The following is a 288,358-nucleotide window of genomic DNA, read 5'->3' on the forward strand; positions in this document are numbered from 1 at the left end:
CTCATATGTGACACCTTCTCAAAGGCCAAATATACAACATCGACTACATCCCCTGTATCTATCCTACTTGTAATCTCCTCAAAGAATTCCAACAGGTTCATCAGGCAGTATCTTCCCTGAAGGAAACCATGCTGACTTTGTATTATCTTGTCCTGTGTCACCAAGTACTCCATCACCTTGTCCTTAACAATTGACTTCCCAATCACTGAGGTCAGGCTAACTAGTCTATAATTCCCTTTCTGCTGCCTTCCTCCTTTCTTAAAGAGTGGAGTAACATTTGCAATTTTCTAGTCCTCTAGCACCATGTCAGAGACCAATGATTTTTGAAAGATAATTTCTAATGCCACCACGATCGCTAACACTACCTCTTTCAGAACCCTAGGGTGTAGTTCCTTTGGTGCAGGTGACTTATGTACTATCAGGTCTTTCAGCTTTTTGAGCATCTTCTCTCTTGTAACAGTCACTGAACCCACTTCTCTTCTTTCACACACTACTACATCAGGCACACTGCTAGTGTCTTCCACAGTGAAGACTGGCGCAAAATACTCATTTAGTTCAACAGCCATCTCCTTTTCCCCATTGTTTTTTCTCTTGTCTCATTTTCTAGCGGTACTATATCCACTCTCACTTCCCACACAGGTGTTGCACTTGCCTTTTTTACCATAGACTCAACCTGTAAATTAACCTTCTGGGAGTCTTGCACGAGGTCCTTTTGCACCTCTGATGTTTGAATTTTCTCCCCATTTAGATAAAAGTCTGATTATTGATATTTTTACTAAAATGCATTATCATATATTTTCCAACACCATATTCCATCTGCCACTTTTTTGCCCATTCTTCCAATATGTCTAAGTCCTGCTGCAATTGCATTGCTTCCTCAGCACTACCTACCTCTCCACCTATCTTCGTATCATCCTCAACCTTTGCCACAAAGCCATCAATTTCACAATCTATTTCATTGACAAACAATGTGAAAAGTAGCGGTGCTGATCCTGACCCCTGAGGAACACCACTGATCACTAGCAGCCAACCAAAAAATGCCCCCTTTATTCCCTCTCACTGCATCTTGCCTGTCAGCCATTCTGCTATCCATGCCAGTATCTTTCCTGTACCGCCGTAGGATTTTATCTTATTAAGCAGCCTCATGTATGGCACGTTATCAAATGCCTTTTGAAAATCCAAGTAAATGACATCCACTGCCTCTCCTTTGTCCACCTTGCTTGTTACTTCCTCGAAGAACTCTATCAGCTATGTCAGACAAGATTTCCCTTTACAAAAACCATGCTGACTTTTTTTTTTAATTTTTTTATTAGTTTTTCAAAACATTTTACAAAATTAAAAACCCCAAATCCCAATGAGGAGCATTAATACAGAGCAAGGTTAAGCATACAATAACAATATGCTACACAGGAAGAGAATTTAACAAAAAAGCACCTAAATTAAAGACAAGTGAGCTTAGTGTCCTCCCCAAACCCCACAACACAAGAAAAAAAAACAATTCCAGACCAACCACCACACAATATAGAGAGTATAAGTCCGGACAGTCAAACTCCCAGACTGTGAATACACTTAGCAACAGAGGATAATAAAGCCTACTACCAGAGAAAAAAGGGAGCTGAAAGCAAGGGACTGAAAAGAAAAAAAAACCCTAGTCAAGAGGAAGGTTATGAAAGTACTCGATAAAAGGCCCCCAGATCTTATGGAACTTTAAATCCGAATTGAGAACTGAATAATGAATTTTTTCGAGGTCCAAGCAGGCCATAATGTCGTTAAGCCATTGCGCATGAGTGGGCGGGGCAACATCTCTCCATCTAAGGAGGATCAAGCGTCTCGCCAGGAGAGAGGCAAAGGATAGTATTCGGCATTTGGTCGGACCCAGACATAAATCTGTCTCGCCCCAAAAACCGAACAGAGCAATTAAGGGGTTAGGTTCTAGGTGCTGATTCAGAATACCCGATAGTGTAGTGAAGACATCTTTCCAGAATTTCTCCAAGCTAGGACAGAGCCAGTACATATGGATGAGAGAGGCCACGCCCCTCTTGCATTTATCACAGAGCGGACTAATGCCAGGGTAGAATCGAGATAGTTTAGATTTAGACATATGGGCTCTATGAACAATCTTAAACTGTAAGAGACAATGGCGAGCACAAAGTGAGGTTGAGTTAACCGATTTGAGAACTGAGTCCCAGCTCTCCTCGGATAAGGAGATATTTAAATCCTGCTCCCAGGCCATTTTAATTTTATCCACAGGGGCCCGTCGTAAGGCTGCTAGTTTATCTTGGATAATTGAAATTAAACCTTTACCTAGTGGATTAATGGAGAGAAATAGGTCCATAGCATTTTTCGCAGGCATTTCAGGAAAGTTAGGAATTAAAGGAGCAGTAAAGTGTCGGATTTGGAGATATCTGAAAAAGTGAGCGTTAGGCAGGTTGAACTTAACAGAGAGCTGTTGAAAAGAAGCGAAGCGGTTATCAATGAAGAGATCTTCAAAATGTCTAATGCCCTTCCTGTACCAAACATGGAATGCTGAATCGAACGTGGTAGGTAAAAAAAGGTGATTATGTGCGACAGGGCTAGAAATGGAAAACCCCTGGAAACCATAGCATTTCCTGAACTGAGCCCATATACGCAAAGTGTGTCTAACGCAAAGGATTAGCTATTGATCTGGGCAGACTGCTAGGGAGTGCAGAGCCAAGAAGTGCAGATATAGATAATTCTTTAGTGGAGCTCAACTCCATTGCCACCCAGTTAGGGCACTCAGGTTGACCGTGGAAGAAAGACCAGAAGGCAGCACAACGTATATTAGCTGCCCAGTAATATAAGCGAAAGTTAGGTAAAGCCATGCCACCCTCTTTTTTAGATTTTTGGAGGTGGATTTTATTAATTCTAGAGCGCTTATTCTGCCACAGATATGACAAAAACCATGCTGACTTTGACTTATTTAATCATTAGTCTACTGAAGTTAGACTAATTGACATATAATTTTCTTTTTTTTTGCCTTCTTCCCTTCTTAAAGAGTGGAGTGACATTTTCAGTCTTGCAGTTCTCCGGGACCATGTCAGAATCAAGTGATTCTTGAAAGATCATGACCAATGCATCAGTTATCTCTTCAGCAGCCTCTCTCAGGACTCTGGGATGTAACCCATCTGATCCAGGTGAACTTATCCATCTTAAGACCTTGCCTAGCACTTTTTTCTTTGTAATAGCAATGCACTCACGCCTGCTCCCTGACACTCATGGACCTCTGGCACACAGCTACTGTCTTCCACAGTGAAGATGGATGCAAAGTGCTTGTTAAGTTCATCTGCCATTTCTTTGTCCCCCATTACTACCTCACCAACATCATTTTCCAATGGTCCAATATCCTCTCTTTTACTTTTTATATAGCTGGAAAAACTTTTAGAATCCTACTTTATATTATTATCTAGTTTGCCCTCATATTTCATCTTTTCCCTTAGAGCTTTTTTTGTGATCTTTTGTTGGATTTTAAAAATTTCCCAATCCCCTTTTGCTACCTTATATGCTTTTGCCCTGGCTTTTATGCAGTCCCTAACTTCCCTTGTCAATCACGGTTGCCTCCCCTTACCATTTGAGAACAACTCCTTCTGTGGGACATATCTGTTCTGTGCCTTGTGAATTATTTCCAGAAACTTCAGCCAACTCTGCTCTGCCTTCATCCACCAGTATCCCCCTCCAATCCATCTGAGCAAGCTCTTCTCTCATGCTTCGGTATTTCCCTTTATTCCATTGTAATACAGATACATGTTACCTGTGCTTCACCCTCAAACTGCAGAATGAATTCAATCATATTATGATCACTACCTCCTAAGGATTCCTTTACCTTGAGCTCCCTAATAGAATCTGGGTTATTACACAACACCTAGTCTAAGATAACCTTTCCCAGAATAGGCTCAAGCACAAACTGCTCTAAAATGCCATCTCATAAGCATTGAACAAATTCGCTCTCCTGCATTTTGACACCAATCTGATTTTCTCAATCCCCTCGCATATTGAAGTCCCCCATTACAATTGTGACATTACCCTTATTACATGCTTTTTCCAGCTCCCTTTGCAAAGTCAACCCCACCTCTTGGCTACTATTTGGAGGTCTATGTATGATTCCCATAATGATTCTTTGCCCTTGCTGTTTCTTAACTCCACTCTCTGACCCTATGTCCGCTCTTTCTAAAGATGTTTGATGGTTCCATACTTGCTGGAGTTTAGAAGAATAGGGGTGAGGGGGTTCTCACTGAAACCTATTGAATATTGAAAGGCCTAGATAGGGTGGACGTGGAGAGGATGTTTCCTACAGTGAGTGAGTCTCGGACCAGAGGGCATAGCCTCAGTATAGAGGAGTGTTCTCTTAGAACAGAGATGAGGAAAAATTTCTGTAGCCAGAGGATAGTGAATCTGTGGAACTCATTGCCACTGATGGTTGTGGAGGCCAAGTCAATGAGTATATTTAAAGAGGAGGTTGGTTCTTGGTTAGTCAGACAAGCAAAGGTTATGGGGAGAAGGCAGGAGATTGGGGCTGATAAGGATAATAAATCAGCCAGGTTGGATGGCAGAGCAGATGAGATGAGCTAAATGGCATAATTCTGCTCCTATGTCTTACGTTCTTATATTGTGAAACATTAGGGGCACATTATCCATTTATCGAGGTGATTGAATATTCGCTAAAAGAATGGTTAATAAACGATTGACTAGGATAAGTCAGTCAGTTTGAGGTTAGAAAACTGTGACGTGGAGTACAACAGAGATTAATGCTTACTGTCAACTATTTAAAAGTCCATGGAAGTAAGGTGGAGGGAGGGACTGAGCATATTGTCACTACATTTGCAGGATGGTTCTCATTACCCATGCAAAGATGCCAGTGCAGGAACTCCCATAACACCATTGGTTTAGCAATTTCAGGATTTATGTAAGCCTCTGTTAGTCTCGATAGACCATGGGTTTGCACCTTGGAAAGTTTTCAGGGCGCAAGCCTGGGCAAGGTTTTTTTTATATGGAAGACCGGCAGTTGTCCAAGCTGCAAGTCTCCCCTCTCTACACCACCAATGTTGTCCAAGGGAAGGGCATTAGTACCCATACAGCTTGGCACCAGTGTTGTCGCTCAAGGACACACATGCAAGCCTCAGCCAAGGCTCGAACTAGCGACCTTCAGATAACTAGACGAACGCCTTAACCACTTGGCCACGCGCCAACACTCAGGATTTATGCCCCATTAGTGTAAGAGACTACTAATGTATTTCCAGATCAAGATGGTGTACAACATGGAGTGGAACCTGCAGGGGTGGTGCTCCCACATACTTCCTGCCCTTGCTTTTGGTTATAAAAGTTGAAGATTTGTGTAATCCTGTTGGAGTAATATGGGTACGTAATATGGTTCACACTGCAGATGTGCACACTGCCTGAGGGCACAAGGAAGTGGTGAAAGTGTCAGTCCAGCAAGCTGCCTTTGCCCAGGATGGAGCTGCATTCACGCAGGCATCACACTTCTTACTTCTGACTTGTTGATGGTGGAAGGGCTTTTGGACTTCCAAGGTGAGTCACTCACCATGGGTTCCTCAGCCTCTTGAGTGGCAATCCAACAAGATGTTTATGGTGGGGATAGTATAGGGTAGATTTATATTTTTGGTGATGGCCACAGTCTGGCACTTCTGTAACATGAATACCACCTGTCATCTCATGCCTGAATAATATTTATGATGTTACGGTGGAAAGAAGACAATCAGTGAAGCAGATGAGAATGTGCCCAAGGACCTCCTGCAGTCCTTGGAAGGAGATGATTGACATTGTGCAAGGTATGACCTCAGCCACTGGAGTGTTTTTCCCTTCATGCCCATTGACTTCAAATAGTGACCTTGGGACACTGCAGACAACCTGTGCCATTGTTTAAGGAGAGGTATAGTTGCAATAGAGAGGATTTGAATACCTACTCTGTTGATTCCTGGAATGAAGAGGCTGTTTTATGAGGAACCGTTGAGTAGATTGGGCCTATAGTTTAGAATAATGGGAAGTGATCATACTGAAACCTAAGACTTAAGCAGTTTGTCATGGTGGATGCTGAGATAATCAGAGAAACAGCATAGAAACAGGATCTTCAGCCCAACCTGTCCATATGACCATCTCTGCTAATCCTACTTTTGCCTTTTAAACAATGTAATTTGTACCTGCCTCCACCATCCCCTTCCAGATATTTACCATCACCTGGGTGAAAAGCATAGACCTCAGATCCTCTCTATATCTCTTTCCTCTCACCTTGAACCTCTGCCTCTAGTTTTCAAATCCCCTGCACTGGGAGAAAGACTGACCATCCACCATACCTTTACACATCATGATTTTAGAACCAAGAACTAGAAGGCACATTTTCAGAATAATCCCACAGGGCAAAGAACTTCATCTGGAGGATCAGGAACCCTTGGAATTATGTATCCTGAAGGTGTTTGGAGGTGGACATAAAGATATATCCTAGACTGAGTGGACAATGCTTTGACAGAAAGGGAATCACGGATTGTAGAGACTGAGCAGTAAAGGGCAGATCTTGTCTCACTGAAATGTGGAGCAGGCTCAAGGGATGGAATTCTTTCTTCTCTGGGTCCAGACTTCATGGGCACTGGATGATTTGGGGTAATGTGTGTTTATGGCATATGGCATATGGGGAAATAACTCTGCTGCCAAGTATTTATCCATGGATATGTTGGCTGCGTAGAGGTGACAGACACTGTATGTGTGTGAGTGTTTGCACATTGAGTTGACTGTGTTGAGGGATCACACACAAAATGCTGAGGAATTATGTATCTCAAAGTGTTTGGAGGTGGACATTTAGATATATTCTTCCTCTAGACTGACGAAGATTTAGATATATTCTAGAGTGAGGAAGATTTAGATGTATTCTAGACTGAGGAAGATTTAGATATATTCTAGACAATGGAAAGGAATAAACAATCAATATTTCTGCCTGTGACTGTTCATCAGGATTGGAGAAGAAGGAGGGAGAAACCAGAATAAGAATGTGGGGGAGGGAGGAAGGGGAAGGAGCACAAACTGGGAGGTGATAGGTGAGACCTGGTGGGTAGATGGGGAGGACAGGGGAAGTAAGAAGATGTGAGATCATAAGACCACAAGATATAGGAGCAGAATTAGGCCATTCAGCCCAGCGTGTCTGTTCTGACATTCCATCACGGCTGATCCCAGATCCCACTCAACCCCATACACTTGCCCATCTTGCCATATCCTTTGATGCTATGACTGATCAGGAAAGGATCAACTTCCGCCTTAAGTATACCCACTGTCTTGGCCTCCATTGCAGTCTGTGGCAGAGTATTGCACAGATTCACTACTCTCTGGCTAAAAAAATTTTCCTTACCTCTGAGGGGACAAGTGAAATGAAATGAAGAGTCAATGTTTCAGGCCTGGACCCAGGACATCATTTTGTGTGTTTTGCTCAAGATTTCCAGCATCTACAGAATCACTTATGTCTCCGTATTGAGGTGTCAGGTGTTTATGGGCGTGTTTTGGTGTCAGGTGTGTGGGTGTGTTTTGCTGTTGGGTGTGTGTGGGATACTGTATTTCATTTCCTTTACTGGGTGTTTATGATGATTACCAAGACAGAAACAGCAGGTCATTCGATGAAAAACTACAACTGTGCAAATACAAAATGAGAAATGAATAATAACACTAATAAGTAAACAATAAATATTTAGAAAATTATTTGTAAAGTACTTGAAGGTTGTAGGTTGTGGGAACAGTTCAGTGGGGGGTGGGGTGAGAGAAGCAAGTGAAGTTATTCCCTCTGGTTCAACAGCCTGATGTTTGTGGGGTAATAATGGTGGTGTGGGTCCTGAGGCTTCTGTACCACCTTTGATGGCAGCATCAAGAAGAAAGCATGACATAAATGGTGGACATCATTCCTCAGCAACATTCCCCTGCACCTAGCATCTAAAATTCTGTCCATCTCTGCTTGGACCCAGCACCCACAGACACCTCTGCCAAGATCTTGCATTACCACTGAGTGAAGGAAGGCACTTCCACTTCTGTCGTAAATGTCCCACAGCCCGGGTATGATCCGGAACCCAGAACTGACCCGGATCCTGGGACCCCCAGACCAGCGACTGACTTGGATCCTGGGGTCTTTGGTCCCACAGCCCAGGACTGACTCGGACCCTGGGTCCCTGTCCCACAGCCCGGGACTGACTCGGATCCTGGGGTCTGGTCCCACAGCCCGGGACTGACTCGGATCCTGGGGTCTGGTCCCACAGCCCGGGACTGACTCGGATCCTGGGGTCTGGTCCCACAGCCCGGGACTGACTCGGATCCTGGGGTCTGGTCCCACAGCCCGGGACTGACTCGGATCCTGGGGTCTGGTCCCACAGCCCGGGACTGACTCGGATCCTGGGGTCTGGTCCCACAGCCCGGGACTGACTCGGATCCTGGGGTCTGGTCCCACAGCCCGGGACTGACTCGGATCCTGGGTCCCTGTCCCACAGCCCGGGACTGACTCGGATCCTGGGATCTTTGGTCCCACAGCCCGGGACTGACTCGGATCCTGGGGTCTGGTCCCACAGCCCGGGACTGACTCGGATCCTGGGGTCTTTGGTCCCACAGCCCGGGACTGACTCGGATCCTGGGGTCTGGTCCCACAGCCCGGGACTGACTCGGATCCTGGGGTCTTTGGTCCCACAGCCCGGGACTGACTCAGATCCTGGGGTCTGGTCCCACAGCCCGGGACTGACTCGGATCCTGGGATCTGGTCCCACAGCCCGGGACTGACTCGGATCCTGGGGTCTGGTCCCACAGCCCGGGACTGACTCGGATCCTGGGTCCCTGTCCCATAGCCCGGGACTGACCCGGATCCTGGGGTCTTTGGTCCCACAGCCCGGGACTGACCCGGATCCTGGGTCCCTGTCCCACAGCCCGGGACTGACTCGGATCCTGGGGTCTTTGGTCCCACAGCCCGGGACTGACTCGTATCCTGGGGTCTTTGGTCCCACAGCCCGGGACTGACTCGTATCCTGGGGTCTTTGGTCCCACAGCCCGGGACTGACCTGGACCCTGGGGTCTGGTCCCACAGCCCGGGACTGACCCGGATCCTGGGGTCTTTGGTCCCACAGCCCGGGACTGACTCGTATCCTGGGGTCCCGGTCCCACAGCCTGGGACTGACTCGGATCCTGGGTCCCTGTCCCACAGCCCTGGACTGACTCGGATCCTGGGGTCTTTGGTCCCACAGCCCGGGACTGACCCGGATCCTGGGGTCTTTGGTCCCACAGCCCGGGACTGACCCGGATCCTGGGGTCTGGTCCCACAGCCCGGGACTGACCCAAACCTGGGGTCTTTGGTCCCACAGCCCGGGACTGACTCAGATCCTGGGGTCTGGTCCCACAGCCCGGGACTGACTCAGATCCTGGGGTCTGGTCCCACAGCCCGGGACTGACTCGGATCCTGGGGTCTTTGGTCCCACAGCCCGGGACTGACTCAGATCCTGGGGTCTGGTCCCACAGCCCGGGACTGACTCGGATCCTGGGTCCCTGTCCCACAGCTCGGGACTGACTCGGATCCTGGGGTCTTTGGTCCCACAGCCCGGGACTGACTCAGATCCTGGGGTCTTTGGTCCCACAGCCCGGGACTGACCCGGATCCTGGGGTCTTTGGTCCCACAGGCCGGGACTGACTCGGATCCTGGGGTCTGGTCCCACAGCCCGGGTCTGACTCGGATCCTGGGGTCTGGTCCCACAGCCCGGGACAGACTCGGATCCTGGGTCCCTGTCCCACAGCCTGGGACAGACTCGGATCCTGGGTCCCTGTCCCACAGCTTGGGACTGACTCGGATCCTGGGGTCTTTGGTCCCACAGCCCGGGACTGACTCGGATCCTGGGGTCTTTGGTCCCACAGCCCGGGATTGACCCGGATCCTGGGGTCTTTGGTCCCACAGCCCGGGACTGACCCGGATCCTGGGGTCTGGTCCCACAGCCCGGGACTGACTCGGATCCTGGGGTCTTTGGTCCCACAGCCCGGGACTGACCCGGATCCTGGGGTCTTTGGTCCCACAGCCCGGGACTGACTCGGATCCTGGGGTCTTTGGTCCCGCAGCCCGGGACTGACTCGGATCCTGGGGTCTTTGGTCCCACAGCCCGGGACTGACCCGGATCCTGGGGTCCGGTCCCACAGCCCGGGACTGACCCGGATCCTGGGGTCTTTGGTCCCACAGCCCGGGACTGACCCGGATCCTGGGGTCTTTGGTCCCACAGCCCGGGACTGACTCGGATCCTGGGGTCTTTGGTCCCACAGCCCGGGACTGACCCGGATCCTGGGGTCTTTGGTCCCACAGCCCGGGACTGACCCGGATCCTGGGGTCTTTGGTCCCACAGCCCGGGACTGACCCGGATCCTGGGGTCTTTGGTCCCACAGCCCGGGACTGACCCGGATCCTGGGGTCTGGTCCCACAGCCCGGGACTGACCCGGATCCTGGGGTCTTTGGTCCCACAGCCCGGGACTGACCCGGATCCTGGGGTCTTTGGTCCCACAGCCCGGGACTGACCCGGATCCTGGGGTCTTTGGTCCCACAGCTCGGAACAACCGCCCTCTCGCGGATCCGGCCGGTGACGAGTTAAAGTTCGGGCCGGGGCTGTACCTGAATGACGTCACTACCCGGACTCGCAGCAACTTCCTGAAACTCAGAAACAGGCGGCGACCGAGGGAGTTTGACCCGGGACAGAGGGAGCGCCCGGGGTCGTAGGGAGCGAGGGAGCGTCTGGAGACGGAGGGAGAGAGGTCGTGGCGGTGGTCGCAGCCGCACGGAGAGAAGAAGGAGTCAACCGGGGGGGAGAGAAAGAAGGAAAGAGAGAGGGAAAAGGACGGAGCCGGGATTCGGAGAGCGGGCGGCGGACGGACGAATGATACTAGGGTGAGTGCATTTTCCGGAGATTCTGCAACTCCCGGCACCTTCCCAACGATACGAGACTCATCTGTCGTGACTGTCTGATAGGCAACCCTTCAGTACCCCCATCTACTCTTCATCCATAACCTACTGTCCGTCCATTCCCCTCCACTTGCGACCTCTCCCCTCGTCCACTACCTCCCCTCCCCCTTCTTCTCACCATCCCACTTCCCATCCCTCACTCCTTTTCCTTCTCTGCCATATCTTTCCTGCACCTTGTCTCTCCTAGTCCCGGAAGCCTACCTGTTTCACCTCACTTCATTCTCCAACCACACCCCCCCCCCCTCACTGGGAGGTGTAGAGTAAAGGGAGTGGTGACTCTTTGGGCCCTCGTTAACGAGATGCTGAACCAGGACCGCAGGAGATGGCAGCAGTGCTGAGTGGCTTGCTGAGATGCTGTCTGCCCTGTCAGCGTCACAAACACTAGTTGGTCAGTAACAATGGCTCTTCTGGGATCTTTCTGTGTGAAAACTGGCTGCAGGATTTCTTCAAAGCCAATGGTATCCTAAAACTGATTTTTTTTTACTGGCTGGAGAGAGCTTTGGGATGTCCTGGTTCTAAAAGTGCTGCAGAAATTGAGGTTGACCCACATCTGCCTCTGTCTCTGGAAAGTGTGTCCTGAAGTTAAGTACCTTTTTACATACTGCAGTGTTTCCCTTTTCAGCACCAAACACTTTGTAGTTTAAGAACAACCAAAAATAATCTGCCTGTCTCTCCTCGTGACTCTACTTCCCCTCCTCAAAACCTCTCTTACTCAATTCTTTCTGCAAAGTGATATATTCTGAAGGGTTGTGTTTTACATCTTTACTCTAGTCAATAAACCTAAACTGCTTGTTGTCTATCTAACAAAAACCTGACTGAGTTGTGTGTTGGCTCCCTATGTCTCTGCTTTTTAATTTAGTGAATATTTTTTGCTGTCTTACCTATTTCTTCCTTCAAAATATGACTCGGTATTTTTCTGTGATATTCGTCTCTATTTACTCTGTTCCTTGAACAGACAATATTCAATAATGGCTTCTCTTCCTGGCCGGATGTTGTTCCCACCTTTGCCCCTTAGGATTTCTCAGTGGACCCCCAACAACCCTCAGCTGCCTTTCATTTTTTGACATAATTGATTTAAGTCAGTTTGTTCCCTTATATCAGAGATATCTTCGATATCCAATGCCAGTATCTCTCTGCATGATATCCAGAGCTGGTTGTGCTGGATTCCTGAATTTAATCACTCATCATCTTGGAAAGTTTTATGTCAGGCAAAATCAAGTTATTATCCTCATTTTTCCATTTGTTTGATCTGTTGATGATCCTTTGCTGCATTAACTACTTGATGTAGGGAACATCCCAAAGCATTGTGGCCACTCTGCAGGATGGTTTGATGTGATGGATCTCCCCCACATCTTCACTAATGATGCCACCTCATCTATCCCCTTTAATTACATCTGAGAAGGTTAAATTCTTGTCCTTTTCCAATTGGTTTCAGTGCCTGTCACACTGCTCTGTAATTCTAAGTAGCACTTCATTCTGATTTTGATGGGTTTGAGTATTCACAGTCACAATGCAGATTTTTTTGAGGATATTGGCCCTTGTGTATTACCTTAATTCATGAAGTGTCTAATTCCTACAGTGCTGCTGTCCCTCTGCTTTCAGAATGTTTTGCAGCTCTTTCAGCTGTAATTTTAGTTCTATTCTGTCACTCTTATCCATCATTCCATCTGAACATATTCAGTGCATAATTAATAGATGTTCCATTCAACCTTCCCATCAAGAGCTTGTGCCAGTAAACACCCCCCCAAAAAAAAGCAAAATGAATCTGTCCACCTCCTTATACATTGACCAACTTAACCCTGCTCACCAGGACTCAACCCAATAGTGCCACCCTATTTATCAGAGGCAAAACTGACTGCATGTATCGAATCTGCTGTTGACCATCCATGACACGGTTTTGAATCTGCTGGAATCTGTGAGTTTTATGCAGTTATCTTTTGTGGTGTTTTATCTTCATTTCTATCAGCTGGGATGCATTCTGCTCATAAATCTTGAACAATATATTTTGGGTGCGAATCACTGGCAGCAACATCTTCTCTCTCTGGGGCTGCCTTAAGAAAGTTGGTATATGTGCAATATTATAAGTGGAATGCAGGGACAGGGAAAACCTGGGGTTGTGTGTACACATCTTTGAAAGCGACACAAGATAATAATGTTATTTCTTCTAAAGAAAAGAGTGCAGGGCTGTTGCATTAATTCATGGAGGAATTGGATAAAAAAGCAAGGAGGGTTTTGGTAAACAATGCCTTGGCTCCAGCTGAAGGTTGTGTACAATTATGACATGCTCTAGGAAGGATTTTAAAGACCCAAAGAGATGGGGATGGTTTATTGCAGCACTTGCTGAGCTGATCAGTCGTGGTCCATGCATCTGTTAGCTTTTCCGACCACACAAAATATCTTCCTAAAACTAAGCTGAAATCCCTTCACCTTGGGACAATTCTGGAAAACTTCTGTATCGTCTAGGGCTCTATATCCTTCCTAAAGGAACTTGGACTGTTTTTCTGAAGTGTTCTAAAAACAATGCTTGTTGAATAACTTTTGTCTGTATTGAGCTCAGTTGTTCAATATTATTTAAATGTCAGGGTATTGTGGGGTTGATTTTTTTTTTCATGTGCCATACAGAGTATGCCATTTTGTTTTAGACTGAGGAAATAATAAGCCCAGAAATTATAGACTGGTAAGCCTGACATTAGCACTGGGTAATTATTGGAAAGTATCCTAAGGGCCTGCATATATCAGTATTTGATAGACAGGGCCTGATTAAGGATAGTCAACATGGTTTCCTGTGTGGTAGGTTGTGTCTAACCAATCCTATAAGAGTTTTTCGAGGAAGTTACCAGGAAGGTTGATGAAGGCAAGGCAGTGGATGTTGTCTGTTTGGGCTTTAGCAAAGCACTTGACAAGTCCTGTATGGGAGGTTGGTCAAGAAGGTTCAGTCGGTCGGCACTCAGGATGAAATAGTAAATTAGATTTGATGTTGACTTTGTGGGAGAAGCCGCAGAGCAGTAGTAGAGGGTTACCTTTCTGACTGGAGGCTTGTGACTAGTGGAGTGCCACAGGGATCCATGATAGGTCCATTGCTGTTTGTCATCTGTATCAATGATCTGGATGATAATGTGGTTAACTGGATCGACAAATTCGCGGATGACTCCAAGATTGGGGGTGTAATGGATCGTGAGAAAGGTTATCATAGCTTACAATGGGATCTGGTGCAGCTGGAAAAATGGGCTGAAAAATGACAGCTGGAATGTAATGCAGACAAGTGTGGGGTGTTGCACTTTGGGAGGACAAACCAAGGTAACAATAGGACACTGAGGACTGTGGTAGAACAGAGGGATCTGGGAATACAGATCTGTAATTCATAGAAAGTGGCATCATACGCAGATAAAGTCATAAAGAAATCATGTGGCACATTGGCCTTCAAAAATCAAAGGATTGAGTACAGAGGGTGGGATGTTATGTTGAGGTTGTACAAGACGTTAATGAGGTTTAATTTGGAGTATGGCATTAACATAGATTTCTCAAACATCCAGTAATGCCCACCCCCACCCCTCCATCCCTCACTTTATCTCCTTGCCTGCCCATTGCCTTCCTCTGGTGCTCCTCCCCCCCCCCTTTTCTTTCTTCCATGGCCTTCTGTCCTCTCCTATCAAACTCCCTCTTCTCCAGCCCTGTATCTCTTTCACCAATCAACTTCCCAGCTCTTTACTTCATCCTTCCCTCCCCTCTTAAATCTACTATTCTTTTTTCTCTAGTCCTGCCAAAGGGTCTCAGCCCAAAACGTCGACTGTACCTTATTCCATAGCTGCTGCATGGCCTGCTGTTTCTCAGGCATTTTGTGTGTGTTGCTTGCATTTACATCGTCTGCAGATTTTCTCTTGTTTGTGGTTGGAATATTGTGTGCAGCTTTGGTTATCAACCTATAGAAAAGATGTAAATGAGGTAGAAAGAGTACAGAGAAAATTTACAAGGATGTTGCTGGGACTTGAGGACGGGAGTTATAAGGAAAGATTGAATAGGTTAGGTCTGTATTCCCTAGAAAATAGGAGATTGAGGGGAGATTTGATAGAGGTTTACAAAATTGAGTGGTACAGATTGAATAAATGCAAGCAGGCTTTTTCCATAGAGATTGGGTGGGACTACAACAAGAGATTGGGGGTTTAGGGTGAAGGGTGAATTGTTTAAGGGGAAACATGACCATAAGACATAGGAGCTAATTAGGCCATTCAGCCCATCAAGTCTTCTCTGCCATTCCGTCATGGCTGATCCCGGATCCCACTCAACCCCATATTCTTTGATGCCCTGGCCGATCAGCAAACTATCAACTTCCGCCTTAACTATATCCATGGACCTGGCCTCCACTGCAGTCTGTGCAGAGCATTCCAGAGATTTACTACTCTCTGGCAAAAAAAATCCTTCTTACCTCAGTTCTAAAGGGTTGCCCCTCAATTCTGAGGCTGTGCCCTCTAGTTCTGTATACCCCCCACCATAGGAAACATCCTCTCCACATCCACCCTATCTAGCTCTTTCAACATTCTGTAGGTTTCAATGAAATGCCCCCACATTCTTCAAAATTCCAATGAATACAGGCCCAAAGCTGCCAAACCCTCCTCATAGGTTAACCCCTTCATTCCTGAAATTATCCTCGTGAACCTCCTCCGGACTCTCTCCAATGACAATATGTCTGAAAACTGTTGATAGTACACCCAAGTGCAGCCTGACCAGTGTCTTACAAAGGCTCAGAATTATCTCCTTGCTTTTATATTCTATTCTCTTTGAAATAAATGCCAACATTGCAGTTGCCGCCTTTACCACAGACTCAACCTGTAAATTAACCTTCTGGGAATCTTGCACGAGGACTCCTTAGTCGCTCTGTACCTGATGTTTGAACCTTTTCCCTATTTTTCCTTTTACCAAAATGCATTATTATACATTTTCCAACTGTATTTCATCTGCACATTTTTGTCCATTTTTCCAATTTATCTGAGTCCTGCTGCAATCACATTGCTTCCTTAGCACTACCTACCCCTTCACCTATCTACATATCATCCGCAAACTTTGCCACAAAGCTATCAATTCTATTATCTAAATCATTGACAAACAATGTGAAAAGCAACGGTCCCAATACTGACCCCTGAGGGACACCACTAATCACTAGCAGCCAACCAGAAAAAGCCCTTTTTATTCCCACTCACTGCCTCCTGCCTGTCAGCCATTCCGCTATCCATGCTACTATCTTTCCTGTACCGCCATAGCTTGTAAGCAGCCTTGTGTGGCATCTTATCAAATGCCTTCTGAAAATCCAAGTAAATGACATCCACTTCCTCTCTTTTGTCCACTTTGCTTCTTACTTTCTCAAAGAACTCTGACAGATTTTTCAGGCAAGATTTCCTTTCCTTATGGTAGTGACCATAATATGATGTTTTTATCTGCAATTTGAGAAGGGTAAGGGCAGATCGGAGGTGTCAGTGTTGCAGTTGAACAGGGGAAACTATGGAGCCATGAGGGAGGAGCTGGCCAAAGTTAACTGGACGGATATCCTAGCAGAAAAGACAGTGGAACAGCAGTGGCAGGTATTCTTGGGAATAATGCACAAGGTGTAAAATCAGTTCATCCCCCGGAGAAGGAAGGATTCAAAGGGGGGAAAGGGGCCACAGTGGTTGACAAAGGAAGTCAGAGATTGCATAGCATTAAAAAAAAGGAAATATGACAGAGCTAAGGTGAGTGGGAAGACAGATGATTGGGAAATTTTTAAGGAACAACAGAACTTAACTAAAAAGGCAATACGGGGAGAAAAAATGAGGTACGAACGCAAGCTAGCCAGGAATATAAAGGAGGATGGCAAAAGTTTTTTTTAGGTATGTGAAGAGAAAGAAGATAGTTAAGAACAATGTTGGGCCCTTGAAGAATGAATTGGGTGAAATTGTTATGGGAAACAGAGAAATGGCAGAAGAATTTAATAAGTACTTTAGATCTGTCTTCACTAGGGAAGACAAAAGCAATCTCCCAGATGTATGGATGGGCCAAGGACATAGGGTAACAGAGGAATTGAAACAGATTGACATTAGGAAGGAAACAGTGATGAATAGACTGATGGGACTGAAGGCTGACAAATCCCCAGGTCCAGATGGTCTGCATCCTAGGGTACTAAAGGAGGTGGCCCCGGAAATTGCGGATGCATTGGTAATCATTTTCCAATGTTCCTTAGATTCAGGATCAGTTCCTGAGGATTGGAGAATAGCTAATGTTATCCCACTTTTTAAGAAAGGAGGGAGGGAGAAAACAGAATTATCATCCTGTCAGCCTAACATCAGTAGTGGGGAAGATGCTAGAGTCCATTATTAAAGATGAAATAGTGGCATATCTAGATAGCAGTGATAGGATTGGGCCAAGCCAGCATGGATTTACCAAGGGCAAATCATGCTTGACTAATCTATTGCAGTTTTTCGAGGATGTAACCAGGAAGTTAGACAAGGGAGATCCAGTGGATGTAGTGTACCTCGATTTTCAGAAGGCATTTGATAAGGTCCCACATAGGAGATTGGTGGGTAAAATCAGAGCTCATGGCATTGGGGGGAAGATATTAACATGGATAGAAATCTGGTTGGCAGATAGAAAGCAAAGGGTAGCGGTGAATGGGTGTTTCTCGGAATGGCAGGTGGTGACTAGTGGGGTGCCACAGGGCTTGGTATTGGGACCACAGCTGTTTACGATTTACGTCAATGATTTAGATGAAGGCATTGAGAATAACATCAGCAAGTTTGCTGATGATACTAAGCTGGGTGGCAGTGTGACATGTGATGAGGATGTTAGGAGAATTCAGGGTGACTTGGATAGGCTGAGTGAGTGGGCAGATACTTGGCAGATGACGTTTAATGTGATTAAGTGTGAGGTTATCCACTTTGGGAGTAAGAACAGGAAGGCAGATTATTATCTGAACGGTGTAGAGTTAGGGTAAGGGAGAAATACAAAGAGATCTAGGAGTCCTTGTTCATCAGTCACTGAAGGTGAATGAGCAAGTGCAGTAGGCAGTGAAGAAGGCTAATGAAATGTTGGCCTTTATTACAAAGGGAATTGAGTACAAGAGCAAGGAAATCCTTTTGCATTTGTACAGGGCCCTGGTGAGACCACACCTGGAGTATTGTGTACAGTTTTGGTCTCCAGGGTTAAGGAAGGACATCCTGGCTATAGAGGAAGTGCAGCGTAGATTCACGAGGTTAATTCCTGGGATGTCTGGACTGTCTTACGCAGAGAGGTTAGAGAGACTGGACTTGTACACACTGGAATTAAGGAGATTGAGAGGGGATCTGATTGAAACATACAAGATTATTAAGGAATTGGACAAGATAGAGGCAGGAAATATGTTCCAGATGCTGGGAGAGTCCAGTACCAGAGGGCATGGTTTGAGAATAAGGGGTAGGTCATTTAGGACAGAGTTAAGGAAAAACTTCTTCTCCCAGAGAGTTGTGGGGGTGTGGAATGCACTGTCTCGGAAGGTTGTGGAGGCCAATTCTCTGGATGCTTTCAAGAAGGAGCTAGATAGGTATCTTATGGATAGGGGAATCAAGGGATATGGGGACAAGGCAGGAACCGGGTATTGATAGTAGATGATCAGCCATGATCTCAGAATGGCAGTGCAGGCTTGAAGGGCTGAATGGTCTACTTCTGCACCTATTGTCTATTGTACATGGATGGAAGGCGAGGGCTTTGGTCTGGGACTAGGCAGAATAGCAGGTTGTTATGACTAGATGGGCCAAAGAGCCTGTTTGTATCAGTGACACTCACCACCCAGGCCATGCTCTTTTCTCGCTGCTGCCATCAGGAAGAAGGTGCAGATGCTTCAGGACTCATAGCACCAGATTCAAGAACAGTTACTACCCCTCAACCATCTGGCTTTTGAACAAAAGGGGATAACTACACTCATTTAAGGACTCTTTTATCTTGTTAATTCATTATTTATTGCTATTTATTTATTATCTGCATTTGCACAGTTTGTTTACAGTTACTGTTCTATAGATTTGCTAAGTATGCCTGCAGGAATAGAATCTCAGGGTTGTATGTGGTGACGTGTGTACTCTGATAAATTTTACTTTAACTTAAGAGAAGAAAAGTTGCTGTCCTTTATCTATTTAATTTGTTTAGAGATATAGCACGGTAACAGTCCTTTCCAACCCAATGAGTCCGCACCGCCAATTACACCCATGTGACCAATGAACTTACTGACTCGTACGTCTTTGGAATTTGGGAGGAAACTCATGCAGTGACAGGGAGAACGTGCAAACTCCTTATAGACAGCAGTGGAATTGATCCAGGGTCACTGGTGCTGTAATAGTGTTATGTTAACCACTACACTACCTGGTATTTATCACCGGCATGTCGTGAAAATTGTTAACTTAGCTGCAGCAGTTCAATGCAATACATAATATAGAAGGAAAAATAAAATAGTAATAATAAGTAAATCAATTACTGTATATGTATATTGAATAGATTAAAATTGTGCAAAAAACAAATAATATATATTAAAGTGAGGTAATGTTCAAGGGTTCAATGTCCATTTAGGAATTTGATGGCAGAGGGGAAGAAGCTCTTCCTGAACTGCTGAGTGTGTGCCTTCAGGCTTCTGTACCCTCCTACCTGATGGTGACAATGAGAAAAGGGCTGCCCTGGGTGCTGGAGATCCTTAACAATGGACAGTGCCCTTCTGAGACATCACTCCTTGAAGATGTCCTGGGTACTTTGTAGGCTTGTACCCAAGATGGAGCCAACTAAATTTACAACCCTCTGCAGCTTCTTTCGGTCCTGTGCAGTAGCACCTCCCCCCCCCCCCCCATACCAGAGCAGTGATGCAGCCTGTCAGAATACTCTCCACGGTACATCTATAGAAGTTTTTGAGTGTATTGGTTGACATACCAAATCTTTTCAAACTCCGAATGAAGTATAGCCACTGTCTTGCTTTCTTTATAACTACTTCATACATTGGGACCAGGTTAGATCCTCAGAAATCTTGACACCCAGGAACTTGAAACTGCTCATTCTCTACACTTCTGATCCCTCTATGAGGGTTGGTATGTGTCCTTTCGTCTTACCCTTCCGGAAGTCCACAATCAGCTCTTCTGTCTACTGAAGTTGAGTGCCAGGTTGTTGCTATGGCACTATTCCACTAGTTGGCATATTTCGCTCCTGTGCGCCCTCTCATCACCATCTGAAATTCTACCAACAATGGTTGTATCATCAACAAATTTATAGATGGTATTTGAGGTATGCCTAGCCACACGGTCATGTGTATATAGAGTAGAGCAGTGGGCTAAACATGCACCCCTGAGGTGCACTAGTGTTGATCGTTAGCGAGAAGGATACATTATCAACAATCTTCATAAATTGTTGTCTTCCGATTAGGAATTCGAGAATCCAGTTGCAGAGGGAGGTACAGAGGCCCAGGTTCTGTAACTTCTCAATCAGGATTTTATCTTAACAGGTTAGTCATCAACTATTGAAAAACATTTCAAAGACATTGTGAAATCTTTTTATTTTGTCTTATGAGTTTAAATAATTTGATGGCTCACTCTGTTGGTATAAAATCCAAGTTATTAGCTGTCAGGCACTACCCACTCGTGCCAGGGTCTCTTCACTGACTGCTGGGCTTGACCACTGTGTACCCACTACCCACTCATGTGCCAGGATTCCTTCACTGGGAGATTCAAGGAATCTCCCAGTGGCCACACATTTTAATTCCACGTCCCATTCCCATTCTGATATGTCAATCCATGGCCACCTCTACTGTCAAGATGAAGCCACATTCAGGTTGGAGGAACAACACCTTGTATTCCGTCTGGGTAGCCTCCAACCTGATGGCATGAACATTGATTTCTCTAATTTCTGTTAATGCCCCTCCTCTCCTTCTTACCCCATCCCTTATTTATTTATTCATTTATTATTTCCCCCTTTTTTTCTATCTCTGTCCCTCACAATCATTCCTTGCCTGCTGTCCATCTCCCTCTGGTGCTCCCCTCCCCCTTTCTTTCTCCCTAGGCCTCCCATCCCATGATCCTTTCCCTTCTCCAGCTGTGTATCCCTTTTGCCAATCAACCTCAGCTCTTAGCTTCATCCCTCCCCCTCATGAACTATCATTTCAGATCTCCCCCTCCCACTTTCAAGTCTCTTACTATCTCTTCTTTCAGTTAGTCCTGACGAAGGGTCTCGGCCTGAAACATCGACTGTACTACTTCCTATAGATGCTGCCTGGCCTGCTGCATTCCACCAGCATTTTGTGTGTGTTGCTTTTCCTTCACTGACTGTTGGGCTTGACCACTATCTCTGACAGGTTTATTGTGCAGTTTTAGTTAGTTTAGCAGAGTAACAGGAAGCTGAAGGAAATAAATCTGATCTGGAAATTGAAGATAGGAAGTTTGGGACAGGTTGGAATGAGGATCAAACCAATGTAGTGAAAGCCAATAATAAGTCTGACTTGTGTTTAATGGTATAAAACTAATTGGCTGCTTTTTTCATGAAGTTTTCACTTTAAGAACATCTCACACTTGCAGGAAGTTTTCTCCTGAGTATTCTCATTAAAACCACTTCTCTTCACAGGGTGCTAATTACGGGGGACTTCAGCACACTATTTGTTGATTGTCATGATGTGGGCTTCACAGGCTAAGCCAATATTTAATTACACATCTCGAGTTGCCCTTGAGAAGGTGGTGGTGAGCTCCCTTATGTGTGGGTAAATCCACAGAGCTGTAAGAGAGGGAGAGCATTCTGCCATTTGAGGGTATGGGGCTGTTTGAGGTGAAGGTACTATCTGAGAAGAGCCAATTTAGCGAGGCCTGAAGGCCTTTAGCACTCATTTTCTATAGTAAAGTTTAAATTGTTGGCACATCAAACTGCCGGAGAGACTGGGCAAGTCAAGCAGCATCTGGAAGGAAATGGAGAGTTGGAGTTTTGGGTTGAGATATTTTATCTGCACACAGAGATGGGAGCTAGCTGGTACGGAACAGTGGAGGGAAGGGGTGGAACAGGAGCAGGTGATAGGTGTTTCATGTGAGGTGGTGATATGAAGATAGAGGAGGGGAGAGTGGGGTTAGTGACAAGAGGCTGATAGAAGGCCTATAGATGATGGAGACTGTTAGGAGGTGGAGCATGGAACTAAAGAAGGAGGATGGGAAGGGTACGTGTGAACCGTGGAGGGAGTGACTTCAGGACATCTGTGGGTGAAGGGCAGATGTGTGTGGAGGAGGGGATAGAAACAGTGATAGGGGCTTGGGTGGGTGTAGGAGGATGGGATACATCAGGGGAAGAAAAGAAACATGAGGATGAGAAAATGAGAGAATTCAAAGTTGATGACTTGTTGCTATGGTTGTTTTGGGGGTGAATGAGGTGGTGGTACTTGTCATAACGCAAGGAAACAGGCCACTGTCCTCATTAAGGGTTCCCAAACGTTTTTATGCCATGGACCGTGACCACTAACTGAGGACCCCAGATCGGGACCTCACCACCCTATCTTATACCCAGTCATGTTTTATGTCCCCCTTGTTCCCAGTAGCTCCTCTCAAGTGCCACCATACACTAGAGGCAATTTACTGCGGCCAGTTGATGTCAGTGTGACCGGTCCAGGTGGACACAAGCTATCGGGTTTACAGATTGAACTCAACACTTTCATTGAATTGTCCTTTGCTATTTGTGTGTGACTTTCAGTTCTGAAATTAGACTAAGTCAGGTATATCTATGAGAAAAGGGGCAGAGTTAGCATTTTAGTTCAATGGCCTTATTGGATGGAGGAGTGGAGTCAATGGCCAAGGCATTTTTATTGCAGTCTGACAGAGTAAATTAATTTTTGTTTTGGAAGAGGTACAAGGTACAAAGAGGCAGAAGGCTGTGTATTTAATGAAACGCTATATAAAAAAAACCTGATGGTGGAATCTGAGGAGAAAAAACAAAAACTGATCTCCCAACCAGTAAGGCCGGATTAGTGGCATAAAGAAATGGTTAAAGTTTCAGGTCTCGAGACCTTTGAGAATTTTGTCATGCTCACATATGCAGGTTGGTCAAAATGTAGAAAAGCCCATGGGATCCAAATGGAGCCAAAACTAACTTTTTCGAAGGAAGCAAGGAAAAGTGTATTTGTAACACAGGATTGTTACAACAGGCAGCAAGGAATGGCATATTTGTAATGCAGGGCTGTTACCAGCAGAGTTCCAGAGTTGTGTGTGCATCTCTCTGTGGCTTTAATGATGATTTAGTATGGAGATTTTATAAAGATTTCTGTAGATGATAGAAAAGTTGTCCACCACATGGTTGATAGTGAAATGAAAAGAGTTTTACTACTCAAATTTTATGATGATGTGGATATCTGAGCAAAAATTTAGATCGAACTTAATGCAAAGAAGTGTGAATCAATGTATTTGGGGGAGTGTAACAAGACATGGAATATACATTGACTATTGGACTAGAGAGAGTGCAGAGGGGATTCACCAGGATCATGTCTGGGATGTAGCAGTTCAGTTAGGAGGAGATACTGGAGTGGCTGGGTCTGTTCTTTCTGGAGCAGAGGAGATTAAGCGGGCACATGACTGAGTTGTATAAAATTATAAGAGTTGTGGAGAATGTGTACAGCAGGAAATTTTTCCCTCATATCAGAGTTTTTAAAATAGATTACTCTGATTCAGGGTAAATATTAGAGATTTGGAGGGGATCTGAGAGGAACCTCCGCCCAGAGAGCGGTGAGTCCCTGGGACACACTGCCTGAGGGAGTGGTGGAGGCAAGGTCAATGACAGCAGTTAAGATGTGTCTAGAGTCTAGACGAACAAATTGCTTAGGCACTGAGGCTGTGGAAGATGGGGTTAATATGGAAGACTACCTACTAGTTGACATGGATATGAATGAGTCTGAGATATGAGGAATATGTGTCTAAGGATTCTTACAGGTAGCAGATCAGGTCAATAAGGTTCTTTAAAAAAGCAGGAAGAATGTTTTTCTTTATCAGTTGAAGCACTGAGCATAAAAGCAGAGAAGTTATATTGGAACTGTTATCATACTGGTCTGGTCACAGGCTGACCAAGAGCTATGGTTCAAGTTACTTCATTACATGATGGATGTGATTGCACTAGAGAGGCTGCAGAGATGTGATGACTGAGAATCTGAAGGGATTAGAGTTTTTTCTCCAGAGCAGAGGAGTCTGAGGGGAGAGAGTTCGGCAGCACAGCTGCCTCACCATGCTAGAGACCTGGGTTCGATACTGACCTTGGATACTATCTGTTGAAAGTTTGCATGTTCTTCCGATGACGGCGTGAATTCCCAAAGATGTGCAGGCCAGTGGATTAATTGGCTGCTGCCAATGACTCCCAACATGTGGATGAGGAGTAGAATCTGGGTGAAGTTGATGGGTGTGGGGAGGAGAACTCTTTATATTAATCTGAATTGGTGTTAATGACTGGCACAGACGCAGCCTGGAGGACATGCTCCCATCTGTATCTGACTCGAGTACAAGTGCAGGGTATAAAGCAGAGGCCCATCGTGGTAGTAATTGGCAAGGGTCAATTTCCCTTGGAGATGTCAAAAACCCAAGGAATTATGTTTAACAGGGAAAAGGGTGGCGATAGAGAGATGCAGTTTGGAACTTATCTGGAAAGGGTGATAGGGGCAGAAATGGTTTGGCTGTATGCTGGAGAGTCATAACCTTGGAGAGTTATTGACCCAGTGCTGAACTCCGCAGTCAGACAGCACTTGTGAGGAAATGCAGAGTTTACATCTTGGGCTGTGGAGGCTGAGTTGTTGAGGGTATTTAAGGCAGAGATTGATTAGTTGTTAATTGGTGAAGGGGTTAAATACTTTAAGGAGAAACTGGAAAGATGAGAAAATAAAGACATGAATTGTGGCAGAGCAGACTCAATATGCTGAAGGGCCTAATTCTGCTCTTTTGACCTGGGGTTGAAACTTTTCAGCTGGTTTGGATATGAAGGGTGAGTGTATCTGGGTTTATATCTCTACCCAGGTAGAGAGAAAAAACGTTTCTTTCTTTTTCAGTGCTGAATTTTCTCTCTCCGCCCCCAACAAGCAGTGGCTCAGAGCGTTGGAAGGAAACAGTTTAATAGGCACCTATCTGACTGCAGATACTGCCTGTTACTGTGTCGCAGTGTTGGGAGGAGACGGTGGATTTTCTGTGCTGGAACTTTTGATATCTGACAGCGAGAGTGAGTGTGGGCTTACTGAGAGACACAGGTGAGTGGGGAGTCACCTTCAGACAGAGGTGTTCAAACTCGGACCACCACTGCCACTTCAGCCAGTGATTCCCTTTGCCCTTGACAAATGTGTTCAACCACCCACTCACTCAGACAGAGCCGATCTGGACCCCACAGTCCCTGTAGCTCCGGCCCTTTCCCATCACCCCTGGGCAACCTAACACTTCATGGTGGAACCCAGGGCTTGGTATCCAATGCGTCAGCAATGCAGCAGCATCTCTTGGTGGCTGTGGACCTCAGACCCATCTATGAGTGTCTGCAGGTTTTATCACCACCCATGGGTGGCTGTGGACCCCAGACCCACCTGTGGGTGGCTGCAGCCATCAACTCCACCCTGCCCCCAGCCCAGCTGCCTCTTGGCTGCATTGCGCTTTGTAGTGTATATCTGGTGTGCATTGTGTATAATGGGGTCTGATGTTGTGTGATATTTGTAGTGAAGGGGCTGGTGTATGCAGGTCTGGGATCACTGTTGGGGATTGTGGGAGGCAGCAGCTGCAACTCAGGGCTCTAGAGGGTGTTTGTGATAGGACCAAGTTCGCTTACAGGGGGCTGTCAACAAACTTGACGTCAGGAAGGTGCAGTTTAGATGCAGCTGAAGCTTCTCATTTTGTGAGCTTCTGCGGAGGTGTGTGGTTCTGAGACTTGTGGCCAGACCCAGGAACGTAAGACTGCAGAAGCTATTATTCAGAAGGATTCACAGCTGCTAGGTGCTTGGGACCACGGAGGTGAGTAAGGGACTGGAAAACCGTTGTGAATAGCAAGGGTTCTGGAACCTGAGCTGGCACAGGTTGTGGAGTGTCCCGGCTCGAATTGATGAATAAAAGGATATTGTGGGCTGCAGTCTCCTGTGTGGAAAGCTGTGTGAAATATTCTGAAATAATTGTTCTCAGTCAGAATGAACTGAGGTGCTGGAAGTAATGATTTCTGATTCCCTCGATACTTAAGGACTAGATGGTTTGTCTGGATTCCTTGCTGCAGACCAGATGTACACTGGATTCACAGATTTCAAATTTGAGGATTTAAGAGTGTTTGTGTTTAACATTAGAGTTGTGCAGGTTGATAGCATTGAACTTTGAGGAGTTGAGTAAACCAGGGTGACAGCTTGAAGAGAAGAACCCCGTTTATTAACTGACGTGAAATTTGTTGTTCAGTGGCAGCAGTACAGTACAAAGAGATAATTGCTATAAATTGCAACCATAAATAGTGCTAAGAAAAGGAATAATGAGGGATTGAGTGTTCATTGAACATTCAGAAAGGACACTGGGAGTTTATTCCATGATGCATTTAATTTCAGATTTGAAAAAACAACTTTGGCTTGGGGGAGAGACTTGGAAGGGATGAAGTCAATGTCACTGTGTCAGTATCTGTGTGTGTGCATGCATAGAGGTGGATATACTCTTCTTTGCCCCCTGCCCTAACCAGGTACCCCATATGGGACAGATGCCTTCTGTGGATTCACCCTCCTGAAAGATATTCTCCTGTCAGGCTCAAAGATTGAAATCACAGGGTCATCAGGGGCTGTGAAAGTTTGTAATAGTTCTTCCATGTTTTGAAGCAAAAGTGAACATAGTGACAACAGGGCTTCACTTCCAGATGAGTACAATGCCTTCTATGTTGCTTGATTTCACTTTGCAAGGGCTGCTCGTATTCAAGTCCTGCCTCAGCTGTCAAGCATCTTTCATTGATTCATTGCCTGTGAGATGGCTTTCTGGAGGTCGTTCTTGGACCTCTTGTAAATTTCTTGGTTACCAGACTTGATGCCTCTGATCTGGCCCTCAAGAATGTGGATCTCATGGTTCATCCGGTGCTTCTGGTTGGTGAAGACTCTGAATTATCTTGTGGGGATACACTCAACTACAACTGTTTTTATAAAGCCCATGACATCTGTGGTGTATTCATTCAGATCCATAGATGAGTCCTTGAACACAGCCCAGTTCACTGACTCAAAGCAATCCCATAGCCACTTCTCTACCTCCTGCGACCACATCTTTGGTGTCCTCGACTCTGGAGGCGTGTGCAAGTTGGAGAGGGACAGCCAAGTGATTAGATTTCCTTAAATGTGATCTTGCCATGGAACGGTAGTCATTCCTTATCTTGGTATAACAGTGGTCTAATGTGTTGGGACCTCTGGTGCCACAAGTTATATGCTGATGGTAATTGAGCAGGGAATTCTTTAAACAAGCCTGATTGAAATCCATGACTATGATATGAAATGCCTCGCAGTGGACTGTTTTTTGTTTGTTGACGGCATCATGCAGTTTTTCAAGTGCTTGATTATACACTAGTCAGCTGCTAGTGGCATGTAAATTGCAGTCGGGATCATAGAGGAGAAATCTTAGTAAATAGAACGGTCAGCATTTCATCGTTAGGTGTTCAAGGTCAGGGGAATATGAGTACAACAGAACTGCCATATCAGTATACCACAGAGATTTCACCATGAAACACACCTCTACCTTCTGCCGTTTTCAAATCAGCAGTTTGGTGCATCTTGTGCACTGAGAAGCCTCGAGGTCTGGTTGCTATCTCTGGTATACTCTGAGTAAAACACGGAGCACAACAATTCCTTATTTCGCTGCAATACAGCACCCTTGCCCTCAGGTCCTCATTTTTGCTCTCCGACTGCGCATTTGCTAACAAGATGCTGGTAGAGGGGCCTCCTCTCTCTGCGTTTTGGCCTGGCCCGTGTGTGCGTGTGTGCGTGCCACACCTTGCTTTGCGTGTGCACATGTGCTGGTCTCCGTCTTCTGGCTGAACTAATTTCACTCCATCATTGCTCTGTGTAACTGAGACTGTCCTGAGGTGGGGTACAGGGGCAAGTGTGGTGTCCAACTATGGTGAAGTGATGAGGACTGGCATCAATGGGACTTGGAGTTGCCAATGTTCATTCAAGTGGAAAAAGCAGAAAAATGTATATAAGATTTTATCAATCGATACAGAAATGTAGAGTTAAATGTATAGAAAATATTATCTAAATGGTGTGGGATGAGATTTTAGATGTGGAATTGTTGCCTGTTTATCAATGGAACTAGGTTAGGAAACTCACTACACAACTCTTAATTAATTATAGCACAATCAAAGTGTCCACTTTATATTCATACCTTATCAATTCAGATGTAGCGTTCCAGTGTTATTGGGTACACATTACCTGGTTGACCCTTTAACACTTTTTTTTAAAATCGGCTCTGGTTCAGGGCTACAATTCACATTGTTCTATGGTTTCTGTTCCCCAGCCTTATATCTTTGTTCCTTACAACTCTGACCGGTCCAAACCAGTCAAACTAGGTGACCCAGACATTGAGCCTAACCACTTGTTTCAGGTTTAGCAGGTGAAGCTTCTTGTGTCCACATTCAATTGCTCTGATTAGATTATCCCAGAGCAAGAATCAGTTCAGAGTCCACAAAATGGGGGGGGGGGGGGGGGGGGGGAAGGGAGGGTGACTTCAAGGACAGTCTCACAAAATGGGCATATCTTTGACCCATTTGAGTCCGATGATTTCTTCTATATTTCAAATCCACCATGGCCAACAGAGTGATCTGGATTCCAAAACACATCCCACCAAGGGCCAGAGTAGTGGTGCAATGGGTAACCGAGAATGTATTTGTTAGAGGGACATTGGTGGGTTCTCGTTGGAATGCTGTGTGCAGTGTTGGTCTCTTTATTTAAGGAAGGGTGTAAATGTATTGGGAGCAGTTTAAGGCAGGTTTCCTAGACTAATCCTGGAACGGGTGTTGGGGGGGTTGTCCACCACAGAAAATTGGACAGATTAGGTTGTACCCATTGAAAGTTAGAGAGTAAGAGGCATCTTGAGTGAAATACATATGGTCCTATGTGGTCTTGATGGTGGATGTGAAGAGAGTGTTTCCTCTTGTGGAAGAAGCTTTATCAGAGACTGTATATAAAAGAAATTGGGGGTTGTCCATTTCACAGGAGAAATTAGCTTCTCTGAAAGCTGTAAATCTTTGAACTCAAAGGGGGCTGGGAACAGATAGTTTGACCATGCTTGATCAGTAGGCAAGTGAAAAGTTACCAGGGTACAGCAGTGAATGATATAACAAATTAGTTCAACCACAATCTGATTCAATCTTAGTTTGCAGAGAGATATAGATAGGTTAAAATAGAGGGCAAGGGTCTGGCTGATGAAGTATAATGCTAGTTAATGCAAGGTCATCCACTTTGGAAGGAAAACTGAAAGAGCAAACTATTACTTAAAAGGTAAAAAAATTGCAGCATGCTGCTATGCAGAGGGGCTTGGGAGTGCTTGTGCATGAATCACAAAAGGTTGGTTTGCAGGTGCAGCAGGCCATGGAATGTTGGCTGTCATTGCTAGAGGGATTGAATTTAAGAGCAGGGAGGTTATACTGCAACTGTGCAGGGTACTAGTGAGGCCACACCTGGAGTACAGCCTGCAGTTCTGGTCTCCTTACTTGAGGAAGGATATACTGGCTTTAGAGGAGGTTCACCAGGTTGATTCCAGAGATGAGGGGATTAGACTATGAGGAGAGATTGAGTCACCTGGGACTGTACTCACTGGAATTCAGAAGATTGAGAGGAGGTCTTATAGAAACATAAAATCATGAAAGGATTAGATAATATAGAGGCAGGAATGTTGTTTCCACTGATAGGTGAGACTAGAACTAGGGGACATAGCCTCAAGATTCAGGGGAGTAGATTTAGGACGGAGATGAGGAGGAACTGCTTTTCCCAGAGAGTGGTGAATCTGTGGAATTCTCTGCCCAGTGAAGTAGTGGAGGCTACCTCAGTAAATATATTTAAGACCAGGTTCATTAGATTTTTGCACAGTAGGGTTATGGGGAAAAGCAGGTAGGTGGAGATGAGTCTTTGCCAGATCAGCCATGATCTTATTGAATGGTGGAACAGGCTCAACAAGCTAGATTGCTGACTGCTGCTCCTATTTCTTGTTTTCTTATAAATGGCTGAACAGGTTTGAGGGTTCAAGTGGCCATTTCCTGTTCCTAACGTATACTTTATCTGCTGACAGCCTGATGACTTAGCCCCTGCCTTGGCTTTCCCAGTAATTCCTTGCCCTAACCTGGTCCCTAACCCAGTGTGATGGGAGCTCTCTGTGACTGCAACTCAGTTCCCCACCCAGAGACAGCAGCTCACGATGCAGCCTGGTGATAGGGAGCTGTCAGAGCAGTGGGCGAAGGGAGGGATTAGCCTTTGTTATTTTAATGCAGAGCTTTTGAATGAGTCTATAGAAACCAATTAAATGCAGATTGCATTGTCTGTGAATGATTCTCTGTCATTCTGTTCTTTCCCTGCTGCTGCGTTGTGGAATTAATACATTTGAGTTGTGGGGGGTAAGAGAGACACTGAGTTGGAGGATGGGGGAATGTGATGGAGACAGACGGGTTAGTGTTGGGTGATTGGGCCAGGGGAGATGATGTCAGTTGGTGACCGGAGCGGTGGGGGGGGGGGGGGAGAGAGACAGGGCATGGGGGGATGTTGTAGTCCAGGGATCTGGTTTATGTGAAGGGAGGGGATGGGAAATGTCTTCTGATACTATGTAAATGCAGAATTAGTCATTAGACTGTGAGCCAAGGAAAGGAGTTCTCCTCAGGATGGCTGGCTGTGTCAAATGGGGTGCTGCACACATTGGTCTTAGGACTCTGGATTTGGGCTTGGGCTAAGGAAGGCAAATGTAATGTTAGCATTCATTTTGAGAGAACTAGAATATAAGAGCAAGGATGTAATGCTGAGGCTTTATAAGGCATTGATTAGACTCCACCATTCAATCATGGCTGATCCTTTCTCCCTGGCCTTCCCAGAGAGTTGTGGGGGTCTGGAATGCACTGCCTCAGAAGGTAGTGGAGGCCAATTCTCTGGATGCTTTCAAGAAGGAGCTAGATAGGTAATCTTATGGATAGGGGAATCAAGGGATATGGGCACAAGGCAGGAACCGGGTATTGATAGTAGTTGATCAACCATGATCTCAAAATGGTGGTGCAGGCTCGAAGGGCTGAATGGTCTACTTCTGCACCTATTGTCTATTGCCTATAACCTTTGATGCCATGTCCAAACAAGAACCTACCAAGCTCTGCCTTAAATACATCAAATGACCTGGCCTTCAGTTGCCTGTGATAATAAATTCCAAAAATTCACCACCCTCTGGTTAAAGAAATTTATCTGTATCTGTTTTAAATGGACGCCCCTCTGTGCTGAGGCTGCGCCCTTTTGTCCTAGACTCCCCCACCATAGGAAACATCCTTTCCACATCTACTCCGTCTAGAAACATAGAAATCTATAGCACATTACAGGCCCTTCAGCCCACAATGTTGTGCTGACCATATAACCTACTCTAGCAACTGCCTAGAATTTCCCTACAGCATAGCCCTCTATTTTTCTAAGCTCCATGTACCTATATAAGAGGCTCTTAAAAGACCCTATTGTATTCACCTCTACCACCATCACTGGCAGTGCAGTCCATGCACACACCCCTCTGTGTGAGTACAGACCCTGAGCCATTAAACGTTCCTTGTATGATAAATCCTTTCATTCCCAAAATCATCCTTGTGAGCCTTCTCCAATGCCAGCATATCTTTTCTTAGATGAGGAGCCCTAAACTGTTCACAATACTCAAGGTGAAGCCTCACCAGTTCATTACAAAGCCTCAGCATCAGGTCCCTGCTCTTGAAATGAATACTACCATTGCATTTGCCACCTTCACCACCAACTCATCCTGCAAGTTAACCTTTAGGGGGTTCTGCATAAGAACTCCCAGGTCCCTTTGCATCTCTTTTTTATGGGATTTTCTCCCCATTCAGATAAGTCTGCACATTCATTTCTACTACCAAAGTGCATGACCATACATTTTCCAACATTTGTCACTTTCTTGCCCTTTCTCCTAATCTGTCTAAGACCTTCTGCATACTACCTGTTTCCTCAATGCTACCTTCCCCTCTTCCAATCATCGTATCATCTGGCTCCTCAGCTAAGAAAAGATGTACTGGCAATGGAAAGGGTCCAGAGGAGGTTGATTTTGGGAATGACAAGGTTAACGTCTGAGGAGTGTTTGATGGACAATGGACATGGAGAGGATGTTTCCTCTAGTGTGGGAGTTTAGGACTAGAGGGCACAGCCTTAGCAATGTTAGATGGTCATGGGGAATTTCAATATAGAGTTAGATTTTCCTAATCAGGTTGGTATTGAATCCCAAGAGAAGGAATTTTTAGAATGCTTTTGTGATGGCTTTTCAGAGCAGCTTGTGGTTAAGCCCAGTAGGAAAAAAGCAATTCTGGATTGTGTGTTTTGTAATAAACCTTATCTGATTAGGAACCTTGAGGTAAAGGAGCCCTTAGAAGGCAGTAATCGTAGTTTAATAGAATTCACAATGTTTGATAAGTGAAAATCAGATGTATCAGCATTACAGTGGAGTAAAGGCAACTACAGAGTCATGAGACTCTGCTTGCTAAAGTTGATTGGAGGGATCACTAGCAGTGATAACAACAGCAACAAGGGCTTGATATTCTGGGAGATATTCTAGAAGTATTCTAAAGGGAGGATGAAACATGGCTGACAAGTCAAAGACAGCATTTCTTTCTTCAGTTGTGGACACGTCGCTGCAGAAGATCCTGAGAGGCAGGATTTATGAGCATTTGGAGAGACATAATCTGATTAGGGATAGTCAGCATGGCTTTGTCAAAGGCAGGATGTGCCTTGTGAGCCTGATTGAATTTTTTGAGGATGTGGCTAAACACATTGAAAATAGAGCAGTAGATGTAGTGTATATAGATTACAGCAATGCATTTGATAAGGTACTCCATACAAGCCTTATTGAGAAAGTAAGCAGGCATGGGATCCAAGGGGACCTTGCTTTGTGGATACAGAATTGGCTTGCCCACAAAAGAGTGGTTACAGACGAGTCAAACTCTGCATGGAGGTCAGTGACCAGTGGGGATCTGTTCTGGGACCCCTTCTCTTCATGATTTTTTATAAATGACCTGGATGAGGAAGTGGATGGGTTAGTAAATTTGCTGATGACACAATGTTGAGGGTGTTGTGGATAGTCTGGAGGGCTGTGAGAGGTTACAGCGGGACATTGATAGGATGCAGAAGTGGACTGAGAAATGGCAAATCAAGTTCAACCCAGATAAGTGTGAGGTGGTTCATTTTGGTAGGTCAAATATGATGGCAGAATATAGTATTAATGGTAAGAGTCTTGGCATGGTGGAGAATCAGAGGGATCCTGAGGCCAAAGTCTATAGGACACTCAAATCTGTTGCACAGGTTGACTGTTTTTAAGAAGGCAAATGGTGCATTGGCTTTTATCAACCATGGGATTGAGTTTAAGAGCCGAGAGGTAATGTTACAGCTAGATGGGACCCTGATCAGACCCTACTTGGAGTACTGTGCTCAGTTCTGGTCACCTCACGACATGAAGGATGCGGAAACTATAAAAGGGTGCGGAGGAGATTTACAAGGATGTTGCCTGGATTGGGGAGCATGCATGATGAGAATAGGTTGAGTGAACTCGGCCTTCTCTCCTTGGAGCAATGGAGGATGAGAGGTGACCTGATAGAGGTGTATGAGATGATGAGAGGCATTGATCATGTGGATAACCATATAACCATACAGCATGGAAACAGGCAGTCCTGGCCCTTCTAGTCCGTGCGGAACTCTTACTCTCACCTAGTCCCACCTACCTGCACTCAGCCCATAACCCTCCATTCCTTTCCTGTCCATATGCCTATCTAATTTTTTTTAAATGACAAAATCGAACCTGCCTCTACCACTTCTACTGGAAGCTTGTTCCACACAGCTACCACTTTGAGTAAAGTTCCCCCTCGTGCTACCCCTAAACTTTTGCCCCTTAACTCTCAACTCCTGTCCTCTTGTTTGAATCTCCTCTACTCTCAATGGAAAAAGCCTATCCATGTCAACTCTATCTATCGCCCTCATAATTTTAAATACCTCTATCAAGTCCCCCCTCAAGCTTCTACGCTCCAAAGAATAAAGACCCAACTTGTTCAACCTTTCTCTGTAACTTAGGTGCTGAAACCCGGGTAACATTCTAGTAAATCTCCTCTGTACTCTCTCTTTGTTGCCATCTTTCCTATAATTCGGTGACCAGAACTGTACACAATACTCCAAATTTGGCCTCACCAATGCTCAGAGGCTTTTTGCTAGGGCTGAAATGGTTGCCACAAGAGAACACAGGTTTAAGGTGCTGGGGAGTAGGTACAGAGGAGATGTCAGGGGTAAGTTTTTTTTTAAAAACGCAGAGAGTGGTGAGTGCATGGAATGGGCTGCCGGCGGTTGAGGTGGATATGATAAGGTTTTTTTTTTAAAGAGACTGGATAAGTACATGAAGCTTAGAAAGATAGAGGGCTATAGGTAACCCTAGGTAACTTCTAAAGTACGTACATGTTTGGCACAACATTGTGGGCCAAAGGACCTGTATTGTGGTATAGGTTTTCTTTGTTTCTGTGTTTCTTTGGATAGTATGGAGAGAGTGCAGAGGAGAGTTACAAGGATGTTGCTTGGATTGGAGAGCATGCCTCATGAGTATAGGTTGAGTGAACTTGGCCTTTTCTTCTCGGAGAGATGGAGGATGAGAGGTGACTTGATAAAGGTGTATAAGATAAAGAGAGGCATTGATTGTGTGGATAACCAGAGGCTTTTCCCCAGGCTGAAATTGCTATCACGAGGAGACTTTTAGATAGGTACTTGGAGCTTGGGAAAATAGAGGGGAATGTAACATTCTAGGGAAATTCTAGGCAATTTCTAGAGTAGTTTAAATGGTCAGCACAACATTGTGGGCTGAAGGACCTGTAATGTGCTATAGATGTCTATGTTCGATGTATAAAAGGAAAAGAGCGGGCATATAATATAGCAACATTTATTGGGGAGGTGTAGGATTGATAAGTTTAAAAAACAACAGAAAGCATCTAAAAGGTAAGAAGAGAAAAGATGAAATATGAGCCTAAGCTAGCTAGCTAATAATATAAAAGATTACCAAAAGATTTTTCAGGTATATAAGAAATGCCAGATGAACTTGATAGGTATTTTGCCCAATAGGCTTAGAGTAGATGTGGAGAGGATGTTTCCTATCATGGGGTAGCCTAGGACCATGGTGACCAGTCTCAGAGTTGAAGAGTATCACTTTAGAACAGAAATGAGGAGGAATTTCTTTAGCCAGAGGATGGTGAATTTGTGGAATTCATTGCCACATACAGCTGTGGAGGCCATCTCATTGAGTATATTTAAAGGAGTGGTTGATATTTTATTGATTAAAGGCAGGAGAATATGTTGAGATGGATAATCAGCCATGATGGAATGGGGAAGCAGACTCAATGGGCTGAAGAGCCTAATTGTACTCCTATATCTTATGGTCTTATAAAGCCTCAGCATTATATCCTTTTTATTATATTTCAGTATCTCGAAGTGAATGCTAGCATTGAATTTCCCTTCCTTGCCACCAACTCAACCTGCAAGTTAAACTTTAGTGAATCCTGCAGAGACTCCTGTCCCTTTGAACCTCTGATTTCTGACTTCGATCCCCATTTAGAAGATAGTGTATGCCTTTATTCCTTCTACCCAATTGTATGACTGTACACTTCCCTGCACTACACTGTATTCTATATGCCACTTCTTTGCTTATTCTCCTAATCTGTCCAAGTCCTCTATATCCTGGCATCCTCCACATTACCTGTCCATCCACCCATCTTTATCATCTGCAAACTTGGTCATAAAACCATTAATTCCATCATCCTAATCATTGACATATAAGGTAAAAAGGAGCAGTCCCGAAACCAACCTCTCCAGAACACCATTAGTCATTGGTGCCAACCCGAAACTCAGAATCAGGTTTATTATCACCGGCATATGTCGTGAAATTTGTTGTCTTTGCAGCAGCAGTACAATGCGACACATAATAAAAGAAATAGAACTTGTGAATTATAGAAACTGGATGGCAGAAGGGAAGAAGCTGTTCCTGAACTACTGAGTATGTGCCTTCAGGCTTCTGTACCTCCTTCCTGATGCAATGAGAGCAAGTCATGATGGGTGATGGGGGTCCTTAACGATGAATGCTGCTTTTTTGAGATATCGCTCCTTGAAGATGTCCTGGATACTGGGGAGGTTAGTGCCCATGATGGAGCTGACTAAGTTCACAATTTTCTGCAGCTTCTTTCAATTCTGCGCAGTAGCCACCCCACTGCCCCATCCCTCCCCAGATGGTGATGTAGCCAGTTCAAATGTTCTCTATGATATATCTGTAGAAATTTGAGTGTGTCTTTGTTGACATACAAAAACTCCTCAAACTCGTGATGAAATATAGATACTGTTGTGCCTTCTTTGTAGCTGCATCAATGTATTGGGCCCATGATAGATCCACAGAGATAGTGACTACCCAAGAACTTGAGATGGCTCACTCTTTCCATTCAGACCATAAGCCATAGGAGCAGAATTAGGCCATTCAGCCCATCAAGTCCAGTCCACCATTTCATCATGGCTGAACCCTGATCCCGTTCAACCCCATACACCTGCCCTCTCACCATATCCTTTGATGCTAAGATCAATCAGGAATCTATCAACTTCGTCTTTAAGTATGCCCACGGACTTGGCCTCCACCTCATTCTGTGGCAGAGCATTCCACATGATTCACCACTCTTTGGCTTTAAAAAAAAAAATCATCCTCACTTCTGTTCTAAATGATCGCCCCTCAACTTTGAGGATGTGTCCTCTAGTTTTGGACACCCCCACCAGAGGAAACTTCCTCTCTATATCCACCTTTCTAGTTTCAAGATTAGGTAGATTTTAATGCATTCTCCTAAATTCCAGTGAGTACAGGCCTAAATCTGCCAAATGCTCCTCGTATGTTAACCCCTTCATTCTCACAATCATCCTTGTGAACCTGCTCTGAACTCTCTCCAATGACAACACTCTTTTCTGAGATATGGGGCCCAAACTGTTGACAGTACTCCAAGTGTGGCCTGACCAGTGTCCTATAAAGCTTCAGCATTATCTCCTTGTGTTTATATTCTATTCTGCTTGAAATAAATGCCAACATTGCATTTGCCGCCTTTACCACAGACTCAACCTGTGGATTCACTTTCTGGGAGCCTTGCAAGAGAACCCTTAAGTCCCACTGTAACTCTGATGTTTGAATTTTCTCCCCATTTAGATAAGTCTGCACTACTGTTCTCTTTACCAAAATGCATTATCATACCTTTCCAACACTGTATTCCATCTGCCACTTTTCTTGCCCATTCTTCCAATTTGTCTAAATCCTGCTGCAATCGTGTTGCTTCCTCAGCACTACCTACCCCTCCAACTATCTTCGTATCATCCACAAACTTTGCCACAAAGCTATCAATTCCATTATCTACTTCATAAACAATGTGAAAAGTAGCAGTCCCAATACTGACCCGAGGTATACCACTAGTCACTGGCAACCAACCAGAAAAAGGCCCCTTTGTTCTGTTAGGGTTAATTCGAGACCGCCATTACAGGTCAGGAGTGGCTTACGTAATAGTAGGAGGCCGGAATGCGAGGGAGGGGGGAGCGAAACTGGGGACCCCGCTACACCGAAACTACTAGTGTCACGCGATTCAGTAAACAAAAGAAACAGGTAACTCGTGAGCATATGGCTGCGGGCCAATAAGATGGACACAAGTGCGTGCCCGATATTACCCAATATGTAGCGGGGGGTTGTGCTGGGGGGAAAAAGGGATATAAATAAGAGAAGATTGTAAGGGGAAGTCAGAAAGCGCGCCTTCTCCAGCGACTCCGTCAATTCGCTGTGCCAGTTACGATTCTGCCAATAAAGCCACGTTTTGCTATATTCCGATGTTGGTTGTCTCTCTTCCAAATGAACACAGGGCATAACTTGAGCCCAACAGTTCCCACTTGCTGCCTCCTGCCTGTCAGCCATTCCTTTGTCCACGTTAGTGTATTTCCTGTAACACCATAGGATTTTATCTTGTTAAGCAGCCTCGTATGAGGCTCCTTATAAAATGTATTTTGAAAATCCAAGTAAATGACAACCACTGCCTCTCCTTTGTCCACACCGCTTGTTACTTTCTCAAAGAATTCTAACAGATTTGTCAAGGAAGATTTTCCTTTACAGAAACCATGCTGACTTTGACTTATTTTATCCCCCTGAAACCTCTCACTTAATAATGGACTCCCAACACTTTCCTAACCACAGAGGTTAGGGTTATAGTTTCCTCTCTTTTGCCTTCCTCCCTTGTTAAAGTAGTGAGTGACATTTGCAACTTTTCAGTCCTCTGGGACCATGCCAGAATCAATTGATTCTTGAAAGATCATGACTAATGCATCCGTTATCTCTTCAGCATCCTCTTTCAGGATTCTGGGATATGGTCCATCTCATCCAGGTAACTTATCCATCTTAAAACCTTTGAGTTTGGCTAGCACTTCTTTTGTAATAACAGCACTCACTCCTGCTCCCTGACACTCTCAGACCTCTGGCAATAGACAATAGGTGCAGAAGTAGACCATTCGGCCCCTCGAGCCTGCACCGCCATTTTGAGATCATGGCTGATCAACTACTATCAATACCCGGTTCCTGCCTTGTCCCCATATCCCTTGATTCCCCTATCCATAAGATACTTACCTAGCTCCTTCTTGAAAGCATCCAGAGAATTGGCCTCCACTACCTTCTGAGGCAGTGCATTCCAGACCCCCACAACTCTCTGGGAGAAGTTTTTCCTTAACTCTGTCCTAAATGACCTACCCCTTATTCTCAAACCATGCCCTCTGGTACTGGACTCTCCCAGCATCTGGAACATATTTCCTGCCTCTATCTTGTCCAATCCCTTAATAATCTTATATGTTGCAATCAGATCCCCTCTCAATCTCTAATTCCAGCGTGTACAATCCCAGTCTCTCTAACCTCTCTGCGTAAGACAGTCCGGACATCCCAGGAATTAACCTCGTGAATCTACGCTGCACTTCCTCTATAGCCAGGATGTCCTTCCTTAACCCTGGAGACCAAAACTGTACACAATACTCCAGGTGTGGTCTCACCAGGGCTCTGTACAAATGCAAGAGGATTTCCTTGCTCTTGTACTCAATTCCCTTTGTAATAAAGGCCAACATTCCATTAGCCTTCTTCACTGCCTGCTGCACTTGCTCATTCACTTTCAGTGACTGATGAACAAGGACTCCTAGATCTTTGTATTTCTCCCTTACCTAACTCTACACCGTTCAGATAATAATCTGCCTTCCTGTTCTTACTCCCAAAGTGGATAACCTCACACTTATAGGGTCTTCCACAGTAAATACTGAAGCAAAGCACTTCTGCCATTTCTTTACCCCCCCCCCCCCCCATTTCTTCCTCACCAGCATCATTTTCCAGTGGTCCAATATCAACTCTCACCTCCCTTTTACTCTTTATATAACTGAAAAAAATTTGTAGTATCCTGCTTTATAGTATCAGCTGGTTTACCCTCATATTTAATCTTTTCCCTTATAGCTTTTTTAGTTGCCTTTTGGATTTTAAACACTTCCCAATCATCCAAATTCCCACTCACTTTTAAGACTTTATTTGCCCTTTCCTTGGTGTTATGCAGTCCTTAAGTTCCCTTGTCAGCCACAGTTGCGTAGCCCTGCCATTTGACAACAATGTCTTTTGTGTGATGTATCTTTCCTGCGTCTTGTGAACTCTTCCCTTTTCTGCTCATCCCCACCAATATTCCCCTCCATTCCAACTGGGCAAGTTCCTCTCTTGTGCCTCTGTAATTCTCTTTATTCCACTACTATACTGATACATCTGACTTGTGCTTCTCTCTGATGCAGAATGAATTCAATCATATTATGATCACTGCCTCCTAAGGGTTCCTTTACATTAAGCAAATAAAATCTGGATTATTATACAACACCTAATCGAAGATAGCCTTTCCCTTAGTAGGCTCAAGCACAAGCTGCTTTAAAAAGCCAGCTCGTAGGCATTCAACAAATTTCCTCTTGCAATCCGACACCAACCTGATTTTCCCAAACCCTTTGCACATCAAGGTCTCCCATTACAATTGTGTCATTACCCTTATTACATGCCTTTTCTAGCACCCTGTGCAATCTGAAATCCACATCTTGGCTACTATTTGGAGGCCTATGTATGATTCCCATGTTTTTTTTTTGCCCTTGCAGTTTCGTAACTCCACCCACAAAGATTCAACATTCTCTGACCCTATGTCACCTCTTTCTAAAGATGTAATTCCAGCTTTTACCCACAGAGCCACCACCTATGCCTCTTGAGCTGTCCTTTCAATTCAAAGTGTACCTTTTGATGTTAAGCTCCCAACTATGGCCTTCTTTCAGCCACGACTCAGTGATGCTGACAACGTCATACTGACCAATCTCTAATTGGGCCACCAGATTGTCCATCTTATTCCGACTGTGAGGTGCATATAAATATAGCGGCTTCAGTCCTGCATTCTTCGCCCTCTGGTACAATTTAACTCTTTGCTCTGTCTGCAGTTGTACCCAATCATTGGCCTATGCTTCCTTACATTCGTATTACATATTACATCATCTACTTGTAAACCTGCTGGTTCATCCTCAGCTCTACCAAACTGGTTTCCATTCCCCTGCCATATTAGTTTAAACCACTCTCAACATCTCTCGTAAACCTGGCTGCAAGAATATTGGTCCTCCTCTGATTCAAGCAGAAACATAGAAAATAGGTGCAGGAGTAGGCCATTCGGCCCTTCGAGCCTGCATCGCCATTCAGTATGATCATGGCTGATCATCCAACTCAGAACCCTGTACCTGCTTTCTCTCCATACCCCCGATCCCTTTAGCCACAAGGGCCATATCTAACTTCCTCTTAAATATAGCCAATGAACTGGCCTCAACTGTATCCTGTGGCAGAGAATTCCACAGATTCACCACTCTGTGTGAAGAAGTTTTTCCTCATCTCGGTCCTAAAAGGCTTCCCCTTTATCCTTAAACTGTGACCGCGCATTCTGGACTTCCCCAACATCGGAAACAATCTTCCTGCATCTAGCCTGTCCAATCCCTTTAGAATTTTATACGTTTCAATAAGATCCCCCCCCAATCTTCTAAATTCCAGTGAGTATAAGCCTAGTCGATCCAGTCTTTCTTCATATGAAAGTCCTGCCATCCCAGGAATCAATCTGGTGAACCTTCTCTGTACTCCCTCTATGGCAAGAATGTCTTTCCTCAGATTAGGGGACCAAAACTGCACACAATACTCTAGGTGCGGTCTCACCAAGGCCTTGTACAACTGCAGTAGAACCTCCCTGCTCCTGTACTCAAATCCTTTTGCAATGAATGCCATAGTGCAACCGTCTCTCTTGTACAAGTCCCACCTTCTCCAAAAGAGGTCCCAATGATCCAGAAATCTGAATCACTTCTCCCTGCTCCAATTCTATAGCCATGCATTTATCTGCCATCTCATTCCATTCCTTTCACTGTCGCATGGCACAGGCAGCAATCCCAAGATTGCTTCTGATCCTCGAGAGTTTGTCCCCTCTTCTTACCTTTCCTGAAGTCCACTATAGGTTCTTTGGTCTTACTGATGCTGTGTGCAAGGTTGTTGCTGCAACTTCACTCAACTAGCTGATGTATCCTGCTCCAGTACGTCTTTTCTTCACAATCTGAAATTCTGCAACAACTGTTGTGTCGTCAGCATTTGAGCTGTGCCTAGGGAGAGTAGAGTAGCAGGTTAAACACACATCCTTGAGGTGCACAGTGTTGATTGTCAGCAGGGTGGAGACGTTATTTCCGATCCGCAGATTGTGGTGTTCCAGTTAGGAAGTCAAAGATTCAGTTGCACAGGGAGCTACAAAGGCCCAGGTTTTGGAGCTTTTCAATCAGAACTGTAGGAATGATTGTGTTAAACTCTAAGCTGTAGTTAATAAACAGTATCCTGGCATGTGTTAGCATTGTCCAGTTGATCCAAGGCCACATGAAGAGTCAATGAGATCGCATTTGTTGTAGACCTTCTGTGGCGATGGGCAAATTACATTGGGTCCAGGTACTTGCAGAGAAGGGAGTTAATTCCAGCCGTAACCAACTTAGAACCATAGAACATTACAGCACAGAAACAGGCCTTTTGGTCCTTCTTGGCTGTGCCGAACCATTTTTCTGCCTAGTCCCACTGACCTGCACCTGGACCATATCCCTCCATACACCTCTCCTCCATGTACCTGTCCAAGTTTTTCCTAAATGTTAAAAGTGAGCCCACATTTAACCACTTCATCTGACAGCTCATTCCACACTCCCACCACTCTGAAGAATCCCCCCCCATGTTTCCTTTAAACTTTTCCCCCTTCACCCTTAACCTATGTCTTCTGTTTTTTTTTTCCTCCCCTAGCCTCAGTGGAAAAAGCCTGCTTGCATTCACTCTGTCTATACCCATCATAATTTTATACACCTCTATCAAATCTCCCCTCATTCTTCGTCGCTCCAGGGAATAAAGTCCTAACCTATTCAACCTTTCTCTGTAACTCTGTTTCTCAAGTCCCGGGCAACATCCTTGTAAACCTTCTCTGCACTCTTTCAACCTTATTAATATCCTTCCTGTAATTTGGTGACCAAAACTGCACACATACTCCAAATTCAGTCTCACCAATGTCTTATACAACCTCACCATAACATTCCAACTTTGATTTATAAAGGCCAATGTACCAAAAGCTCTCTTTATAGACAATAGACAGTAGGTGCAGGAGTGGGCCAATCGGCCCTTCTAGCCAGCACCGCCATTCACTGTGATCATGAGTGATCATACACAATCAGTACCCCATTCCTGCCCTCTCCCCAACAAACCTATCTACCTGTGACACCACTTTTAGGTAATTTTGTATCTGTATTCCCAGATCCCTCTGTTCTACTGCACTCCTCAGTGCCCTACCATTTACCTTGTTTGTCCTACCTTGGTTTGTCCTTTCAAAGTGTAAAACCTCACACTTGTCTGTATTAAACTCCATCTGCCATTTTTCAGCCCTTTTTTCTAGCTGGTCCAAATCCCTCTGCAAGCTTTGAAAATCTTCCTCACTGTCCATTACACTTCCAATCTTTGCATCACCAGCAAATTTGCTGATCCAATTTACCACATTATCATCAAGATCATTGATATAGATGACAAATAACAATGGAGCCATCACTGATCCCTGTGACAAACCACTAGTCACAGGCCTCCACTCAGAGAAGCAATCCTCCACTACCACTCTGACTTCTCCCATTGAGCCAATGTCTAAATCAATTTATTACCTCACCATGTATACCTAGCGACTGAATCTTCCTAACTAACCTCCCATGTGGGACATTGTCAGAGGCCTTACTGAAGTCCATGTATACAACATCCACTGCCTTCCCTTCATTCACTTTCCTGGTAACCTCCTCGAAAAACTCTAATAGATTTGTTAAAAATGACCAACCACGCACAAAGCCATGTTGACTCTCCCCAATATGTCCCTGTCTATCCAAATACTTGTAGATCCTATCTCTTAGTACTCCTTCCAATAAATTAACTACTACTGACGTCAAATTTACCAGCCTATAATTTCCTGCATTACTTTTAGAGCCTTTTTTAAGCAACGGAACAACATGAGCTATCGTCCAATCCTCCAGCACCTCACCCATAGATACCGACATTTTAAATATATCTGCCAGGGCCCCTGCAATTTCAACACTAGTCTCCTTCAAGGTCCGAGGGAATACCTTGTCAGGTCCTGGGGATTTATCTACTCTGATTTGCCTCAAGTTAGCAAACACCTCCTCCTCTTCAATCTGTATAGGTTCCTTGACCTCACTACCTGTTTGCCTCATTTCCATTGAATCCATGCTAGTCTCCTTAGTAAATACAGATGCAAAAACCCATTTAAGATCTCCCCCATTTCTTTTGGTTCCATACATAGTCGACCACTCTGATCTTCAAGAGGACCAATTTTATCCCTTACTATCCTTTTGCTCTTAATATACTTGTAGAAGCTCTTTGGATTATCTTTCACCTTGACTGCCAAAGCAACCTCATGTCTTCTTTTAGCCCTCCTGATTTCTTAAGTATTTCTTTGCACTTTTTATACTCAAGCACCTTATTTGCTCCCTGTTTCCTATACATGTCATACATCTCTCTCTTCTTCTTTATCAGAGTTCCAATATCCCTAGAGAACCAAGGATCCTTATTCTTTTTCACTTTGCCTTTAATAATGACAGGAGCATACAAACTCTGCACTCTCAAAATTGCTCCTTTGAAGGCCTCCCACTTACCAATCACATCCTTGACAGAGGATAACCTGCTCCAATCCACACTTTTTAGATCCTTTTTCATTTCTTCAAATTTGGCCTTTTTCCAGTTTAGAACCTCAACCCGAGGACCAGATCTATCTTTATGCATGATCAAGTTGAAACACTGGAACTAAAGTGTTCCCCTACACACATTTCTGTCACCTGTCCTAACTCGTTTCCTAATAGGAGATCTAATATTGCATTGTCTCTAGTTGGTACCTCTATATATTGATTTAGAAAACTTTCCTGAACACATTTTACAAACTCTAACCTGTCTAGACCTTTGACAGTATGGGGGTCCCAATCAATATATGGAAAATTAAAATCCCCTACTATCACAAAACAGAAACATAGAAAATAGGTACAGGAGTAGGCCATTCAGCCCTTCGAGCCTGCACCGCCATTCAGTATGATCATGGCTGATCATCCAACTCTGAACCTTGTACCTGCTTTCTCTCCATACCCTCGATCCCTTTAGCCACAAGGGCCATATCTAACTTCCTCTTAAATATAGCCAATGAACCAGCCTCAACAGTTTCCTTGTGGCAGAGAATTCCACAGATTCACCACTCTGTGTGAAGAAGTTTTTCCTCATCTCGGTCCTAAAAGGCTTCCCCTTTATCCTTAAACTGTGACCGCGCATTCTGGACTTCCCCAACATCGGAAACAATCTTCCTGCATCTAGCCTGTCCAATCCCTTTAGAATTTTATATGTTTCAATAAGATCCCCCCTCAATCTTCTAAATTCCAGTGAGTATAAGCCTAGTTGATCCAGTCTTTCTTCATATGAAAGTCCTACCATCCCAGGAATCAATCTGGTGAACCTTCTCTGTACTCCCTCTATGGCAAGAATGTCTTTCCTCAGATTAGGGGACCAAAACTGCACACAATATTCTAGGTGCGGTCTCACCAAGGCCTTGTACAACTGCAGTAGGACCTCCCTGCTCCTGTACTCAATTCCTTTTGCTATGAATGCCAACATACCATTTGCCTTTCTCACCGCCTGCTGTACCTGCATGGCCACCTTCAATGACTGGTGTACAATGACACCCAGGTCCCGTTGCATCTCCCCTTTTCCTAATCGGCCACCGTTCAGATAATAATCTGTTTTCCTGTTATTGCAACCCAAGTGGATAACCTCACATTTATCCACATTAAATTGCATCTGCCATGAATTTTCCCACTCACCTAACCTATCCAAGTCACCCTGCATCCTCTTAGCATCCTCCTCACAGCTAACACCGCCGCCCAGCTTCGTGTCATCCACAAACTTGGAGATGCTGCATTTAATTCCCTTGTCTAAATCATTAATATATATTGTAAACAACTGGGGTCCCAGCACTGAGCCTTGCAGTACCCCACTAGTCACTGCCTGCCATTCTGAAAAGGTCCCGTTTACTCCCACTCTTTGCTTCCTGTCTGCCAACCAATTCTCTATCCACATCAATACCATACCCCCAATACCGTGTGCTTTAAGTTTGCACACTAACCTCCTGTGTGGGACCTTGTCAAAAGCCTTTTGAAAATCTAAATATACCACATCCACTGGCTCTCCCCTATCCACTCTACTAGTTACATCTTCAAAAAATTCTATAAGATTCGTCAGACATGATTTTCCTTTCACAAATCTATGCTGACTTTGATGATTTCACCTCTTTCCAAATGTGCTGTTATCACATCTTTGATAACCGACTCTAGCATTTTCCCCACCACCGATGTCAGACTAACTGGTCTATAATTCCCCGGTTTCTCTCTCCCTCCTTTTTTTTAAAAAAGTGGGGTTACATTAGCCACCCTCCAATCCTCAGGAACTAATCCAGAATCTAAGGAATTTTTTTAAATTATCACTAATGCATCCACTATTTCGTGGGCTACTTCCTTAAGCACTCTGGGATGCAGACCATCTGGCCCTGGGGATTTATCTGCCTTTAATCCCTTCAATTTACCTAACACCACTTCCCTACTAACATGTATTTCCCTCAGTTCCTCCATCTCACTAGACCCTCGGTCCCTTACTATTTCCAGAAGATTATTTATGTCCTCCTTAGTGAAGACAGAACCAAAGTAGTTATTCAATTGGTCTGCCATGTCTTTGTTCCCTATGATCAATTCACCTGTTTCTGACTGTAAAGGATCTACATTTGTCTTGACCAATCTTTTTCTTTTCACGTATCTATAAAAGCTTTTACAGTCAGTTTTTATGTTCCCTGCCAGCTTTCTCTCAATCTTTTTTCCCTTTCCTAATTAAGCCCTTGTCCTCCTCTGCTGGTCTCTGAATTTCTCCCAGTCCTCAGGTGTGCCGCTTTTTTTTGCCAATTTATATGTTTCTTCTTTGGACTTGATACTGTCCCTAATTTCCCTTGTCAGCCACGGGTGCACTACCTTCCCTGGTTTATTCTTTTGCCAAACTGGGATGAACAATTGTTGTAGTTCATCCATGCGATCTTTAAATGCTTGCCATTGCATATCCACTGTCAACCCTTTAAGTATCATTTGCCAGTCTATCTTAGCTAATTCACGTCTCATACCTTCAAAGTTACCCTTCTTTAAGTTCAGAACCTTTGTTTCTGAATTAACTATGTCACTCTCCATCTTAATGAAGAATTCCACCATATTATGGTCACTCTTACCCAAGGGGCCTCGCACGACAAGATTGCTAACTAACCCTTCCTCATTGCTCAATACCCAATCTAGAATGGCCTGCTCTCTAGTTGGTTCCTCGACATGTTGGTTCAGAAAACCATCCCGCATACATTCCAAGAAATCCTCTTCCTCAGCACCCTTACCAATTTGGTTCACCCAATCTATATGTAGATTGAAGTCACCCATTATAACTACTGTTCCTTTATTGCATGCATTTCTAATTTCCTGTTTAATGCCATCCTCAACCTCACTACTACCGTTAGGTGGCCTGTACACAACTCCCACCAGCGTTTTCTGCCCCTTAGTGTTATGCAGCTCTACCCATAGCGATTCCATATCCTCCAGGCTAATGTCCTTCCTTTCTATTGCGTTAATCTCCTCTCTAATCAGCAATGCTACCTCACCTCCTTTATTTTCCTGTCTATCCCTCCTGAATATTGAATATCCCTGAATGTTGAGCTCCCATCCTTGGTCACCCTGGAGCCATGTCTCTGTGATCCCAACTATATCATATTCATTAATAACTATCTGCACATTCAATTCATCCACCTTGTTACGAATGCTCCTCACATTGACACACAAAGCCTTCAGGCTTGTTTTTACAACACTCTTAGCCCTTAAACAATTATGTTGAAAAGTGGCTCTTTTTGCTTTTTGCCCTGGATTTGCCTGCCTGCCAGTTTTACTTTTCACCTTACTACTTTTTGCTTCTACCCTCATTTTACACCCCTGTCTCTCTGCACTTGTTCCCATCCCCTTGCCACATTAGTTTAAAGCCTCCTGAACAGCAGTAGCAAACGCTCCCCCTCGGACATTGGTTCCAGTCCAGCCCAGGTGCAGACCGTCCTGTTTATACTGGTTCCACCTCCCCCAGAACTGGTTCCAATGCCCCAGAAATTTGAATCCCTCCCCCTTGCATCATTTTTCAAGCCACATATTCAACTGAAATATCCTCCTATTTCTACTCTGACTAGCACGTGGCACTGGTAGTAATCCAGAGATTATTACCTTTGTGGTCCTACTTTTTAGTTTATCTCCTAACTCCCTAAATTCACCTTGTAGGACCTCATCCCGTTTTTTACCTATATTGTTGGTAGCTACATGCACCACAACCACTAGCTGTTCACCCTCCCACTCCAGAATGTCCTGCAGCCACTCAGAGACATCCTTGACTCTTGCACCAGGGAGGCAACATACCATCCTGGAGTCTTGTTTGCGGCCGTAGAGACGCCTATCTATTCCCCTTACAATCGAATCCCTTATCACTATAGCTCTCCCACTCTTTTTCCTTCCCTCCTGTGCCGCAGAGCCACCCATGGTGCAATGAACTCGGCTGCTGCTGCCTTCCCCTGATGAGACATCTCCCCCAACAGTATCCAAAACAGTACATCTGTTTAGGAGGGAGATGACCTTAGGGGACTCCTGCACTACCTGCCTACTGCTACGCTGTCTAGTGGCCACCCCTTCCCTTTCTGCCTGTGTAGCCTTTACCTGCGGTGTGGCCAACTCACTGAACGTGCTATTCACGACTTTCTCAGCATCACGGATGCTCCAGTATGAATCCTATCGCAGCTCCAGATGCTCAATGCGGTCTGCCAGAAGCTGCAGTTGGACACACTTCCTGCACACATAGTCGTCAGGGACACTGGAAGTATCCCTGACTTCCCACATGCTGCAGGATGAACAAACCACGGGGCTGATCTCAGCTGCCATGACCTACCCAATACTTGCCTCAACTTTTGAAACTTTCTCCTTTGAAAGGAACTTACCCGGCCTTACCTCACTTGGAGTGAAGCTCGTCCTCAGCCTCTTCTCGTCAAAGCCTCAAATGTTCACTGGCCAGCTCACTTACTGGCCACTTTGCTTGAGGTAACCTTCTATTTATTTGTTTGAGCTTTTCAAACTGCTTGGTCACCTGACCTCGATTGCCCAATCAGCTGCTTTCTGCTGAGTCTGAGCTATTTAAATCTTGATTGTCTAATCAACAGCTTTCTGCTGAGCTATTCAAATCTTGATTGACTTGATTGCACAGTCCAACTGCCAAAACTGCCAGAATCTCTCGAGTCAAAGCCTCAAATCTCCACTCCTTCACTGGCCCACTCACTCACTGGCCGCTTTCCAACTTTGTTTCCTGCAGATCTCTCTGTAGATTTGCTCCTCCAATTCTCGCTGACTATTGGGTAGTCTATAATACAACCCCATTAATGTGGTCATACCTTTCCTGTTTCTCAGCTCCACCCATATGGCCTCGGTAGACAAGCCCTCTAATCTGTCCCGCCTGAGCACTGCTGTAACATTTTCCCTGACTAGCAATGCCACCCCCCCCCCCCCCATCCCTCTGTCTCTATCACGGCTGAAACATTGGAACCCTGGAAACCTGGATTTGTGCGTAGAAGGTCATGGTGGTGGACTTTAGGAGATCTAGGCCTCATATGGAGCCAGTGATCATTAATGGAGAATGTGTGGAGCAGGTTAAGACCTACAAGTATCTGGGAGTACAGTTAGACGAGAAGCTAGACTGGACTGCCAACACAGATGCCTTGTGCAGGAAGGCACAGAGTCGACTGTACTTCCTTAGAAGGTTGGCGTCATTCAATGTCTGTAGTGAGATGCTGAAGATGTTCTATAGGTCAGTTGTGGAGAGCGCCCTCTTCTTTGTGGTGGCGTGTTGGGGAGGAAGCATTAAGAAGAGGGACGCCTCACGTCTTAATAAGCTGGTAAGGAAGGCGGGCTCTGTCGTGGGCAAAGTACTGGAGAGTTTAACATCGGTAGCTGAGCGAAGGGCGCTGAGTAGGCTACGGTCAATTATGGAAAACTCTGAACATCCTCTACATAGCACCATCCAGAGACAGAGAAGCAGTTTCAGCGACAGGTTACTATCGATGCAATGCTCCTCAGACAGGATGAAGAGGTCAATACTCCCCAATGCCATTAGGCTTTACAATTCAACCGCCAGGACTTAAGAACTTTTTAAAAGCTATTATTAATGCTTTTTGAGATAGTGATTTAGATGCATATCATATTTTTTACTGAGTTAAGTATTGTATGTAATTAGTTTTGCTACAAGAAGTGTATGGGACATTGGAAAAAAAAAAGTTGAATTTCCCCATGGGGATGAATAAAGTATCTATCTATCTATCTATGTTTGTCAAATCTTGTTGAATTTTTTTTTTAAGAGGTTACTAGGAAAGTTGACGAGGGTAAAGCAGTGGATGTTGTCTATATGGATTTCAGTAAGGCCTTTGACAAGGTTCCACGTGGAAGGTTAATTAGGAAGGTTCAATCATTAGGTATTAATATTGAAGTAGTAAAATGGATTCAACAGTGGCTGGATGGGAGATGCTAGAGAGTAGTGGTGGATAACTGTTTGTCAGGTTGGTGGCTGGTGACTAGTGGTGTGCCTCAGGGATCTGTACTGGGTCCAATGTTGTTTGTCATGTACATTAATGATCTGGATGATGGGGTGGTAAATTGGATTAGTAAGTATACAGGTGATAGTAAGATAAGTGGTGTTGTGGATAATGAAGTAGATTTTCAAACCTTGCAGAGAGATTTAGGCCAGTTAGAAGAGTGGGCTGAACGATGGCATTTGGAGTTTAATGCTGATAAGCGTGAGGTGCTACATTTTGGTAGGACTAATCAAAATAGGACATACATCGTAAATGGTAGGGCATTGAGGAATGCAGTAGAACAGAGTGATCTCAGAATGATGGTGCATAGTTCCCTGAAGGTGGAATCTCATGTGGATAGGGTGGTTAAGAAAGCTTTTGGTATGTTGGCCTTTATAAATCAGAGCATTGAGTATAGGAGTTGGGATGTAATGTTATAATTGTACAAGGCATTGGTGAGGTCAAATTTGGAATATTGTGTACAGTTCTGGTCGCTGAATTATAGGAAAGATGTCAACAAAATAGAGTATAGAGAAGATTTACTAGAATGTTACCGGGGTTTCAGCACCTAACTTACAGAGAAAGGTTGAACAAGTTAGGTCTTTATTCTTTGGAGCATAGAAGGTTGTGGGGGGACTTGATAGAGATATTTAAAATTATGTGGGGGATAGATAGAGTTGATGTTGATAGGCTTTTTCCATTGAGAGTAGGGGAGATTCAAACAAGAGGACATGAGTTGAGAGCTAAAGGGCAAAAGTTTAGGGGTAACATGAGGGGGAACTTCTTTACTCAGAGTGGCAGCTGTGTGGAACGAGCTTCCATTAGAAGTGGTAGAGGCAGGTTCAATATTGTCATTTAAAAAAAATAATTGGATAGGTGTATGGACAGGAAAGAAATGGAAGGTTATGGGCTGAGTGCAGGTCGGTGGGACTAAGTGAGAGTAAGCGTTTGGGACGGACTAGAAGGGCCGAGATGGCCTGTTTCCGTGTTGTAATTATTATATGGTTATATTAAGCTGCCAGTCCTTCCCACTAATGGCTATAATGTCATAATTCCATGTGTCAATCCATTCCCTCAGCTTGTCAGCCTTCCCCACAATAGTCCTCACATTGAAATAGACATACCTCAGAAGATTATTACCACCACACACAAACCTTCTATTTGTGACTTTGCATGAACTTTTAACATAATTTATTTTCACCCCTGCTCCACTATCTGCTCTGGCACACTGGTTCCCATCCCCCTGCAAATCTAGTTTAAACCCTCCGCAATAGCACTAACAAACCTCCCTGCAAGGATATTGGGCCCTTGTAGTTCAGGTGTAACCCGTCTCTCTTGTACAGGTCCTACCTGCCCCAGAAGAGGTCCCAATGATCCTGAAATCTGAAACCCTGCTCCCTACACCAGTTCCTCAGCCACGTGTTCATCTGCCGGAGCATCCTACTCTTACCCTTACTGGCACGTGTCACAAGTAGCAATCCTGAGATTACCACCCACGAGATCCTGCTTTTTAACTTCCTACCAAGCTCTCTATACTCACTTTTCAGGACCTCCTCACTCTTCTCAAAGCACTTCAGCATAGATGTTAATGCTACTGGATGATGGTCAAAAGAACCGTCAATCTTAACTGCAAGAAGCTGGAAGTAAGGGATTTAAATGCAAAAGAAAAAAAGGGAGGGATGCACCCTTAATCTGAACGGGAATTATGAAAATATTCAAGAAAAGGTCCCCACACCTTTTGGAACTTTATGTCAGAACTAAGAAGTGAAAAATTAATCTTTTCAAGGTCTAAACAGGACATAATGTCTCTGAGCCATTGAGCGTGAGTGGGTGGGGCAGCATCTCTTCACCTAAGAAGGACTGCGCATCTGGCCAAAAGAGAGATGAAAGACAATGTACGACACTTAAGTCGGAGTTAGATGCATGTCAACTTCTCCCGAAGTACTGAAAAGAGCAATCAAAGGGTTAGGTTCCAAGTAGCAATTAAGTATTTGAGATAAAGTTAAATAGGTATTTCTTTAGGGCCTGTCACCTGGCGAGGGTTCACCCTCTTGAAATACAGTCTGATGTCAGCCTCTGAGACAGACCTCAGGGTCACAGGCTGCTGCAGAGATCCTCGGAGTAAAAGGCATTGAGCTCGTTGGGGACTGAACAATCACAAAGTTTTGCTTTGTAGGAAGTAATGGCCTGCAAGCCCTGCCGGAGTTGTCATGCATCTGATTCTGCCTCGAAACTCAGTTCCTTTGCTCCTGAGATGGCCCTCCGTAAATCATGTTGGGCCTGGGTTGCCAGACTTAAATGCTGCAGATTTAGTCCTCAACAGACTATGAACTTCCAGGTTCATCCATGGCTTTTGGTTTGGGAATGAACAGCAAGTTCTCAGAGATAGACACTCATCCACTCAAGTTTTGATGAACTGTGGCTTACTCATTCAGACTTGAAGATGAATCCCTCAATATAGTGCAGTCCACTGAATCAAAGCAGTCCTGTAAGTACTCCTGCGCTTCCATCAGTCCTCATTACTGTCTTCAATCTTTGCCTATACTCCGGTGGCTGAAGTGCAGCCAGGTGATCAAACTTTACAAAGTGTGAACATGGGATGGCAAAGTAAGCGCTCTTGATAGGAGTGTAACAGTGGTCCAGTGTGTTGATTCCTCAAGTGATATGTTGGTAATAATTATTTAGAGACTTTTTCAAGCTGGCCTGGTTAAAAGTCCCCCCCAAATGATGGGGAAGCCATCAGGGTGTGTTTTTCCTGCCTGTTTATTATGTCGCTCAGTTTGTCCAGAGCTTCTTTGACATGGACCCCTCTACAAAGATGTTCTCTGAACACTCCAGCAGCAAATATAATGGCTGCCACTTGATCGCAAGATGTTCCAGGTTGGCTGAGCAGGACTGGGACGGAATCGCCACATTTGTGCACCACAAGGAGTTGATTATAAAGCATACTCCACCTCCTCTGCTTCGAAAGACTCAACAGTCCTTTCTTGGTGGTGAATTGTGAAACCATCGAGCTGTAATGCCATGTGGGGACATCTGTCTCCGTAAAGCAGAAAGCGCAGCAGTTTTTAATGTTCCTCTGGTACAACAATCTTGCTCTGAGATCTTCGAATTTTATTTACCAGCAACTGTACATTTTCAGCAAGGTGGTTGGTATTGGTTGTCGAAAGCTACGCTTCCTTGGATGAACGTTTAACCTAGTGCAGCATCCCCTCTTCTGTCTTAAAGGAGAACTGAACTAGTAACCAGAGTCTGATAGAGTTTTGCCAACTTTAAGTAGTAATAGATTTTTGATCACCTTAAAATGATGTTACTAACTCTGCGGTCCATTGATGTATAGCTGTGGCTTTCAGCTGTAACAGTCGAAAACAGGGATATTTGATTATTTCCATCAGAGCAGCTTGCAGAAGTCACCTTTTTAATGGCACCCTGGAACTTGAACTTGAAGGTCCTTTTATCCCCAATCTTTTGTCCATACTAGTATCTTTCCTGTAATACCATGGGCTCTTATCTTGTTTAGCAGCCTCTAGTGCAGTGCCATATTATCTGTATGTTCATGATGTGTGTGTGATGAGACAGAGGGAGCTTAACTCTGTGTCTGCCCGGGCAATGTGTAATGGGATGGTGTGGAGGGATCTTCACTCTATGTCTGACCACAGGAGTGTGTGATGGGATATCCCAAGGTTGTGTCCTTGCATATTCAGGATGCTTTAAATATAATTTGCATGCTATTTTATTAGCTGCCTGTTTATGAACCCTGGATTAAAGACTATTTTACTTTAACATTTCTGTGGGGACTTTTGTTATTAACTTGAATTTCTCCCAACTCTGAAGCAAAATTAGGCTTGGGCACACACCAAAAATAGGTCTTCAGAATTTTGGGAACAGAGGGAAATCTGAGTACAAGTTCCAGAGATCCTCCTGGGTGATAATAGTCAGATGGCCTGTATTACTCTTTGGCACAACGAGTCGTTGGCGTTGTGCCCACCCAGCTAGTCCCAATTCCCTGTGTTCAGCCCATTTCCCTCCAAGCCCCACCTCTGCATGTATCTGCCCGAGTTGTTCTTAAATGATACTATTCTACCTGCCTCACCACTTCCTCTGGCAGCTCGTTCCATTATGCACCATCCTCTGTGAAAAAGTTTCCCCTGGGGGAAGACTTCACCATCCACCTTTTCTATGCCCCTCATGATTTTATAAATCTCTACAAGGTCACCCACCCCTCATTCTCAAATGCTTCAAGGAATAAAGACCTAAAATTCTAGTAGTCAATGTGGTTAGAGTTTCACCTGGCCAGCGGTGAGTACCTGGAAAACACTGCTGGGAGAGTGCTGGCAGCTGGGTCACTGACATAAATTGTGTCTGGGTGAGCACTTGCTCGGGTATCCAGGGCCGTGGACCAAGTGTGAGGTTAGTGTAGAGTCATGGAGGACTACACCACAGAAGCAGTTTTCGACCCATTCAGTCCACTGTTATATTGCCTAGTCCCATCAAGCTGTACCTGGACCATAGTCCTCCATGTACTTATCCAAACTTCACTTAAATGTTGAACTGGAGCCCACATCCACAACTTCTGCTGGCAGCTTGTTTCTCACTCTCACCACCCTCTGAGTGAATAAGTTCCCTTTAAATATTTCATGTTTACTTATGAGCTCTAGTTCTAGTCTCATCCTACCTCTGGAAAAAGTCTACCTTTTTACTTTATCTTTACCCCCCCATAATTTTGTATACCTAGATTAAATCTTCCCTCGTTCTCCTACACTGCAGAGAATAAAGTCCTAACCAATTCAGCCTTTCCCTATAAACTCAGGGTGCTCAAGTCCTGGCAACATCCTTGTAAATTTCTCCTGCGTGCTCTTTCAATCTTATTGATTCCTTTCCTGTAGGTAGATGGCCAAAGCTAGATACAGTACTTCAAATTAGGTCTCACCAATGTCTTAAACAACTTCAACATAACATCCCAACTTCTGTACTCAATACTTTGATTTATAAAGGCCAATGTGCCAAAGCTGTCTTTACCACCCTATCTACATGTGATGCTACAGTCTATGAATTATGGATCTGTATTCTCAGATCCCTCTGTTCTACCACACTCCTCAGTGCCCTACCACTCACTGTTCAAGATTTACCTGGTTTGTTTTCCCAAAGTACAATACTTTACACTTGTCTACATTAAATTCCATCAGCCATTTTTCAGCCCATTTTTGGAAGGGTATGTACTGGTTGGCATGGATGAGTTGGACTGAATAGCCTGTTTTCATGCTGCTCGATTTTTATAATTTGAGGCTTTGGAGTAATGAGGACTGTGGCAGATCAGCCATGCTTGCTGAGGTAGGATTGAGGAGCTGATCCTGTTTTCTGTTCCCATCTGTGCCTTCCCAGCAGTGAGGGCATAGGACAGTCCATAGTAACATTGAAACCTTGACTTGGCCTTTAACATTCCAGCTGTCTGGTGCTACACTCATTCACTTCCTTGTGCTTTTCCTCTTTTCAGAATAAGTCACATCAGCAGTAAAACCGAAACTGCACATCTATTTATGTTTCTGCAAATCTCTACTTCGGTGACTGACACGATTCAGTTGAAACCTCACCATGTTTAGGCATTTCCTGACTCCATAGAGCCTGGTCACATCACTCAGCAAGTGTTGCAATACTTGCATTTTTATTAAAACATTGAGCCAATCTTGTGGTCACTAGGTTCTTGAGGTGGCACACATCACCCTTCCTCTGACGCACCTCGGAGCAAGTTGGACACAGACTTTAACTGGAAGGACAACTCCTATCTGACAAGTGAGACCCAGATAACATGGCAAGCAGTTCCTGCTCCTGAACAACCCTGATATCAGTGAGGCCCTGCCCAAGCCCATATAGTTCTTGTCCTTGGCCTCTGATTGGACAATTTGGAGGGTGCTTTCCTCTGTATCTGTAGCATTCTGATCTTTATATTAGCCCACATAGTTGACCCTGCTCTGGTGTACTGGGGCGTGGAGAATTTTTGATATTCACCCCAAGCCCCAGTATTTATCTCCATTTTGTTTTTTCTATTCTTTTGAATACCAGGTGTGTCGAGCTGCACCTACTTAGGGACTGCGTTGGGGAACTGGAGATACAGCTCGGTGACCTTCGTCTGGTCAGGGAAAGTAAGGAGCTGATAGATAGGAGCTATAGGCAAGTAGTCACACCGGGGCCTCAGGAGACAGAGAAGTGGGTAACAGTCTGGAGAGTGAAGGGCAGGAATCTTGATACTAGAGAGTACCCCTGTGGCTGTCCCCCTTAACAATAAGTACTCCTGCTTGAGTACTTTTGGGGGTGGGGTCCTATCTGAGGGAAGCAACAGTGGCTGTGCCTCTGGCAGAGTTCTGCCCTGTGGCTCAGAAGGGTAGGGAAAGGAAGAAGGCAGCAGTAATAGGGGATTATATAGTTAAGGGGCCAGACGGGAGATTCTGTGGACACAGGAAAGAAACACAGACAGTAGTTTGCCTCCCAGGTGCCAGGGTCCAGGATGTTTCTGATCACATCCACAATATCCTGAAGTAGGAAGGTGAACAGCCAGAGGTCATGGTACATATTGGTACCAACGACATGGGTAGGAAAAAGGAGGAGGTCCTGAAAACAGACTGCAGGGAGTTAGGAAGGAAGATGAGAAGCAGGACCTCAGAGGTAGTAATCCTGGGATTACTGCCTGTGCCATGTGACAGAGTATAGGAATAGAGTGAGGTGGAGGATAAATGCAGGGGGCAGGGATTCAGATTTCTGGATCATTGAGACCTCTTTTGGGACAGGCGTGACCTGTACATAAAGGATGGGTTGCACTTGCATCCGAGGGGGACCAATATCCTGGTGGGGATGTTTGCGAAGTGTATTGGGGAGAGTTTAAACTAGAATTGCTGGGGGGTGGGAACCGAACTGAAGAGACGGAAGAAGGGGCGGTTGGCTCACAAATAGAGAATACTTGGAGACAGTGCGAGAGGGAGGATAGGCAGGTGATAGAGAAGGGACACACACAGACCAGTGGTTTGAGATGTGTCTATTTTAATGCGAGGAGTATCATTATAAACAAAGCAGATGCGCTTAGAGCATGGATCAGTACTTGGAGCTGTGATGTTGTGGCCATTACAGAGACTTGGATGGCTCAGGGGCAGACATGATTACTTAGTGCCAGGCTTTAGATGTTTCAGAAAGGACAGGGAGGGAGGCAAAAGAGGTTGGGGCTAGGCACTGCTGATCAGAGATGGTGTCACGGCTGCAGAAAAGGAGGAAGTAATGGAGGCATTGTCTAGTGAGTTTCTGTGGGTGGAAGTTAGGAACAGGAAGAGGTCAATAACTCTACTGGGTGTTTTTTTTATAGACCACCCAATAGTAACAGAGACATTGAGGAACAGATAGGGAGACAGATTCTGGGAAGGTATAATAATAACAGGGTTGTCATGGTGGGAGATTTTAATTTCTCAAATATTGATTGGTATTTCCCTAGAGTGAGGGGTTCAGATGGGGTGGAGTTTGCTAGGTGTATTCAGGAAGGTTTTTTGACATAATGTGCAGATAAGCCTACAAGAGGAGAGGCTGTACTTCATCTGGTATTGGGAAATGAACCTGGTCAGGTGTCAGGTCTCTCAGTGGGAGAGCATTTTGGAGATAGTGATCACAATGCTATCTCCTTTACCATAGCATTGGAGAGGGATAGGAACAGACAAGTTAGGAAAGTGATTAACTGGAATAAGAGGAATTATGAAGCTATCAGGTACGAACTTGGAAGCATTTACTTCCTTTACTTCCTGAGAAAGCTGAAGAAATTTGGCCTGTCCCCTAAAACCCTCACTAATTTTTATACATGCACCGCAGAAAGCATTCTTCTAGGGTGCATCACAACCTGGTATGGAAGTTGTCCTGTCCAAGACCGGAAGAAGCTGCAGAAGATCATGAACACAGCTCAGCACATCACACAAACCAATCTTCTGTCCTTGGACTCACTTTACACCGCATGCTGTCGGAGCAGTGCTGCCAGGATAATCAAGGACACGACCCACCCAGCCAACACACTTTTTGTCCCTCTTCCCTCTGGGAGAAGGTACAGGAGCTTGAAGACTCGTACAGCCAGATTTGGGAACAGCTTCTTTCCAACTGTGATAAGACTGCTGAACGGATCCTGACCCGGATCTGGGCCGTACCTTCCAAATATACGGACCTGTTTCTCTTTTTTTTTTGCACTACCTTACTTTCCTTCTTCTATTTTTTACTTATAATAAAAAATTAAATTATAAATCATATTTACTATCAATTTGTACCCCAGGGAGCGTGAAGCGCAGAATCAAATATCGCTGTGATGATTGTACGCTCTAGTATCAATTGTTTGGCGACAATAAAGTAATAAAGTATAAATTGGCTACAGATGTTCTTGGAAATGTACGGCAGAAATGTGGTAAATGTTCAGGGGATATTTGCTTGGTGTTCTGCATAGGTACATTCCAATGAGACGGAAAGGATGGTAGGGTACAGGAACTGGTGTACAAATGGTGTTGAAAATCTAGTAAAGAAGGAAAGAAAAGCTTACGAAAGGTTCAAAAAACTAGGTAATGATAGAGATCTAGATCAGGTTTATTATAGAACCACAGAACACTACAGCACAGTACAGGCCCTTCAGCCCTCCATGTTGTGCCGACCCATATAATCCATAAAAAAAGTACAAAACCCACACTACCCCATAACCTTCCATTTTTCTTTCATCCATGTGCCTGTCCAAGAGGCTCTTCAATACCCCTAATGGTTTAGCCTCTACCACCATCCCTGGCAAGTCATTCCAGGCACTCACAACCCTCTGTGGGGGGGAAAAAAGCTTACCCCTGATATCTCCCTTAAACTTTCCTCCCTTAATTTTGTACATATGCCCTCTGGTGTTTGCTATTGGTGCCCTGGGAAACAGGTACTGACTATCCACCCTCTCTATGCCTCTCATAATCTTGTAGACCTCTATCAAGTCCCCTCTCATTCTACTACACTTCAAAGAGAAAAGTCCCAGCTGTGCTAACCTTGCTTCATATGACTTGTTCTCCAAACCAGGCAACATCCTGGTAAATCTCCTCTGCACCCTCTCCATAGCTTCCACATCCTTCCTATAATGAGGTGACCAGAATTGAACACAATACTCTTAAGTGCGGTCTCACCAGAGATTTGTAGAGTTGCAACATGACCTCTCTACTCTTGAACTCAATCCCCCTGTTAATGAAGCCTAGCATAGGCCTTCTTAACTACCCTATCAACCTGTGCAGCAACTTTGAGGGATGTAACTGACCATTAATCCTGTACTCAGTCTTCTGGTTTGTCCTTCCAAAATGCATCACCTCACACTTATCCGGATTGAAATCCATCTGCCATTTTTCTGCCCAACTCTGCAGCCTGTCTATATCCTCTTGTAACCTTCAACCACCTACAGCTCCATCCACAACTCCTCCAATCTTCGTGTCATCCGCAAACTTACCCACCCTTCCGCCTCTAATCCAGGTCATTTATAAAAATCACAAATAGCAGGGGTACCAGGACAGATCCCTGCGGCACTCCACTAGTCACCGACCTCCAGGCAGAATACTTTCCTTCCACAACTACCCTCTGCTTTCTTCCTTTAAGCCAATTTTTTATCCAAACAGCCAAGGTTCCACTTATCCCATGCCTCATGACTTTCTGGATGAGTCTCTCATGAAGGACCTTGTTAAATGCTTTGCTAAAGTCCATGTAGACCTCATCCACTGCCCTACCCTCATCAATTTCTTTTGTTACCTCTTCAAAAAACTCAATCAGGCTCGTGAGGCATGATCTTCCCTTCACAAAACCATGTTGACTATCCATGAGTAGACTGTACTTCTCCAAATGCTTATAGATCCTGTACTTAAGAATCCTTTCCAGTAGTTTGCATACCACTAACGTAAGACTCACCAGTCTATAGTTCCCAGGTTTCTCCCTATTACCTTTTTTAAACAAGGGAACTACATTTGCCATTCTCCAGTCCTCCGGCACTTCCCCTGCAGCCAAAGAGGATTCAAAGATCATAGCTAATGCTCCAGCGATCTCTTCTCTCAATTACCACAACAGCCTGGGGTGTATCATATCCGGCCCTGGGGATTTATCAATCTTGATGTTTTTAAGAAGATCCAGCACTATTTCTTCCGTAATCTCCACATTGTCCAGCACACAGGCCTGCTCTATTTCGACCTTACCCTGATCAAGATCCTTTCCACTTGTGAATACTGAAGCAAAGTATTCACTTAGGACCTCCCCAACCTCCTCTGCCTCCAGGCACATGTTGCCCTCTTTATCCTTTAGCGGTCCCACCTTTGTTCTCGTCATCCTCCTGTTCTACACATACGCATAGAACGCCTTGGGGTTCTCCTTAAACCTACATGCCAAGGCCTTCTCATACCCCCTTCGAGCTCTCCTAAGTCCTTTCCTTAGCTCCTTCCTGGCTACCCTATATTTCTCATGAGCCCCTCCTACTTCCTGCTTCTTATATCTAACATATGCTTCCTTTTTCCTCTTGACGAGTTACCTCACGTGTTTCGTCAGCCACGGTTCCCTTTTCCTACCATGTTTTCCTTGCCTCAGTGGGACAAACCTATCCTGAACCCAGCTCAAGAGATCCCTAAACTTCTCCCACATTACTTCTGTGCTTTCCCCTTTGAACATCTGTTTCCAATTTTCTCTTGCTAATTCCTGCCTCATCCCTACAAAGTTAACCCCTCCCCACTTTACCATTTCATCTGATTTTATCCCTTTCCATAGCTATGCTGAAGCCAAGAGTTGTGGTCACTCTCACTAAAATGCTCCCCCACCAAGAGGTCTGTCACTTGACTAGGTTCATTACCCAGAACTAGATCCAGTATAGCCTCTCCTCTCGTCAGCCGGTCCATGTACTGTGTCAGGAATCCTTCTTGATCACATCTGACAAATTCAGCCCCACCTATCCCCCTTGCACTCAGGAGGTGCCAGTCAATATGAGGGAAGTTGAAATCACCCATAACTACTACCCTGTATTTTGTGCACCATTCTAAAATCTGCCTACTTATCTGCTCCTCGGTGTCCCGAGGGCTATTTGGGGGCCTGTAGATTACTCCCAGCACAGTGATTGATCCCTTCCTATTTCTGACTTCCACCCAGACTGACTCAGTGGACACTCTCTCTGCAGCATCCTCCTTTTCTGTAGCTGTGATACTATCCCTGAACAGCAATGCCACTTCCTCCCCCCCCCAAACACTTTTCTACCCATCCTATTCCTTTTAAAACACCTGAACCCCAGGACCTGCATCATCCAGTCCTGCCCTTCCTCCAACCAAGTTTCAGTAACAGCCACAACATCATAGTTCCATGTACTAATCCATGCTCTAAGTTCATCCTCCTTGTTCCTAATACTCCTAGCATTGAAATAGACACATTTCAACCCCTTTAACTGGCTACAATTATGTTTCGCCCCCTGCCTGTCCTTCCTGATCAACTCAGAACTCTTAGCATCATGCCCTTGTCCTTCTACCTTAATTCCTGCACTCTCATTCTGATTCCCACCCCACTGCCAAACTAGTTTAAACCCTCCCCAACAGCTCTATCAAACTTGACTGCCAGGATATTGGTCCCCTGGTATTCAAGTGCAAACTGTCCTTTTTGTACAGATCACACTCGCCCCAAGAGAGGTCCCAATGATCCAGAAATCTGAATCCCTGCCCACTGCTCCAATCCCTCAGCCACGCATTTATCCTCCACCTCATTCTATTCCTATTTTCACTGTCGCGTGGGACAGGCAGTAATCCCAAGATTACTACCTTTGAGGTCCTGCTTTTCAACTTCCTTCCTAACTCCCTGTAGTCTTTCAGGACCTCTTCCCTTTTCCTACCTATGTCATTGGTACCAATATGTACCACGATCTCTGGCTGTTCTCACTCCCACCGCAGGGTATCTTGGCAGCGATCAGAAACATCCCGGACCATGGCACCTGGGAAGCAAACTACCATCCGAGTTTCTTTCCTGCGTCCGCAGAATCGCCTGTCTGACCCCCTGACTATAGAGTCCCCAATCACTACTACCTTCCTTTTCCTTACCCTACCCTTCTGAGCCACAGGGCCAGACTCTGTGCCAGAGGCACGGCCATTGTCGCATCCCCCAGGTAGGCTGTCCCCCCCAACAGTACCCAAACAGGAGTACTTATTGTCAAGGGGTACAGCCACAGGGGTACTCTCTAGTACCTGACTCTTCCCCTTCCCTCTCCTGATTGTGACCCATTTCTCTGTCCCCTGTGGCCCCTGAGTGACCACCTGCCTGTAACTCCTCTCTATCACCTCCTCACTGTCCCTGACCAGATGAAGGTCATCAAGCTGCATCTCCAGTTCCCTAACCTGGTCCCTTAGGAGTTGGATCTTGATGCACTGGGCGCAGATATGGCCGCCCGGGACGCTGGGAGACTCCAGGACCTCCCACATCTGACACCAACCACAGAAAACTGGACTCGCACACATACTACCTCCTTTTGCAATCAACAACTGCCTCACCTTGTCCCATTACTGCCGAAGCCTGTTGAGTCAAAGCCCTTTCACTCTGCTGCCCACTAGATATGGCTGCCTTCTTTTTAAACTGTTCGCGCTCAACTGGCTGATGTCACTCGCCTGCACAGTCTGGCCTCTCTCTTCCCCTGAGGACTCAAAATGTCTTCCTGCTGGAAATCCTTAGGTGCTCTCCCACTGCCTTTTTGTTCCGAATCAAAAACTTCTGCAGATTCCTTGCCCTTTTTAAATGGTTCGCACTCAACTGGCTGACGTCACACGCCTGCGCAGTCTGGCCTCTCAATTATCACTGGCATGTAACGTGAAATTTGTTAACTTAGCAGCAGCAGTTCAATGCAATACATAATCTAGCAGAGAGGGAAAAAATAATAATAAAAAATAAAAATAAAAAATAAACAAGTAAATCATATACATATATTGAGTAGATTATTAAAAATGTGCAAAAACAAATTAGAAAACAAAACAGTAAATATTAAAAATAGTGAGGTAGTGTCCAAAGCTTCAAAGTCGATTTAGGAATCGGATGGCGGGGGGCAGAAGCTGTTACTGAATCACTGAGTGTGTGCCTTCAGGTTTCTGTATCTCCTGCCTGATGGTAACAGTGAGAAAAAGGCATGCCCTGGGTGCTGGAGGTCTTTAATAATGAACGTTACCTTTCTGAGACACCGCTTCCCTAAAGGTGTCTTGGGTACTTTGTAGGCTAGTGCCCAAGATGGAGCTGTCTAGATTTACAACCTATTGCAGCTTCTTAGGGTCCTGTGCGGTAGCCTCTCCATACCAGACAGTGATGCAGCCTGTCAGAATGCTCTCCATGGTACAACTATAGAAGTTTCTGAGTGTATTTGTTGACATGCCAAATCGCTTCAAGCTCCTTATAAAGAATAGCCACTGTCTTGCCTTCTTTATGACTACATCAATATGTTGGGACCAGGTTAGATCCTCAGAGATCTTGACACCCAGGAACTTGAAACTGCTCACTCTCTCCACTTCTGATCCCTCTATGAGGATTGGTTTGTGTTCCTTCAGCTTACCCTTCCTGAAGTCCACAATCAGCTCTTTCTTCCTACTGACATCAAGTGCCAGGTTGTTGCTGTGGCACCATTCCACTAGTTGGTATATCTCACTCCTGTACGCCTGCTCGTCACCACCTGAGACTCTACCAACAGTGGTTGTATTGTCAGTAAATTTGTAGACGGTATTTGAGCTATGCCTAGCCACACAGTCATTTGAATACAGAGTAAAGCAGTGGGCTAAGTATACACCCCTGAGGTGTGCCAGTGTTGATCGTCAGCAAAGAGGATATGTTATCAGCAATCCACACAGAATGTGGTCTTGTGGTTAGGAAGTCGAGGATCCAATTATAGAGGGAGATGCAGAGGCCAGGTTCTGCATCTTCTCAATCAGGATTGTGGGAATGATGATATTAAGTGCTGAGCTATAGTCGATGAACAGCATCCTGACCTAAGTGTTTGTGTTGTCTAGGTGGTCTAAAGCCGTGTGAAGAACCATTGAGATTGTGTCTGCTGTTGACCTATTGTGACGATAGGAAAATTGCAATGGGGCCAGGTCTTTGCTGAGGCAGGAGTTCAATCTCGTCATAACCAACCCTCTCAAAGCATTTCATCACTGTCGATGTGAGTGCTACCGGGCAATAGTCATTAAGGCTTATTCTTCTTTGGCACTGATATAATTGTTACCTTTTTGAAGCAAGTGGGAACTTCTGTCTGTAGCAATGAGAGGTTGAAAATGTCCTTGAATACTCCTGCTAATTGGTTGGCACAGATTATCAGAGCCTTACCAGGTACTCCATTGGGACCTTCTGCCTTGCGAGGGTTTGCTGTCTTCAAAGACAGCCTAACATCGGCCTCTGAGACAGAGGTCACAGGGTCATCATGTGCAGCAGGGATCTTCACAGCTGTGGTTGTGTTCTCCCTTTCAAAGCCTGCATAGAAGGTGTTGAGTTCATCTGGTAGTGAAGCAGTGCTGCCATTCATATTATTGGGTTTGAAGCTTGAGAAGATAAGACTAGCGTGAAGGAGATTAAGAGTGAAATTAGGAGAGTCAGAAGGGACCATGAGAAGGCCTTGGTGAGCAGGATTAAGAAAAACTCCAAGGCATTTTATACAAGTATGTGAAGAGCAAGAGCATAACACGTGAGAGAATAGGACCAATCAAGTGTGACAGTGAAAAAGTGTGTATGGAACCGGAGGAGGTACTTAATGAATACTTTGCTTTAGTATTCACTACAGAAGAGGATCTTGGCGATTGTGAGGATGACTTACAGCGGATTGTAAAGCTTGAGCAGAAAGAGAATGTGCTGGAGTATTTGGAAAGCATCAAGTTGGATAAGTCTCCAGGACCGGATGAGGTGTACCCCAGGCTACTGTACAAGGTGAGGGAGGAGATTGCTGAGTCTCTGGTAATGATCTTTCTATCAACAATGGGGATGGGAAAGGTTCCAGAAGATTGGAGGGTTGCAGATGTTGTTCCCTTATTCAAGAAAGGGTAGTAGAGATAGCCCAGGAAATTATAGACCAGTGAGTCTGACTTAGTGGTTGGTAAGCTGATGGAGAAGATCCTGAGAGGCAGGATTTATGAACATTTGGAGAAGTATAATATGATTAGGAATAGTCAGCATGGCTTTGTCAAAGGCAGGTTGTGCCTTATGAGCCTGATTGAATTTTTTGAGGATGTGACTAAACAAGTTGATAAAGGTAGGGCAGTAGCTGTAGTGTGTTACGTACCCCGTAACTGGGTCACTTACCAGCAAAGATAGAGAGGTCAGTTGAAGTCTGATGGTACTATTTTTAACAGTATTTATTGGTAAAAATACACAAGAATAATATCAATGCAAACATACAGATAATATACATTGTCAATACTAACTCTAAAAGTGCGGGTATAATAATAAATAAGAAATAAGCTCTATCGTTGTCTAGGGGATAATGTATTGTCCGATGGAAATATAAAAGTCACTTTAGTTCATTCAGGCTGCAGCTTTTTGGTTGGAGACAAGAGAGGGATTTTTGAAACTTGCCAGCTTTTCCTTTTTATGATGTCGATCCTTCGAAATTTCGTTGGTGTCCTCTCCTTTAGCTAAGTCGTTCTTCCGTGGTATGGCCGCCAATCCCAGGCAAGGGAAAGGACGCACGCGGGCACCACCGGCTGTCGCTCTTAAACGCTGTCATGGGATTTCTAGCATTTCTCCTGGTGCGTCTGAAGGGGTTGTTCCCCAGACCCTCTTTTATCCTTACTCACGGGGTCTCAGATGTCAATCAGGTTGGGATGATGCAATCCCTCAACCAGCCCACTCTGGTCATTCCCTGAGGGCTTCAATGAATAGTACAGTACTCAATAGACAATTCCGTCTTCAAGAGACAATGGCCGGTATCCATGGCTTTGTATCGCTGAGGCCAGGACACACATTCCAAACCCTTGTGGATTCTCTCTCATTTCCTGGGTCCCAGACCCGAATTAATAGCGATCTTGCGATTCTCAAAAAGGAGGGGGCTACTTTGTACCCTTCGGCCCCTCAGAGTTGTGGCACATTTGTAACAAGTGTATATGGATTTCAGCAAGGCATTTGATAAGGTACCCCATGCAAGGCTTATTGAGAAAGTAAGGAGGCATGTGATCCAATGGGACCTTGCTTTGTAAATCCAGAATTGGATTGCTCGCAGAAAGCAAAGAGTGGATATAGATGGGACATATTCAGCATAGAGGTTGGTCACCAGTGGAGTGCCTCGGGGATCTTTTCTGGGACCCTTACTCATTATGATTTTTATAAATGACCTGGATGAGGAAGTGGAGGGATAGGTTAGTAAGTTTGCTGATGACGCAAAGGTTGTGTGTGTTGTGGCTAGTGTGGAGGGCTTTCAGAGGTTACAGCGGGACATTGATAGGATACAAAACTGGGCTGGGAAGTGGCAGATGGAGTTCAACTCAGATAACTGTGAGGTGGTTCATTTTGGTAGGTCAAATATGATGGCAGAATATAGTATTAATGTTAAGACTCTTGGCAGTGTCGAAGATTAGAGGGATTTTGGGGTCCGAGTCTATAGGACACTCAAAGCTGCTGCACAGGTTGACTGTGTGGTTAAGAAGGCATATGGTGCATTGGCCTTCATCAACCTTGGGATTGAGTTTAAGAGCCGAGAGGTAATGTTACAGCTGTATAGGACCCTGGTCAGACCCCACTTGAAGTACTGTGCTCAGTTCTGGTCACCTCACTACAAGAAGGATGTGGAAACTATAAAAGGGTGCAGAGGAGATTTACAAGGAAGTTGCCTGGTTTGGGGATCATGCATCCCCATGGGAGAGAATAGGTTGAGTGAACTCAGCCTTTTCTCCTTGGAACGATGGAGGATGAGAGGGGACCTGTTAGAGGTGTATAAGATGATGAGAGGCATTGATCGTGTGGATAGTCAGAGGCTATTTCCCAGGGCTGAAATGGCTAACACGAGAGGGCACAGTTTTAAGGTGCTTGGAAGTAGGTAGAGGAAGTTTTTTATGCAGAGCTTGGTAAGTATATGGAATGGGCTGCCAGTGACAATGGTGGAGGGGAATACGATAGGGTCTTTTAAGAGACTCCTAGATAGGTCCATGGAGCTTAGAAAAATAGAGGGTTATGGGTAACCTTAGATAATTTCTCAGGTAAGGACATGTTTGGCACAGCTGAAGGGCCTGTTTTGTGCTGTAGGTTTTCTATGTTTCTCTGTTACAACATTTAAAAATAGAATCCTCATTTAACTGGATATGCTCTGTGCTCCCTCTGGTCGTGGAAGATAGTTGGGAGACACCACCAGCATTCTGTCTAGGATACTCCAAGTTTAATCATAAAGGGCAGATAGTTGGCTGATTGAGATCTGTGATGGCCACATTATCCAGGGGCAGATGGACAAGGAATTCTGTAGCCAAAATCCTGTCCATTCTAGTCCTCGGGTGGGCAACCTCTTGCTACAGATATTCATGGACTGCAGGTTACAACAATGGCAGGTGCCCCAGGAGCCTGTAAGCCAACTCTGTCTGATGCAAGTCCCCACTATAAAGGACAAGACTTTAGTGTAGAGAACCCCCAAACTTTGATCTACTTGCTGTGGCATCTATGGCACATCAGGTCCCCATACAAGAAGGAGAATGTGTGGGAGCAGATTTTTGGAGATTCCTTGATGTTGCACGATCAAGGAGAGGAGCGGGTCTGGATTCGGAGTAAAGTTTCAGTGACTATAGCCACTGAACTTCAGTTCAAGCAGAGGTCAGCTCACTCAGAATTACTCCTTTGCCCTCTGACACATCACTGGATTTAGCCAAGGGGATAACTCCAAGCCCAGTCCATGCAAAAGTAAACCCATCAACCTCCTGTAATGAAAACAATGGAATGGCTCTGGATGGATAAAATACAGATTAGCCAAACCTGGGGCAAGCACATTCTTGTGCCAAACCAACAGATATTGTTAAGGACCTGTTAACTTTGACCAGATGCTCTTGTCCTTATACAGATGTTAACTCGGGCTCATATAAAGGTGCACAGTTTCATAGGGAGTTGCATATATATCTGTGCACCAGTCTGTCAAATGCTTTCACTTGGTCAAGGGAGAGAAAGGCATTGACAGACCAACCCTCTGACCCAAGTGGACCAGTCCTGGACCTAGTGGATGGACAACCCTGGGACTGTGGAATTGGACAGGAGAGTTCACTTGGGTCAGCACAGGTCACAAGTGGCTAGGTAGAGAAGTTGGAATCCACACTGAGGGGGGAAACCAGGGCTTGTTCTACAGAGGTAGTCATTCCTTTTTGCAGAAAGGTTATCATGGTCTTGTGCCTCCTTGGTGCCAGGGTTTCCCCAGGATTCTCCTCTCAGGATATCTCACTGAACACTGAGGAATCCCCAGGGTCACTTTGTCCAACCTGAGCTGGCAACAGACATGGGTCCCTCTAGTTTAACCTATGGCAGAACTTCGCACAATACTTGGTTCCTGGTGTAGATGGAGACAAAAAGACAGAGCCCAATTAAAGGAGTGGATGGAGTTGCCTATTCCCTTCAATTGTGACAGGAGTTGGTGGCCAGCTAAATGAGCTACCCCAGCAAAAACACAAATCTGGGCTCACCACCTCGTGTATGCACCTGTGGATCGATCTCCTAAGCTCCAAGTCTCTCTTGGTACATCTGCTACAGGACAGGATCCTAGATAGCTTGATCCAGGCTAGTGTCTAAGCTGAGCACCTCCGATGTCAAGGTGGCTAATCTTGGACTCTCAACTCTTGGTCAACCCTTCAATTCCTCCTGATAGGAAAGCTTGATGTGAAGTCTTTCTATTCCCCACCATAGCCTTAAGGAAAGGAAGTCCTTCTCTTTAGAGGAAGAATTCCTTTAGCCAGAGAGAGGTTAATCTGTGGAATTTATTGCCACAGGTGCTGACTTGTCATTCATCAGCAAGACTGACGAGTCAGCATACAGAGAGGAGGTGTAGCAGCTAACAGACTGGTGCAAAGCCAACAACCTGTCTCTGAATGTGAACAAAACAAAAGAGATGGTTGTTGACTTCAGGAGAGCATAGAGCGACCACTCTCTGCTGAACATTGACAGCTCCTCTGTTGAGATCGTTAAGAGCACCAAATTTTTTGGTATTCACCTGGTGGAGAATCTCACCTGGTCTCTCAACACCAGCTCCATAGCCAAGCAACCAGACTGTGCAACAGTTTCTTCCCCCAAGCTATCAGACTCCTCAATACTCAGTCTAGACTGACATATACATCATTTATTATTATATTGTAATTTATCCTGTACTGTGCTTATTGTCTTGTTTATTAATTATTGTACTGGCCTACACTGTTTTGTGCACTTTATGTAGTCCTGTGCAGGTCTGTAGTCTAGTGCAGTTTTTATGTTGTTTTACGTAGTCCATTGTAACCTTGTGCTGTCTCACATGGTCTAGTGTAGTTTTGTGTGTTGTTTCATGTAGCACAAGGGTCCTAGAAGAATGTTGTTTCGTTTTTACTGTGTACTGTACCAGCAGTTTATGGTTGAAATGACAATAAACTTGACTTGCCTTGGAGGCCAAGGCTTTTGGTGCATTTTAGGTAGAGGTAGATAGATTCTTGATTGGTCAGGGCATGAAGGACTACAGGGAGAAGGCAGGTGATTGGGGCTGAGAGGCAAATAGATTAGCCATGATGAAATAGTGGAGCAGACTCGATGGCCAAATGGCCTAACTCTGCTCTTGTATCTTATGGTCTTCTTTGTTCAGCCTGGAACTGATGAACAGAGTACTGAAATTGGCCATCGGGGTTTTGAAGTACCAGTACGTAAACTCAATCCACGTGTGCAGTGGAATGACTGCCCACAATAGGCGGTAGTCTGAGCGCAGCACTGCTGTGGGAGGCTGCCCGGTGTATATTTGCAATTTACAGATTAATGAATCCCCACTGACTATGCAGATCTGGTGAAATTGCTGGACACAGGATGGTTCTCCCAACTTCACCACCAGTGGTTGGCTGCACTGGGTAAGGAGTGATCACTTTTCCCAAAGTTACAGTGCAACCCCTTGAGGATAACCTAGTGTAAAAGCTTGAGAGTGAACACTTGTTGAAAGGAGATCTGATGCAGTGATTGCTGAGATCGCTATGCAGTGGGGACATATCTGGCACCTTAGCCCCATAATGATAGTCAAAGATCTTGCCAGATCTGTGGTTGCACCCATTCTCACTGGCACACTGTCCAGATACTTAGCAAGGTGGAGTAGGTGACTTGCAGATCTGACCCTCCAATCCAAGAATGAAGACTGTTTATCTACTGATATCTTTTACAAACCCACTGATTCTCACACCTACCTGGACTATACCTCTTCTCACCCTGTCACCTGTAAAAGTGCCAACCCCTTCTCTCAGTTCCTCTGTCTTTGCCGCATCTTTTCTCAGAAGAATGCTTTTCTTTCTTTCTTTTTCAATCTTTTTATTAATATCAAAATTATAAGATTAGTACATAGATAATGAGATTACAAACTTACAAAATTAAAATGAACATAAAAGGATACACAAGCAATAAGTACAATATAGTTAAGTCTTCCCAAATCATGAATGATACAAATGTCATATAAACGAAACCAAAAAAAAACTAGGTAAATCATGTTGAGAAAAAAAACAGAAAAGAGAAAAAGAAAAAAAATATATTATTACCCTAAGAAAAACTAATCTAACAAACTAACCACTAACTAATAAAGAAAAAAAAAGAAAGAAAAAAAATGGGCTGTTTATAGTATCTATATAAATTAATGATAAATGCTTTTCATTCTAGCACTAATCAAAGAAAGGGGCTTTCCTTCCTCTACTATCAACACTGGCCTCACCTGTGTCTCTTCCATTTTAGAACATAGAGCAATACAGCACAGTACAGGCCCTTTGGCCCACAATGTTGTGCCGACCCTTAAACCCTGCCACCCATATAACTCTCCACCTTAAATTCCTCCATATACCTGTCTAGTAGTCTCTTAAATTTCACCAGTGTATCTGCCTCCGCCACTGACTCAGGCAGTGCATTCCACACACCAACCACTCTGAGTAAAAAAAAATCCTTCCTCTAATATCCCCCTTGGACTTTCCACCCCTTACCTTAAAGCCATGTCCTCTTGTATTGAGCAGTGGTGCCCTGGGGAAGAGGCGCTGGCTGTCCACTCTATCTATTCCTCTTAATATCTTGTATACCTCTATCATGTCTCCTCTCATCCTCCTCCTCTCCAGAGAGTAAAGCCCTAATTCCCTTAATCTCTGATCATAATGCATACACTCTAAACCAGGCTGCATCCTGGTAAATCTCCTCTGTACCCTTTCCAATGCTTCCACATCCTTCCTATAGTGAGGTGACCAGAACTGGACACAGTACTCCAAGTGTGGTCTAACTAGAGTTTTATAGAGCTGCTCTTAAACTCTATCCCTCGACTTATGAAAGCTAACACTCCATAAGCTTTCTTAACTACCCTATCTACCTGTGAGGCAACTCACAGAGATCTGTGGACATGTACCCCTAGATCCCTCTGCTCCTCCACACTTCCAAGTATCTTGCCATTTACTTTGTACTCTGCCTTGCAGTTTGTCCTTCCAAAGTGTACCATCTCACACTTCTCTGGGTTGAACTCCATCTGCCACTTCTCAGCCCACTTCTGCATCCTATCAATGTCTCTCTGCAATCTTTGACAGTCCTCGACACTATCCACAACACCACCAACCTTTGTGTCGTCTGCAAACTTGCCAACCCACCCTTCTACCCCCACTGCCAGGTCATTAATAAAAATCACGAAAAGTAGAGGTTCCAGAACAGATCCTTGTGGGACACCACTAGTCACAACCCTTTAATCCGAATGTACTCCCTCCAGCACGACCCTCTGCTTTCTGCAGGCAAGCCAATTCTGAATCCACCTGGCCAAACTTCCCTGGATCCCATGCCTTCTGACTTTCTGAATAAGCCTACCATGTGGTACCTTGTCAAATGCCTTACTAAAATCCATGTAGATCACATCCACTGCACTACCCTCATCTATATGCCTGGTCACCTCCTCAAAGAACTCTATCAGGCTTGTTAGACACTATCTGCCCTTCACAAAGCTATGCTGACTGTCCCTGATCAGATCATGATTCTCTAAATGCTCATAAATCCTATCTCTAAGAATCTTTTCCAACAGCTTTCCCACCACAGATGTAAGGCTCACTGGTCTATAATTACCCAGACTATCCCTACTACCTTTTTTGAACAAGGGGACAACATTCACCTCCCTCCAATCCTCCGGTACCATTCCCGTGGACAACGAGGACATAAAGATCCTAGCCAGAGGCTCTGCAATCTTCTCCCTCACCTCATGGAGCAGCCTGGGGAATATTCTGTCAGGCCCCGGGGACTTATTCGCCCTAATGTATTTTAACAACTCCAACGCCTCCTCTCCCTTAATATCAACATGCTCCAGAACATCAACCTCACTCATATTGTCCTCACCATCATCAAGTTCCTTCTCATTGGTGAATACCGAAGAGAAGTATTCATTGAGGACCTCGCTCACTTCCATAGCCTCCAGGCACATCTTTCCACCTTTGCCTCTAATTGGTCCTACTTTCACTCCTGTTATCCTTTTGTTCTTCCACATAATTGAATAATGCCTTGGGGCTTTCCTTTACCCTACTCGCCAAGGCCTTCTCATGCCCCCTTCTTGCTCTCCTCAGCCCCTTCTTAAGCTCCTTTCTTGCTACCCTATATTCCTCAATAGACTCATCTGATCCTTGCTTCCTGAACCTCACATATGCTGCCTTCTTCCGTCTGACTAGATTCTCCACCTCACTTGTCACCCATGGTTCCTTCACCCTACCATTCTTTATCTTCCTCACTGGGAAGAATTTATACCTAACATCCTGCAAGAGATACCTAAACATCGACCACATGTCCATAGTACATTTTCCTGTAAAAACATCATCCCAATTCACACCCGCAAGTTCTAGCCTTATAGCCTCATAATTTGCCCTTCCCCAATTAAAAATTTTCCTGTCCTCTTCTATGACAATGCTAAAGGCCATGGAGCAGTGGTCACTGTCCCTCAGATGCTCACCCACTGAGAGATCTGTTACCTGACCCGGTTCGTTACCTCATATTAGATCCAGTACGGCATCCCCCCTAGTCGGCCTGTCAACATACTGTGACAGGAATCCGTCCTGGATACACTTAACAAACTCTGTCCCGTCTAAACCATTGGAACTAATCAGGTACCAATCAATATTAGGGAAGTTAAAGCCTCCTTGGTATCTCTGCTGCTACCAGGGGGCCTATAGAATACCCCCAGTAGAGTAACTGCTCCCTTCCTGTTCCTGACTTCCACCCGTACTGACTCAAAAGAGGATCCTGCTACATTACCCACCCTTTCTGTAGCTGTAATAGTATCCCACACCAGTAATGCCACCCCTCCTCCCCTTTTTCTCCCCCTTTCTATCCCTTTTAAAGCACTGAAATCCAGGAATATTGAGAAGCCATTCCTGCCCTGGTGCCACCCAAGTCTCTGTAATGGCCACTACATCATAATTCCATGTATGTATCCAAGCTCTCAGTTCATCACCTTTGTTCCTGATGCTTCTTGCATTGAAGTATACGCACTTTAGCCCTTCTACCTTACTACCTTTACACCCTTTATTCTGCTTCTCTTTCCTCAAAGCCCCTTTAAATGTTAGATCTGGCTTTACTCCATGCACTATACTTGCAGCTCTTGCATGACCTTTATCCTCCTCCACCTCACTATCTACTCTGGTTCCCCTTCCCCTGCAAATCTAGTTTAAACCCCGCCCCCCGGAGTAGCACTAGCAAATCTTCCCACAAGGATGTTAGTCCCCCTCCAGTTCAGGTGCAACCCGCCCCATGGGAACAGGTCCCACCTTCCCTGGAACAAGGCCCAATTGTCCAGAAACATGAAGCCCTCCCTCCTGCACCAACTCCTTAGCCATGTATTTAGCTGCATTATCTTCCTATTTCTAGCCTCACTAGCACGTGGCACGGGAGCAATCCTGAGATTGCAACCCTGGAGGTCCTATCCTTCAACTTTGTACCTAACTCCCTAAATTCCCTTTACAGGATCTCCTCCTCCTTCCTATCCACATCATTGGTCCCTACATGGACCACGACATCTGGCTGCTCACCCTCCCTCTTGAGAATACTGAGAACTCAATCCGAGATATCGCGGAACCTGGCATCAGGGAGACAGCAGACCATCCGGGATTCTCAATCTCTTCCACAGAACCTCTTATCTGTCCCCCTAACTATCGAATCCCCTATCACTACTGCTCTCCTCTTTTCCCTCCTTCCCTTCTGAGCTGAGGGTCCAGTCTCGGTGCCAGAGATGCAACCACTGCAACTTGTTCCTGGTAGGTCGTCCCCACCAATAGTGTCCAAAACAGTATGCTTATTATTGATGGGAACAGCCGCAGGGGTGCTCTGCTCATTCTGTTTATTCCCCTTCCCTCTCCTGACAGTCACACAGCTACCTGCCTCCTGACTCTTAGGGGTGACTATCTCCCTGTAACTCCTGTCTATTTCTGCCTCTGTCTCACGAATGATCCGAAGTTCATCCAGCTCCAGCTCCAGTTCCCTAACACGGTTTGTCAGGAGCCGCAGCTGGATGCACCTTTTACAGGTATCATCATCAGGAACAATTGTGCTTGCCCTGACTTCCCACATACTGCAAGTGGAGCACTCGACTGCCCTAACCTACTCCTAAGTTAATTAGAGTTATTAAAGGAACTTGCCTGGTCTTACTTCCCTGGGAACAAGCTCGTCCTCAGCCTCTGCTGGCCGAAGCCTCTCGAGCCAAAGCCTTCCTACTCTGTCTCCCACTACTCCGTTGCCCGCTCCATTAATCTGCTTGCTTTTTAAACTCTGCCGGTTGCTCACGGGCCGACTTTCACGTGCTTGCGCAGTCATGCCCCGTTCAAACTGCCAGAGAAATGACCGAGGAAATATTTTGCACATATCTGCCCTCACCCCATCCTCCTGCAACCCCCACTAAAGATAGGGTTCTTCTTGTCCTCAGCTACCACCCCCATAGCCTCCATGTCCAACACGTAATTCTCTGTAACATTCACCATCTTCAATGGGATCCCACCACCCCGCACATCTTTCCCTCCCCCCCTTCTGCTTTCCGCAGCGATCGCTCCCTACGCAAGCAGAATAAGTGCCATACCAGCCTCTCCACCACCTCTCTCACTACCATTCAGTCTTTCCAGGTGAGGCAGTATTTCTACTGCTGCGATGAGGTCACAGTCAATTTGGAGAAGCAACACTCTGTATTCCTTCTGGGTATCCTCCAACCTGATGGCATGAACATTGTTTTCTCCAATTTCCAGTAATTGCTCCTCCCTCTCACCATTCCCCATTGTACTTTCTGTCTCTCACCTCTTCTCATCTCCTTAAGGCCAATTTATACCTCTGTGTCAAATCTATGCCATACCCTACGCCATAACCTGACGCGCACCTCACCAAAAAATGTAACTACGAGTCGCAGCGACGCAGACTGCAACAACTGTGATTGGTCTGCTTGGTAGCTTCGCATTTCTGGTTGCTTCTGAACGATGAACCAAATCGTCAAATCTACCTGCCGACATCTGAAAATATTTGAAATGCATTTCCTCGTCCGTGTCTCTAAATGGCCGGACAAGCACAGAAAATTCAGCCTCCTTTTGCCTCAGTCTGTTCAATGGTCATATACACCACCTCCTCCGACGTCTTCTCACTTTTCTGCGTTGCAGTAATCTCAACATTTATTGGCTCCAACTCCAACATGATGCGCTCAGTTTCAGTCGCCATTGTTTGAAGTACACAAAGAAACTCAACACGAACAAGCTCAACACAGTGGCATAGAAACCCCACCGCCAAGTAGTGTTTTGGTGGTGAATTGCAGAGCGACACAGACACACCAACACACAAGTATAAATGCTCACAACGGCATAGGCCACTTACGTAGGCTACAGCTTAGAGCCTACACAGAAGTATAAATCAGCCTTTAGCTGCACATCACCTCCCTCTGGTGCTCCTCCCCCTTCCTATTCTTCCAAGGCCATCTACCCTCTCCTGTCAGATTTCCCCTTTGTCTTTCTTTCTTTCTTTTTCAATCTTTTTATTAGTATTAATAATATTATGAACAAAATACAATTGATATATTAATAAAGGGATTACAAACATACAAATTCCCATTACACATGAAATAATACATAAGCAATGAATACAGTATAAATAAGTTTTCCCAAAACATGAACCATATAGTATATGTATGAACAAGGTAAATCTAGATATTTCATAATATATAATATAAAAAAAGAAAATATATATATATGCAAAATTGACTAACCTGCTAATCTAATATCTAAAGAAAAAAAGGAAGCAAAAAAAGAAAAAAAACTAAAAAAGAGGGGAAAAAAAGGGCTGTTTATAAGAATACATAAACATCAATGTCGTCAACTCCGATCCTCTCAACATAAATACGATTAAAGCTGAAAAAACCAATAAGCTTGGAACAGGGTCGTATTACATCATATGAAAATATTGAATAAATGGTCTCCATATCTTTTCAAATTTAAAAGAAGTATCGAATACACCACTTCTAATTTTTTCTAAATTTAAACATAACATAGTTTGAGAAAGCCAATGAAATACAGTGGGGGGATTAATTTCCTTCCAATTCAACAAAATAGATCTTCTAGCCATCAAAGTGAGAAAAGCAATCATTCGACAGGCGGAAGGAGATAAATGAAGTGAGTCCATCATCGGTAAACCAAAAATTGCGGTAATAGGATGGGGTTGTAAATCGATGTTCAGTACCGCAGAGATAATATCAAAAATATCTTTCCAATATTTTTTCAAAAGCGGACATGACCAAAACATATGAGTTAAAGACGCGATTTCCAATTGACATCTGTCACAAATAGGGTTTATATAAGAATAAAAATGAGCTAATTTATCCTTGGACATATGGGCCCTATGTACGACCTTAAATTGTATTAATGAATGTTTGGCACATATAGATGATGTATTAACTAATTGAAGAATTCTATCCCAATTCTCAATAGGAATAATAAGATTAAGCTCTCTTTCCCAATCATTTTTGGTCTTATCAAGGGGCACTGAACGTATCTTCATAATTATCTTATAAAGTTTTGATATAAGCCCTTTTTGAAAAGGGTTTAATTCAAACAAACTCTCCAAAATATCTGAAGACACAAAATTTGGAAACGTAGGAAGTACCGTACTTAAAAAATGCCTAACCTGTAAGTATCTAAAAAAATGAAATCTAGGCAAATTATATTTATTAGATAATTGCTCAAAAGACATAAAACAATTGTCCGAAAATAAATCAGAAAATCTTAATAAACCCTTAGTTTTCCAAGCCAAAAAAGCTTGATCTATAATTGAAGGGTGGAAAAAACAATTGGATACAATAGGAATATTTAAAACGAATTGAGTCAACCCGAAAAATTTCCGAAATTGAAACCATATACGTAAGGTATATTTAACTATCGGGTTGTCAATTCGTTTCGGCAATTTAGAAAGAGCAAAAGGGAGAGAAGTCCCTAAAATAGAACCCAGAGCATAACCTGGTACCGATTTAATTTCCAAACTCACCCAATGAGGGCCAAAAGGACCATCCCATTCTTTCAACCAACATAACAAATATCTAATATTAACTGCCCAATAATAAAATCTGAAATTAGGTAATGCCAACCCACCTTCCTTCTTTGTCTTCTGTAAGTATGTTTTACCTAACCTGGGATTTTTATTCTGCCATATATATGAGGAAATTTTTGAATCAACATTAGTAAAAAAGGATTTCGGAATAAAAATTGGTACCGCTTGAAAAATATATAAAAACTTAGGTAAAATAACCATCTTAATAGCATTAATCCTACCTATCAGAGATAAAGATAATGGTGACCACTTAGTAAACAAGCCTTTAATCTGATCAATTAAGGGTAAAAAATTAAACCTAAATAATTCTTTATGGTTTTTTGTGATTTTAATCCCTAAGTAAATAAAAGAGTCATTAACTAATTTAAAAGGTAAATTACCATAGCTATTACCTGTCTATTCAAAGGAAACAATTCACTCTTATTAAGATTTAACTTATACCCAGAGAACTCACTAAATTGAGCCAACAATGATAAAACTGCTGGAATAGATTTCTCAGGGTTAGAAATGAATAATAATAATAAATCATCTGCATACAAAGATACCTTATGAATATCTGTACCACGATTAATACCCAAAATATCCTGTGATTCTCTGATGGCAATTGCCAAAGGTTCTAAAGCAATGTTAAATAGTAATGGGCTAAGAGGACAACCTTGTCTAGTGCCCCCTTTGTCTTTCACCTATCAACTCTCCAGCTTTTAACTTCACCCCTCTTCTGTTTTCACCGATCACCTACCACCTTTTACTTTCTTCCCTCCCCCACCTCCTTGTTCTAACTTCTCATCTTTTTTCCAGTCATGATGGAGGGTCTCAGCCCAAAACATTGACTGTTTACTCTTTTCCATAGATGCTGCCTGGCCTGCTGAGTTCCTCCAACATTTTGTGTGTGTGTGTGAGTGAATTTACGAAGACCAATTAACCCTCCCCAACCCTCCCCTCTCCACCGACACCACCAGCCTCCCTCCCCCCTCTGATCCCATCTCTCATCTGTGCCGGGTGTTTACCATTCCCTCCGACCTTCAACTCTCTGAGGCTGAGCACTCTGCCCTCAGTAAGGGCCTCACCTTTGTCCCCTTTCGCCCACACCTCAGTGAGCTCCGCGTATGTCATGATGCCGAACTCTTCTTCCGCTGGCTGCGTCTCCAAGCTTACTTCTTTGGCAAGGACTCTCCTATCCCCACCGATGACCCTTTCTCCTGTCTTCAACCCTCCTCCTCTTCATGGACACCCGGCTCTGGGCTTCTGCCTGCTCTGGATCTCTCTATTGCTAATTACCAACGGGACATCAACTGTCTCAACTTCACCACACCATGTTCCAATTCCAACCTCACTCCTTCCGAACGCTCTGTTCTCCGCTCCCTCAGCACCAATCCCAACCTCACTATAAAACCTGCTGATAAGGGGGGAGCTGTTGTTGTCTGGCGTACTGACCTCTACCTGGCCGAGGCACAGCGACAACTCTCTGATACCTCCTCTTATTTACCCCTTGATCATGACCCCATTAAGGAGCACCAGGCCATTGACTCCTATTCCATCACCAACCTTATCAGCTCTGGGGATCTCCCATCTACTGCCACCAACCTCATAGTTCCCACACCCCGCACTTCCCGTTTCTACCTCCTACCCAAGATCCACAAACCTGCCTGTCCAGGTAGACCTATTGTCTCAGCTTGCTCCTGCCCCACTGAACTCATTTCTGCATACCTTGACACTGTCTTATCCCCCCTTGTTCAATCTCTTCCCACCTATGTTCGTGACACTTCTCACGCTTTGAATTTTTTCAATGATTTTAAGTTCCCTGGCCCCCACCGCCTTATTTTCACCATGGACGTCCAGTCCCTATATACCTCCATCCCCCACCGAGATGGTCTCGAAGCTCTTCGCTTTTTTTTTTTGGATTCCAGACCTAACCAATTCCCCTCTACCACCACTCTCCTCCATCTAGCAGAATTAGTTCTTACTCTCAATAATTTCTCCTTTGGCTCCTCCCACTTCCTCCAAACCAAGGGTGTAGCCATGGGCACCCGTATGGGTCCCAGTTATGCCTGCCTTTTTGTTGGCTTTGTGGAACAGTCCATGTTCCAAGTCTATACGGATATCTATCCCCCTCTTTTCCTTCGCTACATCGATGACTGCATTGGTGCTGCCTCCTGCACGCATGCTGAGCTCGTCGACTTCATTAACTTTGCCTCCAACTTTCACCCTGCCCTCAAATTTACCTGGTCCATTTCTGACACCTCCCTCCCCTTTCTTGATCTTTCTGTCTCCATCTCTGGAGATGGCCTATCTACTGATATCTACTATAAGCCTACAGACTCTCACAGCTACCTGGACTATTCCTCTTCCCACCCTGTCTCTTGCAAAAATGCTATCCCCTTCTTACAATTCTTCCGTCTCCGCCGCATCTGCTCTCAGGATGAGGCTTTTCATTCCAGGACGAAGGAGATGTCTTCCTTTTTTAAACAAAGGGGCTTACCTTCGTCCACCATCAACTCTGCTCTCAAATGCATCTCTCCCATTTCCCGCACATCTGCCCTCACCCCATCCACCCGCCACCCCAGTCGGGATAGGGTTCCCCTTGTCTTCACCTACCACCCCACCAGCCTCCAGGTCCAACGTATAATTCTCCGTAACTTCTGCCACCTCCAACGGGATCCCACTACCAAGCACATCTTTCCCTCCCCCCCTTTCTGCTTTTCGCAGGGATTGCTCCCTACGCGACTCCCTTGTCCACTCGTCCCCCCCATCCCTTCCCACCGATCTCCCTCCTGGCACTTATCCTTGTAAACGGAACAAGTGCTACACCTGCCCTTACACTTCCTCCCTCACCACCATTCAGGGCCCCAGACAGTCCTTCCAGGTGAGGCAACACTTCACCTGTGAGTCGGCTGGTGTGGTATACTGCGTCCAGTGCTCCCGGTGTGGCCTTTTATATATTGGTGAGACCCGACGCAGAGTGGGAGACCGTTTTGCTGAACACCTACGCTCAGTCCGCCAGAAAAAGCAGGATCTCCCAGTGGCCACACATTTTAATTCCACGTCCCATTCCCATTCTGATATGTCTATCCACGGCCTCCTCTACTATCAAAATGAATCCAAACTCAGGTTGGAGGAACAACACCTTATATACCGGCTGGGTAGCCTCCAACCTGATGGCATGAACATTGACTTCTCTAACTTACGTTAATGCCTCTCCTCCCCTTCTTACCCCATCCCTGACATATTTAGTTGTTTGCCTGTTCTCCATCTCCCTCTGGTGCTCCCCCCCCCCTTCTTTCTCCCGAGGCCTCCCGTCCCATGATCCTTTCCCTTCTCCAGCTCTGTATCACTTTCGCCAATCACCTTTCCAGCTCTTAGCTTCATCCCACCCCCTCCGGTCTTCTCCTATCATTTCGCATTTCCCCCTCCCCCCACTACTTTCAAATCTGTTACTATCTTTCCTTTCAGTTAGTCCTGACGAAGGGTCTCGGCCCGAAACGTCAACAGTGCTTCTCCTATAGATGCTGCCTGGCCTGCTGTGTTCCACCAGCATTTTGTGTGTGTTGTTGTTTGAATTTCCAGCATCTGCAGATTTCCTCGTGTTTGCACATCACACCTTCTTTGCATTGTGTTCTAAGTGTTTATCCAAACTCTAAAATGTTGTGAGAATAACTGTCTCCAACATCCTTCCAGGTAGTGTGTACTCAGCTACAGTATTGGGTGCAAGTTTGTCCCCTAACGCTGGTAAGTTACTGCCGGGTGTGGGTCTGTGGCCTAACACTGGTACGTTACTGCAGGGTGTGGGTCTGTGTCCTAACACTGGTGCGTTACTGCAGGGTGTGGGTCTATCCCCTAACATTGCTACGTTACTGTAGGATATGGGTCTGTCCCTAACACTGGTACTTTACTGCAGGATGCTAATTTTTTTCAGTTATATAAAGAATAAAAGGGAAGTGAGAGTTGATATTGGACCTCTGGAAAGTGATGCTGGTGCGGTAGTAATGGGCAAACAAAGAAATAGTAGATGAACTTAATGGGTACTTTGCACCAGTCTCTACTGTGGAAGATATTAGCAGTTTGCTAGAGGTCCATGAGACTAATGATAAAATTAAACAGTCAGCGTGGTTTCTGTAAAGGGAAATCTTGCCTGACAAATTTGTTAGAGTTCTTCAAGGAAGCAACAAGCAGGATGGACAGAGGAGAGGCAGTGGATGCCATTTACTTAGATTTTCAGAAGGCATTTGATAAGGTGTCTCACATGAGGCTGCTTAACAAGATAAAATCCTATGGTGTTACAGAAAATATACTGGTGTGGATAGAAGAATGGCAAGAATGGCTGACAGGCGGCGAGAGACAACCATTTCTGGTTGGCTGCTGGTGACTAGTGGTGTTCCTCAGGGGTCAGTATTGGGACCGCTACTTTTCATATTGACTGTCAGTGATTTAGGTAATGGAATTGATGGCTTTGTGGCAAAAGTTTGCGAATGTTATGAAGATGGGTGGAGGAGTAGGTAGTGCTGAGGAAGCAATGCGATTGCAGCAGGACTTAGACAAATTGGAAGAATGGGCAAAAAAAGTGGCAGATGGAATACAGTGTTGGTAAATGTATTAAAATGCATTTTGATAAAAGGAACAATAGTGAAAACTATTTTCTAAATTTGGAAAAAATTTAAACATCAGAGGTGCAAAGGACAGGAGTGCTCGTTCAAGACATGCAGAAGGTGAATACACAGGTGGAGTCTGTGGTAAAGAAAGCAAATGCAATGTTGGCATTTATTTCAAGGGGAATAGAATAGAAAAGCAGGTAGATAATGCTGAAGCTTTATAAGAAACTAGTCAGACAATATTTGGAGTATTGTCAACAGTTTTGGGCCCCTTATCTCAGAAAGAATGTGTTGTCATTGGAGAGAGTCCAGAGCAGGTTCACAAGGATTATTCTGGGAATGAAGAGGTTAACATATGAGGAGTGTCTGGCAGCTTTGGGCCTGTACTCACTGGAATTTAGTAGAATGCATGGGGAATTAATTGAAACCAACAGAATGTTGAAAGGACTAGATAGGGTTAATGTGGAGAGGATGATGGGGGTATCCAGAACTAGTGGAAACAGCCTCAAAATTGAGGTGCAACCTTTTAAAACAGAGGTAAGGAGGATTTTTTTTCTTAAGCCATAGAGTGATGAAGCTGTGGAATGCTCTGTGGTGGAGGCCAAGTCTGTAGGTTCATTCAAAGTGGAAGTTGATAGTTTCCTGATTGGTTGGAGTTTCATGGGATGTAGTTAGAGGGCAGGTGTATGGGGTTGAATAGGAACTGGGATCAGCCATGATGAAATAGCAGAGTGGACGATGGGCTGAATGGCCTAATTCTGATCCTGTGTCTGATGGAGGCTTTGGAGAGTGTGCAGGAGTCGCTTATCAAGATGTTGCTGGATTAGAGAGCATGTGCTATAATGAGAGGTGGGACAAACTTGGGTTGTTTTCTCTGGAGGCTAAGGGAAGATCTGATAGAGGTTTATAAGATTACAAGAGGTATAGATAGAGTAGATATAGACAGTATCTTGTTCCGTTTAAATGTCTAATACCAGAGGGAATGCATTTTAGATGAAAGAGGGTTGATTCAAAGGAGATGTGAGGGTCAATTCTTTTACACACAGTGGTGGGTGGCTGGAATATGCGGCCTGGGGTTGGTGGTAGGGATTATTATGAGACACATTGACATTGCGTATGCAGAAGGGATTAGTTTATTTGGTCAGTTGATTGCTAATCTAATTGTTTTGGCACAACATTGTGAATTGAAGGGCTTGTACCTGTGCTGTACTGTTCTGTGTACTAACACTGAGGTATGGTTTGGTTGGGGATGAGTCTGTCAGTGTATAACACCGGGGTACGGTACTGGTGGGGTCGGGTCTGTCGCTGTATAACACCGGGGTACGGTACCGGTGGGGTCGGGTCTGTCACTGTATAACACCGGGGTACGGTACCGGTGGGGACGGGTCTGTCACTGTGACACCGGGGTACGGTACCGGTGGGGACGAGTCTGTCACTGTATAACACCGGGGTACGGTACCGGTGGGGTCGGGTCTGTCGCTGTATAACACCGGGGTACGGTACCGGTGGGGACGGGGTCTGTCATTGTTTAACATGTGGGGATGGGCCTGTCACTATACAACACCAGGGTACGGGTCTGTCACTGTATAACACCGGGGTACGGTACCGGTGGGGACGAGTCTGTCACTGTATAACACCGGGGTACAGGGTCAGTGGGGACGGGGTCTGTCATTGTTTAACGTGTGGGGACGAGCCTGTCACTATACAACACCAGGATACGGGTCTGTCACTGTATAACACCGGGGTATGGTACCGATGGGGTCAGGTCTGTCACTGTATAACACCGGGCTAGGGTACCGGTGGGGACGGGTCTGTCACTGTATAACATCAGGGTACGGTACCGGTGGGAGTGGGTCTGTCACTGTATAACACCGGGGCACGGTACCAGTGGGGTCGGGTCTGTCACTGTATAACACCGGGGTATGGTACCGATGGGGTCAGGTCTGTCACTGTATAACACCGGGCTAGGGTACCGGTGGGGACGGGTCTGTCACTGTATAACATCAGGGTAAGGTACCGGTGGGAGTGGGTCTGTCACTGTATAACACCGGGGTACGTACGGTACCAGTGGGGTCGGGTCTGTCACTGTATAACACCGGGGTACGGTACCGGTGGGGTCGGGTCTGTCACTGTATAACACCGGGGCACGGTACCGGTGGGGTTGGGTCTGTCACTATATAACACCGGGGCACGGTACCGGTGGGGTCGGGTCTGTCACTGTATAACACTGTGGTACGGTACTAGTGGGGGCGGGTCTGTCGCTGTAGAACACCGGGGCATGGTACCGGTAGGGTCGGGTCTGTCACTGTATAACACTGTGGTACGGTACTAATGGGGGCGGGTCTGTCGCTGTAGAACACCGGGGCACGGTACCGGTGGGGTCGGGTCTGTCGTTGTATAACACTGGAGTACAGTACAAGGGATCACTCTTTGACATGGATCTGCATGATAGATGGCATATTTTGTGTTGTCAGACAGTATGGGGGTTGGGCAGGGGGGGTTTGTGGATGTGTGCACAAACTGCTCAGTGTTCTCTGGGATTATCCGTGAATGTGTCGTACTCAACCTTTGCTTCTGTCGCTCTCTCCAGGCCTCCCTCCACTCTGTCATGGCTCCGTTCCTGCGCATCTCCTTCAGTTCATACGAGCTTGGCCTCGCCACAAATGTCGCTGAGAGTCAGCAACCATTCATCGCTGTGAAGATGAAGGAGGCTATGACCACAGGTAATACACCCGGGTCCAATGTGGGAGCTTCATGATACAGGCAAATGATATCCAGCTGTGCTTCAAGGTTCCATTGGCTCCATCCAGTTCTCCAGGCCTTCCCGCCCACCCCTTCCACTCCACTTTCACAGCATCATCCTCCTTGCTCCCGCCCCCTCTCTGCTGCCTGCCCCATCACCTGCCTTCCCCCATCTCTCCACATCTGTGGTTCCTCATGACCCTGCACTTTGTACCGGCAGAGCGCGGTAAGACCTTGATGCAGAAGAAGCCGACTATGTACCCAGACTGGAAGTCTTCCTTTGATGCTCACATCTACGAGGGCCGGGTCATCCAGATCGTCCTGATGGGGAGTGCCGAGGAGCCCCTGTCTGAGGTTACGGTTGGGGTCTCTGTCCTTGCTGAGCGTTGTAAGAAAGGCAACGGGAAAGCAGAGTTCTGGGTGAGTCCAGTCAGAGATGGTCACATTTGAGGTTGACAGGGATGTGTCTGGTCAGAGTATGCTGGTAGTGGACTATTGGGAGAAGTGGTCCAGTTGGTATGTTTGAGATGCCTGTGGGTGTGTCAGCTGTTGGCTGTGATGAACCCTGAGGAAGATAGACGTGGAGATGAGTGAGGGGTTGATTTACAGTTTACCATCTCTTTCAGAGCTTCTGGGGATCTTCAGGAGTCTCTGTAAAAGATTAGGGATTCCTGCAATGGTCCAGCTAGTAGTCAGAACAGGCACTGTTCATGGGTGTCTCTCTTCACACCTGATGGGTGTGGGAACCTGAGACTTTCAATGCCTGAAGCATGAGGCTCTGGACTCAGTGATGGTTGATGGGATTAGTTACCAATGGGTACAATGGTTAGCAATGACAGAGGGCTGAAGGGCCTGTTTCTGTCAAGTTTGCTACATACACCCTTTAACTGAATCAGAATCGGGTTTATTATCACTAACATGTACCGTGAAATTTCTTGTTTTGTGGCAGCAGTACATTGTAAGACATACAGTTTAATAAATAGTGTGGGAAAAATAAATTAAGGTAATGTTCATAGGTGCATGGACCTTTCAAAAATGTAGTAGTGCAGGGGAAGCAGCTATTCCTGAATCTCCATTTCCCCGTGTAGAGTGCCCTCCTGCTTCAAATTATCCACTATTGTCCCTGCATATAAAAAGATCAAGGTAACATGCCTGAACGACTGGCGGCCTGTCGCACTCACCTCAACAATAAGCAAATGCTTTGAGAGGCTGGCCAAGGACTACATTTTCAGCATGCTACCACCCACACTGGAGCCCCTACAATTCACCTACTGACACAACCGATCATAGGTGACACAATAGCCACTGCTCCACTCATCTTACACATCTGCAGAAGAAGGACACTTACGTGAGAATGCTGTTCTTGGACTACAGTTCAGCATTCAACACCATAATTCCATTCAGGATCGACAAGAAGCTCAGAGACCTGAGCCTTCGCCCTGCCCTGTGCAGCTGGATCCTGGACTTGCTGTCAGAGCACTGGCAGGTGGTAAGAGTGGGCTCCCACACCTCCACCCCTCTGACTCTCAACACAGGAGCCACTCAGGGCTGTGTACTAAGTCCCTTCCTTTACTCCCTGTATACCCATGACTGTGTTGCCACCCACAGCTCTAATCTGTAAATTAAATTTGTTGACGACACTACATTGATTGAACTAATCTCAAACAATAACGAGGAGTCATAAGACAAAGGAACAGAAGTCGGCCATTTGGCTCATCGAGTCTGCTCCGCCATTTCATCATGAGCTGATCCATTCTCCCTTGAAGGCGGTCCCATTCCCCCGCCTTCTCATCATAACCTTTGATGCCCTGACTACTCAGATACTTATCAATTTCTGCCTTAAATACACCCAATGACTTGGCCTCCACTGTCACCCGTGGCAACAAATTCCATAGATTCACCACCCTCTGGCTAAAATTTTTTTTTCGCATCTCTGTTCTGAATAGGCACCCTGCAATCCTCAAGTCATGTCCTCTCGTACTAGACTCCCCCACCATGGGAAACAACTTTGCCACATCCACTCTGTCCGTGCCTTTCAACATTCAAAATGTTTCAATGAGGTCCCCCCTCATTGTTCTAAACTCCAAGGAGTACAGTCCAAGAGCGATCAAATGTTCCTCATATGTTAACCCTCTCATTCCCAGAATCATTCTAGTGAATCTTCTCTGAACCCTGTCCAATGTCAGCACATCCTTTCTTAAATAAGGAACCCAAAACTGCACACAGTATTCCAAGTGAGGTCTTACCAATGCCTTATAGAGCCTCAACATCACATCCCTGCTCCTATACTCTATTCCTCTAGAAATGAATGCCAACATTGCATTCGCCGCCTTCACCACTGACTCAACCTGGAGGTTAACCTTAAGGGTATCCTGCACGAGGACTCCCAAGTCCCATTGCATCTCAGAACTTTGAATTCTCTCCCCATTTAAATACTAGTCTGCCTGTTTATTTCTTCTATCAAAGTGCATGACCGTACACTTTCCGACATTGTAATTCATTTGCCACTTCTTTGCCCATTCCCCCAATCTATCCGAGTCTCTCTGCAGACTCCATTTCCTCAGCACTACCGGCCCCTCCACCTATCTTTGTATCATCAGCAAACTTAGCCACAAAGCCATCTATTCCATAATCCAAATCGTTGATATACAACGTAAAAAGAAGAGGCCCCAACGCGAACCCCTGTGGAACACCACTGGTAACCGGCAGCCAACCAGAATGGGATCCCTTTATTCCCACTCTGTTTCCTACCAATCAACCAATGCTCTATCCATGTATGTAACTTTCCCATAATTTCATGGGCTCTTATCTTGTTTAGCAGCCCCATGTGCGGCACCTTGTCAAAGGCCTTCTGAAACTCCAAATACACCACATCCACTACATCTCCCTTGTCTAGCCTACTTGTAATTTCCTCAAAAAATTGCACTAGGTTTGTCAGGCAGGATTTTAAGGAAACCATGCTGAGTTCTGCCTATCTTGTCATATGCCTCCAAGTACTCCGTAACCTCATCCTTGACAATCGACTCCAACAACTTCCCAACCACCATGTCAAGCTAACAGGTCTATAATTTCCTTTTTGCTTCCTTGCCCCCTTCTTAAATAACGGAGTGACATTTGCAATCTTCCAGTCCTCTGGAACCAGGCCAGAATCTATCGACTTTTGAAAGATCTTTGCTAATGCTTCCGCAATCTCCACCGCTACTTCCTTCAGAACACGAGGGTGCATTCCATCTGGTCCAGGAGATTTATCCACCCTTAGACTATTCAGCTTCCTGAGTACTTTCTCTGTTGTAATTGTGACTGCGCATATTTCTCTTCCCCGACACCCTTGAATGTCCGGTGTATTGCTAATGTCTTCCTCAGTAAAGACTGATGCAAAATACTCGTTCAGTTCCTCTGCTATCTCCTTATCTCCCATTACAATTTCTCCAGCATCATTTTCTATTGGTCCTATATCTACTCTCACCTGTCTTTTACTTTTTATATACTTGAAAAAGCTTTTAATATCCTCTTTGATATCCTCTACATAGCACCATCCAGAGACAGAGAAGCAGTTTCAGCGACAGGTTACTATCGATGCAATGCTCCTCAGACAGGATGAAGAGGTCAATACTCCCCAATGCCATTAGGCTTTACAATTCTACCGCCAGGACTTAAGAACTTTTTAAAAGCTATTATTAATGCTTTTTGAGATAGTGATTTAGATGCATATCATATTTTTTTTACTGAGTTAAGTATTGTATGTAAGTAGTTTTGCTACAACAAGTGTATGGGACATTGGAAAAAAAGTTGAATTTCCCCATGGGGATGAATAAAGTATCTATCTATCTATTTGCTAGCTTCCTTTCATAGTTCATCTTTTCCCTCTTAATGACCTTCTTAGTTTCCTTTTGTAAGCTTTTAAAAACTTCCCAATCCTCTGTCTTCCCACTAATTTTTGCTCCCTTGTATGACCTCTGCTTTGCTTTTACTTTGGCTTTGACTTCTCTTGTCAGCCACGGTTGCATCCTTTTTCCATTCGAAAATTTCTTCTTCTTTGGAATATATCTGTCTTGCACCTTCCTCACTTCTCACATAAACTCCAGCCACTGCTGCTGTGCCATCCTTCCCGCTAGTGTCCCTTTCCAGTCAACCTTGGCCAGTTCCTCTCTCATGCCACTGTAATTTCCTTTACTCCACTGAAATACCGACACATCGGATTTCGGCTTCTCTTTCTCAAATTTCACAGTGAACTCAATCATGTTGTGATCACTGCCTCCTAAGGGTTCCTTCACTTCCATCTCTCTAATCACCTCTGATTCATTACACAATACCCAATCCAGTACAGCCGATCCCCTAGTGGGCTCAACAACAAGCTGTTCTAAAAAGCCATCTCGTAGACATTCTACAAATTCTCTCTGTTGAGATCCAGTGCCGACCTGATTTTCCCAATCCACTCACGTGTTAAAATCCCCTATAATTATCATAACACTGCCCTTCTGGCAAGCCTTTTCTATTTCCTGTTGTAATTTGTAGTCCACCTCACTGCAGCTGTTTGGAGGCCTGTAGATAACTGCCATCAGGGTCCTTTTACCCCTGCGATTTCTTAGCTCAACCCATAAAGATTCTGTACTTTCCGATCCTATGTCAACTCTTTCTAATGATTTAATATCATTTCTTACCATTAAGGCTACGCCAGCCCCTCTGCCTACCTGCCTATCCTTCCGATACACCGTGTATTCTTGGACGTTCAGCTCCCAGAGACATGCATCCTTTAGCCACGTCTCAGTGATGGCCACATCACTGCCAATACCTGCCAATCTGTAACTGTACAACAAGATCATCCACCTTATTCCTTATGCTGCGTGCAATTAAGTATAACACCTTAAGTCCAGTATTTGGTACTTTTTGCGCTGATTGCACTGCAACTCATCCCAATGGCTGCAAATTTGCTCCATCACCTGCCTGTCCTTCCTGACATCCTTACTGCTCACTAACTTAGATCTATTTCTGTTTTCCTCTTCTCCGCTCCATCCTTCCGGTTCCCATCCCCCTGCCAAATTAGTTTAAACCCTCCCTTACAGCTCTATTAAACCTTCCTGCCAGGATATTGGTCCCCCTAGGATTCAAGTGTAACTCGTCCTTTTTGTACAGGTCACACCTGCTCCAAAAGAGGTCCCAATTATCCAGAAACTTGAATCCCTGCCCCCTGCTCCAATCCCTCAGCCACGCATTCATCCTCCATGCATTTATCGGACAACTTTATCATCTCTGACATAATGGTGTCAAGAAAACAACAACATTTCAAAAAACAAAGGAGCTGATTGTGGACTACAGGAGGAATGGAGACGGACTAACCCCTATTGACATCAATGGATCTGGGATTGAGAGGGTAAACAGCTTTAAGTTCCTCGGCATCCACATCACTGAGGTCCTCACATGGTCTGTACACATCAGCCATGTGGTGAGAAAGGCACAACGGCACCTCTTTCACCTCAGACGGTTGAGGAAGTTTGGTGTGGGCCTACAAGTCCGAAGATCTTTCTACAGGCCCACAATTGTGAACATCCTGACTGGCTGCATCACTGCTTGCTATGGGAACAGTACCTCCCTTAATCACAGGATTTTGTGGAGTGGTGCAGACAGCCCAGCGCATCTGTAGTTATGAACTTCTCATGATTCAGGACATTTACAAAGACGTGTGAGAAAAGGGCCCAAAGGATCATTGGGGACCTGAGTTACCCCAATTACAATCTATTCCAGCTGCTCCCATCCAGGAAAAGGTACCACAGCATAAAAGCCAGGACCAACAGGCTCCAGGGCGGCTTCTTCCACCAGGCCATCTGACTGATTAACTCATGCTGATTTAAGTGTATTTCTATGTTACACTGATTGTTCTATTTATTATAAATTACTGTGATTGTACATTTAGACAGAGATGTAACAAAGATTTTTACTCCTCATGTATGTGAAGGATGTAAGAAATAAAGTCAATTCACCTATTCACCATTGAGTGTGTGTCTTCAGGCTCCTGTACCACCACCTTGATGATAGTAATGAGAAGAGGCATGTTCTGGATGGTGAGGGTCCTGAATGAATCGTGCTGCCTTCTGGAGATGTCACCTTTTGAAGATGCCCTTGATGGTGGGAAAGCTTGCTCTAAAGATGGAGCTGGCTGAGCCTACAACCCTCTGCAGCCCCTTTTGATCCTGTGCATTGGAGCTTTCCACCGCACCTTTGTAGAAATTTGCTAGTCTTTGGTGATATAATAAAATCTCTTGAAACTTGTAATGAATTATAGCCACTGGTAAGCCAGCTTTGTGATTCATTCAATGTGTTGGGCCCAGGACAGATCATTGAGATGTTTGACCTTGAGGTTGCTCACTCTTTCCACTGATGACCCCTCAATGAGGATTGATGTCTGTTCTTCCAATTGGCCCTTCCTGAAGTGACATCACTCAATGTATCTCACTCCTGTACACCATCTGAGATTCTGCCAGTAATAGTGGTATTGTTGGATGAGGAGAGGTTGTATTTGCCTCTCAGTGTGCAGGGACACATCAGAAGATGTTTGGATTTGTTCCATGTTTCCACTTCCACTCCCATGGTACCTCCCCTCCCTGCCTGGTGCAGAGCTGAGGGAAAGGTCCGCCAACTCTCAATTGACAGACAGGGTCCAGAATAACTCTTCTGAGCATGCCCCACCTCTTGAAGGTGTGCTAGTGGGCTCCCTCCAAGTTCCAGAAGGCAGTACAGATGATCCCTCTCTATTGAAATCTCCTCTGTTTCCCTATCCAGTGAGAGCTCATTGTGGAAGGAGGTGATGTGTTGAATGTTGTTCCTTGAATGCTATGTGGGTGCAGGGGATATCATGGGAACTGAGGGAAGAGACATTATTAAAGCAGCCTCTGTGCATTGAGTTCCTCTAGCAAATTTGTTGCCTCTGATTCTCGAGTTTGGATGATGCATTGCCCAGGAGCACATGTGTGACCAGAGGTGGGGCTTTGAGCTGGGTGCATGAGAAGCAGTTACAATATTTATTGGAGTTCCTCTTTCTGCAGTTGGATCTCCAACCTCAAGGCAAAGTGCTGATGGCAGTGCAGTTATTCCTGGAGGATACAGGTAAGATTCTACGACTTGGCCAGAGCTATGAAGTGTGCCTTTTGCTGAACTTTAATTGGCCAATAGAGATGAGAAATAGTTTAATTAACTTTTTCCTCAAATAGTCAGTGTGAATCTACACCAGATGCCGCCTGGTCTTGGAGTGAACTTGGATCGTGGAGCTGACCAGAGCCAGCATTCTTAATCATGAAGAAGGCAGAGTTGTTAGGAGAGACAAGAGATTGCAGGGTATTGTCCCAGTAGATCAACCATTCCTTTGGCTCCACAGATGCTGCTAAACTGACAGGTTATCGGCATGATGAAACTGTGGTGTCAGTCACCCCTGATTTAGCACAGAACAGGCCAAACTGTCTAAGCCAATAACTTCAAATTAATCTAAAACCTCTTCCCCGCAAGTTCACCTTCTCAGCAGTTTCAAGGTTTTTTTAAAATGCTCCAATGCTGTTTGTTTCCAGCACATTCCAGGCACCTATCACTCAATGTGGGGGAAAGAGCTTGCTTTGCACACCTCCTTTGTATTCTCTCCCCACCTCCCACCCTCTTGTACTAGACATTTCAATTCTTGGAAAAAGAAGTTGGCTATCTATTCTATTTGTGCCTTACGTAATTTTATAAACTCCTATCAAATATCCACTCAGTCTCCATCACTTTAGAGAACAATACTAGCTTATCGAACCTCTCCTCATAGCATGTAACCACCAAGCTAGGCAGCATCCTGGAAACCCCTTCTGCATCCTCTCCAAAACCACCACATACTTCCCATAATAGGATGACCAGAGCTGAACACCTAAATGAGGCCTAAACAGAACTTCATAAAGTGTAACATAATTTCCTGACTCTGGGGAGACATGCTATTCTGCATTCCTCTCTAGGGCCTTGGTTTAATTGACCAAAGTGCAACACCTCATACTATCCGAGTTAACTTCCATCTGCTGTTCTTTAGCTCACTTTCCCAATTGATCTATGTTCTGTTGTAATCTCTGATAATCTTTGTTACTGTCCACTATATCACCAATTTTAGTGATATCTACAAACTTAAATTTCAAGTTAAACAAGTTATTAATGTAGATGATGAAACAACAAGGAATTTAGCATTGATCTTTGAGGCGTACCACCCATCACAGAATTGAACTCACCCCAGACCCTTGGTGATCTAACCCTGCAGACCAGCCTACTATGTGGGACCTTGTGAAAAGCTCACCGAATGACGTCTATTTACCTAGGTTTGCTAGTGCTATTGGGGAGGGTTTAAGCTAGATTTGCAGGGGGATGGGAACCAGAGTGCCAGAGCAGATAGTGAAGCGGGGGTGAAAATAAATGATGTTAAAAGTTCATGCAAAATTGTTTGTGGTGGTAATCTTCTGAGGTGTGTCTGTTTCAATGCGAGGAGTATTGTGGGGAAGGCAGATGAGCTGAAGGCGTGGATTGAAACATGGAATTTTGACATTATAGCCATTAGTGAAACTTGGCTACAGGAAGGGCAGGGCTGGCAGCTTAATGTTCCAGGGTTCCGATGTTTCAGACATGATAGAGGCAGAGGGATGAAGGGTGGGGGGTTGGTGGCATTGCTAGTCAGGGAAAATGTTACAGCAGTGCTCAGGCGGGACAGATTAGAGGGCTTGTCTACCGAGGCCATATGGGTGGAGCTGAGAAACAGGAAAGGTATGACCACAGTTATAGGGTTGTATTATAGATCACCCAATAGTCAGCGAGAATTGGAGGAGCAAATCTGCAGAGAGGTAGCAGACAACTGCAGGAATCATAAAGTTGTGATAGTAGGGGATTTTAATTTTCCACATATTGATTGGGACTCCCATACTGTTAAAGGTCTAAACGGGTTAGAGTTTGCAAAATGCGTTCAAGAAAGTTTTCTAAATCAGTGTATAGAGGCACCAACTAGAGAGGATGCAATTTTAGATCTCCTATTAGGAAATGAGTTAGGACAGGTGACGGAAGTGTGTGCAGGGGAACACTTTGGGTCTAGTGATCATAACGCCATTAGTTTCAACTTGGTCATGGATAAAGATAGATCTGGTCCTTGGGTTGAGGTACTAAACTGGAAAAAGGCCAAATTTGAAGAAATGAGACAGGATCTAAAAAACGTGAATTGGAACAGGTTGTTCTCTGGCAAGGGTGTGATTGTTAAGTGGGAGGCCTTCAAAGGAGAAATACTGAGAGTGCAGAGTTTGTATGTTCCTGTCAGGATTAAAGATAAAGTGAAAAAGAATAAGGAACCTTGGTTTTCGAGGGATATTGGAAATCTGATGAAGAAGAGAGAGATGTATGACAGGTATAGGCAACAAGGAGCAAATAAGGTGCTTGAGGAATATAAAAAGTGCAAAAAATATTTAAGAAAGAAATCAGGAGGGCTAAAAGAAGACGTGAGGTTGCTTTGGCATTCAAGGTGAAGGATAATCCAAAGAGCTTCTACAAGTCTATTAAGAGCAAAAGGATAGTAAGGAATAAAATTGGTCCTCTTGAAGATCAGAGTGGTCAGCTATGTATGGAACCAAAAGAAATGGGGGAAGGAGTGTATGCAAATAAAGCAATCAAGTAGTGAGGTCATGGAGCCTATACAGATTAAAGAGGAGGAGGTGCTTGCTATCTTGAGGCAAATCAGAATAGATAAATCCCCAGGACCTGACAGAGTATTCCCTCGGACCTTGAAGGGGACTAGTGTTGAAATTGCAGGGGCCCTGGCAGATATATTTAAAATGTCGGTAATCCACAGGTGAGGTGCCAGATGATTGGGGGATAGCTCATGTTGTTCTGTTGTTTAAAAAAGGCTCTAAAAGTAATCCAGGAAACTATAGGCTTGTAAGTTTGACGTCAGTAGTAGGTAAATTATTGGAAGAAGTACTAAGAGATAGGGTCTACAAGTACTTGGATAGACAGGGACTTATTAGGGAGAGTCAACATGGCTTTGTGTGTGGTAGATCATGTTTAACCAATCTATTAGAGTTTTTCAAGGAGGTTACCAGGAAAGTGGATGAAGGGAAGGCAGTGGATGTTGTATACATGGACTTCAGTTAGACCTTTGACAAGGTCCCACATGGGAGGTTAGTTAGGAAGATTCAGTCGCTAGGTATACATGGTGATGTAATAAATTGGATTAGATGTTGGCTCAATGGGAGAAGCCAGAGAGTGGTAATGGAGGATTGCTTCTCTGAGTAGAGGCCTGTGACTTGTGGTGTGCACAGGGATCAGAGCTGGGTCCGTTGTTATTTGTCATCCATATCAATGATCTGGATGATAATGTGGTAAATTGGATCAGCAAATTTGCTGATGATACAAAGATTGGAGGTGTAGTGGACAGTGAGGAAGGTTTTCAAAGCTTGCAGAGGGATCTGGACCAGCTGGAAGAATGGGCTGACAAATGGCAGATTGTGTTTAATGTAGACAAGTGTGAGGCATTGCACTTTGGAAGGACAAACCAAGGTAGAACATACAAGGTAAATGGTAGGACACTGAGGAGTGCAGTAGAGCAGAGGGATCTGGGATTACAGATACATAATTCCCTAAAAGTGGCATCACAGGTCATAAAGAGAGCTTTTGGTACATTGGCCTTTATAAATCAAAGTACTGAGTACAAGAGTTGGAATGTTATGGTGAGGTTGTATAAGACATTGGTGATGCCAAATTTGGAGTATTGTGTGCAGTTTTGGTTACCAATTTACAGGAAGGATGTTAATAAGGTTGAAAGAGTGCAGAGAAGGTTTACAAGGATATTGCCGGGACTTGAGAAACTGAGTTACAGAGAAAGGTTGAATAGGTTAGGACTTTATTCCCTGGAGTGTAGAAGAATGAGGGGAGATTTGATAGAGGTGTATAAAATTATGATGGGTATAGATAGAGTGAATGCAAGCAGGCTTTTTTCCACTGAGGCTAGGGGAGGGAAAAAAACAGAAGACATGGGTTAAGGGTGAAAAAGGAAAAGTTTAAAGGGAACATTAGGGGGAGCTTCTTCGCACAGAGAGTAGTGGGAGTGTGGAATGAGCTGCCAGATGAAGTGGTGAATGCAGGCTCACTTTTAACATTTAAGAAAAACATGGATGAGAGGGATATGGAGGGATTATGGTCTAGGTGCAGATCAGTGGGACTAGGCAGAAAAATGGTTCAGCACAGCCATGAAGGCCCAAAAGGCCTGTTTCTGTGCTGTAATGTTCTATGGCTCTATTCTTTCAATCCCCTTGGTCACCTCTTCAAAAAACAACTCAAATTCATGAGATTTGACTTCCCAACACAAAGCCATGCTGACTATCCCGGATCAGTCTGTGCCTTTCCAAATGCAGATGGATACTGTCCCTCAGAATCCCCTCCAATAACTTCCCCACCACTGATGCCAGCCTCACGTTCTCTGGCTTGTCCTTGCAGCACATTAAAGGCGCGACATTAGCTAACCCCCAGTTTTTGAGATTTATTTTAAGGTACCATAAGATCTGACTTAAGTAACCAAACAGGACAGGTTAAATTAATGACCCGAGCAACAGCTAGGCTGCAGGCTAGTTTACTATTGCAATTGAAAATGACACAAAATGAAATAAATACTAAAAGGTAATATTGAACTCTGTTAAACTCTGGTTAGACCACACTGTTGAGTATTGTCTTCAGGTCTGGTCACCTCATTATAGGACATATGTGGAAGCTTTAGAGAGGGTGCAAAGGAGATATACCAGGATGCTGCCTGGACTAGAGTGCATGTCTTGTGAGTAAAAGTTGAGTGAGCTCGGGCTTTTCTCTTTGGAGCAAAGGAAGATGAGAGGAGAGTTGAGAGAGAGGAGCACAGTATATGTTGATAAGAGGCATAGGTCAAGTCGACAGCCAGAGACTTTTTCCCAGGGTGGAAATGATTTATAGAAAGGGACATAATTTTAAGGTAATTGTACAAAAATACAAGAGGGATGTCAGAGGCAAGTTCTTTACACAGAGGGGTGGGTGCATGGGAAATGCTCCTGGAGTGGTGGTAGAGGCAGATACATTAAGGACATTTAAGGAACTCTTAGATAGGCACATGGATGACAGGAAAATGGAGGGTTATGTAGGACAGAAGAGTTATTTTAGAATAGGTTAAAAGGTCAGCACAACATTGTGGGCTAAAAGGCCTCTACTGTGCTGTAATGTTCTAAATATTTAAAGTAAAGTTGCTCCTTTATTCACTACAGAACATCTTAATCTGTAATCTGTCCTGGTTGTGCTGATAAGACCTGTTTGTATGTACAATCTGGCAGAAGACTTCTGAAATTTTCTTTTGCTCTCTTTTCCTTCTATCACCTCTCGGTTTACTCTATTCAGGCTGATGCTCAGCCACGTTACACAGGTGGCGTACATCACCTGTTCAGTTTCTTTCATCACCTTCTCAACTTCCAGCTTAGTTAGTGAGCCCTGGCTCTGTTTCCCTTGTCTTTTCTTCACAGAATGGACCTAGACTATGTCTGCTTTCTAAAGGCCATCTATTATTCTGTTTCAGTTTTACTTCTGCTCCCTTTCTAACTCACTGCAGCTGGTCCACTTCTAGTTAGGAGGTTATATAGTGGAGTCCTTCTCACCCCTGTTTGTTATTGCTCAATGCCCCATGACTGATGGCCAAGGGGAAGTGACTGTTTGCTCACTTACAAATAGTCTACTTCATTCTCCGGCTGTAGTGAAGCAAAGCTTCCATTCCCATGAGTGGGAAATGTACCAATCAATAATTCCACAGTAGAGGAGAGCAAAAGCTCCAGAATGTGAGAGTAGGCTAGCAAGAAGCAAGGTATAAGAGCTTCAATAGATTGATATGAAAGAAAAGATTACAGTTTAAAAATAGTTCCTTGCAGGCTGAGCTGAATACATTTTATTGAAGAATAAGAAATTAAACAAGTTATTCAAGTCTGTCTTCACAAAAGACACAGAAAACCAAATGGGAAGTTTGAAGGCCTGGTGGTCTAGAGTGAGAAGTCACTGACAGAAATTGGAGCAGATAATGGAACTGGGAGTCAGATAAAGCCCAGAATGATGATATGGGTCTGTTGTCATCTTCCACATTTCCCATCAGGTAACAATGGCTTCCACACTTTGAAACCCCATGACTTGTGAAAACAGGAATCTATAGAACAGGCAGTTTGCTCCATGTAGTAACAGGACACTTGGAAAGTATTAACTGGATTGGGCAGGGTCATTATTAATTTATGAAAGAGACATCATGTTTGACATGTCTGTTACAAGTTTTATGAGATTGTAATTAGTGGAATAGATAAAGGCAAACCAGTTAATATGGTGAAGAAGCCCTTTCATAGGTAACATGAGATTCTTAACCAAAATGAGAGCATGTCATATTGGGGATAATGTAGTTGTGTGGATTCAGGATTGGTTATTAAGCAGGAAAGGGGGAAACAAGGAATCAAGTCATTTGGGGTGGTGACCAAGCGGGTTGTGGGGCATCCAGGGTCAGAGCTCATGATTTGGATGTAAATGTATTTATCCCAAAGTACCCAAGAAGGGCCACCCAGAAGTCTTGAATGACTACTGTCCAGAGGACCTGACCTCACACATCACAAAGACCATGGAGAGACTGGTCCTGGTCCACCTCTGATCCCTGGTCAGATTAGCTTTGATCCCCTGCAGTTTGCCTGCCAGAGCACATTGGAGTCAACGAGGCTGTCATCTACCTGCTGAACAGAGCCTACTCCCTTTTGGATAAGCAGGGCAGTACTGTGAAGATCATATTTTTTGATTTCTCTAATACCTTCAATACCTTACAGTCCGCATTGCTGGGGCAAAAGCCCAGTTCAATGCAGGTTGCCACTTCCATTGTATCCTAGATAATGGGAAACCTGACTGGCAGATCATAGTTTGTGTGGATTCATAGCTGTGTATCAGTCATGGCTATAAGCAGCACTGGGGCACAACAGGAGAATGTATTGGCTCTATTCCTGTTTACCCTGTATACCATGGGCTTTTGCATCCTGGTAAGCCTCTTCTGCACCCTCTCCATGCCTCAACATCCCTTCTATAGTATGATGCTCAGAACTGTATTCAATACTCCATATGTGGCCTAACTAGAGTTTTATAAAGTTGCAACATAACCTCCTAACTATTGAACACAGCACCTCATCTAACAAAAGCAAACATTCCATAAGCCTTCCTTACCACCTTATTGACCTGTGTAGCCACTTTCAAGGAGCTATGAACTTGTATTCCAAGATCTTTCAGCTCAGCAATACTATTAAGGAACTTGCCCTTGATGGTGTTCTGTCTCCTAACATTTGCCCTACCGAGGTGCAACACCTCATATTTATCTGGGTTAAACTCCATCTGCCGTTTTTCAGCCCATATCTGCAAATGATCTATATTGTGTTGTATTCTTTGCCAGTCTTCAACACTAGCCATAACTCCTCCAATCTTGATTTCATCTGCAGATTTACTATCCCATCTATATTTTCATCCAGGTCATTTATATGTTACAAACAGCAGAGGTCCTGGCACTGATCCCTGCAGAACTCCACAAATTGTAGACCTCCAACTTGACATCAAGTCCCTTCAACCACTACCCTCTGTCTTCAATGCACAAGCCAGTGCTGAATCCAAGCAGCTAATTTGCTGTGGACCCCATGCTTCTTAATCTTCTGGATTGCCTCCCATGATGGACTTTGTCAAACACCTTACTAAAATCCAGGCAGACAACATCCACTGCCTTACCCTCATCAATCTCTCTCATCGCCTTGTCAAAAAACTCAATCAAGTTGGTAAGGCACAACCTGCCTTGCACAAAGCTATGCTGGCTCTGCCTTATTAGGCCATGGGTTTCCAAATGCTCATACATCTTACCCCTACTCATTTTCTCCAGCAATTTCCCTACAACTGATGTGAGATTCACCAGTCTATAGTTGCCATGATTTTCCCTTGTTCCCGTCTTAAGTAGGGGTACAGCATTTGCCACTCACCAGTCCTTCGGGATCTTGCCTGTGGCTGGAGAGGGCACGATACTGGTCAAGAGCCCAGTAATCTCATCTCTTGCCTCCTTCAATAACCTGGGATAAATATCATCAGGACCTGGGGACATCCACCTCAATACTCATTAGGAGGCTCCTTGATCTAAACATATTTATACACATAGCACTGATCTCCTGTTCCTCCATATCCCTTTCTTTGGTAAATACTGAAGCAAAGCACTTATTAAGTACCTGACTCACATTCTCTGCATCCTAGCAAATGTTCCCCTCTTTATCCTCAAGTGTTCCTACACTTTTTTTTGATGTATGTATAGAATGCCTTGGGATTCATCTTAATCCTACTTGCCAAGGACTTTTCATGGCCCCTCCTGGCCTTCCTAATTTTCTTTAGTTCTTTTCTGGCTTCTTTATACTCATGTGCTTTGTTTGATTCTGACTTCAAAAGCTTTACCTACCTCTATTTTTTCTTGACTAAATTCATCCCCTCTCTTGACATCCAAGGTTCTCTTATCTTTCCATCCCTGGATACCTTCCCTGTACTCTGTGCAATTGATCCTTAAACATCCTGATGTGGACTTGCCAGAGAAAAGGTGTTCCCAATTAATGCTGCTCAGTTTCTGCCTAATTCCCTGGTAATTTGCCATACTCCAATTTAACACTCTCCCAAAAGGACCATTCCTATCCTAACCTATAGCTATCCTGAAAGACAGAGTTGTGAAAGGTCAGTTATCTGAGGCTCATTACCCAACACCAGGTCCAGTACAGCTCCTCCTGTCATTGGACCATCCACATAATGATTTAAGAAACTTTCCTGGATACACTGAACAAATTCTGCCCCACTTAAAATCCTTGATCTGAGAAGTTGAAATCTCCCATGACAACAACCCTATTATTTTTACATATTCCCTTAACCTGATTACATATCTGTTCCTCAATGTCCCAGTCACTATCATTGTGATTGTACCCTTCCTATTCCAAAGTTTCATCTAAAGACTTGGAGGCCAAGTCTTTGTCTATTTATGGAGAGGTTGATAGATTGTTGATTGGTTAGGGCATGAAGGGATACGGGGAGAAAGCAGAAGATTGGGGCACAGAGGAAAATTGGATCAGTGATGGTGAAGTAGCAGAGCAGACTCGATGGGGTAAATTGCTTAATTCTGCTCCTATATCTTATGGTCTTTTGGTTAAGTGGATTCTGTGTCTGACCCCTTCATTAGGTCTCCCCCTGAGTGCAGCTGTGATATTGCCCCTGATCACTAGTGCAACTTCACCCCCTCTTTTACCTCCTCCTCTATCTTTTCTAAAACTTTGAGAACCCGGTATATTAATCACCCATTCTGCCCTTCTCTTGATAAAGTTTCAATAATGGCGACAACATCATAGTTCCATATACTGATCCATGCTTGAAAATCATCACGCTTACCCATAATACTCTTAATATTTAAATATACACACTTTAAACTATCTGACCCATCTTACATGTTATCTCAAGTTTTGCTTTTCAATTCCTTCCCTGACATCTACCTTCTAATCTGATTCGTTCCTTTTTGACCTGGGTCTCCAGTTCCCAACCCCTCGCAAAACTAATTTAAAATCTCCCACGTAGCATCAGCAAACTTCACAGCCAGGATATTGGTTTCCCTGCAGGTCAGGTGCAACAGGTCCCTCTGGTACTCTACAAAGCAGGCAGTATAATCAAATACCCATCCATCCTGGACATTTTCACTTCTTCCCCCTCCTGTCGGGCGAAAAATGCAAAAGGCTGAGCACATGTACCATTGGACCCAAGGACAGCTTCTACCGTACTTGAATAGACCTTGTATTCATTAAGGGATTAACTCTTGATCTCCCAAGCTACCTCCTCCTGGCCTTTCCACTTTATTTGTCCATCTGCACTGCACTCTCTCTGTAACTGCAATACTTTATTCTGCACTCAGGTTTCATTTCCACTAACTCAATGGACTTGCATGTGCAATGAACTTCCTGGACGGGATGTAAACAAAATCTTCCCGCCCTGTCTCAGTACACATGTCGATAATAAGCCAACCAGTGGAAGATTTTGAATCTTGGGCTGAATAACACTTCTGATGATCCAGTACTGTCTTTAGTATTTCTACACTGAGCCCATCACAGTTATCCCAACATCCTGACCCAGTTGACATACTGAACCCCGGCACTGTTGCCCCGCCACAGTGAACACAATCTCTGTTATCCCAATGCCATGACCCAGATGGCATGATGAACCCATCTATGTTACACCAGCGCCCTGGACCCCATCACTGTTATCTCAGCATCCTGACCCAGATGGTGAAGTGATGGAATGATGCGCATAAAGATGTCAGTTGTCCCATTTCATCCATATTGACTGTGATGTCTTCCTATGCCAATCCCATTTACCTGCAATTAGTTTGTCTTCCGCAGCATGTTTCCAAGCACTTGTCTAACTGCCTTTTAAATTTGCATGGTGTAACTGCCTCAGCAGCCTCTGCCAGCTCATTTTGTGCACAGCACTTTCTGTGGGAAATTCTTGCTTTGCATGTCCCCTTAAATCTCACCGTCAAGCTATGCCTGTTTCAGATACTCCATCTGCCCTGTTTGAGGCTCTCATAATTTTATAATCCTCTATAAGGTCATCCCTGAGCCTCTATGTTCCAGTGAGTAAATCCCAGCTAATCAAATCTCATCTTCTAACTATAGCCCTACATTCAAGGCAACATCATTCCTGATTTATGGTGACCAGACTGTAAACAATACTCTTTTTGGCCCAGGCACTGCTTTAGATGGCTGCAACATAATTTACTTAATGCGCTCTTCACTGTCCTGCCCATCTGTGTTTTTTTCAGGGACCTATGAACTTGTATTGACACCAAGGTCCATCTGTACATCAAAAACCAGAGGTGACTGCCATTCACTATTTTTCCTGTTAGTATTTGATGTTCCAGATTGCATTACCTCACACCTTTTTGGTTTAAATTCCATCTGCCGCCCCTCAGCCAACTTTCTAACTGTCCTACAGTGCCTATAAAAAGTATTCAATCCTCTTGGAAGGTTTCATATTTTATTGTTTTACAACATTGACTCTCAGTGGATTTAATTTGGCTTTTTTGACACTGATCTACAGAAAAAGACTCTTTTTCATGTCAAAGTGAAAACAGATCTCTACAAAGTGATCTAAATTAATTACAAACACAAAACACAACTGCATAAGTTTTCACCCCCTTCAAAGTCAGTATTTAGTAGGTGCACCTTTGGCAGCAATTACAGCCTTGAGTCTGTGTGGATAGGGCTCCATCAGCTTTGCACATCTGGACACTGCAATTTTTCCCCATTCTTCTTTACAAAACTGCTCAAGCTCTGTCAGATTGCATGGGGATTGTGAGTAAGCAGCCCTTTTCAAGTTCAGCCACAAAATTCCCAATTGGATTGAGGTCTGCACTCTGACTTGGCCACTCCAGGACATTAACTTTGTTGATTTTAAGCCATTCCTGTGTAGCTTTGGCTTTATGCTTGGGGTCATCGTCTTGCTGGAAAACATATCTTCTCCCGAGTCACAGTTCTCTTGCAGACTGCATCAGGATTTCCCTGCATTTTGCTGCATTCATTTTACCCTCTACCTTACAAGCCTTCTAGGGCCTGCTGCAGTGAAGCATCCCCACAGCATGATGCAGCACCACCATGTTTCATGGTAGGGATGGAGTGTTTTTGATGTGTGATGTTTAGCTTACACCAAGCACAGTGTTTAGTCTGATGGCCACAGAGTTTAATTTTGGTTTCATCAGATCATAGAACCTTCTTCCAGCTGACTTCAGAGTCTCCCATGTGCCTTCTGGCAAACTCCAGCCAAGAGATTTTTTCAACAGTGGCTTTCTCTTTGCAACTCTTCCATAAAGCTGTGACTGGTGAAGCACCTGGGCAACAGTTGTTGTATGCGCAGTCTCTCCCATCTCAGCTACTGAAGCTTGTAGCTCCTCCAGAGTTGTCATAGGTCTCTTGGTGGCCTCCCTCACTAGTGCCCTTCTTGCATGGTCACTCTGTTTTTGAGGATGGCCTGCTCTTGGCAGATTTACAACTATGCCATATTCTTTCCATTTCTTGATGATTGGCTTAACTATACTCCAAGTGATATTCAGTGACTAGGAAATTTTTGTATCCATCTCCTGACTTGTGCTTATCAATAACCTTTTCACAGAGTTGCTTGTTCTTTTGCCTTCACGGTGTAGTTTTTGCCAAGATAGTGTGGAAATAGCAGGGGCTCTGACAGAAATATTTTAAATGTCATTAGAGACAGGGATGGTGCCGGAGGATTGGCGTATTGCTCGTGTGGTTCCATTGTTTAAAAAGGGTTCAAAGAGTAAACCTAGCAATAATCAGCCTGTAGGTTTGACATCAGTGGTGGGTAAATAAATGGAAAGTATTCTTAGAGATGGTATATATAATTATCTGGATAGACAGGGTCTGATTAAGAACAGTCAACATGGATTTGTGTGTGGAAGGTCATGTTTGACAAATCTTATTGAATTTTTTGAAGAGGTTACTAGGAAAGTTGACGAGGGTAAAGCAGTGGATGTTGTCTATATGGACTTCAGTAAGGCCTTTGACAGGGTTCCACATGGAAGGTTAGTCAGGAAGGTTCAATCGTTAGGTATTAATATTGAAGTAGTAAAATGGATTCAACAGTGGCTGGATAGGAGATACCAGAGCGTAGTGGTGGATAACTGTTTGTCAGGTTAGAGGCTGGTGACTAGTGGTGTGCCTCAGGGATCTGTTCTGGGTCCAATGTTGTTTGTCATATATATTAATGATCTGGATGATGGGCTGGTAAATTGGATTAGTAAGTATGCAGATGATACTAAGATAGGTTACGTTGTTTTAAATTGAAATAGGTTTTCAAAGCATGCAGAGAGATTTAGGCCAGTTAGAAGAGTGGGCTGAAAGATGGCAGTTGGAGTTTAATGCTGATAAGTGTGAGGTGCTACATTTTGGTAGGACTAATCAAAATAGGACATACATGGTAAGTGGTAGGGCATTGAGGAATGCAGTAGAACAGAGTGATCTAGGAATGATGGTGTATATTTCCCTGAAGGTGGAATCTCATGTGGATAGGGTGGTGAAGAAAGCTTTTGGTATACTGGCCTTTATAAATCAGAGCATTGAGTTTAGGAGTTGGGATGTAATGTTAAAATTGTACAAGGCATTGGAGAGGCCAAATTTAGAGTATTGTGTACAGTTCTGGTCACTGAATTATAGGAAAGATGTCAACAAAATAGAGAGAGTACAGAGGAGATTTACTAGAATGTTACCTGGGTTTCAGCACCTAAGTTACAGAGAAAGGTTGAACAAGTTAGGTCTTTATTCTTTGGAGCGTAGAAGGTTGAGGGGGGACTTGATAGAGGTATTTAAAATTATGAGGGGATAGATAGAGTTGACGTGGATAGGCTTTTTCCATTGAGAGTAGGGGAGATTCAAACGAGGACATGAGTTGAGAATTAAGGGGCAAAAGTTTAGGGGTAACACGAGGAGGAATTTCTTTACTCAGAGAGTGGTAGCTGTGTGGAACGAGCTTCCAGTAGAAGTGGTAGAGGCAGGTTCAATTTTGTCATTTAAAACAAAAATGAGATAGGTATATGGACAGGAAAGGAATGGAGGGTTATGGGCTGAGTGCAGGTAGGTGGAACTAGGTGAGAGTAAGCGTTAGGCACAGACTAGAAGGGCCAAGATGGCTTGTTTCCATGCTGTAATTGTTATATTGACTCACCAGCAGTTGAACCATCCAGACACAGGTGTATTTCTACTACAATCAATTGAAACACTTTGACTGCACACAGGTTATCTCCGTTTCACTAATTGTGTGACTTCTAAAACCAATTGGCAGCACCAGTGATGATTTGGTGTGTCATATTAAAAGAGGGTGAATGCTTATGCAATCAATTATTTTGTTTTATATTTGCAATTAATTTAGATCACTTTGCAGAGATCTGTTTTCGCATTGATATGAAAGTCTTTTTCTGTTGATCAGTGTCAAAAAGCCAAATTAATTCCACTGCGATTCAATGTTGTAAAACAATAAAACATGAAAACTTATGGTGGGGGGAGATGCACTGTTTTTATGGGCACTGTATGTCCCTCTGTATACTGAGGCAAAGTTCTTTCTTGTCTAGTACTCTTATCTATAAACTTAACTAATCATCCATCTACATTCTCAGCTGAGTCATTTGTACATATGACAAACAAGAGGTCTCAGCAATGGTCCCTACAAAATACCTCTGGTTACAGACCTCCAGATAGTAGAATACCCCTCCACCATCACCTCCTGCCTCACATCACAAGCCAATTTTAGATCCAGTTAGCCAGCATACTTTGGATCCCACATGTTTTATGCTTCTGCACAAGCCTACTATGTGTTAAGTATTCATTTAGGATCCTGCTGGTACCCCATGTCTCTACAATAGTTCACTCCTTTGGTCCCTAGAGGGTCCGACTCTTTCCTTGGCTACCTGCTTCTAATTATCTTAATCCTGCTTGTCAAGATAATTTCACATCACTTTTTATCTTCCTAATTACTGCCTGAAGTTTTCTCCCAGTCTGATGTGAATGCATGGCATTGTTACTAAAACAAGCAATTTAGCAGGGTTGCTGTGTTGTAACGTGCCCTTGTGCTATCTCATTCTTCTGTCTGCCTGTGCTCGCCACTGTTCTGACAAGAGTTATTTCAGGCAGCTTGATTCTGATGATTGCAGGGTTTGTAATCGTGCTCCATGGTCCTGGCTAATTGGCAATGAATAGACTTAGGAGGAAGGGGAGCTGGGGAACAAATCACAGAGCTACACTTGGCCTCACCTCCTGGCTCTGTGACAAGTTGCTGCAGTAACGACTATCTTCAGATCAAAATGACAGGTTGTTAAACCAGAGTGACCGGCCTTTTTGGGTTAAGCATTTAAAACTGGTGACTGAGGGTGGAGTTCTTGGAATGTCCCATTTGGGTGTGTGGAACTGGAAACCGGATCCTGCACAATACTGGTTCCCAGATGCAGACAGCCGTGCTACTGCCCCACCTGGTCCAGACTGAAGGATGCAACTCCAAACTGCTCTGTCTCTTGTGCTGACAGATCTCCAGGTCCCTTTCTTCCATGTCTGTCAATCTCTCTGTGAAGATACAACAAATAATCTGTGACCTTCTTGGGAGGGAGGGAAAGAGAGAGAGAGAGAGAGAGACAAACAGAGGGTGTGTGTGATCTCCATTTCTCTCCTCCCCCTTGCCCCTGCCCAATATTGGAATGATGTTCTCTGGACCTTTGCAGTGTGTGGATATCACATGGCAGAAATGGAATGGAACTGAAGTGATTTCTGATGGTGGATATTGCGATTTTTACTATTTAGATGGTGAAGAGACCGTGGACAATTGGAACTTGTATTCCAAGGAGGGTAGAAGAATGAATTTATTTCAACATACGAGACCCTAAGGGGATTTGACAGAGTAGATGTAGTGAAGTTTTTCCCTGTGTTAGTCACAGACAAGGGAACATAATTAAAAGGCCAACACACACAAAATGCTGGTAGAACACAGCAGGCTAGGCAGCATCTATAGGGCGAAGCGCTGTCGATGTTTCGGGCTGAGACCCTGACGAAAGTCTTCTCCCTATAGATGCTGCCTAGCCTGCCGTGTTCTACCAGCATTTTGTGTGTGTTGTTGTTTGAATTTCCAGCATCTGCAGATTTCCTCGTGTTTGATAATTAAAACCCCAGTCATTTAAAACTGAGATGTGTAGAATTTTCTTCCCTCTCAGAGGGAGATGAATCCCTGATATTTTCTGTCCAAGTGGCTATATTTAAAGTTGAGATGTATTTATATTGGATATATTTAAGTTTGAGAGAGATAAATATTCTCAGATCGAGGGATTGTGGGTGATGGACATTAGGCACCAATGAGGATTCAGAGTGGACATGGGTCAACTGAGGCCATAGTGAATGGTGGAGTGGAGCTTGTGTGTTCCTGTGGATGGGATCTCAGGCTGACTGTGCACTTAGCTCATCTGGCTGCAGGTCATTGAACTCCAGGGAGAGCACTGGAGATGGGGTTGGGGTGCGCCTAATCCTTCTGTAGAGCACAGTAACTGGTGATAGTTTTGATCCTCTGCTGTTGTGCCTGGAGTCACTCACTCAGATCAGATCTGCTCCTGCAGACTGTCACCAGGGTGTGCGGGAGGAGGATGGAGCCGTCACTTTGAACCGTAGGAGAGGTGCCTTCAAGCAGGCCAAGATCCACTACATCAAGAACCATGAGTTCACTGCCACCTTCTTCCGGCAACCAACCTTCTGTTCTGTGTGTCGGGACTTTGTCTGGTAAGGCTATAGACTGTTGGCAGAAAGAGGAGAGGGCTGGGTCTGCGGGGGCTCCTCCCCATAGGTCAGGACAAGGGTTTGGGGGGAGCGCAGGGACATCCTGCCCAATGGGGCAGGCAAGGCTGGATGGAGTGTAGTTTACCCAGTGACACTGGGGCAAGGCTGGATGGAGTGTAGTTTACCCAGTGACACTGGGGCAAGGCTGGAGTCAGGGTCTGAGAGGGATTAAGGGGAGACCTGCCCAAGGTGGGGGGGGGGGCTCGTTTCCCCATTCAGTCGTCAGTTCTGCAAGCACAAACTGCTGGGAGAGGGGTGATGCAGCTGCTCCACCAGACAGGGCGAGGACCTGCCAAGTCCAGGAGTCAGGGCATCATGCTTCTGCAGAGGCCTATCCCAGAGCTGTAACCCTGGGCAGAAATGTGGCAGGACCTGTGGCTGAGGTTGTGGTAAGGTGAATGGAGCCAGGCAACTTCTTTAGATTTGCCCCAGGGATGAGGAGGGCATTTGAATTTGATGAGTGGGGTGATGGGGGGGAATGGGAGGATGTGGAGAGGGGGTGGGGGTGTCTTTGTTCCACACCTTGCTCAATCTGCACTCTCCTCCACAGGGGTCTGAACAAGCAGGGGTACCAGTGTCGCCGTGAGTATATCCCCCTCCTATACACCTTTCCACCACCGGGTCTCTCCCTCCCCCACCGCACGCCCAACCACCGCAAGAACCCCCCACCACTGCCCACCCACCCATTGTTTGGTGGTACCTTGCCCCTTCCCTCCATCCATCCTTACTACTATTCAACAGATCTCAGACAGACCCCAAGCTGTGCCGCCACCCCCCATTGCCCTCTGTCCCTGGACACCCCCCTGCTCTATCACCTTTGTCTAATTCTCTGTGTTTTGTTTCAGAATGTAATGCTGCAATTCACAAGAAATGTATTGACAAGATCATCGGCCGATGTACAGGGACAGCCACAAACAGCCGAGATACTATGGTGAGCCACAGCTTATCTATCTTTGAAACATAAAAATAGAAACATAGAAAACCTACAGCACAATACAGGCCCTTCGGCCCACAATGCTGTGCCGAATATGTACGTACTTCAGAAATTACCTAGGGTTACCCATAGCCCTCTATTTTTCTAAGCTCCATGTACTAGAGTAACATCCCCATCATGCCTCCTCACATCCTGCTCACACCATGCCCCATCCCACTTCCCTCAAATAGTCCTCATTCCCTGTCTCACTCATCTCGAGCAGTTCTATGGCCACAGACACAATGCTCATGTCTCCCTCTTCCTCACCTTTGATAGAGTTGATTAACTGTACTTGACTGTTAGGACTTGTACTTGGTCTTGGGGAGATTGAGGAGCAGAGGGACCTTGCTGTACTATCAAAGGTCTATGAAGCTAACAAAACTATAGAACACCATAAGATATAGGAGCAGAATTAGGCCATTTGGTCCATTGAGTTCACTCTGCCATCTCATCATGGCTGATCTATTTTTCCTCTCAGCCCCAATCTCCTGCCTTCTAAGGCTATGTTCTCTGCTCTTGAAACACTCCTACCATGGGACACACCCTGTCCACATCCACCCTATCAAGGCCTTTCACCATTCAATAGGTTTCAATGAGGACACCCCTCATTTTCCTGAATTCCAGTGAATACAGACCCAGAGCCATCAAACGTTCTTCATATGACAAGCCATTCAATCCTGGGATCATTTTCTGAACCTCCTGTGAACCCTCTCCAGATTCAGCACATCCTTTCTAAGACAGGAGCCCTAAACTGCTCACAGTTCCCCAAGTGGGGCCTCGCCAGTGCTTTATAAAGTCTCAACATTACATCCTTGCTTTTATATTCTACTTTTCTTGAAATGAATGCTAAAATCGCATTTGGCTTCTGCACCACAGGTTTAACATGCAAAATAACTTTAAGGGAGTCCTGGACAAGGACTTCCAAGTCCCTTTGTGCCTCATATTTTTGTATTTTTTCTTCATTTAGAAAATAGTCAACCCTTCTATTTCTCCAACCAAAGAGCATGAACATTCAGTTCCCGACACTGTATTCCATCTGCCATTTCTTTCCCATTCTCCTAATCTGTCTAAATCCTTCTGTAGCGTCTCTACTTCCTCAAAACTTTGCAACAAAGCCATCAATTCCAGCATTGACATAAAATATAAAAAGAATGGGTCCCTTTTGTATTCCATCTTTACCTTAATGACTTTTTAGTTCATTCTGTTATACTTGAAAGGTTCCCAATCTTTTAACTTCCAACTAATTTTTGCTCTATTATGCACCCTCTCTGGCTATTATGTTGGCTTTGACTTCCCTTGTTCACCACAGTTGTGTAATTTTGCCTTTAGAAAACTTGTTCCTCTTTGGGATTGCTGCTCTGCTGTCATCCCTGCCAGTGTACTTTACCAATCAATTCTGGCCAACTCCCCTCTCATGCCTCTGTAATTCCCTTTTCTCCACTTTAATACTGAAACATCTGACTTTAGCTTCTCCATGAGGTGGTGAAGAGGGTAGATGGAACACTTGCCTTTATTAAAAAGAACAGAATACTGCAGTAGAGAGGTCAAGGTACAATTTCATGGAAGTATTGGTCAGGCCACAGCTGAAAATGTGTGTGTATATGCTTCTTTACCCCAAAGCAGAGGAAGCTGACTGGGGACCTGACTGGGTTACAGCTGGAGATGTGTGTTACCCCCAGAGCAGAGAAAGATGAGCAGGGACCTGACCGAGTTTCGAAAATGATGAGAGAGTGGGTAGTGTGAAGCTTTTCACCAGAGCTGAAGAGTCTGAGCTAAAAGGTTTCAGGGGGATACAAGGAAATGTTTGTTCACTCAGAAGGAATTGGAGATCAGAAAGACTGGTGAGTGAATGGTGGAGGTGATATTTGAGAAGTATTATTGTCAAGTCCTGTAAAGCTAATGACCAAGTGCTGATAAACAAGATGAGTATAGACCAGTACTGGATGAGCTGATGGGCCTGTTTGTGCTCTGTATGGCCTGATGACTATATTCAAGACTAAAATAAATTTTGGATATAATTTTAATCTTATTGACCAAAGGATCATGGATGTGTGGTGATTGAATGTATTTATGGTGGAGATGGACAGATATTTGAATTACAAGGGAGTGAATGGGAAACTGGTTTTAAGTATGTGATTGGATATGCCAGCGTAGAGCATCCAGTTTGCTAACTCTTGTTCCTCTTTCCACATACTTGAAATCAGAGGAGATGCTGTTCCTGCAGAAAGTGATGTGAGGGAAATGATGCACAGACATTGATAGATGGTGATGTCATTTGCCTGCTATTGGTATTTACGTTCTCACAGGCCTCTCAACCTTTCTGTCTGTGCATGTGTTCTGTATTTGTGGTTAATTTTCTCTCTCATCCTATTTCTGCAGTTCCAAAAGGAGCGTTTCAAAATCGATGTTCCGCACAGGTTCCGGGTCTATAATTACATGAGTCCAACGTTCTGTGACCACTGTGGCAGCTTGCTGTGGGGTCTGGTCAAGCAAGGACTGAAGTGTGAAGGTAATGTCCTAGCTGGGACCAAAGGGCAGCTGATGTTTGTGTGTGCATGGTTACCAGATAATAAGACCATAAGATATAGGAGCAGAATTAGGCCATTTCAACCATTGAGTCTGCTCTGCAATTTTATCATGGCTGATCCATTTTTCTTCTCAGCTCCAATCTCCTGCCTTCTCCCCATATCCCTTCATGCCCTGCCCAATTGAATCCATCAGCCTCTGCCTTAAATATACATAAAGACTGGGCTTCCACAGCTGCCATTGGCAAAGAATTCCAAAGAATCACCACTCTCTGCCTAAAGAAGTTGCTCCTCACCTCCATTCTAAAAGGGCGCCCCCCCCCCCCCATTCTGAGGTTGTGTCATCTAGTCTTAGACTCTCCCACCATAGGAAACATCCACTCTATCATGGCCCTTCAACATTCAATAGGCTTCAATGAGGTCACCCCTTATTTTCCTGAATTCCAGTGATTACAGGCCCAGACCCATCAAATGCTCTTCGTATGACAGACCACTCAATCCTGTAATCATTTTCGTGAACTTCTTTTGAACACACTCCAGTTACAGCTCATCCTTTCTAAGGGGCTCTAAACTGCTCACAATACTCCAAGTGAGGCCTTGCTTTTATATTCTAGTCCTCCTGAAATGAATGCTAGCATTGCATTTGCCTTCCTCACTATAGACTCAACCTGCAAATTAACCACTTCCCAACACTATTTCATCTGTCACTTCTTTGCCCATTCTCTTAATCTGTCAGTCCTTCTATTTCTTCAAAACTACCTGTCTCTCCATTTCATATCGTCTGCAAACTTTGCAGTAAATCCATCAATTCAAGTCAAGTTTATTGTCATTTCAACCATAAACTGCTGGTACAGTACACAGTAAAAATGAAACAACGTTCATCCAGGACCCTGGTGCTACATGAAACAACACAAAACTACACTAGACCATGTGAGACAGCACAAGGTTACAATGGACTACGTAAAACAACATAAAAACTGTACTAGACTACAGACCTGCACAGGACTACATAAAGTGCACAAAACAGTGCAGGGCAGTAGAATAATTCATAAACAAGACAATAGGCACAGTAGAGGACAAATTACAATATAATAATAAATGATGTAGATGTCAGTCTAGACTCTAGGTATTGAGGAGTCTGATGGCTTGGGGGAAGAAACTGTTGCAGGGTCTGGTCATGAGAGCCCGAATGCTTCAGTACCTTTTGCCAGTTGGCAGGAGGGAGAAGAGTTTGTGTGAGGGGTGCGTGGGGTCCTTCACAATGCTGTTAGTTTTGCGGGTGCAGCCTGTGGTGTAAATGTCTGTAATAGTGAGAGGAGAGACCCCGATGATCTTCTCAGCTGACCTCACTATCCGCTGCAAGGTCTTGTGATCTGAGACGGTGCAATTCCTTCATCCACAATTATTGATGTATAATGTAAAAAGAATTGGTCCCAAGTTGGACCAAAAATGGCTCCCTTTATTCCCACTCTTTGCCTCCTGCCAATCAGCCACTACTTTATTCATCCTAGAATCTTTCCTGTAATACAATGGGCTTGTAGCTTGTTAAGCAGCCTCATGTGCGGCACCTTATTAAAGGCCTTATGAAAATCCAAGTACACAATATCCACCAATTCGCCTTTGTCTGTTCTCCTTGTTATTTCTTCAAAGAATTCCAACAGATTTGGCAGGCAAGATTTTCCCTTACAGACATCATGCCCATTTTATCTTGTGCCTCCAAGTTCCCTGAGACCTCGTCCTTAACAATCGACTCCAACATATTCCTAACCATTGAGATCAGACTAGCTGGCCTATAATTTCCTTTCTTTTGCCTCACTCCCTCTTGAAGAGTAGAGTAACAATTGCCATTTTCTAGTCTTCTGGAACCATTCCAGAATCTAATAATTCTTGGAAGATCATTACGAATGTTTCCACAACCTCTTTAGCCACTTCTTCCAGAACTCTGGGATGTCACCTGGACTAGATGGTGTGCTTTTCTATCTTCGGACCTTTCAGTTTCCGAAGAACCATAAGACATGGGAGCAGAATTAGGCTATTCAGCCCTTTAAGCCTGCTTCGCCATTCCATCATGGCAGATCCTGGATCCCACTCAACCACATACACTTGCCTTCTCACCGTATCCTTTGATGCCCCGACCAATAATAAAACTATCAACTTCCGCTTTAAATATACCCACGTACTTGGCCTCCACTACAGTCTATGGCAGAGCATTCCACAGTTTTGCAACTCTGTAACTAAAAAAATTCCTCTGTACCTCTGTTCAAAAAGGTTACCCCTCAATTCTGAGGCTGTGCCCTCTAGTTCTGAATACCACCACCATAGGAAACATCCTCTCCATATCTACCTTATCTAGTTCTTTCAATATTTGGTGGGTTTCAAAGAGATCTTCCACCCCCATATTCTCCTAAATTCCAATGAGTACAGATGCAAAGCTGCCAAACACTCCTCATATGTTTACCCCTTCATTCCCGGAGTCATCCTTGTGAACCTCCTCTGCACTCTCTCCAATGACAACACATCCTTTCTGAGATACAGGGATCAAAACTATTGACGTTACTCCAAGTGCAGCCTGACCAGTGTCATATAAAGCCTCAGCATTATCTCCTTGCTTTTATATTCTATTCCCCTTGAAATAAATGCCAACATTGCATTTGCCTTCTTTATCACAGTTTCAACCTGTAAATTAACCTTCCAGGAGTCTTGTGCAAGGACTCCTAGGTCCCCTTGCACCTCTGATGTTTGAACTTCCTCCCCATTTAAATAATAGTCCGCACTATAGTTTCTTTTACCAAAATACATTATCATACATTTCCCAACACTATTCCATCTGCCAATTTTTGCTTATTCTTCCAATTTGTCCAAGTCCTGCTGCAATCACATTGCTTCCTCAGCACTACCTACCCCTCCACTTATCTTTGTATCTTCTGCAAACTTTGTCACAAAGTCATCAATTCCATTATCTAAATATCTAAATTATCTAAGTAGTGGTGGGTAACTGTTTGTCAGGTTGGAGGCCGGTGACTAGTGGTGTGCCTCAGGGATCTGTACTGGGTCCAATGTTGTTTGTCATGTACATTAATGATCTGGATGATGGGGTGGTAAATTGGATAAGTAAGTATGCAGATGATACTAAGATAAGTAGCGTTGTGGATAATGAAGTAGATTTTCAAAGCTTGCAGAGAGATTTAGGCCAGTTAGAAGAATGGGCTGAAAGATGGCAGATGGAGTTTAATGCTGATAAGTGTGAGGTGCTACATTTTGGTAGGACTAATCAAAATAGGACATACATGGTAAATGGTAGGGCATTGAGGAATGCAGTAGAACAGAGTGATCTAGGAATAATGGTGCATAGTTCCCTGAAAGTGGAATCTCCTGTGGATAGGGTGGTGAAGAAAGCTTTTGGTATGCTGGCCTTTATAAATCAGAACATTGAGTATAGGAGTTAGGATGTAATGTTAAAATTGTACAAGGCATTGGTGAGGCCAAGTTTGGAGTATTGTGTACAGTTCTGGTCACTGAATTATAGGAAAGATGTCAACAAAATAGAGAGAGTACAGAGGAGATTTACTAGAATGTTACCTGGTTTTAGCACCTAAGTTACAGAGAAAGGTTGAACAAGTTAGGTCTTTATTCTTTGGAGCGTAGAAGGTTGAGAGGGGGCTTGATAGAGGTATTTAAAATTGAGGAGGATAGATAGAGTTGATGTGGATAGGTTTTTTCCTTTGAGAGTAGGGGAGATTCAAACAAGAGGACATGAGTTGAGAGGGGGCAAAAGTTTAGGGGTAACATGAGGGGGAACTTCTTTACTCAGAGAGTGGTAGCTGTGTGGAACGAGCTTCCAGTAGAAGTGGTAGAGGCAGGTTCAATATTGTCATTTAAAGTAAAATTGGATAGGTATATGGACAGGAAAGGAATGGAGGGTTATTCAGTGGGACTAGGCGAGAGTAAGCGTTCGGCATGGACTAGAAGGGCCGAGATGGCCTGTTTCCGTGCTGTAATTGTTATATGGTTATAAATCACTGACAAAACAATGAAAAGTAGTGGTCTCAATCCTAACCCCTGAGGAACGCCACTATTCACTAGCAGCCAATCAGAAAAGGCCCCTTTTATTGCCACTCACTGCCTCCTGTCCATCATCAGCCATTCTGCTAGTATCATGCCAGTATCTTTCCTGTAATGCCATAGGATATTGTTAAACAGCCTTATGAGTGGCACCTTATCAAACACCTTCTGAAAATCCAAGTAAATGGCATCCACTGCCTCTGCTTTGCCCACCTTGGTTGTTACTTCCTCGAAGAACTCTAACAGATTTTGTTAGATAAGATTTCCCTTTACAGAAACCATGCTGACTTTGACTTACTTTATCTTTAGCCTACAAGTACCCCAAAACCTCATCCTTAAAAATAGACTCCAACACTTTCCCAGCCACTGAGGTTAGGCTAACTGGCCTATAATTTCCTTTCTTTGGCCTTCCTCCCTTCTGAAAGAGTGGAGTGACTTTTGCAATTTTCCAGTTCTCCAGCACCATGCCAGAATCAAGTGATTCTTAAAAGATCGTGACCAATGTATCCATTATTTCTTCAACAACCTCTCTCAGGACTTTGGGATGTAGTCCATCTGGTCCAGGTGACTTATCCACCTTAAGACCTTTGAGTTAGAAACATAGAAACATAGAAAACCTACAGCACAATACAGGCCCTTTGGCCCACTAAGTTGTGCTGAATATGTCCCTACCTTAGAAATTACTAGGCTTACCCATAGCCCTCTATTTCCCTAGGCTCCATGTACCTATCCAAAAGTCTCTTAAAAGACCCTATCATATCCGCCTCCACCACCATTGCTGGCAGCTCATTCCACGCACTCACCACTCTGCATAAAAAACTTGACATCTCCTCTGTACCTACTCCAAAGCACCTTAAACATGTGTCCTCTTTTGGCAACCATTTCAGCCCTGGGAAAAAGCCTCTGAATATCCACAATCATCCAACTTCCCACTCACTCTTGTCCCTTATATGCCCTTTCCTTGGTTAACCTTCTCTCTAGTTATGGTAACTTAGTACACTTCATACCCCCAATACCTGGAACTTCCACCATACTGTTAGTGTCTTCTACAGTGAAGATTGGTCCAAAAATACTTATTCAGTTTGTTTGCTGTTTTGTGTCCCCTATTACTACTTCCAAAATCCACTCTTGCCTCTCTTTTATATTTTAAGTATTTGAAGAAACTTTTGGTATCCTCTTTAATATTATTGGTTAGTTTTCTTTTTGTATTCCATCCTTAATGACTTTTTTTTAGTTGCTGCAGGTTTTTAAAAGCTTCCCAACCCTCTAACTTCTCACTAATTTTTGCTCGATTATATGCTCTCTCTTTGGCTTTTACATTGGCTTTGACTTCTCTTGTCAGCCGCGGTTGTGCCATCTTTCCTTTAGAATATTTCTTTCTTTTTTAGGATGTATATATCCTGTGCCTTCTGAATTGCTTCCAGCAATTTACCGTCATCCCTGCCAGTGTTCTTTTCCAATCAATATTGGCCAACTCCCCTCTCATGCCTGTGTGATTCTCTTTACTGCACTGTAATACTGACACATCTAACTTTAGCTTCTATCATTCTTCTCCACTGCAGAGTGTGCGATGAATGTGCACCACAAGTGTCGGGGCAAGGTTGCAAATCTCTGTGGCATCAACCAGAAACTGATGGCAGAAGCGCTGAACCAGATCAGCATGGTAAGGCGAGTCCCACAGTCCAGACCCATTTCCGGATCATGGCCACAGAAGCAGTCATCTGTCCCTGGATCGGACAATTGATTACTTGGACAGCAGGAACAGCTGGTTTGAAGGAAGCCTCTCAGAGGCTGGGGTAGTGAGGAGACCGACTCCCTTGGAGCTTAGGGAGGTGTGAATCTTGTCAGGAGGTCCTGTGGCGCTTTGTCCCTATGCTGATTTATTCAAAGTTCTGCAGTAGTCCTGATCTCCTGCCTATAGCATCTCCAGAAACATTTCCTGGAACTGAGCAGCTCTGTGCGGAGGACGTTCCCCGTCTCCCATCCAGCTCCGTGTGGACAAACGTTCCCCGTCTCCCATCCAGCTCCATGTGGACAAGTGTTCTCCGTCTCCCATCCAGCTCCGTGTGGACAAGCGTTCCCCATCTCCCATCCAGCTCCATGTGGACAAGTGTTCCCCATCTCCCATCCAGCTCCGTGTGGACAAGCGTTCCCCGTCTCCCATCCAACTCCGTGTGGACAAGTGTTCCCCGTCTCCCATCCAGCTCCGTGTGGACAAGTGTTCCCCATCTCCCATCCAGTTCCATGTGGACAAGTGTTCCCCGTCTCCCATCCAGCTCCGTGTGGACAAGCATTCCCCGTCTCCCATCCAGTTCCATGTGGACAAGTGTTCCCCGTCTCCCATCCAGCTCCGTGTGGACAAGCATTCCCCGTCTCCCATCCAGTTCCATGTGGACAAGTGTTCCCCGTCTCCCATCCAGCTCCGTGTGGACAAGCATTCCCCGTCTCCCATCCAGTTCCATGTGGACAAGTGTTCCCCGTCTCCCATCCAGCTCCATGTGGACAAGCGTTCCCCGTCTCCCATCTAGCTCCGTGTGGACAAGCGTTCCCCGTCTCCCATCCAACTCCGTGTGGACAAGTGTTCCCCGTCTCCCATCCAGCTCCATGTGGACAAGCGTTCCCCGTCTCCCAGCTCCGTGTGGACAAGTGTTCCCCGTCTCCCATCCAGCTCCGTGTGGACAAGCGTTCCCCATCTCCCATCCAGCTCCGTGTGGACAAGTGTTCCCCATCTCCCATCCAGTTCCATGTGGACAAGTGTTCCCCGTCTCCCATCCAGCTCCGTGTGGACAAGCATTCCCCGTCTCCCATCCAGCTCCGTGTGGACAAGCGTTCCCCGTCTCCCATCCAGCTCCGTGTGGACAAGCGTTCCCCGTCTCCCATCCAGCTCCGTGTGGACAAGCGTTCCCCGTCTCCCATCCAGCTCCGTGTGGACAAGCATTCCCCGTCTCCCATCCAGCTCTGTGCAGCAAACGTTCCCTATCTCAACTACAGCTTTGTCTAGTTCCTCATCAACTGTCCAGTTCTGTGTCCATTACCAGTCCTCTGGTCAAACGTTCCCCCTCTTTCTCACCCCCCACCACCACCCCCCAACCAACCCTGGTGACCAGAAGCCATTTCTCCCATCCAGCTCAGTAACTATTTTAACCCCCAACCCAGCCACCAGTAACCACTTCTTTCCAGCTCAGTCACCAAAATCCACCCCCACCCCCCCACCCCGAGGCTACCAGACACCGCTTCTCATTGTTACTTGCAGGAAACCTCCTCTGGAATTTGTGATTTTGTTTAAATCTCCCCTCACTCTTAACTCATTACGGGAGAACAGCTCAGTCTCTCCGGTTAACTGCACAAGTTTGACAATTTTTTTTTATTTCTCGCAGAAGTCATCCACTCGAAAGTCTGATAGCAGCCTCCCTGACAATTCGAACATCGGTATTTATCAGCCTTACAACAGCCCCTCTGCATTTGGAACCCAGAACGTGGACTGCACAGGTACTCTGCTGGCCCTTGATCACTGTTCACTAACTGCTGACCACTGGCCACTAGCCAATGGCTGCTGGTTATTTACTGATCACTGAGCCCCTACCCCAGAGGAGCTGGGTGACCGGTCATTGTGGATCTGAGTCACTTTGCTGCCGAGGGCACCTTGTGGAGTTAGTTGTTGATTGGGCAACTGGGAGTTAGGCTGAGGCAGGTTCCACCCTGGCACAGAGCAGCTGTTAGTTTATCTTGAGCCTTTGCCTGTGCTGTGCAATTGCTGGTGGGAGAAATGGCTAAAGTTGTGGCAGCATTCAGTGATCAGTGGAGTGCCTCAGGGATCTGTTATGGGACCCTTGCTCTTCGTGATTCTTATAAATGACCTGGATGAGGAAATGGAGGAATGAGTTAGTAAGTTTGCTGATGACACAAGAGCTGGGGATGTTGTGGATAGTGTGGAGGGCTGTCAGAGGACACAGCAGGACATCGATAAGATGCAAAACTGGGCTGAGAAGTGGCAGATGGAGTTAACCCAGATAAGTGTGAAGTGGTTCATTTTCGTCGGTCAAGTATGATGGCAGAATATAGTATTAATGGTAAGACTCTTGGCAGTGTGGAGGATCAGAGGGATCTTGGGGTCTGAGTCCATAGGACACTCAAAGCTGCTATGCAGGTTGAGTCTGTGGTTAAAAAGGCGTACAGTGTATTGGCCTTCAACAACCGTGGAATTGAATTTAGGAGCCGAGAGATAATGTTGCAGCTATATAGGACCCTGATCAGGCCCCACTTGGAGCACTATGCTCAATTCTGGTCGCCTCACTATAGGAAGGATGTGGAAACCTTAGAAAAGGTGCAGAGGAGATTTACAAGGATGTTGCCTGGATTGGAGAGCATGCCTTATGAGATCAGGTTGAGTGAACTTGGCCTTTTCTCCTTGGAATGATGGAGGATGAGAGGTGACCTGATAGAGGTGTCACTTGATGAGAGGCATTGATTGTGTGGATAGTCAGAGGCATTTTCCCAGGGCTGAAATGGTTGCCACAAGAAGACACAGGTTTAAGGTGCTGGGGGGTAGGTACAGAGGAGATGCCAGGGATAAGTTTTTTTTACTCAGAGTGATGATTGCGTGGAATGGGCTGCCGGCAACAGTGGTAGAGGCGAATACAATAGGGTCTTTTCAGAGACTTTTGGATAGGTACATGGAGCTTAGAAAAATAGAGGGCTATGGGTAAGCCTAGTAATTTCTAAGGTAGGGATATGTTTGGCACAAATTTGTGGGCCGAAGGGCCTGTATTGTGCTGTAGGTTTTCTATGTTTCTATCTGTGAACCTTTCCTGCTACCCAGTGTTCTCATCTGTGCTGCTTGTTTTCAGACAATGACCAGTATGGGAAATTGTGGGAGGAAAGCTCACCGAAGCCGCCCCAGCGAGGACCAAGTCTGCGGGAGGGTTTGAGGAAGAAATTGACCCTTGATAATTTCACTTTGCATAAGGTGCTGGGTAAAGGCAGTTTTGGAAAGGTAAGTGTGACTGTTGGAGAAACAGCAGAAACCAACCTGGTAAAGCTTTGAGAGCATGATAATTGCCTCTGGCCAGAGTTTAGTCACTGAAGTTAGAACCATACAACACAGATACAGGTTCTTCAGCCCATCTCATCTATGCTGATGCCCTTACCCCGCTAACCCTTTAGACTGCTCTGCCATTTCATCATGGCTGATCCATTTTTCTTCTCAGCTCCATCTTCTGCCTTGCCCCCATATCCCTTCATGCTCTGACCAATCAAGAACCTATCAACCCCTGCCTTAAATATACGTAAAGACTTGGCCTCCAAAGCTGTGGCAAAGACTTCCGCAGATTCACCACTCTCTGGCTAAAGAAATTCCTTCTCATCTCCTTTCTAAAAGGACGCCTTTCTGAGGCTGTATCCTCTAGTCTTAGACTCCCCCACCATAGGAAACATCTTCTCCAGATCCACTCTATCAAGACCTTTCACCATTCGATGAGTTTCAATTAGGCCACCCTTCATTCTTCTGAATATAGTGAATATAGGCTCAGAGCCATCAAATGCTCTTCATGTGACAAGCCGTTCAATCTTGGAATCATTTTCGTGAACCTCCTTTGAACCCTCTCCAGTTTCAGCACATTCATTCAAAGATAAGGGACCAGAACTGCTCACAATACTCCAAGTGAGGCCTCACCGGTGCTTTATAAAGTTTCAACATTACATCCTTGCTTTTAGTTTCTATTCCTCTTGAAATGAATGCTAACATCGCATTTGTTTTCCTCACCACAGACTCAACATGGAAATTAACCTTTAAGGAATCTTGCACAAAGACTCGCTAGTTCCTTTGTGCCTCAGTGTTTTGTATTTTCCCTTCAATTAGAAAATAGTCAATCCTTCCACCTAAGTGCATGACTATACAATTCCTGACTCTATTCCATCTGTCACTACTTTGCCCGATATCCAAGTGTGTCCAAGTCCTTCTGTTGCCTCTCTACTTCCTCAGAACAACCTACCCCCCACCTTCGTATCATCTGCAAACTGCAACAAAGCCATCTATTCTTAGTCATCCAAATCATTGACATATAACAATAAAAGAATCAGACCTCACAGAGACCCCTGTGGAACACCACTAGTTACCAGCAGCCAACCAGAAAAAGCTCCCTTTTTTCCCCACTCTTTGCCCCCTTTCCTAGTTGTCCAATTGTCTGTGAAAGTTTGTATATGTATCTGTCTGTACCAGCTCCTCCGGCAGGGCAGCTCCTTCCAGATATTCACCCCCTCTGAGGAAGAATTACCACTTTAAATCATTCCTCTGTCACCTTGAACCTGTACCCTTAAGTTCCAGATCCCCTCCACTGGGAAAATAACCTATTGCCTTACCTTTAAGTTCTCACTTAGATTCCTACATTCCAATGAGAACAAACCGAACCTAAGCAATCTCTCTTGTATCCACAACCCTCAATTGCAGGCAATATCCTGATGAACTCCATACACAGGACTCACTTGTGCTCCTTCACTTATTCTTTCTCCTGTATCCCTTATATTATATTCATCCATGGGCTGAGCATCACACATCCCTCATTCCCCTTGAGAAGGTGAACTGCCATCTTGAACCACTGCAGTCCTTGAGGTGTGGGGTACACCCACAGTCCTGTAAGGGAGGGAGATCTAGGACGTCGAGCTACAGACAGTGAAGGAATGGTGATTATGTTTTCTAACTCAGGATGGTGTGTGGTTTGGAGGGCATTGTTGAGGGGGTGGGGTTCACTGTGCTTCTGCTGCTCTTGTCCTTCCAGCTGGACAAGGTGGCAGGTTTAGAAGGTGCTGTCCGAGGAGTCTCAGTGAGTTACTGCAGTTTGACCTGTAGATGGTACAAATGGTAGAGGTGGTGTGTTTGGAAGGTCTGTCTGAGGAGTCTCGGTGAGTTACTGGTACCCTGCAGATGATATAACTGGTGGAGGTGGTGGGTTTGGAAGGTGCTGACTGAAGAATCACAGTGAGTTAATGCATAAGACATAGGAGCAGAATTAGGCCATTCAGTCCATCAAGTCTGCTCTGCCATTCCACCATGACTGATCCCGGATCCCACTCACCTTCATACACCTGCCTTCTCATCATAACCTTTGATGCCCTGACCGATCAGAAAACTATCAACTTCCACCTTAAATATACCCACGGACCTGGCCTCCACTCCAGTCTGTGGCAGAGCATTCCACAGATCTACTACTCTCTGGTTAAAAAATATGCCTTCAGTCTAAAACATTGCCCCTCAATGTTGAGGCTGTGCCCACACGTTCTGGATACCCCCACCAGAGGAAACACCCTCTCCACACCCACCCTATGTAGTCCTTTAAACATTCGGTAGGGTTCAATGAGATCACCCCACATTCTTCTAAATTCCAGTGAGTACAGTCCAAAGCTACCAAACACTCCTCATTCCCGGAATTTATAAGATTTGTGTTCAGCATTATCTCTTTGCTTTTATATTCTATTCCCCTTGAAATAAATGCCAACATTGCATTTGCCTTCTTTATCACAGACTCAACCTGTAATTTAACCCTCTGTGAGTCCTGCTCAAGGGTTCCCAAGACCCCTGCACCTTTGATGTTTGGACCTTCTCCCTATTTAGATAATAGTCTGCACTATTGTTCCTTTTACCAAAATGCATTATCATACATTTCCCAACACTGTGTTTCATCTGCCTCTTTTTTGCCCATCCTTCCAATTTGTCTGAGTCCTGCAGCAATTGCATTACTTCCTCAGCACTCCACCCATCTCCGTAGCATCTGCAAACTTTACCACAAAACCATCAATTCCATTACCTACGTCAGGATGCTGTTCATCGACTATAGCTCAGCATTTAATACCGTAATTCCCACAATCCTGATTGAGAATTTACAGAACTTGGGCCTCTGTACTTCCCTCTGCAATTGGAATCTCGACTTCCTAACCAGAATCTGTGCAGATTAGTAATAACATCTCCTTGCTGACGATCAACACTGGTGCACCTCGGGGGTGTGCTTAGCCCACTGCTCTACTCTCTCTATACCCATGACTGTGGCTAGGCATAGCTCAATTACCATCTATAAATTTGCTGACGATACAACCATTGTTGGTAGCATCTCAGATGATGACGAGAGGGCATACGGGAGTGAGATATGCCAACTAGTGAAGTGGTGTCGCAGCAACAACCTGACACTCAACATCAGTAAAGCGAAAGAGCTGATTGTGAACTTCAGGAAGGGTAAAACGAAGGAACACATACCAATCCTCAGAGGGATCAGAAGTGGAGAGAGTGAGCAGTTTTAAGTTCCTAGGTGTCAAGATCTCTGAGGACCTAACCTGGTCCCAACATATCGATGCAGTTATAAAGAAGGCAAGGTAACGACAATACTTCATTAGTTTGAAGAGATTTGGTATGTCAGCAAGTACACTCAAAAACTTCTATAGATATTCCGTGGAGAGCATTCTGACAGGCTGCATCACTGTCTGGTATGGGGGGCAGGGGGGAGGGGGCTACTGCACAGGATCGAAAGAAGCTGCAGAGGGTTGTAAATTTAGTCGGCTTCATTTTGGGTACTAGCCTACAAAGCACCCAGGACATTTTCAAGGAGTGGTGTTTCAGAAAGGCAGCGTCCATTATTAAGGACCTCCAGCACCAGGGCAGCCCTTTTCTCACTGTTACCATCAGGTAGGAGGTACAGAAGCCTGAAAGCACACACTCAGTGATTCAGGAACGGCGTCTTCCCCTCTGCCATCTGATTCCTAAATGGACATTGAACCCTTGAACACTACCTCAATTTTTTAAAATATATTATTACTGTTTTTTGCACAATTTTTAATCTATTCAATATAAATATACTGTAATTGATCTACTTGTTTATTTTTTTCTTTCTCTATTATAATGTATTGTATTGAGCTGCTGCTAAGTTAACACATTTCACGACACATGCTGGTGATAATAAATCTGATTCTGATAAATCATTGACAAACAATGTGAAAAGTAGCGGTCCTGAGGAACACCATTAGTCACCGGCAGCCAACCAGAAAACGCTTACTTTATTCCTACTCGCTGCCTGCTGCTTGTCAGCCATTCTGCTTTCCTTTCCAGTATCTTTCCTGTAATGCCGTACGATTTTATCTTGTAAGCAGCCTCATGTGTGGCACCTTATCAAATGTTTTTTGAAAATCTAAATAAATGACATCCACTGCCTCTCCTTTGTCCACCCTGCTTGTTTCTTGCTAGAAGAACTCTAACAGATTTGTCAGGCAAGATTGCCCTTCACAGAAACCATGCTGACCTTGACTTCCTTCATCATTAGTCAGTACAGTTTGTCCTGCATATTGTACAACTGGTGGAGGTGGTGGGTTTGGAAGGTGCTGTCCGAGGAGTCTCGGTGAGTTACTGCAGTATTGAATTGACTATTTCTTACATCCTTCACATACATGAGGAGTAAAAAATCTTTACATTACATCTTTTAAATGTGTAGTTTGGAGTACACTCAAAACAGTGTGAGTTCATCAGTCTGATGCCCTGGTGGAAGAAGCTGTCTCGGAGACTGTTGGTCCTGGCTTTTATGCTGTGGTACCGTTTCTTGGATGGTAGCAGATGGAATAGATTGTGGTTGGGATGGCTTAGGTCCCCAATGATCCTTTGGGCCCTTTTTACACACCTGTCCTTGTAAATGTCCTGAATCATGGGAAGTTTTCAACTACAGATGTGCTGGGCTGCAGATGGTACAACTGGTAAAGATGGTGTGTTTGGAAGATGCCATCTGATGAATCACAGTGAGTTGCCTCAGTTTGTCCTGAGGATGATACAACTGGTGGAGGTGGTGGTTTTCGAAGGTTCTGTCTGAGGAGTCCTGGTGAGTTACTGCAGTATCCTGCAGATGGTACAACTGGTAACGGTGGTGTGTTTGGAAGATGCTGTCTGAGGTGTCTCGGTGAGTTACTGCAGTGCATTCTGACAGTGGTACACACTGGAGTGAGAGTGGACGGGGTGCCTGTCACATGGACTGCTGTGCTCTGTACGGCGTTGCACCAATCAGGCCAGTGTTGGAGAGTGTTTCATCACGATCCTGACTTGAGCCGTGTAAATGATGGATGGTCTTTGGGGAGTTAGGAGGTGAGTTACTCACTGCAGGAGCCCTGGTCTCTGACCTGCACTTAGACCATAAGACCATATGATATAAGAGCAGAACTGGCCATTGGCCCCATCAAGTCTGCTCCACCATCTGATCATGGCTGATCATTTTGCTCTCAACCTCATTCTCCTGCTTTCTCCCTATAACCTTTCACACCCTGACCAATCAAGAATCTATCAACCTCTGCCTGAAATACTCCCAATGACTTGGCCTCCAGAACTGCCTGTGGCAACAAATTCTACAAATTTACCATGTTCTAGCTAAAGAAATTTCTCCTAATTTCTGTTTTAAATGGATTTCCCTCTATTCTGAGGCTATGCCCTCTGGGCCTAGACTCCCACACTATAGGAAACATCCTCTCCACATTTTCTCTATCTACACCTTTCAACATTCGATAGGTTTCAATCAGATACCCCCTCATTTTTCTAAATTCCTGCAAATACAGGCCCAGAGCCAACAAGTGTTCCTCATATGATAAGCATTTCATCCCTGGAATCATTTTCGTGAACCTGCTCTAAACCTTCTCCAGTGTCATCACATCCTTTCATAAATAAGTGGCCCAAAACTGTACACAGGTGAGGCCTCATCAGTGCCTTATAAAGCCTCAACTTTACATCCTTGGTTTTATATTCCAGTCCTGTTGAAATAAATGCTAACATTGTATTTGCCTTCCTCACCACCGACTCAACCTGCAAGTTAACCTTCAGGGAATCCTGCACAAGGACTCCCAAGTCACTTTGTATCTCAGATTTTTGAATGTCTCCATGTTCAGAAAATAGTCTATCCTTTTCTTCCTTCTAACAAAGTGCATGAGCATACACATCACAACACTGTATTCCATCTGCCACTTCTTTGCCCATTCTCCAAATCTGTCTGAATCTGTCCCGCCTCTGCCAGCCGCTCCCACGTGCTACCTTTCTGTCTCATCTGTAGCTTCTCTGTCACAGAAGACTGTTTCCAACCCTCCCTCCTCTCAACCCAGTCATTATCCTACACACTGATCTGCACACTCAGTACCCACAAGGGTTCCTTGCATTGAAGTCAATGTCATTAATCCTCCTTGTTTTCTGAGCTTGCCCTCCTGTCTCTGCTCTATCCACTGGACCTGTCTGGTCTACGTTCAATGCTTCGGTGCTATGTGAGCCTATGACTGAAACAATCCCAGACTATCCTGCCTGTCCTCATAACTCATACCCTCTAGTTCAAGAAACATTCCTGTGAATACCTTCTGAACCCTGACTAGCTTATTCACACCTTCCTACAGTAATCGGAACTGCACACAATACTCCTTGTGGCCTGTGTCCAGCTCTAACACGATATCCTAACTTCTATGCTAACTCCCATATACATGCCATCCTCACCACCTGTGTCACCACTTTCCATGTACCTGTACTTTTTTCTAAAACACGCACAGGGCCCTGCTATTCACTGTGTATTGTCCTGCCCTACACGGCTCTATGATGCCCTGCTTTAACTTCCCAAAATCATCTCTTTGCACTTTACAGTTAATTTCCTTGCTCACATTCCCATTTGATCCAGTTCAACCTTCTTCACTGTTTACTCAGCCGCTGTTCACTGTACAACTGCTCTATGGACCATTGTTCAGTGTGTCACTCTTCAGTCTAATGGCTTTGATGGCACCTGCAAAATACTCATGCATGCCACACACATTATACTCTGTGTTCCAGGATTTTGGCATTTTCAGTGATCTGTTTCCCCTGGCATTAGCATATTCAGAGATCTGCATCTGCTATTGTTAGCGTGTTCGGTGACGGGTCTCCCCCGTGGTTAGCGTGTTCGGTGACGGGTCTCCCCCGTGGTTAGCGTGTTCGGTGACGGGTCTCCCCCGTGGTTAGCGTGTTCGGTGATTTCTGTTCCCTGTAGCTAACTTGTCTTCTAGGCAGTGTGGTAAGGTTACCGGGTGGTGTATATGTTGTGAGTGTGGTGGGGAGGTTGAGGAGTGAGGTGGTCTGGACAACTTTTGAAAGGACACAGGTCAGTCACTGTTCTGTTTAATGCTAGGTGCTCCTGGCAGAGATGAAGGGCACAGGTGAGTTCTTTGCTCTGAAAGCACTGAAGAAGGACGTGGTTCTAATGGACGATGACGTGGAATGTACGATGGTTGAGAAACGCGTGCTGGCTCTCGCCTGGGATAATCCATTCCTTACACACCTGTACTCCACCTTCCAAACCAAGGTAGCCAACTGCTGACAGCAGTATCGGGAAGGGCACAATATTGCAAGCTGTCAGCTGTCTTACTCTTGTGGCATCTCCATCTCGTGTGGGTCTCAGTGCCGGGAGTTACTGGGTGGGCTGGGGGAGAGGGGCGGTGAGGATATGGAGAGGGAGAGGTGGGGGGGAGTGAGTGAGTGAAGGGGGAAAGCGGAGGGGTGGGGAGGTGAGGACAGCAGGAGAGATGGAGAGGGGGAAACAGATTAGTAGAGGGTGGGGGGATTTACTGGGTGCTGGAGTACTGCGATGGGGTTCTAAATGTTGGTGTGTAGAGGTTTGTGTGCTGATTCGAGGGGAGATTTGTGAGTGATGGGCATGTCTGTGCTTCACCGAGGGAGGGCGCCTTTTACCCCACCCACAGCAGGTGACTGTGTTTGTGATTGGTAACAGGAACACTTGTTCTTTGTGATGGAGTACTTGAACGGAGGGGACCTCATGTTCCACATCCAGGAGAAAGGACGTTTCGACCTGTACCGGGCCATGTGAGTAAATCCAGGGAACCCTCCCACAGCACTGCACTTCCCCAAAAAGTCTGGGTCTGTAATCACTGGAATTTAGAAGAATAAGGTGGGGGTTGAGTTCTCATTGACACTTGTTGAATGTGGAAAGGCCTAGATAGATTGGATGTGGAGAGGATGTTTCCTATTGTAGGGGAGTCTCAGATCAGAGGGCACAGCCTCAGAATGCAGGGGCGTCCCTTTAGAACAGAGATGAGGAGGAGTTTCTTTAGCCAGAGTGTGCTGAATCTCTGGAATTCATTGCCTCAGATGGCTGTGGAAGCCATGTCATTATATTTAAAGTGGAGGTTGATTGGTTCTTGATTAGTCCAAGGTTATGGGAAGAAGGCAGGTGAATGGGGTAGAGAGCTGGAGATAATAAATCAGCCATGATGGAATGGTGGGGGCAGACGCAGTGGGCCGAATGGCTTAATTTTACTCCTGTGTCTTATGGTCTAAGTTGTGCACCTTCATCTCCCTTTCTGACTGTGTTTGACTCCTGCCCTCCATGTTGTGTTTCTGTTGCAGGTTCTACGGGGCAGAGATTGTCTGTGGGCTGCAATTTCTGCACTCGAAGGGCATCATTTACAGGTGAGTGTTGGTACCAAGAGAGACCCCCCTTCAGGGTTCTGAGGCCAAGGGCAGCCATTCAGCACTGTTTTGCTGTTTGTGTATTGCAGGGACCTGAAGCTGGACAATGTGATGCTGGACAAAGCTGGACACGTTAAAATTGCTGACTTTGGCATGTGTAAGGAGAATGTGTTTGGGGATAATCGCGCCACTACATTCTGTGGTACCCCAGACTACATCGCTCCTGAGGTCAGTGCTTCTCCCCATCCACTCCCCTCCCCCAGAAACTGGGATCCAGATTCTCTGAACCCTAATAACCTGGCCCTCCCACCCCTCTCGCCCTTCTCACCTCCTGCTGCCTACTGCCTTGATCCATTCTCCGACACTTTCTCTTTCCCCCATCCCCACTATCCCCTTCTCCACCTTCCCCCATGATCAATTGCTCTCTACCTGACAATCTCTGTCCCCCATTTGGCCCTTCCCTCCTCTCCTCTCAGTGTCTCTTCCCCACAGATCGACCTGGGTTAGCAGTACAGCTTCTCGGAGGACTGAGGTGATCTTCTCTCCCCTCCATCTTGCCCCTCCCACCCTTCAGTCCTCCCCACTCGATCACCCTTGGTTCATATCCCCCCTCCACCCCTGATGCTGTCTCTGCCCCACAGATCCATCTGGTCAGCAATATGGGTTCTCAGCACACTGGGTGGTCTTCTACCCCACTTGATCACTATTACCCTTGGTTCCTGCCTCCACCTCTGACACTGTCACTCCCCCACAGATCCTGCTTGGCCAGCGATATGGGTTCTCGGTAGACTGGTGGTCCTTTGGTGTGCTGCTGTATGAGATGCTGATCGGACAGTCTCCTTTCCACGGCGATGATGAGGATGAGCTGTTTGAGTCCATCAGGGTTGACACTCCGCACTATCCACGCTGGATCACCAAGGAATCTAAGGACATCCTTGAACGGGTACGATTCACTTCAGGTGAACTTCCTTCAACTCATTCCACCTATCTCGGTCAGCACAGCCTCACATTTCCCCAGGGTTGTGATCACTGAACTCTGGGTCCGTGCTGGGCACTGCCCACCCCCTCGGTCCGCGCCGGACGTTGCCCCACCACTTACGCCGTGCCAGACAACCTGTTGTTAATGCATTCCTGTACAATTCCAGCTCTTTGAACGAGACCCAGTGAAGAGGCTTGGAGTTTCTGGAAATATCAAACAGCACAATTTCTTCAAGACAGTGAACTGGACAGCATTGGAGAAAAGGGAATTGGAGCCTCCTTTCAAACCCAAAGTGGTGCGTTTGTTAGATATCGCTTACTTCCTTCTCCCCCTTCCACTCTCACTCCTCCTGGTCCGTCTCTTATTACAAAGCATAGGGAAATGTTGCTACAGCTTTCCAGGGGTCAGTGTGACCAGATCTGGACCACCATGTGGAGTTTCTCTTTCCTCTTGCCAGAAGCCTTGGGAGTGGTGTGACTGAATCATAGGTGAGACTATTTACTTCGGGGAAATGTGGAATAGAGTGATTGGTGATACTCAGTGACCATGGTCACCCCATGGTGACCACCTGTATTGAATTGAATTGAATTGAAATGACTTTATTTCTTACATCCTTCATATAAAAATAATCCTTCGGAGTAAAAATCTTTACATCATTGTCTGAATGTGCAATTTATAGTCATTTGTAATAAATAGTATGTGCAACAGGACAGTCAGTATAACATAGAAATACAATTGTGTCAACATGAATTAAGTAGTCTGATGGCATGGTGGAAGAAGCTGTCCCAGAGCCTGTTGGTCCTGGCTTTTATGCTGCAGTACCATTTCCCGGATGGTAGCAGCTGGAATAGTTTGTGGTTGGGGTGATTCGGGTCCCCAATGATCCTTCAGGTCTTTTCACACACCTGTCTTTGTAAATGTTCTGAATCACGAAGTTCACAATGACAGAGCCCTGCGATTGAGGGAGGTACAGTTCCCATACCAGGCAGTGATGCAGCCAGTCAGAATGCTCTCAATTATGCCCCTGTAGAAAGTTCTTAGGATTTGGGGGCCCATACCAAACTTCTTCAGCTGTGTGAAGTGAAAAAGGTGCTGTTGTGCATTTTTCACCACACAGCCGGTATGTACAGACCACGTGAGATCCTCGATGATGTGTATGCCAAGGAACTTAAAGCTGTTCACCCTCTCAACTATTGATGTCAATAGGGGTTAGCCTGTCTCCATTCCTCCTGTAGTCCACAACCAGCTCCTTTGTTTTTGCGACATTGAGGGAGAGGTTGTTTTCTTGACACCACTGTGTCAGGGTGATGACTTCCTCTCTGTAGGCTGCCTCATTATTATTTGAGATAAGGCCAATCCCCATGTAGTGTCGTCAGCAAATTTAGTTAGCAGATTAGAGCTGTGGGTGGCGACACAGTCATGGGCATACAGAGAGTAAAGGAGGGGGCTCAGGACACAGGGACAGAGGTGCAGAGGTGAGGGAGCCCACTCTTGCCACCTGCCAGCGATCTGACAGGAAGTCCAGGATCCAGCTACACAAGGCAGGGTGAAGGCCGAGGTCTCTGAGCTTCTTGTCAAGCCTGGAGGGAATTATGGTGTTGAATATTGAACTGTGGTCCAAGAACAGCATTCTCACATAAACATACCTCTTCTCCAGATGTGTTTGGATGATATGTAGAGCTGTAGCTATTGCGTCGTCTGTCGATCAGTTGTGTCAGTAGTTGAATTGTAGGGGTTCCAGTATTTGTGGTAGCATGCTGCAGATGTAGTCCTGAACCAGCATCTCAAAGCATTACTTATTATTGAGGTGAGTGTGACATCACCTCATCACCTAAAAAAGGAGGGAGAGAAAAACCAGGGAATTATAGACCGGTGAGTCTGATGTCGGTAGTGGTAAAAATGCTAGAGTCGGTTATCAAAGATGTGATAACAGCACATTTGGAAAGAGGTGAAATCAACGGACAAAGTCAGCATGGATTTGTGAAAGGAAAATCATGTCTAACGAATCTTATAGAATTTTTTTGAAGATGTAACTAGTAGAGTGGATAGGGGAGAGCCAGTGGATGTGGTATATTTAGATTTTCAAAAGACTTTTGACAAGGTCCCACACAGGAGGTTAGTGTGCAAACTTAAAGCATACAGTATTGGGGGTATGTTAGTGATGTGGATAGAGAATTGGTTGGCAGACAGGAAGCAAAGAGTGGGAGTAAACGGGACCTTTTCAGAATGGCAGGCAGTGACTAGCGGGGTACCGCAAGGCTCAGTGCTGGGACCCCAGTTGTTTACAATATATATTAATGATTTAGACGAGGGGAATTAAATGCAGCATCTCCAAGTTTGCGGATGACACAAAGCTGGGCGGCGGTGTTAGCTGTGAGGAGGATGCTAAGAGGATGCAGGGTGACTTGGATAGGTTAGGTGAGTGGGAAAATTCTTGGCAGATGCAATTTAATGTGGATAAATGTGAGGTTATCCACTTTGGTTGCAAGAACAGGAAAACAGATTATTATCTGAACGGTGGCTGATTAGGAAAAGGGGAGGTGCAACGAGACCTGGGTGTCATTGTACACCAGTCATTGAAGGTGGGCATGCAGGTACAGCAGGCGGTGAAAAAGGCAAATGGTATGTTGGCATTCATAGCAAAAGGATTTGAGTACAGGAGCAGGGAGGTTCTACTGCAGTTGTACAAGGCCTTGGTGAGACCGCACCTAGAGTATTGTGTGCAGTTTTGGTCCCCTAATCTGAGGAAAGACATTCTTGCCATAGAAGGAGTACAAAGAAGGTTCACCAGATTGATTCCTGGGATGGCAGGACTTTCATATGAAGAAAGACTGGATCGACTAGGCTTATACTCACTGGAATTTAGAAGATTGAGGGGGGATCTTATTGAAACGTATAAAATTCTAAAGGGATTGGACAGGCTAGATGCAGGAAGATTGTTTCCGATGTTGGGGAAGTCCAGAACGCGGGGTCACAGTTTAAGGATAAAGGGGAAGCCTTTTAGGACTGAGATGAGGAAAAACTTCTTCACACAGAGAGTGGTGAATCTGTGGATTTCTCTGCCACAGGAAACAGTTGAGGCTGGTTCATTGGCTATATTTAAGAGGAAGTTAGATATGGCCCTTGTGGCTAAAGGGATCAGGGGGTATGGAGAGAAAGCAGGTACAGGGTTCTGAGTGGGATGATCAGCCATGATCATACTGAATGGCGGTGCAGGCTCGAAGGGCCGAATGGCCTACTCCTGCACCTATTTTCTATGTTTCTACCTGCCAGTTGTGCTGCACACACTCTGAGTACTCACCCTGGGATACCGTCCGGTCCTGCAGCCTTGCCACTGTCCACTTGTTGGAAACACCTGTGTGCCTCAGCCTCAGAGATGACAAGCTGCCGGTCGCATCATCTGCAAATCTCCTCAGGGGTTCAGTATTGGCAACCTAAACCTAGCAATTATAGGCCTGTAAGTTTGACATCAGTGGTGGGTAAATTAATGGAAAGTATTCTTAGAGATGGTATGTATAATTATCTGGATAGGCAGGGTCTGATTAGGAACAGTCAACATGGATTTGTGTGTGGAAGGTCATGTTTGACAAATCTTATTGAATTTTTAGAAGAGGTTATTAAGAAAGTTGACGAGGGTAAAGCAGTGGATGTTGTCTTTATGGACTTCAGTAAGGCCTTTGACAAGGTTCCGCACGGAAGTTTAGTTAGGAAGGTTCAATCGTTAGGTATTAATATTGAAGTAGTAAAATGGATTCAACAGTGACTGGATGGGAGATGCTAGAGAGTAGCGGTGGATAACAGTTTGTCAGGTTGGAAGCTGGTGACTAGTGGTGTGCCTCAGGGATCTGTACTGGGTCCAATGTTGTTTGTCATGTACATTAATGTTCTGGATGATGGGGTGGTAAATTGAATTAGTAAGTATACAGATGATACTAAGATAGGTGGCGTTGTGGATAATGAAGTAGATTTTCCAAGCTTGCAGAGAGATTTAGGCCAGTTAGAAAAGTAGGCTGAAAGATGGCAGATGGAGTTTAATACTGATAAGTGTGAGGTGCTACATTTTGGTAGGACTAATCAAAATAGGACATACATGGTAAATGGTAGGGCTTTGAGGAATGCAGTAGAACAGAGTGATCTAGGAATAATGGTGCATAGTTCCCTGAAGGTAGAATCTCATGTGGATAGGGTGGTGAAGAAAGCTTTTGGTATGCTGGCCTTTATAAATCAGAGCATTGAGTATAGGAGTTGGGATGTAATGTTAAAATTGTACAAGGCATTGGTGAGGCCAAATTTGGAGTATTGTTTACAGCTCTGGTCACTGATTTATAGGAAAGATGTCAACAAAATAGAGAGAGTACAGAGGAGATTTACTAGAATGCTACCTGGGTTTCAACACCTAAGTTACAGAGAAAGGTTTGAACAAGTTAGGTCTTTATTCTTTGGAGCGTAGAAGGTTGAGGGGGGACTTGATAAAAGTATTTAAAATTATGAGGGGGATAGATAGAGTTGACGTTGATAGGCTTTTTTCATTTAGAGTAGGGGAGATTCAAACGAGGACATGAGAGTTAAGAGGCAAAAGTTTAGGGGTAACACGAGGGGGAATTTCTTTGCTCAGAGAGTGGTAGCTGTATGGAATGAGTTTCCAGTAGAAGTGGTAGAGGCAGGTTCAATATTGTCATTTAAGGTAAAATTGGATAGGTATATGGACAGGAAAGGAATGGAGGGTTATGGGCTGAGTGCAGATCTGTGGGACTAGGTGAGAGTAAGCGTTCGGCATGGACTAGAAGGGCCAAGATGGCCTGTTTCCATGCTGAAATTGTTATATGGTTATATGACATTGAATGAGAGAGGCATCCATTTTGGAAACTCCACTGTGTTTAGCTTTGAAGTCAGTGATGGTGTGCATACCTTGTCAGAAGCTGCGTGTGTTGTTGGTGGAAAGTGGAGTCTGAATCATGTCTCTGTATTATCATTTCACTGCCTTGATGACTTTGCGCAGATTGTAGCTGCATTTCTTGAGCTCTTGTTGGTTACCGGCAGTGTAAGCTCTGTCTCGCACAGAACTGTTGATCCAGGGTTTCTGGTTTGCCACATTTCAGTAAAGCAACTTCTCATTTACCTTCAATACAGCAATCTTGCCCTCAAGTTCCCAACTTTGTTCTCCAGTGACTGCGTATTTGCTAACAAAATGCAGGGTAGGAGGGACCTCATCCCTCTGCATTTCAGTGGTTGGGAAGGTATTGGAATTTGTTATTAAGGATGAAGTTTCACGGTACTTGGAGGTACATCATAAAATAAGCCAAAGTCAGCAGGATTTCCTTAAAGGGAAATCTTGCCTGACAATCTTCTGAAATTCTTTGAAGAAATAACAGGCAGAATAGACAAAGGAGAGCCAGTGGCCTTGGACAAGCTGCTGCACATGAAGTTGCTTTAATAAAATCCTATGGTACTACAGGAAAGATACTAGTGTGGATAGAAAATTAGTTGACTGGCAGAAAGCGAAGAGTGAAAAAGGCAAACACGAGGAAATCTGCAGATACTGGAAATTCAGACAACACACACAAAATGCTGGTGGAACACAGCAGGCCAGGCAGCATCTATAGGGAGAAGTGCTGTCGACATTTCGGGCCGAGACCCTTCGTCTGGACTAACTGAAAGGAAAGATAGTAAGAGATTTGTAAGTAGGAGGGGGAGGGGAAAATGCAAAATGATAGAAGACCGGAGGGGGTGGAGTGAAGCTGAGAGCCAGAAAGATGATTGGCAAAAGGGATGCAGAGCTAGAGAAGGGAAAGGATTATGGGACGGGAGGCCTAGGGAGAAAGAAAGGGGGAGGGGAGCACCAGAGGGAGATGGAGAACAGGCAGAGTGATGGGCAGAGAGAGAAAGAAAAAAAAGGAGGGGAAAAAAATTAAATATATCAAGGATGGGGTAAGAAGGGGAGGAGGGGCATTAACTGAAGTTAGAGAAGTCAGTGTTCATGCCATCAGGTTGGAGGCTACCCAGCCGGTATATAAGGTGTTGTTCCTCCAACCTGAGTGTGGCTTCATCTTGACAGTAGAGGAGGCCATGGACAGACATATCAGAATGGGCCATTCTGATCCATATTCCATTCTGATATGTCTATCCATGGCCTCCTCTACTGTCAAGATGAAGCCACACTCAGGTTGGAGGAACAACACCTTATATACCGGCTGGGTAGCCTCCAACCTGATGGCATGAACACTGACTTCTCTAACTGCCGTTAATGCCCCTCCTCCCCTTCTAACCCCATCCCTGATATATTTAGTTTTTTTCTCCCCCTCCCTTTTTTTTTCTTTCACTCTCTGCCCATCACTCTGCCTGTTCTCCATCTCCCTCTGGTGCTCCCCTCTCCCTTTCTTTCTCCCTAGGCCTTCCGTCCCATAATCCTTTCCCTTCTCCAGCTCTGTATCCCTTTTGCCAATCACCTTTCTGACTCTCAGCTTCACCCCAACCCCTCCAGTCTTCTCCTATCATTTTGCATTTCTCCTCCCCCTCCTACTTTCAAATCTCTTACTATCTTTCCTTTCAGTTAGTCCTGACGAAGGGTCTCAGCCCGAAACGTCAACAGCGCTTCTCCCTATAGATGTTGCCTGGCCTGCTGCAGTGAAAATACAGGGGGCTTTTACTGATTCGCTTCTGGTGACTAGTGGAGTCCACAGGGGTCTGTGTTGGGACACCTTCTCTTAGAGTCATGGAAAAGTACAGCACAGAAGCAGGCCGTTTGGCCCATCTGGTCCATGCCATACCACTTAAACTGACTACTCTCATCAAACTGCACTAATTTTCAATTCAATGATTTGGATGACGAATTGATTGCTTTGTTGCAAAGTTTGCAGATGATATGAAGATAGATGGAGGGTCAGGTAATGTTGGAAGAAGGACTTGGATTGGGCAAAGAAGTGGCAGATGAAATATATTCCATGGAAGTGTGTGGGGTTTTTTTTAAGAAGGAAGAAAGGTATATACTATTTTCTAAAAAGGGAGAAAACTCAAAAGTCAGAGGTGCAAAGGGACCTGGGAGTCCGCGCAGAAGATTCCCAAAGAGGAAGGCAAATGCAATATTAGCATTTATTTCAAGAGGACTAGAATATAAAATTGAGGATGTATTGCTGAGGCTTTATAAGGCATTGGTCAGTCTGCATTTGTAGTACTGTGAGGAGGTTTGCAAGAATGATTCCAGCGATGAAAAGTTTAACATTTGAGGAATATTTGATGGCTATGTGTCTGTATTTGGTGGAGTTTAGAAGAATGAGTGGTGGATCTCATTGAAACCTTTTGGATATTGAGAAGCCAAGATAGAATAGATGTGGGAGAGGAAATTTCCTGCTGTGGGGGAGTCTAGAACCTGAGTGCACAGACTCAGAATAGAGGGACGTCCATTTAGAACAGAGATGAGGATTTTTTTTTGCCACAGGATGGTGAATCTGTGGAATCCATTACCATAGTCAGCTGTGGAGGCCAGGTCTTTGGGTAAAGCAGGGGCTGATAGGTTCTTGATTAGTCAGGATGTCAAAGGTTACAGGGAGAAGTCAGGAGAATGAGGTTGAGAGGGATAATATATCAGCTATGATGGAATGGTGGAGCAAACTTTGGGCCAAATGGTCTAATTCTGCTGCTCCATCTTATGGTCTTAAGAGAAATTTGGATGTTACATGGATGGGAGAGATGTGGAGAGCTATGGTCTAAGCACAGGTAGATGGGACTAGGCAGAAAGTCAGGCTGCAAACAGATAGGCCAAAGCGATTGTTTCTGGGCTGTGGTGCTCTCTAGCCCTGTTACTCAACTGGAAAGAGGACAATGTTTATAAGGATGCCACCAGGACTTTAGGGGCTGAATTATAGGGAGAGGTTGGACAGGTTGGGAATTTATTCATTGGAGCGTAGGAGACAGAGGGGTAATCATATGGAAGTGTATAAAATCATGAGGGACATACTGGTGAATGCAGTCAGTCTTTTTTCACAGGACTGGGAAATCCAGAACGAGATTACATGGATTTAAGGTGGGGGTGGGGAGATTTAATAAACTTGAGGGGCAAATGTTTTGTACAGAGGGTGGTGTGTACCTGGAACGAGCTGCAAATGGAAGTGGTTAAGGCCTTTCAAAAGACATTTGGACAGGAACATGGATTGGAAAGGGCCAAACACTGGCAGATGAGACTAGCTTGGATGGGAATCCTGGTAGGCATGGGCCAGATGGGCTGAAAGGCCTGTTCCATACTGTGGGCACCAATCCTTCATACTTCCAGAGCAATGCCTGATGAATTTTTGGGATGTAACAGCATGTCATAAAAATTGCACAGAGAAAGGTTGCATGGATAATCTTTGCCCTCTCGTTCCCTATTAGTCACCATACACGACACAAACTGCCCACAGGTGTGCCACCCCATTCACATACGTCTTATCTCTCATACTTTCAGAAGTCTGCTGGTGATTATAGCAACTTTGACCGCGAGTTTCTCAGCGAGAAGCCCCGACTTTCTCAGGGAGACAAGAATCTAATTGATTCCATGGATCAGACAGCGTTCCACGGCTTTTCCTACACCAACCAGAGCATGGAGCGTTTGATGAAATAGTCCAAGGACAGCGTCTTGCACCAGCCCTTGCCCTCCAGTTAACTCCCGTGTCTCAGCAAACGAACTGACCCAAGGATTGAGACTTGGGAATAGTTTACTTCGCTATCCAGACTCCTAATAATGAATTCATCTTTAATTGCTAATTTCTGCTGGCTTCCTGGTGTGATGGTGATTGGTCGTGTGTGTGCATGCCTTTAATCTGTATATGCTCAGCAGGCTGTTACATAACTGGTGACACTGTAAAATGGGGCTTGATGCTAAACCCTGGTTAAACAATGAATGAGAACTCTGTGCTCCTCTGAAGTTTTGACACTTTTAAACTGTCATCATCTTGCCTTTATACCAATGTCTGCAATTAAAGTGTACATTATTTAAATTTCCTGATTAAAGACTAGTTTCCTTTCATTAACTCTGTGTGGATCTTTTAATGGTTTAGTGTCTGCAGTTTTTTGATTTGTATGTCGTATTTATGGGAGGGGAAAGATTCAAAAGGGACTGGAGGTGCAACATTTCCACGTGGAGGATGGTAAGTGTATGGAACGAGCTGCCAGAGCCAGGTACAATAGTATCATTTAAGAAGCTCTGGAACAGGTACATGGAGGGCAGGGCTTAGACTCTAAGGGGTTGCAAACCTGGGGTCCATGCACCCCTCAGTCAATGGTGGGGGCCCATAAGACATAGAAGCAGAATTATGCCATTCAGCCCATCAAGTCTGTGCTACCATTCCATCATGGCTAATCCCAGATCCCACTTAATCCCTTCTCGCCATATCCTTTGATGCCCCAACCAATCAGGAACCGATTAACTTCCACCTTAAATTTACCCACGGGCTTTGTGTCCATCACAGTCTGTGGCAGAGAATTCTACAGATTTACTATCACAGAGATATACTGCAATTTGAGAAGGATAAGGGCAGATCGGAGGTGTCAGTGTAGCAATTGAACAAAGGAGACTATGGAGCCATGAGGGAGGAGCTGGCCAAAGTTAATTGGACGGATATCCAAGCAGAAAAGACAGTGGAACGGCAATGGTAGGTATTCTTGGGAATAATGCACAAGGTGCAAAATCAGTTCATCCCCCAGAGAAGGAAGGATTCAAAGGGGGGAAAGGGGCCACAGTGGTTGACAAAGGAACTCAGAGATTGCATAGTATTAAAAAAAAAAGTATGACAGAGCTAAGGTGAGTGGGAAGACAGATGATTGGGAAATTTTTAAGGAACAACAGAACTTAACTAAAAAGGCAATATGGAGAGAAAAAATGAGGTACGAACGCAAGCTAGCCAGGAATATAAAGGAGGATAGCAAAAGCTTTTTTAGGTATGTGAAGAGAAAGAAGATAGTTAAGAACAATGTTGGGCCCTTGAAGAATGAATTGGGTGAAATTGTTATGGGAAACAGAGAAATGGCAGAAGAATTTAATAAGTACTTTAGATCTGTCTTCACTAGGGAAGACACAAGCAATCTCCCAGATGTATGGATGGGCCAAGGACAGAGGGTAACAGAGGAAATGAAACAGATTGACATTAGGAAGGAAACGGTGATGAATAGACTGATGGGACTGAAGGCTGACAAATCCCCAGGTCCAGATGGTCTGCATCCTAGGGTACTAAAGGAGGTGGCTCTGGAAATTGCGGATGCATTGGTAATCATTTTCCAATGTTCCTTAGATTCAGGATCAGTTCCTGAGGATTGGAGAATGGCTAATGTTATCCCACTTTTTAAGGAGGGAGGGAGAAAACAGAGAGCTATCGTCCTGTCAGCCTAACATCAGTAGTGGGGAAGATGCTAGAGTCCATTATTAAAGATGAAATAGTGGCATATCTAGATAGCAGTGATAGGATTGGGCCGAGCCAGCATGGATTTACCAAGGGCAAATCATGCTTGACTAATCTATTGGAGTTTTTCGAGGATGTAACCAGGAAGTTAGACAAGGGAGATCTAGTAGATGTAGTGTATCTCGATTTTCAGAAGGCATTTGATAAGGTCCCACATAGGAGATTGAGATTGGTGGGTAAAATCAGAGCTCATGGCATTGGGGGGAAGATATTGACATGGATAGAAAACTGGTTGGCAGATAGAAAGCAAAGGGTAACGGTGAATGGGTGTTTCTCGGAATGGCAGGTGGTGACCAGTGGGGTGCCACAGGGCTCGGTATTGGGACCACAGCTGTTTACAATTTACATCAACGATTTAGATGAAGGCATTGAGAATAACATCAGCAAGTTTGCTGATGATACTAAGCTGGGTATTCATTGGAGCGTAGAAGGTTGAGGGGGGATTTGATCGAGGTATTTAAAATTTTGAGAGTGATAGATAGAGTTGACGTGAATAGGCTGTTTCCATTGAGAGTAGGGGAGATTCAAACGAGAGGACATGATTTGAGAGTTAGGGGGCAAAAGTTTAAGGGAAACACGAGGGGGTATTTCTTTACTCAGAGAGTGATAGCTGTGTGGAATGAGCTTCCTGTAGAAGTAGTAGAGGCCAGTTCAGTTGTGTCATTTAAGGTAAAATTGGATAGGTATATGGACAGGAAAGGAGTGGAGGGTTATGGGCTGAGTGCGGGTAGGTGGGACTAGGTGAGATTAAGAGTTCGGCATGGACTAGGAGGGCCGGAATGGCCTGTTTCCGTGCTGTGATTGTTATATGGTTATATGGGTGGCTGTGTGACGTAATGAGGATGTTAGGAAAGTTCAGGGTGACTTGGATAGGCTGGGTGAGTGGGCAGATACTTGGCAGATGATGTTTATTGTGAATAAGTGTGAGGTTATCCACTTTGGGAGTAAGAACAGGAAGGCAGATTATTATCTGAATGGTGTAGAGTTAGGTAAGGGAGAAATACAAAGAGATCTAGGAGTCCTTGTTCATCAGTCACTGAAGGTGAATGAGCAAGTACAGCAGGCAGTGAAGAAGGCTAATGGAATGTTGGCCTTTATTACAAAGGGAATTGAGTACAAGAGCAAGGAAATCCTTTTGCATTTGTACAGGGCCCTGGTGAGACCACACCTGGAGTATTGTGTACAGTTTTGGTCTCCAGGGTTAAGGAAGGACATCCTGGCTGTAGAGGAAGTGCAGCGTAAATTCACAAGGTTAATTCCTGGGATGTCCAGACTGTCTTAAGCAGAGAGGTTAGAGAGACTGGGCTTGTACACGCTGGAATTGAGGAGATTGAGAGGGGATCTGATTGCAGCATATAAGATTATTAAGGGATTGGACAAGATAGAGGCAGGAAATATGTTCCAGATGCTGGGAGAGTCCAGTACCAGAGGACATGGTTTAAGAATAAGGGGTAGGTCATTTAGGACAGAGTTAAGGAAAAACTTCTTCTCCCATAGAGTTGTGGGGGTGTGGAATGCACTGCCTCAGAAGGCAGTGGAGGCCAATTCTCTGGATGCTTTCAAGAAGGAGTTAGATAGGTATCTTATGGATAGGGGAATCAAGGGATATGGGGACAAGGCAGGAACCGGGTATTGATAGTAAATGATCAGCCATGATCTCAGAATGGCGGTGCAGGCTCGAAGGGCCGAATGGTCTACTTCTGCACCTATTGTCTCTGGCTTAAAAAATATCCTCCTTACCTGTTCTAAAGGGTCACCCCTCAATTTTCTGGCTGAGCCCTCTAGTTCTAGATACCCCCACCATAGGAAACATCCTCCACAACCACCTTGTCTAGTCCTTTCAATATGCAGTAAGTTTCAATGAGAGCCCCCGCAAACTTCTAAATTCCAGTGAGTACAGGCCCTGAGCTTCCAAATGCTCCTCATATGTTAACCCCTTAATTTCCAGAATCATCCTTGTGAACCTCCTTTGGATTCTCTCCAATGACAACACATCCTTTCTGAGATATGGGGCCCAAAACTGTTGACAACACTTCAAGTGTGGCCTGATTAGTGACTTATAAAGGCTCAGCATTATCCTCTTGCTTTTATATTCTATTCCTCTTGAAATAAATGCTAACATTGCATTTGCCTTCTTTACCACAGACTCAACCTGTAGATTAACCTTCTGGGATTCTTGCACAAGGACTCCTAAGTCACTCTGTTCCTCTGATGTTTGAACCTTCTCCCCATTTAGATAATAGTCCGCAGTATTGTTCCTTTTACCAAAAAGCATTATCATACATTTCCCTACACTACTCCATCTGCCACTTTTTCACCCATTCTTCCAATTTGTCTAAAACCTGCTGCAATTGCATTGCTTCCTCAGCACTACCTACCCCTCCACCTATCTTCATATCATACACACTTTGCCACAAAGTAATCAATTCCATTATCTAAATCATTGACAATGTGAAAAGCAGAAGAAGATAAATGAATTGACTCTATCATTGGTAAACCAAAGATTACAGTAATAGGATGAGGTTGTAAATCAATGTTCAATACCGTGGAAATAATACCGAAAATGTTTTTCCAATATTTTTTCAAAAGCGAACATGACCAAAACATATGAATTAAAGAAGCTATCTCAGAATGACATCTGTCACATATAGGATTTATATGGGAATAAAAACGAGCCAATTTATTCTTGGACATATGAGCCCTGTGCACTACTTTAAACTGTATCAATGAATGTTTAGCACATATAGAGGATAAATTAACTAATTGAAGAATTTTATCCCAATTCTCAATAGGGATAGTAAGGTTAAGTTCTCTTTCCCAATCATTTTTAATCTTATAAAAGGCCTCTGAACATATTTTCATAATTATATTGTAAACATTTGATATTACACCTTTCTGAAAAGGATTTAGTTCTAACAATTTCTCCAAAATACCCGAAGAAACAAGATTTGGAAAGGTAGGAAGTACAGTGTTTAAAAAATTCTTAATCTGTAAATATCTAAAAAAAAATGAGATCTAGGCAAATTATATTTATTAGATAATTGTTCAAAAGACATAAAACAATTATCCAAAAATAAATCAGAAAATCATAGTATACCTTTAGTCTTCCAAGCTGAATAAGCTTGGTCCATAATAGAGGGATGAAAAAAGAAATTGGATACAATAGGAATTGCTAAAACAAACTGATTCAACCCAAAAAAATTCCGAAATTGAAACCATATACGTAAAGTGTACTTAACTATCAGATTGTCAATTCGTTTATGCAATTTAGAAAGAGCAAAGAGAAGAGAAGTCCCTAAAATAGAACCCAAAGAAAATCCTTGTACAGATTTAGTTTCCAGATTTACCCAATTAGGGCTAGGAGATAAATCCAGATCCCTTAACCAACAATTCAAATATTGAATATTAATTGCCCAATAATAAAATCTAAAATTAGGCAATGCCAATCCACCTTCCTTCTTTGACTTCTGTAAATATCTTTTACCCAATCTAGGATTTTTATTCTGCCATATATATGAGGAAATTTTTGAATCAACATTGTCAAAAAAGGATTTTGGAATAAAAATTGGTACCGCTTGAAATATATATAAGAACTTGGGTAAAATAATCATCTTAATAGCATTAATCCGACCTATCAGAGATAAAGACAATGGTGACCATTTAGTAAACCATTAGAGTCAATTCATTTATCTTCTTCTGCTTGTCGGATGATTGCATTCCTTACATTAATGGGTAGAAGATCTATTTTGTTGAATTGGAAAGAAATTAATCCCCCTACCATATTTCATTGGTTTTATCAAACTATGTTATGTCTAAATTTGGAAAAAATTAGAAGTGTCATATATGACCCTTCTATTAAATTTGAAAAGACTTGGAGGCCACTTATTCAATATTTTCACATGATGTAATTCGACCCTGTTCCAATCCCATTTGTTCTTCCGGTTTTGATTATATGTATGTTGAGAGGATCGGAGTTGGGGACACTGATGATTCTTTGTCTTTTTATAGATACTATAAACAGCCCTTTTTTAAAAAAAAATTTCTTTTCCTTTTTTTCTCTTTATTAGTTAGTGGTTAGTTTGTTAGATTAGTTTTTCTTAGGGCAATAATTTTTTTTCTCTTTTTCTCTTTTTTTTCAACATGATATACCTAGTTTTTTTTTGTTTCGTTTATATGATAGTTGTATCATTCATGATTTGGGAAGACTTAACTATATTGTACTTATTGCTTGTGTACCCTTTTATGTTCATTTTAATTTTGTAATCCCAATAACTCTGTATTAATCTTATCATGTTGATATTAATAAAAAGATTGAAAAAGAAAGACAATGTGAAAAGCAACGGTCCCAATATTGACCCCTGAGGAACACCACTAGTCACCAGCAGCCAACCAGAAAAGGTCCTTTTCATTCCCACTCACTGCCTCCTGCCTGTCAGCCATTCTGTTATTTATGCCACTATCTTTCCTGTACCACCACAGGATTTTATCTTGATAAGCAGTTTCATATGGCACCATGGCATAAAAAGGTTGGGAACCCCTAGCTTACAGGGATATGAGTCAAATGCAGAAAATTGAGACTATCATCATGGGCTGATTGGGCCAAGGGCCTGCATCTGTGCTGTATTGCGCAATGATTTTTAAGAGTCTCTTCTAGTTTTTGACAACAGGTTAGTCAGCAAGACTAGAGAACATGGAATTGGGACAAGGTGATGATGAGAACTGGTTTTATAAAACACTGAAAGTGGCCATTTAGTCTGTGAATCCAAGTTTGTCCCTTGGTCCTGCTCCCAGTCCCCAGTCCCATTCCCAGTACCCACACTTTCCCACAAAGATGGTGATGGAGGGAGATTGAAAATCTAGCTGAGTGATGCCATAACAACAGCTCAATGTCAGACCAAAAAGCTGATTATTGACTTCAGGAGGAGAAAACCAGAGGTACATGTGCCAATCCTCACTGGGAAATCAGAGGTGGAGAGTGTCAGCAACTTTAAATTCATCATTTCAGAGGACTTGTCCTGGGCCCAGCATGTAAGTGCAATTAAGAACATGGCAGTGCCTCTACTTCCTTAGGAGTTCGAAAATTCAGCATGGCATCTAAACCTTTGACAAACTAGGCATCACAGCCTGGTATGGAAACACCAATGCCCTTAAACAGAAAATCCTGCAAAAAGTAGTGGATACAGTCCAGTCCATCACAGATAAAGCCCTCTCCACCACTGAGCACATCTACATGAAACACCTTTGCAGGAAAGCAGCATCCATCATCAGGGTCTCCCACAACCCAGGACATGCTCTCTTCTGACTGCTGCCTTCAGGAAGGAGGTACAAGTGTGTTAGGACTCATACCACCAGGTTCAGGAACAGTTATTACCTCAACCATCAGGTTCTTGAACCAAAGGGGGTAACTTCACTCAACTTCATTTGCCCCAAAACTGAAATGTTCCCATGACTTATGGATTCACTTTCAAGGACTCTTCATCTCGTTCTCAATGTTTATTGCTTGCTTGCTTATCTATCTATCTATTTATTTATTTATCTGTTTATTTATTTATTTATTTATTTATATATATACACGCACACACACACACACACACACACACACACACACACACACACACATTGTTGTGTTTTGCACATTGGTTGAATGCCCAAATTAGTGTGGTCTTTCATTGCTTCTGTTATGGTTATTATTCTATTATGGATTTATTGAGTATGCCCACAGAAAAATGAATCTCAGGGTTGTATATGGTGACATCCAGTACTTTGATAATATGTTTACTTTGAACTTTTAAGTTGAATAACACATTGGTGAAGCCTTACTTGGAGTATTGTGTGCAGTTCTGGTAACCTACCTACCCAAAAGATATCAGGAAGATTGAAAGGGTGCAGAGAAAATTTACAAAGATGTTGCCAGGACTTGAGGACCTGAGTTATTGAGAAAGGTTGAATAGGTAAGTACTGTATTCCCTGAAGTGTAGGGGAATGAAGGGAGATTTGATAGAGGATATAAAATTATGATGGGTATATTTAGATAAATGTAAGCAAGTTTCTTCCACTGAGGTTAGGTGGGACTACAACTAAAAGTCGTGGGTTAAGGGTGAAAGATGAAAAATTTAAGGGGAACATGAGGGGAACTTTTCACTCAGAGTGTGGTGAGAATGTGGAATGGGCTGTCAGTGGATACAGGTTCAATTGCAACTTTAAGAGAAATTTTGATAGCTACCTGAATGAGAGGGTATCAAGTCAAGTTTAATTGTCATTCAAACCATACAGCCGAACTAAACAACTTTCCTCTGGAGCCAAGGTGTCAAAATCCTACATGCACATTCAACATAATGAGAAAGGAAAGGGGGCTGGGGAGGAACATAGTCACGTAAGAAAACAAATTTTTAGTCCAAGTCCCTAAGCAATAAGTCTTGCAAATTGATGGTTCCCGGCAGTTCAGCCTGTAATTCCACCAATCCAACACTGGAGGGCAGCATCAGTAGGCAAGGCCACCCCCAATTGAGCCTGGACACCACACTACAGCACAAGCCTGAGTTCCAAGGCCTAGTCCACACAAAGTGCACTGCAGATGCTGTGGTCAAATCAAGACGTACAAAAAAGCTGGATGAACTCAGCAGGTCAGGCAGCATCCGTTGAAAGAAGCAGTCAACATTTCGGGCCGAGACCCTTCATCAGGACTACAACCAAGGTGACACTGCTGCCTTGCCACCTGTCTCATTACCAAACAAGGAAAACAGGTCTGTGGCAATCAGTGTCCAACAAGGTCTTGCGATTGCAAAAAAAACGTCCAAGACAGTCACTCACAGTTTCACTGCATGTTGCCTTCAGGCCAACTTGAAGGCACCAAATCCGGTGCTTATGAATAGCAGGCAGCAGCACGGTCTGCAGCCAGGTCAGCTCTTCCAAACCCATTCGGGCTTCTCCTGTGGCCTGACAGCCCAGCTTGAATCCCCAGGCCTGACAGGCCAACGTGACCTTACTGGCCCAACAGCCTGATTTGACCTCCCTGCCCAATGGGCCAACTTGCCTTCTCCAAACCCCTGGCCAGCTCTTACGACACTGATGTTACGAATGTGCCACAACTCTGAAGGGTACAAAGTCGCCCCCTCCTTCTTGAAAATCGCAAGATCGCTATTAATTTGGGTCTTGGACCCAGGAAATGAGAGAGAATCCTCAAGGTTTTGGAATGTGTCCTGGCCCCTCAGCAAGACAAAGCCACGGATAACGACTATTGTCTCTGGGAGACGGAATTGTCTATTGAGTACTGTACTATTCATTGAAGCCCTCAGGGGATGACCAGAGTAGGCTGGTTGAGGGATTGCATCATCCTAACCTGATTGACATCTGAGACCCCGTGAGTAAGGATAAAAGAGGGTCTGGGGAACAACCCCTTCAGACACACCAGGAGAAACGTATGAGACCGGTGGGGACTTGTGTGTGTTTGTCCATCCTTGCCTGGATGACAAGTCCTCCACGGAACGGCCTCGCTAAAGGACGAATACGGATCAAGATCAGATCAAAGAAAGCCGGCAAGTTTCTTTTCTCAAAATCTCTCTCTCTCCAACAATTGCAAACCCAGCTGAAGCCAGCAAACCAAAGGCTGAAGCCTGCATGAACTGAGTGACTTTTATATTTCCATCAGACAATACATTATCCCCTAGACAACGATAGAGCTTATTTCTCATTGATTATTATTATACCCGTACTTTCAGATTTAGTATTGACAATGTATATTATCTGTATGTTTGCATTGATATTATTTTTGTGTCTTTTTACTAATAAATACTGTTAAAAATAGTATCAGACTTCAACGGACCTCTCCATCTTTGCTGGTAAGTGACCCAGTTACGGGGTTTAACACTGAGCAGCTCACTAATATGGTGGACCCACTGTACAGGAGTTATCGGAGTCAAGAATAGTCTTATCAAGTATAAAAATGCATTTAATGAGGAAAAAGGCACCTTTGGTTGGCCCCCAAGAGGCCACCGTTGTATCAGAGGGTATGGAGGGCTGTGTGGGTCGATAGGACTAGGCAGACTAATAGTTCGGCACAGACTAGATGGGCCAAAGGGCCTGTTTCTGTGCTGTAGTGTTATATGACTCTAAGGCTCCTCCTCCTCCTCCTCTTCCTCTTCCTGCTACACAGCTTACCAAACTGATTCTCACCAGCTCTTTGGAACCTGACTTCCGTGTGGAATGTTGACAAAGACCTTACTGACTGTAGCTGACATAACTGCATTCTTGTGCCCTTGGAAACTACTGTTTCAAAGAATTTCATCAAGTTAGTTAATTATCACTAACAACAGCAGGCTGGCTCAATCCCTGCCTTTACAAGTGTATGTTAATCCCACCCCTCTGGAATTTTCCGGGTACAGCGGCAGACTCCCTCGCTCTGGAGGGGAGCAATCCTATAGCAATCAAATGGCAGGCAGCCGGCACTCACCTTTTGCATTTGCCTCAACATTTCAATCTCCCTCGTCGCTTTAATTGCCAAACAATGAAAGCTTTGATCAGCAAAATGGAATCAAACATCAGCTTGCGACCCAGTTCTAGATAGGCCAACTAAGGCTGTTACAAAATCAAAAGCAGTAAAACTAACTTTATCATTGATGAAAGATTTAAATGTGATTGATATATGGAGAAGAATTAATCCAAGAGAAAGAGATTATTCATTTTATTCAAATAGACATAAAACGTATTCAAGGATTGTCTTTTTTATTATCAATGAATATTCAGGATAGAGTGAAAAGTATGGAATATAAAGCGAGAATACTGTCAGATCATTCCTCTTTGATAATGACAATGATAATGATGGATAAGGAGGAACTGATTTACAGATGGAGATTTAATTCAATATCATTAAAATGTCAAGATTTTTGTGATTTTATGGAAAAACAGATTCAATTTTTTTGGATACAAACTCGTATTCAGTTGATGATAAATTTATATTATGGGAAGCGATGAAAGCATATTTGAGGGGCCAGATAATAAGTTATACTTCTAAAATTAAGAAGGAATATATGGTAGAAATAGATCAATTGGAAAAAGAGATTACAAAATTAGAAAAAGAATCTCAAAGATATATGACAGAAGAAAAACAAAGACAACTTGTCAATAAGAACCTTCAATATAATACGCTCCAGACATACCGAACAGAAAAAGCAATTATGAGAACTAAACAGGGATATTAAATCTTAATCTTAAAATCTTAAAGTAAGGGGATGCCGTTCCAGGACTGAGATGCGGAGAAATTTCTTCACTCAGAGGGTAGTGGGGCTGTGGAATTTACTGCCCCAGAGAGCTGTGGAAGCTACTACACTCAATAAATTCAAAACGGAGATAGACATTTTCCTGGATAAAAATGGCATTAGAGGATACGGTGAGCAAGCAGGTAAGTGGACATGAGGCTAGGTTTAGATCAGCCATGTGATCTCCTGGACCAGTTTTCGATAGCCTGGATGGGTCGGAGAGGAATTTTCCAGATTTTTTCTCCTCAATTGGCAACTCGGTTTTTTTCCCCCGGGTGATCACATGGGTTTGGGCGGGATGAATAATAAAATAAAATGGGCGGCATGGTGCCCTGTTGGTTGGCACTGTTGCCTTGTGGGATTCGGTAAAAACTAGAGTTAAGATTGGATCAGCCATGATCTTGTTGAATGGCGGAGCAGGCTTGAGGGGCTGATTGGCCTACTCCTGCTCCTATCTCTTATGTTCTTATGTTATTACGAATTAGGTGAAAGATCACACAAGATTGGCAGTTGAAAACAGAGCAGGCTTCCAAAACGATAAATGCAATTAAAACAAGTGCAAATAAAGTTACTTATAAACCTTTAGAAATTAATGAAACCTTTAAAAAATTTTATTCCGAATTATATCAATCGGAATCACAAAATGATGCTGTTGAGATAGAAAGGTTTTTATCACAAATAACTCTTCAAAAATTGAATTCGGAAGAACAGAAGGGATTAGATATACCCTTTACATTAAAAGAGGTTGAAGAAACTCTAGGATCACTCCAGAGTAATAAATCTCCAGAGAAGACGGTTTTCCGCCTGAATTTTATAAAAAAAAATTAAAGATTTATTAATCCCTCCCTTTATGGAGTTAATATATCAAGCCGAAAGAACACATAAACTTCCAGAATCTTTTCCGACAGTGATTTTAACAGTATTGCCAAAAAAAGATAATCCTTTAAAACCAACATCATATAGGCCTATTTCTTTGTTGAACATGGATTATAAAATAATAGCAAAAATTTTAACTAATAGATTATCTAAATATTTACCAAAATTAATACATATGGATCAAACAGGATTTATTCAAAATAGACAATCGGCAGATAATGTAATTCGGTTACTTAGCATAATTCATTTTGCACAAAAGAGGGAGGAAATGAGCATGGCAGTTGCTTTCAATGCAGAAAAAGCATTTGATAGATTGGAATGGGATTTTTTATTTAAGGTATTGGGGAAAATACGGGTTAGGAGAATCTTTTATAAACTGGATTAAAACCTTAGATACTAGTCCCAAAGCTAAAGTAGTGACAAATGGCCAAATTTCAACATCATTCCAGTTAACAAGGTCAACTAGACAAGGTTGTCCATTATCACCTGCTTTATTTGTATTGGCGATAGAACCATTAGCTGAATTAATTAGAACCGACTCAGATATTATGGGCTTCAGAGTTAACCAGGAGGAATATAAGATTAATCTATTTGCTGATGATGTTCTGATTTATCTAACAAACCCATTGCATTCGTTGCATAAATTATCTTTTAGATTGGAAGAATATGGGAAAATATCAGGGTATAAAGTAAACTGGGATAAAAGTGAAATTTTACCCCTTACTAAAGGAGATTATAGTCAATGTCGATTAGTAACTCAATTTAGATGGCCGATAAATGGTATAAAATATTTAGGTATAAGAGTTGATAATGATATAAAGAATTTATATAAATTAAATTATTTGCCATTATTGAAAAAAATTCAAGAAGATCTTGATAAATGGATGTTACCAATAACATCGGAGTCCTTGTTCATCAGTCACTGAAGGTGAATGAGCAAGTGCAGCAGGCAGTGAAGAAGGCTAATGGAATGTTGGCCTTTATTACAAAGGGAATTGAGTACAAGAGCAAGGAAATCCTCTTGGTGAGGCCACACCTGGAGTATTGTGTACAGTTTTGGTTAACCCTTTGGTTCCAGGGTTAAGGAAGGACATCCTGGCTGTACAGGAAGTGCAGCGTAGATTCACGAGGTTAATTCCTGGGATGTCTGGACTGTCTTACACAGAGAGGTTAGAGAGACTGGGCTTGTACACGCTGGAATTAAGGAAATTGAGAGGGGATCTGATTGCAGCATATAAGATTATTAAGGGATTGGACAAGATAGAGGCAGGAAATATGTTCCAGATGCTGGGAGAGTCCAGTACCAGAGGGCATGGTTTGAGAATAAGGGGTAGGTCATTTAGGACAGAGTTAAGGAAAAACTTCTTCTCCCAGAGAGTTGTGGGGGTCTGGAATGCACTGCCTCGGAAGGTAGTGGAGGCCAATTCTCTGGATGCTTTCAAGAAGGAGCTAGATAGGTATCTTATGGATAGGGGAATCAAGGGATATGGGGACAAGGCAGGAACCGGGTATTGATAGGAATTGATCAGCCATGATCTCAAAATGGCGGTGCAGGCTCGAAGGGCCGAATGGTCTACTTCTGCACCTATTGTCTATGATTGATGGGACTGAAGGCTGACAAATCCCCAGGTCCAGATGGTCTGCATCCTAGGGTACTAAAGGAGGTGGCCCTGGAAATTGCGGATGCATTGGTAATCATTTTCCAATGTTCCTTAGATTCAGGATCAGTTCCTGAGGATTGGAGAATGGCTAATGTTATCCCACTTTTTAAGAAAGGAGGGAGGGAGAAAACAGAGAACTATCGACCTGTCAGCCTGACATCAGTGGTGGGGAAGATGCTAGAGTCCATTATTAAGGATGAAATAGTGGCATATCTAGATAGCAGTGATAGGATTGGGCCAAGCCAGCATAGATTTACCAAGGGTAAATCATGCTTGACTAATCTGTTGGAGTTTTTTGAGGATGTAACCAGGAAGTTAGACGGGAGAGATCCAGTGGATGTAGTGTACCTCGATTTTCAGAAGGCATTTGATAAGGTCCCACATAGGAGATTGGTGGGTAAAATCAAAGCTCAGGGCATTGGGGGGGAAGACATTGACATGGATAGAAAACTGGTTGGCAAATAGAAAGCAAAGGGTAGTGGTGAATGGGTGTTTCTCGGAATGGCAGCTGGTGACTAGTGGGGTGCCACAGGGCTCGGTATTGGGACCACAACTGTTTACAATTTATGTCAACGATTTGGATGAAGGCATTGAAAATAACATCAGCAAATTTGCTGATGATACTAAGCGGGTGGCAGTGTGACATGTGATGAGGATGTTAGGAGAATTCAGGGTGACTTGGATAGGCTGGGTGAGTGGGCAGATACTTGGCAGTTGACGTTTAATGTGAATAAGTGTGAGGTTATCCACTTTGGAAGTAAGAACAGGAAGGCAGATTATTATCTGAATGGTGTAGAGTTAGGTAAGGGAAAAATACAAAGAGATCTAGGAGTCCTTGTTCATCAGTCACTGAAGGTGAATGAGCAAGTGAAGAAGGCTAATGGAATGTTGGCCTTTATTACAAAGGGAATTGAGTACAAGAGCAAGGAAATCCTCTTGGTGAGGCCACACCTGGAGTATTGTGTACAGTTTTGGTTAACCCTTTGGTTCCAGGGTTAAGGAAGGACATCCTGGCTGTACAGGAAGTGCAGCGTAGATTCACAAGGTTAATTCCTGGGATGTCTGGACTGTCTTACGCAGAGAGGTTAGAGAGACTGGGCTTGTACACGCTGGAATTAAGAAGATTGAGAGGGGATCTGATTGAAACATATAAGATTATTAAGGGATTGGACAAGATAGAGGCAGGAAATATGTTCCAGATGCTGGGAGGGTTCTGTACCAGAGGGCATGGTTTGAAAATAAGGGGTAGGTCATTTAGGACAGAGTTAAGGAAAAACTTCTTCTCCCAGAGAGTTGTGGGGGTCTGGAATGCACTGCCTTGGAAGGTAGTGGAGGCCAATTCTCTGGATGCTTTCAAGAAGGAGCTAGATAGGTATCTTATGGATAGGGGAATCAAGGGATATGGGGACAAGGCAAGAACCGGGTATTGATAGTAGTTGATCAGCCATGATCTCAAAATGGCAGTGCAGGCTCGTAGGGCCGAATGGTCTACTTCTGCACCTATTGTCTATTGTCTATTGATAGCCTGGTGGAAGAAGCTGTCCCGGAGCCTGTTGGTCCTGGCTTTTATGCTGCGGTACCGTTTCCCAGATGGTAGCAGCTGGAATAGATTGTGGTTGGGTGACTTGGGTCCCTAATGATCCTTCAGGCCCTTTTTACACACCTGTCCTTGTAAATGTCCTGAATCACGGGAAGTTCACAACTACAGATGTGCTGTGCTGTCCACACCACTCTCTGCAGAGTCCTGTGGTTAAGGGAGGTACAGTTCCCATGCTAGGCAGTGATACAGCCAGTCAGGATGCTCTCAATTGTGCCCCTGTAGGAAGTTCTTGGGATTTGGGGGGCCATCCCAAACTACCTCAACCATCTGAAGTGAAAGAGGTGCTGTTGTGTCTTTGTCATCAAACAGCAGTGTGCACAGATCACATGAGATCCTTGGTGATGTGGATGCTGAGGAATTTAAAGCTGTTCACCCTCTCAACTCCAGATCCACTGATGTCATTAGGGGTTATCCCATCTCCAGTCCACTGGTAACCCACAACCAGCTCCTTTGTTTTCGCGACATTGAGGGAGAGGTAGTTTTCTTGACACCACTGTGTCAGAGAGATGACTTCTTCCCTGTAGGCCTCCTCATTATTGTTTGAGTTAAGGCAACAATGTAGTGTTGTTGGCAAATTTAATTAACAGATTAGAGCTGTGCGTAGCAACATAGTCATGGGTATACAGGGAATAAGGGAGGGGACTCAGTACACAGCCCTGAGGGGCTCCTGTATTGAGAGTCAGAGGGGTGGAGGTGAGGGAGCCCACTCTTGGCAATCTGACAGGAAGTCCAAGATCCAGCTACACAAGGCAGGGTGAAGGCTGAGGTTTCTGAGCTTCTTGTTGAGAACATGGTGACTACAAGTAGGAGTGGCCATCTGATCCCTTGAGCCTGCTCCACCATTCAATATGAACTTAAGGACTAAGATCAAGAGTCAACCATCCTGTCCGTCAACCCAGCTCCAGCATTGAATAAAAACATAAGGACTTGGAACAGGAGTGGCCATCCGGCCCATCGAGCCTGCTCCACCATTCAATAAGAACATAAGGACTAGGAGCAGGAGTGGTCATCTGGCCCATCAAGCTTGCTTCACCATTCAATAAGAACAGGTCTGATGTGGCCACGGACTCAGATCCACCTAGCTGCCTTTTATTCAGAACCCTTTATTCTTCTGCTATTTAATAATCTACTGAACTGTGTCATAAAAATGTGTAGCACACTATAAGGTTTCACTGCTAATATAATGTTTACTCTGAGGCAGCAATGTTTGGATTATGAATGGAGATAACGTGGCTTGGAATGTGAGGGGGGCCTATCCAATGACAGACATGTTGTTGTTTCTTCTGAGTCTGGAAGAGAGATTTTCGTGGTGTTTGGTCAGCGCGAGGAGAAGGAAAACACGTGCGGAGAGAGCTGGTAGACCACTGGATGGAGCAGACTGGGAGCAAGGGTTCGAAGGCCGGCGATGCTCAGAGGAGGTCAATGGTTGATGAATGGCCATATTAGTGAGCTCCAACATGCACTTTTGATTTTTCTCTTAAAATAGGCCTTTTTTCTTTTTTCTTTTCTTTACTAACCCTATATTCAGATTAAGATTTATAAAGTTGAATCAGTTAATTGCATATGGTGTACTATCTGATATTTTGCAGTGCGGATTTGTAATTGGGCAACAAATCACGCAGCATCTACACAAACAAGATTTCTCAGTTTGGCGGGGTCAGAAGTAGTCTTCCCCTAGACGAACACGTGCTGGCCGAACCTGAGGGTTACAATTGTGGGGGCTCATCCGGGATTGATTCTATTGGATGCTGTGTGATTGCACTGAGCATTGAACCAGTGGACTGTGTGTTTAAATCTGTGCTTGAGGGTTACATATGTTTAATGAGGTAGTACAGCCTCTACTAGTTCCCTGGGCAGAAAATTCCATAGTTTCACTGTTCTCTGGGAAATGCAGTCTCTCCTCATCTCCATTCTAAATCTATTTCCCTGAATATTGAGGCTGTGTCCCCATGTTCTAGGCTCATTTACCAGTAGAAACAATATTCCTGCCTCCATCTTACCTATCCCTTTCATAATTCTATGTTAGATTCCCTCTGATTCTTCTGAATTCCAGTACTCCAAGTGTAGCTTCACCTGTCCTTTGTGGCACAAGTACCCCACACTTAAATCCATTCCCTCTAGCAATGAAGAGCAACATTCCATTTGTCTTCTTGATAACCTGTTGCACCTGTAGCCAACATTTTGAGTTTCATGGACAAGCACTCCCAAAGTCGATGACCTCACAATACCTAATGTTGTACTCCTGCTCAGGAGATGACCTTTTAAGACACAGTAGCAGCAGCCAGTTCAGTGGTTCTGAGGCTCAGCGGGGAATGGTAAAGTCAGGCAGAGCAATAGTGATAAGAGATCTGATAAGAGGGAAAGAAAGGATATTCTGTGGCCATGAAAGAGATGCCAACATAATGTGTTGTCTCCCAGGTGCTAGGGTCCGGAATGTCTCAGAGCAGATGCAGAAGATTCTCAAGCAGGAGGTTGAGCAGCCAGAGGTTGTGGTGCACCTTAGCACCAATGACATCGGTAGAAAGGGGGAAGAGGCAGAAGAGCAGGACCTCCAAGGTAGTAATCTTTGGATTACTCCTAGTACCATGTGCTAGCCAAGACAGGAATAGGATGATAGTACAGATGAATGAGTGGCTGAGGAAGTGATGCAGCAGGTAGGGTTTCTCTTCTAGGGAAGGTGTGACCTGTACAAAAAAACAGGTTACCCTTGAACCTGAAGGGACCAATATCAATGCGGGCAGGTTTGCTAGTGCTGTTGGGGATAGTTTAAACTAATTTGGCAGAGGGAAGGGAATCAGAGTAAAAGGGCTGAAGATGGGTCATTTGGTTTAATAAGACCATAAGACATAGGAGCAGAATTAAGCCATTTGGCCCATCAAGTCTGATCCACCATTCAATCATGGCTGATCCTTTTTTCTCCTCCTCAACCCCATTAGGGTTAGCCTTCTCCCCATAACCTTTGATGCCATGTTCAATCAAGACCCTATCAATCTCTGCATTAAATACACCCAATGACCTGGCCTCCACAGCTGCATATGTCAACAAATTCCACAAATTCACCACTCTCTGGCTAAAAAAAAAATTTCCGCATCTGCTTTGTATGAATGCCCTCTATCTTGACGCTGTGCCCTCTTGTCCTACACTCTCCCACTATGGGAAACATCCTTTCCACATCTACTCTGTCTAGTCCTTTCAACATTTGAAAAGTTTCAGTGAGACTTTCCCTCATTTTTTTAAATTCCAGCAAGTACAGACCCAGAGCCATCAAACATTCCTCATATGATAACCCTTTCATTCCTGGAATCATCCTTATGAACCTCCTCTCGACCCTCTCCAATGCCAGCGTATCTCTTCTAAGATGATGAGCCCAAAACTGTACATAATACTCAAGGTGAGGCCTCACTAGTGCCTTATAAAGCCTCAGCATTAGCACCCTGCTCTTGTATTCTAGACCTCTTGAAATGAATGCTAACACAACAGTTGCCTTACTCACCACCAACTCAACCTGAAAATTAACCTTCAGGGCCTTCTGCACAAGGACTCACAAGTCCCTTTGCATCTCAGATTTTTGGGTTTTCTCATTTAGAAAATAGTCTGCACATTGATTTCTACTACCAAATTCCATGACCATGCATTTTCCAACATTATATTTCATTTACCACTTTTTTGCCCATTTTCCTAATCTCTCTAAGTTCTTCAGCATCCTATCTGTTTCCTCAACATTACCTGCTCATCCACCAATCTTCATATCATCTGCAAACTTGGCAATAAGGCCACCTCTTTCATCACCTAAATTATTTATATACAGCAAAAAAGAAGTAGTCCCAACACCAACCCCTGCAGAACACCACTAGACACTGGCAGCCAACCAGACAAGGATCCTTTTATTCCCACTCGCCTACTTTTTCCAATCAGCCAATGCTCTGACCATGTTAATAACTTTCCTGTAATACCACAGGCTTTTAACTTGGTAAGCAGCTTCATGTGTGGCACCTTGTCAAAGGCCTTCTGAAAGTCCAAATATATAACATCCACTTCATCCCCTTTATCTATGCTACATGTATTCTCCTCAAAGAATTCAAACAGGTTCATCAGGCAAGATTTTCCCTTAAGAAAACCACGCTGACTTTGTCCTATCTTGTCCTGTGTCACCATGTACTCTATCACCTCATCCTTAAAAATTGACTCTAACATCTTCCCAACCACTGACATCAGGCTAACTGGTCTATAATTTTCTTTCTGCTGCCTTCCTCCTTTCTTAAAGAGTGGAGTGACATTTGCAATTTACCAGTCTTCTGCACCTTGCCAGAGTCCAATGATTTTTGAAGATCATTGCTAATGCCACCACAATCCCTAATGCTACCTCTTTCAGAACCTTAGGGTGCAGTTCATCCGGTCTGGGTGACTTACGTACTTCTAGGTCTTTCAGCTTTTTGAGCACCTTGTAATAGTAACTGCACCCACTTCTCTTCCTTCATACACTACAGCATCTGGCAAACTGCTAGTGTCTCCCACAGAAAAGACTGATGCAAAATACTCATTTAGTTCATCTGCCATCTCTTTGTCCACAATTATTATTTCTCCTGCTCATTTCCTAGTGGTCCTATATCCACTCTTATATCTCTTATTTTTTACATATTTGAAAAAGCTTTTACTATCCACTTTGATATTATTTGCTAGCTTGCTTTCATATTTCATCTTTTCCCTTCTAATGATTATTTTAGCTGCTCTCTGTAGGTTTTTTAAAACTTCCCAATCCTCTATCTTCCCACTAATTTTTGCTTTGTTGTATGCCTTCTCTTTTGTTTTTATATTAGCTTTGACTTCCCTTGTCAGCCGCGGTTGTACTATTTTGACATTTGAGTACTTCTTCACTTTTGGAATACACATGTCCTGCACCTTCCTCATTTTTCCCAGAAACGCAGGTCATTGGATTACAAGTCGATACATTGTGTAGTGAGACTCTGAGGAAGGACAGGCAGATGATAGGGCAAAATGGATGAGGATGAGTCAGTGGGATGAGTTGAAGTGTAGCATGGGGTCAAAATTGAAAAAGGTGATAAATCCAGGACTGAAAGTGTTATATTTGAATGTACACTGTACACGGAATAAGGTAGATAATTTTGTAGCGCATTTAGATATTGGCAGCTATGATGTGGTGGGCATCACTGAGAGAAGCATATAGCTGGGAGCTTAACATCCAAGGATGTTCAAAATGTCTTCATTGTATCAAAAGGACAGGCAGGTAGGCAGTGGGTAAGGTAACTCTTTTGGTAAAAAATGAAATCAAATGCTTAGAAAGAGGAGACATAGATGGAGGAAGATGAGAAACCTTGTGGGTAGAGTTAAGAAACTGTAAGGGTAAAAAGACCCTAATGGAAGATATTTACAGGCCTCCCAACTGTAGCCAGGATGTGGGCTACAAATTACAATGGGAGATAGAAAAGGCATGTAAAAGGACAATGTTACAATAGTCATGGGGGATTTCAATATGTAGAATAATTGGGAAAATCAGGTTGATCCTGCATACCAAGAGAAAAAAGTTGTAGAATGCCTACAAAATGGTTTTTTAGAGCAGCTCATGATTAAGCCCACTAGAGGAAAGGTAACTCTGTATTGGGAATAGTGTAATGAACTGGATTTGATTAGCGAGCTTAAGGTAAAGGAACCCTCAAAAGACAGTGATCATAATATGAAAGAATTCAGCTTGCAGTTTGAGTGGGAGAAGCTAAAGCCAGATGTATCAGTATTACAGTGGAGTAAATGGAATTACAGAGGCATTGGAGAGGAGCTGGCCAAAGTTGATTGGAAGAGGACACTAACAGGGATGACAACAAAACAGACAGCTGGAGTTTCTGGAAGCAATTTGGAAAGCACAGGATAGATATATCCCAAAGATGAAGTCTTCTAAAGGGAGGATGAGGCAACTGTGACTGACAAAGGAAGTCAAGGACAACATAAAGAAAAAGACAGGGCATATAATGGAGCAAAATTAGTAGGAAGTTAGATGGATGCTTTTTAAAACCAACAGAAGGCAACTAAAAAAGCCATAATGAGAAAAAAAGATGAAATATGAAGGAAAGCTAGCTAATAATATTAAAGAGAATCCTAAAAGATTTTTCAGATACATAAAGTCTAAAAGAGAGACGAGGAGATATCAGACCACTGGAAAATGATGCTGGAGAGGTAGTAATGCAGTGACAAAGAAATGGAGGATGAACTTAAGTGTTTTGCATCAGTTTTCACTGTGGAAGACGCTAACAATTTGCCAGAAGTTCAAGAGTGTCAGGAGGCGACAGTGAGTGTAGTTGCTATTACTAATGATACTCCACTCATTACTCATTAAGAAGGGAGGGAGACAGAAGAAAGGAAATTATAGGCCAGTTAATCTGACTTCAGTGGCTGGTAATGTGCTGGAATCCATGATTAAAGATGAGGTTTCAAGGTACGGAGGCACATGATAAAATAGGCATGGTTTCCCTCAAGGGAAAATTTTGCCTGACAAATCTATTGGAATTCTTCGAAGAAATAACAAGCAGGATAGACAAAGGAGAATTAGTGGAAGTTGTGTAATTGGACTTTCAGAAGGCTTTTTTGAATTCCAAACTTTTTCTGTACTTTTTAAAGTAAATTTTAAGCCTAACCTTTTGACTACCTTGTTTGGTATTGTTGGCGAAAAAAGCATAACTTTGGAGACAACTGATTTGCATATATTGGCTTTTATTTCTCTTATAGCTAGGAGGGTGGTGTTGCTTAAATGGAAGGATGTTGCTCCGCCTACTCAAGCTCAATAGTTAAGTGATGTTATGTCATGCTTAAATTTAGAGAAGATCCATTGTTCAATTTCTGATTCTAACCAAGATTTTCAAACATTGTGGGGATCATTCTTAAACTACTTTCAAAACCTTTGATTTGGTGTTAAAGTACAAATGTTGGTTAATAACATAAATCATTATGTGATAAGGAGTTTTCTCCATCTTTCTTTCTTTACCAAATAGCTTCGACTTTGATTATGGGTTTAGATTTTTTAATAATATAATTATTACAATTCAACTTACAATTTAATTAATGTACATGTTTGATTATGAATATAGGGTACTGTGGTTGTAAATGTGATTTAAATATAATGTATTTGGTACTATTCTTTTTTTTAGTCATAACATATATCCTCATGTACTCTGTATTCTTCTAAGTGAAAATTAATAAAAATATTGGAAAAGAAAAGGCGGCTTTTGACAGAGTGCCATACATGAAGCTGCATAAAAGTTAAAAACCCATGGTATTACAGGAAAGATACTAGCATGGATAGAACATTAGTTGACTGGCAGGAGGCAAAGAGTGGGAATAAAGAAGGCCTATTCTAGTTGGCTGTATAAAATGATGTACAAGATCATCTTTTAGGTGTGTAAGATGAGAGGCATTGATCTTGTGGATAGCCAGAGGCTTTTTCCCAGGGCTGAAATGGCTAACATGAGGGGTGATAGTTTTAAGGTAGGTACAGAAGGGATGTCAGGGGCAGGTTTTTCCACACAGAGAGTGGTGGGTACGTGGAATGCTCTGCCTGCAACAGTGGAGGAGACAGATAAAATGGGCTAATTTAAGAGACTATACGTACATGGAGTTTAGCAAAATAAAGGGCTATGTGGTAGGGTAATTTTAGGCAGTTTCTCGAGTCGGTTACATGGTCGGCACAACGTTGTGGGCAGAAAAGCCTTTAATGTGCTGTAGATTTCTACATTCTATGTTTGGCTGTCGGTGACTAGTGGTGTTCCAGGGGTCAACATTGGGACCGCTTCGCTTCACATTTTTTTGCCAATAATTTGATGATGGAATTGATGGCTTTGTGGCCAAGATTGGATACGAAGATAATTGGAGGGGCAGGTAGTGTTGAGGAAGCAGAGATGCCACAAGAGGACTTATACAGATTGGGAAAAAGGGAAGAGAAGTGCCAAATGGAATATTGTGCACAGAATTATATGATCATTCACTTCAGTAGAAATATTAAGATTATTTTCTAAATGGGGAGAAAATTCTGAAATTGGAATTGAAAAGGGACTTGGGAATCCTTGGGCAGGATTCCCTAAAGGTTTTTCCTTTGTAATAGCAATAGCTCTCACTCCTACTCCCTGACACATAATGGACCTCTGGCACACTGCATCAGTGAACACTGATGCAAAATATTCATTAAGCTTATCTGCCATTTCTTTGTACGTCATTACTACTTCACCAGCATCATTTTCCAGTGGGAATCTCACAGCAGTGTGTTAGAGTAGTTGTGTCAGTCAGTAACAAGAGATTCCAATCTGTGTTTGGAGTTAACGATGCAATCTTCTCCTGGATGGTTTATTTTAGATAGATAGATAGATAGATAGATAGATAGATAGATACTTTATTCATCCCCATGGGGAAATTCAACTTTTTTCCAATGTCCCATACACTTGTTGTAGCAAAACTAATTACATACAATACTTAACTCAGTAAAGAATATGATATGCATCTAAATCACTATCTCAAAAAGCATTAATAATAGCTTTTAAAAAGTTCTTAAGTCCTGGCGGTTGAATTGTAAAGCCTAATGGCATTGGGGAGTATTGACCTCTTCATCCTGTCTGAGGAGCATTGCATCGATAGTAACCTGTCGCTGAAACTGCTTCTCTGTCTCTGGATGGTGCTATGTAGAGGATGTTCAGAGTTATCCATAATTGACTGTAGCCTACTCAGTGCCCTTCGCTCAGCTACCGATGTTAAACTCTCCAGTACTTTGCCCACGACAGAGCCCGCCTTCCTTACCAGCTTATTAAGACGTGAGGCGTCCCTCTTCTTAATGCTTCCTCCCCAACACGCCACCACAAAGAAGAGGGCGCTCTCCATAACTGACCTATAGAACATCTTCAGCATCTCACTACAGACATTGAATGACGCCAACCTTCTTAGGAAGTACAGTCGACTCTGTGCCTTCCTGCACAAGGCATCTGTGTTGGCAGTCCAGTCTAGCTTCTCGTCTAACTGTACTCCCAGATACTTGTAGGTCTTAACCTGCTCCACACATTCTCCATTAATGATCACTGGCTCCATGTGAGGCCTAGATCTCCTAAAGTCCACCACCATCTCCTTGGTCTTGGTGATATTGAGACGCAGGTAGTTTGAGTTGCACCATATCACAAAGTCCTGTATCAGTTTCCTATACTCCTCCTCCTGTCCATTCCTGACACACCCCACTATGGCCGTGTCATCAGCGAACTTCTGCACATGGCAGGACTCCGAGTTATATTGGAAGTCTGATGTGTACAGGGTGAACAGGACCGGAGAGAGTACGGTTCCCTGCGGCGCCCCTGTGCTGCTGACCACCGTGTCAGACCTACAGTCTCCCAACCGCACATACTGAGGCCTATCTGTCAAGTAGTCCACTATCCAATCCACCATGTGAGAGTCTACTCCCATCTCCGTTAGTTTGTGCCTTAAGATCTTGGGCTGGATGGTGTTAAAAGCACTAGAGAAGTCAAGGAATGTAATCCTCACAGCACAACTGACCCCCTCTAGGTGAGAGAGTGATTTGTGCAGCAAATACGTGATAGCATCCTCCACTCCCACCTTCTCCTTATACGCAAACTGAAGAGGATCCTGGGCGTGCCTGGTTTGTGGCCTCAGATTCTGTATTATCAGCCGCTCCATGGTCTTCATCACGTGCGACGTCAAGGCAACAGGTCTGAAGTCATTCAACTCCTTTGGTTGTGGTTTCTTCGGTACCGGGACAATACAGGATGTTTTCCACTGTCTGGGTACTCTTCTCTGCTCCAGGCTCATGTTGAAGATGCGCTGTAGTGGTTCTCCCAGCTCAGTCGCACAGGCCCTCAGTAATCGTGGGGAAACTCCATCCGGTCCAGCCGCCTTGCTGGTACAGATCTTCCTCAGTTGACCTTCCACCTGTGCAGCCGTAATCCTGGGCGTGGGCAAGGTCTCCTGTGAGTGGCTATTTTCCTGTGAGGGAAGTAAGCCTGGTGTGGATTTCTGCGGTGAGGATGAGATTGAGCTGTCGAACCTGTTGAAGAAGTTGTTCAGCTGGTTCGCTTTCTCCACATCTCCACTTATGTTTGCCCCCCGCTTTGCACCGCATCCGGTGATGATCTTCATCCCATCCCACACCTCCTTCATGCTTTTTTTCTGCAGCTTTTGTTCTAGCTTCTACTTCCTGTGAGTACTGTGACTATACAGTGTCTGTAGTTCAGCTGCGGGAGCCACTGTGTACCTGATGGTTACAGGGTGAGTGACAACCGTAACTACACTGTGTTTGTGGTTCAGCTGCAGGAGTCACTGTGGATTTGATGGTCAAATCCATCAAACGCTCATGTTAACCCTTTCATTTCTGAGATAATTCTGAACCTCCACTGGACCCTCTCCAATGCCAGTATATCTTTTCTTAGATAAGGGGACCAAAACTTCACAATACTCCTGACCAATGCCTTATAAAGCCTCAGCATTACATACTTGTAGGTAAACTCTGGCAAAGCTATGAACCCAAACAATGTACTGGTCAAGTGCTGAGTGACTGTGCTGCCCAGTTAGAAAACATTTTTATATCACTCTGAAACTGTCTGCTGCCCCTGCAGGCTTCAGGACAGCCACCAGCATCCAGTGCTCAAGAGAGTAAATGGCCTGAATGGTTACCACCCAGTGGTACTAGCTTAAACAATTATGAAGTGTTTTGGGCAGCTGGTAACAAGTATGTAAAAGAAAAATCACAACTCCCAGCTACACTGGACTCTTTCCAGGTCACCCACTGCTCAAACCGGTCCACTGATGATGCGATAGCTTTGGTCCTCCATTCTGTCCTGCCCCATCTAGAAAACAATGGTTCATACACCAGAATGTTTGTTCATCAACTTCAGCTTGGCATTTAACATGATCATCCCTCCAAGACCGGAATTGGGACTCAACACTTCTCTGTAACCAGATTTTGGACTTGACAGAAAGAGCCCAACTCGAGCTCAATCACACTGAGACTGGTGCCCCCGGCTCAGGCCACATTATCAAGTTCGCTGATGACATTACAGTGGTTGGCCTCATCAGTAACAATGACGAGTTGGCATACAGAGAGAAGGTAGAAAGGCTTATAAAGACAAAAGAGATGCTTGTGGACTTCAGGAAGGCACAGATCGACCACTTTCCATGGCACATCAATGCCATGGAAAGAGTGAAGAGCACGAAGTTCCTTGGTGTGCATATTAACATATGATTTAACATCTCATTAGTCAAGACACAGCAGGGTCAAAACTTTCAGAGGAGATCAAGGAATATGAGGCTCTACACCCCCATTCTGACAACTTTCTACAGGAGCACCATCCAAAGTGATTATTGTGTGATGGGGAGGATGCAAGGCATCGGACCACAAGACCCTACAGAGGATAGTAAAAACCGTCGGGCTCTATATCACCACTATTGCGATATTTACTGGGAGCGTTGCAGATAAAGGGTCCAAAGCATTATTGAGAATCTCTACCACCCATTATCATCAGGGAGGAGGTACAGGAACATCAGTACTAGGACTGTCAGATAGGGTAACAGCTTTTTCCCTCAGGCTGAAACATTAACCTCACTAACCACTGAGGTCCCGTCACCACGACAGCGAGCTAGTTACTGGTTACCTGTGCGGCACATGACATGCATTTTGAATATTTTATTAACTTATTTATGGCAGTTTTTGGTTTATTTGCTGTGTGTGATACATGTATTGTGGGTGCATCTTGGACCAGAGCAACATTGTTTCATTTAGTTGTATACATGTCCAGTCAGATGACAATAAACTTGAACTTGAACCCCACCCCCCACACTCAAAAACCCACAAGCACCATTGAGGGTGGGACCTTTTACTCCCTGCCCATCTCAATGAGAAGAGTGACAGCTTTCCTGACCAATGGTGTCCCCTCCCTCCTCCACCAATGGCAAGTGTGCCCCATCTACACAACACACACTCCAGGCTACTCTGCCAGACCATACTGAACCCCACTGAGGGCAATGGGTACAGGGAAGCACCATCAACCACACGTTTGCCTTCCAGTCACCATCCTGACTAGGGAATATATCACCATCTTCCAACATCACTTAATCTTTATTCTGAAGATTAATGCAAATGACACGGCAGCAGCACACCACGATATCCTCAAGGGTAGTTAGGGAAAGCTGTCCTGACAAAGGGGCAGGGAAAGAAGAGCGGAAGGTCCTTGCTCATAAAAATCCCTCAACTACACAATATTCCAAACCCGTTGACAGCTTTGAGGTGGCAAAGAAATATCATCCTGAAAAACCACAGAGAGCAAAGAGTAATGACCAGGAGGTCCACTTGTTCTGTGGGACATGTACAGTATTTCTAAACACCTAGGTAACAGAGATTCCATATCAACACAGCTCTAAATCAAGGAAGGTATGAAATGGTCATTTGTTCCAAACTTCAAGAGATCAAATTCGATGCAGAATGGAGATGTAGCCCATGGTCACTGCTCAGTTAATAAGAGTGCACAATGATTTTTGGTTGATTATCACATACTTATGTACTTGTCATGTTTCTTAAGGTTGTTGTAGCCGGGGGTGGTAAGGGGAAACTACCCATTAAATGCACAATGTCTCAAACGTATGTCTCAAATAACCTCTAGTAACAGAGTTCAGCCCCCGGCTTTCATGTGTGGCCTAGCTGCTAACTCCAGCAGAAACGCTTCTACTAACAGAAGAGGCAAAAGCAGGTTACTGGTGCCTTAAATCCAGTTGATTCGGGCAGATGGGTTTGTCAGCCACGGTTGGTAGCACATCTAGAGGAAAACTCTACTTCCGCTGCCTTGCAGATAGACCCTCATGGGGAAGGCTTCATGAGGAAAACTCCAAGGAAAAATCTGGACCTGGATTCCCTAAGCAGTCCTACATTGAACTGAACACTGACTGGCAATTCCTGTGACACCGCTAGTGCCAAACTGTATCGATCTCTGTCGTTCCTTTGGACTCATCAGCTACATGCAGAGGGGGAGCCTGCTCCATATCATACTGCCTTGGCTTGTGTATTGTGTAGATACCTGGGACGCAACCCCGAATAACAGAGGATCTCTCGTACTTGTCAATAGTCAATAGGTGCAGAAGTAGACCATTTGGCCCTTCGAGCCTGCACCGCCATTCTGAGATCATGGCTGATCATCTACTATCAATACCCGGTTCCAGCCTTGTCCCCATATCCCTTGATTCCCCTATCCATAAGATACCTATCTAGCTCCTTCTTGAAAGCATCCAGAGAATTGGCCTCCACTACCTTCCGAGACAGTGCATTCCACACCCCCACAACTCTCTGGGAGAAGAAGTTTTTCCTTAACTCTGTCCTAAATGACCTACCCCTTATTCTCAAACCATGCCCTCTGGTACTGGACTCTCCCAGCATCTGGAACATATTTCCTGCCTCTATCTTGTCCAATCCCTTAATAATCTTATATGTTGCAATCAGATCCCCTCTCAATCTCCTCAATTGCAACGTGTACAAGCCCAGTCTCTCTAACCTCTCTGCGCAAGACAATCCGGACATCCCAGGAATTAACCCTGTGAATCTACGCTGCACTTCCTCTACAGCCAGGATGTCCTTCCTTAACCCTGGAGACCAAAACTGTACACAATACTCCAGGTGTGGTCTCACCAGGGCCCTGTACAAATGCAAAAGGATTTCCTTGCTCTTGTACTCAATTCCCTTTGTAATAAGGCCAACATTCCATTAGCCTTCTTCACTGCCTGCTGTACTTGCTCATTCACCTTCAGTGACTAATGAACAAGTACTCCTAGATCTCTTTGTATTTCTCCCTTGCCTAACTCTACACCATTCAGATAATAATCTGCCTTCCTGTTCTTACTCCCAAAGTGGATAACCTCACACTTATTCACATTAAACGTCATCTGCCAAGTATCTGCCCACTCACTCAGCCTATCCAAGTCACCCTGAATTCTCCTAACATCCTCATCACGTCACACTGCCACCCAGCTTAGTATCATCAGCAAACTTGCTGATGTTATTCTCAATGCCTTCATCTAAATCGTTGATGTAAATCATAAACAGTTGTGGTCCCAATACCGAGAAACACCCATTCACCGCTACCCTTTGCTTTCTATCTGCCAACCAGTTTTCTATCCATGTCAATATCTTCCCCCCAATGCCATGAGCTCTGATTTTACCCACCAATCTCCTATGTGGGACCTTATCAAATGCCTTCTGAAAATTGAGGTACACTACATCCACTGGATCTCCCTTGTCTAACTTCCTGGTTACATCCTCGAAAAACTCCAATAGATTAGTCAAGCATGATTTGCCCTTGGTAAATCCATGCTGGCTCGGCCCAATCCTATCACTGCTATCTAGATATGCCACTATTTCATCTTTAATAATGGACTCTAGCATCTTCCCCACTACTGATGTTAGGCTGACAGGACGATAGTTCTCGGTTTTCTCCCTCCCTCCTTAAAAAGTGGGATAACATTAGCCATTCTCCAATCCTCAGGAACTGATCCTGAATCTAAGGAACATTGGAAAATGATTACCAATACATCCACAATTTCCAGAGTCACCTCCTTTACACCATACAGACCATCTGGACCTGGGCATTTGTTAATCTTCAGTCCCATCAGTCTACTCATCACCATTTCCTTCCTAATGTCAATCTGTTTCATTTCCTCTGTTACCCTATGTCCTTGGCCCATCCATACATCTGGGAGATTGCTTGTGTCTTCCCTAATGAAGACAGAACTAAAGTACTTATTAAATTCTTCTGCCATTTCTCTGTTTCCCATAACTATTTCACCCAATTCATTCTTCAAGGGCCCAACATTGTTCTTAACTATCTTCTTTCTCTTCACATACCTAAAAAAGCTTTTGCTATCCTCCATTATATTCCTGGCTAGCTTGCGTTCGTACCTCATTTTTTCTCCCCGTATTGCCTTTTTAGTTAAGTTCTGTTGTTCCTTAAAAATTTCCCAATCATCTGTCTTCCCACTCACCTTAGCTGTCATATTTTTTTTTAAATGCTATGCAATCTCTGAGTCCCTTTGTCAACCACTGTGGCCCCTTTCCCCCCCTTTGAATCCTTCCTTCTCCAGGGGATGAACTAATTTTGCACCTTGTGCATTATTCCCAAGAATACCTGCCATTGCTGTTCCACTGTCTTTTCTGCTAGGATATCCGTCCATTTAACTTTGGCCAGCTCCTCCCTCATGGCTCCATTGTCTCCTTTGTTCAATTGCAACACTGACACCTCCGATCTGCCCTTATCCTTCTCAGATTGCAGATAAAAACTTGTATTATGGTCACTACCTCCTAATGGTTCCTTTACTTCAAGATCGCTTATCAAATCCTGTTCATTACACAAGACTAAATCCAGAATAGCCGTGTCCTTGGTTGGCTCTCGTACAAGCTGTTCCAAGAATGCATCCCGTAGGCACTCTACAAACTCCCTATCCTGGGGTCCAGCACCAACCTGATTCTCCCAGTTCACCTGCATGTTGAAATCCCCCACAACTACTGCGACATTACCTTTGCCACATGCCAATGTTAACTCCCTATTCAACTTGCACCCAATATCCATTCTACTGTTTGGGGGCCTGTAGACAACACCCATTAGGGTCTTTTTGCCCTTACTGTTCCTCCGTTCTATCCACACAGACTCTACTTCTCCTGATCCTATGTCCCCCGTTGCAAAGGACTGAATCTCATTCCTCACCAACAGGGCCACCCCACCCCCTCTGCCCACATTTCTGTCCCTACGATAGCACGTATACCTTTGTACATTCATTTTCCAGGTCTGATCTCCCTGCAGCTCTGTCTCCGTTATCCCAACATCATAGTTACCCATTCGCACCTGAGCTTCAAGCTCATCCGCCTTATTTCTGACACTTCGTGCATTCAGATATAGAATTTTTAGCCCATTTCTCCTCTCTCTGTTTAAATCGCTGTCTATTGTGCTTAACCCAGCTCCCCAAACTCCCATCGGGCTATACGCCCCTTGAATTTTGTTGTCCTTCCTAAATTTACTTATTCTTTCTGCACATTTAATTCCATGTTCCGTCACACCATCCCTCTGTACGTGTCCTCCTTATCACTTGTTCCACCTCACCTTTCTCTAATACACACTTAATATTCCGTAACCGTGTAGTCCCCACCTGTCCTTTATTCTTCATCTCGCTATCCTCTCTCACATTCTGGATCCCTGCCCCCTGCTTCGCACCTAACTCCCTGAACTCACTACGCAGGACCCCCTCACTCATCCTACCCACGTCGTTGGTCCCTACATGGACCACAACATCTGGGTTCTTGCCCTCCCTCTTGAGAATAACCTGCACCCGATCTGAGATGTCCCGGACGCCGGCACCAGGGAGGCAACATACCATCCAAGACTCCCGATCTTCCCCACAAAATCTCTTATCTGCCCCCGACTATAGAATCCCTTATCAATACCGCTCTCTTCTCTTCCCTCCTCCCCTTCCTAGTCGAGGGTCCAGCCTCAGTGCCAGAGACAGGACCACTGCAACTTGTTCCTGGTAGGTCATCCCCACCAACAGTATCCAAAACGGTATAATTATTGTTGATGGGAACAGCCACAGGGGTGCTCTGCTCTCTCTGTCTGCTCCCCCTGCCTCTCTTGACTCTCTTGTCATGATACAAGAGACCATTCTGCCCATTACATCCATGCCTGTTTGAAGCACAGCAATCCCATCAGTCTAATGGCCCTTGGTCTTATTGCCTTGCAGCATCCTCACCAACTCCCCCCTCCAATTCATCACTCAATTACCTGCAGAAAGCGACAATTTACAGGAGCCATTGAAAAATCAGGTGGAAAGTGGGCAGTGCAGCCGAAGGGTGTGTCTGTGTGCTCTATTGTTCCATGTTCAAAGTGTTAGCCTTTGAAACGAGTGCACACACGCAGAGCAGTGAGTGCCTGGAATCTGCTGCCAGGAGTGGTGTGGATGCAAATACCACACAGCTGTTTAGGAGTCTCTTAGACGGGCACAGGACTGTGCAGACAATGGAAGGAAATGGACTGGGTGCAGGTACCTGTGCTGTACTGTTCTATACTCTAAAAGAAATGCACAATTAACTATTATTCTTTTTTAATTAAAATCACATTCGAGGCCTGAGAAACAAAGTAAGCAGATCTCTGCCTAACAAAATATTTGTCAACCAAAGCTTGGCTTTAAATAGGCATGTTAACAATGAAAATGATTTACAGTGTGACACTGCCCAATAGTAACACTGTTGGAAAAAAAGAACCTCTTCCAATTTTACACATTAATTGTTTTGAAGGATGATGTCTTTCCCCAATTGCAGAGCCCTTTATGGTTGTTCAGGAACATTACTGACAGCTCCTGCCCAATTAAGACTCTCCATATTACTGAGGCTAAGGCAGCTGTGCACAGAGACATTGAACATTGACTTAGTAATAATCATGTATCATTACTATCCACACAGTAAGACTCCTGTTAGTCAACATAAATTACTATACATCTAATTTCCAAAGACAGAGTTAGATATCTCCCCACATTCACTCTATCAGGAGTTAATTAATTTTTCATCATCTTAAACTTCCAAATGCATGAAGTTATAAATGTAAACGCTTCTAATGTTTTCATGACTGCATCTCATCTTCCCCTTATCAGTTGTGTGACAAATTACTGCTTTAAAGTCAGTGCCAAATCGGCCAAGTCCAGTAGGTAAGCACATAGTCAGAAATCGACGCAGTCACGCAGCCAGACAGCAGAGTGTTCAGTCAGAGTTCTTCACTGCATGGCCTGAAGAGTCTTGTGCATCACATTTCATCTATAAACTTTTAATAAAACAACCAAACGTAGAAATGCTTATCGGCAGGATTTGAAATAAGAACAAGTAGTGTGGCGAGGTTGGACGGTGAGGGTAAGCCCCATTAAGATGCAGCCTCACTGGTGAGCAGGGACCGTGACCAGGGCTTCCTCAGAAGGTCTTGAAACGTCCACGTTCTGCATGGCAACAAAATGGAAAAAAAGGGTGAGGAATACACAAGCACTGCAGGGAATTCAGGCTGCTTACAGACATGCAGTTACTGAGATGCTCAGATTGAAATGTTACCAACATTTTCTTCCTTTACAGAGTGAAATTACATTATGGACATCCAGACGTTCTACAGAATCACTTGACAAGAAGTGGGCAAGGATGGTTGTGGCATCTCTCAGACACCTCCTCTTACAAATCCCTTGAAAAGGGCCCTACTAAGGAGCATCAGGCCATTGTCTGCTGCACCATCACCAACCTTATCGACTCTGGAGATCTCCCATCCACTGCCACAAAACTTTCAGTTCCTTTGCTCATTTCTACCTCCTACCCAAAATCCACAAACCCAACTGTCTGGGTAGGCCCATTGTTTCTGCCTGTTCCTGCCTCACTGGCTCCACCATATCTGAAGTTGTCCATTCTAGAACATCTGAAATGTCTTCCTCCTTCAAAGAACAGGGATTCTTTTCCAGCGATGCTGCCCTCACCCACATCTCCTCCATTTCATGCACAGCTGTCCTCAGCCCATATTCCCACCACCATAACAGGGACAGGGTTTCCTTGTCCTTACCTACTACACCATGAGCCTCCATAATCTGCACTGCACATTTTCTACAACTTCTACTATCTTCATCCCCTCACCAGCTTTCTGTAGGGTGTCTCTACGTGACTCCCGTCCACTTGTTTCACCTCACTGATCTCCCCCCATCACTTATTCCTATAAGCAGAAGTTCTATACCTGCCTCCTACACCTCCTCCCCTCATCATCATTTAGGGCCCCAAACTGTTCTTTCAGGTGAGGTGATACTTCAGCTCAAGTCTGTTGGAGTCATCTACTGAATCCGGGGCAGACTCCTCTACATTGATGAGACCCAAAGTAAATTGGGGACTGCTTCATCAAGCACCTTCACTCTGTCCACCGCAAAAGCCGGGCTTTCCTGGTGGACACATTTGAATTCTACTTCCCATTCTCATGCTGACATGTCAATCCATGGCTTTTTCTACTCTCAGCTTGGAAGAGCAATACCTGATATTCCCTATGGGTAGCCTCCAACCTGACAGCATGAATATTGATTTTTCCAACTTCTGGTAATTTCTCACGCCTCCCCCATTGCGGCTCCCATCTTACCCCTACTCACCTGCCCATCAACTCCCCATGGTTCCCCTCCTCCTCCCCTTACGTCCATGGTCCATTCTCCTCTCCTATCAGTTTCCTTCTTCTTCAGCCCTTGACCACTTCCACCTAACACTTGACAGCTTCTCACTTCAACCCCCCCCCTCCCACCCACCCACCTTCCCCCTTACCTGCTTTCACAAATGCATTACTCATCCTTTAATAACCCAACTCTATGGCAGTAAATTGCCGCACCTTCCTCACCTCTCTGGAGTGGTGTGGGAAGGTTCAAAGGCAAAAATTAGCAAGAGGACACTCAGGCCATCAAAACATCATGCTGGATCAGACTTTCAGTTCCTGCCCATCCCAGTAATCTGTCTTCTCCCACCTATCCAATGAAGGGTTTTCAACTCAAATTGTTAACCTGTTTCCCGTTCCACGGGCACTGCCTTCATCTGACTATTTCCAGCATCTGCAGACTCCAAAATTTCCAAGTACCTAGTCACCTCCGCCTTAAAAATATGCAAAGACTGTTTCCACTGCCCTCTGAGGAATGTTCTAAAAAGTCAAACACTCTGAGCAACTTTGACTGATCTTAATCTAAATTGGTGATCTCTTATTTTTAAAGAAAATCAGATACACTTTCTACATTTCTGAGGCATTTAAGCAAATATTTAAATAGGTAAGGTACACTGAGTGGCCTCTTTATTAGGTACACCTATTCAATTATACAAATACATAATCAGCCAATCACATGACAGAAACTCAATGCATTAAAGCATGCTGATATGGTCACCAGGTTCAGTTGCTGTCAGACCAAACATCAGGATGGGGAAGAAATGTGAGCTTGACTGTGGAATGATTGTTGATGCCAGTTGGGGTGGTTTGACTATCTCAGAAACTGGTCATCTCCTGGGACTTTCATGCACAGCATTCTCTGCGTTTACAGAGAAAGTGCAAAAAAACATCCAGTGTGTGGCAATTCTGTGAGTGAAAATGTCTCATTATTGAGATAAGAGAATGGCCAGACTGGTTCAAGCTGACAGGAAAGTGACAGTAACTCAAGTAACCACATGTTACAACAGTGGTGTGCAGAAGAGCATCTCTGAACACACATGTTGAACCTTGAAGTGGATAGGCTACAACAGTAGAAGACCATGAACATATACTCAGTGTATGTACCTCCTATACAGGATGTACGTAATAAAGTAGCCATTGAATGTATAAAAGGATACAATCCTCATACCAGGATAACGGAGATTAATGTCTGCATGAACATGGACATAAACTCTATAAACCCAGGTTCCAGACTCTCTCACTAGTGGAACCTTCCCTTTCACATCCTTCCTGCCAAGAACACTCTGGATCTTACACATTTTCCATCAAATCCCCTCTCACTCATTTAAACTTCAGCAGATACAAGTGTGTCTGTCCAACCTATCCTCACTGGACAATCCACCCATACCTGGCATTAATTAGTGAACCATCTCTGAACTGATTCCAACATATTAGCATACTTTTTAAAAAAAAAGTGAGACCAGACTGAGCATAGAACTCCATTTGCAGTCTCACAGAGATAAAATTGAAGGAGTTTCACAATGAAGGGTTTCAGCCCAAAATGTTAACTGTTTATTCCCCTCCATAGACGCTGCCTGACCTGCTAAGTTCCTCCAGCATTTTGTGTGTGTTGTGGATGATAGTAAATGTACCATATGCTCTTCTCACAACTTAGCTATTTGTGCACTTTGGCTGTTAGCTTGCAAATACATTCACTCACTAACGCACTGTAATATCTACAGCTCAACAGCCCAGAACCCTAATTCCTCACAGAGATCCTGACCATCACCCAGCCTCGTACACGAGCTACCACACACCATCAGGCTTTCCACCTTGTCAAACTCTGCTCATCATTGCCAGTTGTGAAGTTTCCAGCCAGTTGTTTCATTTTTAACCAATAGGTTAATTCATCTTCCATTACTACTTTCTTTCTCTCCGCCATATGCTTCTTAAAAAAAAAATCCACATCAACTCATCTGGAGTGAGCGGGGGGAGGGGAGAAGAGCGGGAGAGCAGGGGAGAGCGAGAGAGAGAGAAGTTAAATACTTCCTTCCAGAAACTTCCACAGACCACACCCTTGGGATTCCAAGGATAGTCCCTTTGCCCTTGCCTTGAAACTTTATCTTTAATGCCCCCTTTGTGGGCAGGGTTAAAGCTGCATGCTATGAAATCTCTGAAGCAGGAAGTACTATAGATCATGTTACAGGTTCAGCTAGGTCTTACTGAATAGCAGAATAGACTCTGGGGACTCCACAGCTTGCTTCTGCTGGTATTCTGCATGCTAATGTAACACACTGATGGCTTACGTTCCAAAATGGCTTTCTGTTTGAATCACCTACTTTCACAACAGTGCTGGCAGTAACTTTCAGCGGTGGTCTCAAAACCAAACTGGGTAGAGAGAGGTTGGTTAATTTTCCACCAAAGACCACATACTGTTTCACATTGTTTGTTTCGTGGTAGATTCTTATGTATTTAGACGATAAGACATAGGAAGAGAACTAGGTCATTCAGCCCATCATGTCTGCTCTACCATTCAATCGTGGCTGATTTATTATCCCTCTTTATCCCATTCTCCTGCCTTCTCCTTGTAACCTGTGACGTCCTGATTAATCAAGAACCTATCAACTTCCACTTTAAATATACTCAGTGACTTAGCCTCCATAGCCATCCATGGAAAGTGTTCAGAGAAGATTCATGAGAATGATTCCAGGAATGAAAGGGTTACCATATGAGGAATGTCTGGCAGCTCTTGGGCTGTATTCTCTGGAGCTCAGGAGAATGGTTGGGGGGGCGGGCGGGGGGGGGGGATCTCAAAGAAACATTCCAAATGTTAGAAGACCTGGGCAGATTAGATATGGCAAAATTATTTCCCATGGTAGGGGATTCTAAGACAAGAGAGCATGACTTCAGGATTGAAGGACATCCTTTTAGAACTGAGATGCAGAGTAATTACTTTAGTCAGAGGGTGATAAATCTGTGGAATTTGTTGCCACGAGCGGCTGTGAAGGCCAAGTCATTGGGTGTATTTAAGGTAGAGATAAATAGGTTCTTGATTAGCCAGGCCATCAAAGGGTATGGGGAGAAGGCAGGGGAGTGGGAATGACTTAAAGAATTGGATCAGCCCATGATTGAATAGCAGAGCAGACTCGATGGGCCAGATGGCCTACTTCTGCTTCTATATCTTATGGCAATGAATTAGGATAAAGATCCTTTCCTTTCAAAAATTTGTGGGAGGAATCTGGATGCCAATATATGCCCGCCTTTATAGAACCGGCCCATGAACACTCATTTACCACACCTTGCCATGTTATCAGCACCACAATCCATTCCACAGCACATCTCCCCACCCACACCCTTCCCACAAACAGCCAGCACCTCCTGAATTGAAGTGAAGCCCCGCACTGAGGCAACCTGACAGCTTACCTCTGGTCTTTCTCGGTGTGTGTTGACAGCTTCAATATTGAGGAAAATGGATTCAACTTTACATCCTACAAGAGTAACAAAGAACCAGATATTCAAATACCTTTCAGCAAAGGGTAAGGGACGATCCTAGATCCTGGGGAGACAACTGGAAACAGTCATGGATGGATTGTCTACTGAGTCATTGTGGATTGTGGGTGGAAGTCAGAAACAGGAAGAGGGCAATAACTCTACTGGGCCTATTTATAGGACCCCCCCCACCCCCCCAATAGTAACAGAGGCATCAAGGAACACATAGGGAGGCAGATTCTGGACCGGTGCAATAACAGGGTTGTTGTGATGGGTAGTTTTAACTATCCTAATAACGACTGGTGTCTCCCTAGAGCAAGGGCGTTAGAAGGGGTGGGTTTCGTTAGGTGTGTTCAGGAAGGTTTCCTGATGCGATATGTAGATAAGCCAACTAGAGGAGAGGCTATAATTGATCTAGTATTGGCAAGTAAACCTGGTCAGGTGTCAGATCTCTTGGTGGGAAAATATTTTGAGGGTAGTGATCACAACTCTATCTCCTTTACCATAGCACTGGAGAGGGATAGAAGCAGACAATTTGGGAAAACATCTAATTGGGGTAGAGGGAAATATGATGCTATTAGGCAGGAACTTGGGAACATAAATTGGGAGCAGATCTTCTCAGGGAAATGCACGGCAGAAATGTGCCAAATGTTCACGGAACATTTGCATGGCATTCTATGTAGGTATGCTCCAATGAGGCAGGGAAAGGATGGTACGGTAAAAGAACCAGGGTGTACAAAGGATGTAGAAAATCTAGTTAAGAAGTAAAGCTTACGAAAGGTTCAAAATAAAAAACAGGCACTGTTAGAGCTCTAGAAAATTACAAGGGTGCCAGGAAGAAGCTTAAGAATAAAATTAGGAGAGCCAGAAGGGGCCATGAGGATGTCTTGGTGAACAGGATTAAGGAAAACCCAAGACATTCTACAAGTATGTTAAGAGCAAGACGATGAGCTGTGTGAGAATAGGACCAATCAGGGGCAATAGTGGAAACGTGTGCATGGAGTCGGAGGAGGTACTTAATGAATGTGTGTGTGTTCAGGTGCCTTGCCGTTCAGCGATCATGTCTCTCCATTCATCATGGTCCCTGACCCTCTGAATTGTAGTTGTTGCCTCCCGTTTCTAAACATGATGCTAATCCATCTATCATTCTCATTCTCTGTCTGCCTCTGCTTCTTTTTCCCTCCATACCTGCTTTAATATTCACCAGTGAAAAGGACCTTGGCAATTGTGGGGATGACTTACAGTGGATTGAAATGCTTGAGTGTGTAGACATTGAGAGAGGATGTGCTAGAGCTTTTGAAAGGTATTGAGTTAGATAAGTCGCTGGGACTGGACCAGATATACCCCAGGCTACTGTGGGAAGTGAGGGAGAAGATTACTGAGCCTCTGGCAATGATCTTTGCATCATCAATAGGGGCAGAAGTACCAGAGGACTGGACGGTTGCAAATGTTGTTGCCTTGCTCAAGAAAGGGAGAAAAGATAACCCAGGAAATTATAGACCAATGGGTCTTACTTCAGTGGTAGGCAAGTTGTTGGAGAAGATCCTGAGAGGTAGGATTTATGAGTATTTGGAGAAACCTAATCTGACTAGGGATAGTGCCTTACAAGGCTGAGTGAATTCTTTGAGGATCTAAAAAAAAGTGATGAAGGTAGAGAAGTGGATGTAGTATATATGGATTTCAGTTAAGCATTTGATAAGGTTCCCCATGTCAGGCTCATTCAGAAAATGAGGTATGGGATCCAAGGAGACCTTGCCTGTGGATCCAGAATTGGCCTGTCCACAGAAGGCAAAGGGTGGCTGTGGATAGTTCGTATTCTGCATGGAGGATGGTGACCAGTGGTGTTCTGCAGGGATCTGTTCTGGGAGCCCACCTCTTCACGATTTTTATAAATAACCTGGATAAGGAAGTAGAAGGGTGGGTTAGTAAGTTTGCTGATGAGATAAAAGTTGGGGATATCGTGGATAGTCTAGAAGGTTGTCATAGGTTACAGAGGGACACCAATTGGATGCAGAACTGGGTTGAGAAGTGGCAGATGGAGTTCAACCCAGCTAAGTGTGAAGTGGTTCACTTCAGGAGGTCAAATTTGAAGACAGAATATAATATGGCAGTGTGGAGGATCAGCGAGATCTTGGGGTCTGTGTCCATAGGACACTCAAAACTGCTGCTCAGGTTGACAGTGTTGTTAAGAATGTGTGATGGCCTTCATCAACTGTGGGATTGAATTCAGGAGCCATGATGTTATAGTTATACAAGATCTTGGTTAGACCCCACTTGGAGTACTGCATTCAGTTCTGGTAACCTCCAATACAAGAAGGATGTGGATACTAGAGACGGTGCAGAGGAGATTTACAAAGGTGTTGCCTTGGTTGGGGAGCATGCCTTATAAGAATAGGTTGAGTGAACTTGGCCTTTTCTCCTTGAAGCAATGAAGGATGAGAGGTGACCTGATAGACGTGTATAAGATGATGAGGGGCATTGATCATGTGGATAGCCAGAGTCTTTTTCCCAGGGCTGAAATGGCTAACATGAGGGGGCACAGTTTTAAGGTGTTTGGAAGTAGATACAGAGGAGATGTCAGAGGTAAGTTTTTTCACACACACATAGAATCGTGGGTGCGTGAAATGCATTGCAGGTGACGGTGGTGGAGGCGGATACAATAGGGTCTCTTAGATAGGTACATGGAGCTTAGAGAAACAGAGGGGTTTGTGGTAGGGAAATTCTAGGCAGTTTCTAGAGTAGGTTACAAGGTTGGCACAACATTGTGGGCCGAAGGGCCAGTAATGTGCTGTAGATTTCTTATGTTCTGACACCTCCAGCAGAGGGCAGAGGAGCAACCCTAGCAAACAACTGGAAACTCAGTTTCTGTAAAACCCAGAATGTTAACTTATGTTAAAACAATTAAGCCAATCAACAGGTAACCATGGCATTGATAGAATTAGACAGGGGTTTCCGACTATAATGGTGAGACATCTTTCCAAAGCAGTTCACAAACCAGGACAGTAAAAGTCAATTCAAACTGTACCTACCATGCTTAACCTTGCTCTGTATTAATGCTCCTCACTGGGATTTGGGGTTTTTAATTTTGTAAAATGTTTTGAAAAACTGTACCTACCCACAAACCCCAGATACTAGCCTACTCCCCACCCCACTCAACCCAGATACTAATCTCATGGAGGCAGTGTTATTTAGATTTAATTACAACACAGTTGAAACTTGATCATAAGACTATAACATATAAGAGCAAAATTAGGCCATTTGGCCATTTGTGTCTGCTTTGCCATTCCATCATGTGGGATTCAATTTTCCTCTCACCCCAAATCTGCTACCTCTCTCCATATTCTTTCATGCCCTGACCTATCAAAAATCTATCAACCCATGCCTTAAACATGCCCTCTACAACTGCCTGTGGCAAAGGATTCCACAGATTCACCACTCTCTGGATAAAGAAAGTTCTCCTCATCTCCGTTCTAAAAGGAACACCCCCCTATTCTGAGGCTGTGTCCTCAGGTCTCCCACCATCAGAAACATCCTCTCCAAATCCACTCCATCAAGGCCTTTCACCATTTTTTAGCTTTCAATTTGGTCACCCCCTCATTCCTGTGAATCCTACTGAATACAGGCCCAGAACCATCAAACACTCTTCATATGACAAGCCATTCAATCTTGGAATCATTTTCCTGAACCTCCTTTGAACTCCCTCCAGTGTCAGCACATCCGTTTTTAGATAGGGTGCTCAGTGCAGCTCACATACTCCAAGTGAGGCCTCATAAGTGTTTTGTAAAGCCTCAACATTACATCCTTGCTTTTATTCTCTAGTCCTCTTGAAAGTAATGCTAACATTGCATTTGCCTTCCTTACCACAGACTCGATCTACAAATTAACATAGAAACATAGAAAACCTACAGCACAGTACAGGCCCTTCGGCCCACAAGGTTGTGCTGAACATATCCCTACCCTAGAAATTACTAGGCTTACCTATAGCCTTCTATTTTTCTAAACTCCATGTACCTATCCAAAAGTCTCTTAAAAGACCTAGCACATCCACCTCCACCACCTTTGCCGGCAGCCCATTCCACGCACTGGGAAAAAGCCTCTGACTATCCACACGATCAATGCCTCTCAATATCTTATACACTTCTATCAGGTCACCTCTCATCCTCCTTCACTCCAAGGAAAAAAGGCCGAGTTCACTCAACCTGTCCTCATAAGACATGCTCCCCAATCCAGGCAACATCCTTGTAAATCTCCTCTGGACCCTTTCTATGGCTTCCACATGCTTCCTGTACTGAGGTGACCAAAAATGAGCACAGTACTCCAAGTGGGGTCTGACCAGGGTCCTATATAGCTGCAACATTACCTCTTGGCTCCTAAGTTCAATTCCACAATTGATGAAGGCCAATACAATGTACGCCTTCTTAACCACAGAGTCAACCTGCACAGCTGCTTTGAGTGTCCTATGGACTTGGACCCCAAGATCCCTCTGATCCTCCACACTGCCAAGAGTCTTACCATTAATACTATATTCTGCCATCATATTTGACCTACCAAAATGAACCACTTCACACTTATCTGGGTTGAACTCCATCTGCCACTTCTCAGCCCAGTTTTGCCTCCTATCAATGCCCCGCTGTAAACTCTGACAGCCCTCCACACTATCCACAACACCTCCAACCTTTGTGTCATCAGCAAACTTACTAACCCATCCCTCCACTTTCTCATCCAAGTCATTTATAAAAATCACAAAGAGTAAAGGTCCCAGAACAGATCCCTGAGGCACTCCACTGATGACCACTCATGCAGAATATGAATCGTCTACAACCACTCTTTGCCTTCTGTGGGCAAGCCAGTTCTCGATCCACAAAGCAATGTCCCCTTGGATCCCATGCCTCCTTACTTTCTCAATAAGCCTTGCATGGGGTACCTTATCAAATGCCTTGCTGAAATCCATATACACTACATCTGCTGCTCTTCCTTCATCAATATGTTTAGTCACATCCTCAAAAAATTCAATCAGGCTCGTAAGGCACGACCTGCCCTTGACAAAGCCATGCTGACTATTCCTAACCATATTATACCTCTCCAAATGTTCATAAATCCTGCCTCTCAAGATCTTCTCCATCAACTTACCAACCACTGAGGTAATATTCACTGGTCTATAATTTCCTGGTCTATCTCTACTCCATTTCTTGAATAAAGGAACAACATTTGCAACCCTCCAATCCTCTGGAACCTCTCCTGTCCCTATTGATGATGCAAAGATCACCAACAGAGGCTCAGCAATCTCCCCCTTCTCCTCCCACATTAGCCTGGGGTACATCTCATCTGGGCCCGGCGACTTATCCAACTTGATGCTTCCCAAAAGCTCCAGCACATCCTCTTTCTTAATATCTACATGCTCAAGCTTTTCAACCTGCTGCAAGTCATCACTATTATCACTAAGAGCCTTTTCCATTATGAATTCTGAAGTATTCATTAAGTACCTCTGCTATTTCCTCTGGTTCCATACACACTTTCCCACTGTCACATTCAATAAGTCCTATTCTTTCACGTCTTATCTTCCTGCTCTTCACATACTTGTAGAATGCCTTGGGGTTTTCCTTAATCCTGCCCTCCAATGCCTTCTCATGGCCCCTTCTGGCTCTCCTAATTTTACTCCTGTTAGCCTTATAATCTTCTAGATCTCTAACATTACCTAGCTCTCAGAGCCTTTTGTAAGAATTTCTTTTCTTCTTGACTAGATTTATTATAGCCTTTGTACACCATGGTTCCTGCACCCTATTGTAACTTCCCTGACTCATTGGAACGTACCTATGCAGAACTTCACACAAATATTCCCTGAATATTTGCCACATTTCTTCTGTATTTTTCCTTGAGAACATCTGTTTCCAATTTAAGCTTCCAATTTCCTGCCTGATAGCCTCATATTTCCCCTTACACCAATTAAATGCTTTTCTAACTTGTCTGTTCCTATCTCTCTCCAATGTTATGGTAAAGGAGATAGAATTATGATCAAAATGCTCTCCCACTGAGAGATCTGACACCTGACCAGGTTCATTTCCCAATACCAAATCAAGTGCAGTCTCTCCTCTTGTAGGCTTATCTACATATTGTGTCAAGAAACCTTCCTGAACACACCTAACAAACTCCACCCCATCTAAACCCCTCACTCTAGGGAGATGCTAATCGATATTTGGGAAATTAAAATCTCCCATTACGACAACTCTGTTATTATTACACCTTTCCAGGATCTGTTTCCCTATCTGCTCCTTGATATCCCAGTTACTTTTGGGTGGCCTACAAAAAACACTCAGTAAAGTTATTGACCCCTTCCTGTTCCTAACTTCCACCCACAGAGACTCCATAGACAATCCCTCCACGGCGTCCACCTTTTTTTGCAGCCGTGACACTATCTCTGATCAACAGTGCCATGCCCCCCACCTCTTCTGCCTCCCTCCCTGTCCTTACTGAAACATCTAAAACCCGGCGCTTGAAGTAACCATTCCTGTCCCTGAGCCATCCAAGTCTCTGTAATGGCCACCACATCATATCTCCAAGTACTGATCCACGCTCGAAGCTCATCAGCTTTGTTCACAACACTTCTTGCGTTAAAATAGATACATCTCAAACTTTCGGTCTGAGTGTGTCCCTTCTCTGATGCTGTCTCCTATCTTTCTCTATTTGAGAGCCAGATGCCTCTTCCCCAGTCTCTTCAGTTCGGCACCTGAGAACATTTCTATCACATACAAACCTTTGATTTCTGTCCATATAAGCAGTCTTCGTATGACCTTTATCCTCCTCCACCTCACCATCTGCTCTAACACTTTGGTTCCCTTCCCCCTGCAAATTTAGTTTTAAACCCCCCCCCCCCCCCACCCTCCAGCCGGAGCAGCACTAGCTAACCTACTGCAAGGATGTTAGTCCCCTTCCAGTTCAGGTGTAAACCGTCCCGTTGGAGCAGGTCCCACCTTCCCCGGAACAAAACCCAATTGAAGCCCTCCCTCCTGCACCATCTCCGTAGCTACGTATTTATCTGCATTATCTTCCTATTTCTAGCCTCACTAGCATAAGGCACGGGCAGCAATCCTGAGATTGCAACCCTGGAGGTCCTGTCCTTCAACTTTGCACCTAACTCCCTAAACTCACTTTGCAGGACCTCCTCTTCCTTCCTATCTATGTCATTGGTCCCTAGTGGACCACGACATTTGGCTGCTCACCCTCCATCCTGAGAATACCAAGAACTCGATACGAGATATCGCAGACCCTGGCACTAGGGAGGCAAAAGACCATCTGGGATTCTCGATCTCTCCCACAGAACGTCTTATCTGTCCCCTTATCAAATCCCCTATCACTACTGATCTCCTCTTTCCCCTCCTTTCTTTCTGAGCTGAGGGTCCAGTCTCGGTGCCAGAGATTTAACCACTACAATTTGTCCCTGGTAGGTTGTCCCCACCAACAGTATCCAAAACGGTATACTTATTGTTGATGGGAACGGCCACAGGCGTCCTCTGCTCTTTCTGTCTATTCCCCTTCCCTCTCCTGACAGTCACCCAGCTACCTACCTCCTGACTTTTAAGGGTGACTATCTCCCTGAACCTCCTGTCTATTTCTGCCTCTGCCTCACAAATGATCCGAAGTTCATTCAGCTCCAGCTCCAGTTCCCTAACTCGGTTTATCAGGAGCTGCAGCTGGATGCACCTTTTACAGGTGTAGCCATCAGGGACTTCACACATCCTGCATACGGAGCACTCGACTGCCCTAACTGCTGCCTCCATTACCTACTCCTAAGTTAATTAAATTAATTAAAGGAACTTACCCGACCTTACCTCCAGTAACATCACAACAACATTCACCCTGCTCATGGACGGTGTGCCATTCCTGTCAGGCTACATAGCATCCACGCCATGCCACTAGAGTCAAAAAGAGATACTTTCCCCAAGCAGTAAGGCTGATCAACAACTCTACCCACTAACGTACCTCTCCACACCCCCAACCCCTATTAATTTATCATTTCCTGTTAGAGTCACCTCATGTACAGACATCCTGTGTCTAGTGCCACTTAAATGGGCATACAATTGATCTACGTATATAAGCTAACTTATGTGTTTATATTTATAGTGCTTTTTATTATTATTATTATTATTGCAGTCTTCATCTTTATAAGACCATAAGATTGAGGATTTTTGGGCTGCATTGGATGTGAAGTAACAATGATTTTGTTTTCGTTACACTTGTGTACAGGAAATGACATAGTCAGAGAGGTACAGCCCAGAAACAGGCCCTTTGGCCCATTTAGTCCATGCCAAATACTCTCAAACTGCCGACTCCCATCAACCTGCACCAGGACCAAAGCCCTATACCCCAACATCCACGTACCTATCCAAACTTCTCTTGAACATTGAAATCAAGCTTGATGGACCACTTGTGCTGGCAACTCATTCCACACTCTCATGACCTTCTGAGAGAAGTTGTTTCCCCTCATGTTCCCCTTAAACCCTTAACACGGACTTTTGGTTGTAGTTCGATCCAAAAAGCCTGCTTACATTTAGTCTCTCTATACACCTCATAAATTTGTATACCTCTATCAAATCTTCTCTCAGTTCTCTTTACTTTTAACTCAGAACCAGTAACACCCTTATAAATTTTCTCTGTATTCTTTCAACTTTGTTTACATATTTCCTGTAGGTAGGTGATCAAAACTGCACACAATTCTCTACATTAGGGCTCACCAACATCTCGTACAACTTCAACATAACATCCCATCTCCTGTACTCAATACTTTGATTTATGAAGGCCAATGTGCTAAAAGCTTTCTTTACAACCCTGTGACACCACTTTCAACAAATTATGGACCTGTATTCCCAGATCTCTTTTTTCTACCACTCTCCTCAGTGCCCTACCAGTCACTGTGTAAGACCTACCCTGCTTGGTCCTACTGAAGAGCAAGACCTCACACTTGTCTACATTAAAATCCATCTACCATTTTTCACACACAAAATGCTGGTGGAACACAGCAGGCCAGGCAACATCTATAGTGGAGAAGCACTGTCGACGTTTCGGGCTGAGACATCAACAGTGCTTCTCCCTATAGATGCTGCCTGGCCTTCTGTGTTCCACCAGCATTTTGTGTGTTGTTTGAATTTCCAGCATCTGCAGATTTCCTCATGTCTACTATTTTTCAGCTGATTTTTCCAGCTGATGCACATCCCTCTGCAAGCCATGATAGCCTTCCTCACTGTCCACTACACCCCCAGTCTGGGTGTCATCTGCAAATTTGCTGATTGTTAACCACATTATCATCCAGATCATTTATATAGATGACAAACAACAACAGACCCAGCACTGATCTCTGCGGCACACTACTATTCACAGGCCTCCAGTTGGAGAGGCAACCCTCTACTACCACTCTCTGGCTTCTTACACAAAGTCAATGTCTAATCCAATTCACTACCCGATCCAGAATGCCGAGCGACTGAACCTTCTTGACCAGCTTTCCATGTGGGACCTTACTAAAACCCGTGCAGACAACATCCACTTTCCTGGTAACTTCCCTGAAAAACTGTAAGATTGGTTAGACATGATCTACCAAGCATGAAGCTCTCAGAATACTTTCCAATAACTTTCCCACAACTAACTTCAGATTCACCAGCCTATAACTTCCTGGCTCATGCTTAGAGCCTTTTTAAAACACGGATAAAAAGAATTCACTTACAATTTCCCTCATCTGTTTTGGCTCCACACATGGATTACCATTCTGGTCTTCCAGATTATCAACTTTGTCCTTTGCAATGCTTTTGCTTTTAACATATCTGTAGAATCCCTTGGGATTCTCCTTCATCTTGTCTGCTAGAGCAACTTCATGCCTTCTTTTAGCCTTCCTGATTTGGCTTTGTGGGAGAAGCCAGACAGTGGTAGTAGAGGGTTGCCTCTCTAACTGGTAGCTTTGCATTTCTTGTGTTGTTCGTCCTTCAGAGTCGAAGACGACCACGACTTCTGTCAGGTGGAGGGTTTGTGACTGTGGGTCCGGAGGTGACTGGTGAGGCCAATCCGGGCCCTGAAAGCTCGCCCACATGTGGGACACATGAGGGTAGGTGCTGCAGTGGAAGTGGAGGTAGCTCGAGCCTCGTGCATGGCGCGTTTCCTCTGAGCCTCTGCGGTGCGTCTGATTTCTGCTGCATACGCTCCTTTACTGGTCCTGCTCCACCAGAGCAAGCGATTCCCAGCTACTGGGATTGATGGTGTGTGTGAATCCCAGTAGCTGGGAATTGATGTTGATTTCTTGTATTCCATAAGCATCTCATTTGTCCCTACTTGCCTATACCTCCGATGGACCTTTTGTTTAAAAAAAAACCCAGGGCCTCAATATCTCTTGAAAACTAAGGTTCCCTACACTTGTTATCTTTACCTTTTATTCTGCCAGGCATATACAAGGTTTGTACACTCAAAATTTTGTTATTAAAGACCTTCCACTTTCTAAGTACATCTTTGCCAGAGAACAACCTGCCCCTATCCACACTTGCCAAATCACTTCTGATACCAACAAAATTGGCCTTTCTCCTATTTAGAACCTCAACAGAATCTATCTGGGCAGTTACCAACCTGATGGTATGAACATCGATTTCTCAAACTTTGGGTAATTTCTACCCCCCCCTCACTTTTCCCATTCTGGTGACCCCTTCTCTTCTCCTCACCCACCCATCACCTCCCTCTGATTCCTCTCCTCCTTCCTTTTCTCCCATGGTTCAATCTCCTCTCCAATTCCTTCTTCTCCAGCCCTTTACCACTTTCCCCTATCACCTCCCAGCTACTCACTGCATTCCCCCACCACCCACCTCTCACCTGCCAGCTAGTCCTCCCCCCCGACCTTATTATGGTTTCTGCTCTCTTCTGTTCTCACCCCAGTGAAGGGTTTCAGACCAAACTATAAATTCATTGTAGATGCTGCCTGACCTGCTGAGTTCCATCAGCATTTGTGTGTTGCTCACGGCTCTAACTGTCTCCTGAAGCTATTTATCATTTACCTAACCCATTTGTCTATTTTTGATTTTGGAACATCTGCAAAGATTGTACCCTTGCCCTGTAAACCCATGGTTAGGGGCAAAAATGTAAAGCAAAGTCCTAACAGTGACTCTGGAAACAGCAATCTAACTCCTTACAGCACGTCAGCCTGGCACGTCTCCGTCTGCTTTTTTACCACTATCCTTATCAAAATGTCAACTTCAACTCTGGAAAATTCCACTTTTGAAATGCTTTTCTGAAGTTGGCACCATCAATACAAACTCCAGTCCTTACCAAGCACTTAATCAAAGAACTTCACAATCAGGTAAATACACATGACCATATGGATTCTGTCCTTGATCACCATCTTCATAAGATTCCCCCTTTGAATTATTACTTTAAGTGGGCTGGACAGTTTAGTTTACAAAGCTTCAGTACGGCTCTGGCATGCTTACCATATGCCACTGGGGTCAATTTTAAGACTGTATGCAGGGGGCACTTCAGGTATGGAAGCTCCTCTGTGGACAGAAGAAAAAACAGTGGAAATGAGACAGGTGAGAATTTGCCCATTTACCCCGCTGGTGTACTAAATCATGCCTTGTCTAACAGTAAAAGAGACTCCATCAAACCTCTGGGAAGCACAGTTCCTCAAATACACATTACAAAGATTCCTCTGCCACATAAAAGTGTAAGAATTGTTGGACAGAAACCTCTTTTGAGGAGGATCTGGGGCTTGTAACAGATGGAGTACCAGCCCTGTTTGGGCTGGGGTAGGGGTGGAGGGCTTTTGGGTGGATGAGGACAAACGGGGAGATGGGAATGGGGTGGCACCAGAGTTGAATCTTGAATTCTCCAATTGGAAAAGCAGCTGGTAGCAGAAGCATGAAGGCCATTATATGTCACTGTCACAAGGCACACAGCAGCACCTCTGTACAGCAAAAGGCAGCACAAGCAATGTTGTGGCATCATCCTCCCGCTTACCTGCTGTTTTATCGAGGAAATACGCCAGCAAGCAGCGCATGACAGCTTGGTGACAGATGACTAAAACATTCTCCTGCCTCTCGAGCTCCATGATCACTGGCTCCAGGCGCTGAACCAAATCTTCGTACGACTGGAGGAGGAGAAACAGATTACAACAATGGTCAAAGAAGGTCACCTTATGCTGCCACTGTAAGAACATTTCAGACTCCTAGCCTTGATTTGTATTAAACTCGCTGTAAAATCACGGATACCCATCTCATTCCCACTGTCACATTCCTGTGCCACCTGGAGCTGGCACTGAACATCCACTTTTCATTACGTATGACAGACTTCAAAAATCATTGCATTGATAGTAATGCAAGAAGATGACAAACACAAAGCTTTAATCAACAGAGAGGTCTACAATATTCACTGCCATCAATAAGGCATGTAATTCAATGACCCAGGGTACTGTTTTTTTTTTGGGCTGCACACAATACTCAGCTAAACTCTTGGTCTCGGACTCTGTGGATTTCAGTTCAGAATGCTATTTGCTTGTGGTTATTGTTTGCCTGATTTGTTTTTTTTTCTCTGTACATTGGGTGTTCAGCGGTCGGAGATTTGTGGCTGCCTGTTAGGAGACAAATCTCAAGGTTACATAATGTATACATACTTTGATAATAAATGTACTTTGAACTTTGAATATTCCAAGTGCAAAGTCTTGTACAACTGCAGTGCGATTTCCTGACTCATACGCGATGTTCTGATCAGTAAAAGCAAGTGTGCCATACACCACTTTTACCAACTTGTCTACTTGCGTTGCTACAAGTATGTGAACTATGGATTTACACCCCAAGATTTTAAAAGGCATTGGATAGGAAGGATGTAGAGGGATAGAGGCAAATGGGATTGCCTCTATCCCATATCTGTGTGGTATCATTGTGAGAGTCATTGCTTCCAAAGGCTGGTGAGTCCAGGACTGGGAGCTGGGTCTCAGGCGGAAGGGTAAACGACTTCCAGCTGAGAGAAGAACTCACTTCCTTGGAGCTTGTGATATACGTATAATGGGAATCCTCACCCTCTGAGGGCTATGGAAGGCCAGGTACTAGTCCTGCAATTAGGTGAGAAAAGAACTAGCACTCACCTCGCCCTTTGGGTACCGATATCTGTACTTGTCCTGATCCCTGAGTGCAAATTCGGCCGGGTAGTTCTGCTGAATTTCTTCGTACATCAGTTCCTCACACACGCCCTGTGGAGACAGTCACTGTGTGAACAGGGTGAGGCTGCACCCACACTGAAGAAAACGCCCCATCCACTGTTTGATGCTGAGTAAATAAACCCACATATGAGGCTGGTCAGCATGGTTACTGCTGGTCACCACTAGTCAGTGTGGACACCAATGGCCACGACACACACCGCCATCTCTGTTCACGCACCACTGGTCACTGCTCCACACTACCGGTCACTCTCAACTGTGAGCAACAACCTTACCACCAAACAGACCATGAGTGACAATTCTCCCTTCCCCCAACAACTCATCCCCGACCCTCCAATAGAGATTGACAGTGTGGGACGGTGACCAACCCATGGTCCTGATTTGACAATATTGGAAGGGGAACGCTATTCTCAAAGGGAGGGGGTGAGGAAAGGGCACTGGTGAGTGGATGGACATTGGGTCCCAGGCCTGAGGGCCATTAGAGGGAGAGTAACAGAGCAATTCACTGAGCTGACTCCAGGGCTCAAGACAGACCCTACTCCCCCAACACTACCATTATGTACATCAACCACTGACAGTCTGCTCTTCCCTGTTAAACCACCAAAACCTTTTGTACAGAGTGTAAGCAGGTAACCACAAAACTGAGTGGTTTCTTGGATTAGATGTACACCCTGATCCTGTTACAAAGACCACACAATTGCAGATGTACTCAGTGATACCTGGTGAATGGAACAGGATCCCTGTACTCCCTGCTTTCACTCTGATGACTGCCACCAGGTTGTTCTTCAATGATAAAGTGTGGGCCAGTGGGGCTGTACTGCTGTCAGTGTGAGGGAACAGCAACGAACTCACCGCATCAATTTCATTCAATGCTTTCCACTGCTCATATGGCACGTTCAAAGCCTCAGCTGTCTGGATCGTCCTTTTCATTTGACTGGTCCATACCTTCAGATCCTTTATGTTCTGATCCTGAATGAACATTCCCAATGATCTGGCAAACTAGGAAAGTAAGTGGAGATGTGGTGGATAATCTCTGACTACTGCAGATTCTATGCACATCAACAATCAACTTTTACCCGCCAATCAAACACTGCCTATATCAGTAGGCATTCGAGCTCTCGGCTCAGGAGCTACCAAATGCACTGCTTCCTGAGCAAGTGCCCAACAGCCACGAAGTCGTTAAGAAGCTCACGTGGTCAGCATTTGCTTGGACAATTTGGATGGCCTTCATCAGTCAAAGCACTGAGTACATACGTTGGGACATTATGTTGCAGTTGTACAAGTTGCTGGTGAAGCTGCACTTGGAGGAAAGTGCAGTTTTAGTTAGCCTGTTATAAGAAATATCTGGAGAAGCAGACAACATATTCAGCAAGGGCTTGCTGGGCTGAGAGGCCTGTATCCATGCCAGATAAAGCCTGGCAAGATGGCGGCACGACAGAGTTTGCAGTGGCCTCTCCGGAGTTGATATCTATTACCTGTTAAGCAGGGTGCCATGCACAATCCTAATCTAATGAAAAACGGATGTGAGAGCACGGAGGAACATCTGGAAATCTCCAGGAAGGCCTTCTTCGTTACTGCTGCTGCTGTGAGGTCCGGGTCTCTGCTGAGAAGCACAGGCCCCCAGTCCTCGGGGTCGCGTTGCTGGTGGCCATTGGCGGGGGCGTTGTAGTGCGCTCGGCACAGGATGATGCTCAGAGAGGCTGTGCCGGAGGGGATGGTCGGAGGCTCGGAGGTTTGACGGACTCGGAGTCCGCTGCAGTCGGGGCACTTTCACTGTGGGCTGTGTCTGCAAGGCCGAGTCCAGCGGCACCTTGGAGGTCCATAGCGGGGGTATTCCCTTCTGCCGCCTGCGTGGGGTGACGTCAATCGGGACCTTGAGGACTTGTGGAAACTGTGTGGTGGTTTCTTTCAAACTTATAGTTTTTTAACATCTTTGGACTATTTTTACTGTGCCTATGGTCTGTTTTTAAAAAAAAAAAATCAATTATGGTATTGTCTGCACTATTGTAACAATATGTTAACTATAACTATATGTAACTATGTGGTTTTGGTTAGGTCTTGTAGCTTTAGTTTTTGGTTTGTTGGATGGTAGAGTTGGTCTCCTGACTTGGTGTGTCTGGATAGTCTAGTTTTGTCTGGTGGGGTTGGAGCTCCTTTCCAGGGAACTCGCTAAGACGGTAGCGCGATATTAATATGCAGCAGCCTCTCCGGACTCTGGATTTGGGGATTACCAAACGTTATGTGGATTTTCTGGTGGTGTCTGTTTTGTCATATGCTTTTGTGATATCATTCAGGAGAACGTCGTCTCATTTTTTAAACTGCATTGCATTTGTGGTTTCTAAATGACAATAAACTGAAACTGAACTGAACTGATACAGTATCTTTATGACTCTTTTAGAATGTAAGTGGAAGGGTTGTCAAGTTTGCAGATGAGGACATAATTAGTGTCATATCAGATTGTGAAGAGGGTTATTTAAGATCTCTGGGGATCCAGTTCAGATAGACAAGTGGGTTGAGAAACTGCAGGTGGAATTTAACTCCGACAAGTGCAAGGATTTAGATAGTAGGGTGCAACTGAAAAGCCCATGGGTGCAGGCACACAGGTAAACAGGGTGGAAAAGAAGGCATTTCACACTCCGGCCTTCGTCAGTTACAGAAGTTGGGATGATATGCTGATGTGGTATGTGGGTGAGTGATATCACCTTGTTTTTATATTCTTTTCCCTTTGAAATAAATGCCAACATTGCATTTGCCTTCTTTACCACAGACTCAACCTGTAAATTAACCTTCTGCCCATCTCCAATTTGAGAGGGGGAAGCATTCATCAGATGTATCAGTATCGCAATGGAATAAAGGGAATTACAGAGGCATGAGAGAGGAACTTGCCCAGCTGAATTGGAGGATACTGGAGGGGTTGACTGCAGAGCAGAGATGGTTGAAGGAGGGCCGGAAGAAGGTGGGGGGGGGGGGCCCGCCGGGAGAAGGGGGAGGAGACCACTGGGAGAAGGGGGGGGGTGCTTGATTGTTAGGGCAAAAGTCATTCATCAGGATACACTAAGTACTTCTGTTATTTTCTGTTCTGTTTGAAAAAGATTAGTTTAAATTTTTGATTGTTTCATTTCTTCACCTCCAGCCTGATGGACTCCAATCCTTTCTGTGAGAGAAACAGCAGGCTAACATAACCCTTGCAGGAATGAAACCCAGCTGTGAAACAGGTGGGCAGGTATCTCCTCCCCTTCTGGACTCATGGGAACCCCAATCCCCATACATGTCCAATAATTACTAACCTGGGAAAGATACTCCTCTCAGACCCTCTGGCTGGTCAACATGTCCAACCGCTCCAGATTACATCCTCCAGTTCCTTCACTCAGTTAGTGAGAAACCCTCACACTCTGGCTACAATCACCATGTCCAACCTCTGCAGAGGGATCACATCTCAATTCCATTACTTAGTCAGTGAGAAACCTTCACACTCTGGCTAGTCAATATATGCTGCCTCTGCAGGGGCACAGTGATCACATTCTTCAGTTGCGCCACTCAGTCAGTGAGAAACCTGAAGCAAGGTTGTTGTCATTTGCGCTGAGAAACCTGCAGGTAGTTGAGGGACGGAGACATGGCAACGGGCAGAGCTGAGATCCACCTGGCCCAGACTCACCTGTTTGCCACGACTAGACAGGCCCGAGTCACCACCTATCCGGCCCTTCAGATTCAGCTCACTCTCACCATGACGACAGAGATAGATGGAGCGTGGAGTTATGTGGATATTCATGAGGTAGTAAACGATTTTACTTTGAATGTGATCCAATACGTGGTTGACAAGGTAGCGTCTTCCAACATCCATGATTTTAATGAAAGAAAGATCCCTTGGAGAAATAACATTACAATAACTAATAAGTGACACCATCACACTCACAAAGGGAACTGTTCACGGAAAGACACTCACATATATTCATCATCACAAACCTCAGTCACACAAGAGTGTTTTATGACTCTGGGCCTGTACTCACTGGAGTTTAGGAAAATGAGGAGCAATCTCATTGAAACCTATTGATTATTGAAAGGCCGAGATAAAGTGGATGTGGAGAAGATGTTTCCTATAGCAGGGAAGTCTAGGATCAGAGGGCACAACCTCAGAACAGCGATGAAGAGGAATTCCTTCAGCCAGAAGGTGCTGAATTTGTGGAATTCGTTGTCACAGATGGCTGTGGAGACCAAGTCATTGGGTATAGATAAAGCAGAGGTTGATAGGTTCTTGATTAAGGGCATCAAAGTTTATAGGGTGAAGGTTGAAAGGGATAATAAATCTGTCATGATGAAATAGTCGAGCAGATTCGATTGGCTGAATGGCCTAACTCTATACCTTATGGAATCAAGAATAAGGAGAAATAGGCAGGCCACCCAGCTCATTGAGCCAGTTTCACCATTTAATGAAACAGGAACAGCTTTGGCATGAGGTAGGGGCTGAGGTGGCCTGTGCAGTGATTTTCCCACGCTGGCAATGAAGAGCAGTATCCTCACCTACCAGTGAACCTGGCTGGGGACACAAATCAGCACAGGAACATGCAGGGGCTGGGAAACTGGACAAAGCATGGGCCACAGGCAACAGTGATCTCTGGTGAAAGAGAGTAGAGAGAAGGGCAGACACCTCTTCACCCCCCCCCCCCCCACCCACCCCGGTGAATGTGTAGAACAGGACATCACAGGGGCAATAAACATGAAGAAAGCCCTGAGTGTCCATGGTCAGAGATTGTTGGGGCCATGACCAATGGAAATTTTTACCTGCCACAACAAGGTGGCTCTTGTATTGGAGAAAATTAGCAGGAATAAAGCAGGGGATGTGAGTCTATTATCACTGGCAGGGACATTACTGGGATAAGTTGCTTTGCTATGGACAGCCTAACTCACGAATGTAACTGATGGCTTTGAATAGGTAACTGAATGAGGTCCATGCATCTAATGTGATCTTTATGGACTTCAGTGATTCTTCCAAAAGTCCGAACTAATAAAGGTAGGACATACATTCTGAATGGTTGGGTACTGTGGTGCCTTGAGCAACAATTGTATAAATAACCCCTGAATTTGGCAGCACAGGTAGATAGGGTGGGGAATACAGCATCCAGAATACATGTTCAGTAACTGGGCACAGAAAACAAGAGTGGAAAAGTTATGGATCAATTTTAAAAAGGACTGTTTAGCCCACAGTGGGGGGGACAGGTGCAGATCTCGTCACTGCAGTACAGGGTGTGACTGCACTAGAGGGTGTAGAGAAAGTTCAGTTGGATGTGACCTGGGACAGAGTATTTCAGTAACGAGGACCAATGTTCCCTCTAAGGTGCGTGCTCACACATCTTTTGTTACTAGCACACGAAGGAATTTAAACAGCACAAAAGGCTGTCACCCTCTACCTCGTTGACGTGTTAGGAATATTTCACCATCATACACAATCACACTTCCTGTTCTGGTTTCTGATGCAGATGGTGTTGACAATGTGGAGTTTGCGATGATAAATCTGCAGATTTTAGAACTGGCTTATTTATACTGTATTTATCGAAGAATATATTGTGTTGGCCAAGTGTCTAAGGTGTCGGTCTAGTGACCTGAAGGTCGCTAGTTCGAGCCTCAGCTAAGGTAGTGTGTTGTGTCCTTGAGCAAGGCACTTAACCACACATTGCTCTGCGACGACACCGGTGCCAAGGTGTATTGGCCCTTGCCCTCCCCTTGGACAACATCGGTGGCGTGGAGAGGGGAGACTTGCAGCATGGGCAACTGCTGGTCTCCCATAGAACCCTGTCCAGGCCTGCGCAAGTCCTGGTCTCTCGAGACTAACGGATGCCTATTGAAGAAATTATTGAAGCAAAGGGTGCGAAGCACAAAAGAACTGCTAGTTCATTTAGAGTGGAATGGCTTATTGAAACAGTAGAAACTGCTACACCGAAAGCTCATGAGGTCAGAAAAATACAGCTACGAGAAATATCTATGTACAATACAGAAACTGGTGTTACCTGCGTGTATTGTCAGATGCAAAAGTTGCTGCAGAATTTGCAAGTGGGAAGAACTGGAGTGATATATTTAGCAAGCAAATCACATATGAACTGTGTGCAAAAACTGTGTGAAAAAAATCCTTCTTACCCGTTAGAGGCCTGCTATGCATGTTTTGTGAGTGTGCTGATGAATGAGAGCAAAAATGATCAAACCCAGAGGAAATCAAAGTTCATATTTACAGTTATTTTATTTCTTTTAAACAATGAACAAACTGGACTTGGTAGTTTATTATCCTTAGAATAGCTTCAGGTTTACTTCCACTTAAAAACTCAGTGCGCAAATTAGAGGGAACATTGTTGAGGAGAGACTCTTTGGGCTGGGTCTGTTTTCCCAGGCTGGGAGTGGGGGGGGGGGGGCAGGGGGGAGAAGAGGGATGCTGAGAGGATTAACAAGCATGGCAATACATCATGGGAAACTTTCCCCAGTGATAGGTAAGTCTAAGAGGGTGTAGGTTTAAAGGTATAGAGGAGATGTGAGGAAATTCGTTTTCATAGTTTGACCAGAATGCACTGCCCAAGATGGCAATGAAGGCACAGCCTCTCATGGTGAAGTACATAAAAGCCCAGCCGTCCAACTGACCTATGCACTCCTCTGCCTGTTCACAGCTCACCAATTACTGTTCCACCCACCGTGTGCTGTCAACAGACATATCCAACAGGCCATCAACACTCACAGCCACATCAATTGCAATTACATTTATTTATAAGAAAAACAGCAATATTATTTATATGACAAACAACCCTGTAATAGGAAAGATATGGTTAAACTGGAAAGAGTTTAGAAAAGATTTAGGAGGACGTTGCCAGCACTGAAAGGCCTTTTAGAGAGAGGGATCAATCCGGCTAGATCTTTATTCCTTGGAACGTAGGAGAATGAGGGGTGACCTTATCGAAATGTTTAAAATTATGAAGCATTCATAGAATGGGCAGTAACAGTCTTTTCCCCAGGGTATGGAATTCCAAAACTAGGGGGCAATTATTTAGGGTAGAAGGGACCCGAGAGGTACCTTTTCACATCAAAGATGGTGGGCATTTGGAACGAGTGGCTGAAGCAGGTACAATAATATCATTTAAGAAGCACTCGGATGGTACATGGAGGTTCAGGGTTTGGAGGGATATGGGCTGACTAGCAAACTGGGACTAGCTGGGTGTGCATGAACTGGTTGGCCAAAGGGCCTATATCAACACTGTGTTGCTCCACGTCTCAGTCACAAATGTGAAGCAGAAGTGCGTTTACTGTGTACCGGGTGACTGCTGCTGAAAGAGAACTGTTAATATTGAAAACGACAGCACAATGGTCCACAATGTAGTGTTGACCCTCCAAAATCAATCTAACCCTCCATCTGAATATAGTCATAGAGAAGTGCATCACAGAAACAGGCCCCTTGGCCCATCCAGTCCATACCAAAACCATTTAAACTGCCTACTCCCATCGACCTGCACCAGGACCATAGACCTAATATCCAAGATTCTCTTAAATCCCTCTAGCACCATCCCTGGCAGTGTATTCCACACACCCACCGCTCTGTGTACAAAACCTACCTCTGACATCTCCCCTATACTTTCCTTCAATCATTTTTAAATAATGCCCTGTGGTGTTAGCCATTTTGGCCCTGGGAAAAAGTCTCTGCCCATCCACTCTATCAATGCCTCTTATCATCTTGTACACTTCTATCAAGTTACCTCATCCTCCTTCACTCCAAAGAGAAAAGCCCTCACTCACTCAACGTTTCATCAGGTAGGCGTTCCCAACCTGGGGTCTACAGACTCCTGAGTTAATGGTAGGGGTCCATGGCAAAAACAAGTTGGGAATCTCTTCAGTAAAGGGCCAGGAGTGAGCAGCAGCTGTGATGGGCGATAATTGATGTGTACGAATGCTGAAGAACAGTACTGACTGTGCTGTTGATGCTTGCTGATGCAATGTTGCCTCCTACAAACGCGTCTCTTTAAAGTACCAGCATGCCCAATGGCTGGTGGGAGTAGGTAGGAGATGTCATGGTGACTGTGCTCAGGAGCCAACATACTTATCTGACACTTCATCCAGAGACTGGTATGTGTTCTGGTAACATTCAATCCGTTTCAGGAAGTCCGCTATGGCCTCATCAGTGCTGCAGTCCCTGTAGTCAGGGCTTCCCAGCTTCACTTGCTATAAGGAGAAAATGGAAATGATTAGCAAACTCCTTGGGATAGCAAAATACCTCCTCCATATTCACAGATGCATTGAAAAGTTTCCACATTAATCAGCGCTTTCTAAGGTGCTGCTACTGGGCAGAGCAGGCAGGGTCTGTAACTTAAACCTGATTCAGCCACAGAACTACAGAGGGCGGCAGCAGGTTCAGTTTTCTGGTGGTAAGGATCATCAAACAGGCAACTAACACAGCAGAACTCTGTAGCCACAGCAGGCATCTCTCAGACAGAGAGGATTATCAGGACTACATTATCATTTACAACTTAATACTACACTCGTCAGGCCACAGTTGAAGTACTATGTGCCATTCTATTCAGTAGAACAGAGACCGGAGACACAAGCAACCTCAGTGAGTGGATTCTGGAACAAGAAACAATCTGACAGAGGAACTCAGCGGATCAAGCAGAATCTGTGGAGGCAGAAAGATTACTGACGTTCCCGATTGAGACCCCACATCAGAACCTTTTGCCTCTCCACATGCTGACTGACGCTCCAAGTTCCTCTAGCAGGTTACCTTTGCATTGGAAAGATGGATTTGCACTGTGGAGTGGACTAGGGCGATTCACCATGACGTTGCTGGAATAGAGTTTTAGTCATGAAGACAGATGGGTTTCCCCTAATCCCAACATACCTGGTGGCCTCAGAAGTTAATGGTAGCCATTTTCTGAAATGTTGCTGTCTCTGGAACAGCTCTTATCGTCAGAGGGTAGCTAACACGCAGCGCTAAAATAACGACACGGATGGCGGACCGCATCTACCTTAGCGGGCAGAGGGGTTGCCCCGTCTTTAGTAATCCTGTGGCCCAGGAAGTCAATGGTGTCGAGCCTGAACTGGCATTTGGCCGGGTTGATTGTTAGACCGTATTCACTCAGTCGGGCATAGAGTTGACGGAGGTGGGACAGATGCTCCTGACGACTGCTGCTGGCTATGAGGATGTCGTCCAAATAGATGAATGTGAAGTCCAGGTCGCGTCCCACCGCGTCCATTAACCGCTGGAACGTCTGTGCGGCATTCTTCAGGCCGAACGGCATGCGGAGGAACTCGAAAAGGCCGAACAGGGTGATGAGCCGTTTTGGGGACGTCGTCTGGATGCATTGGGATTTGATGGTATCCTCGGACGAGGTCTACCTTGGAGAAGATCTGTGCGCCGTGCAGGTTTGCTGCAAAGTCCTGAATGTGCAGCACAGGGTAGCGGTCCAGTGTGGTAGCCTCGTTCAGCCTGCGGTAGTCGCCGCATGGTCTCCAGCCCCCTGTCGCTTTGGGCACCATGTGCAGGGGGGAGGCCCATGGGCTGTCGGACCGCCGGATGATCCCCAATTCCTCCATCCTCTTGAACTCCTCTTTCGCCAGTCGGAGCTTGTCCGGGGGAAGCCGCCAAGCACGGGCGTGGAGGGGTGGTCTCTGGGTCGGGATGTGGTGCTGTATGCCGTGTCGGGGCATGGCTGCCGTGAACTGCGGTGCCAGAACTGATGGGAAATCCGCCAGGACTCTGGTGAAGTCATTGTCGGACAGCGTGATGGAGTCGAGGTGTGGGGCTGGCAACTGGGTTTCTCCCAGGGAGAACGTCTGAAAGGTCTCGGTGTGGACCAGCCTCTGCCTCGGCAGGTCGACCAGCAGGCTGTGAGCCCGCAAAAAATCCGCACCCAGAAGCGGTTGGGCTACGGCAGCCAGTCTGAAGTCCCACGTGAACCAGCTGGAGCCGAACTGTAGCTGCACCGTACGGGTGCCGTAGGTCCTTACCGTGCTGCCGTTCACGGCCCTCGGGGGGGACCCGGTGCCCTGTTGCGGGTGTCATAACTCGTCGGAGGTAAGACGCTGATCTCGGCACCGGTGTCAACCAAAAAAAGGCGTCCCAACCGCCTGTCCCACACATACAGGAGGCTATCCCGATGGCCAGCCGCCGTAGCCATCAGCGGCGGCAGGCCCTGGCGTTTCCTGGGAACTGGCAGGGCGGGCGACAACGGCGGGCTTCTGCGCCCCACCGCTGGTGGTAGAAACACCATTGTTCGTTGGGCTTCCCACCCCTGCCTCTGGGGTTAGCGGGCTCTGTGGCCGGGCCTGGACTGGTTTGCTGCTGGGAGCATGGCCGGGTGATCTGTGCGATGGACGCCCCACTCACCTTCTTGGCGTTCCACAGCAAGTCCACCCGGGCTGCCACCTTCTGGGGGTTGCTGAAATCCGCGTCGGACAGCAGCACGCGAATGTCCTTGGGCAGCTGCTCCAGGAATGCCTACTCAAACATGAGGCAGGGTGAGTGTCCGCCGGCCAGAGACAACACCTCATTCATTAAAGCCGATGGAGGTCTGTCTCCCAAGCCATCCAGGTGCAGTAAACGGGCAGCTCGCTCGCGGCGGGAGAGCCCGAAAGTCCTTATGAGCAGGGCTTTGAATTCTGTGTACTTGCCGTCCACTGGGGGAAGACTGTACGAACTCCGCAACCTGGGCCGCTGTGTCCTGGTCGAGGGAGCTCACCACGTAGTAGTAACGTGTGTCCTCTGAGGTTATCTGCCGAACGTGGAATTGGGCTTCTGTTTGCTGGAACCATAGGTGAGGTCTCAGCGTCCAGAAGCTCGGCAGTTTCAACGAAACCGCATGAACAGATGCGGCATCGGTCATCTCCGGTCCAAAAATCGTTTGGACCGTCGGGGTCACCAATTGTAGCGGTGTGCTACACGCAGCGCTAAAATAATGACACGGAGTCGGTAAACTGCAATTAAAGATTTTAATCGAACTTCACAGCCTTGCTTTAAAGCCTCCCTCATCCCGCCCTCCCCGGGTGCGGATGTTTTAAGGGGCACGTACTCACAAACCCCCGCAGGCTTTCCCTTTGTTGGTGAAGCAGACCTGGCCTTTGTGCCGGCGCACTGGCTATTTGTGAGCTGGTTCGAGTGCGCTAGGAAGTGGGTCGCCACAATACTATCTTATACAGCAAGGAAGCAAGAATACTGGGGATTATACGACGTCAGCCTGACATTCAGACAAACAATAGAATGACAGAAAATCAAGAAAATATGCTCCTCAGCTCTACAGAAATCGATGCTGGAAGTGGGTGCATTTAAAACAGCTGGAGGGCATTCAACCCCTAAAGGCTGCCCATGACAACAGCTCACTTCCTCTTATCTGCCAGTTCCCCATAATCCCAGAACCTGCAGATATTTATGTACCTTCACCTTAGCTCAGGGGTGGGCAAACTTTTTGACTTGTGGGCCACAAAGGGTTCTAAAATTTGACAGGGGGGCCGGACCAGGAGCAGATGGACGGAGTGTTTTGGTAATACACCTCATAAGAGAAAATAAAATATCATGGGATATGTAGAAAACATGTGCTTTAATTTCAATTGAAAATGAACAAATGCATTACAACAAAATATCTGTCTTTGAAGTCCCGTGGTATTTAGCTATTTATTGAAATGACTTTTAAAACACTGAAAATTAAATGAATACAGCTTTTTTTAATAGTAAGTTATTATTTTAAAGCACTGAAAATTCTGTTATCCTTCAAGATATTATCATCATCACTCTCCTCCTGACTGTCTTTATTTCAAAAACGGTAGGAGATGCAGGTCTACTTGTCCTGCTCCTTCTTATTCAATTGTCCCCTGTGCCAAAACTCAACAACGACCAGCACAAGGACAGAACAGTGACAGCGCGCCAGTATGCGGAGCGCGTTATTTGATCTGGAGCGCATTTTTTATTTTGAGAACATACGTGCACCTGCGCACTACTCATGTCCATCACTTAACAGAAATGACATGTAACATGTAAGGCTTATTGAAAAAAATATTTTCAAATGCATTTTTTACATAACACAACGAAGAAACTTATTTTTAATTTCAGTGGGAACAGTGTTGTTGGTCTCCCTTTTTAGTCAGCGCATCAAAGTCTGGATTTAGTTTTGTTGTGGCGATTCTCAGGATGGATCTGAGGTGTTGGTCAGTTAACTTGGATCTGTGGCTGGCTTTGTTGATGTTCATGACGCTGAACGCCTGTTCACACAAATAGGTCGAGCCGAACAACGCCAGCATCTTCTGTGCCGTCCTCCGGAGGTTTGGAAACACCTCTTTACCAAGTGAAGCATAACAGTCATTCAGTTTAAGAGAGTTGAACTTCTCTTTTAAGACGGGGTCAGACTGAAGGTCGATCAGTTCCAGCTGTAGCTCCTCTGGTGCTGTTTCAGGATCTTGTGACAGGGGACAGGCCACCAACTGAAGTGACTTGTCAAGTTTTTCAAAATCAGAAAAGCGACAGCAGAATTCTCTGTGCAGCGCATCCAGTGACTCGCTGTATTTTTTCACATTTGCGCCGGCCTCTTCCAGCGTGGCTAGTGTGGGAAAATGAGTGAATAACTTATTCAAAATTTGCCTGGAGAAAAAAGCCAGCTTGGATTTAAAGGCTTTCACGTTTGTGTACATGTCATGCACAAACTGATCCTTCCCCTGTAGCTTCACGTTCAGTTCATTCATGTGTGAAAATATATCCACAGCAAACGCAGTCACAAAGCCAGCTCTTGTTGCTCAGCTTAGGAAATTCGCCGGCCTTCCTCAGTAACTCCAAAAATGCACCGATCTCCTCTTTGAGCTCCCATACTCATTGAAACACTTTGCCCAAACTTAACCAGCGGACATGGGAGTGATAAAGTAGGTCCTGGTGATCTGCATCAGTTTCCTCCAGGAACGAGATGAACTGACGGTGCTGAAGTCCCCTTGCACCTATAAAGTTGACAAGTTTTACGACAGGATTCACAACATGATTCAGCTGTAATACCGATTTACATAGAGATTCCTGGTGGATGATGCAGTGAAGGAAAATAACATCCTGGTCAGGATTTTCATCTTTCACTTTATTCTGTATTCTCCTCAGCAGGCCGACATTTTTCCTGTCAAATTAGGAGATCCATCTGTGGTGACATTGATAAGTTTACTCCAAGGGAGCTTCATATTTTCGATGACAGCAGACACCCGGTCATACAAGTCCTCTCCCCGTGTTTTTCCTTTCAGAGACTCCATTGTCAAAAACTCCTCCGTTATTTCAAAAGTATTGTTAATTCCTCGGATAAAAATGAGGAGCTCAGCAGTGTCTTTTACATCGTTGCTTTCATCCAGTGCTAATGAATATAACGTGAACGACTCTGCCTTTTTATTTAAGTCGCTGGTTATATCTTCATCTATCAGTTCCACACGGCGAGTCACTGTCCTGCGTGATAAACTGATTTTTTCAAATTTGTCTTTGCTCTCCGGACACAATACACCTGCTGTCTCCACCATACATTCTTTTAAAAACTCACCTTCAGACAGAGGCTTGCTGGCCTTTGCTAATTTGAATGACAGCATAAAACTCGCCTTGGTACTTGACTCATGAATGGCAGTTTGACGGTGAAAAAAATTTTGTTGAGCCTGTAAATTAGCTGCCAACCTCTGAGCATTAGCTTCCCGTTCTTTCGTTGACTGGTTGCTAGCATAGTTGGCATGTTTTGTGGCAAAGTGATGGCTGATATTATATTCTTTAAAAACCGCCACAGTCTCTTGCAATATCAGGCATACAGCAGTTGATCGGTGTTCGGTAAAAAGATATTTAGTTGTCCACTCCTTATTAAACACTTGACATTCTCTATCCACTTTTCTTTTCTTAGCTCCACCCATCTTTACAGAAGAGCTGGAATTGTACATGGACCTACAGGGCTGGAATATCAAAGGAGGTGACACTGATCACAGTAAATGATAGAATCAGTTGGAAGGGCCAAATAGTCTGATTCTGCTTCCATTCTCTAGGGTTGTTTATTTTAAATAACACTTCAAATATCACGAAGGACCTCAAACAGTCTTCTCAACCCCTCTCTTGTAAGATATCTCAAACTCTGCAGTATAACACATCTGCTTTATACACTTAACAATGCTGTTTCATTAACGAACGTGTGTCCCGGACATCAGCTGATCAATCTCCTCAGTCACACAGCTGCAATACTGCCTTACCACACTTCACTACCAAACCTGTACAAGTCTCAAATCACACACAGTTACCAATAACTTACCACAATGTTTGTCTCAATGACCTCAGGATCTTCACATACTGACTCAACGAAGAACACCTTGGTAATGGAAAACAGTTTTGAGAATCATTGAAGGAGAGAAAGGAATACATTTAGAAATATCTCTAACACTTGATTCTTATATTAAAATCTTTTTAAAATTATTTGCATAAAACATTACCCAAATACAGTGGGCCCACACTTCAATGCCAACCTTTTTGCCCATCTTCACTAATCACACATTACATCTGTGTTCTTCTACGCTAGTGGTCACCAACCTTTTTAAGCCCAAGATGCCCTATCTTGGCCTTACTGAAAGGCAAGATCGACCTACTAAATTGATTAGTCACATGCATGCACAGCAAGACCGAAAGTAAAACCCCGCAACCTGGAAGTAGAAATAATGTGTGTACACCAGGGGTCACCAACAGACCAGTTTAATATTAACAATATTCTTGCAGACCGGCTGACGGGGGCGGTGTTAAGCACGACCAGAATACAGCGATACTCAAAGGAGGTTCCTTATGTCCAGTCTACTCTGCAATTTAGTTTCCGTGGCTCTCAGCACTTAGCTTCTGTCCTGCTTGCTCACGTTTTTTCCGCTGAAAAATCTCAACGAGTTTGTGTCCAAGTGCAGGGTGCTTGGACTTAAGGTACTGAAGCAGTTTTGAGGGCTTCATTACCTCATTAGACAGCCTCCGGGCCCGAACTCCAGCCCCCCGCCCGCCCGCTGCCAGACGCTTTGGCCAGGTGCCAAAGCATCTGGGTGGGGTGAGAAGACAAGGTCAGGGCTGGAGGTCCCGATGCCGGGGCCATGGGGGTCACAGTCCGGAGAGCGACTGACCGAGTGAGGAGTGCGACAGGGCGTGCGCCCGCCCCCCTTGTAGGATCTATCGGCCAACAAAAGTTTGGCTCCAGGGATGACTTTCAGTGGATTAGAGCAAGGTAGTTGCTCGGCTACTTGCGTAACCGTGAGCCTGAATTAGGTCGTCTGTGAATATTTTAGCATCAGGTTCCCCAAAAATATTTGGTGTGCTGAACAGGTTTAGAAGCGGCGCCCATCTGTCCGCACTCCAGGCCAGTAGCAACAGCACCAGCCACACGAGACCAACCAGTGATCCCTGGTGCGAGAGTATCACTGAATTTAGGCAACTGATGACTTCATGTGGGTTCAAGTTCAACAGTGGGCATGACAAGGAATGAGGAAAGGTGTAGCTGACTCATATTATTTCATATCGCCAAATCATATCGTTTCCTGGTTGGGGACCACTGAAGTACAGTGTGTAGTGCGTGGCGGGGGGGCTACACACATGCGCAGAAAGAACGGAACTAAAACCCTGCAACCTGGAAACAATCTCTCAACAGTATTTGTGTATTTATTTTTCATTTTTTTCGAGATCTACTGGGTAAGTCTCAAAGATTGACCAGTTGATCACGATCACCGGGTTGGTGACCGCTATTCTACGCTTTTCAATGTCTGTCTAAATGTCCATTAAATTTTGAGAGTACAAAGCTTGTATGTGCCTGTCAGGATAAAAATGGTCCCACATGGAGGATGGTCAAGAAGCTTTATATACTTGACGTTCAAGATGAGGTAGTAAATTGGATTAGACATAGGCATTGTGGGAGAAGTCAGAGAGTGGTAATAGACGTCAGTCAGTCAGTCCTGACGAAGGGTCTCGACCCGAAACGTTGACTGCTTCTTTCAACGGATGCTGCCCAACCTGCTAAGTTCATCCGGCTTGTTTGTACGTCTTGATTTGACCACAGCATCTGCAGTGTACTTTGTGGTAGTAGATGGTTGCTTCTCTATCTGGAGGCCTGTGAGTAGTGGTGTGCCACAGGGATCTGTGCTGAATCTGATGTTGTTTGCCATCTATATAAATGATCTAGATGATTATATGGTTAACCGGATCAGCAAATTTGTGGATGACATCAAGACTACAGGTGTGTGGTGGACAGTGAGGAAGGCTCACTGCAGACAAATGTGAAGTGTTGAGTAGGACAAACCAGGTTAGGTCTTACAGTGAACAGTAGGGCACTAAGGAGTGTGGCAGAACAAAGGGATCTGGGAACACAAGTCCATAATTCACTGAAAGTGGCAGCAGAAGTAGACAGACAGATATACTTTATTGATCCCGAGGGAAATTGGGTTTTGTTACAGCCGCACCAACCAAGAATAGTGAAGAAATATAGCAATATAAAACCATAAATAATTAAATAATAATAAGTTAATCATGCGAAGTGGAATTAAGTCCAGGACCAGCCTATTGGCTCAGGGTGTCTGACACTCAGAGGGAGGAGATGTAAAGTTTGATGGCCACAGGCAGGAATGACTTCCTATGATGCTCAGTGTTACATCTCAGTGGAATGAGTCTCTGGCTGAATGTACTCCTGTGCCTAACCAGTACATTATGGAGTGGATGGGAGTCACTGTCCAAGATGGCATGCAACTTGGACAGCATCCTTTTTTCAGACACCACCGTCAGAGAGTCCAATTCCACCCCCACAACATTACTGGCCTTACGAATGAGTTTGTTGATTCTGTTGGTGTCTGCTACCCTCAGTCTCATAGAACATCCTCAGCATCGTCCGGCAGATGTTAAAGGACCTCAGTCTCCTCAGGAAATAGAGTCGGCTCTGACCCTTCTTGTAGACAGCCTCAGTGTTCTTTGACCAGTCCAGTTTATTGTCCATTCATATCCCCAGGTATCAGTAATCCTCCACCATGTCCACACTTTCCCCTTGGATGGAAACAGGGGTCACCGGTGCCTTAGCCCTCCCCAGGTCCACCACCAGCTCCTTAGTCTTTTTCACATTAAGCTGCAGATGATTCTGCTCGCACCATGTGACAAAGTTTCCCACCGTAGCCCTGTACTCAGCCTCATCTCCCTTGCTGATGCATCCAACTATGGCAGAGGGATATGGTCAGAAAGAAAGTTTTTTTTCCCACATTAGCCCTCAAAATATTTTCATTTGATGGGATATGTTATGTTGAAGTTGTACAAGGCATTAGAGAGACCTAATTTGGAGTATTGTGTGCAGCTTTGGCCACCTACCTAAAGGAAAGATGTAAATAAGGTTGAAAGAGAACACAGAAAATTTACAATGAGGTTGCTGGAACTGAAGGACCTGCGTATAAGCAAATATTGAACAGGTTAGGACTTTATTCCTTGGAACATAGAAGATTGAGGTGATATTTAATAGAGGTTTACAAAGAGTAAATGCAAGCAGGGTTTTCCCCCACTGAGGTTGGGTTGGACGATAACTACAGATCATACATAGGTTAAGGGTGGAAGGTGAAAAGTTTGAGGGGAACATGATGGGGAAACTTCTTCACTCAAGCGAGTCATGAGAGCGTGGAATGAGCTGCCAGCACAAGTGGCAACATTTAAGAGAAGGTTGGATAGGTAATATGGATGGTAGAAATATGGCCCTCGTGCAGGTCAAAGGAAGTAGACAGTTTAAATGGTTTGGAACAGTCTGGACAAGCCAAAGGCTGTGCTGTACTTTTCTGTGACTTCAAACAGTGATTGCATCCGATTCTACCTCCTCCTCTAGCAGTGTTTCAGGTACCAGTTACCCATGTAAAGAACTTCGCTCTCAGATCCCTTTTAAACTTTGTCCCCCAAGCCTTACACCCACATTTGCGAGTTCTGGGGAAGATGCTGACCATCTACCATGTACATCCTCTCTCATGTACCTCAATCAGGGCAACCCCCAGCCTCCTGCACTCAGGGTCTCAACCATTATCAAAGTCTCCAATCAAGTCAAGAATCTGTTCCTAATAATATTTCCTCTCAGTCAAAACAACCTTTAACATCACACCCTGACCCCACTGCCTTGAAACCCACCCCTCAACCCCACAGTCTACAAACTCATCACCTGAAACACCATTTATCACCTGTAAGCCCAACCAACCACCTCTCGCCCCAACCATTCCTGATGCATCAGACCATAAACAGAATTAGGACATTCAGCCCATGGAGTCTGTTCTGCCATTACATCGTGGCTGATCCTAGATCCCTCTCAACCTCATACACTTGTCTTCTCACTGTAACCTTTGATGCCCTGATCAATCCAGAAACTATCAATTTTCGCTTTAAATGTACCTACAGACTTAGCCTCCACATCCGTCTGTGGCACAGCATTCCACAGATTCACTGCTCTCTGCCTAAAAAAATTCCTCCTTACCTTGGTTCTAAAGTGTCACCCCTCAATTTTAAGGCTGTGCCCTCTTGTCTGGACACTCCCACCATAGGAAACATCCACCTTATCTAGTCATTTCAACATGGTTTCAATGAGATCCCCCTGCATTCTTTTTATTTCCAGTGAGTGCAGGCCCAAACCTACTAAACACTCATTTGTTAACCCCTTCATTCCCGGAATCATTCTCAAGAAACTCATCTGGACTCTCTCTAATGAGAGCACATCCTTTCTGAGAAATCAGGCCCAAAACTGTTGACAATGCTCCACATGTGGCCTGACTAGTGTCTTATAAAGGCTCAGCATTATCTCCTTGCTTCTATATTCTATTCCCCTTGAAATAAATGCCAACATTGCATTTGCCTTCTTTACCACAGACTCAACCTGTAAATTAACCTTCTGGGAGCCTTGCACGAGGACTCCCAAGTCCTTTTGCACCTCTGATGTTTGAATTTTCTCCCCATTTAAATGACAGTCTGCACTATTGTTCCCTTTACCAAAATGCATTATGATACATTTCCTAACACTGTATTCCATCTGCCACTTTTTTGTCCAATCTTCCAATTTGTTAAGTCCTGCTGCAATCGCATTGCTTCCTCAGCACTACCTACCCTCCACTTATCTTTGCATCATCTGCAAACTTTGTCACAAAGTCATCAATTTCATTATCTAAATCACTGACAAACAATGAAAAGTAGTTGTCCCAATACTAACCCCTGAGGAACACCATTAGTCACTGATAGCCAACCAGAAAAGGCACCTTTTCTTCCCCACTGACTGCCTCCTGCCTGTCAGCCAATCCTCTACCCATGCCAATAGCTTTTCTGTAATGCCATATGACTTTAACTTGTTAAGCAGTCTCATATGTGGCCCCTTATCAAATGCATTCTGAAAATCCAAATGAGTGACATCCACTGCCTCTCCTTTGTTCACATTGCTTGTTACTTCCTTGAAGAACTCTTAACAGATTTGTCAGGCAAGATTTCCCTTTACAAAAACCATGGTGACTTTGACTTTTTTTTTATCATTAGTCTCCAAGTACCCTGAACCCTCACCCTTAATATTAGACTCCAACACTTTCCCAACCTCTGAGGTCAGTCTAACTGGCCTCTAATTTCTTTTCTTCTGCCTCTCTCCCTTCTTGAAGAGTGGAGTGATATTTGCAATCTTCCAGTCTTTGGAACCATGCCAGAATTTAGTGATTTTTAAAATATTACTAATAGCTCTACAATCTCTTCAGCAACCTCTTTCAGAACTGGGATGTAGTCCATCTGCTCTAGGTGACTTATCCATCTTAAGACCTTTGAGAATGCCTAGCACTTTTTCCTTTGTAATGGCAATGACACTCACGGATCTCTGGCACACTGCTAGTGTCTTCCAAAGTGAAGACAGATGCCCAGAGTTCTGAAAGTGATTGTTGAGGCATTAGTAATGATATTTCAAGAATCAGTAGATTCTGGAATGATTCCAAAAGACAGGCGATTCCTTCTTAAACTGCAGTACAAATTCAATCATATTATGATCACTGCCTCCGAGAGGTTCCTTTATGTGATCCAAGATGGCGGCGTGACGCAGCTTACAGCAGCCACTCTGGAACTGATTATCTGTTATTTGTGAAGTGGGGTGCCGTGCGCAATCATAATCAATTGAAAACAGACGTGGAAGCACGGAGAAACATCGGGAAATTCCAGGAAGACCTTCTTCCTTGCCACTGCTACGATGAGGTCGGGGGCACTGCTGGGAAGAACAGGCCCCCAGTCCTCGGGGTCACGTTGCTGATGGCCGTTGGTGGGGGCATCTTAATACGCTCAGCAGAGGATGGTGCTCGGAGAAGCTGTGCTGGAGGGGATGGTCGTCGGCTCGGAGGTTTGACGGACTCAGGTCACTTTCGGTGTGTGCTGCGTCTGCGAGGCTGGTTTTGACGGAGCTTCCAATGTGTACTGCATCTGCGAGGCTGAGTCGGGTGGCACCTTGGAAGTCCATAGCGGGGGTACTCTCTTCTGCCGCCAGCGTGGGATGGCGAGTCTGTCGGGACCCTGGGGACTTGTGGAAACTGAGGTGATTTCTTTTGAACTTACAGTCCTTTAACATCTTGGACTATTTTTACTGTGCCCATGGTCTGTTTTTTTTATCAATTATGCTATTGTTTGCACTGTTGTAACTATATGTTGTAATTATGTGGTTTTGTACAGGTCTTGTAGCTTTAGTTTTTGGTCTTGTTTTTCTCTGGTGGATTTGGAGCTCCTTTCCAGGGAACGCGCTAAATGGTAGCACGATATTAATATGCAGCAGCCTCTCCGGATTCTGGATTGGGGATTGCCAAACGTTACGTGGATTTTCTGGTGTAGTCTGTTTTGTCATATGCTTTTGTGACATCATTCTGGGGGAACGTTATCTCATTTTTTAACTGCATTGTATTCGTGGTTTCTAAATGACAATAAACTGAATCTGAATGTGAAGCTCCCTAATAAAAACTGGATTATTACATAACATCCAATCTCAGATAGCCTTTCCCCAAGCAGACCCAAGCACAAGCTTCTCTAAAAAGCCACCTCGTAGGCATTAAACAAATTCTCTCTCTTGCGATCTGACACCAACCTGATTTTCCCAACCCTTTGCATATTGCAGTACCCCATTACAATTGTGACATTACCCTTATTACATGCCTTTTCCAGCTCCCTTTGCAATCTCAATCCCACATCTTGGCTATTTTGACCCTATATATAATTCCCGTAATATTATTTTTACCCTTACAGTTTCTTAACTCCACCCACAAAGATTCAACATTCTCTCTGACCCAATGTCACCTCTTTCTAAAGATGTAATTCCATCTCATAACAAGAGTCACACCACTGGCTATGCCTTACTGCCTGTCCTTGATACACAGTATATCCTTTGCTATTAAGCTCCCAACTATAACCTTCTTTCAGCCACAACTCAGTACTGCCCACAATGTGCTGTCCACTACCCCAGACCCATTCCACTTCCCCCTCCATTTCTCACCAGCTCCTCCTTAGTGAACCTAGAAATATCTCACCTAGTCCAATCCTATTCTCCTCTGCCCCTTCAAAATACCACTGACATCCCACTGCCCTAGAGTGCACCGGCCTCGTCACTTTATGGTGCTCCACAACACTTTAATATCCATCCAGCCTTTCTCCACTTCCCAAATCTTACACCCGTTCTCCCTTAACCCAGTCCAGTACTATATCCCATCCAACCTAACCCCACTCTGTACGTGAACATCCCGCTTGGTCTAAACACACTCTGCTAAAACATCCCAGAATCCATCTACAGCAAACCCCAAAAGTCCAATCTATTCTTAACGTGTCGAGAGAGATCCTCATCATCACCCACCCCCACAGTCAGTTCTGGCTGTACTTTAACCTCATCCTGGAGTGGGATAAAGCTGACAGGGGTGACCATAAATACCAGAGATTCTGCAGATGCAGCAAATCCAGAGCAACACAGATGGAATGCTGGAAGAACCCAGCAGGTCAGGAAGTAACTTCAAAGGGGAATACAAAGTTAGCTTTCATGTCAAAATCCTTCATCGGGTCTAGCACAGAGAGAAACAGTGCAGGAACTGTGGAATACCACCTGACGTGGAGTAGCATGTGCCCTGTGGCAGCATAGAGCTCTGTAGAGACACCAGAATGCAAATCACCCCATCACCTGCCAGACACAGCAGCCACTTCCATTCCCTCTCCCTGTTTGGAGGGTGTGTGCCTTCTCCCTCTGTACTACAGTATTGAGACTACCCAGTACTCGAGTAAATGTGGTAAATTCCAGGAATCTGTTCAGTTGGGCTGCTGTTATGAGTTTACAACTCAGGTAACAGGATACCCTGCAATTCCCTGAGACAGCATCAGTCCTGCCTGTCCAGCAATTACCGGTACTAACCTTGTATCCATTCTCGTTTGCAAAGTTGATTATTATTTCTCTTCGTTCACGCGTAGTGTTGGTGGCATCAAAAACCTGTTAAAAAATCATTGGGTTTTCAGTATGAAAGAATGGCAGGGAGCCAGAGAAAAGCTAGTTGCCAATCAAATCACTTCCTGCTAACCCTGTTCAACAACAAACACCCATTCACTGCTGATTTACAGTCAGCTGCATTTTCAAATATCAGGTCAAATGAGGGACGGGGGCCAATTCCAAACAAAGAGAACCGGCTCAAGTATAAAAGACAGATAGAAGAAACAGGCCTTTCATCCCATGTGCTGATTACACATGGTGGCATGGCATGGAGCAGGGACCAGCTTTATCTAGTCAAAAAACACAATAATGATGGAAAAGACAGCAGAGGGATGGGGGAGCTGCATAAACAAGGCAGGAGGGGTGGGGGGGGAAAGTAACAATGTTGAAGGAAAATGTGTTACAGCAGCAGAACAGACTCTGAAACAGACACAAGTCTGTTGGTTCAGAAACAGAAGTGTCGTTAGATTTCTGGGTGCATTCTACAAGCTGCTTCTTTATGGAAAGTGCAGAGAGAGAACGTAGAATGCAGTGAAAACAGTTAGGGTTCTGCTGTACCAATATAGACAGGAAAACCTACATCAGACACTTTTATGGCTGGGTATAGAGGAGAAGCAGAACAAGCTTCAGTGCAGGAAAATATATGCAGCAGAGCTCACACTATCTCAGTTCCCTCTGTAAAGGTTTACAATGTCAATGGAGAAGTCGTTCAGAATGCAGCTTGCCCCAAAAATAATGAAACTACAGATGCAGGAAAGATGAAAATAAAATCAGAATGTGCTGATTAGCTTAGAAAGTGTCAGAACGAATGAGGAATCTCACTACCCTCTACAGGAAGAGGGGAATCTCTGCAATTCTCTGTCCTGGGGATGTGTAACAAGGACATGGATATAGTCTGAAAGATCAGGGAACTGAGGGTGATGGGGAGGTGAAATCTGGGACAGATCATACTTAATAACAAGGCAGATCTAGCCTTGTGCTGAATTTCTTATCCCCCTAGCTAACTCATAGTTGCATTCAGTTTGGGTCACACTATGGGGAAATGCAATTGCAAGACTATAAGTTCAGAGTTCAATTCCTGCCGCTGTCTGTAAGGGGCTTGTGCGCTCTCCCTGTGACCGTGTGGGCTTCCTCCCACATTCCAAAGACATACAGCTTTGGGTTAGTAAAGGGCATGCTATGTTGGCACATGGCACCAGCACATCTGACACATATGATGCACTTCACTGTATATTTCAATGTACATATGACAAAGTTAATTTTTAGAAATCTAATCAGTAGAGAACACAGAAGATTTACAAGGATGTTGTGAGGATTATAAAACCCTGGTTATGAAAGAAAGATTGAATACGCTACAATCCAATATTTTGGAAAACAGAAGACCAAAGGGAGATATATTTGTGACGAAAAATACGGCAGCCCTGGAAAGCCCTTAGCAGAGGGCAGAAATTTAAAAATGTTATGGGTACACAATTCATTCTACCTCTTCCTGGCATGAGGGGACATGGAAAATCAATGAGAGCACAGAGCTATTTCAGTGTCCTGCTTGGTGCCAAACAATAACTAGCTACTCCTTCACAACATCAACTCATCTCAAATCTAAATTCCAGAGACACTGAGACACAATAGGTCACCCTGCCCCGTTTCTTTCTTACTTACTGCAACCTGTCCTCCTTCCTCGCCCAGATATTTCTTCACATCATTCAGTGCTCTTGATGCGCACTGCCTACAGGAGGAAGGACATTGGGCAATCAGACAGCAGCTTGCACACCAGCAATGATCATTATACACCCACTGAAGGGAAGTTAAAGGTCATTTACCTCCGGAGTTTCAGCCCTTCTTCATTATCAGGGAGAAAAAACTCAAATGATTTGTAAGTCTTCAAGAGGTCCCGTCGATATTGCCCAACGTTAAATGCTGAAAAGAAATAAGTTACCAGTTTTACATTTTGTAACAGGGTAACTGCTGTGAATTTGCAAACACATCACACACACCTCAGACACCGACACAACTCATTCAGGTACGTCACTGCACTGAGTTTGGATGCAAAAGTTTCACAGGCCAAAAGGTGATCTGACAAAAATTTCAAAAATGTTGAGAGGCATAGACAGGATAAAGAATCAGAATCTCTCCCCAGGCAATCGCCCTCCACTCTGGGGTCAAAACAACATACACTAGGGGCATATCTTTTAAGTGAGGGGGGAAGTCTCTGTTTTACACAGATGGTAGGTGTCCGGAATGTGTTCCCTCCTAGGTAGGAGGTGGAAGCAGATTTGCACAGTGACATCATGATCAGCACAGATATAGTGGGCTGTGTTTTTCATATTTCAGCAACATTTGATTAATATTATAAACTTACAATATTACACATCAACTCTGTCAGGGTTTGCAAGCCATTACGGTACTTTGTACAAAGCAAATCCTAACATAATGAATGGCTGTGATGCTTCACTCCCAGATGAGCTCAATGCCTTTCATGTTCACTTTGAAAGGGAGAATAAAACTACAGCTATGAGGGTCCCTGCAGTGATCTGTCTTGGAGGCTGACATCAGAGTGTCTTTCAAGAGGGTGAACCGTTGTAAGGAATACCTGGTAGAGCTCTGGAAACCTGCGCCAGCCAACTGGCAGAGTGTTCAGAGACATTTTCAATCTCTCAATGCTACAGTCAGAAGTTCCCACCTGCTTCAAAAAGGCAACGCTCATACCAGTGCCCAAGAAGAGCAGGGTGAGCTGCCTTAACGATTATCATCCAGCACACTCACATCTGCGCTGATGAAGTGCTTTGAGAGGTTGGTCATGACTAGAACTTACTCCTGTCTCAGCATAGACCTGGACCCACTGCAATTTGCCTATCGCCACAATAGGTCTACAGTGGACGTGATCTCACTGGCTCTTCATGCGGCCTTGGATCCCCTGGATAATACAAATACCCATATCGGGGTGCTGTTTATTGACTACAGCTCTGCGTTTAACACCATCATTCCTACAGTTCTGATCGAAAAGCTCCAGAACCTGAGCCTTTGTAGCTCCCTCTGCAACTGGATCCTCAACTTCCTAACCAGAAAACCACAATCTGTGTGGATCGGAAATAACACGTCCACCTTGCTGACAATCAACACTGGTGTACCTCAGAGATGTGTGCTCAGTCCACTGTTCTACTCTCTCTACATCCATGACTGTGTGGCTAGGCACAGCTCAAATGCCATCTATAAATTTGCTGACAATACATCTATTGTTGCAGAATTTCAGATGGTGACAAGAAGGCGTCCAGGGGCGAGACATACCAGCAAGGTGAGGGGTGTTGCAACAACAACCTTGCACTCAACATCAGTAAGATCAAAGAAATGATTGTGAACTTCAGAAAGGGTAAGATGAGGGAACACAAGCCAGTCCTCATAGAGGGATCATAAATGGAAAAAGTGAACAATTTCAAACACAAAGTATACTGCAGATCCTGTAGTCAAATCAACACATATAAACAAGCTGGATGAACTCAGCAGGTCGGGCAGCATCTGTTGAAATGAGCAGTCAACGTTTCGGGCCGAGACCCTTCGTCAGGACTGAAGAAGCAGGGGGCAGGGGCCCCATAAAGACGGTGGGGGAGGGTGGAAAACCAATTAGAGGAAAGATCAAGGGGTGGGGGGAGGGGTAGTCTCCAGCCCCTTGGCATGAACATCGAATTCTCCAACTTCCAGTAATTCCCTCCCTTTCCCTTCCCACTTTCACTCTGTCTCCTCTTCTAGCTGCCTATCATCTCTCTCATGATTCTGCCTTCTTCTACTACCCATAGTGCTTTCCCCTTAGATTCCCTCTTCACCTCTCCTGCCTATCCCTTCCCTGCTTCCCTTTCTCACTGCTCACCCTCTGTGATCGCCACCTCTCTTTCCACTCTTTGATCATGTCCTGACCCATACACGGTACCACAGCCACATCTCGTTTTTGGGAACGTGTCTCCGCCACCATCTCGTACCGCAGGGACTCGAGCTCTGGTTCCAGGCCTCCCAGTTCAGGCCCAACGAGGATCCTTGGTACCGCCGTTTTATTGACCGTTGCTCCCTCCGCTGCTCGCGCCAGATTCTCCGAGCCACGCTCATCACCATGCGGAGATACCAACGGACCCTGTCTCTCTGTCTGCCAGCACTGCGGGCCTCGCTCTCAACTGTCTGCCATGGACTTCTCTTACACTTCATTCTCCGCCGGATTCACGCCTCCAACCGCCGTTTCTTCTCCTTCCTCACATCCAAGAAGGATCACAAGCTCGCCTGCCTGCAGCCCACGACGACCATCTCCAGCCCGGACCCTGACCTCTCGGACTTTGACTTCTCAGACCTTCGGCAGTCCAAAGACCCATCCGTCTCTGACTCTAACCCCGACTGGAACCACAGCCTCCTGGACATGGGCATCAGCCCCCAGTGCGCCATGGATTCACTCGCTTCTGATTCGGACCTCAGTTCTGGCACCCTGCAGGCCACAGGCTCCGCCCCCAGCTCTAGATCCAGCTCAGACCGAGATCCTGACCCTATCCAGACCGGGACCGCTCTTACTACCGCTGGGTCCTACCGCTCGTCTTATTCCTCTACTAGCCCCTATCCTCCCCGCAACTCCCAACCTTCCCTCCACCCCTCATCTCCCCTCCATTCCTCTGATCCCTCATCCTCCCCTCAGCCCACTCTCCCTGAACATCCCAACCCTCCTCTCCCTCCTGAGACCTCCCACTCTTTACCCTCCTCTGACCCCAGCCCCAACCCTTGCCATGTCTTCACCATCCCCTCTGACCTTCCCCTCTCTGAGGCAGAGCGTTCTGTGCTTAGCAAGGGCCTCAGTTTTGTCCCCCACCGTCCACACCTCAGTGAGTTCCGTGCCCGGCATGACGCTGAACTCTTCTTCCGTCACCTACCTTTCCGAGTGTACTACTTTAACAAGGATTCCCCTCCCCCTATTGATGATCCCTTCTCCCGTCTTCAACCCTCCTCCTGGACACCCCCACCGGGCCTTCTACCTGCACTCGATCTTTTCATCTCCAACTGTCACCGAGACATCAACCGTCTCAACTTCACCACTCCTCTCTCCTGTTCCAACCTCACTCCCTCTGAACGACTGCTCCCGCCGGCTTCTCCGGGATCGTTTGCGTTACCGCACTGGACGCCGCGAGGCGCCTGTCTCCGCCACTCCGGATTCAGGGATCTGAACCCGATTCCCTTTCGATCGGCAGCTCTCTGACACCTCCTCTTACTTACCCCTGGAACATGACTCCACCAAAAAATATCAAACCATTGTCTCCTGTACCATTACTGCCCTTACCAACTCCGGAGATCTTCCATCCTCAGCCAAAAAACTCATAATTCCCACACCCCGCACTGCTTGGTTTTACCTCCTCCCCAAGATTCATAAGCCTGACTGTCCTGGTAGGCCTATAGTTTCGGCCTGCTCCTGCCCCACCAAACTTGTATCTGCCTATCTGGACCCCATTTTGTCACCCATAGTTCAGTCGCTCCCTACCTACATCTGGGATACATCTCATGTCCTCCACCTCTTCAATAACTTCCAATTCCCCGGTTCCGACCGCTTCATTTTCACCATGGATGTCCAATCCTTATACACTTCAGTTCCCCATCAAGAAGGCCTCAAAGCCCTCTGCTACTTTCTTGACAATAGACCTCACCAGTTCCCCAACACCACCACACTCCTCCAGTTGGCGGAACTGGTACTCACACTTAATAACTTCTCTTTTGGCTCTTCCCACTTTCTTCAGACCAAGGGTGTAGCTATGGGCACTCACATGGGCCCCAGCTATGCCTGCCTCTTCCTGGGTTATGTGGAACAGTCTATGCTCCAAATCTATACTGGTACTGCTCCCCAACTTTTCCTTTGCTACATTGACGACTACATTGGTGCTGCTTCCTGCATCCATGCTGAGCTCGTCAATGTCATCGACTTTGCCTCTAACTTTCACCCAGCCCTCAAATTTACTTGGTTTATCTCGGACACTTTTCTCTCCTTTCTCAATCTCTCGGTCTCCATCTCTGGAGATAGACTGTCCACTGACATCTTTTATAAACCCACTGACTCCCATAACTACCTTGATTATATCTCTTCACACCCTGCCAAATGTAAAAATGCTATTCCCTATTCCCAGTTCCTTCGTCTCCACTGGATCTGTTCCCAGGATGAGGCTTTCCGTTCCAGGACATCCCAAATGTCTTCTTTCTTTAAGAATCGTGGTTTCCCTTCTGCCGTCATCAACGATGCCCTTACCCACATCTCCTCCATTTCTCGCACTTCAGCCCTCACCCCATCCTCCTGTCACCACAACAGAGACTGTGTTCTCCTTGTCCTCACCTACCACCCCACCAGCCTCCGGATCCAGCACATTATCCTTCGCAACTTCCGCCACCTTCAACAGGACCCCACCACCAAGCACATCGTTCCCTCCCTACCCCTCTCCGCTTTTTGCAGGGATCTTTCCCTCTGCGACTGCCTGGTCCACACGTCCCTCCCCACAGATCTCCCACCTGGTACTTATCCCTGCAAGCGTAAGTGCTACACCTGTCCCTACACCTCCTCTCTTATCACTATTCACGGCCCCAAACAGTCCTTCCAGGTGAGGCAACACTTCACTTGTGAGTCTGTTGGGGGTGATCCCGGTGCGGCCTCCTCTGCATCAGCGAGACCCGACGCAGATTGGGGGACCGCTTCGTCGAGCACCTCCGCTCCATCCGCAACAACAGACAGAATCTCCCGGTTGCCACCAACTTCAACTCTGCTTCACATTCCCATTCAGATATGTCCATACATGGCCTCCTCTACTGCCATGATGAGGCCAAACTCAGGTTGGAGGATCAACACCTCATATATTGTCTGGGTAGTCTCCAGCCCCTTGGTATGAACATTGAATTCTCCAACTTCTAGTAATTCCCTCCCTCTCCCTTCCCCATCCCACTTTCACTCTGTCTCCTCTTCTAGCTGCCTATCACCTCTTCTCATGATTCTGCCTTCTTCTACTCCCATAGTGCCTGCCCCTTAGATTCCTCCTTCACCTCTCCTGCCTATCCCTTCCCTGATTCCCCTCTCCCACCCCTTATTGATTTTCCACCCTTCCCCCACCTTCTTTATGGGGCCCCTGCCCCCTCCTCCTTCAGTTCTGACGAAGGGTCTCGGCCCGAAACATTGACTGCTCATTTCAACGGATGCTGCCCAACCTGCTGAGTTCATCTAGTTTGTTTGTGTGAGCAATTTCAAGTTCCTGAGAGTCAATGTCTCTGAGGATCTAGCCTGGATCTAACATATCAATGCAGCTACAAAGAAGACATGACAGTGGCTGTATTTCATCAGGAATCTGAGGAGATCTGGCATGTAATGAAAGACACTCTCAAATTTCTACAGATGTACTATGGAGAGCATTCTAACCGGCTTCATCAGTCTGGTATGGGTGGGGGCGGGGGGGGCTTCTGCACAGGATAGAAGTGAGCTGCAAAGAGCTGTAAACTTAGTCAGCTCCATCATGGGCACTAGCCTCCATAGTATCCAGGATAATTTCAAGGAGCGATGTCTCAATAAGGCGGCGTCCATCATTAAGGACCCCTTCGCCCAAATCCTGCTTTGTTTTTGTTACTACCATCAGGAAGGAGGTACGGAAGCCAGAAAGCACATACTCAACAGGAACAGTTTCTTGCCCTCTGCCATCCAATTTCTGAATGGGCATCAAAGCCATGAACATTATCTCATTATCTTCTTTTATTTCCCTTTTTGCACTATTTAACACATACAGTAGGCAGCTGTTGATCCCAGGGAATCATGTGCTTGCGCCTCTGCTGGACTGTGTCCTCTCCAGGGCGCAAGACTGGGTGGGAAGATTTGAAGAACCGGCTGTTGTCTATGCAGCAGGATCTCTCCCCCCTCCCTCCACATCACTGATGTAGTCCAAGGGAAGGGCAAGCGCCGGTACAGTTTGTCACCAGTGTCATCGCAGAGGCTGCCAGACTGAAGTTGTAAACGACATCAAACTTCCTTAGGGACCGGGGGCTCCAGATTTCTTTCTCAGGGTTTACTCCCGAAGCCTTTCCCATGAGTGGGTATGGCCACAAGGCAGCGGAGGTTTAAAAATCAGAATTTTTCTTCTCCTAGGTGGGCTGCTGTCCAAGGCTGGTGAGCCCCACCTATACCTATTGTAATTAAGTTTTTTTTCTCTTTCATTATGTATTGCAATGTACTGCTGCTGCAAAGACAACTAATTTCTCAACATAACCATATAACAATCACAGCACGGAAACAGGCCATTCCGGCCCTCCTAGTCCGTGCCGAACTCTTAATCTCACCTAGTCCCACCTACCCGCACTCAGCCCATAACCCTCCACTCCTTTCCTGTCCATATACCTATCCAATTTTACTTTAAATGACACAACTGAACTGGCCTCTACTACTTCTACAGGAAGCTCATGCCACACAGCTATCACTCTCTGAGTAAAGAAATACCCCCTCGTGTTTCCCTTAAACTTTTGCCCCCTAACTCTCAAATCATGTCCTCTCGTTTGAATCTCCCCTACTCTCAATGGAAATAGCCTATTCACGTCAACTCTTATCTATCCCTCTCAAAATTTTAAATACCTCGATCAAATCCCCCCTCAACCTTCTACGCTCCAATGAATAGAGACCTAACTTGTTCAACCTTTCTCTGTAACTTAAGTGCTGAAACCCAGGTAACATCCTCGTAAATCGTCTCTGCACTCTCTCTAATTTATTGATATCTTTCCTATAATTCGGTGACCAGAACTGTACACAATATTCCAAATTTGGCCTTACCAATGCCTTGTACAATTTTAACATTACATCCTGTAAGATTCAAAATTAAGATGTGCATTTCTGAAAGAGGTCTGGGTTAAAGTCAAAGGACAAATGTGATTTAATTATGTCTGGGGACAAATGTGATTTAATTATGTCTGGGTTAAAGTCTGTAAACAAATGTGATTTAATTATGAATGCAGAAGCCCTGACAAGATTAACTGTTTGTGGAATCATTGAAGTCCTGAGATATGGACTATTGTTTTACAGAAACGTGTAAAAAAACAACTCCAAATATGGAATGGGAAAACACTGTGTACCTCCCGAGTCAGGGAGGGGGGTGGTAAGGAAGAAGGATAAAACCTGCTGCCCTGTAAGGTTCGGGGTTCCCTTCTCTGAAGGCACCCAGCTCTGCAGAACTGTTAATAAACTTTGTTTCCTTGAATTTGTCTTGAAGCCATTATTCGGGAGCGTGGCTCGTTTCTGACACATCCCAACTTCTGTACTCAATGCTCTGATTTATAAAGGCCAGCGTTCCAAAAGCCTTCTTCACCACCCTATCTACATGAGACTCCACCTTCAGGGAACTATGCACTGTTATTCCTAGATCTCTCTGTTCCACTGCATTCCTCAATGCCCTACCATTTACCCTGTATGTTCTACTTGGATTATTCCTGCCAAAATGTAGAACCTCACACTTCTCAGCATTAAACTCCATCTGCCAACGTTCAGCCCATTCTTCTAACCAGCATAAATCTTCCTGCAAGCTTTGAAAACCCACCTCATTATCCACAACACCTCCTACCTTAGTATCATCGGCATACTTACTAATCCAATTTACCACCCCATCATCCAGTACATATGCCAGTATTATTAAATCTGTTTCTGATTATTGTCCAATTAAGTCTTCTTTATTGTTTACATGATTAATTACAGATTATATGCAAGTACATGACCATTATACACCAGTACGCTACCACCACAAACTGAGCAGGGAGGAGTGTTGTGTATTATTGGAGTATAAAAGTTGCATTATTTGCTGTGTAACCAAAACTATGTAGTCAGCTTTGAACTTGCTATTTGCTATGTATATATCCAATCTAGTAGGGGAATGAAATCTTAAGAATGTAGAAGATAATGGGGTGTTAATGAGAGGTAGCTAAGAGATGTAGATTAGAACATGATTAAGTCAATGGGTAGAAACAATAGTGGCAGATATACTTGTGATACTCAACTGTAGACCGATTGGATATGCTAATGCAACTAAACCAGGAGATTGCTATAAAAAATGCTAGGTACAAGGATCGGTGGGCAATCAGCGACTAGCTCAATGACTGTCTCAGCTTTGATTTGCAAATTAAAGTTTAACCCTTCTTGAAGAATCTTCTGCGTCTCCTGGTCGTTTGTGGGGCACGAGAAACCATGACAGTATTTAATCTTTCAGATATATTTGAGTAATATTGTAAGTATCTTGTTTGATTAAGCACTGTTTGTTTACACAATTACGGGTTATATGTAACAGTACATGAATGTCATACATCATCACACCATCAGTACATGCCTCACCAAAAGTAAAACAAAGAGTAAACATTGTTAACCCCAGACTCCCATATTTTTCTTTCAATTCGTTTTAGAGTTTGAAAACATAACAGACTGAAAGGCTGGCCCCTGAGCTGTACTGGTCTTTGTTCTTAAAACATTACAAAGCATGCAGTTCTCAAAACCAAGAGTTGCATGAACATTTATTTTCAGACCAGTCTATCACTGAAGGTCTTGTATCTAGAATCCATATCTCAAACATCACATACGCTTTCAATGAACGTTGAGTTATTAGACACAATCTTCCTTCGATAAATCAACAATCTAAACTGTAGATAGTTTAGTTTGTCACTTAAACCATGCCAATAATTATCACTTAACTGCTGTTTGGCTGACTGGCCTGTAATCACACAATTGTTCCTTTTATCCTTTTTTAAATATAGTATACCATGTTAATTGTCTTCAAGTACTTTGGCACCACGGGACTGGAAAAGGGAGCATATAATGATTCTTCCAGATTTTCTAAAGTCATCAATATTCCACTCTAATTAAATCATAGCCAAAAATCTCAATCTTCTTCCTTAATGGCAACATTCAGGTTACCTGCAAGTACCCAGCAGTATTAGCTTGTATCTCTAACTTCCACCTTGTCCTTAAATTCACTTGTTCCATTTCTGATGCCTCTCCCCTCCCCCCACCCCCCCCCCCCGATCTCTCTGTCTCCATCTCCTGAGATGAAGTGTCCACCAACATCTTTAATAAACTCACCGAATCCCACGACGCAGCCTCCTCTACCCAGTACACACTGGGGGATCACTTCATGGAACATCTCTGCTTCATCACCAAAAGCAGAACTTTCTAGTGGCCAAATACTTTAATTACAATTCCCATTCCAGCCTGTTGGTCCATGGCCTCTTCTTGAGGCCACTCTCAGGTTGGAGGAGCAACACTTTACATTCTATTTAGGTAGCCTCCATTCATGATGGCATGAATATTGATTTCTCCTTCTGGTAGAAAAAAATCCCTCTCTCCCTCTATTCCCCATTCTAGCACCTCACCTCTTTTTACCTGCTTATCATCTCCCCCAGATCTCCTCCTTCTTCCTTTTCTCCTGTTATCCACTCTCCTCTCCAGACCTTTACCTTTCCCAATCACCTGGCTTCAGCTACCACCTTCCAGCTAGCCTCCTTTTTCTAATCTCGGCCCAAAACGTCAACTGCTCATTCATTTCAATAGATGCCACCTGAACTGAGTTGCTCCAGCATTTTGTATGCGTTGTTTTAGTATCCAGCAGGCCTTCCTTCCTCAGTTGATGGTCTGCTTGAAATATATTCATTAAACAAGCTTTTCCTTCCATTTCCTTTTTAATGCTCCCTGTTTTTCCCCAATTCTCTTCATTAACTTCACCCCATTCTTATACACCACAAACATCAACTTCATTTGTAAAATATGTTAGTGCCTCTCCACCTTTGTCCCAGCCAGCCCAGCAGCCTTGTCGAGAAACATACCTTTAGTTGGCACTCCAATCCAGTTGAAGTAGCGGGTGAGTTTCTTTGAGATGTAGGTCTTGCCCCTGGCAGGGAGACCCACCATTACAATGAGAGAAGGGGAGTTTGTCATGTGTGGGATCCATACTGAAATTAAAACAGAAAAATAATCATTAAGCAAAGCAGAGAATAGCAACTTTAAACCTGCATTTTAACAGTAATGTTGCTGGAAAGGTAAACATGAGCTTGGCCAATGTGTTGAGCCTCAGTACTGCACCATCCCTCCAACAGCAGCTAGCAAAGACCAGTCTTTTTGGAAAAGCACCAAATGATATGGACTCCAATACCTCCTGATTCCTGTACAAGATACAAACTAATCCCATCACTAGCCAACCTGCTTCATTACAACACTATCCTCTAGCCAAACTATTTTCCCCTCATTGTTCAACAATGCATTTCACTGTGTTCAATGTTTCAGAATCAGATATCACTGGCATACAGGTACAGATGTCATGAAGTTTGTTGTTTTGCGCAGCAGTGAATTGTAATACATAGTAATCAAAACTACAAATTACAGTAAGTCTTTATAAAAATATAAATTAAGTATGTAGTGCAAAAAGAGGGAGGAAATACTGAGGCAGTGTTCATGGTTTCACTGTCCGTCCAGAAATCTGATTGCAGAGGGGAAGAGCTGTTCCTGAAAAGTTGAGTGTGTCTCTTCAGCCTTCTGTACCATCTCCCTGATTGTAGCAATGTGAAGAGGACATGTCCTGGGTGATGGGGTCCTCAATTCTGGATACTGCCTTTTTGAGGCATCACCTTTTGAAGGTGTCCAGGATGTTGGGAAGGATAGTGCCCATGATAGACCTGGCTGCGTTTACAACTTTCTGCAGCTTTTTCAGACCCTGTGTAGTGGCCTCTCCATACCAGACGGTACTCATGACAAATAAAGCTAATCTTTAAATCTTTCATCATCATTGTTTGACCGTGTGACGCGAAGGGGTTTTGAGGAAAACAGGAGGAGCCAGGGTAAAACACACTAATACTAGTGCCACACCAATACAGTGTTGGCTGTGACTGTTGGAGACTGATCATTTCAGCATGACATCCTCACGAATCACACTGATTCAACCAGCTTCACCAGCAATTGGGATGTTGGGAATGGGCAGTATTGTTTAGGTGATGGATAAATATATAGGGAGGCTATTGAGAAAATATAGGAGGTAAGTTCTTCACACAGAGTGCTAGGTGCATGGAACATGTTGTCAGGGGTGGTGGTAGAGGCAGTTAGATTAGGAGTGTTTAAGAGACGCTTAGATAGACACATGGGTGACAGAAAAATGGAGGGTTATGCAAGAGGAAAGGGTTAGATTGATCTCGAAGTAGGTCAGTCCAACATGGTGGGCTGAAGCATATTCTATGTTTTGACTGGTGGTTACACCAATACTCCATCCAGTTGCAACTCCTCGGGTAATAATGTAACATGCCTAGAGCAGCAAGACTTCGCTAATATTCTGGTGTGGGCTAACTCACATCCATGTGTCAGACAGGGACCACCAGCAAGTAGAGTCCAGCTAGCCCACCCGACATTTACTGGCAGAATCCCAAAACCCTTGGGACAGAACAGAAACAACTAACAGCAGCCATACAAACAATGCCTACAGACCAGGTCTGAAGCCAGGAACTCCACAGCAAGATCCGCAGTTCTTGATTCCCTAAGACTAGAGTCTGTGGAACTCACTGCACCCCTTGAGATGATTACAGTCCCTACAGTGTTGAAGAAACTCTACACCATTCAGGGAAACCACAAAAAGGACAGTAACTGTTGGGGAAACCGCCCTGAAGGAAAATAAAATCCCTGTACAGATGGACTACTCCCCAGAACCCTGAAAGAGGGATCTGAAGAGATTGGGTAGGCATTAGCACTGATCTTCCAGAAATCACGATAGAGTCAGGGAGAATCCCAGAGAATGAAAAACTGCAAATGTGACAGCCCATTTAAGGAAGGATGAAATTATAGATATACAGGCTAGCCTGGATAGAAGATTGGCTTACTGCCAGAAGGGGGTAAATGATGGTTGCAAATTCCCTAATGGTGTTCTACACAGGTCAGTGCTGGAACCAAAAAACTCCACTTTATATGTTAACGATCTGCCCAAGTTTGCAGACGACTCACAGATAGGTGGAGCAGGAGGTAGACCATAAGACAGAAGAGCAGAATTAGTCTATTCAGCCTATCGATTCTGTTCCAACATTCCACCATCTCTGATTTATAATCCTTCTCAACCCTATTTTCCTGCATTCTCCCCATAACTATAGACACCCTGACTAAACAAGAACCTATCAACTTCCACTATAGTCAATGACTTGGCCTCCACAGCCACCTGTGGCAATGAATGCCGCAGATTCACCACCCTCTATCTAAACAAATTCCTAGTTATTTCTGTTCTAAAGGCATGTCCTTCTATTCTGAGGCAGTGAGGTGAGAGAAGGAAAGTTAAGAGTAAGTTTATAATTATTTATATTTACAAAGAGAGATGGGTCCCTGTCAGGGAGGAGTTGGAAGCAGATACAACAGCAAAGTTCAAAAGATGCTTAGCAACACGTGGACAGACAGGGAATGGGGGGTATGGACCATGGACAGACAGAATGGGGCAAAGTATGGATCATGGACAGACAGGGAGTGGGGCGATACGGACCACGGACAGACGGAGTGGGGCGATACGGACCACGGACAGACGGAGTGGGGCGATACGGACCACGGACAGACGGAGTGGGGCGATACGGACCACGGACAGACGGAGTGGGGCGATACGGACCACGGACAGACAGGGAATGGGGCGATACGGACCACGGACAGACAGGGAATGGGGCGATACGGACCACGGACAGACAGGGAATGGGGGGTATGGACCATGGACAGACAGGAAATGGGGGGTATGGACCATGGACAGACAGGAAATGGGGGGTATGGACCATGGACAGACAGGAAATGGGGGTGGGCAGACAGGAAATGGGGGTGGAGATCAGAATCTGGTTTATTATCACTGGTGTGTGACGTGAAATTTGTTAACTCAGCAGCAGTTGTTCAATGAATACGTAATATAGAAGAGGAAAATAAAATAAATTAATAATAATAATAAATCGGTTACAGTATACATATAGAGAATAGATGTTAAAACATGCAAAAAACAGAAATACTGTATATTAAAAAAGTGAGATAGTGTCCAAGTGTTCAATGTCCATTTAGGAATCAGATGGCAGAGGGGAAGTTGTTCCTGAATTGCTGAGTGTGTGCCTTCAGGCTTCTGTACCTCCTATGTACACGGCCATAGTGGGGTGTGTCAGGAATGGACAGGAGGAAGAGTATAGGAAACTGATACAGGACTTTGTGATATGGTGCAACTCAAACTACCTGCGTCTCAATATCACCAAGACCAAGGAGATGGTGGTGGACTTTAGGAGATCTAGGCCTCATATGGAGCCAGTGATCATTAATGGAGATTGTGTGGAGCAGGTTAAGACCTACAAGTATCTGGGAGTACAGTTAGACGAGAAGCTAGACTGGACTGCCAACACAGATGCCTTGTGCAGGAAGGCACAGAGTCGACTGTACTTCCTTAGAAGGTTGGCGTCATTCAATGTTTGTAGTGAGATGCTGAAGATGTTCTATAGGTCAGTTGTGGAGAGCGCCCTCTTCTTTGTGGTGGCGTGTTGGAGAGGCAGCATTAAGAAGAAGGACGCCTCACATCTTAATAAGCTGGTAAGGAAGGCGGGCTCTGTCGTGGGCAAAGTACTGGAGAGTATAACATCGGTAGCAGAGCGAAGGGCGCTGAGTAGGCTACGGTCAATTATGGAAAACCCTGAACATCCTCTACATAGCATCATCCAGAGACAGAGAAGCAGTTTCAGTGACAGGTTGCTATCGATGCAATGCTCCTCAGATAGGATGAAGAGATCAATACTCCCCAATGCCATTCGGCTTTACAATTCAACCGCCAGGAGTAAGATATGTTAAAGTGCCGGGGTTAGGACTCAATGTATTTAAGTAAACTACTTAAGAACTTTTTAAAAGCTATTATTAATGCTTTTTGAGAGGGTGTTTTTAGATGCATATCATATTTTTACTGAGTTAAGTATTGTATGTAATTAGTTTTGCTACAATAAGTGTATGGACATTGGAAAAAATGTTGAATTTCCCCACGGGGATGAATAAAATATCTATCTATCTATCTACCTGATGGTAACAGTGAGAAAAGGGCAGACAAGGATTGGGGGATATGGACGGGCAAATCTGCAGTTCAAATTGGCATCGCAATCAGGATAGCACAAAATGGGCCAGACTGCTGTACTGTTCTCCGCTCGAGGGGCTGATTTCAGCACTATTCCTAATCCTGATAAAATGCAACACACACAAAATGCTGGTGGAACACAGCAGGCCAGGCAGCATCTATAGGGAGAAGCACTGTCGACATTTCGGGCCGAGACCCTTCGTCAGGACTAACTGAAAGGAAAGACAGTAAGAGATTTGAAAGTAGGAGGGGGAGGGGAAAATGCAAAATGATAGGAGAAGACCAGAGGGGGTGGGGTGAAGCTGAGAGCCGGAAAGGTGATTGGCAAAAAGGGATACAGAGCTGGAGAAGGAAAAGGATCATGGGACGGAAGGTCTAGGGAGAAAGAAAGGGGGAGGGGAGCACCAGAGGGAGATAGAGAACAGGCAGAGTGATGGTCAGAGAGAAAAAAGTGAGGGGAAAAAAAACCTATATATATCAGGGATGGGGTGAGGAGGGGCATTAACAGATGTTAGTGAAGTCAATGTTCATGCCATCAGATTGGAGGCTACCCAGCCAGTATATAAGGTGTTGTTCCTCCAACCTGAGTGTGGCTTCATCTTGACAGTAGAGGAGGCCATGGATAGATATGTCAGAATGGGAATGGGATGTGGAATTAAAATGTATGGCCACTGGGAGATCCTGCTTTCTCTGCTGGACAGAGCATAGGTGTTCAGCGAAATGGTCTCCCAGTCTGTGTTGGGTCTCACCAATATATAAAAGACCACACCGGGAGCACCGGACGCAGTATACCACACCAGCCGACTCAAAGGTGAAGTGTCGCCTCACCTGGAAGGACTGTCTGGGGCCCTGAATGGTGGTGAGGGAGGAAGCGTAAGGGCAGCTGTAGCACTTGTTCCACTTACAAGGATAAGTGCCAGGAGGGAGATCGGTGGGAAGGGATGGGGAGGACGAATGGACAAGGGAGTCGCATAGGGAGCGATCCCTGCATAAAGCAGAAAGAGGTGGGGGGGAGGAAAGATGTGTTTGGTAGTAGGATCCCGCTGGAGGTGGCGGAAGATACGGAGAATTATACGTTGGACCTGGAAGCTGGTGGGGTGGTAAGTGAGGACAAGGGGAACCCTATCCCGAGTGGGGTGGCGGGTGGATGGGGTGAGGGCAGATGTGCAGGAAATGGGAGAGGTGTGTTTGACAGCAGAGTTGATGGTGGACGAAGGTAAGCCCCTTTGTTTAAAAAAGGAAGACATCTCCTTCGTCCTGGAATGAAAAGCCTCATCCTGAGAGCAGATGCGGTGGAGACGGAGGAATTGCGAGAAGGGGATAGCATTTTTGCAAGAGACAGGGTGGGAAGAGGAATAGTCCAGGTAGCTGTGAGAGTCTGTAGCCTTATAGTAGATATCAGTAGATAAGCCGTCTCCAGAGATGGAGACAGAAAGATCAAGAAAGGGGAGAGAGGTGTCAGAAATGAACCAGGTAAATTTGACGGCAGGGTGAAAGTTGGAGGCAAAGTTAATGAAGTCAACGAGCTCAGCATGCGTGTAGGAGGCAGCACCAATGCAGGCGTCGATGTAGCGAAGGAAAAGAGGGGGACGGATACCCGTATAGGCTTGGAACATGGACTGTTCCACAAAGCCAACAAAAAGGCAGGCATAACTGGGACCCATATGGGTGCCCATGGCTACACCCTTGGTTTAGAGGAAGTGGGAGGAGCCAAAGGAGAAATTATTGAGAGTAAGGACTGTTACGTACCCCGTAACTAGGTGTCTTACCAGCAAAGATAGAAGTATCCGTTGGAGTCTGGTACTATTTTCAAAACAGTGTTTATTAGTAAAATATACAAATAAATATCAACAATGCAAATATACAGATAATACACGTTAGCAATACTAAACCTAAAAGTGTGGGTATAATAATAATCAATAATAAACAAGCTCTATCGTTGTCTAGGGGATAAGGAATTATCATGGGAAAGTATAAAGTTCAGTTCAGTTCATGTAGGCTGAGGTAGTTGTTGGTTCTTTTGTTGTAACCGTTGGGAGGGAGGGAGGGAGAGAGAGGGCGAGCAAACAGTGACAGCTACAGTCATTCAAACCTTTCTTTACTTTCTTGATCCATCGATGTGTTGTTGTGGCCATTCAGGTATGACCCCTCTATCCTTTAGCTAGACCGTTCTTCTATGGTGGACTCGTCACCCAGGCAAGGGTGGACACACACAAGCCCCCACCAGCCTCGCTATAAACACTGAGTTAAAATTGACCAATCCATCGTTCAGTCTCCGATGCCCCACACTTTTCTTGTGGGTTCCAACACTTAAACAGTGCTCACTAGTGTGTCTCTTGATGCGTCTCCTGGTGTGTCTGAGGGGTGTCTCCCCAGACCTCACTTTTATCCCTACTCACGGGGTCTCAGGTGTCAATCAGTTTTGAATGGCTTAGCCCATCAAACCAGCCCACTCTGGCTGTCCACTGAGGAATTTTAATGAACAGAATAGTACCAAGAAAACAGCCCTCTCCGGAGCCATGAGTCTTACAGGAGTCATAATATGGTCTCTCTCCCCCGGTGTTATCTCGCCCTTGTCTGAAGCAAATGTTCCAGTCCCAGTATGTTTTGTTCCATCTCTTTCTCTCTCATTAACAGCCTGGCAACAGTAACGGTTTGTAATTCTCCCAGGGGAGGGGGACATGGGCAACCCTGTACCCTTCTGCCCATCAGAGTTGTTCATCCTTCGTAACAGGACTAATTCTGCTAGACGGAGGAGAGTGGTGGTAGAGGGGAATTGGTTAGGTCTGGAATCCAAAAAGAAGCGGAGAGCTTTGAGACCTTCCTGGTGGGGGAATGGAGGTACATAGGGACTGGACGTCCATGGTGAAAATAAGGCGGTGGGGATCAGGGAACTTAAAATCATTGAAAAAATTCAAAGCATGAGAAGTGTCACGAACATAGGTGGGAAGGGATTGAACAAGGGGGGATAAAGTGTCAAGGTATGCAGAAATGAGTTCAGTGGGGCAGAAGCAAGCTGAGACAATGGGTCTACCTGGACAGGCAGGTTTGTGGATCTTGGGTAGGAGGTAGAAGCCTCTCTCTGGTGCTCCCCTCCCCCTTTCTTTCTCCCTAGGCCTCCCGTCCCATGATCCTTTCCCTTCTCCAGCTCTGTATCTCTTTTGCCAATCACCTTTCCGGCTCTCAGCTTCACCCCACCCCCTCCGGTCTTCTCCTATCATTTCACATTTTCCCCTCCCTCTCCTACTTTCAAATCTCTTACTATCTTTCCTTTCAGTTAGTCCTGACGAAGGGTCTCAGCCTGAAACGTCGACAGTGCTTCTCCCTATAGATGCCGCCTGGCCTGCTGTGTTCCACCAGCATTTTGTTGCTTGAATTTCCAGCATCTGCAGATTTCCTCGTGTTTGCCTGATAAAATGACTGTGACCCCCCCCCCCCAACCTGAAGCCACTCAGTTTACCATTTCTTACAATTCAATGTACAGCTACCCCCAGCGTTCGAAGCCCGGCTCATATACAGCCCATACGCACAGGAAATAAAATGGTGGGGTGGACTGGGTCAGTTCTCAGGAATATCCAGATGGCTGGGTGAAACACTGAGTTAACTGCACATCATCTTTGCTCATTGTGTCTTTGGATACATGCAGAGTTGGGAGGCCACATTTCTGAATTGGAATTTTGTGGTGATGTAGTTTTAGGAGACAGGATCCTGTCAAAATCCAGGGATGAGCTGCACTTGAGTTAGTCACTTTGGTCTCAAATGAAACAAGAGTTAAATGTTCTGAGAACCATGGCTTGTGATGACCACTGATCTCTGGTGACAAACATTTCCACCATTGGTGTATAAAAAGATTGATACCAGCATTCAGTTCTCTCACTGACACCAAGCCCTCCCCTCCTTTTGTAGGTGACCAGGTAACCAACAAGGGCTGTGCACTCTACCTGGGTCATTTCCCAAATACTGTTGGCACAAACAAGTTTAATGGCTGCAAGCTGCCTCTGTAACCATAGCAAAAAATTACCACCATGGCAATGGACAACTCACTTAAGTACCAGGTGTAACAATATGGAGGCTGATTATTACCCTCACGGGGGGGGGGGGGGGGGGGGGGACTCTCGTTGTACTCCTGATCTGAGCCTTCATTCACCTTTGCTGCTTTCTATTCCACTAAAATTAAACAGGATTTCTCCTTGATCACAGCACCAATGCACACCGATGGAGTGCATTACTTGGCAATCTCCACCAACTGCAAGGAAATGATCACCTAATCAACTTGATGAGGTTTCGTCACTGGCAGGGTTAACATTTCACCGGCCTGGGAAACTCAAAAATAACATGGCTCATGGAATTTAAGTATCAACCCATGATGGCCCACTGGTCAAAGCTTCCAACCTGTTCACTCCAACTCTTCTTCCTTTAAGCACCCCTCAACCAAGCTAACATTGAGTAATGATGAACTAATAGGTACTGTGATTGTTTATGTAATACTGTAATTCATTATGAAGCCACACTCAGATTGGAGGAACAACACCTTATATTCCGTCTGGGTAGCCTCCAACCTAATGACATGAACTTCGATCCATTAACGCCCCTCCTCCCCTTCTTACCCCATCCCTTATTTATTTATTCATTAATTATTCCCCCTTTTTTCCCCCTCTCTGCCCCTCTCACAATCACTCCTTGCCTGTTCTCCATCTCCCTCTGGTTGCTCTCCTCCCCCTTTCTTTCTCCCCAGGCCTCCCGTCCCATGATCCTTTCCCTTCTCCAGCTCTGTATCCCTTTTGCCAATCACCTTTCCACCTCTTAGCTTCATCTCTCTCTCTCCCGTCTTCTCCTATCATTTCGGATTTCCCCCTCCCCCTCACCCCCTCCCACTTTCAAATCTCTTACTAACTTTTCTTTTAGTTAGTCCTGACGAAGGGTCTCGGCCCGAAACATCGACTGTACTTCTTCCTATAGATGCTGCCTGGTCTGCTGTGTTCCACCAGCATTTTGTGTGTGTTGCTTGAATTTTCAGGATCTGCAGATTTCCTCATGTGAACAGTTTCAAGTTCCTGGTGTCAAGATCTCTGAGGATCTAACCCGGTCCCAAAGTATCGATGCAGTTATAAAGAAGGCAAGACAGCGGCTATACTTCATTAAGAGTTTGAAGAGATTTGGTATGTCAAAACATACACTCAAAAACTTCTATAGATGTACTGGGGAAAGCATTCTGACAGGCTGCATCACTGTCTGGTATGGAGGGGCTACAGCACAGGACTGAAAGAAGCTGTAGAGGGTTGTAAATCTAGTCAGCTCTATCTTGGATACTAGCCTCCAAAGTACCCAGAACATCTTCAGGGAGCAGTGTCTCAGAAAGGCAGCAAAGCATCTATATTGAGGACCTCCAGCACCCAGGGCATGCCCTTTTCTCACTGTAACTATCGGGTAGGAGGTACAGAATCCTGAAGGCACACACTCAACAATTCAGGAACAGCTTCTTCCCCTCTGCCATCCCATTCCTAAATGGACATTGAAACCTCAGGATTTTATACAACTCTACAAGATCATTCCTTAGTCTCATATGCCCCTAAGATTCAAGTCCTAGCCTGTCCAACCTTTCTAACTTGGGCCCTCGTGTCATAGAGTCAGGGTCATAGAACACTACAGCATAGAAACAAGCCATTCAGCCCAACTGGTCCATTCAGAACCATTAATATAGCTAGTCCCATCAATTCGCACCCCGACCACAACCCTCCATAGCCCTGCCATTCACTCCAACACTTCCACTGAGAGCTCATTCTACACTAAGTGGTTTCCTTTCATGTTTTCCTTAAACATTTCACCTTTCACTTAACCTCTGACCTCTAGTTACAGTCTCACCCAACCTCAACAGCAAAAAGCCTGCTTGCATTTAACCCTCATAATTTTGTGCACACCTATCAAATCTCCTTCATTCAGTTCTAGGGAATAGAGTTCTAACCTATTGAACATTTCCCTGGAACTCAGGTCCTCAAATTCAACAACATCTTTGTAAATTTTCTCCACAGTCATTCAATCTTACTGATATCTTTCCTGTAGGGAGGAGACCAGAACTGCACACAATACACCAAACTAGGCCTCAGCAACATCTTATACAAATTCACCATAACATCCCAACTCCTGTACTCAATCCTTTGATTAGTGGAGGCTAATGTGCCAAAAGCTTTCACTATGACCCTGTCATCCTGTGACACCACTTTCAAATAATTTTGGATCTGTATTCCCATACTGCACTCCCCAGTGCCCTACTATTCGCTGTATAAGATCTACCCTGGCTTGTCCTTCCAAAGTACAACACCCTCTGACTTGTATTCATTAAATTCCACCTGCCATTTTTCCAGCTGGTCCAGTTCCCACTACAAATTTGATAGCCTTTCTCACTATCCACTAAATCCCCCCAATCTTGCTGTCATCCACAAATTTTCCAATCCAGTCAATCACGTTATCACCCAGAATGTTGATGTAGATGAGAACAGACACAGCACACCAGTATTCACAGGCCTCAGGTCAAAGAGGCAACCATCTACTACCACTCTCTGGCTTCTCCTGCAGAGCCAATTTCTAATCCAATTTACTACCTTATCCTGAATGCCGAGCTACTGAACCTTCTTGACCATACTGGACCTTGTCAAAGTTCATGTGGACTACATCCACTGCCTTGCCTTCATCCATTTTCCTGGTAACTTCCTGGAAAAAACTCTGTAGGACCTTGGCAACCAGAAACCACAGAACACGCATGAGAAAACTCAGCGCTCCCAAACAAGGTTTTACAACTGGTCACAAGGTCATTAGTAAGGTTTTACAATAAACAGCTTGGTGATAATGGTCCTCGTTTAAAAACTCAGCCGCCTTGTCTCCACGCAACCATGAACAATAACAAATGGGGAAGGATAAGCAAAATGTGCCCTCTGCAAGGGTCAGCCCTGGGCAGATGCAGCAGGTCCACAACGCATCTCCATGGATTCCATAGGACAGGCTCTAGGCACACCCCCGCGCCTCTGGACCCCTACCAGGGCCCAAATGTCACACTCCATTTCACCTGACCCCCTACCCAAACCAGGGCAGTCTCTACTCGAACCCCATGCCATAGCTTAGCAATCCCTGTCATCCCTCACACAACTCTGGCTCCAACAGTGAATGCACAACAGCACATCACATATTGTTATACTTGGAGCATTGTCTTCAATTCTGGTTGCCTTATTACAGGAAGGATGTGGAAGCTTTAGACAGGAACTCAGCCTTTTCTCCTTGGAGTGATAGAGGAGCAGAGGTAACCTGATAGAGGTGTATGAGATGATGAGAGGCATTGATCGTGTGGATAGTCAGAGACTTTTTCCCAGGGCTGAAATGGTTGCCATAAGAGGACACAGGTTTAAGGTGCTGGGGAGTAGGTACAGAGGAGATGTCAGGGGTAAGTTTTTTTACTCAGAGAATGTGTGTGGAATGGGCTGCCAGCAACTGTGGTGGAGGTGGATACGATAGGATCTTTTAAGAGACTTTTGGATAGGTACATGGAGCTTAGAAAAATAGAGGTCTATGGGTAAGCCTACTAATTTCTAAGGTAAGGACATGTTCGGCACAACTTTGTGGGCCGAAGGGCCTGTATTGTGCTGTAGGTTTTCTATGTTTCTAGGATGCAGATTTTTACCAGGATGCTGTTTGGATTAGACAGCACATAGGTTAGAGTAGGTTAAAAGGTGGCACAACATTGTGGGCCGAAGGGCCTGTTTTATTTCATTGCTCTGTTAATAACTCTTTCAAAGAAAGTGAGTTACACCATAGAACAGCACAGGAACAGGCCTTTCAGCCCATCTGTCCTGAACACCATGGCAAATTAAACCAAACCCATCCACCTGCATGTGATCTGTGTGCCTCCATTCCGCGTTCAAGCGGACAGGAAGGTTTAACTCCACACACGTGATTCAAAACAAGTATTTGTATAAAATGTTTATAAAGTTAAAAGCATTTCTGTTACTATGGCATTTTAAAATTAGGAGCCCATCCTTATGAACTACGGTGCCACAGAATGGCATGCACCCTCATCAGTTCACATACTTTCCCTGTTCAAAGTTCAGCCACATTTACAGGACAGCTGGACCAGAGTCCAAGAACACTGAACTATGGGTGTAGCTCAGCCACCTACACACAGCAATTATAAACTCTTACTGTAAAAGAAACATTTCACAACAATGCCAGGCTCATGAGTATGTTTTACAAACAGTACACGGGAACACACGGAATGACTCACCATTTACACCAACAAGGAGCTTCACTCAATATTTCCAATTCAATCCCACACAACTTAGAAACGTTGCTTTTAGAAAGATTATTTAGTCCATCCTAAATTTAATGCACATTCTCAGAGAACTGCAGCAAATACCACACTGAACAACAGCAAATGACAGTCCTTTAACAAATCCTATTCTCCACCATTCATAAACATGGATGCCACTACAGCGACTAGGAACAGGAAAACACTCAGTGACTCACTAATACTTACAACCAGGAAATCAATCTGTGACACCCCTCAACATTTCCAATTTAATTAGGGGAGGGAACAAAGGGGTTTGTGAGAGGGGGAAGGGGTTTGTGAGAGGGGTTGATGTGGGGCAAGGTAAGGGGGAAGATCCCCTGCGGTGGGGAGAGGGGCAAGTGGGGGTAGGGGGATCCGTGCAGTGGGGAGTTGGCTGGGAGGGGGATCCCTGCAGCGGGAGGGGAGTGGGTGGGGGGATCCCTGCGGCGGGAGGAGGAGTGGGTGGGGAGGGTATCCCTGTGTCAGGAGGGGAGTGGGGAGTTGGGGGGGGTCCCTGTGGCGGGAGGGGAGTGGGGGGTTGGGGGGATCCCTGTGGCGGAAGGGGAGTGGGTGTTGGGGGGGGGGATCCTTGCGGCGGGAGGGGTGGGAGGGAAGGCGAGTAACATTACTCTCTACAGATCCTATACCCACCTTTTCTTTGCGAAGTGTGCACCTCACACAGGCCGTTCTTACAAGGCATCCAGATCTTTTTCAGCGGGTTCTGCGTGAGCTCCGGAAGCCAGTTTGCCATAATATCTCCCGTTCCTCAATCCTGCCCAGAATTTAAGTTCTCGGCATCTCTCCCCGCTCCGCACCGTTTACCGGTTCTTTGCTCCAGGCGCTGCCGAATATGCTTCCGTACGCAGCCATGTACTGATCACGTGAGACCCCCCGCAAACTACCGACTGGCTCCTAAGGCAGGAGCACTCGGGCACCGCATTCAATCAGCACATCCGAGCCCACCCTTACCAGCCGCGGCGGGCCCTGCTCCGTGCACAGTGCGATCCCACGTTAACAACAGAGGGGGCTGGGGAAGAGGCTGGTCGGAATAACTCATGGCAGGGCAGCCAATCGCTGCAAAGCAGATGACATCGGCACCAATCCGCCGTTCCACCGACACGACACGTCGCTCCATCCGACATCGACACCAATCAACTAATTCCAGTCCAAATTCGCACCAATCAGCTCATTCCAGCCAACAACGACGCCAATCAGCTCGTTCCAGCCCAAATCTGCACCAATCATCTCGTTCCAGCCAATATTGGCACCAATCAGCTCGCTCCAGCCGACATAACACCATAAGAACACATAGGAGGAGGATTAGGCCATTCAGCCCATCAACTCCGCACCACCATTTCATCATGATCCCATTCAACCCCATACATCTTCCCTCTCACCATATCCCTCGATGCCCCGACCAATGAGGAAACTACCAACTTCCACTTTAGATATACCCACGAACTTGGCCTCCACCGCAGTCTGTGGCACTGCATTCCACAGATTCACCACTCATTGGCCAAAAAAATTCTCCTTACTTCTGTTCTAAAAGGATCGTGTCCATAGGACACTCAAAGCTGCTGTCCAGGTTGACAGTGTTGTGGTTAAAAAGGTGTGATGACCTTCATCAACCATGGGATTGAGCTCAAGAGCCTTGAGGTAATGTTGAAGCTATATAAGACCTTCATTAGACCCTATTTGGAATACTGTATTCAATTCTGGTCACTTCACTACAGGAAGGATATGGATACTATAGGGAGAGTGCAGAGGCGATTTACAAGGATGTTGCCTGGATTGGAGAGAATGCCTTAGAGTGAACCTGGCCTTTTCTCCTTGGAGAGATGGAGGATGAGAGGTCACCTGATAGAAGTGTATAAGATGATGAGGGGCATTGATCATGTGGATAGCCAGAGGCTGAAATGGCTAACATGAGGGGCATAGTTTTAAGGTGCTTGGAAGTAGGTATAAGGGGGATGTCAGAGGTGAGTTTTTCCACACAGAGAGAGGTGGGTACGTGGAATGCACTGCCAGTGATGGTGGTGGAGATAGATACAATAGGGTCTTTTAAAAGACTCTTCGATAGGTACATAGAGCTTAGTAAAATAGAAGGCTATGTGGTAGGCATTTTCTAGAGTAGGCTACATGATCAATACAAAAATGCTTTCTATGAGGTCGGCCCATAATTATGAGGCTGTGCCCTCTCGTTCTGGATACCCTGCCCCCCCCCAGAGGCAACATTCTCTCCACATCCACCTTATCTCATCATTCCAACATTCATTAAGTTTCAGTGAGACACCCACACATTCTTCTAATTCTACACACCCAAAGCAACCAAATGCTCCTTATATATTAACCCTTTCATTCGCAGAATTATCTTCATGAAACTCCTCTGAACTCCCTCCAATGACAACATGTTCTTTCTGAGATATGGGGCCCAAAATTGTTGACAATACTACAAGTGCAGCCTGATTAGTGTCACATAAAGCTTCAGCATTCTAGGGAAAACTTAGAAAAAGTGAGGAGGTAATAGACAAGAACTACAGGGAAGTGGTCACCCCAAGGCTACAGAAGACAGATAAATGGGTGACTGTCAAGAGAGGAAAGCAAAAAGTTCAGGTAGTGGAGAGATCCCTATGGTCGTCCCCATTAACAATCAGTACTCCTGCTTGAGTACTGTTGGAGGGGACAATCTATCTGGTGGAAGCAACTGCAATTGTGCTCTGGCACTGAGTCTGGCCCTATGCGTCAGAAGGATAGAGATCTGAACAGGATGACAGCAGTAATAGGGGACTCTGTAGTTATAGGGGCAGATAGACATTTCTGTGGACGCAAAAAAGAAACACAGATGGTAGTTTGCCCCCCAGGTGCCAGGGTCTGCGATGTTTCTGAACACGTCCACAATATGCTGAAAAGGGAGGGTGAGCAGCCAGAAGTTAAGATACATATTGATACCAATGACATAGATAGAAAAAGGGAGGAAGTCCTGAAAACAGAACACAGGAACTTGAGAAGGAATTGAGAACCAGGACCTCAAAGTAGTAACCTCATGATTGTTAACTGTGCCGTGCGACAATGAGGATAGGAAAAGAATGAAGTGGCAGAATAATGTGTGGCTGAAGAATTGGAGCAGGGGGCAGGAATTCAGATTTCTGGATAATTGAGACCTCCTGTGGGGCAGGTGTAACCCGTACAAAAGGGACTGGTTGCACTTGAATCCAAGGGGTCCAATATCGTTCCAGGCAGGGTTGGTAAAGCAGTTGGAAGTGATTTGAACTAAAATGGCAGGGGAATGGGAACCAGGATGATAGAGCTGAGGATGAGCCAGCAGAGTTTACAAGTAGATGATGGGTGTAACATGAATGTAATGAAGGACAAGCCAATGATTGGGTACAAATGCAGACAGTGCAAAGAGTTATATTGTACCACAGAGGCAAAATTCAAAAGGGCAAAGAATGCAGAAATGAAGGTGCTGTATTTAAATACACATCCTATACAGCATAAAATAGACGAACTTGTGGCGCTGTTAGAGATTGGTTGGTATGAGTTGCGGCTGAAAGAAGGCCATAGTTGGGAGGATTCAGAGCAAGAAGGCTGCGAGTGAACGGCTGATTTCAGGAGCAAAGGCAGTTTTACTACTCGGGGTAAAAGAGAGGCAAGACTGCACAGGTGCGTGACATTAGCCAGTAGAGCACGAAAGTTTAAAAAGAAGACAGCCATATCCAGTGGGCAGGGTTGGAGCGGGCAGCAAAGTGATAGGGCTTTGGCTCAACAGGCTTAGGTGGTAACGGGACAAGGCGAGGTAGGTTATTTACGGAAAGGAAGTATGTGTGTGAGGCCGGTGTTAGATGTGGGAGGTCCTGGACTCTCTCAGTCTCCCGGACGGCCATATTTGCAGCCGGTGTGTCGAGCTGCAGCTCCTCAGGGACCAAGTTAGGGAAATGGAGATGAAGGTCGATGACCTTCGCCTGATCAGGGAGAGCGAGGAGGTGATAGAATGGAGTTATAGGCAGGTGGTCACACCAGGGCCACGGGAGACAGACAAGTGGGTCACAGTCAGGAGGGGGAAGGGGAAGAGTCAGGTACTAGAGAGAACCCCTGTAGCTGTACCCCTTGACAATGAGTACTCCTGTTTGAGTACTGTTGGGGGTGACAGCCTACCTGGGGGAAGCAACAGTGGCTGAGCCTCTGGCATAGAGTCCTGGCCCTGTGGCTCAGAAGGGTAGGGAAAGGAAGAGGAAGGCAGTAGTGATAGGGGACTCTATAGTTATGGGGTCAGACAGGAGATTCTGTAGACGCAGGAAAGAAACCTGGATGGTATTTTGCCTCCCCGGTGCCAGAGTCCAGGATATTTCAGATTATATCCAAGATACCCTGCAGTGGGAGGGAGAACAGCCAGAGGTCGTGGTACATATTGGTACCAATGACATAGGTAGGGAAAGGGAAGAGGTCCTGAAAAAAGACTGCAGGGAGTTAGGAAGGATGTTGAGAAGCAGGACCACAAAGGTAGTAATCTCAGGATTACTGCCTGTGCCACGCGACAGTGAGTATAGGAATAGAATGAGGTGGAGGATAAATGTGTGGCTGAGGGATTGGAGCAGGGGGCAGGGATTCAGATTTCTGGATCATTGGGACCTCTTTTGGGGCAGGAGTGACCTGTACAAAAAGGATGGGTTGCACTTGAATCCCAGGGGGACCAATATCCTGGCGGGGAGGTTTACAAACACTACTGGGGAGAGTTTAAACTAGAATTGTTGGGGGGTGGGAACCGAACTGAAGAGACTGGGGAAGAGGAGGTTAGTTCACAAATAAAGAAAGCTTGAAGACAGTGTGAGAGGGAGCATAGGCTGGCGATAGAGAAAAGACGCGCTCAGACCGAAGGTTTGAGATGTGTCTATCTTAATGCTAGGAATGTTGTGAACAAAGTGGATGAGCTTAGAGTGTGGATCTGTACTTGGAGATATGATCTGGTGGCCTTTACAGAGACTTGGATGGTTCAGGGATAGGAATGGTTACTTCAATTACCGGCCTTTAGATATTTCAGAAAGGACAGGGAGGGAGGCAAAAGAGGTGGGGGCATGGAACTGTTGATCAGATAGTGTCACGGCTGCAGGAAAGGCAGACACCATGGAGGGATTGTCTATGGAGTCTCTGAGGGTGGAGGTTAGGAACAGGAAGGGGTCAATAACTTTACTGGGTGTTTTTTATAGGCCAACCAATAGTAACAGATGAGCAGATAGGGAAACAGATCCTGGAAAGGTGTAGTAATAACAGAGTTGTCATGATGGGAGATTTTAATTTTCCAAATATTGATTGGCATCTCCCTAGAGCAAGGAGTTTAGATGGGGTGGAGTTTGTTAGGTGTGTTCAGGAAGGTTTCTTGACACAATATGTAGATAAGCCTACAAGAGGAGAGGCTGTACTGGATTTAGTATTGGGAAATGAACCTGGTCAGGTGTCAGATCTCTCAGTGGGAGAGCATTTTGGAGATACTGATCATAATTCTATCTCCTTTACAATAGCATTGGAGAGGTAGGAGCAGGCAAGTTAGAAAAGCGTTTAATTGGAGTAAGGGGAATTATGAGGCTATCAGGCAGGAAATTGGAAGCTTAAATTGGAAACAGATGTTCTCAGGGAAAGGTACAGAAGAAATGTGGTGAATGTTCAGGCGATATTTGTGTGGAGTTCTGCATAGGTATGTTCCAATGAGACAAGGAAGTTATGGTAAGGTACAGGAACTGTGGTGTACAAAAGCTGTAATACATCTAGTCAAGAAGAAAAGAAATGCTTACAAAAGGTTCAGAGAACTAGGTAATGTTAGAGATCTAGAAGATTATAAGACTACTAGGAAGGAGATTAAGAAGGAAATTAGCAGAGTCAGAAGGGGCCATGAGAAGTCCTTAACAGGCAGGGTTAAGGAAAACCCCAAGGCATTCGACATGTATGTGAAGAGCAAGAGGTTAAGACATGAAAGGATAGGACCTATCAAGTGTGACAGTGGGACAGAATGTATGGAGCCGGAGGAAATAGCAGAGGTACCGTATTTAATGAATACTTTACTTCAGTATTCACTGTGGAAAAGGATCTTGGTGATTGTAGTGATGACTTGCAGCAGACTGAAAGTCTTGATTATGTAGATATTTAGAAAGAGGATGTGCTGGAGCTTTTGGAAAGTATCAAGTTGGATAAGTCGCCGGGACCGGGTGAGATGTACCCCAGGCTACTGTGGGAGGTGAGGGAGGAGATTTCTGAGCCTCTAACGATGATCTTTGCATCATCAATGGGGATGGGAGAGGTTCTGGAGGATTGGTGAGTTGCGGATGTTGTTCCTTTATTCAAGAAAGGGAGTAGAGATAGCCCAGGAAATTATAGACCAGGGAATCTTAACTCAGTGGTTGGTAAGTTGATGGAGAAAATCCTGAGAGGCAGGATTTATGAACATTTGGAGAGATATAATATGATTAAGAATAGTCAGCATGGCTTTGTCAAGGGCAGGTCGTGCCTTACGAGCCTGATTGAATTTTTTGAGTATGTGACTAAACACATTGATGAAGGAAGAGCAGTAGATGTAGTGTATATGGATTTCAGCAAGGTATTTGATAAGGTACCCCATGCAAGGCTTATTGACAAAGTAAGGAGGCATGGGATCCAAGGAGACATTACTTTGTGGATCCAGAACTGGCTTGCCCACAGAAGCCAAAGAATGGTTGTAAACGGGTCATATTCAGCATGGAGGTCAGTGACCAGTGGAGTGCCTCTGGGATCTGTTCTGGGACCTTACTCTTCGTGATTTTTATAAATGACCTGGATGAGGAAGTCCAAGGTGTGTTAGTAAGTTTGCTGATGGCACAAAGGTTGGGTGTGTTGTGGATAGTGTGGAGAGCTGTCAGAAGTTACAGCGGGACATTGATAGGATGCAAAACTGGGCTGAGAAGTGGCAGATGGAGTTCAACCCAGATAAGTATGAAGTGGTTCATTTTGGTAGGTCAAATGTGATGGCAGAATATAGTATTAATGGTAAGACTCTTGGCAGTGTGGAGGATCGGAGGGATCTAGGGGTCCGAGTCCATAGGACACTCAAAGCAGCTGCGCAGGTTAACTCTGTAGTTAAGAAAGCGAATGGTGTATTGGCCTTCATCAATCGTGGAATTGAATGTAAGGCCAAGAGGTAATGTTGCAGCTATATAGGACCCTGGTCAGACCCCACTTGGAGTACTGTGCTCAGTTCTGGTCGCCTCACTGCAGGAAGGATGTGGAAGCCATAGAAAAGGTGCAGAGGAGAGTTACAAAGATGTTGCCTGCATTGGGGAGCATGCCTTATGAGAACAGATTGAGTGAACTCAGCCTTTTCTCCTTGGAGCGACAGAGGATGAGAGGTGACCTGATAGAGGTGTATAAGATGATGAGAGGCAGTGATCGTGTGGATAGTCAGAAACTTTTTCCCAGGGCTGAAATGGTTGCCACAAGAGGACACAGGTTTAAGGTGCTGGGGAGTAGGTAGAGAGGAGATATCAGGAGTAAGTTTTTTACTCAGAGAGTGATGAGTGTGTGGAATGGACTGCCGGCAACGGTGGTGGAGGTAGATACAATAGGGTCTTTTTTTTTAAACTTTTTTTATTGTTTTCAAATAGTTACAGAATAAATGTGTATGAGAAAAAAAATGTTACCCAGCCCCCCTCCCCTTAACCCCTCCCCCCTAACATCCCTAAAAAAAAGAAAGAGAAAAAAAAAGGAATGCCTGGACATTGGAGGGTCCCCACATGCTCCACGGAGTTCGTAATAACTTTAGTGTATGCATTTATTTCTTTCCCCAAGTAACCAATTATTTCATCTTCGGAGCACCTATATATTTAATCCTGTCTTTTGTAAATAAGGGCGCCAAATTTTCAAAGATGTTTCATATTTATCTCTTAAATTGTAAGTGATTTTTTCAAGTGGAATACAGCCATAAATTTCGTTCTTCCAACGATCTATACTTAGATATGTATCCGATTTCCAAGTCACTGCAATAGCTTTTTTGGATACTGCCAATGCAATTTTTATAAATTCTTTCTGATATTTATTCAATCTGGATATCGGTTTTATCCCTTCAATATTACCTAGTAAAAGTAATGTTGGGTCTTTTAAGAGATTTTTGGATAGGTACATGGAGCTTAGAAAAATAGAGGGCTATAGGTAAGCCCAGTTATTTCTAAGGTAGGGACATGTTCGGCTCAACTTTGTGGGCTGAAGGGCCTGTATTGTGCTGTAGGCTTTCTATGCTTCTATGTTTCTAAACATCAAAGGATATACTTTTTATCGAAAGGACAGGCAGGAAGGCATAGGCAGTGGTGTGGCTCTGTTGGTAAGAGATGGAATTACATCTTTAGAAAGAGGTGACAAGGGATCAGAGAATATTGAAGCTTTGTGAGTGGAGTTAAGAAACTGCAAGGGTAAAAAAAATCCATTATGGGAATCATTTATAGGCCTCCAAACAATTGCCAAGGTGTGGGGTTGAGATTGCAAAGGGAGCTGGAAAGGGCATGTTACAAGGATAATGTCACAATTGTAATTGTAATGCATAATTGTAATATGCAAGCGGTTTGGGAAAATCAGGTTGGTATCTGATTGCAAGAGAGGGAATTTGTTGAATGCCTATGTGATAGCTTTTTAGAGCAGCCTATGCTTGAGCCTGCTCGGGAAAAGGCTATCTTAGATTGGGTGCTGTGTAATAATCCAGATTTTATTAGGGATTTTAATGTAAAGGAACCCTTAGAAGGGAGTGATCATAATGTGATTGAATTCATTCTGCATTTTAAGAGGGAAAAGCAGAAGTCAGATGTATCAGTATCACAATGGAATAGAGGGAATTACAGAGGCAAGACAGAGGGATACTGGTGGGTTGATGGAAGAACAGAGGTGCCTGAAGTTTCTGGAAATAGTACACAAGGCTAAGGATAGATATATCCCACAGCAAAGAAGATCTCAAATAGCAGGGGTAGGCATCTGTGACTGACAATGAAATTGAAGGACTGCATAAAAGCCAAGGAAAAGACATATATGGTAGCAAAAATGAATGAGTTGAATGATTGGGAAGTTATTAAAATCCAACTAAAGGCAAGTAAAAAGCCATAAGAAGGGAAAAAAATGAAATATGAGGGCAAACTAGCCAATAACATAAAGCAGGATACTGGAATGTTTTTTTCAGTCATATCAAGAGTAAATGGGAGGTGAGAGTTGATATTGGACCACTGGAAAATGACGCTGGTGAGGTAGCAATGGGAGGCAAAGAAATGGCAGGTGAACCTTATGAGTACTTCGCATCAGTTTTCACTGTGGAAGACACCAGCAGTGTGCCAGGGAGCAGGAATAGGTGTCATTGTGAATATCAAAGAAAAAAGTGCAAGGCAAACTCAAAGGTCTAAAGGTGGATAAGACACCTTGAAGCGATGAGCTACACACAGCGCTGAAATACAACACACAGTCAGTCAATAAGTCATTTCGAGACTAGTTTATTCAAACTTCGCGGTGCTGGCATTTAATCCCTAGCACCCACCCTCTTCGGGTGGAAATGACGTCAGAGATGCATTACCAAAGTCTCCCCCCGCGCACTGGCTATTTGTGAGTCGGTTCGCCTGCGTAGAAAGTGGGTCACCACATAAACCCCCCCCCCCCCAGAACCGGCGATACATCCCCCAATGTCCACAGTATGGATCAGCCTCTGTTTGGGAGGTCTGCCTCTGTGCCTGAACCTCAACCGGCTGCGCCAAGTCCACATGGGCTGGTTTGAGTCGGTCCACCGTGAAAACCTCCTCTTTCCCCCCCAATGTCCAGAACGTACGTGGACCCGTTATTGTTGATCACCTTGAACGGCCCCTCGTACGACCGCTGTAGCGGTACCCAGTGTCCGCCCCTTTGTACTGTTACGATACCCCGTAACTGGGTCACTTACCAGCAAAGATAGAGAGGTCCGTTGAAGTCTGATGGTACTATTTTTTAACAGTATTTATTGATAAAAATACACAAAATAATATCAATGCAAACATACAGATAATATACTTCATCCATACTAAATCTAAAAGCGCGGGTATAATAATAATCAATAAGAAATAGCTCTATCGTTGTCTAGGGGATAATGTATTGTCCGATGGAAATATAAAAGTCACTGTAGCTCATTCAAGCTGCAGCTTTTTGGGTGGAGAGAAAGACGGGTTAAAACTTGCCCATTCCTTTTATGATGTCAATCCTTTGAGAGTCGTTGGGAGTTGATTTCCCCGTTGTTAGCTAAAAACCGTTCTGCCGTGGTAAAGGGCCCACCGATTCCGGGGCAAATGGAAAAGGACGCACGTGGCCTTCCCACCGGTTTTTGCTATTACGGGATCGCTAGCGTTTCTTCTGGTGCGTCTGAAGGGGCTGTTCCTCAGACCCTCTTTTATCCTGACTCACAGGGTCTCAGATGTCAATCAGGTTGGGATGATGCAATCCCTCCACCAACCAGCCCACTTTACCTGAGGGCTTCCACGAAGCACAGTATTTTAATACACAATCCCATCTCCAAGAGACAATGGCCGTTTCCCGTAGCTTTATATCGCCGGGGGTGGGGGGGGGGGGGGGGTTAAGACATTCCAAACGTCTCTCTCTCTCTCATTTCCTGGGTCTCCTGACCCAAATCAATAGCGATCCTGCAATTCTCAAAAAGGAGGGGGCTGCAGGCATAACACCCACTTTCTTCAACGCGTTTTTACCATCGGTAAAAACGGAGTAATACAGAGTCTCACAGGATTTCAGAATCTAACACAATACAAAAGCTTTTCTTTTCACTACAGAGTAATACAGTTATACATTCAATTCAGTATCTAGATGGTTACCCATTACAATTGTCACTTCCTTTAATATCTTAACATCTTGTACCCTACTAAAGTCTTGTAGCATCAGACTCCAATTGAATAACCACCTATTTGTAGGTCTTATTTTTCTTTAGCCAACAAAACTAAAGAGTTGTGATCTTAGCTTACGGGTATACTACAACAGTTCATGCAAATACTAATCTTTATGTTGCTTTCAAACTTAACAGGCAGGCTTCCATGGGGGTTGTCTTTTATTATTCACAGGCTTTGTCGAGATCCCTTAAAACCGGTTTCTGCTATTTAAAAATGGCGTCCCCATTAACCCTCGCCTCTTTTCCGGTTAGTTCCCACGTTGGGAGCTTGGGTACCCTGGCGAAATAGGCTTTCGCCCGCTTCTTCCATAGGAGTTATTTTATCAACAATGTGTTCCAAACTTAGCCCATTTCCCGAATTTCCACCCAATTCCTTAATTTTACTCAAGTTGCTAGTTTTCTCTTCAGGACCCCTGAGGCTATTGGATCTCGATACCAGCGATCCCTCTTTGTTCAAACAGCATTTCGAATTCTGCGGTTTCACACCACACTCTGGAATCAACAATAGTTTTCCTTCCACTTCAATCTGTAATTGATCCACAGATGCCGCGGTACCAAGCCTTTGTCACTGTAGCCTGGTGGCTGCTTCTAACATCAATTCAGACTTTAAATTTTCTTCATTCAATTTGGGAACTACATACTTCCCTTTTCCTTCAATAATAATATTCATCTCCCACTAACTTTTAACACACCTTCGAGCACAAACACCTGGGAACTGTCACTTCCCACTATTACCAAGGTTAACCCTTTCTTCACTGAACCAAGTCTATCTAACCCACAAGGACTGCATTCCTTTTCAACTGAATCAAATACCTCAGACTTTTTCTGAGCTCCATTACTAGGTTCAGTACCACGTGCATCCACATCTTGGACACACTCAAACAGGACATTTGCCTCTTCCAGGCTTTCAATACCCGTACCCGGTCCAAATTCTAAATTCCCCTGATTCTCCCAGCTACTCTCTGGGCAACTCCCTTCCGAAGTACGCGGGCTGAAACAACCCCATCTGCCAACCCAGCAGACTTCTTCAAGGTAAGGGCACCCTTTTCATCTAGGACTGCCCTCATTTCATTATCGGGAACACCTTTAGAATTTTAAACTTCTTCAAACAGTTCTGCCAAACCAGACAGATCATCCATGTCCAACCCTGGACCTTTTAACAGCTCTATCTGTTTCTTATCTTTATCTCCTGCCTCTAGAACTTTTCTCCTCGCTAAGGACAGGTCTACCTCCTCTCCCTTACTCTCTTTCACTTTACTCCTCTTCGTTTTACCACCCTCTAAACCCTCGTGGTACAGGGTCGGTAAAAACATCTTGGCCAAATCGATACTGGCCTGATTTAAACTGGTCTCGTTCTCAGCTGCCTTTCTCGACATGCTGCGAGTGGTCGCGCATACGGGATAGATCTTGCAATCTAGGGGCGGAGCCTCAACACTCACAGGCCAGCTTGTCAGCGTCATTGCTGACCAAACCTTACCACCGGCTAAATCATTACCCAGAAGGACGTCCGCGTCAATTCTCGGGAATTCTGATCGCACCCCATTTCAACTGGTCCAGAGACTAGCTCACAATTCATAATGACCCTATGCAAGTGCACCATTTCCGTCCCTTTGCCTATTCCTTTCACAGCTACCATTCCCGTCTTGCGACCAAAATCTAGTACCTTACTGCTGATCAATGATAATTCAGCCTCCGTGTCTCTCCAGATCCGTACTGGAACTGGGGTGTCTCCCTCCCTCACAGACACGGTTCCGTTTGACATACAAGTCTCAGACCCTTCTCGTACTCTGTCTACCCGGGGCTCTCTTGTCGATTTACTGATTACCACGGCACATCCGATAGGGACTGCTGCTTTCCCTTTTCCTGTCTCTTTCCTCGGAGCAAAGCACCTAGATGCAATATGCCCCCCCCCCCCCTTTCCACAATTAAAACAGGTCAAGCCCGGAAATCTCTGGCCGTCTTGCCTTTCCCCCTCAATCTTACCACTAGCTCCCGGCGGGACCTCTGCCTCAGCCAGCGGGCTTTCTCGATCATTCCCACGGTCTCTCTGGGAACTTTTATTTGAGGAAAACTTTGTCTTGTGGGTTAGGGCATATTCATCTGCAAACCCGGAGATGGACTTATTCGGCTTCTCATTCAAATACATCCTGATATCATCCGAAACACAACCTTTAAATTCCTCAATCAGAATTAACTCCCTGAGACGCCAATAATCCTCTTTCACTATCTCTGCTGTGCACCAACGGTCCAAGAGCACACCCTTCTCATAGGCAAACTCGGTATACGTCTGATTCCACCCTTTTTTTAAATTTCTGAACTTTTGTCTATACGCTTCAGGTACTAACTCATAACTCCGGAGAATGGCCGCCTTTACTTTGTCATAACTCTCCTCCTCTTCCTCCTCCATGGACAACGCCGTATATGCCTGCTGTGCCTTCCATTTTAACACACTTTGTAACAACGCCACCCACTGATCTCTGGGCCACTTTTGATTCACTGCCACCTCTTCAAAAAGCAAGAAATAACTATCAACATCCGTCTCCTCAAACGGAGGTACTAACCTCAACTCCCGACTAACATTAAACCGCTCCTCTCGGTCTGACCCCTGAACTCGTTGCTCTTGCCTTAGCTTCTCCATCTCCAAGTCATGTTTCCTCTGTTTCTCTGCCTTCCTCTCCTTCTCGGCCCTTTCCTTCTCTTTTTCAGCTCTTTCCCTCTCTTTCTCTCTCTCTCTCTGCTCTTTCTTTCTCCTTCTCAGCTGCTTCCAGCTGCTTTAACTTAATTGCATGTTCCAACCTTAATTTCTCCAACTCTAACTGAGCCGTCCCACTAGCTGGTACCTTTTCAGGGATATTTTCCAATACCTCAGTTGCAAACACATTCTTCCCAATATAATACTGAGTTATTGCCCTTCACACCTCCCGCTTTTTCATTGACAACCTCACCTCTGCGAGGTTTAACCCCTTCACCAAATTTATCAAGTCTGATTTGGTGGCTGCCTCTAGCGCCTCCAGAGTCGGGTTTTCTATAAATTCACCCACGTCCATCTTTGCTGGTTTCCTGTCTGGCTACCCGCATAACCAGATCCAAGTTTGGACTTACAAGCCCGATTCACTGGCCCTCCAATTTGGTATCAAATCCTGAGATGAGAACCCCAATTGTTACGTACCCCGTAACTGGGTCACTTACCAGCAAAGATAGAGAGGTCTGTTGAAGTCTGATGGTACTATTTTTAACAGTATTTATTGATAAAAATACACAAAATAATATCAATGCAAACATACAGATAATATACTTCGTCCATACTAAATCTAAAAGCGCGGGTATAATAATAATCAATAAGAAATAGCTCTATCGTTGTCTAGGGGATAATGTATTGTCCGATGGAAATATAAAAGTCACTGTAGCTCATTCAAGCTGCAGCTTTTTGGTTGGAGAGAAAGACGGGTTAAAACTTGCCCATTCCTTTTATTATGTCAATCCTTCGAGAGTCGTTGGGAGTTGATTTCCCCATTGTTAGCTAAAAACCGTTCTGCCGTGGTAAAGGGCCCAGCGATTCCGGGGCAAATGGAAAAGGACGCACGTGGCCTTCCCACCGGTTTTTGCTATTATGGGATCGCTAGCGTTTCTTCTGGTGCGTCTGAGGGGCTGTTCCCACAGACCCTCTTTTATCCTGACTCACAGGGTCTCAGATGTCAATCAGGTTGGGATGATGCAATCCCTCCACCAACCAGCCCACTTTACCTGAGGGCTTCCACGAAGCACAGTATTTTAATACACAATCCCGTCTCCAGGAGACAATGGCCATTTCCCGTAGCTTTATATCGCCCGGGGGTGGGGGGGGGGGGGGTGGGTCAAGACATTCCAAATGTCTCTCTTACATTTCCTGGGTCTCCTGACCCAAATCAATAGCGATCCTGCGATTCTCAAAAAGGAGGGGGCTGCAGGCGTAACAGTACAAACACAAACTTACAGTTCTGCAGGTCTTTGGGTACATGGGTCGGGGTCCGTCCGTGCTGTGAAGTCGGTACGGGGGCCAGGTTGCCGAGCCTCTCGCGTAGTCTGTCCAGGACTGCTGCGGGTTCTTCCTGTTGCCCCCCTTGGGGCTGGTATGAACTCTCCTGGGACGGCCAAGGGTGCACTGTACACCAACTTGGCCAACGAGGCATGCAGATCCTGTTTCGGCGCTGTGCGAATTCCAAGCAGGACCCAGGGAAGCTTGTCCACCCAGTTAGGTCCTCTCAGGCAGGCCATGAGAGCTGACTTCAAGTGACGGTGGAAGAGTTCCACTAGTCCGTTCTACTGTGGGTGGTAGGCAGTTGTGTGGTGTAGCTGCGTTCCCAACAGGCTGGCCACAGCTGACCAAAGGCTGGAGGTGAACTGGGCGCCTCTGTCAGAGGTAATGTGGGCCGGTACCCTGAAGCGTGCTACCCAGGTTGCAATCAGTGCTTGGGCGCAGGAATCGGCAGATGTGTCGGTGAGCGGGACCGCCTCTGGCCACCTCGTGAACCAGTCTACCATAGTTAGGAGGTACCGCGCTCCTCGGGACACTGGTAGGGGGCCCACGATATCCACATGAATATGGTCAAACCTCCGGCGGGTGGGTTTGAACTGCTGCGGCTGGGCTTTAGTGTGCCGCTGCACCTTGGCTGTTTGGCACTGTGCGCATGTTCTGGCCCATTCACTGACCTGCTTGCGAAGTCCGTGCCACGCGAACTTGCTGGAGACCAGCCGGACGGTTGTCCTGATAGATGGGTGTGCCAAACCGTGTATGGAGTTGAAAACCGGCCGCCTCCAGGCTGCCGGGACGATGGGGCGAGGTTGGCTGGTAGCCACATCGCACAGGAGGGTCCTCTCACCTGGGCCTACGAGAAAGTCTTGCAGCTGCTAACCTGAGACTGTGGCCCTGTAGCTGGGCATCTCGTTGTCTGCCTGCTGCGCCTCTGCCAGTGCTGCATAGTCCACCCCCAGGGACAGGGCCCAGACAGCTGGTCTGGAGAGTGCGTCCGCCACGACGTTGTCCTTTCCCGAGACATGCTGGATGTCCGTCGTGTACTCGGAGATGTAGGACAGATGTCGCTGCTGGCGAGCCGACCAGGGATCGGACACCTTTGTGAACGCGAAGGTCAATGGTTTGTGGTCCGTGAACGCAGTGAATGGCCTGCCTTCTAAGAAGTACCTGAAATGCCGGATTGCCAGCTACAGTGCCAACAGCTCCCGGTCGAAAGCACTGTACTTGAGTTCAGGTGGTCGTAGGTGCTTGCTGAAGAACACCAAGGGTTGCCAGCGCCCCTTGATGAGCTTCTCCTGCACCCCACCGACTGCTCTGTCGGATGCGTCCACTGTGAATGCGGTCGGAACGTCCGTTCTGGGGTGCACCAGCATCGTGGCATCTACCAAGGCTTCTTTGGCTTTAACGAAAGCGGCTGCGGCCTCCTCATCCCAAGTAATGTCCTTGCCTTTACCCGACATCAGGGTGTACAAAGGGCGCATGATACGGGTTGCTGAGGAGAGGAAACCGTGGTAGAAGTTCACCATACCAACGAACTCCTGTAGGCCTTTGACTGTGTTGGGCAGGGCAAAGTGGCGGATCGCGTCTACCTTGGCGGGAAGAGGTGTTGCCCCGTCTTTGGTAATCCTGTGGCCCAAGAAGTCGATGGTATCGAGACTGAACTGGCATTTGGCCGGGTTAATCATGAGGCTGAAATCACTCAGGCGGGAGTAGAGCTGGCGGAGGTGGGACAGATGCTCCTGGTGACTACTGCTGGCTATAAGGATGTTGTCCAAATAGATGAACGCAAAGTCCAGGTCGCGTCCCACCGCATCCATTAGCCACTGGAACGTCTGTGCGGCATTCTTCAGGCCAAACGGCATTCGGAGGAACTCAAACAGGCCGAACGGGGCGATAAGTGCCGTTTTGGGGATGTCTTCAGGGTGTACTGGGATTTGATGGTATCCCCGGACGAGGTCTACTTTGGAAAATATTCTTGCCCCGTGCAGTTTTGCTGCAAAGTCCTGTATGTGCAGCACGGGGTAGCGGTCTGGAATGGTAGCCTCGTTCAGTCTGTGGTAGTCGCTGCATGGTCTCCAACCCCCAGCTGCTTTGGGCACCATGTGCAGGGCGGAGGCCCATGGGCTGTCGGAGCACTGTACCATCCCCAACTCCTCCATCCTCTTGAACACCTCCTTCGCCAGGCGGAGCTTTTCCGGGGGGAGCCTTTGTGCGCGGGCATGGAGTGGTGGCCCCCTGGTTGGGATGTGGTGCTGAACCCCGTGTCTGGGCATGACTGCCGTGAACTGCGGTGCCAGAATCGATGGAAAGTCCGCCAGGATTCTGGTGAATTCATTGTCCAACAACGTGATGGAGTCCAGGTTTGGGGCTGGCAACTTGGCTTCACCCAGCGAGAACGTCTGGAAAGTCTCGGCATGTACCAGTCTTTTCCCTTGCAAGTCAACCAGCAGGCTGTGAGCTCGCAAGAAGTCCTCCCCAAGGAGTGGTTGGGCCACCGCGGCCAGTGTGAACCAGCTGGTGTCGAACTGCAGCTGCACTATGCGGGTGTCGTAGGTCTGTATCGTGCTGCCGTTTGTGGCCCTCAGGTTGGGTCCTGGCTTCCTGTTGCGGGTATTGTACCCCGTCAGGGGCAAGACGCTGATTTCCGCTCCGGTGTCAACCAAGAAGTGGCGTCCCGACTGTTTGTCCCAGACGTACAAGAGGCTGTCCTGGTGGCCAGCTGCCATAGTCATTAGCGGCAGCTGGCCCTGGCCCTTGATATTAACGCGTGGAATCAGAAGATATCTGCCGAATCTGGAACTGGGTTTCTGCTTGGCTAAACCACACGCGTGGTCGCAGCGTCCAGAAAGTCAGCAGTTTTAGCGAAACTGCGTGAACAGATGAAGAGTCGGTCATCTTTGGTCCAAATCCCGTTTGGACCGTCGGGGTCACCAATGTAGCGATGTGCTACACACAGTGCTGAAATAACGACACGCAGTCGGTAAGTCGTTTCGAGACTAGTTTATTCAAACTTCGCGGTGCTGGCATTTAAATCCCTAGCGCCCGCCCTCTCCGGGCGGAAATGACATCAGAGGTGTATTACCAAAGTCTCACCCCGCGCTGGCTGTTTGTGAGCCGGTTCGCCTGCGCAGAAAGTGGGTCGCCACATTCCCACTGTAACCTCTGACAGCCCTCCACACTATCCACAACACCTCCAACCTTTGTGTCATCAGCAAACTTACTAAACCATCCCTGCACTTCCTCATCCAGATCATTTATAAAAATGTCCCCTGGGATCCCATGCCTTCTTACTTTCTCAATAAGGCTTGCATGGGGTACCTTATCAAATGCCTTGCTGAAATCCATATACAGTACATCTACTGCTCTTCCTTCATCAATGTGTTTAGTCACATCCTCAAAAAATTCAATCAGGCTCGTAAGGCACGACCTGCCCTTGACAAAGCCATGCTGACTATTCTTAATCATATTATACCTCTCCAAATGTTCATAAATCCTGCCTCTCAGGATCTTCTCCATCAACTTACCAACCACTGAAGTAAGACTCACTGGTCCATAATTTCCTGGGCCATCTCTACTCCCTTTCTTGAATAGGGGGAACAACATCCACAACCCACCAATCCTCCGGAACCTCTCCCGTCCCCATTGATGATTCAAAGATCATCACCAGAGGCTCAGCAATCTCCTCCCTCACCTCCCACAGTAGCCTGGGGTATATCTCACGTGGTCCCGGCGACGTATCCAACTTGATGCTTTCCAAAAGCTCCAGCACATCCTCTTTCTTAATATCTACATGATCAAGCCTTTCAGTTCACTGCAAGTCATCACTACTATCACCAAGATCTTTTTCCATAGTGAATACTGAAGTAAAGTAGTCATTAAGTACTTCTGCTACCTCCTCTGGTTCCATACACACTTTCCCACTGTCACACTTGATAGGTCCTATACTTTCACGTCTTATCCTCTTGCTCTTCACATATTTGTAGAATGCCTTGGGGTTTTCCTTAATCCTGCCTGCCAAGGCCTTCTCATGGCCCCTTCTGGCTCTGCTAATTTCCTTCTTAATCTCCTTCCTAGTAGCCTTATAATCTTCTAGATCTCTAACATTACCTAGCTCTCTGAACCTTTTGTAAGCTTTTCTTTTCTTCTTGACTAGATTTATTACAGCCTTTGTACACCACAGTTCCTGTACCTTACCATAACTTCTTTGTCTCATTGGAACATACCTATGCAGAACTCCACACGAATATCGCCTGAACATTCACCACATTTCTTCTGTACCTTTCCCTGAGAACATCTGTTTCCCATTTAAGCTTCCAATTTCCTGCCTGATAGCATCATAATTCCCCTTACTCCAATTAAACGCTTTTCTAACTTGTCTGCTCCTACCTCTCCAATGCTATTGTAAAGGAGATAGAATTATGATCAAAATGCTCTCCCACTGAGCGATCTGACACCTGACCAGGTTCATTTCCCAATACCAAATCAACTGCAGCCTCTCCTCTTGTAGGCTTATCTACATATTGTGTCAAGAAACCTTCCTGAACACACCTAACAAACTCCACACCATCTAAACCCCTTGCTCTAGGGAGATGCCAATTGATATTTGGGAAATTAAAATCTCCCACCACGACAGTTCTGTTTTTATTACATCTCTCTAGGATCTGTTTCCCTACCTGTTCCTCAATATCCCTGTTACCATTGGATGGCCTATAAAAAACACCTTGTAGAGTTATTGACCCCTTCCTGTTCCTAACCTCCACCCACAGAGACTCCATAGACAACCTCTCCATGGTGTCCACCTTTTCTGCAGCTGTGACGCTATCTCTGATCAACAGTGCCACGCCCCCACCTCTTCTACCTCCCTCCCTGTCCTTTCTGAAACATCTAAAACCCGGCACTTGAAGTAACCATTCCTGTCCCTGAGCCATCCAAGTCTCTGTAATGGCCACCATATCAAAGCTCCAAGTACTGATCCACGCTCTAAGCTCATTCACTTTGTTCACAATACTCCTTGCGTTAAAAGACACATCTCAAATTGTCTGTCTGAGCGTATCCCTTCTCTATCACCTGCCTATCCTCCCTCACACACTGTCTCTAAGCTTCCTCTATCTGTGACCCAACAGCTTCTTCCCCAGTCTCTTCAGTTCGGTTCCCACCCCCCAACAATTCTAGTTTAAACCCTCCCCAGTAGCGTTAGCAATCTTCCCTGCCAGGATACAAGACTCCTGGATTTCAAGTGCAACCCGTCCTTATTGCACAGGTCACACCTGCCCCAAAAGAGGTCCCAATAATCCAGGAATCTGAATCCCTGCCCCCTGCTCCAATCCTTTAGACTCGCATTTATCCTCCACCTCATCCTATTCCTATTCTCACTGTCGCGCGGCACAGGCAGTAATCCTGAGATTACTACCTTTGTGGTCCTGCTTTTCAACTTCCTTCCTAACTCCCAGTAGTCTGCTTTCAGGACCTCTTCCCTTTTCCTACCTATGTCATTGGTATCAATATGAATCACGACATCTGGCTGTTCTCCCTCCCACTGCAGGATATCATGGACGTGATCTGAAACATCCTGGACTCTGGCACCTGGGACGCAAAGTACTATCCAAGTTTCTTTCCTGTGTCCACAGAATCGCCTGACTGACCCCCTAACTATAGAGTCCCCTATCACTACTGCCTTTCTCTTCCTTTCCCTACCCTTCTGAGCCACAGGGATGGACTCTGTGTCAGAGGCATGGCCACTGTCACTTCCCCCAGGTAGGCTGTACCCCCCCCCCCAACAGTACTCAAATAGGAGTACTTATTGTTCAGGGGGGTCAACCACAGGGGTACTCTCTAGTACCTGACTCTTCCCCTTCCCCCTCCTGACTGTGACCCACTTGTCTGTCTCCTGTGGCCCTGGTGTGACCACCTGCCTATAACTCCTTTCCATCACCTCCTCGCTCTCTCTGACCAGGCGAAGGTCATCGAGCTGCATCTCCAGTTTTCTAACTTGGTCCCTGAGGAGCTGCAGCTCGACACACCGGGTGCAGATATGGCCGTCCGGGAGGCTGGGAGACTCCAGGACCTCCCACACCTGTCACGAAGCACACAGACCACTGGCCTCACACACATACTCCTTTTCCACAATTAACACAGGTAAACCTACCTCGCCTCGTCCTGTTACCACCAAAGCCCTATCACTCTGGTCCCCATCTCACTCCGCGCCCTGCTGGATATGGTGGTCTTTCTTTTAATCTTTGGCTTTGTTACAGAGTTTTCAAATGTTATGAAGATAGGTGGAGTAGAAGGTAGTTCTGAGGAAGTAGAGAGGCTACAGAAGGAAATAGATAGAATGAAGAGAATGGGGAAAGAAATGGCAGATGGAAGACAGTGTGGAAAGTGTATGGTCTTGCACTTTGCTAAAAGACATGAAAGGATTGACTAGTTTCTAAATGGAGAGAAAACATAAAAATACAGATGTGCAAAGGGCCTTGGGAGTCCTTGTGCAGGATTCCCTAAACGTTAATTTGCAGGTTATGTCTGTGGTGAGAAAGGCAAATGCAATGTTAACATTCATTTCAAGAGAACTAGAATATAAAAGCAAAGATGTAATATTGAGACTTTATAAGGCACTGGTAAGGCCTCACTTGGAGTCTTGTGAGTGTTTTGGGCCCCTTGTCTGAGAGAGGATGTGCTGGACGTGGGAGTGGGTTCAAAGGAGATTCCTGAAATTGATTCCAGATTGACGGCTTGTAATATGAAAAGCGTTTAAGACCATAAGACATAGGAGCAGAATTAGGCCATTCAGCCCATCAAGTCTGCTCTGTCATTCCATCATGGCTGATCCTAGTTTCCATTCAACCCCAAAGACCTGCTTTCTTGCCATATGTTTTGATGCCCTAATCAATCAGGAAAGTATCAATTTTCACTTTAAATATACTGATTGTCTTGGCACCCACAGCTGTCTATGGCAGAGCTATCTCCTTACCTCTGTTCTAAAAGGTCCCCCACCTCAATTTTGAGGCTGTGCCCTCTGGTTCTGGACACCCCCACCATATCCACTTTATTTAGTCCTTTCAGTAGGTTTCAATGAGATCCCCCCCTGCATACTTCTAAATTCCAGTGAACACAAAGTTGCCAAATGCTCCTCATAGGTTAACCCCTTCATTCCCAGAATAATCCTTGTGACCGTCCTCTGAACTCTCTCCAATGACAACACATCCATTCTGAGATACGAGGCCCAACACTGTTGACAATACTCCTAGTGCAGCCTGACCAGTGTCTTATAAAACCACAGCATTATCACCTTGTTTTTATATTCTATTCCCCTTGAAATAAATGCCAACATTGCATTTGCCTTCTTTACCACAGACTCAACCTGTAAATTAACCTTCTGGGCATCTACAATTTGAGAGAGGGAAGCATACTTTGCATGTATCAGTATCACAATGAAATAAAAGGAATTACAGAGACATGAGAGAGGAACTTGCCCAGGTGGATTGGAGGATACTGACTGGGTTGACAGCAGAGCACAGATGGCTGAAGTTTCTGGGAATAGTTCACAAGGCGTAGGATAGCATGTCTCACAGAGGAAGAAGTTCTCAAATGTCATGGGTAGGCAACCATAGCTGACAAAAGAAGTTAAAGATTGTACTAAAATCAAGGAAAGGGCATATAAGGTAACAGATTGGAAAGCTTTTAAAATCCAGCTAAAGGCAATTAAAAAAGCTATAAAAAGGGAAAAGATGTAATACAGGCATGAGGGCAAAGTAGTCAATAATATAAAGCAGCATACTAAATGTTTTTTTCAGTTATATAAAGAATAAAAGGGAGGTGAGAGTTAATATTGGATCACTGGACAATGATGCTGGTGAGGTAGTAATGGGAGACAAAGAATGGCAGATGAACTTAATGGGTATGTTGCATCAGTCTTCACTGTGGAAGACACTAAGTAGTGTGCCAGAAGTCCATGAGTGTTAGGGAGCAGGATTGAGTGCCATTGCTATTACAAAGGAAAAGAGGGCAGGGTAAACTCGAAGGTCTTAAGGTGGATAAGATATCTACAAACGTAGACCAGATGGACTAAATCAAGACTTCCAGAAGGTTAATTGCAGGTTGAGCCTCTGGTAAAGAAGGCAAATGCAATGTTGGTATTTATTTCAAGGGGAATAGAATATAAAAGCAAGGAGATAATGCTGAGCCTTTATAAGACTCTAGTCAGGAGCACTTGGAGTATTGTCAACAGTTTTGGGCTGCATATCTCAGGAAGGATGTGTTGTCATTGGAAAGAGTCCAGAGGAGATTCACGAGGATGATTTGAGGAATGAAGGGTTAACATATTAGGTACTTCTGGCATCTTTGGATGGGGAGGCCCAACACCTTGATATCCAAGGTTCTCTTATCTTTCCACCCCTGTCTTTCCTTCTAACAGGAACATACCTTTCCTGTACTCTGTGTAATTGATCTTTAAACACCCTCCATGTGTCTGATGTGGACTTGCCAGAGAAACAGTGTTTCCAATTAATGCTTCTTAGTTTCTGCCTAATTCTCTTGTAATTTGTCCTACTCCAATTTAAAACTCTCCCACAAGGACCGTACCTATCCTTATCTATATCTATCCTGAAAGATAAGGAGTTGTTCCCTGTTTACCCACTGAAAGGTCAGTCACCTGGCCAGGCTAATTACCCGACACTAGGTCCAGTACAGCCTCTCCTCTTGCTGAACCATCCAAATATTGATCTAAGAAACCTTTTTGGATACATTTCACAAATTCGGCCCTTAATCTAAGAAGGTCCCAGTTTATATTCGGGAAGTTGAAATCCCCCAATACAACAGCCCTATTATTTGTACACATTTATTCAATCTGATTACATATCTGTTCCTTGATGTCCTAATGGCTATTGGGGGGGTCTGTAATGCAATCCCATCCGTGTGATTGCAACCTTCCACCCAAATATACTCGGTGTCTGACCTCTCCATTATGTCTCCTCTGAATGCTGATGTGATATTTTCCCTGATTAGCAACTACACCCCCTCTTTTACCTCCTCCTCTATCTTTCCTAAAACTTTGAAAACGTAGTACATTAATCACCTATTCCTGGCCCTCTGTCAACCAAGTTTTAGTAATAGCTACAACATCGTAGTTCTGTGTACTGTTTCTTGCTCTAAGTTCATCACCCTTACCCTTAATACTGCTCTGTTGAAATATCCAAACTTCAAACTATCCAACCTATCATACCCGCAACACACATAAAATGCTGGTGGAACGTAGCAGGCTAAGCAGCATCTATAGGAAGAAGCACAGTCGATGTTTCAGGCTGAGATCCTCCATCTGATGATGAAGGGTCTCAGCCCGAAACATCGACTGTGCTTCTTCCTGTAGGTGCTGCCTAGCCTGCTGCATTCCACCAGCATTTTGTGTGCGTTGCTTGAATTTCCAGCATCTGCAGATTTCCTTGTGTTTGTGTAACCCATCATACCCATTGTTTTGATTTTGCCTTTCAATACGTTTCCTGACATCTACCTTCTGGTCCGATTCTTCCCTTACTAACCTGGGACTCCAATTCTATTCTTCCATGATGCACTAAGAGATCATTTAAAGTGTGGAATCTTACAAGAAAACGTTCAGAAATGGCTCCTAACTAAAGCACAATTTATATTTAAAAGAACAGTTAAAATTGCTGTATCAATGGAAACAGCAGAAAGAGATGCAATTGAGTTGCAGCTGGAAATGAAAGTGAGCGTGAACAAAATGTAGCATCTGAACAAAAGCTAGCCTTTACCATTTAAAGGGAAAACTTGCAGAAAATGCTATAAGTAGGACACATACAAAGAGCATGCTGTACAGACAAAAGTATATGGACTGCACAGGGAAGAGAAAAAGCTAAAACATCAAGTTGTAGTTTCAGAAAGAGTACTAATCTGATAATGATGAGTATGACACAGGAGTGTGTCAAGTTTTTGTGTGAGGGAGGGATGGGAGGGAGGGGTTTCAGGGTTTGTGATTCTTTTTCTTTTCACGTGGGGTGGGGATTACAACTAGAGGATGCGGGATTTGATGTATTTCTTTCAATTTCTATGGTTTTCTGTATCTTATGGCTATTTAGAGAAGACAAATATTGGAGCTGTATTCTGCATATATACTTTGATAGTAAGATGGACCTTTGACTGTGTAGCCTTGAGACTTACAATTTAAAAAGTAGCAATAGACAAACAATATATCTTACACCAGAAATGAATAGCAAATTAATTAAGATGGAATTAGATAATGGTTCAGCTGTTACAGTCATTCCACAAAATGAGTTTGAGAGGCACTTCAAAGATATTAAACTGAAGCCTGCAGGTATCCAACTAAGAACTTATACTGGATAAAAATAACTCCCGTGGGAATGACATCTGTAACAGTGAAATACAACAACCAACAAGTCACATTGGGCTTGTATGTGGTAAAAACGTGAGGACCAGCTTTGTAAGGGTGTGATTGGCTGAGACAACTACAACTTGATTGGAGATCCATCCACCATTTGCATGCCAGATTCCCTGCAATGAAGACAACTGAAAATGAATTAAGAAAGGTACTGGATGATGCCAAAACTGTCTCTGTGCTGAACACATGAACCGTTGCCCAACAGAGAACAGACAGGCATTGGTGCCAACCTCCGTGCCTCTCGTTGGAAAGTATATTGGACCAAGGAAGGACCATGCTGCTCAGAGGAATTGTGAAAGTGACAAAGGCTGGGGTCTGACTACAACAGTTTTTATAGGCAACATATCTGTAAGAGCTTCTGTTATGTTAATCAGGCAGTTATTTGTGAAGTGTGGCTTTGTTTTAAGCTGAAAGAATGTTCAAGGAACTTCAAGAAAGTTGCAAGCATTTGGCATTTGTGAGAATAAAGAACCAGAATCTACTCTGTGTGCATTGAGGTTATTGTATGAACTTCAAGTGGGAGACAAAAAGCTGCTTGTAAAAGGAGGTTCAAAGACCAAAGCCCAGCTGGATGAATGAAAGGCCAAAAAGAAAAGAGTCAATGGTGATACAGAAACAGAGGATTCGTCAGATGCTATTGTTATTGTGGAAACCAGGGGAAGAGAGCAGATCATAAAGGCAGCAATGGAAGGATTAATAAAAGAATACTCCAGTGATCTTCCCTAGATCAAGATGCACAAATTAGAAGAAGAAAAATGAAGAAGAAAGGTGTCCACTTCCTGCAGTCTCAGATTCAACTCCTAAAACCACCATGGAGGAGGCCCTAGAACCTGAGATTGTTTTCACAGCCACATGTCTCACCTGCCAAGAAGAGTAATCACCCTTGTCAGGAAAGGGGTTATCCCACAAGAGTAAGAAATCCTCCAGAACAATTAAATCTTTAGGCCTTAATGGGACAATTTAAATATTTACCGTGCTGTGGATGTTTGTATATAGTAGCTGTATTATATAGTATACAAACTGTGTATATAGTTAAGATACATTCTATATTGAGTTGGAATTTATAGCTAAGCAAGAAGGAGTGTTGTGTATTTAATATTTCAGTGTTCTTGTAAATATATTGATAACAAGCATTCTTTGTTTAAATAATTCATTAGAGGTTATATGAATAAATATGTGAATTCCATACATCATCACACTACCACATGATACATGTATACCTCTCTTAAAGTAAACACAAAGTTAGACCTGCATTCCCGGACTCCCCTGTCTTCCTTTGATTTATAAAACATAACAGGGATCAAGGATTCTGGGCTTCAGGACCTGAACCAGGTCAAAGCTCATTTAGAAAAAATAACCAAGTCAGAGAAATGGGGAATTTGGGGATGTCAATTACAGAGTGAAAGGGTTGGTGATTGGGAAGGGACAGATAGAGTGAAGGGTGAGGAACACAGCATGGTGGGACTGGTGATGGAAGAAGCAGGAGAGTGGGGTGTCCCTAAACAGGGGAGAGAATGCTGATGTCATTGAGAGTTTAGCAGTGCAAGCATCCCCAGAGTTAAACCTGAAGCCTCCACACAGTCAGGGAGTAAAACCAACCAGCCTCCCCAATCCTCCTCCTCAACAATCAGCTCCATTTCATATGCACCTTTAACATCGGAGATAAGTCCCATGGTCCTTTAGAAACAAACACTGGATAGAAGATTGGCTGATTGGCAGGAGGCAAAGTGAGGGAATAAAGAGAGCCTTTACTGGTCGGGTGCTGGCGACTAGTGGTGTTCCACAGGGTTTGGTGTTCTTTTCACATTACATGTCAATGATTTGGATGACAGAATTGATGGCTTTGTGGTCAATATGAAGACAGGTGGATGGGCAGGTAGTGTTGAGGAAGCAGGGAGTCTGCAGAAGGACTTGGACAGATTAGGAGAATGGGCAAAAAAGTGGCAGATGGAATACAGTTTTGGGAGGTGTAGGGCCATGCACTTTAGTAGAAGGAATAAAGGTGCAGACTATTTTCTAAACAGGGAAAAAAATCACAAATCAGAGATGCAAAGGGACTTTTGAGTCCTCATGTAGGATTCCCCAGAGCAGGGGTTCCCAACCTGGAGTCCATTAACTCCTCAGTTAATGGTACGGGTACATGACATAGAAAAGGATGGGAACTCCTGACCTAAAGATTAACTTGCAGGTTGAGTCAATAGTAATGAAAGCAAATGTAGTGTTAACATTCATTTCTTGAAGACTAGAATACAAAAGCAAGAATGTAATTTTGATGCTTTATAAGGCTTTGTTCAGATTGCACTTGGAGTACTGTGAAATTTTGGGCCACTTATGTAAGAAAAGATGTGCTGGCATTGGAGTGGGTCCAGAAGTCCATGAAAATGGTCTTAGGGATGAAAGGGTTAATACATGAGGAGCATTTGATGGTTCTGGGCCTGTACTCACTGGAGTTTAGAAGAATGAAAGGGGGGGGGGTCTCATTCAAATATTGGAAGGTTTAGATAATACGGATGTGGAGAGGATGTTTCCTATTGTGAGGGTGTCTAGCACCAGAGAGCACAGCCTCAGAGTAGAAAAACATCCCTTTTGAACAGATATGTGGTGAACCTGTAGAATTCATTGCCACAGATTGCTGTGGAGGCCAAGTGATGCACCATCAATAACTCTTGGAGACATGAGGCGAGATATAGGCTTTTATTGACTGGAAGAAAGAACAAGCAGCAATTGACCACCATGCTACATCCTGGAGACCGAGGGCAAGGCTCAGGCCCCAAACGCCTTTATACCGGGGTCTGTGGGAGGAGCCACAGGAGCAGTCAGCAGTGGGGCATGTCCAGACAGGTATATGTAGTTCACCACACCAAGTGATTGGGAATTTTTAAAGCAGAGGTTGATAGTTTCTTGATTAGTAAGAGTGTTAAAGATTACTAGGAAAATAGGGCTGAGAGGGATATTAAATCAGCTAAGATGGAATGGCAGAGAAGACTTGATTTACTGAAACACCTAATTCTGTTCCTAAGCCTTGTGGTCTTTTTGCAACTACTGTAATTTTGCAATTACAGGATGCCTTTTAGCTACTGTTGTGGAACTGGTTATTCCAGATCTTCCCCAGTTGTTACTGGGAGGAGCTCAGAAGATTTATAATGCTGGAGATCTTTGGGAAAATGTGACAGATTGTGTCAAGGACAAAGGCATGCCTTAAACCCACTAAACCACGCCACTCAGTGGTCTGAACTGTGTACTGAAAGGAGGAACATCATCAGTAACCCCTGTTTATTTCCTACAGTTCAATTGTCCTCAGTTTGATTTCAAACTAGTTTTTTTTAAAAATAGTAAGAGTTTCATGTAACTGAAGCAAACTCCAGAGAGTATGAAGGCCAAGACTTTGGATATATTTAAAGCGGAGGTTTATAGTGTTGTGTATTTCAGTAATATTTGAGGAATCTTGTATATATATATATATTGTTTGATTAGCATTCTTGTTCATTTAAATAATTCATTATAGGTTATATATATATAAATATGTGAATTGCATACATCATCATGCTACCACATGATACGTGTGATACTCATTTAAAGTAAACATGAAGTTAGACTAACATATGGGACTCCCGAATTAGTTTAACCTTTTGAAGTTACAAAACATAATACATAGGTTTTTGATTAGTGATGGTGAAGGCAGGAGAATGGGGTTGAGAGGCCATGATGCAATGAGTGGAGCAGAAGACCTTAAGACATAGGAGCTGAATTAGGGCATTCAGCCCATCAAGTCTGCCCTACCATTCCATCATGGCTGATCCCAAATCCCACTCAACCCCATACACCTGCCTTCTCACCATAATCTTTGATGCCCTGACCAATTAGGAAACTATCAAATTTCGCTTTAAATATACCCACAGACGGCCTCCACAGCTGACTGTGGCAGAGTATTCCACAGATTCACTACTCTCCAGCTAAAATCTTCCCTTACCTCTGTTCTAAAAAGTTGCCCCTCAATTTTGAAGCTGTGCCTTCTAGGACTGGATACCCCCACCAGAGGAAACAACCTCTCCACATCCACTTTATCTAGTCCTTTCAACATTCGGAGGGTTTCAATGAGATCCCCTCACATTCTACTAAATTCCACTGAACACAGAATCAGGTTTATTATCACCAGCATGTGTCGTAAAATTTGTTAACATAGCAACGGCAGTTCAATGCAATACATAATATAGAAGAAGGAGGAAAAAATAATAAATAAATGAATAAATAAATAGTGTGTATATATATATGTATAGAATAGATTAAAAATCATGCCAAAACAGAAATAATATGTATTTAAAAAGTGAGGTACTGTTCAAGTGTTCAATGTCCATTTAGGAATCAGATGGTAGAGGGAAAGAAGCTGTTCCTGAATCGCTGAGTGTGTGTCTTCAGGCTTCTGTACCTCCCATCTGAGATGGTAACAGTGAGGAAAGATCATGCCCCGGGGGCTGAAGGTCCTTAATAATGGACACTGCTCCTTGAAGATGTGCTGGGTACTTTGCAGGCTAGTACCCAAGATGGAGCCGACTAACTTTATGACCCTCTGCAGCTTCTTTCGGTCCTGTGCAGTAGCCCCCCCCCCCCCCCACCCCCACCCCCCATACCAGGCAATGATTCGGCCTGTCAGAATGCTCTCCACGGTACATCTATGGAAGTTTTTGAGTGTATTTGCTGACAAGCCAAATCTCTTCAAACTTCTAATGACGTATAGACGCTGTCTTGCCTTCTTTGTAGCTGCATTGATACGTTGGGACCAGATTAGGTCCTCAGAGATCTTGACACCCAGGAACTTGAAACTGCTCACTCTCTCCACTTCTGATCCCTCTATGAGGATTGGTATGTGTTCCTTCATCTTACCCTTCCTGAAGTCCACAATCAGCTCTTTCATCTTACTGACACTGAGTGCCAGGTTTTTGCTGCAACACCACTCCACTAGTTGGCATATCTCACTCCTGCACGCCCTCTTGTCTCCATCTGAGATTCTACATCATCAGTAAATTTATAGATGGTATTTGAGATATGTCCAGCTACACAGTCATGGATATAGAGAGAGCAGAGCAGTGGGCTAAGCACATACCCCTGAGGTGCGCCAGTCAGTGAGGAAATGTTATCGCTAATCCGCACAGATTATGGTCTTCCAGTTAGGAAGTTGAGGATCCAATTGCAGAGGGAGGTTCTACAACTTCTCAATCAGGATTGTGGGAATGATGGTATTTGGACCAAAGCTGCCAAACACTCCTCATATGCTAACCCCTTCATTCCCAGAGTCATCCTTATGAACCTCCTCTAGATTCTCTCCAATGACAACACATCCTTTCTGAGACATGCGGCCCAAAACTGTTGACAATACTTCAAATGCAGCCTGACTCATGTCTTATAAAGGCTCAGCATTATCTCCTTGCTTTTATATTCTATTCCTCTTGAAATGAATGCCAACAGTGCATTTGCCTTCTTTACCACAGAATCAGCCTGTAAATTAATCTTCTGGGTGTCCTGGATAAGGACTTCTAAATCTCTTTGCTCGTCTGATGTTTTAATTTTCTCCCCAGTTAGGTAACAGTCTGCACTTTTGTTTCTTTTACCAAAATGCATTATCATACATTTCCCAACAGTGTATTTCATTTGCCACTTTTTTGCCCAGTCTTCCAATTTATCTAAGTCCTGCTGCAATTGCATTCCTTCCTCAGCACTACCTACCCCTCCATCTATCTTCATATCATCTGCAAACTCTGTCACAAAGCCATCAATTGCATTATCCAAATCATTGACAAACAATATGAAAAGTAGTGATCCCAATACTGAACCCTGAGAAACATCACTAGCTACTGGCAGCCAACCAGGTAAGGCCCCCTTTATAAGGTCCCGCTCGCTGTCTCCTGCCTTTCAGCCATTCCTCTATCCATGCAGTTATCTTTCCTGTACTGCCATAGGATTTTATCCTGTTAAGCAGCCTCATATGTGGCACCTTATCAAGTGCCTTCTGAAAATCCAAGTAAATGACATCCACTGCCTCCCCCTTGTTAACCTACTTGTTACTTCCTCAAAGGACTCTAACAGGTTTGTCAGGCAAGATTTCCCTTTGTAGAAACTTTGACTGATTTTATCATTAGTCTCCAAATACCCCGAAACCTCAACTTTTATAATGGACTCCAACACTGAGGTTAGGCTAACTGGCCTATAATTTCCTTTCTCTGCCTTCCTCCCTTCTTAAAGAATGGATTGACATTTGCAATTTTCCAGTCCTCCGGAACCATGCCAGAATCAAGTGATTCTTGAAAGATCATAACCAATGCATCTGCTATCTTTTCAGCAATCTCTTTCAAAATTCTGGGACATAGTCCATCTGGTCCAAGTGACTTATCCACCTTAAGACATTTGAGTTTGCCTAACACTTTTTCTTTGTAATAGCAATGTCACACACTCCTGCTCCCTGACACTCATGGACCTCTGGCACACAGCTAGTATCTTCCACAGTGAAGACTGATGCAGATTCAATGGGCCAAATGGCCTAATTCTGCTTCTAAATCTTAGGGTCTAAGCATTATGCGAATGCAACTCAAACAGAATCCAAACATCTTGCTAATTGAGAGGGAGGGTTGCTTTAACATTATAATAAAACACATCGATGGAGTACGACAAACAGCTTTCAAACAGAGCACAGGCCTGAGCAGTAGTCAGAATCACAGAAACAGGCCTTTCGTCCCATGTCATTCATGATGACCAAGATTTCCATCTGAACTAGTCCCGTTTTCCCAAATTTGGCCCATATCACTCTATGTATTTCATTCTATGTACCTGACCAAGTGTCTTATAAATGTTGTTAATGTACATGCTTCAACCATTTCCTCTGGCAGCTCATGCCATAGACAGACCACCCTCTGGATGAAAAAGTTTCCCTTCAGGTTCCCATTAAACCTCTGCCCTTTCACCTTAAAACTATGCTCTCTGGTTTTGATTTCCCAGCTCTGGAGAAAAAATGCTGTGCATTTGCCCTGTAAATACCCCTCATGATTTTATATACACTTCCATGAGATCACTCTATATTCTCCTATGCTCAAAATAATAAAGACTCAACATGTTCAACCTCTCTCTTTAACTCAGTTCCTGAAGTCCCAACCCAGGTCTTAGGGTTAGTATGGGAAGGAGGCAACATTCTCTAACATTAAAAGCACTTAAAGATAAAGGCCAAGAGTGGTTTAGTCAGGGTAGAAGTCTCACAAGCCTTCCTAAAGAGAAGAAAGGCTTCTCCTGCTCTGTGCGGAAGCTTCAGGACACTCCGTGTCTGCGAGGAGATAACTTGTCAGAAGTTCTTTAGAACACTTGAACCGATTCAGGACTTTTCTGGAGAAGCTGGGGTCCTGGTGTACAACAAGTTAAGTCAAATCACTTTTATTGTAATTTTGACCATAACTGCTATGTACAGTACATAGTAAAAATGAGACAGCATTTTTCAGGACCATGGCATCACATGACACAGTACAAAAACTAGACTGAACTATGTAAAAAACAACACAGAGAAAACGACATGAGACTACAGACCTACCCAGGACTGCATAAAGTGCACAAAACAGTGCAGGCATTACAATAAATAATAAACAAGACAATAGGCACAGTAGAGGGCAGTAAGTTGGTGTCAGTAAAGACTCTGGGTACTGAGGAGTCTGATAGCTTGGGGGAAGAAACTGTTACATAGTCTGGTCATGAGAGCCCGAATGCTTCGGAGCCTTTTCCCAGATGGCATGAGAGAGAAGAGTTTGTATGAGGGGTGCGTGGGGTCCTTCATAATGCTGTTTGCTTTGTGGATGCAGCATGTAGTGTAAATGTCCGTGATGGCGGGAAAAGAGACCCCTATGATCTTCTCAGTTGACCTCATTATCCGCTGCAGGGTCTTGCGATCAAAGATGGTGCAGTTTCCAAACCAGGCAGTGATGCAGCTGCTCAGGATGCTCTCAATACAACCCCTGTAGAATGTAATGAGGATGGGGGCGGGGGGGAGATGGACTTTCCTCAGCCTTCGCAGAAAGTAGAGACGCTGCTGGGCTTTCTTTGCTATGGAGCTGGTGTTGAGGGACCAGGTGAGATTCTCCGCCAGGTCAACACCAAGACATTTGGTGCTCTTAACTACCTCTACCGAGGAGCCGTCGATGTTCAGCGGGGAGTGGTTGCTCTGTGCCCTCCTGAAGTCAACAACCATCTCTTTTGTTTTGTTCACATTAAGAGACAGGTTGTTGGCTCTGCACCAGTCCATTAACTGCTGCACCTCCTCTCTGTAAGCTGACTCGTTGTTCTTGCTGATGAGACCCACCACGGTCATGTCATCGGCGAACTTGATGATGTGGTTCGAGCTGTGTGTTGCAGCACAGTCGTGGGTCAGCAGAGTGAACAGCAGTGGACTGAGCACAGAGCCGTGGGGGGGTCCCCGTGCTCAGTGTGATGCTGTTGGAAATGCTGCTCCCGATTCGGAAGTTAGGTATTTCTGAATTTGTATGTGAGAGAGTTCAGGAATCTGAAAGAGCACACTGAGGTAGAAGTACAGGAACATTCTAGGTATGTATCCCCAAAGCAGTGAAAGGTGATTGGGGAACATAAAGCAGGAATCCAGTCTTTAGAATATTCAAACCCGCAGGCCAGAGCTGTTCAAGATGACAGGAATGGGACAGAGTTGTAGCAAGATGGTTCACTAGTGTGGTTAGAGAAGGTTTAAACTAAAGTGATAGGTTTGTCGTCAGGGGCACAATACAACAGAAAAAAAGAACAGGTCACAACCTGCGACCAGTACTGCACTACAGGGATCGGCACTAGGCTCTCTGCTATTTTCATCTATATCAAAAATCTGGATGGTAGTGTTAACATGGTTGATGGATTTGTAGATGACACCATGGCTGGTGGTGTAGTGAGCAGTGAAGAGGATTAACTAAGATTAAAGGGATATCTAGACCTATGGGGAAGTGGGCCAAGAAATGGCAGATAGAATTTAACTCAGCAAGTTTGCTGATGATACTAAGCTGGGTGGCGGTGTGACATGTGATGAGGATGTTAGGAGAATTCAGGGTGACTTGGATAGGCTGAGTGAGTGGGCAGATACTTGGCAGATGATGTTTAATGTGAATAAGTGTGAGGTTATCCACTTTGGGAGTAAGAACAGGAAGGCAGATTATTATCTGAACGGTGTAGAGTTAGGTAAGGGAGAAATACAAAGGGATCTAGGAGTACTTGTTCATCAGTCACTGAAGGTGAATGAGCAAGTGCAGCAGGCAGTGAAGAAGGCTAATGGAACGTTGGCCTTCATTACAAAGGGAATTGAGTACACGAGCAAGGAAATCCTTTTGCATTTGTACAGGGCCCTGGTGAGACTACACCTGGAGTATTGTGTACAGTTTTGGTCTCCAGTGTTAAGGAAGGACATCCTGGCTATAGAAGAAGTGCAACGTAGATTCACAAAGTTAATTCCTGGGATGTCCGGACTGTCTTACACAGAGAGGTTAGAGAGACTGGGCTTGTACACGCTGGAATTAAGGAGATTGAGAGGGGATCTGATTGCAACATATAAGATTATTAAGGGATTGGACAAGATAGAGGCAGGAAATATGTTCCAGATGCTGGGAGAGTCCAGTACCAGAGGGTATGGTTTGAGAATAAGGGGTAGGTCATTTAGGACAGAGTTAAGGAAAAACTTCTTCTCCCAGGGAGTTGTGGGGGTCTGGAATGCACTGTCTCGGAAGGCAGTGGAGGCCAATTCTCTGGATGCTTTCAAGAAGGAGCTAGATAGGTATCTTATGGATAGAGGAATCAAGGGATATGGGGACAAGGCAGGAACCGGGTATTGATCGTAGATGATCAGCCATGATCTCAGAATGGCGGTGCAGGCTCGAGGGGCCGAATGGTCTACTTCTGCACCTATTGTCTATTAATCTCAGGTGTTGCACCAGGGCAGGGTTGACACAGCAAATGGTAGGACGTTGGTCAGACCCCACTTGGAGTACTGTGCTCAGTTCTGGTCGCCTCATGACAGGAAGGATGTGGAAACCATAGAAAGGGTGCAGAGGAGATTTACAAGGATGTTGCCTGGATTGGGGAGCATGCCTTATGAAATCAGTTTGAGTGAACTCGGCCTTTTCTCCTTGGAGCAACGGAGGATGAGAGGTGACCTGATAGAGGTATACAAGATAATGAGAGGCATTGATCATGTGGAAAACCAGAGGCTTTTTCCCAGGGCTGGAATGGTTAGCATGAGAGGGCACAGTTTTAAGGTGCCTGGAAGTAGGTACAGAGGAGATGTCAGGGGTAAGTTTTTTTATGCAGAGAGTGGTGAGTGCGTGGAATGGGCTTCCGGCGGTGGTGGTGGAGATGGAAATGATAGGGTCTCTTAAGAGATTCCTGGATGGATACATGGAGCTTAGAAAAATAGAGGGCTATTGGTAAACCTAGGTAGTTGTAAGGACATGTTCAGCACAGCTTTGTGGGCTGAAGGGCCTGTATTGTGCTGTAGGTTTTCTGTGTTTCTATGACCCTGGGAAGTGTAGAACAGAGAGACATGGGGTTGTCAGTACATAATTCTCTTAAAAGGGAGATACTGGTAGACAGGTGGTGAAGAAGGTGTTTGCCTTCATCAGACAGGGAATTGAGTACAGGAGATGGGATATCATGTTACAGACGTACAAGCTGTTAGTGAGGCCTTGGAGTTTTGTGTGTATTCTATCACAACAAGATGCCTGTATCATCACTCTCCACAGGGGTGTCTGTAACACCACTATCCATTAGGGCTATCTGGGACATCACCCTCCATCACAACAAATGCCTTTATCATCATTCTCCATCACAACTAGATGCCTGTAATATCACTCCCCATCTGGACTGCTTGTAATGTCATTCTCCATTACGGCTGACCATATAGTCACTCTCCATCAGGGTTGTCTGAGACGTCATTCTCCATCACAACTAGATTCCTGTAGTGCCACTCTCCATAAGGGCTGCCTGTAAATTCACTCTCCATCATGACTCTCCTTCAGGACTGCCTCTAATGTCACTCTCCATCTGCACGTCTGTAACGTCACTCTCCATCAGGGCTGCCTGTAACATCGCTCCCCAGCAGGACTGCCTGTAACATCACTCCCCAGCAGGACTGCCTGTAACATCACTCTCCAGCAGGACTACCTGTAACATCACTCCCCAGCAGGACTGCCTGTAACATCACTCTCCAGCAGGACTGCCTGTAACATTGCTCCCCAGCAGGACTGCCTGTAACATCACTCTTCCTCAGGATCGCCTGTAACATCGCTCCCCAGCAGGGTTGCCTATAACATCACTCTCCCTCAGGACTGCCTTTATCATTGCTCCCCAGCAGGACTGGGTGTAACATCGCCCCCCAGCAGGACTGCGTGTAACATCACTCTCCCTCAGGACTGCCTTTAACATCACTCTCCATCAAGGCTGCCCGTAATATTACTCTCCATCAGAGAAGCCTGTAACATCACTCCCCAGCAGGGCTGCCTATAACATCATTCTCCCTCAGGACTGCCTTTATCATTGCTCCCCAGCAGGACTGGGTGTAACATCGCTTCCCAGCAGGATTGTGTGTAACATCACTCTCCCTCAGGACTGCCTTTAACATCACTCTCCATCAAGGCTGCCCGTAATATTACTCTCCATCAGAGAAGCCTGTAACATAACTCCCCAGCAGGGCTGCTGGTAACATCACTCTCCATCATGACTAGATGCTTGTAATGCCACTCTCCATCAAGGCTGCTGTAACATCAATCTCCAACATAACTAGACAGGACTGTTGTAACATCACTCTCTATCAGGACTTCCTGCAATGTCACTCTTTATCAGAGCTGCCTATAACATCACTCTCCAACACGACTAGTTGCTTGTAATGCCACACTCCATCAGGGCTGCCTGTTATGTCATATCCCATCACAACTAGATGCCTGTAGCATCACTTTCCATCAGAGAACACCTTTGTCACAACCACGGATTTGGCAGCGCAGTAGATACGGCAATTTCGTTTGTAAATATGCACGTGTCAGCTAATTATTATTTCATAGTGATAGTATATAACTCCATTCATTCCATTGTAGTAGTTGTTGAAACTTGGACACAGCAACACTTCGCTGCCTGTTTGCACTCTGCCTTGCCTGAGAAAATTGGACAGTCAAGTCAACTCACTCTGAAGACCAGCGGTATTCATTTTATTCTTAGCTGTTCATTTCAACCACAGCGTAGGCTTCATTTTCCATTTGAGAGTTTTAGTTAGCAGCCCTGTTTGGCCTAGCGTTTTGTTTTCTTTTCCCTTTAACACTGTTTACATTAAAGTCTGTGAACTATCGGCCTGCTTCAGTGTCTCTCACTCCGCACTTGGGCCATATCCGAACCTAGTGACAACTGTAATGTCACTCCCCATCAGGGCTACCTGTATCACCACTGTCCTTCAGGACTGTCTGCGATGTCACCCTCCATCACAACTAGATGCCTGTAGCACTACTCCCATCAGGCAGCCTGAAACATCACTCCCCATTAGAGCTGTCTGTAACGTAAGTCCCTGTGATATCTGTAACATCAGTCTCTGTGATGTCTGTAACATCACTCCACATCACGGCGGCTTGTAATGTCACTCTCCATTACAACTAGATGCCTGTATCATCACTCTTCACCTGTAATGTCGCTCCCTGTCTGTAACATCACTCTCTGTTACAAGTAGATGTCTGTAATGTCACTCTCCATCAGGGCAATCTGTAACATTACTCTCTATCAGAGCAGTCTGTAACATTACTCTCTATCAGGGCAATCTGTAACATTACTCTCTATCAGGGCAGTCTGTAACATCACTCTCTATCAGGGCAGTCTGTAACATCACTCTCCATCAGGGCAGTCTGTAACATCACTCTCTATCAGGGCAGTCTGTAACATCACTCTCTATCAGGGCAGTCTGTAACATCACTCTTCATCAGGGCAGTCTGTAACATCACTCTCTATCAGGGCAGTCTGTAACATCACTCTCCATCAGGGCAATCTGTAACATTACTCTCCATCAGGGCAGTCTGTAACATCACTCTCTATCAGGGCAGTCTGTATCGTCACTCTCTATCAGGGCACTCTGTAACATTATTCTCCATCAGGATCCATCACAACTCTATGCATCACAACTCTTGTCCATCACAACTCTATGCATGTAACATCCCTCCCCATCTATAATGTCATTCTCCATCACAACCAGATGTTTGTAACTTCATTCCTCTTCTATCACATCTCTCCCCGTTTGTAAAGTCAGTCCCCATCACAACTGACATCTCATGATGTCTTTAATGTCACCCCCATGAAGTTTGTAATGTCACTCCCCGATGTCTGTAACGTCACTCCCATGATGTTTGTTGCATCACTCCCCCAATGTCTGTAATGTCACCACCATGAAGTTTGTAACGTCACTCCCAGTCACAATTTGCTGGCGAATGAGACTCATTAACACTATTCTAACAATTGAACAGAAAACAGAAGTTGATCTTCAGAAAAGCACCTTACGTTTTCACAAAAATCAAAGAAAATCTTAAAGTCAGGTCCTAATTTTCATGGTACTTCTGAAAACTCTATCTCCAAACATTAGAAACTCATGTCCTTGGAGATTGTTCTTGGGAAACACAAAATGTTGGCATATCAGGCATGTGTTAAGAAGTACAACCATTTTTTCAAAGAGCCAGCACCAGTACCGAATGGCCTCCTCCTGTGTGATCATTTGTAAATGATTCCCTGCAGAATAGAAGGCCACTTTAAGATGATAAACATTCAAATTCACCTTTGACACAGAAGGGCTCACGCAGCACTGTGCTTGTGCCTGCGCTTCAGGAGTGGTCAGTTCAGATTCAGATTCAGATTCAGTTTATTGTCATTTAGAAACCACGAATGTAGTGCAGTTAAGAAATGAGACAATGTTCCTCCAGAATGATATCACAAAAGCACACGACAAAACAGACTACACCAGAAAATCCACATAATGTTTGGCAATCCCCAATCCAGAGTCCGGAGAGGCTGCTGCGTATTAATATCGCGCTACCATCTTAGCGCGATCCTAGGAAAGGAGCTCCAATCCCAACAGACGAAACAAGACCAAAAACTAAAGCTACAAGACCTGCACAAAACCACATAGTTACAACAGTGCAAACAATAGCATAATTGATTTAAAAAAACAGACCACCGGCACAGTAAAAATAATCCAAAGATGTTAAAAGACTATAATTTCGAAAGAAACCACCACACAGTTTCCACAAGTCCTCAAGGTCCCGATTGACTCGTCATCCCACGCAGATGGCAGAAGGGAATACCCCCGCTATGGACTTCCACGGCGCCGCCTGACTCAACCTCGCAGACGCAGCACACAGTGAAAGCGACCTGACTGCAGCGGACTCCGAGTCCATCGAACCTCCAAGCCTCTGACCATCCCCTCCAGCACAACTTCTTCGAGCACCATCTTCTGCTGAGCGTATTAAGATGCCCCCACCAACGGCCATCGGCAACGCGACCCCGAGGACTGGGGGCCTGTTCTTCCCAGCAGAGTCCCGGACCTCACAGCAGCAGCAGCAACGAAGAAGGTCTTCCTGGAGATTTCCAGATGTTCCTCCATGCTCCCACATTCGTTTTTCATCCGATTATGATTGCGCACGGCACCCCGCTTCACAAATAACAGATAATCAGCTCCGGAGTGGCCGCTGCAAGCTGCGTCACTCCGCCATCTTGGATTTTCACCATTGAGAATGGTGAAGAATTTGAAAGGATTTTTGTGTCTGAGCCATGTCTTAGGGCAGGGTTGCACACCATATAATTAAACGAAAGCCTGCTGAATAGACAACAAAACGGTAGCTCTTTGCCTGCCCAAACATTTCCACTGTGTGCTCTGCAACGATACGAGGCATAAACAGACACTTTGGGGGAATCTTCACCACCGTGAGTATGTCAGATGATTTCACTGTGAAAGGGAATCTCTGTCTGTAAGTGTCAGGGGGTAGAATGCCTATGGCAAATGTGTTGGGACAGGGAGAGAAGAGAGAGTGAGTTCTCTGCTCAGGGAAGCTGCTCTGTGCACACCCCATGAGGATTGATCCTATGTCTGGGGAGAAGAGAGGGAAAGCTGGAATGACAGTTGTTGGGGAGCTGCCGGCCATTAACATTCCCAAACACTGCTTTAACATCTTTCACGTGGAATTCACAGAGCTCATTTACATGGCAAGTCAGTTCAGAGCAGCGAGGGGAAAGGGCAAGGGTATGTCAGCGGGTTGATCCCAATCCCTGATTCATTCCCAACATCTTTTCAAGTTATGGGAATAAAGTACACGGCTGCATGGATGCAGTCCAGCTAAAGGATCTCAACCCAAAACATCAACTGTCATTTTCCTCCATGGATGCTGCCTGACCATCTGAGGTCCTAGGCTGCTTCGTGAGTTCCTCTTTTAGTGTTGTCAGCACTTGGGAAGTTTACAGAACTCTTGTATCTATAAGGAAAATGCATGCGGTACAGCACAATCATGGGCCACTGAGCTCCCTGTAAAACCAAACCTGCCCACCAGTGTTCAGGAGAACTGGTCTCCCCAGAACGAACTGTACAATGCAGCCAGTTTCTCCTAAGCCCAGTGTCATGTGAGCAGAGCAGCACTGTGGGGAGAGCGCATCAGGTAAGAGAAAACAGCAGAAAGTATTTGTCACCTCTGCTCTTGTTTGAGCTTGGGGTTAAATAATATTGACACAGAACTGGGCCCCAGCCAGAGTTGGTGCTAAGGTCCCTGTCACTCTCTGGTGTTACCATGTACTAATATGGGCCAAGAAGAAGGGCTGCAACAATCACTGAAATAAACATAAAGTCACTCACCTCTAGACATGGTGGCTATTGTTTGTCAAAGTGAATCCAGCATTCTGTGTACCATGATTAAGGAAGCAGACACACTTGGGGAAAGCAGCAGTCCAGCTGTTGTTTTAAAGAGCTTTCCGGAAGAAATAATGTGATCTTCCTTGTCTGAGCTCTTGCTGAGTCATAATCACTTCTTCCACCCCACTATTGTCATCTTAGTCCAAAGATCGGTAAGCAAACCTGTCCATCCACTCTCTCCAAATCTGGTATGTGATTCTACGAAAAAGATTAAAATCAGAGCATGTCTCCAGACAAATCTCCTGATAAAAACTCAATACACATCTGAACTGGATTGAAAAGTTGTAACAGCTGCAGAAATGGTCATGAGTTTTGAAAACATTCTTAGATCTGCTTCACCCTGTCACTATGACAATGATGGAAAGTTTCCGCAGTTGAACAATACTCGCTGCTTCAGGCAGGATTCTACCCTTATCCTCTGAAAGACCCCCAGCAACACAATTTCCCAGCTATTCAGAATGAATCTGTGAAAATTATCAGCCATTAATATTAAGACTCATAAAAATGTATTAGAACCCAATGTTTTTAATATAAACAGAATAAGAAAATCGATTCATTAAAGACTTGATAAGGGATTCCTTTGAAACCAATGATAAGAGGTTGTGTACTCTGCACATGTTTAGACTCAGTTAAAGATTTCTGCAATATTTTAGGGGAATTATCTTTTTCCAATTAGACCCAAAGTCTTTTTCCTAAAATGTTTCCCTGAATTTTAACTACGTCAGTGTACAACACCCTGCTTGTAATGGGTGAACCAACAAAAAAAAGTAGATTTCTGAGAAATTACGAGGATAATTGCTATAACATCATAATGCATCACAGCGAGTCATCAGCGAGTCACAGGGCTGTGCAGTGCTGAAGCAGACCCTTTAGGCCATCTCTTCCATGCTGACCAAACAATATTCCCGTTGCTGCCCACATACCTGCCAAACACCTTTCAATCATTGTAATTGTACTCACCTTTAACACTTCTTCTGCCAGCTCGTTGCACAATCCCACCACCCTCTGTGTGGAAAAACTTGTCCCTTAGCCCATTTAAAACTTTCCTGTCTTCTGCCTCCCTTTCTTCTTAAAGAGTGGAGTAACATTTGCTATTTTCCAGTCCTCTGGAACCATTCGAAAACCTAGTGATTCTTAAAAAATCATTACTAATGCCCCAGTCTCTTCAGCCACCTCTTTCAGAACCCTGGGGTGTAGTCCATCTGGTCCAGGTGACTTATCTCCTTCAGATTTTCAGTTTCCCAAGCACCTCCTCCATAGTAATAGCACCTATATTACTTCTCAAATTTCTGGTATTCTGCTAGTGTCTTACACAGTGAAGAATGATGCAAAATACTTAAAGAGCAAACACGAGGAAATCTGCAGATGCTGGAAATTCAAACAACACACACAAAATGCTGGTGGAACACAGCAGGCCAGGCAGCTTCTATAGGGAGCAGCACTGTCGATGTTTCGGGCCGAGACCCTTTGTCAGGACTAACCGAAAGGAAAGATAGTAAGAGATTTAAAAGTAGTGGGGGGAGGGGGAAATGCGAAATGATAGGAGAAGACCGGAGGGGGTGGGATGAAGCTAAGAGCCGGAAAGGTGATTGGCGAAAGTGATACAGAGCTGGAGAAGGGAAAGGATCATGGGACAGGTGTGGTGAACTACATATACCTGTCTGGACATGCCCCCCCGCTGACTGATCCTGTGGCTCCTCCCACAGACCCCTGTATAAAGGCGATTGGAGGCACTGCTCCTCCCTCAGTCTCCAGGATGTTGTGTGATGGTCTCTTGCTGCTGATAGTGCTCTCTCTTCCAGCTAATAAAAGCCTATCTCTCGCCTCACGTCTCCGAGAGTTATTGATGGTGCATCAATTTTATTAGCTGGAATTTTAAAACATGGAGAGTATTTTACATCCGGAAAAAATTGGACATTGATCCTCAAGCTCCCGAAGCAGCTCTTGCCTTTGAACTCTGGCTTGCATGCTTCCAATCGTACCTGGAAGAGATTCCCGTGACTGAGCCTGCTATCATGCACAAAATCCTCCTCTCCAAGGTCAGTTCGAGGGTATACTCCCTCATCAGAGACCTGCCGACCTACCAAGGGGCACTGGACGCCCTCAAAAGACAGTATCTGCGGCCGGTGAACACCGTCTACGCAAGACATCGCTTAGCGACATAGTGGCAGCGGGCCAGAGAGTTGAGCACTGAGTTTGTCCGGGCCCTACAGACACTCGTGTGGGCCTGTGACTGCAGGGGACTGACAGCGGAACAGCATGCGGAGCTCCTGGTACGAGATGCCTTCGTTACGGGGATCAGGTCAGTGTACGTGCGCCAGCGGCTGCTGGGAAACGCCGATCTTACTTTACGCTCGGCGATCGAGCTGGCCGACATGCTGGAGGCTGCTCTGCACAATGCTGATGCTGTCCAGCCACACGATCTCCCGCCGGCCCCGTGGACGCCGCAGACCCCGCCACCCGGCCAATCAACCTCAGCTGCTGCCAGTCGCAAGTCCACAAACTCCCCGAAACCCTCCAGCGAAGCGACCACAGCTGCTGCCAGTCGCGAGTCCGTGAACTCCCCGCAACCCTCCAGCGAATCGACCACAGCTGCTGCCAGTCACAAGTCCGCGCAGTGTTACTTCTGCAGACGTGAAAAGCACCCCCGAAAACGCAGCCTGGCCTGAGAAGCTACCTGCTCCAGCTGCGGAAAGAAGGGCCATTTCGCCAAGGTCTGTAAGTCTAAACCACGAGTGGGGTCGAGCAGCGCCGTGTGCGAGGCATGGGAGTCGCCATCTTGGTTGCTGCCATCTTGCCTGCCCGCCTCATGCGAGGCATGGGGCAGCCATCTTTGTCGGCGCCACCTCGCCCCGCCTCCAACTCACGGGTGCTTACCGGGCACCAAGACGGTGATTCAACTCTGGCCTCCATAACCCTCGACCAAAGCGCCCCACACCAGCTTGCAAGGTCAATGGACATCCTGGTGGAGGGGCACAGGACTAGCTGCCTGTTTGACACGGGCAGCACTGAGAGTTTTATTCACCCGGACACAGTGCAACACTGCGGACTCGTGACACGGCCGGTAAGTCACCATGGCTTCTGGGTCGCATTCCACAGACATCCAGGGGGGTTTGTGTAGCGACATTGGTGGTGCAGGGCACAGAATATCGGGATTTTGCACTACTGGTCATGCCTCAATTGTGCACACCTGTGCTATTGGGGCTGGACTTCCAGAGCCACCTAAAAGGTGTGACAATGCCGTATGACGGGCCCCTCCCACCACTCACTGTCAGGAATCCTCAGTTTTGTGGGACTTCGTCGTATACCCCGCTACTGACCACACACACACACCGACCCAGTACCATGTCGACAGCTGTGCTACTGACACCACTTGCAGCCTCTCCACCCTCAAGATCCCTCCCCCATCGCTGTTCGCCAACCTGACCCCCGACTGTAAACCTGTGACAACTAAAAGCAGGAGGTACTGCGTGGGGGACAGGGCCTTCATTCAGTCGGAGGTGCAGCGGCTGCTCAGGGAGGGGATCATTGAGCCAAGCACAAATCCTTGGAGGGCCCAGGTGGTTGTTGTTCGGACCGGGCAGAAAAATAGGATGGCCGTGGACTATAGCCAGACCATCAATAGGTTCACGCAGCTTGACGCATACCCCCTACCCCACATCGCGGATATGGTCAATCAGATAGCTCAGTACAAGGTGTACTCGACCATAGATCTGAAATCCGCTTACCACCAGCTCCCCATCCGCCCGGAGGACCGCCCCTACACCGCCTTCGAGGCGGGCGGCAGGCTCTATCACTTCCTGCGCGTCCCCTTCGGTGTCACGAATGGTGTCTCTGTCTTCCAGAGGGAAATGGACCGGATGGTGGACCAGTGCCAACTGAAGGCCACATTTCCATATCTGGATAACATCACCATCTGTGGTCACGACTGGCCGGATCACAACGCCAACCTCCAACGATTTTTCCAAGTGGCCGAAGCTCTGAACCTTACCTATAACAGGGACAAGTGTGTGTCCGAAACCATCTGACTCGCTATCCTTGGGTATGTCGTGGAGAACGGGGTCATTGGCCCTGATCCAGACCATTTGCGCCCCCTGTTAGAACTCCCTCTTCCCACCACCCTCAGAGCCCTCAGACGGTGCCTGGGCTTCTTTTCCTATTACGCAGACAAGGCCCGCCCCCTGGTCAAGTCCACTGCATTTCCCCTCTCAGCCGAGGCCCACGCGGCCTTCAGCCGCATTAAAGGGGACATTGCCAAAGCAACGATGCATGCGGTGGACGAGACCATTCCCTTCCAAGTAGAGAGTGACGTCTCCGACCGCGCTGGCTGCTACCCCCAATCAGGCAGGCAGGCCAGTAGCATTCTTCTCTCATACCCTTCAAGGCCCTGAAATTCGGCACTCCGCGGTGGAGAAAGAAGCCCAGGCCATAGTGGAAGCTATTAGGCACTGGAGGCACTATCTCGCCGGCAAAATGTTCACCTTGCTGTCTGACCAGCGCTCAGTTGTGTTCATGTTTAGCAACCAACAGCGGGGCAAAATCAAAAATGATAAAATTTTGCAGTGGAGAATAGAACTCTCCACCTACAACTATGATATCCTGTACTGGCCTGGAAGGCTCAATGAGCCCCCTGATGCCCTATCATGGGGAGTGTGAGCCAGCGCGCAGCTCGACCGGCTATATGCCCTCCATGCAGATCTTTGCCACCCAGGGGTCACCCGATTTTACCATTTTGTGAAAGCCCGGAACCTGCCGTACTCCCTTGAGAACATCAGGACGATGACCAGGGACTGCCAAGTCTGCGCTGAGTGCAAACCGCACTTCTACCGTCCTGAAAAGGCACAACTTATCAAGGCCACCCGCCCCTTTGATCGACTGAGTGTTGACTTTAAGAGCCCCCTTCCCTCCACCGACCGCAATGTCTACTTTCTCAACATAATCGACGAGTACTCGCGGTTCCCCTTTGCCATCCCCTGCCCCGATACCACTGCCATATCCGTCATAAAAGCCCTGTGCCAGCTCTTCACTTTGTTCAGATATCCCTGCTATATCCACAGTGATAGAGGGTCCTCCTTTATGAGTGACGAGCTGCGCCAGTACCTGCTGGCTAGGGGCATTGCTACTAGTAGGACCACGAGCTATAATCCCTGGGGAAATGGACAGGCGGAGAGGGAGAATGCCACCGTGTGGAAGGCCACATTTTTAGCCCTTAAGTCAAAGAGGTTGCTGGTCTCTCGCTGGCAGGAGGTCCTCCCCGAGGCACTCCACTCCATCCGCTCCCTGTTATGTACGTCCACCAATGCCACCCCTCATGAGCGCCTCTTTTCTTTTCCCAGGAAGTCTGCCACTGGGACCACCCTACCGGCTTGGCTGACGTCCCCAGGGCCAGTGCTGTTCCGGAAACATGTGAGGAGCAATAAATACTCCCCGATGGTCGAGAGGGTTCATCTACTACATGCGAACCTCCAGTATGCCTACGTGGTCTTACCTGATGGGCGGGAGGACATGGTCTCCGTCCGCGACCTGGCACCCGCAGGAGCACCAGACCACTACCCCGAACACTCCACGGTAACTATGAACCCTGTACCCACCGAGGTGTATACCCACCTGATACCGCGCACACCAAGCCCTACACAGACTCCTCACGACACTCCCATACCGGGCGCCTCGCACACGCATGAGGGATCACTGACGCCTAATGGGCTGACACCTCAAGTCAGGCCGGAGCCAGCACAACCACCGTCTCCGGTGCAATCACCACCGGTGCTATGTAGATCGCAGCGACAGATTCGACCACCTGATAGACTTAACCTGTAAATATACTTGTAAGAAACTTTGCCCCATGGGGACTTTCTTTTAAAACAAAGTGGGGGGGTGAATGTGGTGAACTACATATACCTGTCTAGACACGCCCCCCGCTGACTGATCCTGTGGCTCCTCCCACAGGCCCCTGTATAAAGGCGATTGGAGGCACTGCTCCTCCCTCAGTCTCCAGGATGTTGTGTGATGGTCTCTTGCTGCTGATAGTGCTCTCTCTTCCAGCTAATAAAAGCCTATCTCTCGCCTCACATCTCCGAGAGTTATTGATGGTGCATCAACGGGAGGCCTCAGGAGAAAGAAAGAAGTGGGGGGGGGAAGCACCAGAGGGAGATGGAGAACAGGCAACCAACTAAATATGTCAGGGATGGGGTAAGAAGGGGAGAAGGGGCATTAACGGAAGTTAGAGAAGTCAATGTTCATGCCATCAGGTTGGAGGCTACCCAGCTGGTATATAAGGTGTTGTTCCTCCAACCTGAGTTTGGATTCATTTTGACAATAGAGGAGGCCATGGATAGACATATCAGAATGGGAATGGGACGTGGAATTAAAATGTGTGGCCACTGGGAGATCCTGCTTCCTCTGGCGGACCGAGCGTAGGTGTTCAGCAAAACGGTCTCCCAGTCTGCGTCGGGTCTCACCAATATATAAAAGGCCGCACCGGGAGCACTGGACGCAGTATACCACACCAGCCGACTCACAGGTGAAGTGTCGCCTCACCTGGAAGGACTGTCTGGGGCCCTGAATGGTGGTGAGGGAGGAAGTGTAAGGGCAGGTGTAGCACTTGTTCCATTTACAAGGATAAGTGCCAGGAGGGAGATCGGTGGGAAGGGATGGGGGGGACGAGTGGACAAGGGAGTTGCATAGGGAGCGATCCCTGCAAAAAGCAGAAAGGGGGGGAGGGAAAAATGTGTTTGGTAGTGGGATCCCGTTGGAAGTGGCAGAAGTTATGGAGAATTATACGTTGGACCTGGAGGCTGGTGGGGTGGTAGGTGAGGACAAGGGGAACCCTATCCCAAGTGGGGTGGCAGGTGGATGGGGTGAGGGCAGATGTGCGGGAAATGGGAGAGATGCGTTTGAGAGCAGAGTTGATGGTGGACGAAGGGAAGCCCCTTTGTTTAAAAAAGGAAGGCATCTCCTTCGTCCTGGAATGAAAAGCCTCATCCTGAGAGCAGATGCGGTGGAGACGGAGGAATTGTGAGAAGGGGATAGCCTTTTTGTAAGAGACAGGGTGGGAAGAGGAATAGTCCAGGTAGCTGTGAGAGTCTGTAGGCTTATAGTAGATATCAGTAGATAGGCCGTCTCCAGAGATGGAGACAGAAAAATCAAGAAAGGGGAGGGAGGTGTCGGAAATGGACCGGGTAAATTTGAGGGCAGGTTGAGAGTTGGAGGCAAAGTTAATGAAGTCAACGAGCTCAGCATGCGTGCAAGAGGCAGCGCCAATGCAGTCGTCAATGTAGCAAAGGAAAAGAGGGGGATGGATACCGGTATAGTCTTGGAACATGGACTGTTCCACAAAGCCAACAAAAAGGCAAGCATAACTGGGACCCATACGGGTGCCCATGGCTACACCCTTGGTTTGGAGGAAGTGGGAGGAGCCAAAGGAGAAATTATTGAGTAAGAACTAATTCCGCTAGACGGAGGAGACATCAACAACTTCTCCAGCTCTGTATCACTTTTGCCAATCACCTTTTCAGCTCTTAACTTCATCCTACCCCCTCCAGTCTTCTCCTATCATTTTGCATTTCCCCCTCCCCCCACTACTTTCAAATCTCTTACTATCTTTCCTTTTGGTTAGTCCTGACGAAAGGTCTCGGCCCGAAACGTCGACACCACTTCTCCCTATAGATGCTGCCTGGCCTGCTGTGTTCCACCAGCAATTTGTGTGTGTTGTTATGCAAAATACTTATTCATTTTCTTCACTTTTTCTTTGTCTCCCATTACTACCTCTCCAATGTCATTTTCCAGCAGTCTGATATCCACTCTCGCCTCTCTTTTATTCTTTATTTGAAAAAAAACTTTTGGAATCTGTGGTAAACTATGTATACCTGTCTGGACACGCCCCTCTGCTGACTGCTCCTGTGGCTCCTCCCATGGCTCTTCCCACAGACCCCTGTATAAAGGCGATTGGAGGCACTGCTCCTCCCTCAGTCTCCAAGATGTTGTGGTCACATTTGCAGCCTATCTTTTGCCTCCCGTCTCCGAGAGCTATTGATGGTGCATCTGACAGGGGTGTCAAACTCATTTTCGGTCACGGGCCGGATTGAGCAAAATGCAGCTTCATGCGGGCCGGATCAGTCGGACGCGTGCGAACGCAGCTTTCGTTGCCTCCGTTTTTTCAGCCTACTCTCATGTGTCTCAGTCTCTGCTATAACTACAAAGTGTTTCACTTTACAAATTCCGTTTCTTATGAAGAAGACTGCCGAGCAAGACTGCCAAATAAACACTAAAAACCCTGAAAACCTGGTACCTGAATAAACTCAGCATTAGCCATATCATACGCCATAGGCGCTTCGATTACTGGGGCCAGCTTTAATAGTAATTAGATATTATCTCGCGGGCCAAAGATAATTCCACCGTGGGCCTTGAGTTTGATGTATATGGTGCATCAGAATCCTCTTTGATATTATTGACAAGCTTGACTTTCATATTTCATCTTTCCCCTCCTTACAGCATTTTTTAACATTTTTTCTACAAATTCCCTCCCTTGAAATCCAACACCAACCTGATTTTCCCAATATACCTGCACATTGAAATGCCCCGTGACTATCATAACATTGCCCTTATTTTCCATTTTCCATATCTCACATCCTGGCTACTGCTCAGAGGCCTGTACTGTATCTAATTCCCATCACAGTCTTTCTACCTTTACAGGTTCTTAACTCCAACCTCAAGGATTCTAAATCTTCTGACCCACTGTCACCTCTTTCTCAAGATTTGATTTTACTTTTTACCAACCAAGCCACCCCATCCCCTCTGCCTTCCTGGCTTTCCTTTCAATACAATGTGTATCCTTGGACATATCCCAACTATGAGCTTCTTTCAGCCACAATTCAGAGATGCCCACAACTTTGTACCTGCCAATCTCTAATTGTGCTACAAAATCATATATCCTATTTCATATTCTGTGTGTATTCAAATATCACACCTTTAGTGCTGTATTCATCACTCTTTTTAATGTTGTCTCTGTGTTACTGAAAGTTAAATTCTTATCCCTTTCTTGACTTTTTGTCTCATTTTTTATGCTGGAAACTTCAGTCCCCTCTCCTGCACTCTCCTTCTATTTGACTTTACCCTTACTTTTCCAAACTGTTGAACCCACAGCCCTACTGCTTAGTTTAAGATCCTATCCCCAGCCCTAAATATGGTCCTGATCCCAGCATGGTTCAGGTGAAGCCCGTCCCATTGGAACAACATGGAACAAGCGTGGATTGATACCTGGAATTATGATGTTGTAGCTATTAGTGAAACATGGTTGCAGGAAGGGTGTGATTGGCAACTAAATATTCCTGGATTTAGTTGCTTCAGGTGTGATAGAGTAGGAGGGGCCAGAGGAGGAGGTGTTGCATTGCTTGTCCGAGAAAATCTTATGGCGGTGCTTTGGAAGGATAGATTAGAGAGCTCCTCTAGGGAGACTATTTGGGTGGAATTGAGGAATGGGAAAGGTGTAGTAACACTGTTAGGAGTGTATTATAGGCCACCTAATGGGGAGCGTGAGTTGGAAGAGCAAATGTGTAAGGAGATAGCAGATATTTGTAGTAAACACAAGGTGGTGATTGTGGGAGATTTTAGTTTTCCAC

General features: G+C 45.1%; 1 protein-coding gene across 3 annotated transcripts; it reads left to right on the plus strand.

The window, feature by feature from the left end:
• The first annotated feature begins 10,661 nt into the window (after window positions 1-10,661).
• On the plus strand, window positions 10,662-139,953 carry LOC140741680 (protein kinase C delta type-like). Of its 3 annotated transcripts, none has more exons than XM_073071948.1 (19): window positions 10,662-10,903; window positions 20,375-20,453; window positions 85,391-85,523; window positions 85,763-85,962; window positions 92,583-92,643; window positions 108,752-108,911; window positions 109,519-109,550; window positions 109,814-109,899; window positions 112,321-112,450; window positions 118,091-118,191; window positions 119,906-120,017; window positions 121,376-121,521; window positions 128,675-128,848; window positions 129,275-129,366; window positions 129,910-129,972; window positions 130,062-130,200; window positions 130,727-130,915; window positions 131,118-131,246; window positions 139,389-139,953. In XM_073071948.1, exons 3-19 carry the CDS (start codon window positions 85,409-85,411, stop codon window positions 139,542-139,544), a joined length of 2,085 nt encoding a protein of 694 aa, XP_072928049.1. In that variant the 5' UTR covers window positions 10,662-10,903; window positions 20,375-20,453; window positions 85,391-85,408; the 3' UTR covers window positions 139,545-139,953. The 3 variants fall into 3 exon arrangements, with proteins under 3 accessions (XP_072928049.1, XP_072928050.1, XP_072928048.1); XM_073071949.1 differs by lacking the exon at window positions 20,375-20,453 and adding an exon at window positions 65,253-65,407; XM_073071947.1 differs by lacking the exon at window positions 20,375-20,453.
• The last annotated feature ends 148,405 nt before the right edge of the window (window positions 139,954-288,358 follow it).

This window comes from Hemitrygon akajei, chromosome 19 (assembly GCF_048418815.1).
Source record: "Hemitrygon akajei chromosome 19, sHemAka1.3, whole genome shotgun sequence".
NCBI classification, from domain to species: Eukaryota; Metazoa; Chordata; class Chondrichthyes; order Myliobatiformes; family Dasyatidae; genus Hemitrygon; species Hemitrygon akajei.

Coding starts and splice junctions, on each gene's coding strand:
- LOC140741680 (XM_073071948.1), top strand. CDS start 85,409: ATGGCTCCGTTCCTGCGCATCTCCTTCAGTTCATACGAGCTTGGCCTC. Junction 85,524..85,762: donor GAAGGAGGCTATGACCACAG/GTAATACACCCG, acceptor TTGTACCGGCAG/AGCGCGGTAAGACCTTGATG. Junction 85,963..92,582: donor ACGGGAAAGCAGAGTTCTGG/GTGAGTCCAGTC, acceptor CTCTTTCTGCAG/TTGGATCTCCAACCTCAAGG.